Genomic DNA, 241,495 nt, shown 5'->3' on the forward strand with positions numbered 1-241,495 from the left:
TTATTTAATCACACTGTAGGAAAGACTGTCTGGCTGTGTGACTGTGTAAACAAAACCCCAGAGTTTCTTTCTCTATGTTCTGCCGTGAAAATCGATTCAGCCCAACTTAATTCTACCGTTGTTTTCAACAATGGACGCTTGTGGCACTGACACATCTCAAACCAGAATGATATGGCTGTCCAGTGAGATTCCATAGCATTAAGATAATGACCCTGTTGGTGGGCTTTGTTGGCCTCTACAGACAGTTACCCAGATGGCATGAATCAAGCCCTGACTGCACACTCCAAAACGACATCAGAAATCCTTAACAACCAGATGTCAAATACGCGCATTTACTGCACCTTTGAACAAGTGAATGAGCCCTCATAATCACACTGACTAACTGCAAGGAGAGGAGAGGAGAGGAGAGGAGAGGAGAAGAGAGGAGAGGAGAGGAGAGGAGAGGAGAGGAGAGGAGAGGAGAGGAGAGGAGAGGAGAGGAGAGGAGAGGAGAGGAGAGGAGAGGAGAGGAGAGAGGTTAACCAATGGGGTTTACAAAGGGGACAGGTTAATGTTACTATTCTAAAACAAAGATGATATGTTTATTTAAAAATAATATTTTTGAAAACCAAGACGACAGGGAAAGTGTCATATGATCAGGTTTGAAAGGTGTTGTTTTCTCATTGCTTAATAATTCATTAACAATAGAGAGGCAGGACAGTGTAAGTGCTTTCAGCAGAAATGTATTGTTTGCTTGAACAAAACCTCAGGTCTCCATATTCTTCTGAAAGACCAATACCACTTACGGTATGTTGTTCTATCAGTAATTGTATTGTATTACTGAAGCAATTAATTAGTTGAGCTTGGACATTGTAGAAGTGCACAGATGACAATACCTGGGCCAGTCAGCATGCTTCTCCACATTAAATGGAACAACTTGGTCTCAGAGTATTTCATATTATTATGTACGTAATCCAAGACACTCTTTTGTGTGATATGTGATATGTTACATTTCGTATGGCATGTATTAATTTGTGGATGTCCATCACGCATGTTACGTATTCCAATTTGCATGATATCTTACAAATTGCCATTCGTACAATATGCTATGAATTTGCAATACATATGATATGTTATGAATTCCAATTTGTTCTTCCTAACGTTAGCTAGGTGGCTAACGTTAGCATAGCTAGGGGTTAGGGTTGGGGTTAAGGTTATGGTTAGGAGTTAAGTTAAAGGGTTAAGGTTAGGATTAGGGTTAGGGGAAGAGTTAACTAACATGCTAAGTAGTTGTAAAATTATTAAAGTTTTCCATTATGAAATTTGAACACGCAAACTTTGAATTGCTAGACAGTACCCTCCCCCCCGCGCGTGCGCCACAGTTCATGACACGAACAGTTCACACCCATCTTTTGCAGTTTTAAAGCAAATTTTATTGCAATTCTATACATTTTGCCATGTCTAATTTGTATTCATGACTGACAAAAAAATGACATCATTATCTATGGGCTACAAAACGACATAAAAACATTAGCTGACATGGGATAGCTGATCTGGACATTTCTGACAAGTTATAAATAGCTCTTTTAGGTATGCATTGACTAACATCACAAGAGGAACTGATGATGCACTACACCCGCCGACCCCTCACGCCCCACAGTTTGGGAACAACTGCCTGTCTGTCTTATGTAACCATACCGAACGTAACATATCATCCTAACTTGAGTGTCACAGATTTACATTTACCATGTTACGTCTAGTCTATGAGACCAGGCTGAATGGACAGGTGTCTCCCTTTGTTCACCAGTAGATGGCGACTCCAGTGCTCACAGATGATGGAGAGGCTGCTGCAGAACTCCTCTCATTGGCTACACATCTGCATTCGTTCGAAGTGTTTGTGTCCAGTGGAGATTTCCACCTCATTCACAATAAATTATTTTCATATCCCCAACACAAGGCCTGAGACCTTGAATATGTAGAGCCTTGGTTAACCTCAACCTTTTCATTTGAACCTATTGGACCAATTTCAATACGATCAATGACTCAAAACCAATAATTTGTTATATCATGGTAGGATGTTTGTTTCTAGTGAAGCACATCGCTGTTGCCCTTGACAGAACCCCTGGTGATGAGATTTTAGCCTCTGATATATCAGACATTCTACCTAATGTCCCTGTGATCTCTGTCTACTAGTTCGTAGCAATGCATTGGGTAGGGACCCTATACATTGCGGTTCTTTTCCATTAATGCATGCAGGATCTGAAAAGGTCCACTCTAACTATGAGGGAAGAGAGTCAACAAGGTAATTTCTATTCCAGAGTACTGTCTCTGTCTCTGCAGACAGAGGGCCTGAGCTGCATGGTAATGGAGCTCATCGGGTGCTGGGGTGAAAGAGTGCCACGGGCCTGCCTGGAGTGGTGATGTTTTATACAATACAGAAGCCATGGTGAGGAACACACACAAGGACAACAGTCACAGTATGAAGGGAAAACCTAGTCAGTTGCACAACTGAATGCGTTCAACTGAAATGTGTCTTCCGCATTTAACCCAACACCTCTGAATCGGAGAGGTGTTGTGGTCTTCCTTAATCAACCTCCATGTCATCAGCACCCAGGGAGCAGTTGTTGGGGGTTAACTGCCTTGTACAAGGGGAGAAAATCAATATTTTTCCATCTTGCGGGCTTAGAGATTTGAACTATCAACTTTTTGGTTACTGGCCTGATGGTCTTAACTGCTAGGCTACCTGTGACCTCTATGCAGTATGTTGAATTTGTAACATATTAATAGATCGAGGTATTACTAGAGGGGAAACGATAGATAGAGGTATTACTAGAGGGGAAACGGTAGATAGAGGTATTACTAGAGGGGAAACGGAACAGCTTGGAAGAACACTGTTTTCCTGTATATGCCTGGTAATGAAGGCTAGGCCTACTGCTATAATCCTTCTGTACTTATGAAAGCATGGTGGATGTGCTTGTGGACACTACAGTACAAGTTGCAACCCTCTGGAGTAATCAGGGCTCACAGCTAATAAACATGACTTATCCCGTTAACCGTATGCAGATGCATTTTATGCTGAGTCAGAGAAGTGAAGAACAGAACACTCTTTCCCTTTGAGAACATAAAATATAATGATTTAAGTTAGATCACAATATTTTGTTTTGTTTTTAATTTAGCTTTTTAATTGTACATTTCCTGGAAAGTCTGGTCTGCCAAAGTTCAGTGTGTACTTTTCGGCAGCTTTTAATCACGACCCTAAAATGAGTGCAACAACCAATCATAAGCCTTCTCCATCTCTCTCCCAGAAAGAGCTGCAGGCAGTGAGGAAGACAGACGCTGCACTTCCTCCCATTAGAGGAATTAATTTCACTGGGTTGCTGTGTACAGAGAGTAGCTTATTTATACTCTATAGACTCATCACCTTAATGGCAGTCTGAATCTGCTCCATCTGACTGAAACAAAGGGGACAACACACGTGAAGATAGGTTCCAGAAACGTACCTTTCAGACACATTCCATTCCTACCAGTTGGAGTGAACCAATCAGTGTCCACAACATAGCCACCATAGCCAATCCCTGCACTGATTGTGACTCAGGTTCCAGTAAAATGCCTTCAGTAAAAGCTAGTTGTGCTCTATCCCCTCAAACTGGAAGCCAGCCATGTCTGTGGTGATAACATTGTGGTCACATTCATTTTTTTGTCTGAATCTTTCAAATACCAAATAACATTGTTTTATACCATAAGAATGTAAATGAGATTACATGTATCTTTTAAAATTTACAGTGCCTTCAGAATGTATTCCCAGCCCTTGACTTTTTCCACAATTGTTGTGTTACAAGGTGGGATTAAAATGGATTTAACTGTCCTTTTCTTTCAACAATCTACACAAAATACATAAAACCCTAATATATCTTGATGAGTATTCAGTTAATAGTATTCAGTTAAGTATTCAACCCTCTAAGACAATACATGTTAGAATCACCTTTGGCAGCGAATACAGATGTCAGTCTTTCTGGGTAAGTATAAAAGCTTTGCACAACTGGATTGAACAATATTTGCACATTCTTCTTTGTAAAAGTTTTGAAGCTCTCTCAAGTTGATTGTTGATCATTGCTAAACAGCCATTTTCAAGTCTTGCCATTGATTTCCAAGATGATTTATGTCAAAACTGTAACTAGGCCACTCAGGAACATTCAATGTTGTCTTGGTGAGCAACTACAGTGTACATTTGACCTTGTGTTTTAGGTTATTGTCCTGCTGAAGGGGGAATTTGTCTCCCAGAGTCTTATGGAAAGAGACTGAACCAGGTTTTCCTCTAGGATTTTGCCTGTGCTAAGCACTATTCCGTTTCTTTTTATCATAAAAACTCCCTAGTCTTTGCCGATGACAAGCATACCCATAACATGATGCAGCAACCACCATGCTTGAACATATGAAGAGTGGTACTCAGTGATGTGTTGTGTTGGATTTGCCCCAAACATAATGCTTTGTATTCAGTACATTAAGTCAATTTCTTTGCCACATTTTTAGCAGTTTTACTTTAGTGCCTTATTGAAAAAAAGGATCCTATAAGGGCACAGGGCGAGACCCAGATGCAGACACGGGAGGCAGATGGTTCGAGTCTCTGATATTTATTAGTATCCAAGGGGCAGGCAAGAGAATGGTCAAGCACAGGTGATACAGATCAGGGGGTGACAGACGCGTGTTTTGGAATATTTGTATTCTGTACAGGATTTTATTAGTCACATGTGCCGAATACAACAGTTGTAGACCTTACAGTGAAATGCTTACTTACAAGCCCCTAACCAACAATGCAGTTTAAAAATATGGATAAGAATAAGATATAAAAGTAACAAGTAATTAAAGAGCAGCAATAAAATAACAATAGCGAGACTGTATACTGGGGGTACCGGTACAGAGTCAATGTGCGGGGGCACCAGTTAGTTTAGGAAATATGTACATGTAGGTAGAGTTATTAAAGTGACTATGCATAGATGATAACAACAGAGTAGCAGCGGTGTAAAAGAGGGGGGGGGGGGGGGATGAAAATTGTCTGGGTAGCCATTTGATTAGATGTTCAGGAGTCTTATGGCTTGGGGGTAGAAGCTGTTTAGAAGCCTCTTGGACCTAGACTTGGCATTCCGGTACCGCTTGCCGTGCGGTGGCAGAGAGAAGAGTCTATGACTAGAGTGGCTGGAGTCTATGACTGTTTTTAGGGCCTTCCTCTGACACTGCCTGGTATAGAGGTCCTTGATGGCAGGAAGCTTGTCCCCTGTGATGCACAGGGCCGTACGCACTATCCTCTGTAGTGCCTTGCGGTCGGAGGCCGAGCAGTTGCCATACCAGGCAGTGATGCAGCTGTACAACCTTTTGAGGATCTGAGGAGCCATGCCAAATCTTTTCAGTCTCCTGAGGGGGAATAGGTTTTGTCGTGCCCTCTTCACGACTGTCTTGGTGTGCTTGGATCATGTTAGTTTGTTGGTGATGTGGACACCAAGGAACTTGAAGCTCTCAACCTGCTCCATTGCAGCCCCGTCAATGAGAATGGGGGCGTGCTCGGTCCTCTTTTTCCTGTAGTCAACAATCCTCTCCTTTGTCTTGATCACGTTGAGGGAGAGGTTGTTGTCCTGGCACCACACGGCTAGGTCTCTGACCTCCTCCCAAAAGGCTGTCTCGTTGTTGTCGGTGATCAGGCCTACCACTGTTGTGTCGTCAGCAAACTTAATGATGGTGTTGGAGCCGTGCCTGGCCATGCAGTCGTGGGTGAACAGGGAGTACAGGAGAGGACTGAGCACGCACCCCTGGGGAGCTCCAGTGTTGAGGATCAGCGTGGCAGATGTGTTGCTACCTACCCTCACCATCTGGGTGTGGCCTGTCAGGAAGTCCAGGATCCAGTTGCAGAGGGAGGTGTTTAGTCCCAGGATTCTTAGCTTAGTGATGAGCTTTGAGGGTACTATGGTGTTGAACGCTGAGCTGTAGTCAATGAATAGCATTCTCACATAAGTGTTTCTTTTGTCCAGGTGGGAAAGGGCAGTGTGGAGTGCAATAGAGATTGCATCATCTGTGGATCTGTTTGGGCGGTATGCAAATTGGAGTGGGTCTAGGGTTTCTGGGATAATGGTGTTGATGTGAGCCATTACCGTCCTTTCAAAGCACTTCATGGCTACGGATGTGAGTGCTACGGGTCTGTAGTCATTTAGGCAGGTTGCCTTTGTGTTCCTGGGCACAGAGATTATGGTGGTCTGCTTGAAACATGTTGGTATTACAGACTCAATCAGGGACATGTTGAAAATGTCAGTGAAGACACCTGCCAGTTGGTCAGCACATGCCCGGAGCACACGTCCTGGTAATCCATCTGGCCCCGCAGCCTTTTGTATGTTGACCTGTTTAAAGGTCTTACTCACGTCGGCTACGGAGAGTGTGATCACACAGTCATCCGGAACAGCTAATGCTTTCATGCATGCCTCGGTGTTGCTTGCCTTGAAGCGAGCATAGAAGTGATTTAGCTCGTCTGGTAGACTCGTGTCACTGGGCAGCTCGTGCTTCCCTTTGTAGTCTGTAATAGTTTGCAAGCCCTGCCACATAAGACGAGCGTAGAAGCCGGTGTAGTATGATTCAATCTTAGCCCTGTATTGACACTTTCGTTGCAGGGCATTGCAGGATTTCTTGTAAGCTTCCTGGTTAGAGTCCCGCACCTTGAAAGCGGCAGCTCTACCCTTTAGCTCAGTGCGAATGTTGCCTGTAATCCATGGCTTCTGGTTGGGGTATGTACGTACAGTCACTGTGGGGACAACGTCCTCAATGCACTTATTGATAAAGCCAGTGACTGATGTGGTGTACTCCTCAATGCCATCGGAAGAATCCCGGAACATATTCCAGTCTGTGCTAGCAAAACAGTCCTGTAGTTTAGCATCTGCTTCATCTGACCACTTTTTTATAGACCGAGTCACTGGTGTTCCTGCTTGTAAGCAGGAATCAGGAGGATAGAGCTGTGGTCGGATTTGCCAAATGGAGGGCGAGGGAGAGCTTTGTACGCGTCTCTGTGTGTGGAGTACAGGTGATCTAGAATATAGTTGTATGTGTGAGGTACAGAGATGAGGTGGTCACGGCCGGCTGCGACAGAACCTGGACTCAAAACCAGAATCTCTATTGGCACAGCTAGCACTGTGATGCAGTGCCTTAGACCACTGCGCCACTCAGGAGGCCATACATGAGCTAAGAGTTGACCTCACACATGAGTTAAGAGTTGACCTCACACATGAGTTAAGAGTTGACCTCACACATGATCTAAGAGCTGGCCTCACAGACAGTAAGAAGAGTTCAATTATTGTATTTAATCCTGAGGCTGAGTGTGTGTGACATGAAAAGATTCCCCAACAAACATGACACCAGGGGTCAAATGAATGGCCAGTAACAGATCAGAGGTCGAGCAAGTACCACAGCATGGCCCTTCATCATTTGGGATGGCAGGGTAGCCTAGTGGTTAGAGCGTTGGACTAGTAACTGGAAGGTTGTAAGTTCAAACCCCCGAGCTGACAAGGTACAAATCTGTCGTTCTACCCCTGAACAGGCAGTTAACCCACTGTTCCTAGGCCGTCATTGAAAATAAGAATTTGTTCTTCTTGACTTGCCTAGTTAAATAAAGGTAAAATAAATAAATAAAATCTGCAATGATGCAATTATTGTTGGAAGTTAGCCATTGTCATGAGCATCAAGGATAAGGCAAGCATGCCACACAGGCCAGAGCAGTGAATAATATCCCACTCTTAAGCTGTCAATGAGTAGGCCATTTAGATATTACACATTACATGACATGTGATATGTATCTCCTAAAAGTAATGGCTATCTAGATGGAATTCTCATCGGCTGAGAAATATAACAGACGTTCCCTACGTTGACCCTTTTTTGACCCCTCAAGAGTGATTGTGGTACATGCTCTTGCATGTGTTGCATGTTTACCTTATTCTTCAAACCAGGGCTATAGATCCATCTATTGACTGCTGTCAAGGATGTGCGCTGTTCTCTCTGTTGTCATCAATACCATAATCGTTACCGATGCAGGAGGTCTATAAGCCCAGAGTCTCAGTCAGTCCCTGTTGTGTAGAGGTCTGTGCAGGACTGACTTCTTCATCTCGCTCCCGCCCGCACCCGCAGGCTTTCTGTGCGACTCCCACCCACTAAACGCAAGAACTGGTCCCCAACCCAAACGCATACCCGCAATGTTATTTTAGGCGTATGTGACGTAGCTCACTTGCCAGCCATGGTCCCAGCAATATTGTGCCCTATAGACAATATCATTAATGTGCAAAAAAAAAAAACTAACAAATAGGTTAAGTTACCAGAGATCCTCACCTGGCCCATTGTACTCGGCTATTCAAGTGGCCCATTATGTTAAGCTATCTGTATTACTGGGCTATATCAGCCAATATGCTAGACGTATTTTGAAGAGAGCAGAGTTGGAGAGACTTGCACTTTCTTTTTAGCTATTTTTATAGCCTACATTTTAAGAGTGGGCGATTGTTAGACGGAGACAAATATGGGTGATCAATATGTATTTCTTGCCAATCTAGTAAACTATAGCCTAATCATATTTAGGAAGTACATTTCCTTGGGAAGATAAGTCGGAAGTTTACATACACATAGGTTGGAGTCATTAAAACTCGTTTTTCAACCACTCCACAAATGTCTTGTTAACAAACTATAGTTTTGGCAAGTCGGTTAGGACATCTACTATGTGCATGACACAAGTAATTTTTCCAACAATTGTTTACAGACAGATTATTTCACTTATAATTCACTGTATCGCAATTCCAGTGGGTCAGAAGTTTACATACACTAAGTTGACTGTGCCTTTAAACAGCTTGGAAAATTCCAGAAAATTATGTCATGGCTTTAGAAGCTTCTGATAGGCTAATTGACATAATTTAAGTCAATTGGAGGTGTACCTGTGGATGTATTTCAAGGCCTACCTTCAAACTCAGTGCCTCTTTGTTTGACCTCATGGGAAAATCTAAAGAAATCAGCCAAGACCTCAGAAAAATATTGTAGACCTCCACAAGTCTGGTTCATCCTTGGGAGCAATTTCCAAACGCCTGAAGGTACCACGTTCCTCTGTACAAACAATAGTATGCAAGTATGAACACCATGGGACCACGCAGTCGTCATACCACTCAGGAAGGAGACGCGTTCTGTCTCCTAGAGATGAAAAATCAATCCCAGAACAACAGCAAAGGACCTTGTGAAGATGCTGGAGGAAACAGATACAAAAGTATCTATATCCACAGTAAAATGAGTCCTATATCGACATAACATGAAAGGCCGTTCAGCAAGGTAGAAGCCACTGCTCCAAAACCGCCATTAAAAAGCCAGGCTACAGTTTGCAACAGCACATGGGGTCAAATATTGTACGTTTTGGAGAAATGTCCTCTGGTCTGATGAAACAAAAATAGAACTGTTTGTCCATAATGACCATCTTCGTGTTAGGAGGAAAAGGGGGGAGGCTTGCAAGCCAAAGAACACCATCCCAACCGGGAAGCACGGGGGTGGCAGCATAATTTTGTGGGTGTGCTTTGCTGCAGGAGGGACTGGTGCACTTCACAAAATAGATGGCATCATGAGGAGGGAAATTATGTGGATATATTGAAGCAACATCTCAAGACATCAGTCAGGAAGTTAAAGCTTGGTCGCAAATGGACAATGACCCCAAGCATACTTCCAAAGGTGTGGCAAAATGGCTTAAGGACAACAAAGTCAAGGTATTGGAGTGGCCATCACAAAGCCCTGACCTCAATCCTATAGAAAATGTGTGGGCAGAACTGAAAAAGTGTGTGCAAGCAAGAAGGCCTACAAACCTGACTCAGTTACACCAGCTCTGTCAGGAGGAATGGGCCAAAATTCACACAACTTCTTGTGGGAAGCTTGTGGAAGGTTACCCGAAACGTTTGACCTAAGTTAAACAATTTAAAGGCAATGCTACTGAATACTAATTGAGTGTATGTAAACTTCTGACCCACTGGGAATGTGATGAAATAAATATAAGCTGAAATAAATAATTCTCTCTACTATTATTCTTCCATTTCACATTCTTAAAATAAGATCCTAACTGACCTAAGATGGGGAATTTTTACTAGAATTAAATGTCAGGAATTGTGAAAAACTGAGTTTAAATGTTTTTGGATAAGGTGCATGTAAACTTCCGACTTCAACTGTATATGATATAGCCTACCTTTTAGGAGCGGGACGATTTGCAGGCAGAGACAAATAAATGGGTAATCAATATTTAATGAAAATAAAAAGGCGCAAAGCTCGCTCACTATGGTGGCCATTGCGCGCCCTGCGACTTCTCCTTTCTAATGATCACATTTTTGGATTGCACCTCGGCTCACGTCGGTTGAGCGCCCTGCACTTCTTTCCATTATCAACATTTAAGACACTGTAGTAAACTAGTCTAATCATATTTAAGTTAATTTCCTTGGAAAGGTAACTGCCACGTGATTCTCCGCCCATGCATAGGCAGCCTACTCTATTTCAATGAGACCACACATATAGGCTACTACGCGCACTTGATCTCGCACGCCCAACTAGGAGAGATAGAGACGACGTTGAGAGGAGAGGTAGGCTATTGAAGTTGAATCAGCGAATTCTGAGTGTGTGAATAATTGCGACAAATGTGTGCTTTTAATACAATACATAGGCGTAGGCTAACGGATACAAATCAGGAAGACAACCGTTTCCAAATAAACTGCGGGACAACAAAATATATTGTCATTCTAGTCGTCGGTCTGACCGCCCTCTCCCACCCGCAGCATTAAAAATACAGACGCTATAATGATCTCTGTCAGGACCCGCAGCCCGCTACTGCTGTGTTTTCTACCATGTGCTGCTATGCTTTCTCCACCCACCCTGCACTGAAGAGCTCGCCTCACATTTGTACTGCATTTCTTTCTTTCTATGGCGAATAGACATGCTCAACCAAATTTCTTTAGACTGCACGATTTCTCCTGCACCCTTTCTCTCTCTCTCCTCCCTCTCTCTCATTTATAATAGTGTTTGTACTGTCTATACCATCTCAAGCAGAGCTCTAGAGTTGAGCTCCACTCTGATTGGCTCAGTCACTCTCCTGTTGAGAAGGCCTTGTATTTCAACATGTGAGGCATCATTACGATCAATATTATTGGCCTTTCAGCCTCTAGCTAGCACCACAGCAAAATGGCCTAATCACATTCATTCACAAACCATCTCAGAGCAAGAGTTCTGATCTAGGATCAGGTCCCCCCTGCCCATATAATCTTATTCATTATGATTAAAATACAAAACTGGTCCTGGATCAGCACTTCTACTCTGAGAAGCTTTGTGAATGAGTATGGGCTCAGTTCCCTAGGGATTAATTGATGATGATCTAGCTATTCCATCCATATGATGGTGTTGATGATGGTGGATTAATTAATAACCCTTTCATGCCTGGGGTGGAGCCAATATCAACAGGTGGGAAAGAAGGACAAAAATAAAGCACAATTTAACAAAAATTGTATTTCCTTATAAACATTTTATTCAGTGCATTTTCGTTAGAACAACAAATAACCTACTGCAAGAAGGTACCAGATTAAAAGTGTATCTGTGCTCTGTGGATCATTCACTTGTAGTCTGGTATAGACTGGAGCACAGCGTCCAAAACAGGTAGATAATAAGCATAGTAGACCTACAGTACATCATGCTGCTATTTCCCAGAGGTCCACAGTCTTCCATGCAATAATAGTGTCAATCAATCAATCAAAATTATAGACATAAGCATCTATTTGGCTCCAGGGGGAAAAAACAATGCAGGAGAATACAAACAATAATTTAATCTGTAAGAGCCCTCAATTTCACTAATAATCCCCATTTGATGGTAAAATAAAAAATCAAGGATTATGTTAATATCCTTTCACACACACACACAAAAAAAGGACTGAATACATCTAAATACCATATGAAATGTTGTTTATAGTTTGTCAAAGGAGACTACTAATGACACAATACAACTACTCTGCTTCTCTATTGTATTATTAAAACAAGTTGCTGTAGACCACACATTGTCTGTGTCTGATTACCCCTCGCCTCCTTGTGTTGTAACTCGTAGACTGATGGGTATGCCAAAATAGAACGTTTCATAGTATGACACATTTTGAAAATGCTTTAAATGCCAGGATGTCATGCTATTGAGGAAGAGATTAGTCTTTTTAGACCCACGTGTGTTTGACAACATATCAGCTGATAATCAGAAAAGGGGGGGATGGGTTGTACCAAAACTAATGAATGTCGGAAAACAACGCAATTGTGCAGTAGATGATGCATTCTCAGTATGGGGGAGCCTAGTATGTTGATATTTGTTGCTTACTGCATAAATGTTTACTAAACAGTATGTTCTAAATAGTATGTAGTACGATTAGTACACACTACACAGTTTGTAGTACGATTAGTACACACTACACCGTGTGTCGTTTAAGTAGTAGATGAGACAGATTTAGGACATGGCCTATGCTTGTGATTCGATTTCTTTCTTCCTTTCTTTCTTTGCCTTGAGTAAAACTAGAGAAACACGCTTGACTCTTTGGTACACAGGAACAAATGATCGCAATCAGTATAGCTGGCAAGCAATTTATATGGTAGACGAGGCAGAAGGCTTGCAGATATGTACACCTTGGACTCAAACACACAAAAAAGCTTTTTTTAGGAGGCATGAAAGCAACAGTTGATGGACCACATAAATACTGACCAGTAACTCTCCCTCTCAAGACCTTCAGAGAGATATACATTGGTAATACACTACATATGCTCAAGAATACAAGGAAGAATATAAATTCCAGACCAGCAAAATGGCTTTTCGTATCGAAGTTCATAGCAAAGTTGACCCGCAGAAGCTCGCTCATGGAATTATTTAATTGATGATGTCATAGTCTGTCACAGTGGTTTCAGTACACACTAAGCTAAGCTAATTTGCTTCCTCTCCACCTGTTCAGTGTGATGAGGATCAGTTGAGTCTGCTTACAGTGAGAACCGCCCTCTGCCTGACGCTGACCACCACAGCTATGTGGACTGCTCGTTCTGGCTCAGTGTCTTCCCTCCTCCGTTCAGCAGGGCTGATGCACTACGGCTCTTGGTGGGAGTACCGCTGCCGGAGTGGGAGAACTCGGTCAGATCATGGAGAGAGGGTTCCCTGTACATGGCAACTGGAAGACAAAGAAGCAGATAGGGTGTCAAGTTTGGTAAAGATCAACTCTGGTTATCTGTATTGTGCAGAGCCTTTGACAAACATGATATTCTTCTGTAAAATGCAAAGATATACTAGGGGGAGTCTTTCTAACAAGGCCCTTAACTCCAACAGTTACCCCAACAACCTTCAACACACACAGAGTAAGACCTACTCACAGCCTCTCAGAGTAAAGGCATCAGCATGCTTCCATTCGGCTCCCTTAAAAGACATTAGCTTGAAAAATAAGAAAAAAAGTGGCAATAGTACTGTTTGTGTTACGCCTGCTCCCGCTCCTCCTCCCTCTGGCGCTCTAGGGCGCCAGGATCCCCAGCATTACGTACTCAAGCCACCATCAGTACACACACCTGCCTTCCCTCCGTCATGCGCATCAGTGATCATTGAACTCACGTGGACTCAATTACTTGTGTTATTACCTTCCCTATATCTGTCTGTTCACAAGCTCTGTTCCCTGGTTCAGGATTAATGGTCTCATGTCCGTGTTACCCGGGTGCCGACGCTGTTCCTGTCTTGTTTCCTTGTCTGTTCCCGAATAAATGTCTGACTCCCCGTACCTGCTTCTCCTGTCCGGCGTCGGCCCTTACAGTTTGTCCATTTTGAGATGTCATAGCCAGTATACACTTCCTCAAAATAGTCTGAATTAAGATAACTCAAGAAATCTGATATGTAAATTGCTGTCATTAATTTTGACGTTTTTGTCGAGGTAATCTTAGTCGTGCACTTTTACATCTAAGATTTTTGCTGCAGTATTTCTCAATGAAAAATGTGCATGAAAAAATGACAACAGACAACAGACTTTATTGAAGAATCCCTACTGTTGCCCAATCACCAACAAAGGGGCGTAGACTTCAGCTACCGACTTCGGCTTGTCTCCAGAAAAATGTTTGTGTGCTGAACAGTCCCCCAAAAAGTCCAAAACAAACAAAAACGTCACAAAATGTCATCATAATATATGCACAAACCCTTCCAAACGGTTTCAACTGGGAAGCATGTGGACGCCTTAGAGCGGGGGTGGGCAACTCCTCGAGGGCCTGATTGGTGTCACACTTTTTCTCCATCACTAGCAAACACAGCTGATCAAATGTCATTCTAAACTGAAGATCATGATTAGGTGATTATTGGAGTCAGGTGTGTTTGCTGGGGCAAAGCTGTGCCACCAATCAGGCCCCCGAGGACTGGAATTGCCCACCCCTGCCTTAGAGTAAGACCCACTCACCTTTCAGTGGCTTGGGGATGAAGTGGCCTGATGGTTTATTCTTCTTCACATGGTTCCCTTTCATGATGACTCCCTCTTTATTGAGGCCAAGGTACCAGGCCCTGCCAGACTGCTGCTGTCTGTAGAGCATGGAGGAGTAGGTCACGTAGTAGTTCTCAAACACTGACTCCTTGAACTTACACTCCGGGGTGAAGTGTTCCTAAAGAGGGAGACAGAGAGGCGATAAAGACAGGAGTGTGAATGTGAGAGAAATAAAGAGATAAGAAACAGAAAGGGATAGAAAGAGAGGGAGAGAAAGAAAGAAAGCTTCACTTGGTTTCAGCCATTTCCCTCTCACCCAGGCTATCCATTCATATCAAATGTCCAAAGGGAAGTGAATGAGGACAGAAGGGATGGACTAGCTACAGTGCCTTGCGAAAGTATTCGGCCCCCTTGAACTTTGCGACCTTTTGCCACATTTCAGGCTTCAAACATAAAGATATAAAACTGTATTTTTTTGTGAAGAATCAACAACAAGTGGGACACAATCATGAAGTGGAACGACATTTATTGGATATTTCAAACTTTTTTAACAAATCAAAAACTGAAAAAAAGTTAATACTAAAGTTAAATACTAAAGTTACTAAAATTAAATACTAAAGTTACTAAAATTAAGTTAATACTTTGTAGCGCCACCTTTTGCTGCGATTACAGCTGTAAGTGGCTTGGGGTATGTCTCTATCAGTTTTGCACATCGAGAGACTGACATTTTTTCCCATTCCTCCTTGCAAAACAGCTCGAGCTCAGTGAGGTTGGATGGAGAGCATTTGTGAACAGCAGTTTTCAGTTCTTTCCACAGATTCTCGATTGGAATCAGGTCTGGACTTTGACTTGGCCATTCTAACACCTGGATATGTTTATTTTTGAACCATTCCATTGTAGATTTTGCTTTATGTTTTGGATCATTGTCTTGTTGGAAGACAAATCTCCGTCCCAGTCTTTTGCAGACTCCATCAGGTTTTCTTCCAGAATGGTCCTGTATTTGGCTCCATCCATCTTCCCATCAATTTTAACCATCTTCCCTGTCCCTGCTGAAGAAAAGCAGGCCCAAACCATGATGCTGCCACCACCATGTTTGACAGTGGGGATGGTGTGTTCAGTGTGATGAGCTGTGCTGCTTTTACGCCAAACATAACGCTTTGCATTGTTGCCAAAAAGTTCAATTTTGGTTTCATCTGACCAGAACACCTTCTTCCACATGTTTGGTGTGTCTCCCAGGTGGCTTGTGGCAAACTTTAAACAACACTTTTTATGGATATCTTTAAGAAATGGCTTTCTTCTTGCCACTCTTCCATAAAGGCCAGATTTGTGCAATATACGACTGATTGTTGTCCTATGGACAGAGTCTCCCACCTCAGCTGTAGATCTCTGCAGTTCATCCAGAGTGATCATGGGCCTCTTGGCTGCATCTCTGATCAGTCTTCTCCTTGTATGAGCTGAAAGTTTAGAGGGACGGCCAGGTCTTGGTAGATTTGCAGTGGTCTGATACTCCTTCCATTTCAATATTATCGCTTGCACAGTGCCCCTGGGATGTATAAAGCTTGGGAAATATTTTTGTATCCAAATCCGGCTTGAAACTTCTTCACAACAGTATCTCGGACCTGCCTGGTGTGTTCCTTGTTCTTCATGATGCTCTCTGCACTTTTAACGGACCTCTGAGACTATCACAGTGCAGGTGCATTTATACGGAGACTTGATTACATACAGGTGGATTGTATTTATCATCATTAGTCATTTAGGTCAACATTGGATCATTCAGAGATCCTCACTGAACTTCTGGAGAGAGTTTGCTGCACTGAAAGTAAAGGGGCTGAATAATTTTGCACACCCAATTTTTCAGTTTTTGATTTGTTAAAAAAGTTTGAAATATCCAATAAATGCCGTTCCACTTCATGATTGTGTCCCACTTGTTGATTCTTCACAAAAACATACAGTTTTATATCTTTATGTTTGAAGCCTGAAATGTGGCAAAAGGTCGCAAAGTTCAAGGGGGCCGAATACTTTCGCAAGGCACTGTACCTGGCATGAAGCACTACCAGAATCTGTCCAGAGCAGTACAGAGGGCTGTACTAAAAGTTGGGACCAATTCCATTTCTATGGTTGGGAGCCTTTTACGTGCACAGTTTACAAATCAGCATAGGCCTGCCCCAAAGTGCCCAGCTGCTAAACCGCATAGGCAGGCCCTAAAGTGCCCAGCTGCTAAACAGCATAGACAGGCCCCAAAGTGCCCAGCTGCTAAACAGCATAGGCCTGCCCCAAAGTGCCCAGCTGCTCAACAGCATAGGCAGGCCCTAAAGTGCCCAGCTGCTAAACAGCATAGGCAGGCCCCAAAGTGCCCAGCTGCTAAACAGCATAGGCCTGCTGCAAAGTGCCCAGCTGCTAAACAGCATTTGCAGGCCCAAAAGTGCCCAGCTGCTAATCAGCATAGGCCTGCCGCAAAGTGCCCAGCTGCTAAACGGCATAGGCCTGCCGCAAAGTGCTCAGCTGCAAATCTGCAGTAAGAGATCCCTTACAACTGGTCGCTTTCAGAATTGAGTTGTGAAAACATCAGTTGACTGATGAGCTGAATTAAACTTGCTTGCCATACTGTGTGAACAGGCCTATGATGGGAATGTCAGACTATGGGAATGTCCATCACTCTTACAGCTTGCTCATCCATCACTCTAGCAGCTCAGATTGTTGTGGCGAGCTGATTACTTTTCACCTGCACAGTTTGAAAACACTGACTCATTCAATTGACAGACAAAGGTCAAAGGTCAATACTTTAATTGGCAAAGATCGATACAAAACCTCATTCTGCAAGAGACACCAATGTCTATGGTGATAATACACATACCCACATCCAATCACACACTCGCTCGCACACGCACGCACGCACGCACACACACACACACACATACGCACAAACACACCCACATCAAATCACACGCACGCACACAAACACACACGTGCATGCAAAAACACGCACACACAAACACGCACCCACACACAAACACACCGTCATCCAATCATACGCACACACACGCACCACACACACACACAACACACACACTCACATCCATTCATATGCACACACACGCACACACACACACACCCACATCCAATCATATGCACACACACGCACACACACATGCACACCCACATCCAATCATACGCACACACACACGTGCACAAACACACACACATCCAATCATTGGCATGCACGCACGTACGCACGCACACACGCACAAACATACCCACATCCAATCATACACACACACGCACAAACACACTCACATCCAATCATACACACTCACACACATGCACACAGGCTAGGCTTTAGGCAACTTAGCTAAATAAACAGATTGAATCTAAATACGCTGTCTAACATTCAGCCCATGCTGTATTTTTCCATCCAGATTGCTAAATGACCTCACCAGAGCTGAAACAATCCCAACTTCAGAGAGCATTTCCATACTCATGTGTCTCCATGGTAACTTCCAACTCCCCAAAATACAAACCAGCCCTCTCGTAAAGATGGCCCCCAGGTTACCAATGGAGACATAAACAGAGGGACAAGATCACTATTACAAGTTAAAAACACAATGTGGTGGCCACTGCAATACTCGCAACAGCAACTACTGCACAACTACTGACCTTAGTCATCACTCCAGTCACTTTGGTTTTCACACCAACAATTGATGCTTAAATATAATTAACATGACAGTTAAGGTGACCTTCAACGTAATCAATTCACTCAGTAACACAGGTAGTAGTATACTTAAGCAAAAAGGCAGCTCAGGGGTTTGTGGTATATAGCCAATATACCACGGCTAAGGGCTGTTCTTAGGCAAGACACAACGCTGTATATTGCCCCAATACCACAAATTCCCCAGGTGCCTTATTGTTACTATAAACTGGTTACCAATTAGAGCAGTGCAAATACATGTTTTGTCATACCGTGGTATACTATCTGATATACCACAGCTGTCAGCCAATCAGCATTCAGGGCACGACCCACCATGTTTATAATGTGATCCTGCCACATGGAAGCCTAACTAGGGAAGTATGTAGGAGACACAAAGGAGTCGGCAGGTAGCCTAGCAGTTAAGAGTGTTTGGCCAGTAAGCGAAAGGTTGCTGGTTTGAATCTCGAGACGATTAGGTGAATAATCTGTTGATGTGCCCTTGAGCAAGGCACTTAACCCTGGATAAGAGTGTCTGCTAAATGACTAAAATGTAAAGTGAGACTCACCGAAGTGTAGAGGAAGCCGTCGTTGTTCATGGCTAGGTAAAGCTTGGTCTGAACCCCCTGGATGGCCACCACTCGCAGCCCAACAGGAATGAGGTTGAACACAGCTGCAATGTGGAATAAAAAAGAGAGGGTAGGTAGTACACTTTTAGAAAACAAGGTTCTTCTGTGGTCCCTATAGGAGAACCATTTTTGGTTCCAGGTAGAACACTTTTTGGTTCCATGTATAACTCTTTTGGGTTCCATGAAGAACCCTCTGTGTAAAGGGTTCTACATGGAACTCAAAAGGGTTCTACCTGGAACCAAAATAGTTCTACCTGGAACCAAAAAGGGTTATTCAAAGGGTTCTCCTATGGGGACAGTCGAATAACCCTTTTAGGTTCTAGATAGCACCTTTTTTATGCGTGTAGACAATATAAGAGAAACATTCTACTGGAGATGTAGTAGCGAACATTGAGCAAAAGAGGTGAAGTTGACTATTCTCTCTTCTTGAATTCTATATCACAATAATCTGAAATATGAACGAATTCAAGGCAAAAACACATAGTCCTACCATAGCTGTTGTCCTCGTCCTTGGTTCCATCGATAGTTCCATCAGCCTGCATCTGAAGGCAGAAGCCTGTGCGGCTGTACAGCCTCGTCACTATCCCCTTGAGCTGGGGCTCTGTGGAGACAACAGGGAAGAATGTGAGAACAGGAGGAGAGGGAAGAGAGAAGAAGTAAGGAGATATTGGACATATACCAAGTCTATAGTCCAATTATACTAGCTCGTTTTCTACTACTGCACAGTCAGTAGTAAAATACCAGAGGAACCTCAGGCATCCCATAGACATCACACTGTGGCACAAACCCAAAACAGTGTGATGGGTACCTGGGATAGTGGTGGCTGGCCATGCAATATCAAGCTCATTCATAGTTTCAAAAACAGGTAATCTACCTGTCTGGATGCTGTACACTGACACTGTACTTTGAATGTCATTCTTGTTAAGATGATAATATAATGCACAACAGAAGCATGGCAGTGTGAATACGTTGTGCACTTTTCCGATGATGACAGTGTCATGTGTTAGAGTGAGGTAATTAATTGATGAGTGCATGGACTTGCAGGATCACGACAGGTTGATGGATAGATAGTCAAATAATGTATTTCTTATACTATACCATCACAATTTGGACAAATGTGCCATTACTCTGAGCTCTTCAAATTTAAAATGGGAGAGGATGGAAGTGTTCGTGGTGTTCGAATTGTTGGTGATGATGATTATGATGATGATAGTTATTGTGTTATGTCGAGAAATCACACTCAAAAGCACACCTGGTCGACTTATTCTCTTCCGTTTCTTAGAGCCAAAGAGTTTGACGCGTGAGAACACGTTCAGCTTGCTCGGTTTCTCACAGGGTCCCCTGTCCCCTGCTTTGCAAATATTCGGACTGCTTGCGCAGCGGCATGCATTCGCCTTCTCCCGCTCCCGCTCCCTCTTTTGCCGAATGAGGGAGCTGGCGATCGCAGCGGCCATAGCCAGTTTGGCGGTTTAGTGATGGCAAAACGTCCCAGAAGAAAATTCTATATTCACCACTCACCAAATAATGAATATTATCCAATGAAATCTAAGCAGTATTGTTTTTATGCAAACCAAATAATCCATTATATCCTTAAAGTGCGTAACAAAGTCATTATAGTTTTATTGTCACAGCTGGAGAAAAAGATACTGGATATTCCGAGCAGACAAACCTCCCACTGACACACACTGGTTTAATCAACGTTGTTTCCACGTCAATTCAATGCCAATTCAATGCAATTGCGTTGAACCAACATGGAATAGACGTTGAATTGACTTCTGTGCCCAATGGGCTCGTGCGCCTTCAGCTGTGAATCAACAGCTAGCCTCTCCAATTTATACATTCGATTTGTTGTTGATCACTGCAGCTTCTCATGCGTGCACACCCGCTGTGATGCATCCATCCACCCTCCGTGAGAAAAATGTAGTCCTCAAAATGCTTTTCAATCAATGAAACAACTCTTGTCATAGTTGTGTGTGCCATTAATGCAGCAACCGCAAGCAAATCCTCTCCTCAGGTTTGGAGCCAATGCCACATAACCTACAGTATGACTTACAGTAAAGGCTGTTAGCGCCACGTGGTATAACACTCATATATGTTAGGCTATGGCGAGAGAGAGGGAGCGAGAGGGGGAGCGAGAGGGGGAGGTCTTGCCTCATTTTGGTGCAGAGATTCCGCTACTATTCCTTCCACCTCTCCATCTCTGCGATATGAATTGCGGCATAGGAGTCTGAACAAAATGCATTAGGAGAAACTGCGGGCGCTTTTTGCAGGCATCTTCGTAACTGAATATCGGCATGTGACAGGCAAGGCATGAGACGCTGATGCAAAACACAGAAAGAAATCGTCGCATCATATAAATCCAGGGAGAACAAAAGATCACTGATAGCACCCTATGGTCTCGTGGCAAAATAATCAAGGGAGGGAGGTGTTCCTAGATTAGTGCTTTCTGCTAAAACTAACTTGTTTTTTTGGCAGATTAAGCTCATTCAGCTCCCCTGTCGCCTCTCCAATAGGGCTGCGGCCATGTAAAGTGAATCTGCATAATAGCCTATACGTTCGAGAGGCTTAAATTGGTGCTTTCCGAAGCGCTGAGAACATAAGCTCGGACTCAAGAAAGGCTTTGGTGGGGTAACATCATCAACATTCATCTTGGGGTAACATCTGTCTGTTGCCTCTCTTGAGTCAGGTAACAACCACATCTGTCATCAGATTGAAATGCATTGAAGTTTTGTTGTGGTGTCGGATTTGGCGGCATTTAGGCCTATCCTAAATTGAATTAACCTTTCATCCAATATAATAAAATAAGAAGAGTACAAATAAAACGGCAATAACAACAATAACGTCAACGACATCAACAATAACAAATCGTTGATTTGAGTATGATTTGACCTAAAAAAATAAATGAAAGTTGATAGGGGATCAATGAGTGACGACTCCTAGTTTTATTTTGATTAATAATTAAAGCATAAGCAATACTATTTGTGATTGAAACTGAAGGTGAAATAAACATTTACCCATAGATTATTATAACTTTCCCCTATTATAACCGTTTTAGTATTTGGCTATAAAATGTAGGTCTTGCTTCATTCGTGCTATAAATCTCGTTGTTTTGATTATCAGTTTCCTTTCCTTTGGTGTTCAATTGCCCTCTCTCTTTGGCCCTTTTGCTGAAGATATTGGCCAGATAATATCTTCAATTGCGCCACCTGCATTTCATAAAGAATCACTCACACATTGCTAAAATTTCTTGCAATCTCTTGTCAACAGTTAAAAATAACAACCGCAGAAACAACAACAATAACTAAACTTTGAACAGTTCCATTTTGTTTACATAAAATATCGCAGGAAAGCAAACAAATGTATCAAATGTATCACTTATAACGTCAGCACCTTGGACAGGGATCGTCACTTAATTCAGCACCTTGGACAGGGAGCGTCACTTATAACTTCAGCACCTTGGACAGCGCACAAGTACACTTCTATTTCTGTGAAACACCTATTAAATTATATTCGACAGGGAATGTCACTACATCAGCTCTTTGGACCGTAACCTTTAAGATCAACACCGGGTTGGGGGGACTACTTCAATCCATGCTCACATGAGCATTAGGCCAGGGCATCAGTAGGCTTGGCCTAATATTTGATTGAATTGACCTGGGCCTCCTTCCAAAACAAAACGCCTTTTTTTGTATTTTATTTTAAAAACATAAAGCTTAGTCTATCTTTTAATAATAAAATGTATTTAAATGAGCGCACCTGATGTTGATCTCCGGAGAGGGAAAGTCATGCTTCGCGGAGCCAAGGAGGAGCTCTGTGTTAATGTTTTAGCTCTTCCCGATATGCACACTGAAAGGGGAGAGGACTTTTCGAAGTTTAAACGGAGAATTCTCAAAGGCATTCCATCCATTAAATCCGTGCACGTGGTTGTGATAGGAGATCATTATAACGCATTAGTGGAAGGCCATTATGTCTTCAGGAATGCTCATTAATGATTTATCCCAAGGCATCGCTGATCGGCCAAAAACGTCCATTACTGGGCCACAGTAGCCTACGCTGGTGTGCGGGAAGATAAGGGAACCCCTTTACAAACATCAAATAGCCTATAATGGCTTAGAAGTCTATTCTTTGTTATGGCAAATGTTCATTTTATTCACCCTGGCGTTAAAAATACTGTAAATGGCGAATGTTATGGACTGTGACATTGATGTCTTCATGGCTGAATTGATAAACATCCAATATACCGCAGGTCTCCATTACATACAATTCTCCTACAACATTAGTAAAACAGGCAAGGAAAGAAAACGGACGCAAAGCAATCCCCCGCCCTTAAAGATTTGATCAGCAGCTAATAAGATACTGAGGTAATGAAGAAGAGTGTTCCTAGGCCTATTACATTAGCATCCATCCTGTTACGACCCCAAATAATCTGTTTAGACATGAAGATGATCGTCATCATGGTGAATCATAACGGTTTTGCATTAGAGAAATTATCAAAATAACATTAGCTTTTCAAGAATTAGATTAAAATCAGTCCTAATTAGTCCAGGGAGAAGGCTATTTAATATATAAACGACAATCTATATGACGAAGGCATATTATGACCCTGTCTATTATTAGGTAACGTTCTAAAGACTAACTGACCACTCTTACAAACATAATCATTTCCACAGTCATTGGGAAAAGCTTCAAGGTAGAAACAATAGTCAGCTTCCAGAAACAATTTCCCATAATCTCATCTCAGGGCAGGGGAATTATTTTCCAATCCAATCCCAATCCTTTAGTCTACATATTGTATTTGCAAGATAGGCTATATCAGGAACACCAGCATCAAAGGGAAAGCTATGTTATGTGAAGCATGAGCATCACAAACTGATGGTAACTTCTCTCTGTTGAATTGTCACTCTTTATACTTGAATACTCTCCAGTAGATGGAGCCAAATGAAAGTTAAATAGGAGTGACCTCTACCTCTCCCTCATAAAGTGGCTCAGAGTAGGAGTACTGATCAAGGATCAGTTTTGCCTTTTTGATTAAGATTATATGGACAGGGGGAATCTGATCCGAGAAGCACCCCGACTCTGAGACGCTTTATGAATACAGACCCAGATCTCTGAGGTGCTTTATTAATACAGACCCAGATCTCTGAGAAGCTTTATGAATACAGACCCAGATCTCTGAGACGCTTTATTAATACAGACCCAGAGCTCTGAGAAGCTTTATTAATACAGACCCAGATCTCTGAGGTGCTTTATTAATACAGACCCAGATCTCTGAGAAGCTTTATGAATACCGACCCAGATCTCTGAGAAGCTTTATGAATACAGACCCAGATCTCTGAGGTGCTTTATTAATACAGACCCAGATCTCTGAGGTGCTTTATTAATACAGACCCAGATCTCTGAGGTGTTTTATTAATACAGACCCAGATCTCTGAGACGCTTTATTAATACAGACCCAGAGCTCTGAGAAGCTTTATTAATACAGACCCAGATCTCTGAGGTGCTTTATGAATACAGACCCAGAGCTCTGAGAAGCTTTATTAATACAGGCCCAGAGCTCTGAGACGCTTTATTAATACAGACCCAGAGCTCTGAGAAGCTTTATTAATACGGGCCCAGAGCTCTGAGAAGCTTTATTAATACAGACCCAGAGCTCTGAGAAGCTTTATTAATACGGGCCCAGAGCTCTGAGACGCTTTATTAATACAGACCCAGAGCTCTGAGAAGCTTTATTAATACAGACCAAGAGCTCTGAGGTGCTTTATTAATACAGGCCCAGAGCTCTGAGAAGCTTTATTAATACGGGCCCAGAGCTCTGAGACGCTTTATTAATACAGACCCAGAGCTCTGAGAAGCTTTATTAATACAGACCCAGATCTCTGAGAAGCTTTATTAATACAGACCCAGAGCTCTGAGACGCTTTATTAATAAGGGCCCAGATCTCTGAGAAGCTTTATTAATACAGGCCCAGATCTCTGAGAAGCTTTATTAATACAGACCCAGAGCTCTGAGACACTTTATTAATAAGGGCCCAGATCTCTGAGAAGCTGTATTAATACGGGCCCAGAGCTCTGAGACGCTTTATTAATAAGGGCCCAGATCTCTGAGAAGCTTTATTAATAAGGGCCCAGATCTCTGAGAAGCTTTATTAATACGGGCTCAGATCTCTGAGAAGCTTTATTAATACAGACCCAGAGCTCTGAGAAGCTTTATTAATACAGACCCAGATCTCTGAGGTGCTTTATTAATACAGACCCAGATCTCTGAGACGCTTTATTAATACAGACCAAGATCTCTGAGAAGCTTTATTAATACAGACCCAGATCTCTGAGAAGCTTTATTAATACAGACCCAGATCTCTGAGGTGCTTTATGAATACAGACCCAGATCTCTGAGACGCTTTATTAATACAGACCCAGATCTCTGAGGTGCTTTATTAATACAGACCCAGATCTCTGAGGTGCTTTATTAATACAGACCCAGATCTCTGAGGTGCTTTATTAATACAGACCCAGATCTCTGAGACGCTTTATTAATACAGACCCAGATCTCTGAGACGCTTTATTAATACAGACCCAGATCTCTGAGGTGCTTTATTAATACAGACCCAGATCTCTGAGGTGCTTTATTAATACAGACCCAGATCTCTGAGACGCTTTATTAATACAGACCCAGATCTCTGAGACGCTTTATGAATACAGACCCAGATCTCTGAGGTGCTTTATGAATACAGACCCAGATCTCTGAGGTGTTTTATTAATACAGACCCAGATCTCTGAGACGCTTTATTAATACAGACCCAGAGCTCTGAGAAGCTTTATTAATACGGGCCCAGAGCTCTGAGAAGCTTTATTAATACGGGCCCAGAGCTCTGAGAAGCTTTATTAATACGGGCCCAGAGCTCTGAGAAGCTTTATTAATACGGGCCCAGAGCTCTGAGAAGCTTTATTAATACGGGCCCAGAGCTCTGAGAAGCTTTATTAATACGGGCCCAGAGCTCTGAGAAGCTTTATTAATACGGGCCCAGAGCTCTGAGAAGCTTTATTAATACGGGCCCAGAGCTCTGAGAAGCTTTATGAATACGGGCCCAGAGCTCTGCACACGTTCATATAATGTGTTACAAGACATCACCACTTAGTACTTCTCCCATGAAGGAAAAAAGCATTGAAGGTTTACTGTGCTGCATCCAGCACCATTGAGACACGGACATGCAGAAGAGAGACACCGACTCAGTTGTGAAATCCAAGGTGATTGTTGTGAAGCACTTGAGGGCAGGGCAGAAGGAATCAGAATCAAATCTGTTCTAGATGTTGGCAGTTTGTTGTGTCTAGCAAGGGTCAACATCACATCAATAAAATCATCATCAGAAGCATATATTTTTTGTGTGGAGTACAGATTGTGAATGCAGTTGTGGTAGAATCTTTGTGTTTGCAGCATTCAGAATCAGATCCATTTCTGAAAGATTCAATCAAATACTGTACATGGCAATACTTCTTTTCACAGCCCATTCAGCTATATTGCACAGGCGCACACATGCATGTAAGAGTAATAAAACTGAGTAATGTACTCTGTATACTGCAGTAATGGGGGGGCATGCAGGCTGGGGGTAGGGGATTCCACTGCTGTGAAAGGGGACATAATAATCCTGGTGAATGACATCAACATGTCATTCAAAGGAAAGCTTGAATTCAAGCAAAACTCAAAGCCCTATATCAAAAAGCCAAACCAGATGCAAACATAACCTTTTTGTTGACAAACCTTCAGGCGAGATTTCTCTTCCCATTCGGATGGCTTTCTTCAATCGACAGCAGAAGATTTTGTAACACGTATTATGGCAGGGGGACTCAATAATCACCACATCCACAGATGAGAAGCTAGAGTCCTGCAGCAACAGAACATAATCCAGGGTACTTAAGGCGACATCTTGCGCTGTGGTTATAGTAAAGCCTACCATAAAGTTAGTAGGAGTTAGATTGTGCACTACCAATACACATACTGTACACGCAGTGAGAAACTGACACATTATTGATGTCTATAAGCCTCTCACCGGAGACAGCAGAATATCCTGCAAGATAAAGGAACAACACCAATGTTAATTATCTCTTGCCTGAGCATCTTTCTTCTGAATGTAATGTACACCACTTGGACTGCAACATGTGAAGTGGCACTGCCAGTACTGAGGATGAGTGAGTATGCTGCCAAGACATGTGTCGATGGAGCTCCTGTCATGTGAACGTTTACTAGCAGGGCCTGTGGTGAAGGACATTGGACAGAGGGGTTTTAGTACAAATGCTGGGTGGGGGTTGGGTGGCCCATTGACTTTTTCCACATTTTGTTACGTTACAGCCTTATTCTAAAATTGATTAAAATGTTTTTTTTCCCCTCATCAATCTACATACAATACCCCATAATGACAAAGCAAAAACAGGATTTTAGACATTATTGCTAGTTCATAAAAAATGAAGTATCACATTTACATAAGCATTCAGACCCGTTACTCAGTACTTCGTTGAAGCACCTTTGACAGTGTATTAGGGGAGTTTCCCCCGTTCTTCTCTGCAGATCCTTTCAAAATCTGTCAGGTTGGATGGGGATCGTCGCTGCACGGCTATTTTCAGGCTACTCAAGGAACTTCAGAGACTTGTCCCGAGCCACTCCTGCTTTGTCTTGGCTGTGTGCTTAGGGTCGTTTCCCTGTTGGAAGGTGAACCTTCACCCCAGTCTGAGGTACTGAGTGCTCTGGAGCAAGTTTTCATCAAGGATCTCCCTGTACTTTGCTCTGTTCATCTTTACCCCGATCCTGACTAGTCTCCCAGTCCCTTCAGCTGAAAAAGATCCACACAGCATGATACTGCCGCCACCATACTTCTATATATGTAGGGATTGTACCAAGTTTCATCCAGAAGTGACGCTTCGCATTCAGGCCAAAGAGTTCAATCTTTTTTCTTTTTTATTCCATGGTCTGAGGGTCTTTAGGTGCCTTTTGGCCCAAGCGGGCTGTCGTGTGCCTTTCACTGAGGATTGGCTTCCGTCTGGCCACTCTACCATAAAGGCCTGATTGGTGGAGAGCTACAGAGATGGTTGTCCTTCTGGAAGGTTCTCCCATCTCCACAGAGGAACTCTAGAGCTCTGTCAGAGTGACCATTGGGTTCTTGGTCACCTCCCTGACAAAGGCCCTTCTCCCCTGATTGCTCAGTTTGGCCGGGTGGCCAGCTCTAGGAAGAGTCTTGGTGGTTCCAAACTTCATCCATTTAAGAATGATGGAGGCCACTGTGTTCTTGGGGATCTTCAATGATGCATAGCTTTTTTTTGGTACCCTTCCCCAGATCTGTGCCTCGACACAATCCTGTCTCGGAGCTCTACGGACAATTCCTTCGACCTCATGGCTTGGTTTTAGCTCTGACATGCACTGTCAACTGTGGGACCTTATATAGACAGGTGTGTGCCTTTCCAAATAATGTCCAATCAATTGAATTTACCACAGGTGGACTCCAAGTTGTAGAAACATCTCAAGGATGATCAATGGAAACCGGATGCACCTGAGCTCAATTTCATGTCTCATAGCCAAGGATCTGAATACTTAGGTAAATAAGGTATCAGTTTTTATATATCACTGTTTTAAACTGTTTTTGCTTTGTCATTATGGGGTACTGTGTGTAGATTACTGAGGATGTTTTTTTATTTCATCTATTTTAGAATAAGGCTGTAAACTAACAAAATGTGGAAAAAGTCAAAGTGTCTGAATTTCCGCAGGCACTGTAAATGATCACTTGGCATAAATGAATAAGGTGAAACTGTTTCAATCAGAAAGAAAAATATATGTGTGTAGTTAAGTTGTGGTAAGTTATTTTATCCCCAGCTTCCTACACTTTAATGCACATGATAAGCTGACAGGATGGCTATGTTAGTGTCCACACATGATCGGTGTGCGTTGAGAGACAGCAGTTTTGCAGCCCTAGGGCCGGCTGGGGCTATGGTCAGAGATAGAGCCCCATCTGCCGCCTAACAATCTAGAATAAGGTAGTTTGTACTGTCAATTAACTTAGAAAAATTAACCAGGGCATTAGCACAACAATTCATATGGGACAAAAATACTAAACATTTGTTTATGCAAGATGTTGGAGTCTGACACAGAAAAACAATACCCCTTTGACAGTCTGTCTGGAATGTCCAATATGGATGTTGAGCTGAAACATTACCACAGATACCTAAATGTTACTTTCCTCTAAGGAAAAGGCAATTAAAAGTTCCAGCATCTCAACTTATAAATCCTCATGTTTATCAACCTTTCTGTGGCTTTATCTGCACTTTATTTAACCTCCTTAATTCACATGATTTAATAAACTTTAATTAGTTTATGTCTACACCAACTTAATCTGCTCCATAGTCTAAAAATTCAAGATCCTTTGGGATCCTTAGAAATTGGCTAAATGACATCTAACCTTTTACCAGAGAGGGGGGGAGAAAGAGTGAAAGAGGGAGAGAGCGAAAGAGAGATGTTTTGTTGCATCCTTACTAGATAACGGTTTTGATTTACCCGGAGTCTGAATAGCTACAATTACCTGGAGTCTCTGAGGTGCCTGCAGTGCCCACCATGATTAAATATGCATTTTTAATTACATTTAGCCTATTATTAAAAGTTATGGCAATGTAATCTGATGGCATTATGTGCTTTTATTTTCCTAATTTCCTGAAATCATATGAATTAACTTTTTTCTTCTTCTAATGTATAACTGTGAGGTTATTATGAGAGCTCGCTGTACTCCCTGTAGTGAAACCAGTGAGAGCTCGCTGTACTCCCTGTAGTGAAACCAGTGAGAGCTCGCTGTACTCCCTGTAGTGAAACCAGTGAGAGCTCGCGGTCTAGTTGCTCTTCTGTTTCTTGTCTGTTATGGCACTTACAGTTGGCATAACAGACTGGGTGTCGCTCTCTCGTTTCACGCCCATACCGTCATATTCTCGCCACTGCTAAAATCCATGCACAGTAAATATTCTGTTTAGCCTACACTGTTCACATTTTTATCCAGTCGTTTCCCCTTGTTATTTGTATAATTGTATCGACTGTGTTTAGATAGCCTTATTAATAGTCAAAGCCGTTGTGATATTAAATTATTGATGAGGGGACTGAATTAGTCTAATTAAAAGATAATTAACCGACATTATGTTAAACCCCTAAATTTCAGTTAAAGTGACGTATAAAGCGTTCCAAAAAGCTACATAAATTCTGTAATTTAAGTAGGCTACTTACTCACCTCTGGTTGCATGTTCCTTTTCCTCTTTAGTCACTTGTTTTTGCCGTTTTCGGGCTCATGGAGATAGAGCCCTGTCTTGGGTTTGGAAATCCCACAATGAAACTTCAACTCAGCAGAACAACGCCACGCTAGTTCTCTTTCGAAATAGCAGATTCCATAAAGCGGTTCCAGTTAAGAAATCATCAGCTGGGGCTCTGTGGAACAAAAACACAAAGGGTAGTCTATTTGACCGTAGGCTAGTCCTACTGGTCGTTAAGCCTAAACAAAGCTGCTGACTTGATTTGTTGAGAGCGGTCATTTGGAAAACATAATTAAGCCTACCATTTGAATTCAGTGTCTAATAAAATAATTTAAAACAATATATATTCAGCATTGTTATAAACAACATAAAACAGTTTAATAGCATACTCTCAGATTCCACACCACCACGTTTTTGAAAGCCAAACTTCCATAACATAGAGAATCAGACAAATTGGTATAATTAGCTAGGTTTCCATCAAATTGGCGATTGGATTGCTAATATTCAGACATATGCATATAGAAATATGCGCATTTCGCCTCAAGTGGTGTGTTTCCACCAAACTGGCTTGCTGCGGAAAAAAATCAGTGCGCGATGACATAGTGCACACAAAATGTACTTTTTCGCTACGTTTTCATGTACCTAATAAAAATCTAAAGTTCAATGTTCAACTTTGGTCTTGGTAGATGAGCTCTAGCCAACAGCTTACCAATACAGTGCTGGCAGGCTGTGCGGTTAGGTTAGTGTACATGATGAGATGATTATGGATATCCTAATTGAATAGTGTATGTGCATGTATATTACTGTAAATATTGATCACATTCTCTGTCCATTATCATATATTTTGATACATTGAATGTTAATATTGTGAACCTATGTTATACATTTTTTTAACCTCCTGTTTCAGGAAGTGATGTCAGTGAGTACTGCCCCTATATATAGGACCTTCCACCCCCACCTGGGATATGGATGCCTGATGAAGATCTAAGGGTCGAATCGTTGTAAATAAATATCACATGGGAGCATGAGCAGCAGTGTGCTGCGATTTCCTTTCTGTTTTCCATGAGTTTGCCTACAACTTCAGCGGAAAGTCACTGGATGTGCGTATGTTCTTCAGTTTTTGTACATTCTTATGGATAAGAGCATCATTGTATTTGTCAAAAGACAGTCAAACATTGATCATGTCACCAGAATAAGACCCTCAGATATTTTTTGGAAAGAAGCATCAAGTTCACCACCGCATGTTCACCACCCTGAAAGTTCATCAATTTATTTCATCTGTAGCCTAATAAACTGCATTGTTTCCCGATTCGTAGTGGGAGGACCACACGCCCTATCATCGTGTGATTACAAGTTTACTTCAATATTGTGGCTATTATATCAATATTATCGCATAAAGGCCTTTCCACCGCCATTTCTCGCATAATGAATTGCATCGACACAAAGATCCCACCATGTCGAACAAACAAATTATACGTTGGCATTTATAAAATTGCACCAAAACGTTTTTCTTCTACATGGTATGGCTTAAAAACTGTTAACGTGGTTATTAGCTAGGTTTCCATCCAATTGACGACATATTTTCATGCGACTATTCTAAAACCCGCAGAAAAACAATATGCACATTTTCCCACAAATGTTCCATCAAATTGACTTCTTGCAGGTATTAAAGTCTGCGTGATGACAGAGTGTACATAAAAGAACGCTTGCGGTTAAATTCCCATGTATCGAAGTTCACTGGGTTTCCATCCCATTTTCAACTCAACTGATGGTTTTGTCACTAAAAATGTTGAGTTTTTTAGCCATTGTGCCCACTCTGGTCTTGGCACGTGCGCTCTTGCCAACAAATGAGCGAGATTATTTTCATTTTTCAAACGACCGCCAAGCATCGATCATCATGTCACGAGAAAAAATATATATGTATTAAAGCAGTACCAACCTCAACACCGTGCATATTCACCACCCTGTGAAGTTCATCGTAATTTATTTGATCTGTAGCCTAATAAACTGCATTTTTTTCCAGAGTCGTAGTGGGAGGACCACAAAATATAATCGCGTGACTCCAAATGTACTTCTTTCTATATGATGGTTTTTATATCAAAATGTACACAAATAACGCCTCTGCCACGCAACAACACAGGTCCGGACCTGCAAATCTATGGAGAACGTTATCGGGGACTCAATCATTTAAATAATCTGAAATGCAATACATACTCCCTGTAGTTGCATTATTTCTCCCAATACAGGCATCAGCCTACTCCAACAATCATCATCAGAATCACCTTTGTCATACTTCTTAGGTTGTTGTGATCAAAGATATCCTATTAAATTGCTATTCTAATTCATAATTCTATAGATGTGATTATCACGACTATCAATGCTGACGTAATCAAAGGTATTTAGTGGTAGGCCTACTTGGAACATTTTATTCTGTTAGTCTTGGCTTTCTTTTCTGCCGTGATCGTTATGGCTTTCTGAGTTCCATTTAGTTCTTATACTAATGAACTAATCAAGAGTACAGTCTAATTGGCTCAAAGCCTAACGACAGCCTACAAGATTTATGGCCGAGTAGATTGATGGAGGTTTTTATTTCTGTTATAAGTAAATGCTTGCCTGCTGTTGACAGTCAGTTGCTTCTGGCATAAGGCCAACTGACAGTGCCTACTACTCTGTGGAAGTTAAAAGAAACTCCCCTCAAACTATATATATATATTTTTCATTAGGCCATTGATGATAGTCACAATGTTTTGCAGCAGTCAAGTTTTCAAGATAATGAGCAGTGTTGTCTGTGATACATTTGACATTCTGTTAGCTGAGTAAAATTGCAGTGCATTCGGAAAGTATTCAAACCTCTTCACTTTTTCCATTTTGTTACCTTACAGCCTTATTCAAAAATGGATTAAATAGTCCCCCCCCCCCCCCCCTCAATCTACACACAATTCATCATAATGACAAAGCAAAAACAGGCTTAGACATTTTTGCAAATGTATTAAATATAAAATGGAAATATCACATTTACATACAGTACCAGTCAAAAGATGACACACCTACTCATTCAAGGGTTTTTCTTTATGTTTACTATTTTCTACATTGTAGATTGATGGGGAAGAAATCAAAACTATGAAATTACACATGGAATCATGTAAGCAAAAAAAGTGTTAAACAAATCAAAATATATTTTATATTCTTCAAACTAGCCACCCTTTGCCTTGATGACCGCATTGCACACACTGGGCATTCTCTCAACCAGCTTCACCTGGAATGCTTTAGCAACAGTCTTGAAGGAGTATCCACATATGCTGAGCACTTGTTGGCTGCTTTTCCTTCGCTCTGCGGTCCAACTCATCCCAAACCGTCTCAATTAGGTTGAGGTTGGGTGATTGTGGAGGCCAGATCATCTGATGCAGCACTCCATCACTCTCCTTGGTCAAATAGCCCTTGCAAAGCCTGGAGGTGTGTTGGGTTGTTGTCCTGTTGAAAAACAAATAATAGTCACACTAAGCGCAAACCAGATGGAATGGCATATCGCTGCAGAATGCTGTGGTAGCCATAAATCCCTGACATTATCACCAGCAAAGCACCATCACACCTCTTCCTCCATGTTTCACGGTGGGAACCACACATGCGGAAATAATCCGTTCACCTACTCTGCGTCTCACAAAGAACCAAAAATCTCCAATTTGGACTCATCAGACCAAAGGACATATTTCCACTGGTCTAATGTCCATTGCGTGTGTTTCTTGGCCCAATCAAATCTCTTCTTCTTATTGTTGTCCTTTAGTAGTGGTTTATTTGCAGCAATTCGTTCATAAAGGCCTGGTTCACACAGTCTCCTCTGAACAGTTGAAGTTGAGATGTGTCTGTTACTTGAAGCATTTATTTGGGCTTCAATCTGAGGTGCAGTTAACTCTAATTAACTTATCCTCTGCAGCAGAGGTAACTCTGGGTTTTCCTTTCTTGTGTTGGTCCTCATGAGAGCCAGTTTCATCATAGCACTTAATGTTTTTTGTGACTGCACTTGAAGAAACTTTCAAAGTTCTTAATTCTCCACATTGACTGACCATGTCTGAAAGTAATGAGACTGTCATTTCTCTTTGCTTATTTGAGCTGTTCTTGCCATAATATGGATTTGGTATTTTACCAATAGGTCTTTTACCAATATCTTCTGTATACCACCCCTATCTTGTCACATCTCAACTGATTGGTTCAAACGCATTAAGAAGGAAATAAATTTCACAAATGAACTTTTAACAAGGCACACCTCTTACTTGAAATGCATTACAGGGGACTCATGAAGCTCGTTGAGAAAATGCCAAGAGTGCAAAGGGTGGCTACTTCAAAGAATCTCAAATGTGACCCGATTCAGTAAACTAGGCGTATGTCGCAAGTCACGACTAAACAGGAGAGTTGTTTGAATGTAAAAAAAAAATAATAATCTTCAAAATGCGTTTTTTGGTAGAAATACCTTCTTGAACATGTAAGCTTTCATGTGCCTTAATTACAAACTTGTATGCAATCAGTAAATATCAATACATTTGTTAAATTGCGAGCCTTGTTGGTTAAGCCACATAAAAAGTCAGCAACCTTCCCACTAGCCATAATTGGCTGAGATAATGAGTGGGCTGGACATGCAGAGAGATGAGTTCGGATTGGTCTGCCATATAGAAGACTTTTATCTATTTGAGCTCGTCAGTCTGTGTTGGTAATCCTGTCGAACACGTCTTTAAAAAAAATGTTTAGCTGCAGAAGTGTTGCTCTACACTTTCTGGAGGATTACGTTTTGGAATCAGTGGAATTGGAGTATGATAGCTAAAGAGATGGGAAAACACATGTTTTCTGGATTACGTATTCTAACTAAGGGCATTTGTGGCATAAATCTGTGACAGGGAGACAAGTCCATCATGCATGATGATGTATATGGCTAAAATAGTCTTGCTAGCTACATTTCAGGTATTACACGTTTCTAATTTTAACAGAAAATGGTTTCATTTCAAGCTAAAGTGTACTGTTAGCTAGCGTTAGCTGGCTGTCTCCCTAGCTAAAGTTAGGTGGCTGGCTCGTTAGCTAGCGTGACGTGGATGTGTGTGATCTTACATGTTTACCTAGATAGGTTAATTGTTTACCTAGGTAGCTAGCTACATGTCTTAAGCTAAAGTGTACAACACCTGGTGAATATGCCTGGTGTCAGTAAACGTCAGGCAAAAAAGCTTAATGAAAATGTTGCCAGCTGAGCTTGTTAGGCTGTTTTCATGTTATCAAGAGGTAAACAAATCATCGGCCAGAGCGTCAAGTGTGCGCTCTGAATGCAAGGGTATGGGTGGGGCTAAAGCTTAAGAGGGTGTGAACGATACTGAATGGGTGTAGAAAAAGAAGAGCTCTCTCACTGAAACACTAAAATTATATTTTCTCAAAACAGTTTACAAGTTGATCAACTTTCATAGCAGAATTACTTTCTCATTGTTCCTCAAATGCAGTGTTTGATATACCATTTTGTAGCTCTACTTTTATCCAATGTAAAAAACACATCATAAGACCGAATCCAGGTTGTGAGTCACAAATACAAAATATATTTTGATTTAACACTTTTTTTGGTTACCACATGATTCCATATGTGTTATTTCATAGTTTTGATGCCTTCACTATTATTCTACAATGTAAAAATAAAGAAAACCACTTGAAGTAGGTGTGTCTAAACTTTTGACTGGTACTGTAAGTATTCAGACCCTTTACTCAGTACTTTGTTGAAACACCTTTGGCAGCGATTACAGCCTCGTCTTAGGGGCTACAAGCTTGGTACACCTGGATTTGTGGAGTTTCTCACATTCTTCTCTGCAGATCCTCTCAAACTCTATCAGGTTGGATGGGGAGTGTCGCTGTACAGCTATGTTCAGAGATGTTAGATCGGGTTCAAGTCTGGCGCCTAGCTGGTCGACTCAAGGACATTGAGAGACTTGTCCCGAATCCAGTCCTGTGATGTCTTGGCTGTGATCTTAGGGGCCATTGTCCTGTTGGTAGGTGAACCTTTGCCCCAGTCTGAGGTCCTGAGTGCTCTGGAGAAGGTTTTCATCAAGGATCTCTCCTTACTTTGCTCCGTTCATCTTTCCCTCGATGCTGACTAATCTCCCAGTCCCTGCCGCTGAAAAACATCCTGCCGCTGAAAAACATGGGCGGCAGGGTAGCCTAGTGGTTAGAGCGTTGGACTAGTAACCGGAAGGTTGCGAGTTCAAACCCCCGAGCTGAAAAGGTACAAATCTGTCGTTCTGCCCCTGAACAGGCAGTTAACCCACTGTTCCCAGGCCGTCATTGAAAATAAGAATTTGTTCTTAACTGACTTTCCTAGTTAAATAAAGGTTAAAAAAAATAAAAATCCCCACGGCATGATGCTGCTACCACAGTAGGGATGGTGCCAAGTTTCCTCCAGACGTGACACTTGGCTTTCAGACCAAAGAGTTCAAAGAGAATCTTGGTTTCATCAGACCAGATAATCTTGTTTCTCATGGTCAGAGTTCTTTGGGTGCCTTTTGGCAAACTCCAAGAGTGGCCTTTTACTGAGGAGTGGCTTCCATCTGGCCACTCTACCATATAGGCCTGATTGGTGTAGTGCTGCAAAGATGGTTGTCCTTCTCCCATCTCCACAGAGGAACTCTATAGCTCTGCTAGAGTGACCACCGGGTTCTTGGTCACCTCCCTGACCAATGCCCTTCTCCCCAGATTGCCCAGTTTGACCGGGTGGCCAGCTCTAGGAAGAGTCTTAGTGGTTCCTGTCATGGCTGTTGAAGGAGGAGGACCAAGGTGCAGCGTGGTGAGCGTACATATTCTTTATTTAAGCCTTGTCCTTGGCCGAGGCACCCCATACAATGGGCCATGGAGGCGCACTGGAGGTCTCGAGCTAAGAGCCTGCACAACCCGTCCTGGCTGGATGGTGACTTTGGCCCGGCACGTGCGGGGCGCAGGCACAGGACACACTGGGCACACTGGGCTGTGCAGACGCACTGGAGACACAGTGCCCAGGATATATTGGCCTGAGGAGACGCACTGGAGGTCTGGAGAGCAGGGCTGGCACAATCCGTCCCGGCTGGATGCTCACCCTAGCCCGACAGATGCAGGGAGCTGAGATGTAGCGCACCGGGCTAAGAACACGTACTGGAGACACCGTGCACTCCACCGTATAACACCGTGCCTGACCAGTGACTCTGCCACACCCAAACATTTTTTGGGGCTGCCTCTCTGGCTTCCTTGCCAACCTTGTTCCCTCATAACGTTGCCGCTCCGCTTTAGCTGCTGCCTTCGCCTTCCTCTCTGCTTCTACCTGCTCACAGGGCAGGCGATCCTTCCTGGCCAGGACCACCTCCCACGTCCAGGATCTCTTGCCATTTAAAATGTCCTTCCATGTCCAGTCCTCCTTCTTACCACGCTGCTTGGTCCTTTGGTGGTGGGAAGTTCTGTTACGGCTGTTGAAGGAGGAGGACAAAAGGTGCAGCGTGGTGAGCGTACATATTATTTTATTAATCAAAATGATGCCGAACAAAACAAATAACACTACAAACAAACCGTGAAGCTAAAGGCTATGTGCCCAAACAAAGTCAACTTCCCACAAAGACAGGTGGAAAAAAGGGCTACCTAAGTATGGTTCTCAATCAGAGACAACGATAGACAGCTGCCTCTGATTGAGAACCACACCCGGCCAAACACAAAGAAATAGAAAACATAGAAATAAAGAAACTAGAATGCCCACCCTAGTCACACCCTGGCCTAACCAAAATAGAGAATAAAAGCCTCTCTATGGCCAGGGCGTGACAGTTCCAAACTTCTTCCATTTAAGAATGATGGATGCCATTGTGTTCTTGGGGATCTTCAATGCTGTAGATATTTTTTGTTACCCTTCTCCAGATCTGTGCCTTGACACAATCCTGTCTCTGAGCTCTATGGCACATTCCTTCGACCTCGTGGCTTGATTTTTGCTCTGACATGCACTGTCAACTGTGGGACCTTATATAGACAGGTGTGTGCCTTTCCAAATCATGTGCAATTAACTGAATTTACCACAGGTGGACTCCAAGTTGTAGAAACATCTCAAGGATGATCAATGGAAACAGGATGCACCTGAGCTCAATTTTGAGTCTCATAGCAAAGTGTCTAAATACTTATGTAAATAAGGTATTTCTGTTTATTTTTATAAATTTGCAAACATTTATTAAAACCTGTTTTCGCTTTGTCATTATGGGGAATAAGGCTGTAACATAACGAAATGCGGAACAAGTGAAGGGGTCTGAATACTTTCCGAATGCATTGTACGTAATGGTTTAGGACATTGTAATGAAATATATGCCTAATGCTTTTGTTGTGTGTTAGATTAAAATTCCCAATAGTTTTGATGTACATATTTTGTCGTGATGCTTTCACACTGCCTTTACTGCTGGCAGGGTTTGGGATTATAAAAAACTGATCAGTTACTTTACCAGTAAATATATTGTAATCAGATTAGATGCTTTTTAAAAACTAGATGATTACTACTTGGATTACTTTAAAATGATTTGACCGGTGTTCCTTTAAGATAGACCTATGAGAAATACAGTATTTGTGAATGCAAAAGATTACCTAGGCTATCCACAATTGCCATTTTTGTTATTATATTGCAACAAGATGAAAGTATCTTTTCAATGTTAAGTGTTTTATTTTGTAAGTGCAAGGGAAACATTATTCATAATTGACACAGTGAGTTTTCTTGTTCCCTTCCGGTGTAGCTCTGGGGTGAATTTACACTAAACTTATTCTACAAAAACAGCAAATCAAAGTTCCGACTCAGAGGGCCAAGCTTTCATAAACAGGAACCAAATGAATATTTCATCTCGCCATTGTCATTGCCAAGCCACAGTTATTTCTGTGTGAACAAGTCATTGCTGTGTGTATCATTGCTTGAATAGAGCATTATCTGTGATCAATTTTACATTATGTTAGCTGTGTAAAACTACAAAATTGTTTAGGACACTGTAATGAAATATATAGGCCAAATGCGTTTATTTATGTTTGATTCATATTCCCAATAGATTTGATGTACTATGTTTTGTCCTGACGCTTTCACACTGTCTTTACTACTGGCAGGGTTGGGGATTATAAGAAACTGTAACTGTAATCAATTACTTTACCAGCATAACTATTGTAATCAGATTACAGATACTTTTGAAAAACTAGATGATTACTACTTGGATTACTTTTAAATTCAGAAAGGATGTTTGCCTAAAAAATACATTATGACACTTTTCTGTTTTCTCAATATTATTCAATTCAGCATTGAAAATAGGTGCAAGTAGGCCTTCCGGGTGGCGCAGTGGTCTAGGGCACTGCATCTCAGTGCATCTCAGGCTCAGTCGCACCGCAGCCGGCCGCGACCGGGAGGTCCGTGGGGCGATTCACAATTGGCCTAGCGTCGTCCAGGTTAGGGAGGGTTTGGCTGATGGGGATGTCCTTGTCTCATCGCGCACTAGCGACTCCTGTGGCGGGCTGGGTGCAGTGCGCGCTAACCAGGTCGCCAGGTATACAGTGTTTCCTCCGACCAATTGGTGCGGCTGGCTTCTGGGTTGGATGCGCGCTGTGTTAAGAAGCAGTACGGCTTGGTTGAGTTGTGTTTCGGCTTTCGACCTTCGTCTCTCCCGAGCCCGTAGGGGAGTTGTAGCGATGAGACAAGATAGTAACTACTAACAATTGGATACCAAGAAATTGGGGAGAAAAGGGGGTAAAAAAAGAAAATATGTGCAAGTTTAAGTTTGTTCCGCATAAGTGAGTCTGACTATAAATCAGACACCACTATGATGACACACCACATGCGTTTGTCTGACTATAAATCAGACACCACTATGATGACACACCACATGCGTTTGTCTGACTATAAATCAGACACCACTATGATGACACACCACATGCGTTTGTCTGACTATAAATCAGACACCACTATGATGACACACCACATGCGTTTGTCTGACTATAAATCAGACACCACTATGATGACACACCACATGCGTTTGTCTGACTATAAATCAGACACCACTATGATGACACACCACATGCGTTTGTCTGACTATAAATCAGACACCACTATGATGACACACCACATGCGTTTGTCTGACTATAAATCAGACACCACTATGATGACACACCACATGCGTTTGTCTGACTATAAATCAGACACCACTATGATGACACACCACATGCGTTTGTCTGACTATAAATCAGACACCACTATGATGACACACCACATGCGTTTGTCTGACTATAAATCAGACACCACTATGATGACACACCACATGCGTTTGTCTGACTATAAATCAGACACCACTATGATGACACACCACATGCGTTTGTCTGACTATAAATCAGACACCACTATGATGACACACCACATGCGTTTGTCTGACTATAAATCAGACACCACTATGATGACACACCACATGCGTTTGAGGAACCTTTTTTGTCTTCTTCCTCATAAGGGGAAAGTAATCCAAAAATAACATGAATCAATCAGAATACGTTACTGAGTTTGGGCAATCCAAAAGTTACGTTAGTGATTACAATTTTAGACAGGCAATTAGTACCTGTAACGGATTACATTTAGAAAGTAACTTGGCTGCTGGTAGAACCAAACCACCACACTCATGTTGTGACTGTGTGTGATTTGTTTGAGGCCTAATGCCCTGGTTATTTTCTTATCCTCCAAAGGTCACTAAAACGCAGACAGAGAAAACAGCAGGACAGCTGGATATTGGGAAAGACATAATTAATGAGGCAAAACCTCCTCAGCCTGAGTCTTTAGTAAGGGACCAGGAGCTGCCAGCTTTGCCAGCTATGCAAATACTATTCCACTTAGTGCTATACTGATATACCCATTGGGCTTTGTTGAATTAGATGTGCTGTGTGTTCTATCTGGTGTGATGTCTCTGTCTCTGTGTTCTATCTGGTGTAATGTCTCTGTCTGTGTGTTCTATCTGGTGTAATGTCTCTGTCTGTGTGTTCTATCTGGTGTAATGTCTCTGACTGTGTGTTCTATCTGGTGTGATGTCTCTGCCTGTGTGTTCTATCTGGTGTAATGTCTCTGTCTGTGTGTTCTATCTGGTGTGATGTCTATGTGTTCTATCTGGTGTGATGTCTCTGTCTATGTGTTCTATCTGGTGTGATGTCTCTGACTGTGTGTTCTATCTGGTGTGATGTCTCTGTGTTCTATCTGGTGTGATGTCTCTGTCTGTGTGTTCTATCTGGTGTGATGTCTCTGTGTTCTATCTGGTGTGATGTCTCTGTCTCTGTGTTCTATCTGGTGTGATGTCTCTGTCTCTGTGTTCTATCTGGTGTGATGTCTCTGACTGTGTGTTCTATCTGGTGTGATGTCTCTGTCTATGTGTTCTATCTGGTGTGATGTCTCTGTCTCTGTGTTCTATCTGGTGTGATGTCTCTGTCTCTGTGTTCTATCTGGTGTGATGTCTCTGACTGTGTGTTCTATCTGGTGTGATGTCTCTGTCTATGTGTTCTATCTGGTGTGATGTCTCTGACTGTGTGCCCTTCCAAACTGGGACCAGTGTCCAAGCCGTGCCAGAATGGGGTGAAGTGTAAAGATGCCATGAGTGTTTATGTATGCTGGTGTCCACCTGAAATCAAAAACTGTGATGTAGGTGAGCAATGTGGCCTTTTTTATTTTTTATTTCTTTTGAATACAGTGACAGACTTTTCATCCACTGGTCATTTGATTGGATTTGCAGATATTCCTGCTTTACCTAAAGATTTCGTTGCATGTGTTTTTCTCCTAATCCCCTATGTTTTCATGGCTTCTCCCTACTCAGCGATGGCTAAGCAGTGTGACATCTACAACGGTGTCTGCTCCCACTTCTGTGTGGTGAAGGCCCAGCATGCAGTGTGTGTCTGTGCAGCAGGGTATGAACTGGTATGAACAAGTCCACCTGTGAACCAGAAGGTGCTGATTAATCCTACATATAATCAGTGCACTAAATTCCTGATAATATTTATGAAGAACATCTATCTTTTATTTTCAACCTGCATAATGGTTTCACTTCACAGGAGGTTGGTGGCACCTACATTGAGGGAGAACGGGCTCGTAGTAATGGCTGGAGCGGAATTGGAGGATGGTATCAAATACATCCATGGCTTCAATGTGTTTGATGCCATTCCCATTCGCTCCATTCCAGACATTATTATGAGCCATCCTCCCCTCAGCAGCCTCCACTGATTCACATACTCTGATTCTCATTTCAAATTGCTTATCAACATTAGAATGATTTTCGATTCACATTTCAGTTATAACACCAAGATATCTAACCATCCCTTCTTTTGCCTGTGTGTCTGCCAGGACTATTTCCCCGTGGTCTTCTTAGCCACGTTATATGCTCAACCCTGTCCTCCAGGACAATCATCACACTCCTACACTCCTACAATGACGCCCTCAACATCACTGTGACTTCTCTTGTGGTCTGTGCTACTGCAACCCCCCCACCGCAGCAGCACCAGGAGCAACATACCCTTTTCCTCAGTGCTCGAGGACTTGCCCTCCTGGGCCTTCTTCCCAACACAGCCCACCATCCAGGAAGAGTCGTCCAGCGGACAGCGCATTGTTAGGGGGAATACAGGGAGCCCTGGGGAGATCCCCTGGCAGGTAGGACAGTCAAGTGTGTGTGTGCGTGTGTGTTTGTGACTTTGTGTGTGTTTAGTGAGTGAGTGTAATTAAGCCCCTCCAGTCAATGTGTTAAGACTGCTGTTGTCTGTGCTAATCTCTGGGACTCTGCCAGGTGTCTCTGATGAGCAAGCTGACCGGGCAGAACTTCTGTGACGGCTCCCTCCTCAGTGATCTGTGGGTCATTACTGCTGCCCACTGTCTAAGCGAGGGCGAGATTGGATCCTTCATCAGAGTGGGTGAGTTAAACCAGGTAGGAGTGTCACTGACTATTTTGTCTTTGTGCTTCACTCATTAAAATCATGTTTATCTGATCAGAATACAAAATACAAATAAAAACGCGACACACTGCTGTTCATGCTGCCAGTTGATTTTATTGACTCAATGTGTTGACCACAGGAGGTTGGTGGCACCTTAATTTGGGAGGACGGGCTCGTGGTAATGACTGGAATCCGTGAAATGGTATCAAATACTTTAAACACATGGTTTCCAGGTGTGTGATAAAACAACATGAGCTGGCGCACACCCAGAATAATAGTTTGTGTGGAGGTGCTGACTAACAGCGAATAAACTATAAACGATCAAAATTAAGAAAGGCTTACTGGATATCCTGCCTAAAAACATTGACCCCTAGTGGTCTGAATATTGACTTTGATCTCAGGCCCTTATGAACACATTCTCCTTTATGAACAAGACTTATAAATGTAAAAATGATTTTTACAGCTTATTAGCGTACACCTGATATGTTCCCCCTGTTGATGATGTACATTATATATTAAGGTTGAACCAATATTACATGTAACAAAAATGAAATACAAAATGATTATGTGAAATTGAATGAAACAATAATGTATGTTGATGCTAATACGATGTACAATATTCCATTATGTTTCTATATGATAACAATAGTGTAATATATTTAATATGCCATATACTATTTTTTAACAGTTTCACTAATTAATTTGAATTAACTTAATCATTATGACACACCCCTCACTACTATCATTGGTTACACTAATTGCACTGTGTGTCCTCATAACCTGGTTCAAGTACTCATGACATCACCCTGAGGAAGGCACAGTGATGCCGTAACGTTGGTAAATACCCATTCAATGGCTGGGAGACTATACATGGAGTGTGCAACTTTCTTTATTTTGATGGTTTGCAGGTGTTTGATACCATTCTCTTTACTCCATTCCAGTCATTATTATGAGCTGTCCTCCCCTTACCAGCCTCCACTGGTTTCGACCCTTAGGTCTTCATTAGTCATCCATTTACCTGTCTTCATTAGTCATCCATTTACCTGTCTTCATTAGTCATCCATTTACCTGTCTTCATTAGTCATCCATTTACCTGTCTTCATTCGTCATCCATTTACCTGTCTTCATTAGTCATCCATTTACCTGTCTTCATTAGTCATCCATTTACCTGTCTTCATTAGTCATCCATTTACCTGTCTTCATTAGTCATCCATTTACCTGTCTTCATTCGTCATCCATTTACCTGTCTTCATTAGTCATCCATTTACCTGTCTTCATTAGTCATCCATTTACCTGTCTTCATTAGTCATCCATTTACCTGTCTTCATTAGTCATCCATTTACCTGTCTTCATTCGTCATCCATTTACCTGTCTTCATTAGTCATCCATTTACCTGTCTTCATTAGTCATCCATTTACCTGTCGTCATTAGTCATCCATTTACCTGTCTTCATTAGTCATCCATTTACCTGTCTTCATTAGTAATCCATTTACCTGTCTTCATTCGTCATCCATTTACCTGTCTTCATTAGTCATCCATTTACCTGTCTTCATTAGTCATCCATTTACCTGTCGTCATTAGTCATCCATTTACCTTTACACCTCAGGGTCGAAACGTTGTCAATAAAATCACATGAACAGCAGTGTGCAGCATTTTCCTTTTTATTTTTCATGAGTTGACCTATAACTCCAGCACCTGCAAAAAAGTACCTGGATGTGTGAATGTTCTTCAGATTTTGTATCTGATCACAACATCACTCTGCAGGGGAGCACAAAATGCAGGTCAGAGAGGAGACGGCGCTGTTGCTGAGCATCACGTGCACCCGTGATACCTCAAGCCTGTACAACCACAACATAGCCCTGCTGAAGCTCCACACACCTGCAGTCCTCTCTAACTACAGCCTCCCCATCTGCCTGGGGCCCAAGGCTGAGATCCTGCTGAGAGAGGCCTCCAAATGGGGCAGGATGCACTTCCAGGGCCCCAAAGCCTCTTTCTTTTTTTAAAAACCTTTTATTGAACTAGTCAGTACAGACCTTGTACAGTAGTATCATTCAACATTTACTGGACTTCATTACACATAAAGGTTAATAAATAGTAAAGACTCTCCCATCTGCTTTTATTTGGTCAAATAATTTCATCCAAATAATATATGCACATAAATTCCTCTGTACATTTACATTAATCCCTAAAATGTGCATAATTGACATATAATCTGAAACATGCAGCAGTAGCGGCAACGACAACAACAGTGGCGGCGGCAACGACAACAGTGGCGGCGGCAACGACAACAACAGTGTCGGCGGCAACGACAACAACAGTGTCGGCGGCAGCGGCAACAACAGTGTCGGCGGCAACGACAACAACAGTGTCGGCGGCAACGACAACAACAGTGTCGGCGGCAACGACAACAACAGTGTCGGCGGCAACGGCAACAACAGTGGCGGCGGCAACGACAACAACAGTGTCGGCGGCAACGACAACAACAGTGTCGGCGGCAACGACAACAACAGTGTCGGCGGCAACGACAACAACAGTGGCGGCGGCAACGACAACAACAGTGTCGGCGGCAACGGCAACAACAGTGGCGGCGGCAACGGCAACAACAGTGGCGGCGGCAACGACAACAACAGTGTCGGCGGCAACGACAACAACAGTGGCGGCGGCAACAACAACAACAGTGTCGGCGGCAGCGGCAACAACAGTGTCGGCGGCAACGACAACAACAGTGGCAACGGCAACAACAGTGGCGGCGGCAACGACAACAACAGTGGCGGCGGCAACGGCAACAACAGTGGCGGCGGCAACGACAACAACAGTGGCGGCGGCAACGGCAACAACAGTGTCGGCGGCAACGGCAACAACAGTGGCGGCGGCAACGACAACAACAGTGTCGGCGGCAACGGCAACAACAGTGTCGGCGGCAACGGCAACAACAGTGGCGGCGGCAACGACAACAACAGTGTCGGCGGCAACGGCAACAACAGTGTCGGCGGCAACGGCAACAACAGTGTCGGCGGTAACGGCAACAACAGTGGCGGCGGCAACGACAACAACAGTGGCGGCGGCAACGACAACAACAGTGGCGGCTGCAACGACAACGACAACAACAGTGGCGGCGGCAACGACAACAACAGTGGCGGCGGCAACAACAGCGGTGGCGGCAACGACAACAACAGTGGCGGTGGCAACAGCGGCGGCGGCAACGACAACAACAGTGTCAGCGCCAACGACAACAACAGTGTCGGCGGCAACGACAACTGCGGTGGCAGCAACAACAGTGGTGGTTGCGGCAATAACGGTAGCGGCGGTAGCAACAGAGGGAGCATCAGCGGTAGCGGGAGCATCAGCAGTAGCAGGAGCATCAGTGGTAGCGGGAGCAACAGCGGTAGCGGGAGCAGCAGCGGTAGCGGGAGCAGCAGCGGTAGCGGGAGCAGCAGCGGTAGCGGGAGCAACAGCGGTAGCGGGAGCAGCAGCGGGAGCGGTAGCGGGAGCAGCAGCGGCAGCGGGAGCAGTATGGGGAGCAGCAGCGGGAGCGGTAGCGGAAGCAGCAGCGGGAGCAGTAGCGGGAGAAGTAGCGGGAGCAGCAGCGGGAGCAGCAGCGGGAGCAGTAGCGGGAGGGGGAGCAGTAGTGGGAGCAGCAGCGGGAGCAGCAGCAGCAGCGGGAGCGGGAGCGGGAGCAGCATCGGCAGCGGGAGCAGCAGCGGGAGCGGGAGCAGCAGCGTCAGCAGTAGCGGGAGCAGCAGTGGCAGCGGGAGCAGCAGCGGGAGCAGCAGCAGGAGCAGCAGCGGCAGCGGGAGCAGTAGCGGGAGCAGCAGCGGGAGCAGGAGCAGCAGCGGCAGCGGGAGCAGTTGCGGGAGCAGTAGCAGCAGCGGGAGCAGCAGCGGGAGCAGCAGCGGGAGCAGCAGCGGGAGCAGCAGCGGGAGCAGCAGTGGCAGCGGGAGCAGCAGCGGGAGCAGCAGCAGGAGCAGCAGCGGCAGCGGGAGCAGTAGCAGGAGCAGCAGCGGCAGCGGGAGCAGTTGCGGGAGCAGTAGCAGCAGCGGGAGCAGCAGAGGGAGCAGCAGAGGGAGCAGTAGCGGGAGCAGTAGCGGGAGCGGGAGCGGGAGCAGCAGCGGCAGCGGGAGCAGCAGCGGGAGCGGGAGCAGCAGCGTCAGCAGTAGCGGGAGCAGCAGCGGCAGCGGGAGCAGCAGCGGGAGCAGCAGCGGCAGCGGGAGCAGTAGCGGGAGCAGCAGCGGGAGCAGTAGCAGCAGCGGGAGCAGTAGCGGGAGCAGCAGCGGGAGCAGGAGCAGCAGCGGGAGCAGTAGCAGCAGCGGGAGCAGCAGCGGGAGCAGCAGCGGGAGCAGTAGCGGCAGCGGGGAGCAGTAGCGGGAGCGGCAGCGGGAGCAGTAGCGGGAGCGGGAGCAGTAGCGGGAGCAGTAGCGGGAGCGGCAGCGGGAGCAGTAGCGGGAGCAGTAGCGGGAGCGGGAGCAGCAGCGGGAGCGGGAGCAGCAGCGGGAGCCGTAGCGGGAGCGGGAGCAGCAGCGGGAGCAGTAGCAGCAGCGGGAGCGGGAGAAGAGTAGGGAGGTAAGCAATAAATAGGATTTTTTTATGAATTTATCCATCCATTTACCTGTCTTCATTAGTCATCCATTTACCTGTCTTCATTAGTCATCCATTTACCTGTCTTCATTAGTCATCCATTTACCTGTCTTCATTAGTCATCCATTTACCTGTCTTCATTAGTCATCCATTTACCTGTCTTCATTAGTAATCCATTTACCTGTCTTCATTCGTCATCCATTTACCTGTCTTCATTAGTCATCCATTTACCTGTCTTCATTAGTCATCCATTTACCTGTCGTCATTAGTCATCCATTTACCTTTACACCTCAGGGTCGAAACGTTGTCAATAAAATCACATGAACAGCAGTGTGCAGCATTTTCCTTTTTATTTTTCATGAGTTGACCTATAACTCCAGCACCTGCAAAAAAGTACCTGGATGTGTGAATGTTCTTCAGATTTTGTATCTGATCACAACATCACTCTGCAGGGGAGCACAAAATGCAGGTCAGAGAGGAGACGGCGCTGTTGCTGAGCATCACGTGCACCCGTGATACCTCAAGCCTGTACAACCACAACATAGCCCTGCTGAAGCCTCACACACCTGCAGTCCTCTCTAACTACAGCCTCCCCATCTGCCTGGGGCCCAAGGCTGAGATCCTGCTGAGAGAGGCCTCCAAATGGGGCAGGATGCACTTCCAGGGCCCCAAAGCCTCTTTCTTTTTTTAAAAACCTTTTATTGAACTAGTCAGTACAGACCTTGTACAGTAGTATCATTCAACATTTACTGGACTTCATTACACATAAAGGTTAATACATAGTAAAGACTCTCCCATCTGCTTTTATTTGGTCAAATAATTTCATCCAAATAATATATGCACATAAATTCCTCTGTACATTTACATTAATCCCTAAAATGTGCATAATTTACATATAATCTGAAACATGCAGCAGTAGCGGCAACGACAACAACAGTGGCGGCGGCAACGACAACAGTGGCGGCGGCAACGACAACAACAGTGTCGGCGGCAACGACAACAACAGTGTCGGCGGCAGCGGCAACAACAGTGTCGGCGGCAACGACAACAACAGTGTCGGCGGCAACGACAACAACAGTGTCGGCGGCAACGACAACAACAGTGTCGGCGGCAACGACAACAACAGTGTCGGCGGCAACGGCAACAACAGTGGCGGCGGCAACGACAACAACAGTGTCGGCGGCAACGACAACAACAGTGTCGGCGGCAACGACAACAACAGTGTCGGCGGCAACGACAACAACAGTGGCGGCGGCAACGACAACAACAGTGGCGGCGGCAACGACAACAACAGTGTCGGCGGCAACGACAACAACAGTGGCGGCGGCAACGACAACAACAGTGTCGGCGGCAACGACAACAACAGTGTCGGCGGCAACGGCAACAACAGTGTCGGCGGCAACGGCAACAACAGTGGCGGCGGCAACGACAACAACAGTGTCGGCGGCAACGGCAACAACAGTGGCGGCGGCAACAACAACAACAGTGTCGGCGGCAGCGGCAACAACAGTGTCGGCGGCAACGACAACAACAGTGGCAACGGCAACAACAGTGGCGGCGGCAACGACAACAACAGTGGCGGCGGCAACGGCAACAACAGTGGCGGCGGCAACGACAACAACAGTGGCGGCGGCAACGGCAACAACAGTGGCGGCGGCAACGGCAACAACAGTGTCGGCGGCAACGGCAACAACAGTGTCGGCGGCAACGACAACAACAGTGTCGGCGGCAACGGCAACAACAGTGTCGGCGGCAACGGCAACAACAGTGGCGGCGGTAACGACAACAACAGTGGCGGCGGCAACGACAACAACAGTGGCGGCGGCAACGACAACAACAGTGGCGGCTGCAACGACAACGACAACAACAGTGGCGGCGGCAACGACAACAACAGTGGCGGCGGCAACAACAGCGGTGGCGGCAACGACAACAACAGTGGCGGTGGCAACAGCGGCGGCGGCAACGACAACAACAGTGTCAGCGCCAACGACAACAACAGTGTCGGCGGCAACGACAACTGCGGTGGCAGCAACAACAGTGGTGGTTGCGGCAATAACGGTAGCGGCGGTAGCAACAGAGGGAGCATCAGCGGTAGCGGGAGCATCAGCAGTAGCAGGAGCATCAGCGGTAGCGGGAGCAACAGCGGTAGTGGGAGCAGCAGCGGTAGCGGGAGCAGCAGCGGTAGCGGGAGCAGCAGCGGTAGCGGGAGCAACAGCGGGAGCAGCAGCGGGAGCGGTAGCGGGAGCAGCAGCGGCAGCGGGAGCAGTATGGGGAGCAGCAGCGGGAGCGGTAGCGGAAGCAGCAGCGGGAGCAGTAGCGGGAGAAGTAGCGGGAGCAGCAGCGGGAGCAGCAGCGGGAGCAGTAGCGGGAGGGGGAGCAGTAGTGGGAGCAGCAGCGGGAGCAGCAGCAGCAGCGGGAGCGGGAGCAGCATCGGCAGCGGGAGCAGCAGCGGGAGCGGGAGCAGCAGCGTCAGCAGTAGCGGGAGCAGCAGTGGCAGCGGGAGCAGCAGCGGGAGCAGCAGCAGGAGCAGCAGCGGCAGCGGGAGCAGTAGCGGGAGCAGCAGCGGCAGCAGGAGCAGCAGCGGCAGCGGGAGCAGTTGCGGGAGCAGTAGCAGCAGCGGGAGCAGCAGCGGGAGCAGCAGCGGGAGCAGCAGTGGCAGCGGGAGCAGCAGCGGGAGCAGCAGCAGGAGCAGCAGCGGCAGCGGGAGCAGTAGCAGGAGCGGCAGCGGGAGCAGTAGCAGGAGCAGCAGCGGCAGCGGGAGCAGTTGCGGGAGCAGTAGCAGCAGCGGGAGCAGCAGAGGGAGCAGTAGCGGGAGCGGGAGCAGCAGCGGCAGCGGGAGCAGCAGCGGGAGCGGGAGCAGCAGCGTCAGCAGTAGCGGGAGCAGCAGCGGCAGCGGGAGCAGCAGCGGGAGCAGCAGCGGCAGCGGGAGCAGTAGCGGGAGCAGCAGCGGGAGCAGTAGCAGCAGCGGGAGCAGTAGCGGGAGCAGCAGCGGGAGCAGGAGCAGCAGCAGGAGCAGTAGCAGCAGCGGGAGCAGCAGCGGGAGCAGCAGCGGGAGCAGTAGCGGCAGCGGGGAGCAGTAGCGGGAGCGGCAGCGGGAGCAGTAGCGGGAGCGGCAGCGGGAGCAGTAGCGGGAGCAGTAGCGGGAGCGGGAGCAGTAGCGGGAGCGGCAGCGGGAGCAGTAGCGGGAGCGGCAGCGGGAGCAGTAGCGGGAGCAGTAGCGGGAGCGGGAGCAGCAGCGGGAGCGGGAGCGGGAGAAGAGTAGGGAGGTAAGCAATAAATAGGATTTTTTATGAATTTATTTGCAAATTATGGTGGAAAATAAATATTTGGTCAATAACAAAAATTTATCTCAATACTTTGTTATCTACCCTTTGTTGGCAATGACAGAGGTTAAACGTTTTCTGTAAGTCTTCACAAGGTTTTCACACACTGTTGCTGGTATTTTGGCCCATTCCTCCATGAAGATCTCCTCTAGAGCAGTGATGTTTTGGGGCTGTTGCTGGGCAACACAGACTTTCAACTCCCTCCAAAGATTTTCTATGGGGTTGAGATGTGGAGACTGGCTAGGCCACTCCAGGACCTTGAAATGATTCTTACGAAGCCATTCCTTCGTTGCCCGGGCGGTGTGTTTGGGATCATTGTCATGCTGAAAGACCCAGCCACGTTTCATCTTCAATGCCCTTGCTGATGGAAGGAGGTTTTCACTCAAAATCTCACGATACATGGCCCCATTCATTCTTTCCTTTACACGGATCAGTCGTCCTGGTCACTTTGCAGAAAAACAGCCCCAAAGCATGATGTTTCCACCCCCATGCTTCACAGTAGGTATGGTGTTCTTTGGATGCAACTCAGCATTCTTTGTCCTCCAAACATGACGAGTTGAGTTTTTACCCAAAAGTTATATTTTGGTTTCATCTGACCATATGACATTCTCCCAATCTTCTTCTGGATCATCCAAATGCTCTCTAGCAAACTTCAGACGGGCCTGGACATGTACTGGCTTAAGCAGGGGGACACGTCTGGCACTGCAGGATTTGAGTCCCTGGCAGCGTAGTGTATGCTAATATGATGTACAATATTCCATTATGTTTCTATATGATAACAATAGTGTAATATATTTAATATGCCATATACAATTTTTTAACAGTTTCACTAATTAATTTGAATTAACTTAATCATTATGACACACCCCTCACTACTATCATTGGTTACACTAATTGCACTGTGTGTCCTCATAACCTGGTTCAAGTACTCATGACATCACCCTGAGGAAGGCACAGTGATGCCGTAACGTTGTTAAACAACCATTCAATTGCTGGGAGACTATACATGGAGTGTGCAACTTTCTTTATTTTGATAGTTTGCAGGTGTTTGATACCATTCTCTTTACTCCATTCCACTCATTATTATGAGCTGTCCTCCCCTTACCAGCCTCCACTGGTTTCGACCCTTAGGTCTTCATTAGTCATCAATTTACCTGTCTTCATTAGTCATCCATTTACCTGTAGCGGTAGCAGCAGCGGGAGCAGCAGCGGCAGCGGGAGCAGTAGCGGCAGCGGGAGCAGTAGCGGGAGCAGCAGCGGGAGCAGCAGCAGGAGCAGTAGCAGCAGCGGGAGCAGCAGCGGGAGCAGTAGCAGCAGCGGGAGCAGCAGCGGGAGCAGTAGCGGCAGCGGGAGCAGCAGCGGGAGCAGTAGCGGGAGCGGGAGCAGCAGCGGGAGCGGCAGCGGGAAAAGAGTAGGGAGGTAAGTAATAAATAGGATTTTTTATGAATTTATTTGCAAATTATGGTGGAAAATAAGTATTTGGTCAATAACAAAAGTTTATCTCAATACTTTGTTATATTCCCTTTGTTGGCAATGACAGAGGTTAAACGTTTTCTGTAAGTCTTCACAAGGTTTTCACACACTGTTGCTGGTATTTTGGCCCATTCCTCCATGAAGATCTCCTCTAGAGCAGTGATGTTTTGGGGCTGTTGCTGGGCAACACAGACTTTCAACTCCCTCCAAAGATTTTCTATGGGGTTGAGATGTGGAGACTGGCTAGGCCACTCCAGGACCTTGAAATGATTCTTACGAAGCCATTCCTTCGTTGCCCGGGCGGTGTGTTTGGGATCATTGTCATGCTGAAAGACCCAGCCACGTTTCATCTTCAATTCCCTTGCTGATGGAAGGAGGTTTTCACTCAAAATCTCACGATACATGGCCCCATTCATTCTTTCCTTTACACGGATCAGTCGTCCTGGTCCCTTTGCAGAAAAACAGCCCCAAAGCATGATGTTTCCACCCCCATGCTTCACAGTAGGTATGGTGTTCTTTGGATGCAACTCAGCATTCTTTGTCCTCCAAACATGACGAGTTGAGTTTTTACCAAAAAGTTATATTTTGGTTTCATTTGACCATATGACATTCTCCCAATCTTCTTCTGGATCATCCAAATGCTCTCTAGCAAACTTCAGACGGGCCTGGACATGTACTGGCTTAAGCAGGGGGACACGTCTGGCACTGCAGGATTTGAGTCCCTGGCGGCGTAGTGTGTTACTGAGGGTAGGCTTTGTTACTTTGGTCCCAGCTCTCTGCAGGTAATTCACTAGGTCCCCCCGTGTGGTTCTGGGATTTTTGCTCACCGTTCTTGTGATCATTTTGACCCCACGTGGTGAGATCTTGCGTGGAGCCCCAGATCGAGGGAGATTATCAGTGGTCTTTTATGTCTTCCATTTCCTAATAATTGCTCCCACAGTTGATTTCTTCAAACCAAGCTGCTTACCTATTGCAGATTCAGTCTTCCCAGCCTGGTGCAGGTCTACAATTTTGTTTCTGATGTCCTTTGACAGCTCTTTGGTCTTGGCCATAGTGGAGTTTGGAGTGTGAATGTTTGAGGTTGTGGACAGGTGTCTTTTATACTGATAACAAGTTGAAACAAGTGCCATTAATACAGGTCTGTCTCCGGCAGCAGGTTTAAGGTTGATTGATGACTGGTCTGTCTCCGGCAGCAGGTTTAAGGTTGATTGATGACTGGTCTGTCTCCGGCAGCAGGTTTACAGTTGATTGATGACTGGTCTGTCTCCGGCAGCAGGTTTACGGTTGATTGATGACTGGTCTGTCTCCGGGCAGCAGGTTTAAGGTTGATTGATGACTGGTCTGTCTCCGGGCAGCAGGTTTAAGGTTGATAGACGACTGGTCTGTCTCCGGCAGCAGGTTTAAGGCCTCTAGAGACAGGCAATATGAACATGGATGGGAATGATAGCAGCACGACGAGAGTTGTGTTTTTGTGTCCGGACTGAGGATGGATGGCATATGGTTCATTCAGAGAGAGCTGAGCTTCCTGGTTGTCTCATTTCCTGGAAGAGTAAACAAAACATATAGGTTGTAAGATTATTGCGCACTGATGAGGATATCTTATTCATCCATGCTAATATAACAGGAACAGTGATCTCTAGTAGTGGTCCATGGGAACCCCTCACCTCCCTTCCTGCATGAGTGGTCTTGGCCACTCTCTCCCAGAATCCTGTGGAGGTTATCAGCTGAGACCCGCCCCTCATCACAACGACTGACATTCCTCACACCTGCAGAGAGAGAACCAGGAGTACTAGTGTAACAACGATTAACAGTAAGCGTGGTAGTGATATTAGTACTGGGCCTTCTCACCACTTCAAATCAAATTTTATTTGTCACATACACATGGTTAGCAGATGTTAATGCGAGTGTAGTGAAATGCTTGTGCTTCTAGTTCCGAAAATGCAGTAATAACCAACGAGTAATCTAACCTAACAATTTCACAACAACTACCTTATACACACAAGTGTAAATGGATGAAGAATATGTACATAAAAATATATGAATGAGTGATGGTACAGAACGGCATACGCAAGATGCAGTAGATGGTATTGAGTACAGGATATACATTTGAGCTGAGTAATGTAGGGTATTTTTTTACCTATTTATCTGTTATTTTACCAGGTAAGTTGACTGAGAACACGTTCTCATTTGCAGCAACAACCTGGGGAATAGTAACAGGGGAGAGGAGGGGGATGAATGAGCCAGTTGTAAACTGGGGTTTATTAGGTGACCGTGATGGTTTGAGGGCCAGATTGGGAATTTAGCCAGGACACCGGGGTTAACACCCCTACTCTTACGATAAGTGCCATGGAATCTTAAATGACCTCAGAGAGTCAGGACACCCGTTTAACGTCCCATCCGAAAGACAGCACCCTACACATCACTGCCCTGGGGCATTGGGATATAATTTTATTAGACCAGAGGGAAGAGTGCCTCCTACTGGCCCTCCAACATCACTTCCAGAATCATCTGGAACTGACCAGGAACTGACCAGGAAGTGACCAGGACCAACCCTGCTTAGCTTCAGAAGCAAGCCAGCAGTGGTATGCAGGGTGTTATGTTGCTGGCATGTAAACATATTGGTATGTAAACATATTAAGTGGCATTGTTTAAAGTGGCTAGTGATCAATTTTTTACATACTCATCTCCAGCCACTTTAATGGAAAAATGTATGTTGGCAGCAGTAACTCAATGTTAGTGGTGGCTGTTTAACAGTCTGAGATAGAAGCTGTTTTTCGGTCTCTCGGTCCCTGCTTTGATGTACCTGTACTGACCTCGCCTTCTGGATGATAGCGGGGTGAACAGGCAGTGGCTCGGGTGGTTGTTGTCCTTGATGATCTTTATGGCCTTCCTGTGACATCGGGTGGCGTAGGTTTCCTGGAGGGCAGGTAGTTTGCCCCCGGTGATGCGTTGTGCAGACCTCACTACCCTCTGGAGAGCCTTACGGTTGTGGGCGGAGCAGTTGCCGTACCAGGCGGTGATACAGCCCGACAGGATGCTCTCGATTGTGCATCTGTAAAAGTTTGTGAGTGCTTTTGGTGACAAGCCAAATTTCTTCAGCCTCCTGAGTGAACAGGGAGTACAAGAGAGGGCTCAGAACGCACCCTTGTGGGGCCCCAGTGTTGAGGATCAGCGGGGGGGAGATGTTGTTACCTACCCTCACCACCTGGGCGCGGCCCATCAGGAAGTCCAGTACCCAGTTGCACAGGGCGGGGTCGAGACCCAGGGTCTCGAGCTTGATGACGAGTTTGGAGGGTACTATGATGTTAAATGCTGAGCTGTAGTCGATGAACAGCATTCTCACATAGGTATTCCTCTTGTCCAGATGGGTTAGGGCAGTGTGCAGTGTGGTTGCGATTGTGTGGTTGCGATTGTGTCGTCTGTGGACCTATTGGGGCGGTAAGCAAATTGGAGTGGGTCTAGGGTGTCAGGTAGGGTGGAGGTGATATGGTCCTTGACTAGTTTCTCAAAGCACTTCATGATGACGGAAGTGAGTGCTACGGGGCGGTAGTCGCTTAGCTCAGGTACCTTAGCTTTCTTGGGAACAGGAACAATGGTGTCCCTCTTGACGCATGAGGGAACAGCAGACTGGGATAAGGATTGATTGAATATGTCTGTAAACACACCAGCCAGCTGGTCTGTGCATGCTCTGAGGACGCGGCTGGGGATGCTGTCTGGGCTTGCAGCCTTGCAAGGGTTAACACGTTTAAATGTTTTCCTCACATCGGCTGCAGTGAAGGAGAGTCCGCAGGTTTTGGTAGTGGGCCGTGCCAGTGGCACTGTATTGTCCTCAAAGCGAGCAAATAAGTTGTTTAGTCTGTCTGGGAGCAAGACATTCTGGTCCGCGACAGGGCTGGTTTTCTTTTTGTAATCCGTGATTGACTGTAGACCCTACCACATACCTCTTGTGTCTAAGCCGTTGAATTGCGACTCTACTTTGTCCCTATACTGAAGCTTAGCTTGTTTGATTGCCTTGCGGAGGGAATAGCTACACTTCCCTACAGTGTCCTGATGCAGCAGATGGATGACATCACCGCACTTAATGATGAGGTCAGATGTACTACACACAATACTTTCTGTACCTGCCAGGGCCCTGCGAGAGGAACACATGTGACCTTAAGACCTGTAATAAACACAGATTGACAATAGCGTCATATTTGACACATTCTGACATTATTGACAATTCCGCAACTGTTTTACAGAACAATAACACTACAATGACGTTTAGACCGGCTCACCAGTGGAGTAGTGTGGTCATCCTCGTCAGACTCTGACAGGTTGGACAAGTCAGTGGTGCTCCAGGCCTCCGGACCCCTCAAAGATGTCCACTGAGTGGGAGGTGTCAGGCCAACCTACGTTTGACAGACAGAACCTCTAAAATACAACCACCTCACACAGGCAAAGGCCTCACTACTTACTATACATATCCACCTAAATGTCACTTATACTAGACGCTTTCAAAACAATTCATATAGAATACCTTTCCACTGACTACACAAACTACATTCCACTGTAACATGCTGGAGTTTCCAGTTGAAAAACCTCACTAACAGGCCCGTCTTATAGAATATGCTCTACTACTAAAGTGAGTTGGTGTGACAAAATGGCTGCTGTTTCCCACGCTGACTCACTGCGTCTGTTATTGTGCCAGGGTTGGGGGGAGAAGACCACAGGGTCTGTGAGGACGGGGCTGGTGTGTCCTAACGATGCGGCCTCCTCTGTGCTTAGGGACTGGTCTGGGATATTACTGTGAGGAAGGACATCAAAACAACCTGAAGAGCCAGCGATCTACCCGGGACTCCTTGACATGCACACCGTCGTACAAGCCGGACTGTCCCGAGTTGCAAAGGAATTGGGCAGAAAATAATATCCACATGTGCACAGGTTTGGCCTCAGACACAGTTGCTTTGTTTCATTGTTTCCCTCTAATCAGGGACTGATTTAGACCTGGCACACCAGATGTGTGCAATTAATTATCAGGTAGAACAGAAAACCAGCAGGGTCCTGGACCTCGTAGGGTCAGAGTTCAATACCCCTGCTCTAGATCACACCACAGAAACAATCCTGGCATCACAGTCAGTAAGTTGAAGATGAGTTGAAGCCAAGTTATGATGGAATTCCACAACAAACAAACCCACATGCTATGACGATTACATTGGAAAGAATGTCCATGAAATTAGAATGGTCTCTTTGTTCACCATGCAAATTGTAAAATGGAGAGATGAGAGGACATGCAAAGAGCATCACCTGTCGTAGAGGGAGGAGACAGGAGTCTTCTCTAAGAGTTGAGTAGGGGGAATGTCTTCGGAGGGGGGGGGGGGGGGGGGGGGGGTAGTTTAACCAAACTACTAGCATGCAGACAGCATGCAGACAGACACCACAATAGAGGACATGGGGAACAAACACCCAAAATGGAAGATGACAGACAAGTAGATCCAAAGTAGAAATCTTGGTTGGTGAGTATTTTCCTGATCTCTGTGAGCCAGGCAATCTTGATCTGGACTGTCGGGGCCTGGGGAACACAATCACAGGGAACAGTACTGTGTGGGTCAGTGAGTCAAGAAGACCAGACAGAGACCACTTTGTCACTTGCCAAATCCCAGACTAGACAGAGCACAAGATAATCAAAATCAAATTATCACTGATCTGGCCCTCACCTGAACAACATACACCTCCTCTCTGCCACTGTGCCAGAGCTCAAACTTTCCCACATCTCATTTGATGTTCTCTGTGATCCCAACAGCACTCATCTGCAGAGAAAACACAATTAACCATTGAAAGCATAATGATTGTCCCTCAATAAAATTGAACATGTGGGTTCATATGATAAGATCAGCAGTACTAGTAGTGCCCCCCCAGCGTTACCTTCAGGCAGCGCTCGAAGCTGTAGAAGGGGGTGCGGTCGTGGTCCTCTCCATGCTCCTCACGGCGCTTGCCGAAGAGTGTGCTCATGCTTTTGCATGGGCTTGAAGCTGGTCAGCTCCTTCAACTGCGTAGGGCTCCTCTTATGGCTGATCCACACACTGAAGGAGCCCTGCCTCAGCACCCGCCACAGGTCACTCAGCTGGCCCGGGGGACGCAGCCAGACACAACACAACCCAGCATGGTGGGATATGGTAGGACACAATTATTACAAAATTCACTTTGTAATAATTAGGAAAAATTATTCCTTCTCTCTAAGTCACTCATATGGTCTCTCACTCACTCACACCCTACCTCATACCTTGTGATGGGGGTCTGGTACATGGAGTATTTGACAGACTTGAGGTGATCCCACATGGCCTCTAGTGCCCCCTGCAGCTCAAATATATACTCACTGTCCACACTGTGTTTCTACAGCTCCTGTTGGGAAAGACAGGAGCCCAGAGGTCCAATGTGTTACAAAGGCAATGTCACAATGTTAAAACTCATACATGAACCATCTAAGTCAAGATGTTGTTGGCTGAGCTCAAGCCTTACTGTACCTTCAGTAGCAGCTGGTACTTAGTCAGCCTCTGGACTGGCTGTCAGCGGTATGAGTCCAACCCCAGTTTGTGCTCCAGCTTTTTCTCACGCTCCTGCAAAGGATGGAGACGGAAACAGTGGCGACCTATGCCTGTTTTGTATGTTAATTTGGCATTAATATGTGTCACATATCAGTTTGCAAACAATGTAAAAAATATATGTTTATTTTTTAATATTTGAATTAATAAAGCTGCATACAAACATGGTCTCTTTTTTGCTTTCTTAAGTAAGGCAGCTCCAAAATACAGGTGTTTCAGTCTAGATCAGTGCTTTCTGTGGTGGTGGGGAAGCCAGCGGAAAATACGGAGCGTAGGAGTTGGAAATGTTCTTTAGTTGCGCCGTGATTGGCTCAGTGTTCTGTCACTCATGGGGACACTACGTCACCACAAAATCTACAGAGAGAGCTCGAAAATTCAAGCCCCTTGGGTGCTTCCATAGAGTAACATTAGAAGTTCCCTTCCAAGAAGGCTCAAGGTCATTGGCCACAGATAAAATGACATCAAATCATGTTATATCTACCGTAGCTTTGATTGGACGGATCATGTCAACATCATACTTTCAAAATCTTAGCTAGCAGTCATCATCATGAATCAAGTCACCAATCTACTGCAAATCCTTTTCAATTGTTGTCATATGAAGATAAATTATAGATAAAACGTATTGGTGCTCATCAGCCATTGGACATAAACATTAGACAACAAGTTGGAAATTGCAAATTCAACAATGAGTGGTTTGGAAGGAATCAGTGGCTAACTGCAAGCTTTGCAAAGCAAAGCCTACTATCCAGTGGAGTGGGTGTGTGGTCCAAGTCTGAGTTTAAAGGTCTCTTTTACAAGCTTAAAAGGATAAACATTCAAAAGAAAAGTTCAAACAGAAAAGTTTGAATACATTGGCCATGCTGTCAATCCAGGATGACTTCTGCCAGGTCCAAGACAACTGGAAACTTGGAACTGGTAAATCTCAGACTTCAGTGAGTTCAAGACAACTGGAGACTTGGAACTGGTCAATCTCAGACTTCAGTGAGTTCAAGACAACTGGAAACTTGGAACTGGTAAATCTCAGACTTCAGTGAGTTCAAAACAACTGGAAACTTGGAACTGGTAAATCTCAGACTTCAGTGAGTTCAAGACAACTGGAAACTTGGAACTGGTAAATCTCAGACTTCAGTGAGTTCAAAACAACTGGAAACTTGGAACTGGTAAATCTCAGACTTCAGTGAGTTCAAAACAACTGGAAACTTGGAACTGGTAAATCTCAGACTTCAGTGAGTTCAAGACAACTGGAGACTTGGAACTGGTAAATCTCAGACTTCAGTGAGTTCAAAACAACTGGAAACTTGGAACTGGTAAATCTCAGACTTCAGTGAGTTCAAGACAACTGGAAACTTGGAACTGGTAAATCTCAGACTTCAGTGAGTTCAAGACAACTGGAAACTTGGAACTGGTAAATCTCAGACTTCAGTGAGTTCAAGACAACTGGAGACTTGGAACTGGTAAATCTCAGACTTCAGTGAGTTCAAGACAACTGGAAACTTGGAACTGGTAAATCTCAGACTTCAGTGAGTTCAAGACAACTGGGAAAATAAGCTTTGAATGGTCATCCAACTCGGAAAACTCGGAATTCCAAGTCTGGAACTCGGGCCTCTTTCTAGATCTCTGACCTGAAGATCACTGACGTCATGATGCAACCTTGTTTTTTTTCAGAGTTCCTAGTTGTCTTGAAAGCACCATAAATCGAGAGACTGACCTTCCTGTTCAAGTGAGCACAGCACAACAAGATGAGTCCAAAAATGGCTGCATCAATGATGTAATATGCCAGGAAGATATGTATACTGTAGCTAAGAAAGTAATACTAAGTGTATGTTGTGTAGTAAGCTGTGCCTCACCCTAATCATTTGGTCCCTTTCCCCCTCATAATTTAGTCTACTGTTCTGGCTTGGTGGTGCACATGTAGACTATAGCCTGTTTTGGAGAAATGTAATAATTGAATATTGTAAGAGCTTTCATTGTCTGTTTATATGCCATTTATTTATCCTACGGTTCTGACTTGGTGTACAGGGAGAATACTGTAAGAATGGCCCATGTTCTGAATTCTGTCGCTGTACATTTCAAAAGTGCTGAACAAATAGTTATATTGACTACATCCGTCCTAGCTCACTCATTAATGTCTTAATCGAAATTATGGATTGCCTCTTATCCGCCTATCGTCCCCTTATGCCATAGTTTGTACATCTCAATTGTCAGTAGAAACCACATTTGTTTAAGCAAGTCAGCCATATCAGCTATGTTTTTTAAAAAGGCAGATAATGAGGCTATATGAACTGTTTCGCTGCCAGGCAAGGCTCCGCTGATAGCCAGGTGTAGTGGTGGTAAGGATTCACTCCATTGTGCTGAATAGAAAGCTCTGCTGCTGGGACAGCTTTATGTTGGCCCTAACAGTTTGTGGGCACCGTTTGTCACCATTATAGTTCAATTCATGTATTTGTTTGTGTTGTGGTGTGGCTTTGCTGGCATGCCCCACCGAGATTTACACGTTACAATCGCCACTGGACGGAAAGATTGAAGAAATGTCTCAAATTCATCCAGAAGACACACATTTGTCAAAACTATAACTTCAAATAAAAAATAAATAAACATTTTATCAATAGATGAAAGGGTATTTAAAAGCAGAAAGTAAGTAGGAGTACATCTCTGGTCAATAAAAAAGCTTGACAGTGCACTTAGCGAGAGTACCTGGATGAATGGCCAAGCAGAGCACTGTCTCCATAGCAACTCAGATTGTGGCTTTGTTCTGACAGTAGCGCTCATACACCTGAAACATTTCTTTCTGAAATGACAGAGAAATCTCAATAGCATGTCTGTAGATGGTTACAGTGGTCTCTGACTGATGACCTCATACCACATGCTGACAGTGGGTCAGAGAGGGGTGATCACAAGCTTGCTCACCCGTTGTAGAAAGCAGGCTCCAACCCTCTCATGAGTTTCCAGGCACTCCTCCAAGTCCTGGAGGAAGGTCCTGCAGAAAGGAGGAGGGGCGGACATGGCAGGCTTAACTTCAATCAATACACTATTCACTGCAAAAAATGAGTCAGAGCTGTGTGTGTGTGTGTGTGTGTGTGTGTGTGTGTGTGTGTGTGTGTGTGTGTGTGTGTGTGTGTGTGTGTGTGTGTGTGTGTGTGTGTGTGTGTGTGTGTGTGTGTGTGTGTGTGTGTGTGTGTGTGCGAGAGAGACAGAAAGAAAGAAAGAGTATATCTGTGTGTTTTGTGTGTACATCCTTGCCTGCTGTCGAATTTGTAGATCTTTGGCATATTTCCAAAGAGAACAGGGTTATCCATCTCCACTCTATAACCCTAGAGAAATGGAGACTGGGTTTTTATCCTGTACCCTTTGGGATGGTTTGTGTGTCTGTGCAACTGTCAAATGAAACACCTTACCAGCAAGAGAAAAAGCAGCTACTCAACATAGATCCTCTCTGTCTCAATAAACTCTTTCATTATGTGTCTGAAGACACAGAGCACAGTCAGCAAGATGCACAGAGAGAAAGAGCGAGTCAGACAAGCACCAGTAATGGGAATTGCTTTATTAAATTAAATGATGTGACCCTGATGAAACATTCTAGACAGATAACAGACAGATAAACAGATGTTGAAACCAAACTGGAGTCGGACTGTACATCCAGACTAATGTTGAGTGGGGTGGGATGCTGTTTCACCGTTTCAGATGGTCTGGGCTCTCCTCTCCCCTCTGGCTGTAGGAGAGACAGTTGCAGTTCTCCTCATGATCATGCAGCACCTCTATCTGGAGAGGAGAGACCGGAGAGGACACAAGTATTTAGTCAACATGACAAGCTGATGAATGATAAACCTCTCTAGAGCACATAGACCATGTGGACGACAGACACAAATATGTTATACCACATTGGAAACAATGCTAATACTATTCACATCAAAATCAAATCAAATTTATTTGTCACATACACATGGTTAGCAGATGTTAATGCGAGTGTAGAGAAATGCTTGTGCTTCTAGTTCCGACCATGCAGTAATAACTAACAAGTAATCTAACCATTTCACAACAACTACCTTATACACACAAGTGTAAAGGAATGAATAAGAATATGTACACAGAAATATATGGATCAATGATGGCCGAACTGCATAGGCAATATACAATAGATGGTATAGAGTACAGTATATACATATGAGATGAGTAATGTAGGGTATGTAAACATTATATAAAGTGGCATTGTTTAAAGTGACTAGTGATACATTTATTACATCTATTTTTTAATCATTAAAGTGGCTAGAGATTTGAAATGTAAAGCTGGGACATTCTAGGAATACGTCATTAATGCAGCTAGATGTTACAGAACTTTTTGATCTTCATGTGTAATAACACAACTCTCACCATTGTAGGGCTTTTCCGAGCTGCCCTCTTGCCAGGTAAGAGTTCAAAAGAGAACCTTGAGTTGAGAACCGGGTTTAAATCTAGACCTGCGACATGAAGACACACAGAATGATTATAAAATAAATACTAAATACTTCACCTGACCTGAGGGAGACAGGCTGCTGAATGTCCACTATTATTCTTGAAAACCTTTTCTAACTAATACCTAATAATCAGATTGTGAGAAGTCACTGTACATTTACATCCAGCGTCCCTTAGGCCTGGGTAAGAGTTGTAATTATAGTAACGTACTGTGGTTGAGGGAGAAGAGGGGGGATTTTCTTCGGGGAGAGTGCTCAGACCGAGGGGCCCCTAGCTGGATGGGCCTCACGTAAATGTCAGCCAGCTTCCTCAAAAATTGATGTCTGTTGTGGATCATTCAATGCTTGGCAGACAGCATCTCAATGCCCCCCCCCAAACTGAATCTGAGTGAGTGAGTGAGTGAGTGAGTGAGTGAGTGAGTGAGTGAGTGAGTGAGTGAAAGATAGATGTTACTGATAGAAATCGATAGACCTACAGTATTTGATCTGCATGATAGACCTACAGTATTTGATCTGCATGATAAGACCTACAGTATTTGATCTGCATGATAAGACCTACAGTATTTGATCTGCATGATGGAGACAGTTGGGAAGAGCTGGCAACAGTAGGTTGTTGATAATGATAGTGCAAGCTTGTGTTGGTAATAGTTTTACAGTAGTTGCATTGTAGTAATGATGATAGAAATATGTCATGTTTGCCTTGTTTGCAGTTACCGAATGTTATCGTCATACAAAAGAGCTTTGGGATGAAATGATAGTGATAATGGGATGAAATGGTACTGTAAGGGCACAAGGCGAGACCTAGATGCAGACAAATGGTTAGAGTCCAAGATGTTTATTAACAATCTAAAAGGGGTAGGCAAGAGAATGGTCATGGACAGGCAAAAGGTCAAAACCAGTTCAGAGTCCAGGAGGTACAGAGTGGCAGGCAGGCTCGAGGTCAGGGCAGGCAGAATGGTCAGGCAGGCGGGAACGCAGTCCAGAAAAACAGACAAAGGTCAAAACCGGGAGGACTAGTAAAAGAGAATAGAAAAGCAGTAGCACGGGAAAAACACGCTGGTTGACTTGAACATACAAGACGAACTGGCACAGAGAGACAGGAAACACAGGGGAAAATAAGCGACACCTGGAGGGGGTGGAGACAACCACAAGGACAGGTGAAACAGATCAGGGCGTGACAGGTTCAGTGATAATGGGATGAAATGATCCAGTGATAATGAAATGAAATGATACTGTATGGCTTGGAGCCAGACTGGGTGGAAAAGTGACTGATACCCAAGCAAAAACTATGGAGCAGGGATGTATACCTGTAGCGGAGGACCTCAGGGCTTTGGCTCAGACACCACTGTGCCTCCTCCTGGAGTTGCTCTATATCCTGCAGCGCTGCCTGCGCACCCTCCTTGGACTGGAACTTATCTACCAGCCGATTGGCTAAGAAGGCAGACAAAAAGGCATGAGTGGGCATGGAGAGGTGTGTGTGTGTGTGTGTGTGTGTGTGTGTGCGTGTGCGTGTGTGTGCGTGTGTGTGTGTGTATACCACCTCCAGACGCAGCAGCCGGTGGCATATGCGGGTGAGGGCAGCCCGTTTGGCTTGGATGGCGGTGGTCAGCACATCTCAGTGGTGTCGCAGCTCGTTACAGCGCTGGTTGATCAGGGCCAGAGCGTAGTGGTGATTGGTGGCCAGCTGGTGGCCGCGCAGGATGATGATCTGGGCACAGCCCATCTCCTCCTGACAGCCACCACAATCACAAAACCCCATCCTACTGTACCTGTCTGGAGAAGTTTATGTTTCTCTGGCAGAAACTGTCATCCAATGAAGATGTAAGGTAAAGTGTGAGGCTAGTTTCTGTAGTGTGACCATGACCTGTGCGTGGGCTGTTTGTGTAGTTGGACCATGACCTGTGCTCGGGTGTCCAGTGACTTCAGTGTTTTCAGTAGCTGTTCTGTCTGGACCACAGTCCCGCCCACTGCAGTGACCTCCTTCTCCTGACCAATCAGCTGGTCCAGGGTCTCCTCAATTTGAACAACAGCAAAAAGGAAGTTACTACTTTTAACACTAAATGTTATTTCTGCTTGTCGTAGTTGTGCCAGAAGTCTGAGGGGAACACAAGCTACAGGTGAACACTTAAATCTTTCAAAACAAGAATCCCTCCAGAACCACATGACTGCTATTATGAAGATAACCTGAGATCAAAATATACTACACACCAATGTGAAGACACACTTCATTATTATTTTTAAAGCACACCTGAAGAATGAAATGATTGTTATGCTGTGTCATTAATATGTGAAAACCAAGAAATAAATACAAATAGATATAATTGTATATTTATATTATTTATAATATTTATTGTACCTCTGTACTGTGTGCCAGTCCTGTTAGATATCTCTGTTCTCCTGGCCATCGGCCACTAGGTTGGAGAGCAGGTGACGGCCCTCCCTCATCACTGACCTGATGTCCTCCTGCAAATAATTGTTATTCCACAAAATCACAGGATCTCTTGCCTCTGTGTCGGTACCGTTTCCTCTCGGGTAGCCCGAAAATTGGGTTGGAATTACAGAGAGCCCAAGGCAGATAAGTCGAAAGAGAAGCAGGAATTTGGGGTGAGTAACTTCCGATCTGATGTTCAAGAGTTCTCAAATCAAATCAAATTGTATTTGTCACATACACATGGTTGCAGATGTTAATGCGAGTGTAGCGAAATGCTTGTGCTTCTAGTTCCGACAATGCAGTAATATTCAACGAGTAATCTAACCTAACAATTCCACAACTACTACCTTATACACACAAGTGTAAAGGGATAAAGAATATGTACATAAAGATATATGAATGAGTGATGGTACAGAACGGCATAGGCAAGATGCAGTAGATGGTATAGAGTACAGTATATACATATGAGATGAGTAATGTAGGGTATATAAACATAAAGTGGCATTGTTTAAAGTGGCTAGTGATACATGTATTACATCAATTTCCATTATTAAAGTGGCTGGAGTTGAGTCAGTATGTTGGCAGCAACTGGGCTATCTCCTTTACCGTCACAGCAAATCTCTCAATAGTCTGAAGAGGGAGACAAACAGTAATGCTTTATGTATTTTACCAAAAACCCTCATTTGTTATGTATTCTGTTACATTGCAAATCTAGGCTGCCTTGCTGTGTAATTGTGTACACGTTGTTGATGTGGACAGTATTCCAAAATACCAGGTCTGCCTATAATCGCTGTGTTGCGGTAGGTGACTGTCCACAGCCCGGTACGTCCTGTGCCAGGTCCCCGCACTTGCTGCGCGGAGGTTGTCATCTGTCCAGGACACGTTGTGCCAGCTTTACGCTCCAGACCTCCAGTGCGCCTCCACGGCCCAGAACGTCCTGTGCCGGTTCTACACTCCGTGTCTCCAGTGCGCCTCCACAGCCCAGTGCGTCCTGTGCCAGCCCCCCGCACTTGCCGTGTGAAGGTTGTCATCTGTCCAGGACACATTGTGCCAGCTCTACGCTCCAGACCTCCAGTGCGTCTCCCCAGCCTGGTACGCCCTGTGCCAGCTCCACGCACCAGGCCTCCAATGCGTCTCCCCAGCCTGGTACGCCCTGTGCCAGCTCCACGCACCAGGCCTCCAGCGACGGTTCCCAGTCCGGAGCCTCCAGCAACATTTCCTAGTCCGGAGCCTCCAGTGATGATCCAGGGCCCAGAGCATCCATTGATGATCCATGACAAGGAGCCTCCAGTGATGATCCATGGTCTAGAGCTTCCTGCGAGGGTTCCCAGTCCAGAGCCTCCAGTGAGGGTTCCAAGTCCGGAGCCTCCTGCGAGGGTTCCCAGTCCGGAGACTCCTGCGACCGTTCCCAGTCTGGAGCCTCCTGCGAGGGTTCCCAGTCTGGAGCCTCCTGCGAGGGTTCCCAGTCCGGAGTCCCCGGCGACGATCCACGGTCCAGAGTCCCCGGCGATGATCCACAGTCTGGAGCTTCCGGCGACGATCCACGGTCCGGAGCCTCCGGCGATGATCCACGGTCCGGTTCCTCCGGCGACGATCCACGGTCCGGTTCATCCGGCGATGATCCACGGTCCGGTTCCTCCGGCGACGATCCCCGCCACAGAGTCGCTACCGAAGCGGGCGGATCCACGAGCGGAGTGGGGTATACGTCCCGCACCGGAGCCGCCACCGAGGCTAGATGCCCACCCGGACTCTCCCCTATAGAGTCAGGTTTTGCGGCCGGAGTCCGCACCTTTGGGGGGGGGGGGGGGGGGGGGGGTACTGTCACGCCCTGACCTTAGAGATCCTTTATTCTCTATTTTGGTTAGGTCGGGGTGTGACTAGGGTGGGCATTCTAGTTTATTTATTTCTTGGTTGGCTTGGTATGGTTCCCAATCAGAGCCAGCTGTCTATGGTTGTCTCTGATTGGGGATCATACTTAGGCAGCCTTTTTCCACCTGTTGGTTGTGGGATCTTGTTTGTGTATAGTTGTTACGGATACCATTATCCTGTGTGTGTGTGTGTATCCTGTGTGTGTTTCTTTTCTCTCCTTCTCCCCTCACAGGTGAAAATCATCACTCCCCAATCAGTCAACAATCAACCCATCAATCAGAAGACACACCTCCTCCTGTTTCCTACCCTATCACAGTTCCTTCCCCATGGTTTAAAAACCCCATCATTTGTTTGCTCTAGAGCTCAATCTCTTTGTAAATGCCATGTTTGTAGATCTCTGTTCTACATAGATTTCAGTAGCTCAGTCTCTTTGTAAATGCCATGTTTGTAGATCTCTGTTCTACATAGATTTCAGGAGCTCAATCTCTTTGTAAATGCCATGTTGGTAGATCTCTGTTCTTCATAGATTTCAGTAGCTCAATCTCTTTGTAAATGCCATGTTTGTAGACCTCTGTTTTTCACTCGCTCTCTGTGTATTAATTAACCTCTCTTTTGTTTGAGCACCTCCAAATCACTTTGTCATCTCCTGTGAGTATTGTTTTGGTTATGGTGTTTGTTTGTTGCTGGTGGGAAAAGGGGGAAACCAAGACAAGTCGCCCATGGGCATACACTACCCGTAGGTGAACTTTGTTAAATACACTAGTTAGAACTGGGCGGACCACCCACTGTATTTTTGGTTAGTTAGTTAGCTGTTGTTGAAATAGGCTAGTCTAGCTTAGGGGTGTTTTGAATACTTATTGTTTCTTTCCTTGGGTCCAGCTCAGCCCCTTTTCCTGCTCCCCCCATTACCGTGTGTTTATAAATAAACCCTGAGTTTGACGGTTAGATTTCAGTTGTCCTGGTTATTACGTTCACACTTTTACTTTGTCACAATTATAATTTGCATGAGTTATGTTACGCGTCTCATTACCATCCCCCCTAGACTGTCGGGCCAAAAGGGATTCGTAACATAAGTGGGGGCTCATCCGGGATTTGTCTTTACTGACACCCATGCCGCTCATGTAGATTGTTGTAGTGGTATAGTTCAGTGTTGAACGTTATAGCTGAAGTAGCATTAGTGTTTGCTATTTTCGTTGGCTCTTGTGAAGTAGTGTAAGATGGCTACTTTTGATTTGAAGTCCTTTTTGGATAACCCTTCGTGGGAGGTTTTTTGACAAATGTCGTAGAGTTGATTTAATGACCTTGGCTGACCATTATTCAGTATCGATTCCACAGAATGTAGTTAAGTCGGAGGTTAAAAAGCTGGTGTTAAAAGTATTGTTGGAAGAGCAGGTGCTTGTGTTACCGCTGCCTGAGTCTACTAACCCTGTAGGGGATGTTGCTGCTCCTGTAAGCCCATTGGTGTCTGATAATGAGGGCGAGGCTAAAACACCAGCCACATTGTCCCATTTTGATCCACTCTCCCCACTGTCAAATGGTGATGCCAGGAGGGATGTCCGTTTAGCACAGTTACAACTAGAGGTGGAAGAGAGAGCCCAAATTAGGCGAGAGACTCTCCAGTTGGAGATGTGTAAAATTGAGGCAGAAAGAGAACGAGAACGAGAACAGAGGCAGATGACGTTTAAAATGCGCCAGATGGAACTGGAGGCAGAGACAGCAAGGCTAGCCTTCGTTCCTACTGTGCCTGTTAGTGAGTCGTCCTCACCTGCTGTGTCCTCAAACATGTTTGACATTAGTAGGCAGATTGCCTTAGTACCTTTGTTCAGAGAGTCAGAGGTTGACTCCTATTTTTGTGTATTTGAGCGTATAGCCGTAGCATTGAAGTGGCCTGAAGACATATGGTGTCTATTACTTCAGTGTAAATTAACTGGTAAAGCCCAAGAGGTTTTGTCAGCGCTACCTCTAGAGGACAGTTTGAATTATGAAGTGGTCAAAGCTACTGTTCTTCGTGCCTATGAGCTTGTGCCTGAGGCATACCGACAGAGATTTAGGTCTCATAGAAAGTCTTCTAGTAAGACTTATGTGGAATTTGCTAGAGACAAGGGAAATCTGTTTGATAAATGGCATGCTGCTAGTAAGGTAACTGATTTCAACTCTCTCCGGGAGTTAATCTTGTTGGAAGAGTTTAAAAATTGCTTACCCGAACGCATTGTAGTTTACCTAAACGAACAGAAAGTATCCTCCCTGGCAGAAGCGTCTGTGTTGGCAGACGAGTTTGTGTTGACGCACAAGAGTGTGTTTTCGGCTCAAACTGAGAGTAGAGCCACTGAGTTTCCTACCTTTAGCCCTAGTCGACCAGCAGTAGTATATCAAGCACGCCAGAAGAATGAGCGTTCCTGTTTCTATTGTCATAAAGTGGGACATGTGATTAATGATTGCTTCCTGCTTAAACGCAAACAAGGGATGCCTCTTCGTGCCAAGCCACCAACAGGTGTTGGTCTAATTCGTACGGTTGTGAGGTCTGCAACAAAACAGGTGCCTCAGGGTAACTGCAGTTTGAAAGTCTCAGTCCCCGACCGCAGTTATGAATCATTCATTTTCGAGGGGTTTGTGTCCCTAACGAATGACGAAGCGTCTCAGCGTCCGGTTAAAATCCTTAGAGATACTGGTGCGGCGCAGTCGTTTATATTGTCTGATGTGTTGCCCTTATCTGACGATACATACTGTGGTTCCAGTGTGTTAGTGCAGGGTATTGAAATGGGTTTTGTCCCCGTGCCATTGCACTTTGTGAAAGTACACTCTGAGTTAATCAGTGGAATATTCAGAGTGGGGGTACGTCCTATGTTGCCAGTGAAAGGTGTGACCTTTATAATGGGTAACGATATTGCCGGAGGAAAGGTAGTACCCGTATTGGAAGTATTGGATAAAAGTGACCACTCTCTCTCTAATGAGCTGGCACAGAGTTATCCACATGTGTTCCCCTCTTGTGCTGTCACTCGTGCTCAGGCACTACAAGAGGGTGACGTGATAGATTTGTCGAACACTGTTCTGTTCAAAGAGGATGATCAAGAGGATGGGTTGTGTGATACCTCTGAGAAGCTGATCACCTCTGACAAACAGCCCAGGAAAGAATCAAAGTACGTTGAACTTATTGCTGATGCAATACAGTTACCAGTCACTCGTGAGCAGCTGATTGCTAACCAAAAGGTTGACAACAAACTTGCTAAATGTTTTTCTAGTGTTGTCTTGTTAGAAGAGGTGAAGAAGAAGAATGTGGCTAACTTCATTGATGGTAATCTCCTCATGCGTAAATGGAAATCCCATGTTGACGCGGGTGGAGATTGGAATGCTGTTTACCAAATAGTGATTCCTACAGCCTTTCGACAAAATGTGTTATCCCTTGCTCATGATCACCAGTGGTCTGGTCATTTAGGAATTACAAAGACGTATGATCGGATCCTTCGACATTTCTTTTGGGCCGGGTTTAAAACGAGATGTGGCTCAGTTCTGTCGGACATGCCACACATGTCAGATAACAGGAAAACCAAATCAGGTTATTCCTCCCGCTCCTCTTTGTCCCATACCTGTCATAGGTGAACCATTTGAGCATGTGGTGGTTGATTGTGTCGGACCGTTACCAAAGACAAAAGCGGGTAACCAGTTTTTGTTAACGATAATGTGTATGGCTACAAGATACCCCGAGGCTATTCCTCTGCGAAGGATTACAGCCCCAGTAGTGAGTAAGCAATTATGAGTTTTTGTCTTGTGTCTAATGATTTTTGTATGTTTTGCAAGGTTGTTGCTTTGTTGTGAGTATTCATGGTTGGGGGCTCATCCGGGATGAGTTGCCTTGAGCACTGCATAGCTTCACGTTCATTTTGTTCTTTATTGTTTTTTGCAGGTTCACGTAATGAAGATGAACCCAAACCACGTTGCATTTTGGTCCGATTCTTACAACGTTCGTGACAGTGACACTGTGTGACTGCATGTTTACCGTACGAAGGACAATCCAGTCACTATGGCAGTACTCCAGAGTTCCACCAAACTCTGAGATCAGCTGGTTCTCATCGATGCAGCGGAGCATGTCTGCAACTGAGCTGAACATGAACACCTGTGGAGGAACGCAGAGTTGCAGACCAAGGGGTACAACATAGAACCACCATGACAACCAGATTCAATAATAGTCACTCATCATCACATTACGCTAACATGTCAAAGACAGAGATTGTGGGTAATAGAGCCTAACAGACCCTCTACAGTCTTTATGTTATGTCAGACTGTTGAAGCAACTAGTCCAACGTCCACAATGATCATCCCATACTGTCCCTTAACCACATTATACACTATATTGGTATTTGCTGAGCAATCCTAACAAGACTTAGTTTCATCTTCACATTAACATTAACTGTATTGACCCTCTTTGATTAGATAGCACATGAATGTTTAAATAGCACATGAATGTAATGGGGTTTGACTGGCATGTTCTCGTTCTGTCTTCTGGAATTTAAGTTCAAGTTCATTATAAAGCACTGACAAAACAAGTATGACAAGTCATGTTTCTATATGATGAAAAAAATGAACAAATGATAGAGAAAGAATAGAAGAGATCTGGGTCAAGTAGAGAAAGAATAGAAGAGATCTGGGTCAAATAGAGAAAGAATAGAAGAGATCTGGGTCAAATAGAGAAAGAATAGAAGAGATCTGGGTCAAATAGAGAAAGAATAGAAGAGATCTGGGTCAAATAGAGAAAGAATAGAAGAGATCTGGGTCAAATAGAGAAAGAAAAGAAGAGATCTGGGTCAAATAGAGAAAGAATAGAAGAGATCTGGGTCAAATAGAGAAAGAATAGAAGAGATCTGGGTCAAGTAGAGAAAGAATAGAAGAGATCTGGGGCAAGTAGAGAAAGAATAGAAGAGATCTGGGGCAAGTAGAGAAAGAATAGAAGAGATCTGGGGCAAGTAGAGAAAGAATAGAAGAGATCTGGGGCAAATAGAGAATGAATAGAAGAGATCTGGGACAAGTAGAGAAAGAATAGAAGAGATCTGGGTCAAGTAGAGAAAGAATAGAAGAGATCTGGGTCAAGTAGAGAAAGAATATAAGAGATCTGGGGCAAGTAGAGAAAGAATAGAAGAGATCTGGGTCAAGTAGAGAAAGAATAGAAGAGATCTGGGGCAAATAGAGAATGAATAGAAGAGAGCTGGGTCAAATAGAGAAAGAATAGAAGAGATCTGGGTCAAGTAGAGAAAGAATAGAAGAGATCTGGGGCAAGTAGAGAAAGAATAGAAGAGATCTGGGTCAAATAGAGAAAGAATAGAAGAGATCTGGGTCAAGTAGAGAAAGAATAGAAGAGATCTGGGGCAAGTAGAGAAAGAATATAAGAGATCTGGGTCAAATAGAGAAAGAATAGAAGAGATCTGGGTCAAGTAGAGAAAGAATAGAAGAGATCTGGGGCAAGTAGAGAAAGAATAGAAGAGATCTGGGTCAAATAGAGAAAGAATAGAAGAGATCTGGGTCAAGTAGAGAAAGAATAGAAGAGATCTGGGGCAAGTAGAGAAAGAATAGAAGAGATCTGGGTCAAATAGAGAAAGAATAGAAGAGATCTGGGTCAAGTAGAGAAATAATGGAAGAGATCTGGGTCAAGTAGAGAAAGAATAGAAGAGATATGGGGCAAATAGAGAATTAATAGAAGAGAGCTGGGGCAAATAGAGAAAGAAGAGATCTGGGTCAAGTAGAGAAAGAAGAGATATTGGTCAAATAGAGAAAGAAGAGATCTGGGCCAAGTAGAGAACGATTGGGGGTGATCTGGGACAAATAGAGAAAGATTAGGGGAGATCTGGGTCAAATAGAGAAAGATTAGAAGAGATTTGGGTCAAATAGAGGAAGAATAGCAGATCTGGGTCAAATAGAGAAAGAAGAGATATTGGTCAAATAGAGAAAGAAAAGATCTGGGCCAAGTAGAGAAAGAATGGAATAGATCTGGGTCAAAGAGAAAGATTAGGGGAGATCTGGGCCAAATAGAGAACAATTGGGGGTGATCTGGGACAAATAGAGAAAGATTAGGGGAGATCTGGGTCAAATAGAGAAAGATTAGAAGAGATCTGGGTCAAATAGAGGAAGAATAGCAGATCTGGGTCAAATAGAGAAAGAATTTAAGAGTTCTGGGTCAAATAGAGAAAGAATGGGGAGATCTGGGTCAAATAGAGAAGGAATATGAGAGATCTGGGTTAGAATATATCTCTAGAATAGCAGAGAAAAACAAAACCATCACAGTATACTGTAGGAACTCCAACAGGTCCTTAGAATCATACCATATACTGTAGAAACTACAATGTCCTACTGCAACAGCAGTAGTGGTCCTTAGACCCTTACTATATACTGTAGAAACTACAATGTCCTACTGCAACAGCAGTAGAGGTCCTTAGACCCTTACTATATACTGTAGAAACTACAATGTTCTACTGCAACAGCAGTAGAGGTCCTTAGACCCTTACTATATACTGTAGAAATTACAATGTCCTACTGCAACAGTAGAGGTCCTTAGAATCGTACTATATACTGTAGAAACTACAATGTCCTACTGCAACAGCAGTAGAGGTCCTTAGACCCTTACTATATACTGTAGAAACTACAATGTCCTACTGCAACAGCAGTAGAGGTCCTTAGAATCTTACTATATACTGTAGAAACTACAATGTTCTACTGCAACAGCAGTAGAGGTCCTTAGACCCTTACTATATACTGTAGAAATTACAATGTCCTACTGCAACAACAGTAGTGGTTCTTAGACCCTTACTATATACTGTAGAAACTACAATGTCCTACTGCAACAGCAGTAGAGGTCCTTAGAATCTTACTATATACTGTAGAAACTACAATGTCCTACTGCAACAGCAGTAGAGGTCCTTAGACCCGTACTATATACTGTAGAAATTACAATGTCCTACTGCAACAGTAGAGGTCCTTAGAATCGTACTATATACTGTAGAAACTACAATGTCCTACTGCAACAGTAGAGGTCCTTAGAATCTTACTATATACTGTAGAAACTACAATGTCCTACTGCAACAGTAGAGGTCCTTAGAATCTTACTTTATACTGTAGAAACTACAATGTCCTACTGCAACAGTAGAGGTCCTTAGAATCTTACTTTATACTGTAGAAACTACAATGTCCTACTGCAACAGCAGTAGAGGTCCTTAGAATCTTACTATATACTGTAGCAACTCCAACATCCTACTGCAACCTACATCCTACTCTTTAGTTCAGTTGTTAGAGCATGGCGCTTCAATGCCCGGACAGTGGGTTTGATTCCCAAGACCACCTGTGCTTAAAAATATATGCACATGAGTGTAAGTCGCTTTGCAGTGTCTGCTAAACGGCATATATTATTATCAACATTATTATTCATTATTATATCCTGCTGATACTACTGAGCTAGTTGTTGTTCTCTATCGGACTCTTCTCATACAATTGTCCCCTAAAATGATTGGCCTCCACCATGGTTTTAGGTTGGGCATTTTAGAGGATATCGCCTCTTTCTCGCCGCCTAGCTCACAACTTCCTCCATTAGTTTAGTAGAGCGCGGGACTCTTAGCAGTAGTGAGCTGTCGCAGCATCACACTGCAGTGTCCGTGTTGGTAGCTAGGCAGGGCTGTAACACTCCAGTGTCCGTGTTGGTAGCTAGGCAGGGCTGTAACACTGCAGTGTCCATGTTGGTAGCTAGGCAGGGCTGTAACACTCCGGAGACGGGCACAGCGCGCACCACTCCCTAGCATTCTTCTTGCCAATGTCCAGTCTCTTGACAACAAGGTTGATGAAATCCGAGCAAGGGTAGCATTCCAGAGGGACATCAGAGACTGTAACGTTCTTTGCTTCACGGAAACGTGGCTTACTGGAGAGACGCTATCCGAAGCGGTGCAGCCAACAGGTTTCTCCACGCATCGCGCAGACAGGAAAAAACATCTTTCTGGTAAAAAGAGGGGCGGGGGCGTATGCCTTATGACTAACGTGACATGGTGCGATGAAAGAAACATACAGGAACTCAAATCCTTCTGTTCACCTGATTTAGAATTCCTCACAATCAAATGTAGACCGCATTATCTACCAAGAGAATTCTCTTCGATTATAATCACAGCCGTATATATCCCCCCCCAAGCAGACACATCGATGGCTCTGAACGAACTTTATTTAACTCTCTGCAAACTGGAAACAATTTATCCGGAGGCTGCATTCATTGTAGCTGGGGATTTTAACAAGGCTAATCTGAAAACAAGACTCCCCAAATTTTATCAGCATATCGATTGCGCAACCAGGGGAGGAAAGACCTTGGACCATTGTTACTCTAACTTCCGCTACGCATATAAGGCCCTGCCCCGCCCCCCTTTCGGAAAAGCTGACCACGACTCCATTTTGTTGATCCCTGCCTACAGACAGAAACTAAAACAAGAGGCTCCCACGCTGAGGTCTGTCCAACGCTGGTCCGACCAAGCTGACTCCACACTCCAAGACTGCTTCCATCACGTGGACTGGGAGATGTTTCGTATTGCGTCAGATAACAACATTGACGAATACGCTGATTCGGTGTGCGAGTTCATTAGAACGTGCGTTGAAGATGTCGTTCCCATAGCAACGATTAAAACATTCCCTAACCAGAAACCGTGGATTGATGGCAGCATTCGTGTGAAACTGAAAGCGCGAACCACTGCTTTTAATCAGGGCAAGGTGTCTGGTAACATGACCGAATACAAACAGTGCAGCTATTCCCTCCGCAAGGCTATCAAACAAGCTAAGCGCCAGTACAGAGACAAAGTAGAATCTCAATTCAACGGCTCAGACACAAGAGGCATGTGGCAGGGTCTACAGTCAATCACGGACTACAGGAAGAAACCCAGCCCAGTCACGGACCAGGATGTCTTGCTCCCAGGCAGACTAAATAACTTTTTTGCCCGCTTTGAGGACAATACAGTGCCACTGACACGGCCTGCAACGAAAACATGCGGTCTCTCCTTCACTGCAGCCGAGGTGAGTAAGACATTTAAACGTGTTAACCCTCGCAAGGCTGCAGGCCCAGATGGCATCCCCAGCCGCGCCCTCAGAGCATGCGCAGACCAGCTGGCCGGTGTGTTTACGGACATATTCAATCAATCCCTATACCAGTCTGCTGTTCCCACATGCTTCAAGAGGGCCACCATTGTTCCTGTTCCCAAGAAAGCTAAGGTAACTGAGCTAAATGACTACCGCCCCGTAGCACTCACATCCGTCATCATGAAGTGCTTTGAGAGACTAGTCAAGGACCATATCACCTCCACCCTACCTGACACCCTAGACCCACTCCAATTTGCTTACCGCCCAAATAGGTCCACAGACGATGCAATCTCAACCACACTGCACACTGCCCTAACCCATCTGGACAAGAGGAATACCTATGTGAGAATGCTGTTCATCGACTACAGCTCGGCATTCAACACCATAGTACCCTCCAAGCTCGTCATCAAGCTCGAGACCCTGGGTCTCGACCCCGCCCTGTGCAACTGGGTACTGGACTTCCTGACGGGCCGCCCCCAGGTGGTGAGGGTAGGCAACAACATCTCCTCCCCGCTGATCCTCAACACTGGGGCCCCACAAGGTTGCGTTCTGAGCCCTCTCCTGTACTCCCTGTTCACCCACGACTGCGTGGCCACGCACGCCTCCAACTCAATCATCAAGTTTGCGGACGACACAACAGTGGTAGGCTTGATTACCAACAACGATGAGACGGCCTACAGGGAGGAGGTGAGGGCCCTCGGAGTGTGGTGTCAGGAAAACAACCTCACACTCAACGTCAACAAAACTAAGGAGATGATTGTGGACTTCAGGAAACAGCAGAGGGAACACCCCCCTATCCACATCGATGGAACAGTAGTGGAGAGGGTAGCAAGTTTTAAGTTCCTCGGCATACACATCACAGACAAACTGAATTGGTCCACTCACACAGACAGCATCGTGAAGAAGGCGCAGCAGCGCCTCTTCAACCTCAGGAGGCTGAAGAAATTCGGCTTGTCACCAAAAGCACTCACAAACTTCTACAGATGCACAATCGAGAGCATCCTGGCGGGCTGTATCACCGCCTGGTATGGCAACTGCACCGCCCTCAACCGTAAGGCTCTCCAGAGGGTAGTGAGGTCTGCACAACGCATCACTGGGGGCAAACTACCTGCCCTCCAGGACACCTACACCACCCGATGTCACAGGAAGGCCATAAAGATCATCAAGGACATCAACCACCCGAGCCACTGCCTGTTCACCCCGCTTTGGAATTGTTAGTTAGATTACTTGTTATTACTGCATTGTCGGAACTAGAAGCACAAGCATTTCGCTACACTCGCATTAACATCTGCTAACCATGTGTATGTGACAAATAAAATTTGATTTGATTTGATTTGATTTGATTTTAACACTCCAGTGTCCGTGTTGGTAGCTAGGCAGGGCTGTAACACTCCAGTGTCCGTGTTGGTAGCTAGGCAGGGCTGTAACACTGCAGTGTCCTTGTTGGTAGCTAGGCAGGGCTGTAACACTGCAGTGTCCATGTTGGTAGCTAGGCAGGGCTGTAACACTCCAGTGTCCGTGTTGGTAGCTAGGCAGGGCTGTAACACTGCAGTGTCCGTGTTGGTAGCTAGGCAGGGCTGTAACACTCCAGTGTCCGTGTTGGTAGCTAGGCAGGGCTGTAACACTCCAATGTCCGTGTTGGTAGCTAGGCAGGGCTGTAACACTCCAGTGTCCGTGTTGGTAGCTAGGCAGGGCTGTAACACTGTAGTGTCCGTGTTGGTAGCTAGGCAGGGCTGTAACACTGCAGTGTCCGTGTTGGTAGCTAGGCAGGGCTGTAACACTGCAGTGTCCGTGTTGGTAGCTAGGCAGGGCTGTAACACTGCAGTGTCCGTGTTGATAGCTAGGCAGGGCTGTAACACTCCAGTGTCCGTGTTGGTAGCTAGGCAGGGCTGTAACACTACAGTGCCCGTTTTGGTAGCTAGGCAGCGCTGTAGGACCGCAACACCTTGCACGCCTTGTGCCCCCGAATAGGGGCATGTCACTGTCACGCGCTTTATGCTTCAACTGCCAAATGTAATTAAATATATACAATTACATCGTTCATTATTTTCTATTACAAAAATATGTGTTTCTATGCCATGCTGTGTGAGCAATGTTTTTGGTCTTTGTGGGTTTCATAAATAGGCATATAGGCTATGGATGACCTACAGAGAAGTTTTCATAGCCTAGTAAAATAAAAGTTGATTCAAAAAGTTAAGCTAGAGTATTATACATTGCACTCATATTATATCAAATTCCCTCAACAATCTGCTCGATTGTGTCTGTGTCTGTCTGTCTGTCTGTCTGTCTGTCTGTCTGTCTGTCTGTCTGTCTGTCTGTCTGTCTGTCTGTCTGTCTGTCTGTCTGTCTCTCTGTCTCTCTGTCTGTCTGTCTGTCTGTCTGTCTGTCTGTCTGTCTGTCTGTCTGTCTGTCTGTCTGTCTGTCTGTCTGTCTGTCTGTCTGTCTGTCTGTCTGTCTGTCTGTCTGTCTGTCTGTCTGTCTGTCTGTCTGTCTGTCTGTCTGTCTGTCTGTCTGTCTGTCTGTCTGTCTGTCTGTCTGTCTGTCTGTCTGTCTCTCTCTCTCTCTGTCTGTCTGTCTGTCTGTCTGTCTGTCTGTCTGTCTGTCTGTCTGTCTGTCTGTCTGTGTATGAGAGAGAGAGAAAGAAAGAGAGATAGAGAGAGAGAGAGGGGTAAAGAGATAGAAGGGGACAGAGATATGGAAGAGAGAGTGGGTGGGGGGAGGATGGAAGGAAGGAAGGAAGGAAGGAAGGAAGGAAGGAAGGAAGGAAGGAAGGAAGGAAGGAGAAAAAAGCTGAAAACAGTTTAGACCACTACTTTGATTTAGAAAATGTACAAAGACATGTTACAAACCACACTTAGAGGCCCACGAGCATTTCACAGAGAATATCTAGCCTACCACTATACCATAATGATTTACACACATAACATAACATTTCACAGAGAATATCTAGCCTACCACTATACCATAATGATTTGCACACATAACATAACATTTCACAGAGAATATCTAGCCTACCACTATACCATAATGATTTACAAACATAACATAACATTTCACAGAGAATATCTAGCCTACCACTATACCATAATGATTTACACACATAACATAACATTTCACAGAGAATATCTCGCCTACCACTATACCATAATGATTTACACACATAACATAATGTGCCATGTTTGGATCCTGAACATGATCTTCATCCCAATCTGTCATTTCATTTAAACATATAATTTAATTGTTAACCAATCAACTTAAACTCAAATACATTCTGTTATTCGTTTAACGGGGCACTTCACAATCCCTTTATGCATGGTCTTTCCCCCCAAAATGCTAATTGACAAATATCTCTCACTTTCATTTGTTTTGGAATTCAGAGGGGCAGGTCTGACACTTCTAACTTTTTAACTTTCCTCCACTTGAATTAATGTCCCACGGCCATCATGAATAATTAAACCATTCATTCTTCAGTAAATAGACACATTAAACTGAGGTTATTGATCCTCCTGTCCTCTCTATCTCTCTGTAAATGTTTTTCTTTAGGATTGTCCCAGTATTTATAGCATTGCAATGTCATTTTCTAACACAGTCGCTATTGGGTCTATGGATTGGGATCTGTGCAGCTCCATTCACCTTTCTTCTGTATTGATTGGTTAGGCCTGCAGTCATGTTAACAATTCCTCATACAAGCATTTGGTTTATGAAACTTTATTGAGTACTTAGTTTACAAGGTCTGCTAAATATGATGCATTTTGCGAGCATCAGAAGTGATTGATTACTCACTATAGGCAGCTCATTGCTGTAGTGTATACACAGGAAGTCAAGAAGCAGGTCCGTTTAATAATAATCATCATGACGATAATACCAAACAGGCGCAGCACACTGAACGTAACCATAACCAACACTGCCTGATGACAGAGTCAACTGAGGGCTATATGAAGGGAGAGTAATCAGGGTGGTGATGAAGTCCAGGTGTGCGTAACGATGGGTAGGTGTGAGCAATGATGGTTGCCAGGTCTGCGCAATGTGGGTTGCCAGGTCCAGTGGTTAGTAGACCGGTGATGTCGAGCTCCGGTGGGGGGAACAGGAGTAGGCGTGACAATTGCTTATTGTTTAATGCCTTCCCCATTTTCCTTGGAACATTTCCTTATCACACACATATACACTGTACATAACTCAATTAATCTCTCTCTCTCTCATTCTCTTACTCTCTTTCATTCTCGTTCTCTTTCTCTCTCCCTTTCCCTCTCTCCCTCTCCCTTTCCCATTCTCTTTCACTCTCCCTTTCCCTCTCTCCCTCTCTCATTCTCTTTCTCTCTCCCTCTCTCTCATTCTCTTACTCTCTTTCGTTCTCGTTCTCTTTCTCTCTCCCTTTCCGTCTCTCCCTTTCCCATTCTCTTTCACTCTCCCTTTCCCTCTCTCCCTCTCTCATTCTCTTTCTCTCTCCCTCTCTCTCTCATTCTCTTACTCTCTTTCGTTCTCGTTCTCTTTCTCTCTCCCTTTCCGCCTCTCCCTCTCCCTTTCCCATTCTCTTTCACTCTCCCTCTCTCTCTCGTTCTCTCTCGTTCTCTTTTGTTCTTTTTCTCTCGCACTTTCACTCGCACTTTCACTCCTTCTCTTTCTGTCTCTCTCTATCTTTCTCTCTCTCTCAATTCAATTTCAATTTAAGGGGCTTTATTGTCTTGGGAAACATGTTTACATTGCCAAAGCAAGTGAAATAGATAATAAACAAAAGTGAAATAAACAATACAAAATCTACAGTAAACATTACACTCACAAAAGTTCCAAAATAATGTAATGATATGCAAATAGTTAAAGTACAAAAGAGAAAATAAATAAACATAAATATAGGTTGTATTTACAATGGTGTTTGTTCTTCACTGGTTGCCCTTTTCTTGTGGCAACAGGTCACAAAACTTGCTGCTGATTGCACACTGTGGGGAGTTTATCAAAATTGGATTTGTTTTCAAATTCTTTGTGGATCTGTGTAATCTGAGGGAAATATGTGTCTTTAATATGATCATACATTTGGTAGGAGGTTAGGAAGTGCAGCTCAATTTCCACCTCATTTGTGGCCAGTGTGCAAAGAGCCTGTCTTCTCTTGAGAGCCAGGTCTGCCTAGGGCGGCCTTTCTCAATAGCAAAACTATGCTCACTGAATCTGTACATAGTCAAAGATTTCCTTCATTTTAGGTCAGTCACAGTGGTCAGGTATTCTGTTTGGGCCAAATAGCATTCTAGTTTGCTCTGTTTTTTAAAAATGATTTCCAATGTGTCAAAGAGTTATCTTGTTTTCTTTTGTTTTCTCATGATTTGGTTGTGTCTAATTGTGCTGCTGCCCTGGGGCTCTGTGGGGTGTGTTTGTGTTTGTGAACAGAGCCCCGGAATCAGCTTGCTAAGGGGCCTCTTCTCCAGGTTCATCTCTCTGTAGGTGGTGTTTGTTATTGAAGGTTTGGAAATATCTTCCTTTTAGGTCGTTGTAGAACTTAACAGCTTTTTTTCTGGATTTTAAACATTATCGACGTTATCGACCTAATTCTGCTCTGAATGCAGTATTTGGTGTTTTACATTGTACACAGAGGATATTTTGGCAAAATTCTGCATGCAGAGTCTCAATTTGATGTTTGTCCCATTTTGTGAATACTTGGTTGGTGAGCGATGTGAAAGAAAAATGACGTATTTACCTGATTTGTTTAATATTAATAGTTAACAACTATATGCTTAACAAATAGTGAGAGATATTCATGACTACTAATGCATTGCCTATGTAAAGTGTTGGTTCCTCTCCTCCACAGTCACTCCCCGCAGCTGGTCTAGCCATGTAGTCAGGGACATTCTTTGCAACTACGGGATGGAGCTAACTTGAGGGACAGAACAACCTGTTATTGTTTCCAATCATCTTTGCTTCTGAGGAACTTGGTCACACGGCATAAGACAAAGAGCCTCTGAGAGTGACCACAGTTCTTCAGTCCATCATGTTCTTTTACTGTCTTCCAATGGCACAGCTGTGTGGAGATATGAAGAGAACAGAGGCTGGCTTGGTAGAGAAAGGAGTAACAGATCTGGCTTTGTCACTTGTTTGTGCGCTATGACCTCACACACCCGATACACATAGCCACAAGAAGAAAACAAGGTAGCTTAGGATGCCCGATCTACCTGGGAGGGGTGGAACCAACCATGACTAAGCAGTTTTGGGTTTCTATATAAACCCCTTGTGTTTCTGTATTATTTGGGTTCTCAATGATCACCTATGGGTGGTCGTTGACCAGCTCCATTATTGCAACAATTAATCGATATTGAAGTATGATTGTTTGAAGAAAGAGCAAAGTCTCTCCTTATTGGTTAGAATTTCCACCACAGCAGACCCCAGACCTCACAACCATAAAGGGCAATGGGTTCTATAACTGATTCAAGTATTTTTAGCCAGATCCTAATTGATAAATCAAAATTTATGTTCCTTTTGATGGCATAGAAGGCCCTTCTTGCCTTGTCTCTCAGATCGTTCACAGCTTTGTGGAAGTTACCTGTGACGCTGATGTTTAGGCCGAGGTATGTATAGTTTTTTGTTTGCTCTAGGGCAACAGTGTCTAGATGGAATTTGTGATGAACGATGAAAATGTGTGTGTTTTTGTCAATTTTAACGGCACACTCGTTGTTTGTGTACATGGATTTTATAATGTTGTATGTTTTCCCCCAACACCACTTTCCATCAATTTGTATGGCGGACCCTCATTACAAATTGAGTTGAATTCAACAAAGCATGAGAAGACTTTGCCTTTGGTTTGGTTTGTTTGTTTGTCAATTAGGGTCTCTCTCTCTCTCTTTCTCTCATTCTCTTTCTCTCTCTTTCACACACACAACACTGAAACTGGTGTATAAACTGAAACCTTTCTCCTACTGCAATGTGATATACAGTCAGTAACATTAATGCCCTGGGGAATAGCTAGTAACAATGTTTGGTAATGCGTTACTTTTTGCACAAGGGAGGGCTTTATAAATTGATCGAATGCAGTGTTTCAACCTATGCAACGTCAAAGAGGACCATCGTAATTACTGAATGATGCGTGCAAAACTTGTCACCCATGATAAAACAAAGTGCACTATGGTAACCTGCATCTAACGGCTTTAGTGAACTGGTAGACGCATTAATGTAGATGATGTCGCCATATTGGACCAGAATGAATGTTGACTGAATGACCTTTCTAGTGAGAGGCATAACCTGTACCGAATACAAATATTCCTAAACATGCATGCTGTTTACAGCAAGGAACTAATACTGCAACAACTACAAAAACTTTTTGCCCTGAAAACAAAGTGTTATGTTTGGGGGAAATCCAAACCAACACATTTCTGTGTACCACTCTCCATATTTTCAAGCATTGTGGTGGCTGCACCATGTTATGGGTATGCTTGTAATCGTTAAGCACTAGGGAGTTTTTCAGGATAAAAAATAAATGGAATGGAGCTAAGCACAGGCAAAATCCTAGAGGAAAACCTGGTTCAGTCTGATTCCACCAGACACTGGGAGAGGAATTCACCTTTCAGCAGGACAATAACATAAAACACAAGGCCAAATCTACACTGGAGTAGCTTATCAAGAAGACCGGGAATGTTCCTAAGTGGCCGAGTTACAGTTTTGACTTTAATCTGCTTGGAAATCTATGGCAATTTTTTACTGCGAACGGTGATTATCACATGTATTGAGTCAGGGGTGTGAATGCTTCTGTAAATTAGATATTTCTGTATTTCATTTTCAATAAATCTGCAAAAATGTATAAAACATGTTTTCACTTTGTCATTATGGGGTATTGTGTGTAGGTGGGTGAGGGAAAAAAATATTCAATCCATTTTGAATTGAGGTTGAAACACAACAAACGGTGGAATAAGTCAAGGGGTGGGAATACTTTCTGAAGTCACTGTACACATTGAGTTCTATCTCTCAAGTAGTTTTCAATCCAGTTACCTGCGGCCTGGCCTATGCCAATTGAGGAAAGCCTCTGAAATAGCAGAACAGTATCGAAAGAACTTGCTGCTGGTCACTGGAATTGGTTTGTTTGCCATTGCCCATCTCTCACCCGATTCCATGATGGGTGACTGGAGAGAACTCTTGATCTCGGTTTTATTCAAACTACATTTTTTTCTGCAACTTTTAAATAATACCCAAGTCCTTGAGACTAAAACAGTCCTTTTGTCGCTTCTGACTGAGCCAAACAACTAAATGTGCGGACTCCGGCCGCAAAACCTGACACTAAAGGGGAGGATCCGGGTGGGCCTTCCTACAGCGACGGCTCAGGTGCGGGACATGGACCCTGCTACACCTCAGTCTTGGCCCACTTAGGTGGCGCCTCTGGAGCGGGGACCCTCGCAGCGGGCCCCGGACTGAAGATCCTCGTAGAGGGTGCCACTGGACTGAGGGGAGCCTCTGGACTGAGGGGCTGTGATTCTGGCAGCTCCGCGTGAAGAGCGACTCTGGCAGCTCCGGAGTGAAGGGCGACTCTGGCAGCTCAGGAGTGAAGGGCGATTCTGGCAGCTCCGGAGTGAAGGGCGACTCTGGCAGCTCCGGAGTGAAGGGCGACTCTGGCAGCTCCGGAGTGAAGGGCGACTCTGGCAGCTCCCGAGTGAAGGGTGACTCTGGCAGCTCCGGACTGACTGGCGGCTCTGGCAGCTCCGGACTGACGGGCGGCTCTGGCAGCTCCGGACTGACGGGCGGCTCTGGCAGTTCCGGACAGGAGGGCGGCTCTGGCAGCTCCGGACTGACGGGCGGCTCTGGCAGCTCCGGACAGGAGGGCGGCTCTGGCAGCTCCGGACTGACGGGCGGCTCTGGCAGCTCCGGACAGGAGGGAGGCTCTGGCAGCTCCGGACAGGAGGGAGGCTCCGGCAGCTCCAGACAGGAGGGAGGCTCTGGCAGCTCTGGACAGGAGGGAGGCTCTGGCAGCTCTGGACAGGATGGAGACTTGGTTCTGGGAGCAGGCACCGGATACACAGGGCCGTGGAGGCGCACTGGCTGCCCCCCCCCCCCCGTTCTGGCTGGATGCCAGCTTCCACCCGGCAAATGCGGGACACTGGCACCGAGCACACCGGCCTGTGAATACTCGGCCGAGACACAGTGCGCATCACCCCATAGCACGGGGCCTGACATGTCACCTGCTCGCCCCAGTAAGCACGGGGAGCGGGCTCAGGTCTCCAACCTGACTCCGCCACACTCCCCGTGTGCCCCCACCCAATAAATTTTTGGGGCTGCCTCTCGGGCTTCCTTGCCAGCCGTGTTCCCTCATAACGCTGGCTCCCTTTTCCTGCTGCCTCCACTCTCCTGGCTGCATGGCATGTGGGCAAGAGCTACCTATGTATGGTTCTCAGTCAGAGACAACGACAGACAGCTGTCCCTGATTGAGAACCATACCCGGCCAAAAACAAAGCCTCTCTATGGCCAGGGCGTGACAAGAGCATCCACTCCACAACAACCTCAGCTTTGTAAATAATAGGGACTACATCTGTAAAAGAGAAACATTTCTCAAGGTACAGTATTATGGTTAAGTGTCTTGCTCAAGGGCCACATCAACATATTTTACACCTAGTCTGCTCAGGGATTCGAACCAGCGTTCTTTACTTACTGGCCCAATGGTCTTGCTTGCCCTTGCCAAGCCAGTGGACTTATTTAGAATCCCTGACCGCGTCGAGACAAACATCTCTACCAGTCGTCCTGTCTGGCACGGTGCCTTACAGAGAGAGAGAGAGAATTAAATGTTCTTGATCAGTCCTGATCAGGACTTGTGGCGTTCTGGAAGCAAGGTTTCCCAGTCCCAAGGTGTCTTGTCTATCTATAGCAGTCTGAATTGATTAAGCGATAAATCTCCCTCAATCTGTCTGCCGTCTCACTTAGTCTGTAATTGGATTGTGTTGCGGATCAGAGTTGGATTCTAAGAGACTCCCAGTTAAACTCACAGGGGAATCTTTTGAGAGGTTGGCTATGATGGGGCACGTCAGAGAAGCATCAGAAAGGCATCCTACACTCTTAAAACAAAAAGGTGCTACCTAGAACCTAAAAGTGTTATTCAGCTGTCCCCATAGCAGAACCCTTTGAAGAACCATTTTTGGTACCAGGTAAAACGTTTTTGGTTCCAGGTAGAGCCCTTTTGGGTTACATGTAAAACCATTTTCACAGAGGGCTCTACATGTAACCCAAAAGGGTTCTCCTATGGGGACAGACGTTTGGAACCCTTTTTTCTAATAGTGTACCGACTGGCACTGCACTCTCTGGCATTGCAAATGTATTGAGACTGTGGCAGTTGATGTTGCCCACAAAGCCTATGATCAAACACAGATATTTACAAACTCCACAGATACTTGGAAACTCCAGGGCTACTTGTACACTTAGTATGGGAAATAATGGCTACAGTATTGAATAATATCTGGCACCTCTTTCTACTCATTCTTAGTCTGTCTGATACCAAACTTGTGTTATACCATGTGAGCTATATCAACCAGCCTAAGTCATCCAGGGTATGTTTAAGCAATAAGGCATGAGGGGGTGTGGTATATGGCCAATATACCACAGCTAAGGGCTGTTCTTATGCATGACGCAACGCAGAGTCTCTGGATACAGCCCGTAGCTGTGGTATATTGGCCATATACCACAAACCCCTGAGGTGCCTTATTGCTTTTATAAAATGCTTACCAGCGTAATTAGAGCAGTAAAAATAAAAGTTTTGTCGTACCTGTGGTATACGGTCTGATATACCATGGCCTTTAGCCAATCACCATTCAGAGCTCGAACCACCTGGTTTATAATTGAAAATAGAACATGTCACATCTTACTGTATATGTCACTCATCTAAACTGACTTCCAGATCCACATGACATCAATGGTTGTACTACGAAAACTTCACGTCTCATATGAGTACATAGACCTGATTGAGTTTGGGGCCTTTCACAGAGGTTGTCAGGATGATGCAGAGGAACTCCTTGAATTTTTCTGAACTCCTCATATTTCTGGTTCTTCTGCTGGAGAGGACAGGTGTTAGGATCCCTAATCCAATGAGATGAGATGAGAAGGCTTCCAGGAGTCAAATGTTGGCCCATTATAGCTGTTAGAGTTGAGCTCAAACTTTGTGTGTGTGTGACAGAGAGACAAAGAGGGGATATGGCAGTATTTTAAAGGTTTGGGGGAGTATAACATGGTAAGTGAATGGTATATAGCTGGATGTTATGACAATGAAGTGCACACCAAATCTGAACACACTAACCACTTTTGACTCCAGAACAACTATTTAAGACAGAGCTTAACCGTAAGGGGATTACCTTAATTACAAAGAACTTTACTATAGCAGTATCCGCTCCCACGAATACAGGTATAGATGTCCTATAACGTCACCTGAAATCAGAAACAAATCAAGGCCAGGAGGTTATGCCCTTGTGAGACCTAGGAGAACTAAACAGGATAACCAGATAAGGTAGAGAACACCATTAATAACAGTAACACTAAGCAAGGAAGGCAGCTTTGTTGCATGCTTTTTTCGAAGAACCCTAAATATTGAGAGACTTAGCACACTCTGTTCAAAGATGGACAATAAAACTCACAACTAGCAATGAAAATTGACTGGCAAATAGGAGACATTCATTTTCAAGCAGAAATATCTTCATAAACATTATTTCTTCAAAATTCAAACATAGCTTTCAATGTCTTTCAACGCTGTCACTTCAACACATGACTGAAACTTAATGGTCTTGGTGTGTGAATAACAAGAGCGAGTTTTAAAGTTATCTCAATCGACTTATGTTTTAATTGGTTTCCAACAAAGGTGTTAGCCTTGGTGCCTGGGTAATTATTGGTGTTAGGGTTAGTGGTAGGGTTGCATCTGCCGGAGTGCAGTTATTTAAGGACCAAGATGGTTAGATTTAGGATGGTCATAGGGATACTATGTCACATTTTTGTGAAAAATAAATACAATACCATATTTCCTTCCGTAATTCACAATAGTTTATTAAATGATTCAGAATTAAAAACACATTTATTCAAATTGCAAAATGTGAGGAATTTAATTTGTCAAGTGTGGAAATTGCAATTGCTAAAACATGCAAAAACTGTTCATTGTAAGAACCTTAATATAATTTCCCCTCATGACAGTAACATCACCAGGTACTTCATTGTGTGTCTAAGGGTCACTTTTCAAGTAATTCCATGGAACATCTGTTAAGGTACGTAGACCTGCATGCCCTTGCAGGGAGGGAGTGTCCTGATATGGGACCAACATTTGAGCAAGGTACCAGTTTCTCTTTGCTTCAGTGTCTCATAAGTGGAAGTCCACACTTGCATAGGAAGTTCTGTAACAATTTGCTATGTATGATGTCGTGTTAGCATGTCATAAGGATCCAGATATGCAGTTGAAGTCGGAAGTTTACATACACCTTAGCCAAATACATTTAAACTCAGTTTTTCACAATTCCTGACATTTAATCAGAGTAAAAATTCCCTGTCTTAGGTCTGTTAGGATCACCACTTTATTTTAAGAATGTGAAATGTCAGAAAAATAGAGAGAATGATTTATTTAAACTTTCATTTATTTCGTCACATTCCCAGTGGGTCAGAAGTTTACATACACTTAATTAGTATTTGGTAGCATTGCCTTTACATTGTTTAACTTGGGTCAAACATTTCAGGTAGCCTTCCACAAGCTTCCCACAATAAGTTAGGTGAATTTTGGCTCATTTGTCCTGACAGAGCTGGTGTAACTGAGTCAGGTTTGTAGGCCTTTCTGTAGGATTGAGGTCAGAGCTTTGTGATGGCCACTTCAATACCTTGACTTTGTTGTCCTTAAGCCATTTTGCCACAACTTTAGAAGTATGCTTGGGTCATTGTCCATTTGGAAGACCCATGTGTGACCAAGCTTTAACTTCCTTTTTAATTGTTTTAATTTAACCTTTATTTAACCAGGTAGGCCAGTTGAGAACAAGTTCTCATTTACAACTGCTACCTGGCCAAGATAAAGCAAAGCAGTGCGACAAAAATAACAACACAGAGTTACACATGGGATAAACAAATGTACAGTCAATAACACAATAGAAAATCTGTATACAGTGTGTGCAAATAAAGTAAGGAGGTAAGGTAATAAATAGGCCAATAGTGGTGAAGTAATTACCATTTAGCAAATTAACACTGGAGTGATAGATGTGCAGATGAGGATGTGCAAGTAGAAATACTGGTTTGCAAAAGAGCAGAAAAGCAAAAACAAATATGGAGATGAGGTAGGTAGTTGGTTGGATGGGCTATTTACAGATGGGCTGTGTACAGCTGCAGCGATCGGCAAGCTGCTCTAACAGCTGATGCTTAAAGTTAGTGATTTTTGCAATTCATTCCAGTCATTGGCAGCAGAGAACTGGAAGGAAAGGCGGCCAAAGGGGGTGTTGGCTTTGGGGATGACCAGTGAAATATACCTCCTGGAGCGCGTGCTACGGGTGGGTGTTGCTATGGTGACCAGTGAGCTGAGGTAAGGTAGAGCTTTACATAGCAGAGACTTATAGATGACCTGGAGCCAATGGGTTTGGCAACAAATGTGTAGCGAGGACCAGCCAACGAGAGCATACAGGTCGCAGTGGTGGGTAGTATATGGGGCTTTGGTGACAAAACACATGGCACTGTGATAGACTGCATCCAATTTTCTGAGTAGAGTGTTGGAGGCTATTTTGTAAATGACATCGCCGAAGTCAAGGATCGTTAGGATAGTCAGTTTTACGGGGGTATGTTTGACTGCATGAGTGAAGGAGGCTTTGTTACGAAGTAGGAAGCAGATTCTAGATTTCATTTTGGATTGGAGATGCTTAATATGAGTCTGGAAGGAGAATTTACAGTCTAGCCAGACACCCAAGTATTTATAGTTGTCCACATATTCTAAGTCAGAAACGTCCAGAGTAGTGATGCTAGTGGGGCAGGCGGGTGCGGGCAGCGATCGGTTGAAGAGCATGCATTTAGTTTTACTAGCATTTAAGAGCAGTTGGAGGCCACGGAAGGAGTGTTGTATGGCATCGAAGCTCGTTTGGAGGTCTGTTAACACAGTGTCCAAAGAAGGGCCAGATGTATACAAAATGGTGTCGTCTGTGTAGAGGTGGATAAAAGAATCACCCGCAGTAAGAGCGACATCATTGATATATACAAACAAAAGAGTCGGCCCGAGAATTTAACTATGTGGCACCCCCATAGAGACTGCCAGAGGTCTGAACAGCAGGCCCTCTGATTTGACACACTGAACTCTATCTGAGAAGTATCTGAACCAGGCGAGGCAGTCATTAGAGAAACCAAGGCTGTTGAGTCTGCCGATAGGAATACGGCGATTGACAGAGTCGAAAGCCTTAGCCAGGTTGATGAAGACGGCTGCACAGTACTATCTTTTATCGATGGCGGTTATGATATTTTTTAGGACCTTGAGCGTGGCTGAGGTGCATCTGTGACCATGCCGGAAACCGGATTGCATAGCGGAGAAGGTACGTTGGGATTTGAAATGGTCTGTGATCTGTTTGTTCACTTGGCTTTCGAAGACTTCAGAAAGGCAGGGCAGGATGGATATACCTGTAGGTCTGCAACAGTTTGGGTCTAGAGTGTCTCCCCCTTTAAAGAGGGGGATGACCAAGGCCGCTTTCCAATCTTTAGGAATCTCAGACGACACGAAAGAGAGGTTGAACAGACTAGTAATAGGGGTTGCAACAATGGCGGAGGATAATTATAGGAAGAGAGGGTCCAGATTGTCTAGCCCAGCTGATTTGCAGCTCTTTCAGAACATCAGCAAATTTCTGTTTGAAAAATCTAGTCTTTGCTTTCCTAACTGACTGTGTATATTGGTTCCTGACTTCCCTGAAAAGTTACATATCGCGGGGACTATTCGATGCTAGTGCAGTACGCCACAGGATGTTTTGTGCTGGTCAAGGGCAGTCAAGTCTGGAGTGAACCAAGGGCTATATCTCTTCTTAGTTCTATATTTTTTGAAAGGGGCATGCTTATTTAAGATGGTGAGGGAAGCTCTTTTAAAGAATAACCAGGCATCCTCTACTGACGGGATGAGGTCAATATCCTTCCAGGATCCCCGGGCCAGGTCGATTAGAAAGGCCTGCTTGCAGAAGTGTTTTAGGGAGCATTTGACAGTGATGAGGGGTGGTCGTTTGACCGCAGATCCATAACGGACGCAGGCAATGAGGCAGTGATCGCTGAGATCGTGGTTGAAAACAGCAGAGTTGTATTTAGAAGGCAAGTTGGTCAGGATGATATCTATGAGGGTGCCCGTGTTTACGGATTTGGGATTGTACCTGGTTGGTTCCTTGATAATTTGTGTGAGATTAAGGGCATCTATCTTAGATTGTAGGACGGCCAAGGTGTTAAGAATATCCCAGTTTAGGTCACTTAACAGTATGAACTCTGACGATAGATGGGGGGCAATCAATTTACATATGGTGTCCAGGGCACAGCTGGGAGCTGAGGGGGGTCTATAACAAGCGGCTGATGTCTTGAGATGGTGCTTCAATATATCCACATAATTTCCCTTCCTCATTGAAGCCATCTATTTTGTGAAGTGCACCTGTCCCTCCTGCAGCAAAGCACCCCCACAACATGATGCTGCCACCCCCACAACATGATGCTGCCACCCCCGCAGTTCACGGTTGGGATGGTGTTCTTCGGCTAGCAAGCCTCCACCTTTTTTCCTCCAAACGTAACAATGGTCATTATGGCCAAACAGTTCTATTTTTGTTTCATCAGACCAGAGGACATTTCTCCAAAATGTATGATCTTTGTCCCCATGTGCAGTTGCAAACCGTAGGCTGGATTTCTTATGGCGGTTTGGAGCAGTGGCTTCTTCCTGACTGAGCAGCCTTTCAGGTTATGTCGATATAGGACTTGTTTTACTGTGGATACAGATACTTTTTTACCTGTTTCCTCTAGCATCTTCACAAGGTCCTTGCTGTTGTTCTGGGATTGATTTGCACTTTTTGCACCAAAGTACGTTCATCTCTAGGAGACAGAACATGTCTCCTTCCTGAATGGTATGACAGCTGCATGGTCCCATGGTGTTTATACTTGCGTGCTATTGTTTGTACAGATGAACGTGGTACCTTCAGGCGTTTGGAAATTGCTCCCAATGATAAACCAGACTTGTGGAGGTCTAAAAAGAAATTCTGAGGTCTTGGTCGATTTCTTTTGATTTTCCCATGATGTCAAGCAAAGAGGCACTGCGTTTGAAGGTAGGCCTTGAAATACATCCACAGGTACACCTCCAATTGACTCAAATTATGTGAATTAGCCTATCAGAAGCTTCTGAAGCCATAATTTTTTGGAATTTTCTAAGCTGTATAAAGGTACTGTCAATTTAGTGTATGTAAACTTCTGACCCACTGGAATTGTGATACAGTGAATTATAAGTGAAATAATCTGTTTGTAAATCATTTTTGGAAAAATCACTTGTGTCATGCACAAGTAGATGTCCTAACCGACTTGCCAAAACTATAGTTTGTTAACAAGAAATTTGTGGAGTGGAAAAACTAGTTTTAATGACTCCAACCTAAATGTATGTAAACTTCCGACTTCAACTGTGTAGAGAGACATGATATAAGCCTTATAATGAGACACTAGCTAAGTTTCCATTAACTTGTCCAGTGATTTCTTGTCGACATTTAGAAAGTTAGCATGGAAAGTTGATTGCCTGCCAATTGCCTGCCATGGTGCGTTTCCGTTAAACTGTGATGTGTCGATTAAAACAGCTGGATGTAACGACGTCACAAGTAATGCCTAACACTTTTTCTGAAAAACCTAGTTGAGTATGTTGAATAAAGTGGTTGAAGTGTTTCTATTATCCATTTAGGCAAATTGTGCATTAATAAAGTGGCCACAGCCTGTATGCCGTCCCATCTGTTTCATGTCTCAGGTAGTCTGCAAAAGCCAGCATGGATAGAATGCAAGAGGTGACCTAATATTTTTATAATAATTCTTAATTGCCTACTTATGGCCATGGTCCGTGCCATTGTAGGCACGTAGGCCTAGTAGAGATCAGAAACAATTTGATTGTGAAAAATACATATTCTTGATGCTCCAGGACACATAAGCAATTCTTATCTTGCAAAAAAAACATTGCTTATAGTTTAATAAATGTATTTAGTTTTCATTCGAAAAACAGCATTTCCATCACGATTTATCTCAATAACGAAATGTCTACCAAAACCAACCCACTCTTGTTGATCTGATACTTGTTCTGCTGTTCTCTTACATCTGCCATTTCCATGAAAAATGTTGCGATGTTTTTTATGCGACATTGCTTTTGTCAATGGAAAACAGCCAAATATCCTGGACTACTGTTATTATTATCCTGGACTACTGTTATTATTATCCTGGACTACTGTTATTATTATCCTGGACTACTGTTATTATTATCCTGGACTACTGATATTATTATCCTGGACTACTGTTATTATTATCCTGGACTACTGTTATTATTATCCTGGACTACTGTTATTATTATCCTGGACTACTGATATTATTATCCTGGACTACTGTTATTATTATCCTGGACTACTGTTATTATTATCCTGGACTACTGTTATTATTATCCTGGACTACTGTTATTATTATCCTGGACTACTGATATTATTATCCTGGACTACTATGACAGGTTCTGCAGGAGACTCTCAGCAGGGTCAGACAGGTTGCCCTGGCAATTAACATGATTGTAAAGTCTGCTGAAGCTGAGTGCTGGGGCCTCTGAACCAAATCTGGGTTGCGACAGTCATCAATCAGGACCTTGATGGACGACCTGACAGTCACTACAGTCAATGCCAGGATACAATTGGGTTCTGCAAGGACTGGAGAAGCTGATCGAATGGGCCAAGATGAGCTTCAAGTCTAGAAAGTTGAATTCCATGGTGCTGAAGAAGGGCAACGTCGTGGAAAGATTACACTTCAACATTGCAGGAAAGCCGATACCAACCATCTCGGAAAAGCCAGTGAAGAGCTTTGGCAAGATGTTCAAGAGCAGCCTGAACAACTCAACATCAGTTCAGAAGTCTTGTCAAGAGCTGGAGAGCTGGCTGAGTGTGGTAGATCGGTCTGGACTGCCTGGCAGGTTTAAGGTGTGGATGTATCAGCACGGTATCCTTCCGAGGATACTCTGGGCTCTGCTTATCTACAAAGTCCCCATCTCCACTGTTGAGAACTTGGAGAGGAAAGTCAACAGCTATCTCCGGAGGTGGCTGCGGTTGCCACGGAGTCTGAGCAGCATCGCCCTCTACGGGAACAAGAACATTGTCAAGACAACTGTGAGACCAGACATCACCCTGGTCTCAGAGTCCACAAAGACCATTATCATTCTGGAACTGACAGTCCCTTGGGAAGACCGTCTAGAGGAGGCCTACAAGAAGAAGAGGGCCAAGTACAAGGGACTTTTCATCGACTGCTGGAAGCAGGGTTGGAAGGCACATGCCTATCGAAGTAAGCTGCAGGGGTTTTGCTGGGCAATCCCTACACAGAGCCTACAGCACACTCAGCATCACTGGAGAGCCATCACCAGCACCAACGAGACAGCTGAAATAGCCACTTGGATGCAAGTCGAGGTCTGATCAACCTTGGCTGGGTTGCCTGGACGAGGGCGTCTGATGTTGAAAACCTAAAACACCCATTGAACCCACTTATGATGTGTCCAGGAGCATCAAGAAGATGTATTCCTCTAATAACAATACATTGTAAGGTTGATAAATTATAGCAAGTAATAACAAGTAATAAAGCATTATAACTGGAGGCTTTAGGCAAAGTGTTACCGAGATGTGAACATCAACATTGGTTAATAAAAAGTACATATTTTTGTTCATACAACTTCAAGCCAGAGCAGATATTGGTAGATGAACACAGTACAGCACTAAGCTGATATTGTTAGATGAACACAGTACAGCACTAAGCTGATATTGGTAGATGAACACAGTACAGCACTAAGCTGATATTGTTAGATGAACACAGTACAGCACTAAGCTGATATTGTTAGATGAACACAGTACAGCACTAAGCTGATATTGTTAGATGAACACAGTACAGCACTAAGCTGATATTGTTAGATGAACACAGTACAGCACTAAGCTGATATTGTTAGATGAACACAGTACAGCACTAAGCAGATATTGTTAGATGAACACAGTACAGCACTAAGCAGATATTGTTAGATGAACACGGTACAGCACTAAGCTGATATTGGTAGATGAACACGGTACAGCACTAAGCTGATATTGTTAGATGAACACAGTACAGCACTAAGCTGATATTGTTAGATGAACACAGTACAGCACTAAGCTGATATTGTTAGATGAACACGGTACAGCACTAAGCAGATATTGTTAGATGAACACAGTACAGCACTAAGCTGATATTGTTAGATGAACACAGTACAGCACTAAGCAGATATTGTTAGATGAACACGGTACAGCACTAAGCTGATATTGTTAGATGAACACAGTACAGCACTAAGCTGATATTGTTAGATGAACACAGTACAGCACTAAGCTGATATTGTTAGATGAACACGGTACAGCACTAAGCTGATATTGTTAGATGAACACGGTACAGCACTAAGCTGATATTGTTAGATGAACACGGTACAGCACTAAGCTGATATTGTTAGATGAACACAGTACAGCACTAAGCTGATATTGTTAGATGAACACGGTACAGCACTAAGCTGATATTGTTAGATGAACACAGTACAGCACCAAGCTGATATTGTTAGATGAACACAGTACAGCACTAAGCTGATATTGTTAGATGAACACAGTACAGCACTAAGCTGATATTGTTAGATGAACACGGTACAGCACCAAGCTGATATTGTTAGATGAACACAGTACAGCACTAAGCTGATATTGTTAGATGAACACAGTACAGCACTAAGCTGATATTGTTAGATGAACACAGTACAGCACCAAGCTGATATTGTTAGATGAACACAGTACAGCACTAAGCTGATATTGTTAGATGAACACAGTACAGCACTAAGCTGATATTGTTAGATGAACACGGTACAGCACTAAGCTGATATTGTTAGATGAACACAGTACAGCACTAAGCAGATATTGTTAGATGAACACAGTACAGCACTAAGCAGATATTGTTAGATGAACACGGTACAGCACTAAGCAGATATTGTTAGATGAACACAGTACAGCACTAAGCTGATATTGTTAGATGAACACGGTACAGCACTAAGCTGATATTGTTAGATGAACACAGTACAGCACTAAGCAGATATTGTTAGATGAACACAGTACAGCACCAAGCAGATATTGTTAGATGAACACGGTACAGCACTAAGCTGATATTGTTAGATTAACACAATATTGAAGTTAATTCAGCTAAACTAGTAATGTAACCAACATATAAGATATGTTAAGCAAACTGAAAATATACACTACCGTTCAAAAGTTTGGGGTCACTTAGAAATGCCCTTGTTTTCCATGAAAACATACGTGAAATGAGTTGCAAAATGAATAGGAAATATAATCAAGACGTTGACAAGGTTATAAATAATGATTTTTAATTGAAATAATAATTGTGTCCTTCAAACTTTGCTTTCGTTAAAGAATCCTCCATTTGCAGCAACTACATCCTTGCAGAGCTTTGGCATTGTAGTTGTCATTTTGTTGAGGTAATCTGAAGAGATTTCACCCCATGCTTCCTGAAGCACCTCCCACAAGTTGGATTGGCTTGATGCACTTCTTACGTACCATACGGTCAAGCTGCAGCTCAATAGGGTTGAGATCCGGTGACTGTGCTGTACATATCTCCCACTTTACCACCACCAAAGCACCCCCAGACCATCCCATTGCCTCCACCTTGCTTGACAGATGGCGTCAAGCACTCCTCCAGGATCTTTTCATTTTTTCTGTGTCTTACGAATGTTCTTCTTTGTGATCTGAACACCTCAAACTTAGATTTGTCTGTCCATAACACTTTTTTCCAATCTTCCGCTGACCAGTGTCTGTGTTCTTTTGCCCATCTTAATATTTTATTTTTATTGGCCAGTCTGAGATATTGCTTTTTCTTTGCATCTCTGCCTAAAAGGCCAGCATCCTGGAGTCGCCTCTTCACTGTTGATGTTGAGACTGGTGTTTTGCGAGTACTATTTAATGAAGCTGCCAGTTGAGGACTTGTGAGGCGTCTGTTTTTCAAACTAGACACTCTAATGTACATGTCCTCTTGCTCAGTTATGCACCGGGGCCTCCCACTCCTCTTTCTATTCTGGTTAGAGCCAGTTTGCACTGTTCTGTGAAGGGAGTAGTACACAGCTTTCTACGAGGTCTTCAGTTTCTTGGCAATTTCTCGCATGGAATAGTCTTCATTTCTCAGAACAAGAATAGACTGACGAGTTTCAGAAGAAAGTCTTTGTTTCTGGCCATTTTGAGCCTGTAATCGATCCCACAAATGCTGATACTCCACATACTCAACTAGTCTAAAGAAGGCCAGTTTTATTTCTTCTTTAAATAGCACAACAGTTTTCAGCTGTGCTAACATAATTGTAATAGGGTTTTCTAATGATCATTTAGCCTTTTAAAATTGTAAACTTGGATTAGCTAACACACCGTGCCATTGGAACACAGGAGTGATGGTTGCTAATAATGCGCCTCTGTACGCCTATGTAGATATTTCATAAAAAATCAGCCGTTTCCAGCTACAGTAGTCATTTACAACATTAACAATGTCTACACTGTATTTCTGATCATTTTGATGTTATTTTAATGGACAAACTATGTGCTTTTCTTTCAAAAACAAGGACATTTGTAAGTGACCCCAAACTTGTGATTTTTTTACACTCAAAGGTGAAAAGTTTAGTTAATTTACAAAGTATTGTAGCCAATTACCAAGGAAGGCCTCTTTCCTATAGAGTGCAATACCCTGTGAGTATTAGACGTTCAGCATACTGTAAGCCACGGGACCAACAACAGGCTTTAGAGAATCACTGTTGTTTTATACTTACCATAGATCAAGGTCATGTCTCTGTCCCTGGGAGTACTTTACTGTGCAATGCACGTTTTAAATCAGTTGGCTGTGGTATTTTTAAACCATATGTTGTCAAAAAAAAGGTGTTTGCTTATTGAATAATTGGATTGAGAGACAGACAACAGCATCTTAAACAAGAAAGTTAAGTCGGGGGAGGGGTCAGAGGTCCGGCTATAAAGAGTGATGTCAACAGTCAGAGACTGCACTCTAACCACAGAACACTAGGGATTTGAACGTCAGTGGAACACTGATAGCTTTAAGAAAGGTAAGACATCACCATTCTTTTTGCTTCACAGCTTTGTAGTTTTGTAGTGGGAGGGATGACGGAAGGGACAAAGCCTTACTCTGTGAATAGCAGAAGTACATTATAACAAACGTCCTAACTGCAAATAGGTAGAATAATTTACTTTCAATGCCTACACAGTTTTCAACTGGCTTTAAACCAGCCTTGATGCTGTCTAAACCGCTGTAATATAGTTGCAAATAAGTTGGTACATGTTTCAACTTGTAGCAAACCAATTATTGCACTTCAATGAACATTACGCACTGTCTAATTGGGAGCCTCAAATGTTATTGTAGCATGGAATAGCTCAACCCTGACTTCGTAAACACTTAGGTCTTTCCTGTCTGGCCTGTTAATACCCATGTCAGTCAGATTTAGTAGGGGATAGTAAAAGGTATTAAGTGAATTACATTGTAAGGATTATTTTTGTCACTCAGGTCAATGATAGAAAACTAACATAGCATCCCTCCTGTAATTGCAGTAAAATGTACAACACTCAGGCATATAGCTACTCAATCTAATTCATTGATATCTGATACTGGAAATGGCAGTGGGTTAAATCCCTGGTAGCCTACTGGCAGTGTCTGGTAGCCTACTGGCAGTGTCTGGTAGCCTACTGGCAGTGCCCGGTAACCTACTGGCAGTGTCTGCTAGCCTACTGGCAGTGTCTGGTAGCCTACTGGCAGTGTCCGGTAGCCTACTGGCAGCGTTTGGTAGGCTACAGGCAGTGTCTGGTAGCCTACTGGCAGTGTCCGGTAGCCTACTGGCAGTGTCCGGTAGCCTACTGGCAGTGTCCGGTAGCCTACTGGCAGCGTCTGGTAGGCTACAGGCAGTGTCTGGTAGCCTACTGGCAGTGTCTGGTAGCCTACTGGCAGTGTCTGGTAGCCTACTGGCATTGTCTGGTAGCCTACTGGCAGTGTCTAGTAGCCTACTGGCAGGGTCTGATAGCCTACTGGCAGTGTCCGGTAGCCAACTGGCAGTGATCGGTAGACTACTGGCAGTGTCTGGTAGCCTACTGGCAGCATCTGGTAGCCTACTGGCAGTGTCCGGTAGACTACTAGCAGTGTTTCTGGTAGTCTACTGACAGTGTCTGGTAGCCAACTGGCAGTGTCCGGTAGCCTACTAGCAGTGTTTCTGGTAGCCAACTGGCAGTTTCCAGTAGCCTACTAGCAGTGTTTCTGGTAGCCAACTAGCAGTGCACGGTAGCCTACTAGCAGTGTGGTCGCCTACTGGTCGCCTACTGGCATTGTTTGGTCGCCTACTGGCAGTGTCTGGTCGCCTACTGGCAGTGTCTGGTCACCTACTGGCAGTGTCTGGTCGCCTACTGGCAGTGTCTACCACCTGTAGGATAAATGTGCTGCTATTACATTGTGGAACAGATCTCTCTGATAAAGACAGCTGACTTCTGACAATCCAGTCTTAACTTCTTACTACTGAAATATAGTCAACTACTACCTGTAAACTCTACAGGTAGTCCCTGTAACACTTTCCAAATGCAACTCAAGAAGGCCGCTCTCCATGGTCATCAATACCATGGTGTCTGTGTAGGTTGCTGAGGGGAGGACCAAACCATGTGTTTGATGCATTGGATACCATTTCCCTCATTCCGCTCCGGCCATTACAATGAGCCAATCCTCCCTAATTAAGATGCCACCAACCTCCTGTGCATGGCGTATCCATTTGGGACACGTCTGGAAGCACTATCCAGGAATCCACTGTAATTGATTGAATACCGGTCTTGTATTGAGATCTGGAAAATGGACAGCAACATTGTTGAGGATTGAAAGTGAAACAGTACCAAAATACAAACAAGAGAAATGTCAATAGTGGATTTAAACTTATTTTTCGGGTTAGACTAAAATGAGAAAATTCTTATTATTCCTTTTATGAGTATTGATACTGTTATGATCTCATTTTATTATCTTCATCTGTCCGCTGTAAATGTTTCAGGAAAATAAGACACCTTGTGACCCTGTGACCTTGTGAATGCTTTTGGGAAACCTTGGTCAATATGCGTAATCCACCAGGGACGAGAGGATGAAACCCCTCCGTTTAGAATGGAGTATTACATAAGAATGTGCTACCTTGTAAATCCTGCCCAGGTTACGTTTAGCTACTGTTAGGGTCTCTGTGCCTCTGCAGTCTATTAGATGAGCGTTGTCAATAGCAGCAGTACTTTGAAAAGCTAAACCCCAGCCAAGATTTGGCTCAGGACAACTAACAGTGATGCTGTAATCTCATTCCACCAGATTATTCCCTGTCACTCAACACAGATACAGCATCCTTTCATCCGTAACTCATTGGTGAATCAGGGGTTATGCCTGATTGTGATTGAGATTCACTTCTTGTTGTCATTTTCATGAACTCACACGTTTTGTTTTGTTTTGTTTTGTCTTCCACAGAAAAAAATCCTGAAATTGCTGAAAAATGTCTAAGTAAGCCCCCACCTGATTTTCAATCCGACTACATGTTGATAGCGTTGCAATGTTATTGAATGTCATACATGGTCTATATTACTATTACTATGTTACTAGTAAAACTGTGTTTTGTTCGTTCGGCCAATGTAATTGGCTGTTTGTACCATGCCCCAAAGAGCCTCTTAATCTGTGAGAGCACAGAGGCAGATGAATCTATTGAATGAACCTGTTCTCTCACCCACTACATCACACTTTGACTATCAAAGGTGTCACAGAGTAGATGTCCTTAGATGCACCTCCTCATCTTCACTGTGCTTTAGAAGCACACATGGGAAGAATTCCAAACGTTTTCTACTGAGAGGTAGCAACATTCCTCTATTTTATATACACTCTTAGAAAAAAGGGTTCCAAAAGGGTTCTTCACCTGTCCCCATATGAGAACCCTTTTGGGTTACATGGAGAACCCTCTGTGAAAAGGGTTCTACATAGAAACCTAAAGGAACCAATAAGGGTTCTTCAAAGGGTCATCCTATGGGGCCAGCCGAAGATCCCTTTTAGGTTCTAGATAGCACCTTTTCTTCTAAGTGTGTACCTATCTATCTCATGTAGGCCTATGTGTTATAACCCTACTTGATGGTATCTGTTAAATGGTGCAGAATAAGAAAATGTATCTAACAAAAATGTCAAGAAATCCCTTTAATACTCAGAGGACTGCTGACTATGTCAGGAAATAACACAGGAAATAACATGGGTCGTCTCCAACACTATTAATACCATGAAGTGTTATCATTCACAAAGGATTTGTCCGTTTGTTAGTGACATTAGCCTTACGTCAGGGTTTTCATCTCCCATAAGGAGAGCATTGTTTCCTCTGTAGGTTGTAAATGATCAAAATAAAGAGAGTAGCACACTCCATATATAAACTCCATATATAAACTCCCAGTCATTTATTGGGTATTTACCAACGTTTCGGCATCACTGTGTCTTCTTCTGTAGGTTTTAACAGCATGGGGTTGAGTTGCATGGGTTGAGTTGCATGGGTTGAGTTGCATGAGTTGAGTTGCATGAGTTGAGTTGCCATAAGGTGCTAGTGAAAGTCAATAATAGGTTTCCCTGAGGACTACTGAGAGGAGGGCTCCAGTCAGTTCAACAGGATCCGAGAGAGAGGCAGGCAAGGTGCAGCTTTGACTTGAGTGCCCTTGAATACCACAAGCACTACGTGGTGAATGGTCACTCATTCAGGGGGGCTTACAGCCTGAGTCAAATCCAGCCAGTTAGGTAATATTACACTCAAGGGTTAATTCCTCAGATCTGCTCATGTAAGACACTGTACGACCCTGGCTGATACCTGCTGCCCTCAGTATGGTCTGACAAACACATCTCCAAACTTTCAGGATTAGGAAGCATTTTGGACAAAACATGTCAGTTATCATCATTTTGTATAAATAATATGTTTATATCGGGTTGTGTCATTATAATTTGCATACCTTCGCACGTTTGATTGACTGTTGATTGATAATTTGTCTTCTGATAAACCTTTGTTTTTTCACTACTTGAAAATAACATTGAGTGTTTAATCCTTGCAGAATGTGCCACTTTGGTCACTAAAGTAAGACAGAGAAATGTTTTAAACACTGCTGACCGTTTAGTTTGCTATTTTCTCAGGGTATACAAGAAAACCTCTGGGAATGGCGCAGTAAGTGAAAACCTTTTCTGTCTCTCTAATACTTGCCCCATAGAAATACCGACCATCACCTATTTGTGATAAGTGTGATAGAGCTCCAGAAACATTTTGTTTGACCATTTTTTTCTTCCTGTCTTCAGCTTACCCTTTACCTGGGAAAGAGAGACTACGTCGACCATGTTCAGAATGTGGACCCCATCGGTAACTCTTACTTTTACACTTGGCACTTCTGTATCGTAAGTTTAGACAATTGTGTTGGGGGGAAAGTCTCTAACATCTCTACCCATCGTTGTTACAGAGGGAGTGGTGAAAATTGATCCTGCAGACCTTGGAGGCAAGAAAGGTACACATTATTTTACAAAACTATTCTTTACAGATAAGTTACTAATGTTAGTAGTCCTGCAGAATGACTATACACTGGCTAATGTTTATCCTGGTCTCTAGTGATTATCCTGGTCTCTAGTATTTATCCTGGTCTCTAGTGTTTATTCAGGTCTCTAGTGTTTATCCTGGTCTCTAGTGTTTATCCTGGTCTCTAATGTTAATCCTGGTCTCTAGTTTTTATTCTGGTCTCTAGTTTTTATCCTGGTCTCTAGTTTTTATCCTGGTCTCTAGTGTTAACCCTGGTCTCTAGTTTTTATTCTGGTCTCTAGTGTTTATCCTGGTCTCTAATGTTTATCCTGGTCTCTATTATTTATCCTGGTCTCTAATGTTTATCCTGGTCTCTATTGTTTATCCTGGTGTTACGAATCTCTTTTGGCCCGACAGTCTAGGGGGGAATGGTAGTGAGACCCGTAACATAACTCATGTAAATTATAATAGTGACAAAGTAAAAGTAAACGAAATAACCACGACAACCGAAATAATACCGTCAAACTCAGGGTTTATTATAAACACACGGTAATGGGGGGGGGGGAGCAGGAAAAAGGGCTGAGCTGGACCCAAGGAAATAAACAAATATGCAAAAACACCCCTAAGCTAGACTAGCCTATTTCAACAACAGCTAACTAACTAACCAAAATACAGTGGGTGGTCCGCCCAGTTCTAACTAGTGTGTTTTAACAAAGTTTACCTACGGGTAGTGTATGCCCATGGGCGACTTGTCTTGGGTTCCCCTTTTTCCCACCAGCAAACACCATAAACAAAAACAATACTCACAGGAGATGACAAAGTGATTTGGAGGTGCTCAAACAAAAGAAGAGGTTAATTATTACACAAAGAGCGAGATCTACATACATGGCATTTACAAAGAGATTGTGCTACTGAAATCTATCAAGAACAGAGATCTACCAACATGGCATTTACAAAGATTGAGCTCTCCTGAAATCTATAAAGAACAGCTATCTACCAACATGGCATTACAAAGATTGAGCTCCTGAACAAACAAATGATGGGGTTTTTAAACCATGGGGAAGGAACTGTGATAGGGTAGGAAACAGGAGGAGGTGTGTCTTCTGATTGATGGGTTGATTGTTGACTGATTGGGGAGTGATGATCTTCACCTGTGAGGGGAGAAGGAGAGAAAAGAAACACACACAGGATACACACAGACACAGGATACACACAGACACAGGATACCTGTATCCGTAACACTCCCACCCTTAAAAGAGCAACCCTAGGGGGATTGCGACTACAGTATTTAAATGAACACTCACAACAAATCAACAACCTTGCAAAACATACTGAAATCATCTTCACACACGAGACAAAGCATCTGCCAACACATTATCTGAACCCTTTTTGTGGCGGATCTCCAAATTATAATTTTGTACAATCAGCGCCCAACGCATAAGGCGCTGGTTCTGGTTGTACATTCGGTGGAGAAAAACTAAGGGGTTATGGTCAGTATACACAATCACTGGTAGGGCACTGGAACCAATGTATACTTCGAAGTATTGCAGAGCCAACAACAAAGCAAGAGCTTCTTGTTCTATTGTCGCATAGTTTGTTTGACATTTATTAAATTTACGTGAAAAATAACAAACGGGATGATCTACTCCACTCTTGTCCTGCTGCAGTAGAACAGCACCAGCACCTCTGGCACTAGCATCTACCTCAAGCTTGAACGGTTGTTCAAAATCCGGAGCAGCAAGTACAGGGGTACTACATAAGAGTGCTTTCGGTGATTCAAAAGCTCTCTTACAATCAGGGGACAACACAAATGGTCTTGCCGGACTGAGCAAATCAGTCAATGGAGCAACTACCGCAGAGAAATTTTTACAGAAGCTACGGTAATAGCCAACCATCCCTAAAAAGCGGCGTAGCTCTCGTCTAGTGGTAGGTGCAGGGAATGCAGTTATAGCCAAGACCTTGGCATCAACAGGGCGCACCTGTCCATGGCCAACCTCTTTACCGAGATAGGTAACAGTAGCCTTCCCAAACTCGCACTTTGCCAAGTTCAGGGTTAGAGAAGCAGCTGCCAACCGTTCACATACTACCCTCAGCAAGTCAACATGATCTGACCACGTAGACGAATAAATCACTAGGTCATCAAGGTATGCACTACAATTAGGAACGCCAGCTAATACAGAGTTAACCAGTCGTTGGAAAGTGGCTGGTGCATTTCGCATCCCAAAAGCCATGACTGAGTACTGAAGGAAGTTATCTGGGGTCACAAAGGCAGAAATCTCAGAAGCACGTGAAGTTAACGGAACCTGCCAGTAACCTTTTAAGAGGTCCAACTTGGTTACATACTTAGCAGCACCAATAGTGTCGATACAGTCGTCCAGTCTGGGTAACGGGAACGAATCTGGCATTGTGACAGAATTTACCTTTCGATAATCCGTACATAACCTGGACGTACCATCAGGTTTAGGAACCAGAATGCAAGGAGAACTCCAAGGGCTTGAACTTGGCTTAGCCAGGTCATTCTCCAACAAATATCTCACCTCATCCCTCATTATCTTCCTCTTGGAAGCGTTGATACGATATGGGTGTTGCTTGATAGGTGTAGCATTTCCAACATTAATGTCATGTTCCAACACATTTGTGCGAGTAGGAACGTCATTAAAGAGACATGGAAAACTGTGTAGTAGCCTCACAATATCATTAGCCTGTCCATCCGTTAAATGAACCAGACCTGACTGGATAGACAGCAGCATTTCTGAGTTGGGCAATCTAACACACTGCTGCTGAGTATTGCGCAACTCCAAGCCATCAACATCATCAATATGACAGTCCACTATCATTGCAGTAGTAGCAGAGGAGACAGCAGTACCTTCCTCTGTTTTTGAACTATCTAACTGTGTGATGGGTCGGGTGTGGTATGCTTTCAACATGTTAATGTGACACACACGAGATTGGCGTTTTCTATCAGGAGTTTGAAGCACATAGTCAGTTTCACTTATTTTCTTTTCAATTAAATAAGGACCAGAGAAACGAGCTGACAGTGAAGATCCTGGAACAGGTAATAACACCAGTACTTGGTCACCTGGCTGTAGTGGACGAGAAACAGCCTCTTTATCATAGTGTCTTTTCATGCTCCTCTGTGAGGAAGACAGAGCTTCCTTTGCAAGAGCACAAGCTTGGTGTAGGCGCTCACGAAAGCGACTAACATAGTCCAACACATTCTCATCTCTGGTACACAACTCTTGGGACAAGAACTGTTCTTTAAGGACTTTCATTGGTCCTCTTACTGTGTGACCAAACACTAGTTCAGCCGGGCTGAAACCTAGGGACTCCTGCACAGTTTCACGAGCCGCAAACAAAACTAGAGGAACTCCCTCATCCCAATCTTTCTCAGATTCCAAACAATATTTACGTAGCATAGACTTCAGTGTCTGATGCCATCTTTCAAGCGCACCCTGAGACTCTGGGTGATAGGCGCTTGATACACGGTGCGTAATTGATAAGGATTTCAACACCTGCTTGAAGAGCTTGCATAGGAAATTGGTACCTTGATCGCTTTGTACCACCTTCGGTAACCCGAATGTCGTGAAGAATTTTATTAAGGCTTTACTCACTATCGGAGCTGTAATCCTTCTCAGAGGAATAGCCTCGGGGTATCTTGTAGCCATACACATTATCGTTAACAAAAACTGGTTACCCGATTTTGTCTTCGGTAACGGTCCGACACAATCAACCACCACATGCTCAAATGGTTCACCTATGACAGGTATAGGACACAGAGGAGCGGGAGGAATAACCTGATTTGGTTTTCCTGTTATCTGACAGGTGTGGCATGTCCGACAGAACTGAGCCACATCTTGTTTTAAACCTGGCCAAAAGAAATGTCGAAGGATCCGATCATACGTCTTTGTAATTCCTAAATGACCAGACCACTGGTGATCATGAGCAAGGGACAACACATTTTGTCGAAAGGCTGTAGGAATCACTATTTGGTAAACAGCATTCCAATCTCCACCCGCGTCAACATGGGATTTCCATTTACGCATGAGGAGATTACCATCAATGAAGTAAGCCACATTCTTCTTCTTCACCTCTTCTAACGAGACAACACTAGAAAAACATTTAGCAAGCTTGTTGTCAACCTTTTGGTTAGCAATCAGCTGCTCACGAGTGACTGGTAATTGTATTGCATCAGCAATAACTTCAACGTTCTTTAATTCTTTCCTGGGCTGTTTGTCAGAGGTGATCAACTTCTCAGAGGTATCACACAATCCATCCTCTTGATCATCCTCTTTGAACAGAACAGTGTTCGACAAATCTATCACGTCACCCTCTTGTAGTGCCTGAGCACGAGTGACAGCACAAGCGGGGAACACATGTGGATAACTCTGTGCCAACTCATTCGAGAGAGAGTGGTCACTTTTATCCAATACTTCCAATACGGGTACCACCTTTCCTCCGGCAATATCGTTACCCATTATAAAGGTCACACCTTTCACTGGCAACTTAGGACGTACCCCCACTCTGAATATTCCACTGATTAACTCAGAGTGTACTTTCACAAAGTGCAACGGCACTGGGACAAAACCCATTTCAATACCCTGCACTAACACACTGGAACCACAGTATGTATCGTCAGATAAGGGCAACACATCAGACAATATAAACGACTGCGCCGCACCAGTATCTCTAAGGATTTTAACCGGACGCTGAGACGCTTCGTCATTCTCTAGGGACACAAACCCCTCGAAAATGAATGGTTCATAACTGCGGTCGGGGACTGGGTCTTTCAAACTACAGTTACCCTGAGGCACCTGTTTTGTTGCAGACCTCACAACCGTACGAATTAGACCAACACCTGTTGGCGGCTTGGCACGAAGAGGCATCCCTTGTTTGCGTTTAAGCAGGAAGCAATCATTAATCATATGTCCCACTTTATGACAATAGAAACAGGAACGCTCATTCTTCTGGCGTGCTTGATATACTACTGCGGGCCGACTAGGGCTAAAGGTAGGAAACTCAGTGGTTCTACTCTCAGTTTGAGCCGAAAACACACTCTTGTGCGTCAACACAAACTCGTCTGCCAACACAGACGCTTCTGCCAGGGAGGATACTTTCTGTTCGTTTAGGTAAACTACAATGCGTTCGGGTAAGCAATTTTTAAACTCTTCCAACAAGATTAACTCCCGGAGAGAGTTGAAATCAGTTACCTTACTAGCAGCATGCCATTTATCAAACAGATTTCCCTTGTCTCTAGCAAATTCCACATAAGTCTTACTAGAAGACTTTCTATGAGACCTAAATCTCTGTCGGTATGCCTCAGGCACAAGCTCATAGGCACGAAGAACAGTAGCTTTGACCACTTCATAATTCAAACTGTCCTCCAGAGGTAGCGCTGACAAAACCTCTTGGGCTTTACCAGTTAATTTACACTGCAGTAATAGGCACCATACCTCTTCAGGCCACTTCAATGCTACGGCTATACGCTCAAATACACAAAAATAGGAGTCAACCTCCGACTCTCTGAACAAAGGTACTAAGGCAATCTGCCTACTAATGTCAAACGTGTTTGAGGACACAGCAGGTGAGGACGGCTCACAAACAGGCACAGTAGGAACGAAGGCTAGCCTCGCTGTCTCTGCCTCCAGTTCCATCTGGCGCATTTTAAACGTCATCTGCCGCTGTTCTCTTTCTGCCTCAATTTTACACATCATCTGCCGTTGTTCTCGTTCTTTTTCTGCCTCAATTTTACACATCTCCAACTGGAGAGTCTCTCGCCTAATTTGGGCTCTCTCTTCCACCTCTAGTTGGAACTGTGCTAAACGGACATCCCTTCTGGCATCACCGTTTGATAGTGGGGAGAGTGGATCAAAATGGGACAATGTGGCTGGGGTTTTAGCCTCACCCTCATTATCAGATACCAATGGGCTTATAGGAGCAGTTACATCCCCTACAGGGTTAGTAGACTCAGGCAGCGGTAACACAAGCACCTGCTCTTCCAACAATACATTTAACACTAGCTGTTTAACCTCCGCCTTAACTACACTCTGCGGAATCGATATTGAGTAATGGTCAGCCAAGGTCATTAAATCAACTCTACGACATTTATCAAAAACCTCCCACGAAGGATTATCCAAAAAGGACTTCAAATCAAAAGTAGCCATCTCACACTACTTCACAAGAGCCAACGAAAATAGCAAACACTAATACTACTTCAGCTATGACGCTCAACACTGAACTATACCACTACAACAATCTACATGAGCGGCATGGGTGTCAGTAAAGACAGATCCCGGATGAGCCCCCACTTATGTTACGAATCTCTTTTGGCCCGACAGTCTAGGGGGGAATGGTAGTGAGACCCGTAACATAACTCATGTAAATTATAATAGTGACAAAGTAAAAGTAAACGAAATAACCACGACAACCGAAATAATACCGTCAAACTCAGGGTTTATTATAAACACACGGTAATGGGGGGGGGGAGCAGGAAAAAGGGCTGAGCTGGACCCAAGGAAATAAACAAATATGCAAAAACACCCCTAAGCTAGACTAGCCTATTTCAACAACAGCTAACTAACTAACCAAAATACAGTGGGTGGTCCGCCCAGTTCTAACTAGTGTGTTTTAACAAAGTTTACCTACGGGTAGTGTATGCCCATGGGCGACTTGTCTTGGGTTCCCCTTTTTCCCACCAGCAAACACCATAAACAAAAACAATACTCACAGGAGATGACAAAGTGATTTGGAGGTGCTCAAACAAAAGAAGAGGTTAATTATTACACAAAGAGCGAGATCTACATACATGGCATTTACAAAGAGATTGTGCTACTGAAATCTATCAAGAACAGAGATCTACCAACATGTCATTTACAAAGATTGAGCTCTCCTGAAATCTATAAAGAACAGCTATCTACCAACATGGCATTACAAAGATTGAGCTCTCCTGAAATCTATCAAAGAACAGCTATCTACCAACATGGGATTACAGAGATTGAGCTCTCCTGAAATCTATAAAGAACAGCTATCTACCAACATGGCATTACAAAGATTGAGCTCCTGAACAAACAAATGATGGGGTTTTTAAACCATGGGGAAGGAACTGTGATAGGGTAGGAAACAGGAGGAGGTGTGTCTTCTGATTGATGGGTTGATTGTTGACTGATTGGGGAGTGATGATCTTCACCTGTGAGGGGAGAAGGAGAGAAAAGAAACACACACAGGATACACACAGACACAGGATACACACAGACACAGGATACCTGTATCCGTAACACCTGGTCTCTAGTGTTTATCCAGGTCTCTAGTGTTTATTCAGGTCTCTAATGTTTATCCTGGTCTCTAGTGTTTATCCTGGTCTCTAATGTTTATCCTGGTCCCTAGTGTTTATCCTGGTCTCTAATGTTTATCCTGGTCTCTATTGTTTATCCTGGTCTCTAATGTTTATCCTGGTCTCTAGTGTTTATCCTGGTCTCTAATATTTATCCTGGTCTCCAATGTTAATCCTGGTCTCTAGTGTTTATCCTGGTCTCTAGTGTTTATCCTGGTCTCTAATGTTTATCCTGGTTTCTAGTGTTTACTCTGGTCTCCAGTGTTTATCCTGGTCTCTAGTGTTTATCCTGGTCTCTAGTGTTTACTCTGGTCTCTAGTGTTTATTCAGGTCTCTAATGTTTATCCTGGTCTCTAGTGTTTGTTCTGGTCTCTAATGTTTATCCTGGTCTCTAGTGTTTGTGCAGCTGGCCTGTGCTTTCCGTTATGGCCGTGAGGACCTGGATGTCATTGGACTGTCCTTCAGGAAAGACATCTGGTTCAAGCACCTCCAGTTGTACCCTGCTGCTGACCACAAACCCACCCTCACTCCCATGCATGACTGCCTGCTCAAGAAGGCAGGAGAGCAGGGCCATGCCTTCACTTTCGACATTCCCGTAAACCTTCCCTGCTCTGTCACACTCCAGCCAGGACCAGATGATGCTGGAAAGGTAGGCACTTGCCTTGCTATTTATATATATATTTTTTACCACAGATACAGTGCCTTGCGAAAGTATTCGGCCCCCTTGAACTTTGCGACCTTTTGCCATATTTCAGGCTTCAAACATAAAGATATAAAACTGTATTTTTTTGTGAAGAATCAACAACAAGTGGGACACAATCATGAAGTGGAACGACATTTATTGGATATTTCAAACTTTTTTAACAAATCAAAAACTGAAAAATTGGGCGTGCAAAATTATTCAGCCCCTTTACTTTCAGTGCAGCAAACTCTCTCCAGAAGTTCAGTGAGGATCTCTGAATGATCCAATGTTGACCTAAATGACTAATGATGATAAATACAATCCACCTGTGTGTAATCAAGTCTCCGTATAAATGCACCTGCACTGTGATAGTCTCAGAGGTCTGTTAAAAGCGCAGAGAGCATCATGAAGAACAAGGAACACACCAGGCAGGTCCGAGATACTGTTGTGAAGAAGTTTAAAGCCGGATTTGGATACAAAAATATTTCCCAAGCTTTAAACATCCCAAGGAGCACTGTGCAAGCGATAATATTGAAATGGAAGGAGTATCAGACCACTGCAAATCTACCAAGACCTGGCCGTCCCTCTAAACTTTCAGCTCATACAAGGAGAAGACTGATCAGAGATGCAGCCAAGAGGCCCATGATCACTCTGGATGAACTGCAGAGATCTACAGCTGAGGTGGGAGACTCTGTCCATAGGACAACAATCAGTCGTATATTGCACAAATCTGGCCTTTATGGAAGAGTGGCAAGAAGATATCCATAAAAAGTGTCGTTTAAAGTTTGCCACAAGCCACCTGGGAGACACACCAAACATGTGGAAGAAGGTGCTCTGGTCAGATGAAACCAAAATTGAACTTTTTGGCAACAATGCAAAACGTTATGTTTGGCGTAAAAGCAACACAGCTGAACACACCATCCCCACTGTCAAACATGGTGGTGGCAGCATCATGGTTTGGGCCTGCTTTTCTTCAGCAGGGACAGGGAAGATGGTTAAAATTGATGGGAAGATGGATGGAGCCAAATACAGGACCATTCTGGAAGAAGACCTGAGACTGGGACGGAGATTTGTCATCCAACAAGACAATGATCCAAAACATAAAGCAAAATCTACAATGGAATGGTTCAAAAATAAACATATCCAGGTGTTAGAATGGCCAAATCAAAGTCCAGACATGAATCCAATTGAGAATCTGTGGAAAGAACTGAAAACTGCTGTTCACAAATGCTCTCCATCCAACCTCACTGAGCTCGAGCTGTTTTGCAAGGAGGAATGGGAAAAAATGTCAGTCTCTCAATGTGCAAAACTGATAGAGACATACCCCAAGCGACTTACAGCTGTAATCGCAGCAAAAGGTGGCGCTACATAGTATTAACTTAAGGGGGCTGAATAATTTTGCACGCCCAATTTTTCTGTTTTTGATTTGTTAAAGTTTGAATTATCCAATAAATGTCGTTCCACTTCATGATTGTGTCCCACTTGTTGTTGATTCTTCACAAAAAAATACAGTTTTATATCTTTATGTTTGAAGCCTGAAATGTGGCAAAAGGTCGCAAAGTTCAAGGCGGCCGAATACTTTCGCAAGGCACTTTATATTATATTCAATGATTCATGATATTTACATTGGCCTTTTGTGTATACCTAGGCTTGCGGTGTGGACTTTGAAGTGAAGACCTACATTTCAGATGTGGCAGACCCAGAAGAGAAACTTGACAAGAAGTGAGTGGCTGTCCAAATACTTGTCGTCTTTTATTGAAAGAGTTTACACAATAAGACATGGAAATTCTACATCTACATGTAAAAACAAATTTCTTTCTGACACTTTTTCCCCTCCCTCCCTCGCTCCCTCCCTCCCTTTGCCACTTTTCCCTCCATCCTTGTAGAGACACTGCCCGTCTGATCGTCCGTAAGATCCAGTTTGCTCCAGATGCAACTGGTGCTCCTGGTCCCAAGGCTGACATCTGCAAGAGCTTCATGATGTCTGACAAGCCTGTCCATCTGGAGGCCTCTCTGGATAAGGAGGTGAGTTAAACAGAAATCCTCACCGGCTTCTACAGCGCATACACTGTAGCAGCTATATTAGAATACATATCAGAAAGGGGTTGCAAACAGTGAGTTGTTTTTCTTATGTTGATATCAGATCTATTACCATGGAGATCCGATCAATGTCAACGTCAAAGTCAAGAATGAAACCACCAAAACAGTGACAAAAATTAAAGTCACAGGTAAGTCTATCACCGCTGACTCTGAATGGTAGAACTAAAATACTATGCTTAAGTTTATAACAGTGGGCTCTTTCCTCCAGTTGACCAGACTACAGATGTGGTGCTCTACTCCGCGGACAAATACACCAAAACCGTACTTTGTCAAGAGTTTGGGTGAGTAGACAGAAACCAACCCTCTCCTCATCATCTAAGAAGTGCTCTTCTCCTGATCCACTAACATCTCCAATCTTCTCTTACAGAGAGACAATAGATGCCAATAGCACATTTGATAAATCCCTCACCATCATCCCCCTACTGGCCGACAACAAGGAGAAGCGCGGTCTGGCGCTGGACGGCAGACTGAAGGATGAGGACACAAACCTAGCCTCCAACACTATGTGAGTGGCAGTCTACATTATTTTCACATTCAAATCTAGACACAAACAACCTGAGTCCATCTCTGTCTTCTCCTTTCTCCTCATCAGTATGAGAGACGGTATGGATAAAGAAGTGTTGGGAATCTTGGTCTCCTACAAAATCAAGGTCAACTTGATGGTGTCTTCAGGAGGGTAAGTCTTAGATTAAATACATGTTTGCCTGTAAGCCAATGCCATGTTTTACATTGAAATTGAGGACAATATTAAATGCTAACCAATTATGTTCTTCACTCCCATTCAGCTTGTTGGGAGGTCTCACAGCCAGTGACGTACAGGTGGAGCTCCCCTTGATCCTCATGAACCCCAAACCCCAAGGTAAAGTAATAGTGTTCCCTAATGAATAATAGGATTTACCATATCTAATAAACTGTCAAAGTAGAACTGATGTGATGAGGGTGCAATGTCTCACTCTCTACTCATTCAAGGTTGCTATTCAATGTTACTAATGTAATCCATCAACTCTTTTCCCTTCTACAAAATCAACCCCATTACACGAGCAGATGTGTGAGTAAAACATTATAGGATATCATTTTTAAATACGTATTAGTGGCATACACCGCAGTGTTCAGCTCTAATGAAACACAGTCTGTGTTATGCACATTTTAAAGTCATTTTGAACTGCCTCGTGACCTTGTGCTATTTTCGTGTTTCCTTTATGATCTGCAGAGGTCTCCCGGTGGGAGAGTAAAGGTGAGCTTCTATCCGTCAGACTTATAGACCCTAACGTACAGTAGAGATACATTTGATGTGAAGTGCCCGTTCATTGGAGGGCTGTTGAACTCTGGTCTTTATATAGAGGGCAGGCTTTGCCATTACTATCACCAGTATTGGAATAGTGCTGGCATAAAGGCACCTGCGGTTGTATTTCAATGAAGTTCAAACAACTGTAGATCAGATGATCCCGTGACTGAATCGAATGATTCTAATTATGACATTACTTCAGCACAAGAGTTCACTGCCTCAGTTCATGTGCCATCATTCACTGTAGTCATCTGTGACAGTCACCCAGCAGCCATATTTATTGTATGTGTTTTGTGAATCCCCAGAACGCATGTTACCCTTGAGGCTGAGTACATTCCCCCAGCAGAAGAAAGACGAGGAAGGAGGGACTGCAAAGTTCAATGGAGCAAAGCTGTTGATGGCTGTCCAGATTGAAAGGCTGATGACCAAAGCAAAGAAGAAACTGGAATACCTCATAGGAAGAACTATCAATAAAAAATGATAACAGCTTTATATGATGTTGATATCTCTCACTATTACGGGCATTTTAGTGTTGTATTTTAGTGGTTTTGTCAATGTGAGCCTGTAGTACCTGTACTGTAATGTAGATATCCAGCCATGCGTATGAGTCACATCATTTCAAACGTAGCTTAATTAACCATTCACTCTGTACTTCTCACATAAAACCAAGGGGGGTTAATGAACACATTCAGTATAAAGGGGTTTATTGGTTTGCGGATAAAACTCTCACCTAAACTACTCCATCAAACAGGGAGTCCGGTAGTACTCAGTTTATCATATTCAAAGAATTGTGTTTTTCTGTGGTATGTATGTTTTGGACTGATAAGTCATTGAACCAAATAAAAACAACTCATACACTTCTAAGACTGGGTATTCATCCATTCACTGCAGTGCATTGAGGGGAACTGTCCATGGTGCTGAACTGGCATCAGGTAACGGCACGTCTTCATAGCAAAACATGTTTTATAATTAAGCAATAAGGCCTGAAGAGGTGTGGTACATGGCCAATGTACCATGGCTAAGGGCAGTTCTTATGCACAACGCAATGCCTGGATACAGCCCTTAGCCGTGGTATATTGGCCATATACCACAAACCCCAGAGGTGCCTTACTGCTATTATAAACTGCTTACCAATGTAATTAGAGCAGTAAAAATAAATGTTGTATACTGGTGGTATACTGTCTAATATACCACAGCTTGGCAATGTTGACAATCAGCATTCCTGGGCTCGAACCACCCAGTGAAAATGTCTGATATACTACGGCTGTCAGCCAATCAGCATTCAGGGCTCAAACCACCCAGTTTATAGTGCTCTACATCAGACACACCAAAACCATGTAAATATGTCAACGCTTTACTGCAATGAAAAATTACAGGTATACAGTATTCCACGTCACACACATTTCAGAGGGCAATATGTAAACACGTCTCACTAAACACACGTTGTTTGCAGTTCTGTTAGTGGCTTCAAGCAACCTCCTGGTATTAGATGGTCTGTGAGCAGGGGGAGTAATCATAGTAATCACAGGTCATTCTGGGTTGGCTGAGTTTAAGCAACTTAATTCTCCATACACATCAAAGGCTTACCACCCAGAGCCCATGGCTGTAGAAGGACTCAGTGTCCAGAGAAGAGCCGACACTGGAGATGGCCATGAAAAAACAAACAGCCAAAGTGTCTCCCTCGCCCATCACTGGTCCTGCTGTCTTTCTGCTGCCCACTCCACAGGGTAAGTATATTTCAGAGCTTTCTTATAGTTTTAGGCATAAATCTAACGTCATGTGCATTCATTTATGTGTAGGTCAGGTGTGACAAATCACAGTGACATGTAATACTGCATATTAAGATATTATCTATCCATTTCGGTGCTTGTAGATAATGTCATTTACAGTTGAAGTCGGAAGTTTACATACACTTACGTTGGATACATTAAAACTCGTATTTCAACCACTCCACACATTTCTTGTTCACAAACTATAGTTTTGGCAAGTCGGTTAGGACATCTACTTGCATCTACTGCATCTACTTGCGTGCAAGTCATTTTTCCAACAATTGTTTACAGACAGATTTTTTCACTTATAATTCACTGTATCACAATTCTAGTGGGTCAGAAGTTTACATACACCAAGTTGACCATGCCTTGAAACAGCTTGGAAAATTCCAGAAAATGATGTCATGGCTTTAGAAGCTTCTGATAAGCTAATTGACATAATTTGAGTCAATTGGAGGTGTACCTGTAGATGTATAAATGATTGCCTCTAATATTATTCTGACATTTCACTTTCTTAAAATAAAGTGGTGATCCTAACTGACCTAAGACAAGGATTTTTTACTAGGATTAAATGTCAGGAATTGTGAAAAACTGAGTTTAAATATATTTGGCTAAGGTGTATGTAAACTTCTGACTTCAACTGTATATTTCTTCAGTATGAGAAAAGCACTGACACCTCAGGTTGTGGGAATAATTTGATGATATCTTGAAGATCCACCAAAAATAGGAAACTTGGGAGTAAAATTGTAATATGGGCTATATTCTTCTATTACCCTTTCCCATATGAGAATTATATCTTTATGCATCAATTATGTTATTGTTTTTTTGCCTTTGCCATATAGAGCATGCTGAAAGACAGGGGGGACCCCAGCCCGCGGCTGAAGATGGGCAGGATGGAGGGCAGGGTGGAGGGCAGGGTGGGGGGAAGGGTGGAGACCAGGCAGAAGAGTGTGTGGAGAAGAGAGAGGACAGTAAGAGCCGCTGTACCCGCTGCCCGCTGAGAGCCATGTGTCGAGCTGTGTGGGGGCTGGTCCTTGGGTGCTGTGTGGCCCTGGCGTGGGCAGTGGGCACACACAGTGCCAAGCAGTCTCTGGAGCAGCTCCATGCCCCCTTCTTCACTATTTGGTTCTGCAGTACATGGAACCTCCTCCTCTTCCCCCTCTACTACCTGGGACACCTGCTAGGGGCAGAGCAGAGACAGTGGCCCACAGCCTGCTTCAGGTGAAACAACAGCTAAAGAGTCCTCTGACAAGCAGGTGTTGGGCCCATTTCAGGTTGAGAGAAGGTTGACAGGGCTATGTGTGGCAGGAAGTGATGATCATTTTTGTTATTACACTCATCTAGATTGACTCTCTATTTTGGATAGAGTGTAATATAAGGATTTACAGTAACTTTAGATTTGTCAAATTACTAAATTAATGGTTTTCTTTTTAGGGAATATAGAAAACCTATTGCCACAAACCCTCTGTATCAGACAATATATTTAAGACAAGCTGCTTTGTGCTTTAATCTGCATGAGGTTAGCAGCTAAACAAACATCTTAAAAACAACCCTGCTGTTTATCCAGAGGATTGGTAGAGAGGTTGACCAGGTCACCAGGCGCCTGCCTCTGTCTTCCTGTGTCCCAGGCAGTGCAGTGGCTTCCTGGTGGAGGAGGACATGACAGTGAGAGTGCTCCTGAAGGGTGCAGCACCGTTCTCCGTGCTGTGGAGTCTCTCAGGCTACCTGTACCTGCTGGCTCTTTGTCGCATCTCAGCGGGAGACGCTAGCGCCATTCTCTGCTGTAGCCAGGGCTTCATCTTCCTCCTGTCCTGGATCGGACTCAACGACCGGTTCATGGGTGTACGGGTAAGAACTCCTCTGTCAGTGCTGGATAAAGGGGGAAGGGGATGGATGGACAGTGCAACACAAAGCATCTACCAATGTAGATACTCATTTAAGCATCCAGATACTCACATCAAAGCTTCCATAAAAAAATTCTCAAATATATAGATTTCCCTTGAGAGCGGTGCTTGTCGTTTAATTCAAAGGAAACGGTACTGTATTGAACGACCAGTTGAGGAACGTTGTGATTATGGCAGCCCAGAGAGCGATTGTGTATGGTGTGCTGCACAAGTTTTGAGATGTATAATGGTCAAACCCATATTGATCAGGCCACACACCCCCCCACCAAACAGGAGGGTCACACTTTATTTGGATAGTCCGGATTTTTCCATCAGTAGATGGTCTACAGATGGTCATACTGTCAACAAACTATCTGTTGATCAGCAACTGCTTGCTAAGACTATGGTTATGTTTAGGTTTAGAATACGGTTTAGGGTAAGGGTTAAGTTTAGGGTAAGGGTTAAGGTTAAGTTTAGGGTAAGGGTTAAGGTTAGGGTTAAGGTTAGGGTTAGAGCTAGCGTTTGGGTTAGTACATTGACAGTTGAAATGTTACTGTAGAGTCTGTAAATACAGTAGTCTGTAGAGCATCTACAAATGGACTATCCAAGTCAAGTGTTACCAACCGGAGGGCAAACACACCTCAAAAGGCTGTTAAAGAACGGTGCGGGAAACGGGTCGTTCAGTACAAACCGTCACACAATGTAGCAAATGTTCAACCGAACTGAACGCACCCCAGCCAAGCTCTCACATGGTAATTGTTGACCAACTGCGTATGTGGGGTTTGACTTTGATGAGTTTGAGTCAATTGATTGTGTACCTAACCTTTAAAAGGTGATGTTTATGGCTGAGCAAATCAAAGTGTTCCTTGTCATTAGTGTTGAGCTGTGATGTCTTCCTGTGTCTTTTTTCTCTACCAGATAGTGGCTGTAATTCTCTCCATCACAGGAATCGTCATGATGGCGTATGCTGATGGTTTCCATAGCGACTCAATCACAGGGGTGGCCCTGGCAGTAGGCTCAGCTTCAACCACTGCCCTGTACAAGGTCATCGGCATTAAAGTCCTACTCAATTCTCTGTTTCACTTGATTAATCGCATGACTTACTTAACAAAAGGCACATCTCATTAGGTGGTCCAGGTGTCCTCATGACATGGCATGAGGCAGACCTTTCCTCTTGTATTCTCTGTTGCTCCCGCAAGCAAGCAGGGAGGCTGATGACATGAGAGGGCACATCAGACCAACTCCTTCATTGGCCAACGCCTTGAAGTTTGCAGTTGTGTCGAAAAAACACTATTTAGCGCAAACATGTTTTTTTACCCTTAAGTGTGTCTACGTTACTGTATATACAGATGAAGTCGGAAGTTTACATACACTAAGTTGACCATGTCTTTATTACAGCTTGGAATATTCATGGCTTTAGAAGCTTCTGATAGGCTAATTTACATAATTTGAGACAATTGGAGGTGCACCTGTGGATGTATTTCAAGGCCTACCTTCAAACTCAGTGCCTCTTGACTCTTTGCTTGACATCATGGGAAAGTCTAAGGAAATCAGCCAAGACCTCAGAAAAAAACTTGTAGACCTCCACAAGTCTGGTTCATCCTTGGAAGCAATTTCCAAACGCCTGAAGGTACCACGTTCATCTGTACAAACAATGGTACGCAAGTATAAACACCATGGGACCACACAGCCGTCATACTGCTCAGGAAGGAGACATGTTCTGTCTCCTAGAGATGAACGTACTTTGGTGCGAAAAGTGAAAATCAATCCCAGAACAACAGTAAAGGACCTTGTGAAGATGCTGGAGAAAACAGGTACAAAAATATCTATACCCACAGTAAAGCGAGTCCTATATCATCATAACCTGAAAGGCTGCTCAGCAAGGAAGAAGCCACTGCTCCAAAACCGCCATAAGAAACCCATCCTACGGTTTGCAACTGCACATGGGGACAAAGATCGTACTTTTTAGAGAAATGTCCTCTGGTCTGATGAAACAAATATAGAACTGTTTGGCCAGAATGACCATTGTTATGTTTGGAGGAAAAAAGGGGAGGCTTGCAAGCCGAAGAACAACATCCCAACCGTGAAGTGGGGGGGGGGGGGTGGCAGCATCATGTTGTACCAAATACTAATTGAGTGTATGTAAACTTCTGACCCACTGGGAATGTGATGAAAGAAATAAAAGCTGAAATAAATCATTCTCTCTACTATTATTCTGACATTTCACATTCTTAAAATAAAGCGGTGATCCCCACTGACCGAAGACAGGGGATTTTTACTCTGATTAAATGTCAGGAATGGTGAAAAACTGAGTTTAAATGTATTTGGCTAAGGTATATGTAAACTTCTGACTTCAACTGTATTGTTTTTCAACAGAAAACGTTTAAAAATAGCTAGGGTTTGTCTTTAGGTCTCCTTCATAAATCAAAATCTTAACTGTTGTGGTGGGCAGACATAAGCACAAAGTATTTACGTGTGTTTTTATTCTTCAAGGTGTTGTTTAGAAAGCGAGTGGGAGAGGTGCAACCGGGTACGGCCAGTGTTCTGCTGTCCTGTGTGGGGCTATGCTGCTGTGTCCTCCACTCCTGGGTGTGTGTGATACTCTACCTCACACATGTGGAGTACTGGCCTCCAATCCAGTACATCCCCTGGGACGCATTGTTTGTGATGGCCTCCCTGCTCCTCGGTAACACTCCCCCGCTAATTTCTGTACAGATATTCTATTTTTATTTAACTAGGCAAGTCAGCTAAGAACAAATTCATATTTACAATGACGGCCTACACGTCCAGATATTAAATTAGTTCATTTGAATAACTCTGTTTTTAACATTTCCTTCACTCTTGTCCCTCCTCTCTCACCATCAGCTTTCAATGTCTTGGTGAATCTAGGAAGTGTGCTTGCCTACCCCTCCCTTATTTCTCTTGGAATGTTACTGAGCATCCCAGCTAATTCAGGTACAGAAAGAACAATGATATTTATCTGCTTATAAAACTCCAAACGATAAATCAAGCTAAACAACGGTGTCGAGAGAGATCTTCATACAGGTTTTCCTGAAGTCATTGTGGGAATCTCAAACAGCATTCCACTATACCTGACCCCCTACTGTATCTCTCTGCAGCAGTGGATTTCTATGTCGCTGCAGCCCCCCAGCTCAGCCAGGTCAGAGTGGCTGCAGCAGCTATCATCGGGGTGGGCTACCTCTTACTGCTGCTCCCTGGAGACTGGGATGACAGTGTTGTCCACTGGATAGAGGGTCTGTGGCAAGGAGGATGGAAAGAGGACAGTGTGGTTGGAGAAGATGGAGGAGCTGATGGAGGAGAAATTGCAAAGCCCAAGCCCAAACCAGCAGGCATTGCAGCCCTAACATGATGCACTTTGGTTTTACATGACAGAACTTGGTGTCAAAAGTCTCTCAACCAAAACCAGGGACGCAACTTTGGTGTTAGAAGTGGGGGGGAATAACTTGGTGGGGGGTCTGGGGGTCCTCCCATTTTTGGGGGCATATAAAGCAAATGTCCTGCATTTCTGCACAATCTAATATGACCCATTGCCCTTTCTAGCCATCTCTATTTAGAACAACATAAAGAAAGCAAAAATGACCAGTCATCAAGCTAGGTAAGAGATCCTTATTAAATATGTTTAAGTGATTGATAAGACTGAACTAGATCAATGGTAATTCAATAATCAATATTGTGCTGCACCTTTAACCAAACAGCCTAAAAAACAAACAACTCTTACAAATAAAGTACAAAGACTTTTGATTGTCTTTATTACATTTCAGCCAGCCCGCCCAGCCAGCCCGAGCCACCTGCACGCCCAACCCCCATCAGTCTAGTCAAAAACTCAACTCTCTCCCCAACAAAACTTCCTCCCCATCTTTTTTTATGTCTCAAGGAAAGATTTGAAAACAAAAGTGTTGTAAAAACACACATACACATTAACACACAGAAACAGTACACCCTAAATAAAATCATTAATATCATATGCGTAATAGTACTGTAGCTCTTTTTATCTGCACACAATATAGCTGGGTCACCCCATCCTGCCCCTAGGGGTCCACGGCCCTGCAGCCCCCAACCCAACACACCCCACTCAGCTTTAAGATTTTAGTGAAACATTCATTATTGGTTTCAGGTGTGTTAGGCCAAGGTCAGAGTGACAACCAACAGTATGGCAGACCCCCAAGGCCAGGACTGAGGAATGAGCAGCCCAGCAGCTAGGGATTTCCTAAATAGTTATCTCCCCTGACATGGGCATGTTTTCAATAAAGACACCCTTTGTCATACTGTATTCCATATAAGGTATCCATACTTTATGAAAGTTGCACAGTATACCCTTAGTCTAGTAATAAATACTACTGTGTCTAGTGTATCTAGTGATACATAACTTGACATTTCTTCCATCCATTGTGGGAGGATAACCAACCTTCCAATTAATGGCAATGCATCGGGAGGTCCATGGGGCGACGCACAATTGGCTCAGCGTCGTCCGGGTTAGGCCAGCAGGTATATCCTTGTCTCATCGCGCACTAGCGACTCCTGTGGCGGGCTGGGCGCAGTACATGCTGACCAGGTCGCCAGGTGTTTCCTCCGACACATTGGTGTGTCTGGCTTCTGGGTTGGATGTGCGTTGTGTCAAGAAGCAGTGCGGCTAGGTTGGGCTTTGGAGAACACATGGCTCTCGACCTTTGCCTCTCCCGAGTCCGTACGGGAGTTTTAGCGATGAGACAAGACTGTAACTACCAATTGGGGAGAAAAAAGGGGTAAAAAAATAGTTTCAATCTTTGAAGCTTCTTGCTTGCCCAGTGTTTGCTACACTGAAAAAATAGTGTTGTATCTGCAAGAATTCACCTCAGCTCCATCCCAGACTTCCCTGGCTGCTTGACTCTGTCACCATCTTTTCTCAGATGGTGACAGTGTAACTTTAGACCGTCCCCTCGCCCTTACCCGGACCCTCTGCACACATCAACAACAGTCACCCCTCGAAGCATCGTTACTCATCGCTCCACAAAAGCCACGGCCCTTGCAGAGCAAGGGGAACAACTACTTCAAGGTCTCAGCGCGAGTGACGTCACCGATTGAAACGCTATTTAGCGCGAACCACCGCTAACTAAGCTAGCGTTTCACATCCGTTACTCTCAGAAATACTAAGAGGCATGACAAAGACTTACATTGGTGTACATTTCTACATTATATTATCCATGATTTTAATCAATGGTTCAACAATTGAAATTCCCAGATCCCAGACTAGCCAACTCAAGATGGAACTTTGTATTCATTCACTGATTGTTATAATATACTGCAAAATTCACCTGAGCTCTGTAGACTGGTCTTCCCTGGCTGTCTGACCCTGCTGGGACACCTGTCATCATCTGATCCTGCTTGATGTGTACTGTAGTGATGTGTACTGTAGTGATGTGTACTGTAGTGATGTGTACTGACTGCACCATGAAGTCTGTATAGCTGCGTATATCGTGTCAGTGTGAAAGGAAGGGAATTAGCTAGGGAAACTGCCAGATAAATCATGTTACATTGCTATACTGACTAATAAAAACTCTGGGTTTAATCATTTGATTCAGGTCTAGTGTGATTGAGGCAAAAATAATAGCTCAAGTTAGTGAGCTAGCTAGCTGTCAGTTTTCCTAGCCAACTTTTGGCTAGCTCTGCTAGCTAATGGTACAATGGTACATCATCAAATGTACATATGTTGAAACAGGACAAAACAAAGGCAACAAAACATTTCCATACACACAACAGCTGTTAGATACTGCTACCTGACAGATATAGCAGCTAGAGGCTAGCTAGAGCTGAACTGGCTGTGGTAGCTGCTAGCAGTTCATTCACTTCAGCTGAGAGGGGATGAAACATTTGCTTAATGTTAGTTACACTACTAGCTCAGCACAGGGAATCATTTGTTTGTTTGTTTTCTGTCAAACAGCAGTTACCTTGCCAGAAAGATCAGTTAACTAAAGAGTAGCCCATTTCTGCTCTCCTTGCTTTTACAACTCGGGAGAAAAAGCGCAACATAGACAGCAGCAGCTTCTGTTCAGAAGTTCAGCCTTCACACAGCCTGTCCGCAAGCTCTGTGGTTTCTGTGTGGTCCTAAATCCAGCTCAAACCGGAAAATTGCCTACCTGACTGCTCTGAGGCGTTTACACGGTCCTAAAGCACACCTAAGCTAAGTTTTGTATCACCGTGCAATGATAAAACTGGGAAGGACAAAAATGCAATATCAGAATTTGACCATAGGCCTGTATATTAAAATATTGTGGATGTTTTTCTACGAGGCGTACTCGGTACCCCAAGGGCATGCGATATGTGTTAGATACCCTCAAATACAGAGTATATCTGTATTTCGTTATGCAGAAAACAAAAGTTAGTTCTCTTTTACTTTACTGATTAATTCTTCATATTTAAACATATTTTACATTTTTCTTTGTAATAGTTTTTTTGCATTCCAAAAAACAAACTTATACATACAAACAACAACTTACAAGACACACAAACAATGACTACATCTCATCTGCCCAGACACTCATCCTCATACCCCATCACAATCTTGGTTGCAATAGTTTATATTTTTTTCTAAGAGATTGTCAGTTGGATAGGCTCTGTGCAAGGTTTAGTAAATCTTACCTATCATATGAACATCTTTTTCTGACTCAAATAGGATTCCCTCAAGATTTCTCTGATGCCAAAAGATTTCAAATCGAAATGACGTCATATGTAACTTTTAATGTATTTGAAACTATCTACATTGGTCAGTCCAAAATTATTGTTTTATTCTGTGATGGAAATAAATGTATTTCCTGTTACCAAATTCATTTACGGTTTCTATGCATTTTGTTTTCCATGTGGGCCAATTTACCGATTAATGTTTAACAGCTATCTAAGGATTGTTCCATAAGGTTGTGTTTCTAGGGAGTGATATTGGTTCTTGTCAAATACGTTTCATTTTCTTCCATATCGTTATAGTGCTCTCAACTAGGAAGTTGTTAATGTTCTTAGCTTTATCCTTTGAAAATAGACTCGTAAAAAGATTTTGGGATGAGCATGTGCATCTTCAATATGTACCCATCCTCTTTAGTACATTTAACTATATATCGCAGGGCTTGGGTACAATTCCAAGTCTGGAAGGTTAAAACCACCCTCAGACTTACAAAAATATGAAACTTTCCTTTTTATTATATGAATTTTATTTGCCCATATAAAGTATTTTTGGTTATTACCAAAAATAAATAGTAAAACTTTGGCAGCCATGCCATTCTAACGAGATGTATTCTACCTGTAAGATTTCTTGAAACTAAATAGACAAAATATTATTTTAGTGTTACGATGCTTTTGGGAAACTCAGCCCTGGATGCCCAGATAGCTAGCAACGCGCGGTTACATGCACACAATAATAATATTATTGTGGATAGCCTGATTAAAATACAATTTTGTTTAAAACGTTTACATGCTTTGCAAGAAGTCCTCCTTTTCCTGTAGTCCACAATCATCTCCTTTGTCTTGATCATGTTGAGGGAGAGGTTGTTGTTCTTGCACCACATGGTCAGGTCTCTGACCTGCTCCGTAAAGGCTGTCTCATTGTTGTCCGTGATCAGGCCTATCACTGTTGTGTCATCAGCAAACGTAATGATGGTGTTGAAGTAGTACCTGGCCGTGCAGTCATGAGTGAACAGGGAGTACAGGAGGGGACTGAGCACGCACCTCTGAGGGGCCCCCGTGTTTAGAATCAGCATGGCGGATGTGTTGTTACCTACCCTTAACACCCGCGGGCGGCCCATCAGGAAATCTAGGATCCAGTTGCAGTGGGAGGTGTTGATGAGCTTTGAGGGCACCATGGTGTTGAATGCTGAGCTGTAGTCAATGAATAGCATTCTCAAGTAGGTGTTCCTTTTGTCCAGGTGGGAAAGGGCAGTGTGGAGTGCAATAGATAGCATCATCGGTGGATCTGTTGGTGCGGTATGCAAATTGGAGTGGGTCTAGTTTTTCTGGGATAATGGTGTTGATGTGAGCCATGACCAGCCTTTCAAAGCATTTCATGGCTACAGACGTGAGTAGTCATTTAGATAGTTTACCTTATTGTTCTTGGGCATAGGGACTATGGTGGTCTGCTTGAAACATGTTGGTATTACGGACTCAGACAGGGAGAGATTGAAAATGTCAATGAAGACACATGCCTGTTGGTCAGCGCATGCTCAAAGTACACATCCTGGTAATCCGTCTGGCCCCTTGGCCTTGTGAATGTTGACCTGTTTAAAGGTCTTACTCACATCGGCTGCGGAGAGAGTGTGATCACATAGTCTTCCGGAACAGCTGATGCTCTCATGCGTGTTTCAGTGTTACTTGCCTCGAAGTGAGCATAGAAGTTATTTAGCTCGTCTGGTAGGCTCGGGTCACTGGGCCGTTCTCATCTGTTCTTCCCTTTGTAGTCTGTAATAGTTTACAACCCTGACACATCCGACGAGCGTCAGAGCCGGTGTAGTACGATTCAATCTTAGTCCTGTATTGACGCTTTGCCTGTTTAGTGGTTCGTCGGAGGGCATAGCGGGATTTCTTATACGCTTCCGGGTTAGAGTCCAGCTCCTTGAAAGCAGCAGCTCTATCCTTTAGCTCAGTGCAAATGCTGCCTGTAATCCATGTTTTCTGGTTGGGGTATGTACGTACAGTCACTGTGGGGAAGACGTCCTCGATGCACTTATTGATGAAGCCAGTGACTGATGTGGTGTACTCCTCAATGCCATCGGAAGAATCCTGGAACATATTCCAGTCTGAGCTAGCAAAACAGGACTGTAGTTTAGCATCTGCTAAACTGTGCTTCCTGCTTTAATTGTTGCTTGTAAGCAGGAATCAGGAGGATAGAGTAATGGTCAGATTTGCCAAATGGAGGGCGAGGGAGGGCTTTGTATGCATTCTGTGTAATAGCTAAAATATAGTTCAGTATCAAAAGTAAAATAATTAATCATTTTCAATTCCTGATATTAAGCAAACTAGATGACACAATTTTCTTTTTTTTCTTTTTATTATTTAGGGATACCTAGGGGCACACTCAGACACCATTTACAAAATAAGCATTTGCATTTAGTCAGTCCGCCAGATCAGAGGCAATATGACCAGGGACGTTCTCTTGATAAGTGTGTGAATTTGAACTTTTTCCTGTCCTGCTAAGCAGTCATTTTTGGTGTCAGGGAAAATGTATGGAGTAAAAAATACAAGATTTTATCTAGTGAAGTAAAAGTAAAAGTTGTCAAAAAATAAATAGTAAAGTACAGATACACAAAAAACGACTTAAGTACTATAAAGTATTTTTACTTAAGTACTTTACACCACTGTGTGCATGTAAACGTAGGCTACTCAATGAAACTGCCATGAGGTGAATTGTAAGTGGCTCCTTTCAGCTCGTTTGATCTTGTTTTTGATAGCATGTCTTGTTTTGTGGTGTTTTGACTGATGTCACATCTGTGCTAATATGGCTCAAATGCACTAGTTAGCTAGCTAGCTAGCTAACCAGAAACTGTAATAATGTATTTGAGAGACAAGTGCTCATTTTGCAAATGTATTTATCTTTTCAATAAACATTGGAGACGAAATACAGATAACCTGTTTTTGACAACCTAAATTAACCAACCAACCCATCTATTGGTGGTGCAGTTAAACATTATAATGCCTTGGTCTAAATCAGGGCCACACAGAGGGTTTCTGGGTAGCCTTGAACAAATCTACTTTGAAACAAAAATCTACACCTTAAGCTATGGGCTTTAAAAAATAAGGTACCTGTACAATGTCAGATATAGAGCTGAAATGTATTCAATATTAAGTTTGCATCCCAATATTACACTTTATATACATCACAGAAAAGGGAAATATGCCAAAACCATTTGACATAGAAACACCGGATTGCCGCAAAAAGTGTATTAATTATGAAATTATGAAAGATATTAATAATGTTACACCCATGAGGCCACTAGAGGGCACTTTGGTCATTCCACTGCAGGAAATGGATCTATGACAACAACTAGCCATCACATATTGGGACAATCTTCAAGGTCATAAGGTTACACAACCTACGAAAAAGGTGCTACTAGAGTGCTGGAAACATGAACGAAATCTGAATAGATGTTTTGGGTGGATAGGCAAAGGCATGGCGAGAGATGGGATTGTTTTGGGAGGAGTTTAGCCCCTCTGTAGTTCTTCCTGCTATCCCACCTTGGTTGCTCCCTCAGCCAGTGATCTATGGTAGCTTGAGACGGTAAGAGATGAGAGAGTAAGAACTGAGAGAGTAAGAGCTGAGACGGTAAGAGCTGAGACGATAAGAACTGTTGAGGAAGGAGTGGATTTATTTGTAAGTGAACATTTAAGAACTCAGTACTATCCTTTCTTTAATATATTCACAGATGGATCTAAGGACCCTAAATCAGGAAGGACAGGTGCAGCTTTTAGTATTACTGAGTTTAAAGTGGCTGTGACAAAAAGAGCAATGGATAATTTATCCGTATACACAATGGAGTTGCTGGCCATACTCTTGGCTGCAGAGTGGGTGGAGGAGGTGAGGCCATACAGCTCTGACTCCTGTGCAGCACTCATTTGTGTATCGGAGCAGACAGGATGTATTGTATGAGGATTTGCAGTGCTTGTATAGGGTGAGACAAATAGTGGTATTTGTGATGTTCCTCTGGGTACCAGCTCATGTGGGAGTAGAGGGGAATGAGGAGGTGGATGTTATCACCAAGCAGGCTCTCAAACATCCAAATGTTGAAATGGAGCTGTCAATCAGTAAAGCAGACGCCAAGGGGTTAATAAGAACAGTGGTTAAAAACAAATGATAAGAGTTTTGGAAAAAGGATGGAAAGGGAAGACAACTGGACCTAAGGAAGGCTTTTGATACTGTTAACCATGAGATTCTCATCACAAAATTGTCCAAGTTCAACTTTTCCCCTGATGCCTTGAGATGGATGAAATCATACCTTGAAGGCAGAACTCAGTGTGTCAGAGTGAGCAATGAGCTGTCGCCCACTCTTAGCTATGATGTGGGTGTGCCCCAAGGGCCAATACTGGGGCCCCTCCTGTTCAGCCTGTACATTAATTATCTGCCTTCTGTCTCTACTGGGTCTGAAGTTCAAATGTATGCAGATGATACAGTGATATATGTGCATGCAAAGAGCAAACAACAAGCGGCACTAGAACTCACTACTGTAATGGTCCAGGTTACAAAGTGGCTCAGTGACTCGTGTTTGCATCTCAATGTGTGTTTACATGTTCTTCACAAAGAGGACAACAGATGCTACTAAGCCAGATGTCTATGTGTCAGGGGCGAAGCTCCAGGTGGTATCTGATTTTAAGTACCTTGGCATCATACTTGATTCCAACCTCTCTTTTAAAAAGCATGTGAAAAAGGTAATTCAAATAACAAAATTCAACCTGGCTAATTTCCGATTTATACTAATGTGTTTGACTACAGAGATAGCAAAACTGTACTTCAAATCTATGATACTCCCCAACTTAACATCTTGCTTGACTAGTTGGGCCCAAGCTTGCCGTACAACATTAAGACCTATTCAGTCTGTCTACAAACAGGCTCTCAAAGTGCTTGATAGGAAGCCCTATCCCGGTGCAATACACCGATGCATGTCTTGTATTCAAGATCCTAAATGGCCTGGCTCCCCCTCCACTCAGTATTTTTGTTAAACAGAAAACCCAAACATATGGCAGCAGATCCACAAGGTCTGCCATGAGAAGTGACTGTATAGTTCCCTTAAGGAAAAGCACCTTTATTAAATCCGTTTTCTCTGTGAGAGCTTCCCATGTCTGGAATACACTGCAGTCAGACACACTTAACTGCACCACATATCACACTTTCACAAAATGCTTGAAGACATGGCTAAAGGGCAATCAGATTTGTGAACATAATCCCTAGCTGTGTATTGCCGCTTTCCATGTTGTCTGTTGTCTGTTGCTTGTGAGATGTGGAAACACTTTGTTGCTTTTATGAATTTTGTCTTGCTGCTTTTTGTTCTATGTTGCTATGTCTGTATGCTACGTCTTACTTATCCAATGTTGCTCTGTCTGTATGCTATGTCTTGCTTGTCCTATGTTGCTCTTGTCTATATTGTAATTGTTTTTAATAACCTGCCCAGGGACTGTGGTTGAAAATTAGCCGGCTTGTTAATACAGGCACATTTACTGAAATGTTAATGTGCACTCTCCCTGTAAAAATAAAATAAACTCAAACTATATAAGATCCAGGAAAAGGTGGGGGCAGGGAGGTCCTCAGGTTGAGAGAGAAGGGTAATTAAAAGGCTGAGACGGACACATGAGGCTCAACAGTACATAGAAATTGGTAGGAAAACATCAGACTGGGAGGTGTGGTCATTGTCAGGAGGAGATGGAGACAGTGGAACATGTTCTATTTCAGTGGCAGAAATATGGGAGGGAAAGGGAGAGATTGTTATTAGATTTAAGGAGTAATGGGGTTGAAGAGCCAAGGGGATGTAGTATTTAATTGTGTTTTTCTTTATGGAGACGAGAATAATGGGTAGGATTTAGACCTTCCCTGTCTCTGGTCCACACTCCAGTCAGTTGGTTGTGGTAATGAACCTTAAAGTTGGTTGCCATATAAAATCCACAGATGAAGAAGAAGAAGATCGCGAGACTTTCGGGAACGCTTGCAAAGCAGACCAGGCTGAGGTTTGAGAAGTCAATGAGAGAAGTGAAACATTATTCTTTAGCGGTAAATTTTCTCGAAATCTAAAGGCACAACCTAGGTTCGAGACAATGTTTTGTGTAGTTGAACATGTTATTACTCCAACCTCGTAAAAGTGACAAACGTTTTAATTTTTGTAAAAAACAACTTTATATTAAAGGAGTGCCGTTGATTTGATGGTCTGCACATGCGCAATCCGAAAGATTAGACCCGATGACGTTTCTGCGCATGAGCTAAAGTAGCCAACATGACATCGCCTACAAGGGTGATCTTCATACTGTACCACAGAGAACAATGAGACAGATATTTCACCGGATGTATAAATGTGAAGCATCCGCTTGGCGTTTCCACTCACTACCAAATATGGAAGTAGTGAGAGGAAGCCTATTTGCCGGCAGTGGGAGAACATTCTGCTAATTTTCTCATTTATGAAACATTTGATTTCAATACAGGTTTCTGTTCCCAAAACTAGAATATGTTACAAACAGTGTTGACTATGTTTTGTAGACTTTACCCTTTGCCAAAGTAAAAACAAACAAAAAAAAAACGTTGTTTAGGAGTGCAAAGGCGAATTGAGTTATTGCATACATATATATATATACACACACACACACACACACACACACACACAAACCAGGAGGTGGGCGGAGAAACACGAGCATGTTGCTAGCTCGTGTTTCTCCGCCCACCTCCTGGTTTGTTCTGCCCACCGTTTGTTCCCGTTTAAAACGACGGGCTGAGGTCTATCTTGGTTTAGTTATAAAAATATATATTTGACTGGACTGTCTCTGAGCTAGCTAGCTATAGTCTTCCACTACGGCAGGTGGCAGTAGCAAACCTATAAAGGTTACATTTCAAACGTAGTGCACGCATGTGTACATACATTTTTGTAAAGCAACGGCGTGCAGCAACCAGGGATAGTAGTGGAATCATGGCACTGAATGCAGGTAAATAAACCAGCTGCTTTCTTTAAATGCTTATGTTTTATTTTGGTAGGCTATCTCAAAAGTTTATTTTGCTAATTGTCTTTCAGAATGCCAGACTCTGACGTTTTTGGGAATTAAAGTTTTGACCGGAAGCCCAGTTTGACAGCTAGCTTGGACAGCTAACGTTAGCCAACCAGCTAACGTTAGCCAACTAGTTGGTCTACCGGTGTCTCCAGTTTAGTTAGCGCAAACTGACGTCGCATAATACTTGCTTGCTAACTAATTACTGTTGGCTCACTATCAAACGTTAGATTATCATCACCTAGCTAGCTGAAAGATTAACCAAAATCGACTAATGCAACGCGTTAAATGACCGTACTGTCAGTTTGATAAACTAGTTAGCTGCAAGCCAGCCGTGTCCATATGACTGAGTTCTAATAGTTTGAATGTCGGTTTCCTCACCCTCCACTGTTTTCTTGTCAGACGACGATGACTTCGAGTGGACACCCCCTTCAGAATCGGAGATGAAGGTTATTCATGCTCAGCGGGAACGACAGGACAAAATAAGCAAGCTCATGGGTGCCTACCTCCTCAAAGGCTACAAAATGTTAGGAGAATGCTGTGAGCAATGTGGGGTGAGTGGGGGATAATCCAGGCCATCCCACTTTATATATTTGTAACATTTTATATATTTACTGAGTGAGATCTATAGCTAAATATATTTACTATGTAATGCTTTTTAAAACTAAAGGGATTGATTGGTCTTGTCTTTGGAGATGAATGAACGTCTAAGTAGTATTTGGGCTTGAGTTTAATAATTGGTTGTTTGTACCTGTCCAGACGATTCTCCTTCAGGACAAGCAGAAGAAGAACTACTGTGTTGCATGTCAGGAACTGGACTCTGATGTAGACAAGGACAACCCAGGTAAGAGTCTGTGCAGGGCTAGGTTCATTTATGTTATGACTGGGGGGAAAAGTTGCCAGACAACTCATCCTGAATTTAATTTAGCTGCTTTATTCATCACTCCATACAAAGAAAACACTTGTGGGTGTGACGTTTGGCTGGAGCAATGTGGATCGGTAGACAGGCTAGGAAATTAGTTTCCTGAGCTAACTCTGGGCCCTTCTGACTAATCTAATATTAGTTTGCAACTGAAAAAATAATTGTCTTGCTCCAACTAAACTGTTCTTCTCCTTTCCTTCTCTTTCCTGTTACTCTCACACTCAGCCCTAAATGCCCAGGCTGCCCTGTCACAGGTCAGAGAGAGACAGCTAGCCTCTCAGCCTGTCCATCTGGACAATGAAGCCCCCTCCAGTGACACCCCCCTCTCCATCACAGGGCAGCCCCGACCAGAGCACTGCGAGGGTGCTGCGTCAGGACTGAGAGGGCCCCTACCTCCACCAGCCAACCCCCCCCCTGCACTCACCGTGACCCCTAGCTTCCTCCCTACATCCACCCCATCCATACAGCCAGTCCAGGTGGCAGCCCCCATAGTAGCCCCTGCACCTCACCCAGCCCTGTCCAGTGCTGAGGATGCAGTGCTGCACAAGCTGCGGTGGGCTACACAGGAGCTCCAGCACTCAGCCTCAGTAGAGGCTAGTATCCAGCTGTGCAGCCTCATCCGCAGCTGCGCAGATTCACTGCGCAGCCTGAAAGAGCTTCACCAATCATGAGACTGAACTGATGGCAATTCTAAAAACAGAAACAAGGCATAAACACATGCTCACTCACATAAGCAACACCGGAAGTTGTAGCAGCTTGATTCCCTTGCAAAGGTTTTTGTGGCAAATATGAACAGCTTCGCCTCTGGCGGTAAAGGTTCATGTAATTAACTTGGACAACTGTCTGTGTATGCATAGTTTGTATTTTGATTGCCTGACCTGTAGTGTAACATTTGTTTAAACATTGCTGTTACTTTTCATTTGAAGTCTTCTCTGGATTCATGGTGAAGTTGACACAAACTTGCATGGTGAGAATGGGCACCTCTGAGTGGTTGAATTTCTTTAAACTGCATATAGTTGAGTGGGGTTTGACTGGTTGATATTAATGTACATCACTTGTTTATAAAAATCTGAATTTATCCACATTATTCCTACTTTCTGTCATTACTTCATTTTTAAACAAGTGGCCTTTGTTTTATGTGGCATACTACAATATAGTGACATAATGGTCATGTAATTTTATGGTGTTGTAGCAATCTATTTAAACTAGAAGATGATATTTGTAATATTCACTATTGGGACTTTCCTACTTTTTAACAAAGTGTTGGCGCAACTAAGGATGTTTTTGATGGATGCATAATGATATTTGCTGTGATGTAGTACTGAACGAATTTCAGTGTGTTTGTAATGGTGGATATTTTTTGATTTGGGAGTTGTAGTATAAATATAATTCAAGGCAACAAATACAATACAAATGCCGCACGAATTGAGGTATCACGTGTGACTAACACATGTCCCGCCTTGTGTCAGTGTAATTTTGTGAGTTCCGGAACTCTATGGAAAGATGCACCATTCACCCAAGTTAAGTCGAAATCGTGCTAGTGCTGTCTGACATCACGTGTGACGAAAGTAGGAATGTACTGATGGAGACAGATCCATAGTTCACTCCCCGATTTAATTGTGGGGACAATTGGAATATTCAGTGTTTCTGGATGGCAATATTGGGTGGGAGTTTTCAGTGGTTTTGTCTTGAGGTTAGGCATTTGGAAATGGGTTAAGGTAAAGATTTTGGTATTGCTAGAATGAAACAAACCACCGACCTCGTTTCGGAATTATCGTTACAAAGGACGTACTGTTTCCTCTCTCCCCAAATATAGTGTGTTTTGGAAGCGGTGCAGCGCCTCGGTCTCGCTGCGATGAAGTGGGACGGGGAGGGGATATTATCCAGGGCGAGGTTGGCAGTTGAGACAGGAAAGCGTAGTGGGAAACAAAGCAAGGACATCAGACATGAATTCATCCTGGTAACATTTGCATAGGCTTCCGTTATGTTTTCATTGTCAAAGCAGTTTTTCATCCACACTACGATGGATGCTGTGTGCATGGCGCCTCTATTGTGCTACTGAGGACTCGTTGGAAATACAATAATCGGACTGAAGGTGACGCAACGTATTTTTATTGGAACTATACATTCCCTCTACATTTGCGACATGTTCTGTTAAACGCTCATCATCGGTGGATTGCTGATTTGAGACGACTAGGCTATAGCCGACTTTTTCGAAATTATCACAAACTGTACTTGATAGTGGACTTCCGTTATTGAATCCATATGTTCTTTATGATTTCATATTTCTGGCAGTTATATGATAGCATATAATAAGACGCGTGGAAGTAAACAAATATATATACATTGATACAGAGGTAGAAAATGAACGGGTTCCAGACCAGTCCTCCTGAATGTCCAGACAGCGTCTGTTCAATCGAAGGACTACCCCCTTTGCCAAAAGGCCTCAGCGGCATCCTGAACTCCAGTGGTGGCTCATGGAGGGACGTCAAAAAAGTCTACAGTAAACTGACAAGCATTCAGGCCGACATTAGCAAGTCTACAGTGATCGACTCTCTCGGCCGCATCAAGCCTGCAAGTCTGGACGCAGGGCTCGCAGTGCTGCGCGAAGAAATGGTTGGACATTATTTTGCAATCAGTTGATTTAATTGTATTATTATTTATCGTAAGAAATGTAAAAAACATACTGAAATTTGATAAACAACAAAAGCAAATTAAAAACAGAAATACATACAATATTTTGATAATTTTTCACAGCTTTTTGTCTTTGATTATTGTCAGCAAATAACATATCTAGAGAACATCCTGAAATAATTGGGTTATTTTATTTAATCAGCTGCTATTTCTGCTCAATTTACCTACATGTGTTATTGTTAATTTGTATTAAATTGACAACGTTTATATAGTTAATGTATGAGATTATTGACACAATTATCCTTTCCTGTTGTGTGTCCTAGGTGGGCCTCAGACAGTTGGACATGTCTCTGCACTGTCAGCTGTGGTCTCTCTATGAGTCCATCCAGGAGTACAAGGGAGCCTTTCAGGACATCTCCAACTCTCTGCTGTCAGAGAGCAGCATCACTACAGAAAATAGTTACTCTGAGGAAGAGGATGATTATGAAGAGGAGGAGAACGATGGTGATAATGTACCTCAGAATCTACCTGGCACTTCACTGACTCTCCAGTCAACTCAAAACTCCCGGGACCAATGGATCAAAGAGTCTTTCCACATTTCCTTATAAACCAACTAATATTTTTCCTGTATTTACATAATATAATCTGTTTCCTGTTCTGTATAGCTGTTTTATTATTTATTATACTTGTACCCAGCTAGCTAGGTTATTGGCAGAATAACATTTTTATACTGGTGCCCTACTGATGAACCGTCTCCATCACACAAGGAGCTGACATTTTCAACAAAACCTTGTTACTATACAATCCTTTGTTAAAGAGACCTTGCTTGTTGATTTGGACTAATTGTACGTATCTTGAAAACACAAGCCAATTAAGCCATATTTGAAATACCTGATGATTTATATATATATACATATATATTACATATACATATACATGATTGTAAATGCCTTGTAATTTACTCCTTCATCGGAGTAAAACAGATTTTTCTCTAAATATCATTTTCTTCTCTACAATTTTAAGATTGAATGTAATCTTAGACACGTAGTCACATACACACAATGTCAGTATTTCTCTTTTTTGTTTGTTGTGATGGGAAGTTTATGTATTGAGCTTTTTTAATATCTTGGCATAAAAATAAGAAATGCTATGGACAGTAACCATGTCTTTTAAGTCAAATCTACACTACTTCAATGGTCCGTTAATGGGTCCAGCTCAACTGTAATATATTGGTTTGGAAAGGGGTTATTGACATACTCTAACCACTAGATGGCAACATTTGTTGTGACAGATATCAGCATCTGTTCCACATGTAGAAAACCTGAAAAATCTTGTTTCCCAAGGTGAAGTCAGGAAGCCCTTTAGTTCCAAAAACTGTACTTTTGTTCTTGTGTTTCTGGCTCACTGCAGAGTATGCATTTTGATAACTATGGAAGTGTGCCATTTTGATAACTATGGAAGTGTGCCATTTTGATAACTGTAGAAGTGTGCCATTTTGATAACTATGGAAGTGTGCCATTTTGATAACTATGGAAGTGTGCCATTTTGATAACTATGGAAGTGTGCCATTTTGATAACTATGGAAGTGTGCCATTTTGATAACTATGGAAGTGTGTCTTTTTGATAACTATGGAAGTGAGCCTTTTTGCATCTAACTATTACTTACAGTATCTCACAGGAGAAGTTATGTGGATGCCATTGATATCATTGTTTAGCCCTTTAAAGTTATATGACTGTACTTTTGCATGTTTTTGATTCCTGAGAGCACCACTCTGACTGTCTGGCCATTATAAACAAACCGTTCCAGCCACACATGGACTTATTAGGTAATGATCCCTGTTCTCTCCCCAGGGTAGGAGGAGGAGTCCAGAACACAGTAGCTGTAAAACATTCAACTACCATCATAATGCCTTCCTTACTAATGGAATTAGCCCCGAACATCTAGTGTTTCTACCTATTTAGTGGTTGAAATAGAATTTGAATAAAACATAAAAGTCTTGTTTAAACTTGAAAACACCATAAAGTTTTGTGTAAAGGAAGGTTAGAGGAATACAACCAGGACATCCCAGGTCATTTATCTTGCTAGCTTGCCATTATATTTAGTATTAAGGCAATGTGTATGACAACTCATCAACATCAAGCAATAATAGCAGAGGCTTATACCAGTAGGCCCAGCTTATTGTTGTCTTCACATAGTTTATTCCATTCCATGCCACACTTCCATATATATTACATAGACATTATGTCAGCATGACTAGAATGGAATAACTTCTGTAATTACAGTCTAATAAGTATATTAGTACACACAGAGTCAGTATGTTTTCTTTTAAGACAGAATCAAAAGTAATAGCAGCAAATACTAAGGTCAGAGCAGCAAGTGTACTCTTAGGAAAAAAAGGTGCCATCTAGAACCTAAAATAGTTATTAGGCTGTCCTCATAGCAGAACCCATTGAAGAACCCTTTTTGTTTCCAGGTACAACCCTTTTGGTTCCATGTAGAACCCTTTAAACAGAGGGTTCTACATGGAACCTAAAATAGTTTTACCTGGGACCAAAAAGGGTTCTCGTATGGGGACAGTTGAAGAACCCTTTTTTCTAAGTGTGTACTGCTTAACACAGTAACTGGTGACAGGAATTACATGAATAGATCAACTCTACCCTTGTGCAAGCTACGTTACAGATCCACTAGCCACCAGGAAATGACTAATTGAAAACAGGAAGCCCCATACATGCCTCAGACATCCATGATAATTTTCCTAATAGCCACAGAGCAAGGGCCTCAATCAATAGCCTAATGATGATGGATCAAATTAAAACAATCCATTGTTCACTCTTAGCGGAATCCTAAAGTTACTAGGCACTTATTTTCTATAAACCATGATAAGGGAGATATTCAATGTGATCGTTCAAGTAATACAGAACATTAAAACAGGTGAGAGCTTTTACATTCCTTGTAGAAAGTCCCATGTATTTCTATAAATAGGCCATACACAGCTGTGGGACGTAGGGGTGCTGAGGGTGCTGTAGCACCCCCTAAAAAATCTCAATTCAATTTAAAAAATGAAGTAGTGCACTAGGCCTTTACTAGTTCTGTTTTAGCTGACCGATTTAACCACTTGTAGTGTGAGCATGAAAACAAATGTAATGTGGCTTCAACTCAGTTTATGATAGTTAACCTACAGTCTGAGCAAAGATAAATTAGACAAGTCCTCTGCTCATTTCAGGTCTTTACCTGGCCTTATGACTCTCAGACACTGATAGTGATGTGTTTGCTGCTTGAGTCAAGATAAATAACATGTTGACTCATGACTTACACATCCGCTGCTGCCTGGCAGAACACTCACTCTGTCTCTTTGAACAAGGTGGGGTTGAGTTAGGAAACTCTTGGCTCTAGCCAGCTGTCTACTTCACTGATCTCTTCCCTGAATACTGTAAAACATTGTTAGTGTAGTTCCATATGTTAAGTAATGACGTTCTGAACATAATCAGGCTCAATAAATGTATATAACTCCTAGTCATAACATGCCTTGATTTTTTTTATAGCCTGTGATCGATCATGCATCCTCTCTGTCAATGTTGTTATAAGACTATTGCAAAGAGGAAAGGAGAGGTACACAGCTGCTGTGTTCCACATGTAGGCTGTACCACACTTCTCTGTCCCCAGCTGCCTCTGTCCACCCACCCCTCCCTCTTCTCCTTCCAAAAATATACTCCACACAGCTATGGAAAATCCCTATGCATGGCTACTTCGAATACCCGTTGGGACAGGACATCTCTCTTCATGGAAAATCATGCATCATCTTATTGCCCAATGTGCGTTTGGCCCAAATGGAATCACAAACCGTTTAGATCAGTAAGGAAATTAAAGGATGTTCTTAAAATGTAAATCAAATATTAGGATAAAAGTGTCAAAATAGGCAAGAGCACTTTACAAATGGATACAATGTATACTGCAGAGAACAGTGCCAACAATAGTTTGAGTGAACAATTCAGGACAAAGTATTCATTTTGAATATACTTCAGAAAAGTTGGATAAGTGTCATCTGACTCGTTAACGGTCATCATACTGACAGTGGCATCGTACCATGGACGGAATCCAAAGTCTGAAATGTTATTGTTTACTGGTATACGGATAGGCAAAAAGATAAGAGACAGGGAATTTTGCATAGTGCCGCGTCATCAATGCTTTGCAACCGCTCCCCTTCTTTATCTGCAGCCTACAGACTCAACAAATGATACCACTTGGAGAGTTTATTGCACTGTCAGTATAACGTTGCCTAAAATGTGTTATGGTGGCTTTATCGGACAGTTTTATTTCCCTGGCTGGGCGAAGGACAGCTATTATATACCTGGATGAATTGTCGACACTGTCTTTTAACTCGGGAATGCATATTGTGGACTAGCAGTTGCATTTAGGATATTTGTTTTTCCTTATTCTGACCATGTGGAAGTGTTGAAATGCGCACGACAGTGGATTCGGTTCCGCTTATAAATACTGTATTTAATAATTACGGTATTTCCGTGCTACATGTTTTTTTTATTCGATGCGTTTAGTTGATGGCGACAGTTTTATGTGACTCAACTCAACTTCTTCACCTGCGGCTGTTCCTTTTGAACACGGTCAGCTTGAAGACAACGGTTTTACACACCACGAACTGTCATTGAACAACCATCCCGAAAGGAGTTACAAGAGAGTGGAACTTACTTTCTAAAACTTTGTAATACCTCAACCAAATTATGACTTCGGTTTGGAAAAGATTACAACGCGTTGGCAAAAAAGCTTCAAAATTCCAGTTTGTGGCGTCTTATCAAGAACTTGTGTTGGAATGCACGAAGAAATGGTAGGTTGTCGTTTATTTAGGTTAAACGAACTAATTTTCACAACATCCCATTGACCCACGTTATCTATCTGCTCCCGTGAAGGGCGTTTCTCCTTGTAATATTTCTACTTTAATGTTAGGTTTGCGCAGCCTACCGCCATGGACACTGCTTTAGGCATCCTTGTCAAGAACCTATTCCATTTATTTGATCCAAACCATAACGGACCGTATTCCATTTCCGTACTAGTGACAACAGAGTTACAGGAAGAGCGCAGAATGCGGTTAGTTCGTTGTTTCCTCTGAAACAGTAATATGAATAAGAGAAGCGCGTGAGCTGTCGTCACTAGCTACCACAACCACAAAGTCATAATGATGGATAAACCCTGTTTCTCCAATTGTTATATTTAAAATGTTATTTTAAACCTAACATTTAACCTTAACCACATTGCTACCCTTGCCATAAATGAAGACCAATGTTTTTTTTTTACTCTATAGGCAATTTTGTGGCTGTGAAATCGAATCGAATTGAGCCTCTACATTTCCGCGTGTATTGTAATTATAGTAGGCTATGAGCACAGGATAAACACTATTTTCACGCCACTTGATACCACCGTGACTTTTTCGTAACTGGTTAGAACTTACGCAACAGTTCAGGAGAATTAACGTAGCAGGTTAGGAGGCAGAGGTTAAGGTTACGAAAATATATAGGGTTTGCAAAAATACTCTCCTAACTTGCTACGAAGATCACTTAGTATCGAAGTGGCTTGAAAAGACTGTGTCCCATAGGCACAGGTCTACTGTAGATGTAATGCACACAATAGGCATCAATACTCCTACCACAAGCCTACCTCATCACTGTCAGACTGATAAATAACAGACATTACTCAGTTCACTCAGCTGACAGGGGAATCTCTGATGATGCCCTGTCATGGCCAGATACTGGGAAACAGGGCAAATGTTTTCAAGAGTGATATCACGTCTAACTTAATTTGTTTCACTATGATTGGATTTGTTGGTTTTTATTTGTACTGTTAATTAGGCTATCTGTGTTGATGTCATCATACATGTCATCAATTAGGCTAGCCTTTGCCTAGTTTGATCTTAAGAGGAGAAGGGCCTCATAATTGATTCAATCAAAACAATGCTTTCTTCACTCTTAGCGAAATCCAAAAGTTACTACGTACTTATTTTCTGTCAACCATGATAAGGGAGATCTTTCAATGTGATCTTTCAAGATTGTTCAATGAGTGTCTGAGTTGCACCACAGTAGACTACACAATAATGTCATTTGTAAACAGGCCTGCCAGCCATGCCATGTCCTTGCGTATTCTGTCATGTTCCAACAGAGCTATAGCATGTGCTATTGTATACTGTACAGTAGTGTGACTATATCATTCTTTCTTAGCAGATAAGATTTCAACTTGGACTAAAACACATACCATTTGAAATCTGACACAACGTCCCGCACATTGAACCTTGGAGTGTTGAGCCCCATCAGGGTGATGGATCAATTCAAATCACATTTTATTTGCTGCATGTGCCCGAATACAACAGGTTTAGACTTGATCATGAAATGCTTATTTACGAGCCCTTTCCCAGTAATGCAGAGTTAATATGAAAAAACAAAGGAAATATTAACACAATAAAATAACAATAACAGGCGTACCAAGTCAATGTGCAGGGGTACAAGGTAGTTTTGTATTTGTATTTTGTATTTATTATGGTTCTGTCACGTTCTGACCTTAGTTCCTTTGTTTTGTCTTTTGTTTTAGTATGGTCAGGGTGTGAGTTGGGTGACTTGTCTATGTTAGTTTGTCTATGATTTTCTATTTCTGTGTTTGGCCTGGTATGGTTCTCAATCAGAGGCAGCTGTCAATCGTTGTCCCTGATTGAGAACCATATTTAGGTAGCCTGTTTTCCATTGTGTTTTGTGGGTAGTTGTTTCCTGTTTAGTGTTTTTGTTTCACCTTTCAGGACTGTTTGTGTGTCGTGTTTGTTGGTTTGTCTAGTGTTGCATTTTTCATTAAATAATATGAACGCTTACGACGCTGCAACTTGGTCCTCTCCTTCCCTAGACGACAAGCATTACAGGTTCCCCATTAGTTAGGCAGCAGCTACTCTTCCTGGGGTTTATTATGGTTCCCCATTAGTTAGGCAGCAGCTACTCTTCCTGGGGTTTATTATGGTTCCCCATTAGTTAGGCAGCAGCTACACTTCCTGGGGTTTATTATGGTTCCCCATTAGTTAGGCAGCAGCTACTCTTCCTGGGGTTTATTATGGTTCCCCATTAGTTAGGCAGCAGCTACACTTCCTGGGGTTTATTATGGTTCCCCATTAGTTAGGCAGCAGCTACTCTTCCTGGGGTTTATTATGGTTCCCCATTAGTTAGGCAGCAGCTACTCTTCCTGGGGTTTATTATGGTTCCCCATTAGTTAGGCAGCAGCTACACTTCCTGGGGTTTATTATGGTTCCCCATTAGTTAGGCAGCAGCTACTCTTCCTGGGGTTTATTATGGTTCCCCATTAGTTAGGCAGCAGCTACACTTCCTGGGGTTTATTATGGTTCCCCATTAGTTAGGCAGCAGCTACTCTTCCTGGGGTTTATTATGGTTCCCCATTAGTTAGGCAGCAGCTACTCTTCCTGGGGTTTATTATGGTTCCCCATTAGTTAGGCAGCAGCTACTCTTCCTGGGGTTTATTATGGTTCCCCATTAGTTAGGCAGCAGCTACACTTCCTGGGGTTTATTATGGTTCCCCATTAGTTAGGCAGCAGCTACTCTTCCTGGGGTTTATTATGGTTCCCCATTAGTTAGGCAGCAGCTACTCTTCCTGGGGTTTATTATGGTTCCCCATTAGTTAGGCAGCAACTACTCTTCCTGGGGTCCAGCAAAATTAAGAATGTTATTAAAAAAATTAACATTACAATACATTCATTACAGAATTCACAACACTCTAAGTGCGTGCCCTCAGGCCCATACTCCACTACCACATATCTACAACACAAAATCCAATGTATACGTGTGTGTATCAGGTGTGTGTATGCATGTGTCTCTGCCTATGTTTGTGTTGCTTCACAGTGCACCTCCCATAGTCTGTTCTGGACTTGGGGACTGTGAGGAGACCTTTAGTGGCATGTGTTGTGGGGTATGCATGGGTGTCTAAGCTGTGTGCTAGTAGATTAAACAGATAGCTCGGTACTTTCAACATGTCAATACCTCTCACAAATACAAGTAATCTCTTCTCTACTTTGAGTCAGGAGAGATTGACATACATATTATTCATGTTTGCTCTCTGTGTACATCCAAGGGCCAGCTGTGCTGCCCTGTTCTGAGCCAACTGCAATTGTCCTAAGTCCCTCTTTGTGGTGCCTGACCACACGACTGAACAGTAGTCCAGGTGCGACTAAACTAGAGCCTGTAGGACCTGCCTTGTTGATAGTGCTGTTAAGAAGGTAGAGTAGCGCTTTATTATGGACAGACTTTAGTGAATGATTTGTCCCAAATACAATGCTTTTAGTTTTTAAAATAGTTTTTAAAAATATTTAGGGCTAACTTATTCCTAAATTATTCCTGAAACTAACTGTAGTACTTTGTTAATTGTTTCAGTCATTTCAGTTGCTGTAGCAGCTGACGTGTATAGTGTTGAGTCATCCGCATACAGAGACAAACTGGCGTTACTCAAAGCCAGTGGCATGTCATTAAAGCCCTTCTTACATCAGCTGATATCTGATGTAAGATTTTAAAAAAGGTAATCAAATTTCAAATCAAATGTATTTATATATCCCTTTGTACATCAGCTGATATCTCAAAGTCATGTACAGAAACCCAGCCTAAAACCCCAAACAGCAAGCAATGCAGGTGTAGAAAAACAGTGGCTAGGAAAAACTCCCTAGAAAGGCCAAAACCTAGGAAGAAACGTAGAGAGGAACCAGGCTATGTGGGGTGGCCAGTCCTCTTCTGGCTGTGCCCGGGTGGAGATTATAACAGAACATGGCCAAGATGTTCAAATGTTCATAAATGACCAGCATGGTCAAATAATAATAATCACAGGCAGAACAGTTGAAACTGGAGCAGCAGCACAGCCAGGTGGACTGGGGAGAGCAAGGAGTCATCATGCCCGGTAGTCCTGAGGCATGGTCCTAGGGCTGAGGTCCTCCGAGAGAGAGAAAGAAAGAGAGAAAGAGAGAATTAGAGAGAGCATACTTAAATTCACACAGGACACCGGATAGGACAGGAGAAGTACTCCAGATATAACAAACTGACCCTAGCCCCCCGACACATAAACTACTGCAGCATAAACACTACAGGAGGGGTCAGGAGACACTGTGGCCACATCCGATGACACCCCCGGACAGGGCCAAACAGGAAGGATATAACCCCACCCACTTTGCCAAAGCACAGTCCCCACACCACTAGAGGGATATCTTCAACCACCAACTTACCATCCTGAGACAAGGCCGAGTATAGCCCACAAAGATCTCCGCCACGGCACAACCCAAGGGGGGGCGCCAACCCAGACAGGAAGATCACATCAGTGACTCAACCCACTCAAGTGACGCACCCCTCCTAGGGACGGTATGAAAGAGCCCTAGTAAGCCAGTGACTCAGCCCCTGTAATAGGGTTAGAGACAGAGAATCCCATTGGAAAGAGGAGAACCGGCCAGGCAGACAGCAAGGGCGGTTCGTTGTTCCAGAGCCTTTCCGTTCACCTTCCCACTCCTGGGCCAGACTACACTCAATCATATGACCCACTGAAGAGATGAGTCTTCAGTAAAGACTTAAAGGTTGAGACCGAGTTTGTGTCTCTCACATTGTTAGGCAGACCATTCCATAAAAATGTAGCTCTAGAGGAGAAAGCCCTGCCTCCAGCTGTTTGCTTAGAAATTCTAGGGACAATTAGGAGGCCTGCGTCTTGTGACCGTAGCGTACGTGTAGGTATGTACGGCAGGACCAAATCGGAGAGATAGGTAGGAGCAAGCCCATTTAATGCTTTGTAGGTTAGCAGTAAAACCTTGATATCAGCCCTTGCCATGACAGGAAGCCAGTGTAGGGAGGCTAGCACTGGAGTAATATGATACATTTTTTGGGTTCTAGTCAGGATTCTAGCAGCCGTATTTAGCACTAACTGAAGTTTATTTAGGGCTTTATCCGGGTAGCCGGAAAGTAGAGCATTGCAGTAGTCTAACCTAGAAGTAAAGCATGGATTAATTTTTCTGCGTCATTTTTGGACCGAAAGTTTCAGATTTTTGCAATGTTACGTAGATGGAAAAAAGCTGTCCTTGAAACAGTCTTGATATGTTCTTCAAAAGAGAGATCAGGGTCCAGAGTAACGCAGAGGTCCTTCACAGTTTTATTTGAGACGACTGTACAACCATTAAGATTAATTGTCAGATTCAACAGAAGATCTCTTTGTTTCTTGGGACCTAGAACAAGCATCTCTGTTTTTTCCGAGTTTAAAAGTAGAACGTTTGCAGCCATCCACTTCCTTATGTCTGAAACACATGCTTCTAGCGAGGGCAATTTTGGGGCTTCACCGTGTTTCATTGAAATGTACAGCTGTGCGTCATCCGCATAGCAGTGAAAGTTAACATTATGTTTTCGAATGACATCCCCAAGAGGTAAAATATATAGTGAAAACAATAGTGGTCCTAAAACGGAACCTTGAGGAACACCGACATTTACAGTTGATTTGTCAGAGGACAAACCATTCACAGAGACAAACTGATATCTTTCCGACAGATAAGATCTAAACCAGGCCAGAACTTGTCCGTGTAGACCAATTTGGGTTTCCAATCTCTCCAAAAGAATGTGGTGATCGATGGTATCAAAAGCAGCACTAAGGTCTAGGAGCACGAGGACAGATGCAGAGCCTCGGTCTGATGCCATTAAAAGGTCATTTACCACATTCACGAGTACAGTCTCAGTGCTATGATGGGGTCTAAAACCAGACTCAAGCATTTCGTATACATTGTTTGTCTTCAGGAAGGCAGTGAGTTGCTGCGCAACAGCCTTTTCTACAATTTTTGAGAGGAATGGAAGGTTCGATACAGGCCGATAGTTTTTTATATTTTCTGGGTCAAGGTTTGGCTTTTTCAAGAGAGGCTTTATTACTGCCACTTTTAGTGAGTTTGGTACACATTCGGTGGATAGAGAGACGTTTATTATGTTCAACATAGGAGGGCCAAGCACAGGAAGCAGCTCTTTCAGTCATTTAGTTGGAATAGGGTCCAGTATGCAGCTTGAAGGTTTAGAGGCCATTATTATTTTCATCATTGTGTCAAGAGATATAGTACTAAAACACTTGAGTGTCTCTCTTGATCCTAGGTCCTGGCAGAGTTGTGCAGACTCAGGACAACTGAGCTTTGGAGGAATACGCAGATTTAAAGAGGAGTCCGTAATTTGCTTTCTAATGATCATGATCTTTTCCTCAAAGAAGTTCATGAATTTATTACTGCTGAAGTGAAAGCCATCCTCTCTTGGGGAATGCTGCTTTTTAGTTAGCTTTGCGACAGTATTAAAAAGGAATTTCGGATTGTTTTTATTTTCCTCAATTAAGTTGGAAAATTTTGATGATCGAGCAGCAGTAAGGGCTCTTCGATACTGCACGGTACTGTCTTTCCAAGCTAGTCGGAAGACTTCCAGTTTGGTGTGGCGCCATTTCCGTTCCAATTTTCTGGAAGCTTGCTTCAGAGCTCGGGTATTTTCTGTATACCAGGGAGCTAGTATCTTATGAGAAATGTTTTTCATTTTTAGGGGTGCAACTGCATCTAGGGTATTGCGCAAGGTTAAATTGAGTTCCCCAGTTAGGTGGTTAACTGATTTTTCTCCTCTGACGTCCTTGGGTAGACAGAGGGAGTCTGGAAGGACATCAAGGAATCTTTGTATTGTCTGTGAATTTATATTGTCTGTTGCCCGGCCTGCACCCTATTTCATTGTGGAGCTAGAGGAGTTAGAACCCTGTCTATGTTGGTAAATGAGATGAGAGCACCCCTCCAGCTAGGATGGAGTCCATCACTCCTCAGCAGGTCAGGCTTGGTCCTGTTTGTGGGTGAGTCCCAGAAAGAGGGCCAATTATCTACAAATTCTATCTTTTGGGAGGGGCAGAAAACAGTTTTCAACCAGCGATTGAGTTGTCAGACTCTGCTGTAGAGCTCATCACTCCCCCTAACTGAGAGGGGGCCAGAGACAATTACTCGATGCCGACACATCTTTCTAGCTGATTTACACGCTGAAGCTATGTTGCGCTTGGTGATCTCTGACTGTTTCATCCTAACATCGTTGGTGCCGACGTGGGTAACAATATCTCTATACTCTCTACACTCGCCAGTTTTAGCTTTAGCCAGCACCATCTTCAGATTAGCCTTAACGTTGGTAGCCCTGCCCCCTGGTAAACAGTGTATGATCGCTGGATGATTCGTTTTAAGTCTAATACTGCGGGTAATGGAGTCGCCAATGACTAGAGTTTTCAATTTGTCAGAGCTAATGGTGGGAAGCTTCGGCGTCTCAGACCCCATAACGGGAGGAGTAGAGACAAGAGAAGGCTCGGCCTCTGACTCCAACTCGTTGCTTAATGGGGAAAACCGGTTGAAAGTTTCTGTCAGCTGAATGAGCAACACCGGTTGAGCATTCCTACAGCATTTCCCTCCAGCAACCGTGAGAAAATTGTCCGGCTGCAGGGACTGTGCGAGGGGATTTATACTAACGTTACTATCTGTACTTACTGGTGGCACAGACGCTGTTTCATCCTTTCCTACACTGAAATTACCCTTGCCTAACGATTGCGTCTGAAGCTGGGCTTGTAGCACAGCTATCCTCGCCGTAAGGCGATCGTTCTCCTGTATATTATGAGTACAGCGACTGCAATTAGAAGGCATCATGTTAATGTTACTACTTAGCTTCGGCTGTTGGAGGTCCTGGCGAACCATGTCCAGATAAAGCGTCCGGAGTGAAAAAGTTGAATGGAAAAAAAAAAAGTTGAGGGAAAAACCAAAAATATAAAAGGTAATTAAAAGTAAAAACCGTAAAGTTGTCAGGTAGCAAAGTAAGGTTCGCAACAAAACGCACAGCAACACGTAAACAAGTCTGCAAGTTGTGACCGGAAATGGCGTGAAAACAAAACCCGGTAAAATACCTGCATACCGTGCATAAGCCGTGCATGGGCCTAGACAGTTGCCCTGGGGAATGCCTGATTCTGCCTTGATTATGTTGGAGAGGCTTCCATTAAAGAATACCCTCTGTGTTCTGTTAGACCGATACCTCTTTATCCACAATATAGCAGGGGGTGTAAAGCTATAACACATTTTTCCAGCAGCACACTATTATCGATAATGTCAAAAGCCGCACTGAAGTCTAACAAAACAGCCCCCACAATATTTTTATCATCGATTTCTCCCAGCCAACCATCAGTCATTTGTGTAAGTGCTGTGCGTGTTGAATGTCCTTCCCTATAAGCGTAAAAGTAAAGGGTAAAAGTGACTAGGCAATCATGATATACACTGCTCAAAAAAATAAAGGGAACACTTAAACAACACAATGTAACTCCAAGTCAATCACACTTCTGTGAAATCAAACTGTCCACTTAGGAAGCAACACTGATTGACAAAAAATGTCACATGCTGTTGTGCAAATGGAATAGACAACAGGTGGAAATTATAGCCAATTAGCAAGACACCCCCAATAAAGGAGTGGTTCTGCAGGTGGTGACCACAGACCACTTCTCAGTTCCTATGCTTCCTGGCTGATGTTTTGGTCACTTTTGAATGCTGGCGGTGCTTTCACTCTAGTGGTAGCATGAGACGGAGTCTTCAACCCACACAAGTGGCTCAGGTAGTGCAGCTCATCCAGGATGGCACATCAATGCGAGCTGTGGCAAAAAGGTTTGCTGTGTCTGTCAGCGTAGTGTCCAGAGCATAGAGGCGCTACCAGGAGACAGGCCAGTACATCAGGAGACGTGGAGGCCGTAGGAGGGCAACAACCCAGGAGCAGGACCGCTACCTCCGCCTTTGTGCAAGGAGGAGCAGGAGGAGCACTGCCAGAACCCTGCAAAATGACCTCCAGCAGGCCACAAATGTGCATGTGTCTGCTCAAACGGTCAGAAACAGACTCCATGAGGGTGGTATGAGGGCCCGACGTCCACAGGTGGGGGTTGTGCTTACAGCCCAACACCGTGCAGGACGTTTGGCATTTGCCAGAGAACACCAAGATTGGCAAATTCGCCACTGGCGCCCTGTGCTCTTCACAGATGAAAGCAGGTTCACACTGAGCACGTGACAGACGTGACAGTCTGGAGACGCCGTGGAGAACGTTCTGCTGCCTACAACATCCTCCAGCATGACCGGTTTGGCGGTGGGTCAGTCATGGTGTGGGGTGGCATTTCTTTGGGGGGCCGCACAGCCCTCCATGTGCTCGCCAGAGGTAGCCTGACTGCCATTAGGTACCGAGATGAGATCCTCAGACCCCTTGTGAGACCATATGCTGGTGCGGTTGGCCCTGGGTTCCTCCTAATGCAAGACAATGCTAGAACTCATGTGGCTGGAGTGTGTCAGCAGTTCCTGCAAGAGGAAGGCATTGATGCTATGGACTGGCCTCCCCGTTCCCCAGACCTGAATCCAATTGAGCACATCTGGGACATCATGTCTCGCTCCATCCACCAACGCCACGCTGCACCACAGACTGTCCAGGAGTTGGCGGATGCTTTAGTTCAGGTCTGGGAGGAGATCCCTCAGGAGACCATCCGCCACCTCATCAGGAGCATGCCCAGGCGTTGTAGGGAGGTCATACAGGCACGTGGAGGCCACACACACTACTGAGCCTCATTTTGACTTGTTTTAAGGACATTATATCAAAGTTGGATCAGCCTTTAGTGTGGTTTTCCACTTTAATTTTGAGTGTGACTCCAAATCCAGACTTCCATGGGTTGATACATTTGATTTCCATTGATAAATTTTGTGTGATTTTGTTGTCAGCACATTCAACTATGTAAAGAAAAAAGTATTTAATAAGAATATTTCATTCATTCAGATCTAGGATGTGTTATTTTAGTGTTCCCTTTAGTGTTCCCTTTTTTGAGCAGTGTATAATAAAAAGAGTAGCAGCAGAGTATGTGAAGAGTGTGAAAGTGTTTCGATGTGTGTGTGTGTGTGTATGTGTGTGTTGGAGTGCCAGTTTAGTATGTGTGAGTGTGTATGTGTGTATTGGAATTTCAGTGTAGTACAGTTGAAGTTGGAAGTTTACATACACCTTAGCCAAATTAGCCAGTTCTTCACAATTCCTGACATTCAAACCTAGTAAGAATTCCCTGTCTTAGGTCAGTTAGGATCACCACTTTATTTTAAGAATGTGAAATGTCAGAATAATAGCAGAGAGAATGATTTATTTCAGCTTTTATTTCTTTCATCACATTCCCAGTGGGTCAGAAGTTTACACTCAACTACTATTTGATAGCATTGCCTTTAAATTGTTTAACTTGGGTCAAACGTTTCAGGTAGACTTCCACAATAAGTTGGTGAATTTTGGCCCATTCCTCCTGACAAAGCTGGTGTAACTGAGTTAGTTTTGTAGGCCTCCTTGCTCACACACACTTTTTCAGTTCTGCCCACAAATTCCGGGTATGTCGATATAGTTCTCGTTTTACTGTGGATACAGATACTTTTGTACCTATTTCCTCCAGCATCTTCACAAGGTCCTTTGCTGTTGTTCTGGGATTGATTTGCACTTTTCGCACCAAAGTACGTTCATCTCTAGGAGACAGAACGCGTCTCCTTCCTGAGCGGTATGATGGCGTGGTCCCATGGTGTTTATACTTGCGTACTATTGTTTGTACAGATGAACGTGGTACCTTCAGGCGTTTGGAAATTGCTCCCAAGGATGAACCAGACTTGTGGAGGTCTACAATTTTTTTCTGAGGTCTTGGCTGATTTCTTTTGATTTTCCCATGATTTCAAGCAAAGAGGCACTGAGTTTGAAGGTAGGCCTTGAAATACATCCACAGGTACACCTCCAATTGACTTAAATGATGTCAATTAGCCTATCAGAAGCTTCTAAAGCGTGACATAATTTTCTGGAATTTTCCAAGCTGTTTAAAGGCACAGTCAACTTAGTGTATGTAAACTTCTGACCCATTAGAATTGTGATACAGTGAGTTATAAGTGAAATAATCTGTCTGTAAACAATTGTTGGAAAAATTACTTGGGTCATGCACAAAGTAGATGTCCTAACTGACTTGCCAAAACTATAGTTTGTCAACAAGAAATTTGTGGAGTGGTTGAAAAATGAGTTTTAATGACTCCAACTTAAGTGTATGTAAATCTCCGACCAGTGAGTGTTTGGGTAGAGTTCAGTGAGTGTTCATAGAGCCAGTGCAAGAATATCAGTGAGAAAGAAAAGGGTGTCAATGTAAATTGTCCAGCTGGCCATTTGATGAACTGTTCAGCAGTCTTATGGCTTGGCGCTCAGGTACCGCTTGTAGTCCATTACTTGGGTGGCTGGAGTCTTTGACAATTTTTAGGGCCTTCCTCTGACTCCGCCTAGTATAAAGGTCCTGGATGGCAAGGAGTTCGGCCCCAGTGATGTCCTGGGCCGTACATACTACCCCCTTGCGGTCAGATGCCAAGCAGTTGCCATACAAAACGTTGATGCAGAAAGTCGAGATGCTCTCAATGGTGAAGCTGTCAAAGCCACGGGAAGTAGATAGGCTGAGGGATGCAGCACCCCCTGAAAAATCAGAATAATTACAAAATATTTAAAGAAACATTTTTGAATATAAAAAAAGTGCCCTGGGCCTTTAATAGTCCTGTATTAGCGGGCTGGTATAGCCGTCTGCAGCGCGAGGATATGAGTGACCATGAGGATTTTGAGGATCTGAGTGACCATGACAAATATCTTCAGCCTTCTGAAAAGGCATTGTCGTGCCTTTACAACTGTGTTGGTGTGTTTGGACCATCATATATCCTTAGTGATGTGAACACAGAAGAACTTGAAGCTCTCCAGTTGAACTGGGTATCACTTATAATAACAGAAACATGAAGAGTGATCACACTGTCCATCTCATGTTTAGTAATAAGCTGTTCTAACATGAGAACCAATGAGGGGGAGTTTTTTGTTGTTGAGAAAGCCTTACTACTGGTTGCAGCTGTCAGGGTCAAAGTCTTCAGTCTCAACAAATGATCAGTCTTGCCTCTGGTTGAGTTTATGACAGCTGGAGCATGACACAGCGGCCTGATTTTGGTGTGAGTCATATTGGCCTCTGGTAACTCAGGAAGGAGTATGGGTGTGCTTTCTCCTGTTGTAATGGGTTTGCCTGTCCCAGTATGTCAGTCTATTTCTGTGCCCTATGATACCACAATGTTTTAAAAACAACCCCCTCCCCACCCAAACATGCCATTTGGCTCCCTTCTGCACTGTTGCTCTAACAATCCGAGACAGAAATGAGTGTTCCCCTGCTTTCTATGTTCTCCTAAACAGGCTGTATTAGCCCAATGACTCTCTATGTCAGTAAGGAGTCCCCTGCATTAGAGGAACTTCAATTGAATTTAGATAGATCCTACAATAGTAATATATTAAACAGGGCCTGCATTTCATGTGCAATTTACAAGCAATATTAGTGAGCAGACAGCTCAACTGTATTCCAGACTAACATGATATAGTTGCAATAAAGTGGGAGGGTCTTGTTAAAACATAAACAATCAGGATGGGAGGGTCTTCAGACTGTAGATTAAAAGTGATTGAGCAATATGGGTCCTTCCTCTTGTGAGGTACCCCACCCCCAGAGGCCTCAAGAAAGCAGTGCCATTGGCCTTAATGCAGCTTCCTTCCATTATTCCTGTGTTGCAGAAGCCCGAGCTTCTCCATCTAACACAAGAGGCAAACCAAGGGTTGGAAACTTCTCCCAGTCAGTGGAGACCGAGCAACACTTGTATAATATTACACATTGAGGACCGATAGAATAGCAATATATCTGACAAACAGTCAAACATTTGTGTAGGCCTATGACATATTTCATGAATGCATTATGTAATGTAAAATAGATTCCGAGATTTACTTTAGACACACAGACACAGACACAGACAGACAGACACACACACACACACAGACACACACACACACACACACACACACACACACACGCACACACACATTGCTGTGTCTCTTCCAGCCTTTGGGTTGTGTGTATTGGGTTCCAGCTGATTGTCTGCTATCCACCCTCTTCGTCATCTGTTGTGGAATAGAACATCTGTTAGGGCATGATTCCCTTCCGTTGTTCAGTTTGTGTAAAACAAACTGTTTCTTTGGAGTTAAACCACCAGGGATGACACTGACTGGGGAAGCAGTCCCGTTCTTCTCAGAAAATTGTTTCATAACAAATAACAGAGAACTTGTGTGTTGGTGTTTGTATTAGTGTTTTTGTGGAAATTATTACATTGAAACGGCATAGAAGATAACTTATGCTGAATTATGTAAGGACTAAAATAATCTACAAAACAATTTATTGCATTTCTCACTGTTTCTTGTCTCATTGTCCCTTTTTGTTTGATTTTAGGCAACCAGATAAAGTCAGGGTGGTTTGGACCAGAAGAAATAGGCGTATGTGCTCTAAGGTAAATACTCACCCAGTTTTACTTACCTCAAATCAGCACATCTCTTATCCCACCAGGATGGCAGGGATGCATTTCCATCATTTGTATCATGTTTTGATGTAGTCTTGTTGTCTTGATCTCTCTCTTTAGCTTCATGGATGGCAGCCGGGCATCAAGAACCCCTACAGGGGGATGGTGGTTTGGCCCGTACCTGAAAACGTGGATATCTCCCTCACACTCTTCAGGGTAAATATCATCCCATGGGTATTCATGAGTACACTGCACCATAGATATTTGCTTCTGTGATAAATAATCTTTAGACATTTCTAATGTAAATTGACAACGTACAACAACATGTGTCCTTTTCCCCTGTCATTTCCATCTCTGTACTTACCCACTAGGATCCCCATTCTGATGTGTTTGAAGACAAAGACTGGACATTTGTCATTGAGAGTGTGAGTGTACTTTCTGCCTCTATCTAATACAATATCTCATAGCATTGAAATATATACGTTTTTTTAAGATCCTCTAATGGTACCACTAAAGCCCACTCATGAATGTATCCCTGCTGCTTGCCTTGCAGGAGACAAAGGGTCAACGTAAGGTCTTGGCTGCAGTGGACGTGAATATGAAGAAGTTTGCCAGTGCCACTCCCACTCAGCAAGACCTGACATTGAAGCTGAAGCCCCTGTCTGTCAAGGTGCTGGAGGCCACTCTGAAGCTCTCCCTGTCCTGTGTGTTTCTCAGAGAGGGGAAAGCCACGTGAGTCCATCCCATAATATCCCACTAATGATAGATTCATAATTACCACTACAGTAATAACATCAGTACTGACTTCATTATGTATTTTAGATGACAATGCTGTGTTACTCTCCCACAGGGACGAAGACATGCAGAGCCTGGCCAGTCTGATGAGTGTCAAACCCACAGACATCGGTAACCTTGACGACTTCAACGAGAGTGATGAGGAGGAAGACAGGAGGTCTAGTGCTGGAGCTAGCATTAGCAAAGCTGCCGCAGGTACACTTCAATTATACACTCATACATACATCGTCAGATAAAACCTTACCTTCTTTGATGCTTTCTGTTGTCCATCTCTCTATTTGATGCTTTCCTTTCTTTCCAATAAATAATGGCATCCCCACTCTATCGCTTAATTTTTTAAAAGTCTATCTCCTGTCCCTTCTTTTTAATTCTCATTGCTTTCTTTCACCACTTTCTCTGCCAGCTCCTCTCCCTCCTGCTTGCCCGGTGCCTCCCCCGGGAAGGAGGCCTGCACCTCTAAAGAAACCCCCTGTCATAGGTACCCTGCCTCTCTTCCCTTTGTTCTGTTCTTCATCTTGTTCTGGCCTAGAGCTGATGGATGCACCAGTTCCATTAGTTCTATCAGTTCCATCAATTCCCCTAGTTCCATCAATTCCCCCAGTTCCATCAGTGCCATCAGTTCCCCCAGTTCCATCAGTTCTACCAGTTCCACCAGTTCCCCCAGTTCCATCAGTTCCATTAGTTCCCCCAGTTCCATCAGTTCCATCAGTTCCCCCAGTTCCATCAGTTCCATTAGTTCCATCAGTTCCCCCAGTTCCACCAGTTGCACCAGTTCTATCAGTTCCATCAGTTCCATCAGTTCCCCCAGTTCCATCAGTTCCATTAGTTCCCCCAGTTCCATCAGTTCCATCAGTTCCACCAGTTGCACCAGTTCTATCAGTTCCATCAGTTCCATCAGTTCCCCCAGTTCCATCAGTTCCATTAGTTCCCCCAGTTCCATCAGTTCCATCAGTTCCACCAGTTCCATCAGTTCCATTAGTTCCATTAGTTCCATCAGTTCCCCCAGTTCCCCCAGTTCCATCAGTTCCACCAGTTCCACCAGTTCCATTAGTTCCACCAGTTCCATCAATTCCATCAGTTCCACCAGTTCCATCAGTTCCATTAGTTCCATCAGTTCCATCAGTTCCCCCAGTTCCATCAGTTCCATTAGTTCCCCCAGTTCCATCAGTTCCATCAGTTCCACCAGTTCCATCAGTTCCATTAGTTCCATCAGTTCCCCCAGTTCCCCCAGTTCCATCAGTTCCACCAGTTCCACCAGTTCCATTAGTTCCACCAGTTCCATCAATTCCATCAGTTCCACCAGTTCCACCAGTTCCATTAGTTCCCCCAGTTCCACCAGTTCCATTAGTTCCCCCAGTTCCATCAGTTCCACCAGTTCCATCAGTTCCACCAGTTCCATCAGTTTCACCAGTTCCACCAGTTCCATTAGTTCCCCCAGTTCCACCAGTTCCATTAGTTCCCCCAGTTCCATCAGTTCCACCAGTTGCATCAATTCCATCAGTTCCCCCAGTTCCATCAGTTCCACCAGTTCCACCAGTTCCATCAGTTCCACCAGTTCCATCAGTTCCACCAGTTCCATCAGTTCCACCAGTTCCATTAGTTCCACCAGTTCCATCAATTCCATCAGTTCCCCCAGTTCCATTAGTTCCACCAGTTCCATCAATTCCATCAGTTCCACCAGTTCCATTAGTTCCACCAGTTCCATCAATTCCATCAGTTCCACCAGTTCCATCAGTTCCACCAGTTCCACCAGTTCCATTAGTTCCCCCAGTTCCACCAGTTCCATTAGTTCCCCCAGTTCCATCAGTTCCACCAGTTCCATCAGTTCCACCAGTTCCATCAGTTTCACCAGTTCCCCCAGTTCCATCAGTTCCACCAGTTGCATCAATTCCATCAGTTCCCCCAGTTCCATCAGTTCCACCAGTTCCACCAGTTCCATCAGTTCCACCAGTTCCATCAGTTCCACCAGTTCCATCAGTTCCCCCAGTTCCATTAGTTCCACCAGTTCCATCAATTCCATCAGTTCCCCCAGTTCCATCAGTTCCATCAGTTCCATCAGTTCCCCCAGTTCCATCAGTTCCACCAGTTCCACCAGTTCCATCAGTTCCACCAGTTCCATCAGTTCCACCAGTTCCATCAGTTCCCCCAGTTCCATTAGTTCCACCAGTTCCATCAATTCCATCAGTTCCCCCAGTTCCATCAGTTCCATTAGTTCCACCAGTTCCATCAGTTCCATCAGTTCCCCCAGTTCCATCAGTTCCCCCAGTTCCATCAGTTCCCCCAGTTCCATCAGTTCCACCAGTTCCATCAATTCCATCAGTTCCACCAGTTCCATCAGTTCCACCAGTTCCATCAGTTCCATCAGTTCCCCCAGTTCCATTAGTTCCACCAGTTCCATTAGTTCCCCCAGTTCCACCAGTTCCATTAGTTCCACCAGTTCCATCAGTTCCACCAGTTCCATCAGTTCCACCAGTTCCATCAGTTCCATCAGTTCCACCAGTTCCATCAGTTCCATCAGTTCCACCAGTTCCATTAGTTCCCCCAGTTCCACCAGTTCCACCAGTTCCACCAGTTCCATCAGTTCCACCAGTTCCATCAGTTCCACCAGTTCCATTAGTTCCACCAGTTCCATCAGTTCCACCAGTTCCATCAGTTCCACCAGTTCCATTAGTTCCACCAGTTCCATCAGTTCCATCAGTTCCCCCAGTTCCATTAGTTCCACCAGTTCCATTAGTTCCCCCAGTTCCACCAGTTCCATTAGTTCCACCAGTTCCATCAATTCCATCAGTTCCCCCAGTTCCATCAGTTCCATCAGTTCCATCAGTTCCACCAGTTCCATCAGTTCCACCAGTTCCATTAGTTCCACCAGTTCCATCAATTCCATCAGTTCCCCCAGTTCCATCAGTTCCACCAGTTCCATCAGTTCCATTAGTTCCCCCAGTTCCACCAGTTCCATTAGTTCCCCCAGTTCCATCAGTTCCACCAGTTCTACCAGTTCCATCAGTTCCACCAGTTCCATCAGTTCTATCAGCCTCTGTGCCATTAGTGTCCCTAGGAGCCCCAGTTCCCTCAGTGCCAGTCTTTACCCACTATCAACCACTGCTCAAAATCTTCCGTCCCAGCTGCGGCTCAGGTACCTCCAGCCAGGCAGATAGACTGAATGATGCTGCCTTGACAAGTGATTACTGAAGCTTCGCTTCTTTCTCAATCTGCATGATGGTACTCCCTGATTTACCTATGAATTGCTTTGAATTATTTTCAACATAAGTATCCCCCAGCAAGAGCATGCTGTAGGTTTGTCTGGCCTGTCTAAGGAGAGTGATTTTGAGCAACATAGAAATGATTTGTAGCATCAACCAGGGGCACTTTTGAACCTGTTTGCTTTCGTTTAAGACTTCCAGTGTTACTGTAAGATAACAGAAATGTTCTCTGCAGTATTAACAGGAAATTGTGGTTTAGAAAAAGTAAAAGTAACATCAGTGCACGTCTTAAGGCATGCCTTGTAGTATCCCTCTTTCCACCAGGTCATCGCTCTCACTCATTGGTTTCTGCTATTTATCTTCCCTCTTTCCACCAGGTCATCGCTCTCACTCATTGGTTTCTGCTATTTATCTTCCCTCTTTCCACCAGGTCATCGCTCTCACTCATTGGTTTCTGCTATTTATCTTCCCTCTTTCCACCAGGTCATCGCTCTCACTCATTGGTTTCTGCTATTTCTCTTCCCTCTTTCCACCAGGTCATCGCTCTCACTCATTGGTTTCTGCTATTTATCTTCCCTCTTTCCACCAGGTCATCGATCTCACTCATTGGTTTCTGCTATTTATCTTCCTTCTTTTCCCTTTCCTTTCCTTGTTGCTGCTAGTACCTGGGTCTTTTCTCAGTAGTCTCACAGGGGCTCTGAGTGGCCCTGCAGTGGACTTGAAGCCTCGGGGTGTTAGCATCTCTCAACCCCCCTCCGACCCACAGAGAGGTACCAGACACATGGCAGTTCATAGGTCAAAGGCCACCTACTTTATCACATTAGCCATTATATGTCTTTAAGTTTGACTCATAGAGGTTTGAGTGTCTCATGCTGTAGTTTTTCTTACACTATCATATTTCTGTCCTCTCCTGTCCTTTATGACTGATGCCCACCCCCCCCCCCCCCACCCCCCTCTTCCTCTACTGCAGCTTGCTCAAATGTCTTCAGACCTCAGATTGTATCAACTTATCAGCGTCCCCCCTCCCCCTCTATCTTTTCCGCTGCTGCTTCTCCTCAAGATAAAAACACTTTTACTACCCTATCCCAGCCAGACCCACCGATCCCGAAACCCCAGCTCCCAAACCCTGAGCCAGGTAGCCAAAGCTGATAACTTTGTGTTACTTATGTAGTTATAGCTTGTGTAGCTTGTTTCTCTTCGGTTGTATTATATTGGAGCGTGAGACAAGCTGACTTGCTGCTATGTCTTCACTCTTAATTCTGGTTGCTGAACGAATTATATCATTTTTCTCTTCTCCCTTCCTTTGTTTACCTACAATCTTTGACTTACAATTCAGTTTCTCTTTCTCTCGCTCCCTCTCGCTCTCCCTCTTTCTCGCTCCCTCTTTCTCTCTCTCTCTCGCTCTCTCTCTCGCTCTCTCTCTCTCATCCCACCCCTACTCTCTCTCTGTCGATCCCCTTCATCACCTCTCTTCTCTCAGTCCGGCAGAGGGAGTGGGGGAGGCCAAGGCCTGTGTCAGGCCCCTATTTCTGTCCCTCTCCCAGAGATGCCATGGCCCCTGTCCCCCCTGTACCCCTGTTGACTAGCCTAGACCTGGATGCCCTGTGTAACCCTCACTCTCCTCCCCTTTCCATCCCCTTCCCTAAGTCCTCACCTCCTGTCACATGTCTTTTCTCTCACAACCCTCCAACTCCTCACCCTAACACCCACCATAAACTTGCCCTAGTTGTTGCCCCTCTCTCTCACCCTCTACCCAAGCCTGTCCCTCTACTTCCTGCTACTGTCCCTGCCTCAGCTGTTCTCACTGCCTCCCAGTCAGGTACTGAACTAACAGGTCTCACAGCATGAAAACCATTAGGACATGGGAGGGCAACTAGCTCCAAGACGTCAGCCTAGTTTCATCAATAAAACCATTCTGGACAGTTTGTCCCTTGCCCGACACTACCTGTTGGCAAAGCACTGAGACAACCACTATATTCCACGGCCAAATGTAGCTTTAACTCAATTCATTTCAATGCCTGTGAGCAGTGCTGAAGGCACAGTACCAATGAAGTGGTGTACTTAGCTAAGAATATATCCTGCACAAAGTACCTGTTGTCTGTAGACAGAATGACACATTACTGCTGCCAGTAAAATATCAGTTCTAACAACACTTACATACTGTATAAATCATGTTATGCACTGTTGAGTGCCGTAATTGTACACACTGAAATAACATAATATTGTACGTTATCCCCATGACATGATGTGTGTATGTGTGCGTGTTTTACAGAGATACAGAGGGAGTTGAAGACTCTCACAGAAGAGGACTACCATAGTCCTACTCTTGGTGAGACATTCTGCCATGTTCTCACTATATTTATACTATCAGTCTAATGTGCAAACTGTACTAACCCCCGATCACACCCCCCCCGGGCCTTATTGCTTAATTATAGCATAATCTATATGTTTTACTCCCTGATTGCTCTAGGTCCGAAACTGTCAGAGCAGCAGACGGCGTCTGTGTCCAGTGAGACCGTTCCCCTGGCTCTGAGAGGGGACGAGTCTCCTCACTCCCCCAGGACCGTTGGCGCCATCAGGATCACGAACCAACAAGCCTCTGCTGAGAAAGCTGTGGGGTTGAAAGATGCCAGTACTATTAAAACTGCGGGGTTGAAAGATGCCAGTACTATTAAAGGGTGAGTTCCTAGTGATGGTACACCGTACGTACAGCCACTTCACAGCTTTTTAAATGGAGTTGTTGCTGTCTTGTTGCTGTGTGATGTAGTAGGCAGTGGTATTCAAAGTCGGGGTCTAGTGGGGTCACTGGGGAACTGCAGCGGTGTCGGCAAAATTAACAAAAAGTAAGAGTACAGATTATTGTATGGGACAATATCCAAACGTTTTTTAGAAAGATTATTTGAAAAATAATAATGAATTGAAAGTTATTTGTTGGTGTAAAAATTGCCTTTTTCGTCTCTATTGATTGCTATAATTTTTTGCCTAACCATAAAATGGATGCCAATGGATACAAAAGTTTTATTGCCATGACCATTGCCATGATTTCAGCTTTACAGCAATAGTGCAGAGACATGCTGTAATCTGACCTCCTGCTTGATGTATCCCTGTTGATTCATAAAGGGCAGAAATAGGCCTATGTATGGCCTCAAACAGGGAGGATTGGTAAAGAGTGGCATGTATGTCTCTAGTGTCTGGTATTTATACCCATAATTACTCACCCCCTCCCCTTTGTCTTGTTACACCTACTTTCATTTCACCTTCTATAAAGCACAACCCTCCCTAACAGTACTGGTTCATGACCCTGCCAATGTGTGTGACCTGCCTGCTGTGTTCCCCGCAACCTCCCTGCTCTCAACATCTGAGCTCTGACACCAAGTATCTTTGTTCCTCAGTTCTGGGCAAGATGGCGACCCAGCAACTGGTGTTCCTGGCCCTATTCACACAGAAGTCTCAGCAGAGCTTATTCCAGCACTCCCTCCTCCATGGCCTTTCTCTAGCCCAGAGACAGAAGCACCAGAGAGCACTACCCATAAAGAGCCTTCTACCAACATCCTGGGAGCTTTTAGTGCTGATAACATGCCATTGGCTGAAAAGAAGCCTGACTTTAAACAGAAATCCAATGAGACCAAAGAAGTGCCTTCTCAACCTGCCAAACCAGAGGACAACTCTGCCTCAACCCCGGGTGAAAAATCTTTTAGTGCAGACAAGCCGCCATTGGCTGAGCTCGACCTTGATGACATAATCATAGAGACGCCTGATCCGTCAGTCATGGCCGGTAACTTATTTTTGGAGGACAATGCAGATGAAGAAACATCAAAAGTGGGCGCAGTAAAGAGGTCACCATTCAGCCCCTTGATGACTGGAATGGATCATCAGGATGGAGGGTAAGTGTGACATTCCGTAGACAAGCACACACTAACACTGTGCTGCAGTTTCATCCTTTTTCCTCATCCTCATGTGATGATGTATGTACAAGCCTAAACACTATACTGGGCTATTTTACAGACACTATTTGTGTGTTTATTGAAAGCTCCTCTTTGTTTCTCCTTAACACAAAAAATATGTTTACCATTGCAAGTGTACTCACACACGTGCACATATATACACACACACACACACACACGGACGCGCATGCACACACACACGCGCACACTTCTGAGAATAATATCTCCATTGATGCTCAGACCCTTAACATCAATGTCCCTTTCCACAGTGTTGAACGGACAGCTGATCCAGAGTCAACTGGAGTGCCAACATCAATGGAGCTCCACGTAGAGCACGGCCCAGTTGACACAAAGACACTTCCAGAGATTGGGAACATCACGTGTGGAGATGCAGCTGAGAAGCACACCAAAGGCCTAGAGCAGCCCGTTGATAAGAAGCACGGGAAACAGAACCCAGTGCCTCATTCACCTTGTTTATATGACCTCAACAGGTCAGATGAAGACAAGGAAATTTTGAAAAACATGGCTGCTCTGAAGGCAGGTCCTCCTAGCAAAGACAAGGAAATTATGAAAAACATGGCTGCTCTGAAGGCAGGTCCTCCCAGCAAAGACAAGGAAATGATGAAAAGCATGGCTGCCCTGAAGGCAGGTCCTCCCAGCAAAGACAAGGAAATGAAAATGCCAATCAAAGCGAAAAGGCCGTCATGGACTGAGGAGGTTATGGGCTCCAAAGAGAATGATAAGAAACAGATGGACCATCAACCCCGGGATGAGAAGGCCTCATTATCACAAGCTGATGAGCACAAATCAGCCACTCTAGAAGTTCAAGTGAACAAGAGTGTAGAGGAGTCACATAGTTCTGAATGGAACGCAGCGAAAGAGGAAGCAGGCGTTTTGGAAGAACACAGAAGAGATGCTAACTGTGTTCTGAAAGAGCGGTAAGTGAGAGCACATCTTATTAGCATTTTCCTCTCTACAAAATGTCCTTTAACCTTGTCAACCTTTCTATTGTCTAACTCTCATTTCCTCTGTCACACTCCATGTCCTGTTCCATGTCACCTTCTGTCTCTCTTTCAGTTCTTCTGACCATGTGTCATCAAAAGCAGAAACAATTCCCTTATCAGGCAGTGTCAGTGTAGATAAAACCATAGAAGTAGATGTACTATCAAACAGTAGTTATTCAATTTCTATGGGTAAAACCATGGATGCTACTCCAGTAAGCCTAGAGACACCCAAAATGCCTGATCCCCCGCAATATGAAGTCCTTGAACCTATGATCCAATTGAGATTCACATTATACACCATAGCTGAGGATGCAATGGAGAATGTAGAACTGCCAGAGAAGACAGACCCACAGCCTCAGCCTCCAACAGTGGCCCTGGAGCAGCCAGAGGTTCCACTCTGGAAGGCCCTGGAGGAGAAAGCTAATGATCAGGAACCAGAGCAGGACTCTGGAGAAGTGATGATCAAAGATGAAGTCCTCAGGGAGGAACAGGGGGAAGTAGATGAGAACATGTTAGTGCCAGATGTAGAATCACTGGAGACAGGGTAAGTGTGGAAGGAAGGGAGGCATCTCTGTAACACTGAGAGTAATTGATGACTTCAGGGATACCCCAGTTCAAGTTTACCATATATGTGTGAATTATGGTCTGGTGGTAATCCTTGGCAATAGTTCAAATGTAAGACGATGCCTGGCCCTGTCTTACAGTTATTTTGAGTGTCTGATCTGTAAGTATTCACTGTGTCATAATACTGATGTACTTCCCATATGTTTGCCCTCTCAGCTCAGACAAAGATGTTAAACCAGAAGCTGCTATTATCAGAGTTGAGGGTCACAAACAAATCATCTCAGATGAATCAGAGCTGCTCCAGATGCCAGCTTCCCCAGAGCCAACTACCCAGTCATCTGCTACCCCAGAGCCCACTGCCCAGTCTTCTGCTTCCCCAGAGCCAACTACCCAGTCATCTGCTACCCCAGAGCCCACTGCCCAGTCTTCTGCTACACCAGAGCCCACTACCCAGTCTTCTGCTACCCCAGAGCCCACTACACAGTCTTCAGCTATCCCAGAGCCCACTGCCCAGTATTCAGCCTACCCAGAGCCCACTACACAGTCTCCAGCTACCCCAGAGCCCACTACACAGTCTTCAGCTACCCCAGAGCCCACTACACAGTATTCTACTACCCCAGAGCCCACTTCCCAGTATTCTACTACCCCAGAGCCCACTTCCCAGTATTCTACTACCCCAGAGCCCACTGCCCAGTCTTCTGCTACCTCAGAGCCCACTACACAGTCTTCAGCTACCCCAGTGCCCACTACACAGTCTTCAGCTACCCCAGAGCCCACTACACAGTATTCTACTACCCCAGAGCCCACTTCCCAGTATTCTACTACCCCAGAGCCCACTGCCCAGTCTTCTGCTACCCCAGAGCCCACTGCCCAGTCTTCTGCTACCCCAGAGCCCACTGCCCAGTCTTCTGCTACACCAGAGCCCACTGCCCAGTCTTCTGCTACACCAGAGCCCACTACCCAGTCTTCTGCTACCCCAGAGCCCACTACACAGTCTTCAGCTATCCCAGAGCCCACTGCCCAGTATTCTGCTTCCCCAGAACCCACTACACAGTCTTCAGCTTCCCCAGAGCCAACTACCCAGTCTTCTGCTACCCCAGAGCCTACTACACAGTCTTCAGCCTCCCCAGAGCCCACTACACAGTCTCCAGCTACCCCAGAGCCAACTACACAGTCTTCAGCTACCCCAGAGCCCACTACACAGTATTCTACTACCCCAGAGCCCACTGCCCAGTCTTCTGCTACCCCAGAGCCCACTGCCCAGTCTTCTGCTACCCCAGAGCCCACTGCCCAGTCTTCTGCTACCCCAGAGCCAACTGCCCAGTCTTCTGCTACCCCAGAGCCCACTGCCCAGTCTTCTGCTACCCCAGAACCCACAGTGACCCAGTCTTCTGTTACCTCAGAGCCCAGTACACAGTCTTCTACTACCCCAGAACCCACAGTGACCCAGTCTTCTGCTACCCCAGAGCCCACAGTGACCCAGTCTTCTGCTACCCCAGAGCCCACTACACAGTCTTCTGCTACCCCAGAACCCACAGTGACCCAGTCTTCTGTTACCTCAGAGCCCACTACACAGTCTTCTGCTACCCCAGAACCCACAGTGACCCAGTCTTCTGCTACCCCAGAGCCCACAGTGACCCAGTCTTCTGCTACCCCAGAGCCCACTACCCAGTCTACAGTTACCCCAGAGCCAACTGCCCAGTCTTCTGCTACCCCAGAGCCCACTACCCAGTCTTCTGCTATCCCAGAGCCCACTACCCAGTCTTCTGCTACCCCAGAGCCCACTGCCCAGTCTTCTGCTACCCCAGAGCCCACAGTGACCCAGTCTTCTGCTACCCCAGAGCCCACAGTGACCCAGTCTTCTGCTACCCCAGAGCCCACTACCCAGTCTACAGCTACCCCAGAGCCAACTGCCCAGTCTTCTGCTACCCCAGAGCCCACTACCCAGTCTTCTGCTACCCCAGAGCCCACTACCCAGTCTTCTGCTACCCCAGAGCCCACTACCCAGTCTTCTGCTACCCCAGAGCCCACTACCCAGTCTTCTTCTATCCCAGAGCCCACAGTGACCCAGTCTTATGAATCACTTAGAAAACAGATGATTGAAGAGGAAAATGGTAAAGATAGTGTACCGTCAATATCAACTACACCCCTCCTGGATCTCCCTGCGAAGGCTGTCGGTAGCTTCACCATGGAGCGCACATTGCTGTTAGACACGCCTGTGTCAGTGGAAGGAGACATTTCTCCAGCTGGAGAGTCAGATGTTAAGAAGAAAGAGGGGCCGTGCGATATGAAGCGTCCTCCCAGTAGGGAGGCTGTAACTGAGGCAGAAAGGCCTCTGTGGGCTACTTTAGAGGAGGAAACTAAGGAGAAGGGGCCAGAGGGAGTAGGCATGAGCACATTGGAGCCAACAAAGAATACCTTGCAAACAGGGTAAGTTACTGGGGGTTGAACACATCACAGCATGGCATTAAGTGTCTGTGAGGCACATTTACACTAGACATGCATAATTGTGGTGGTGTTGACATTTTAAAAATGTTGTAATGCTCGCCAACAAGTGCCAATAACACTGCGTTTAGGCTATAACTTTTCTGGAGACTAGTCATTTTCCCCATATTAGAAGTCATTACCTATGGATCATGACTCTATGGATTCCAGTCCTTCTGTTGGTTTCAGATTAGTGTCCAATCAAGTGTGTCATTTCATATCTGTATCCGTGGCAGCCCATCTAGACAGGTGTCTGTAACAGAGATCTACATTACTGAGTTTCCTCCCATCTCCCTCCGAGTAAAATAGAGAAACATACATTTACTTTCACTGTGACAGTTCAGGAGCCTTTGACACACCATCGACTGAGGAGGCCCAATTCACCCTTCTAAGAAAAATAGATTGTATCTGGAAAAATGTGCTGTTGTCCACACTGAGTGTGAGGAAGGTGCATGTCAGTCAGGTTCTTCCATGTTCTGCCCAGGACATCCCAACAATGAGCAGCAGGTAGATCCAGTGTTGAAGAAGAGCGCTGAGAGAACATTGGAGGTGTTGGAAGATGAGCAGGTTTTGGACAGGCTGCTGTAGCTGTACAGGAGGAGGGTCTTGATGTTGATGTCTTCATGAGAGCATTAGTGGGTGCCCTGTACATTTTAGTCATTTAGCAGATGCTCTTATCAAGAGCGACTTACAGGAGCAATTAGAGTTAAGTGCCTTGCTCCAGGGGCACATTGGCAGATTGTTCACCTAGTCTGTTCGGGGACACAAACCAGCGACCTTTCGGTTACTGGCCCAACGCTCTTAACCACTAGGCTACCTACCGCCTGTACAGAGGGTAACTCTGAGAGGCAACCGAGGCTTACTCAGCTTTGTCAGCTTTGATCAGCATGGCCACAGACATTTTAGGGACATTTAGTACCCTTGCTTGTAAAAGCATGTTAGCAATAAGATCCAAAGCTTGAATAACAAAAAGTTTGTTTAAACCATTTTTTGTGTATAAAGATTGGATGGAAATATGAACAAGTAGTAGGTGTCCAACTATGTCACCTTGAAATGTGTCTTAAAGTCTGCATCTTCCATGCCTGCTGTAAATGTAACCTAAAAACATAGTTCAAATATCCCCATTCTCTAGTTATGAGACCTTGACTTCCATACTTCAGCCATCTGGACCAATGTCTAATGACAACGTGGTCTCAGAGCATTTCGTATTATTCTGTACGTAAATCAGAGAGCCGCCATTTAGTAGTTTCGTATGGTATGTTTTAATTTGTGGATATCCATCATCCATTTCGTATGCTATGAATTACAATTTGTATTATTTGTTATAAATTGCAATTTGTATTATTTGTTACGAATTGCAATTCATATAATTTGTTACAAATTGTAATTCGTACATAATTTAACGAATTTGCAACACGTATGATATGTTATGAAATTCCAATTTGTTGTGCCTAATGTTAGCTCGCAGTGGCTAAGTGGCTAACGCTAATGTTAGCTAGCTGGCTAGCGTAAGCTAGGCCAGGGGTTAAGGTTAGGGTTAGGAGTTAAGTTAAAGGGTTAAGGTTAGGGGACGGGTTTGCTAAAAGGGTTAAGGTTAGGGTTAGGGGAAGATTTAACTAATGCTAAGTAAACAGCAAAAAAATAAACGTTCTCTCACTGTCAACTGCGTTTATTTTCAGCAAACTTAACATGTGTAAATATTTGTATGAACATAACAAGATTTAACAACTGAGACATTAACTTCTTGCTCCTACTTGAGACGCAGATGTCTCAAGTAGGCACCTGGAAATGCAAATGCGCTACGCTAAATGCTAAATGTACTCGTTAAAACTCAAACGTTCATCAAAATACACATGCAGGGTATTGAATTAAATATTTTTAAAATGCTTTTCGGCGAAAGCATGAGAAGCTATTATCTGATAGCATGCAACACCCCAAAATGCCTGAATGCGACGTAAACAAAGATTTAGCGTAGCCGGCGCTACACAAAACGCAGAAATAAAATATAAAACATTCATTACCTTTGACGAGCTTCTTTCTTGGCACTCCTATATGCCCCATAAACATCACTATTGGGTCTTTTTTTCGATTAAATCGGTCCATGTATACCCAAAATAGCTTTCTATGGAAGCTGTGTAATTCAGAAAAAAACATTGTTTTAAAACGCAGCGTCATTTTTTAAAATTAAAAAAGTCGACGATAAACTTTCACAAAACACTTCGAAATACTTTTGTAATCTAACTTTAGGTATTAGTAAACGTTTATAATCTTTCAAAATGATTACAGGGCGATGTGTATTCAATAGCTCCTCGTCTTCAAATCAATGGCTGAAAATGTGCACTTCAAAACATCCTGGCGGAGACCGGAAGAAATTGAATCCAGTTAGTTGGATTTACCAACAAAAAACTCCCCGGAAAATGACGACAATGGTGACATCGTGTGTAGGAATTGCATGCAGGTCCATAATTAATTTTGTGCCCTTTTAACAACCCATGAAAGTGACGCATGGATATTATTTTTAGCTTTCAGTGAGCAGTTTTTCTTGCGCTTTTCGATGAAACACACAATCTGTTATAGTCACAGCCGTGATTTAACCAGTTTTAGAAACGTCAGAGTGTTTTCTTTCCACACATACTAATCATATGCATATACTATATTCCTGGCATGAGTAGCAGGACGCTGAAAAGTTGCGCGATTTTTAACAGAATGTTCGAAAAAGGAGGGGGTAGGATGAAGAGGTTTTAACTGAACAAGTTCCACAGACATGTGACTAACAGAAATTGAATAATGTGTCCCTGAACAAAGGGGGGGGGTCAAAATCAAAATTAACAGTCAGTATCTGGTGTGGCCACCAGGTGCATTAAGTACTGCAGTGCATCTCCTCCTCATGGACTGTACCAGATTTGCCCGTTCTTGCTGTGAGCTGTTACCCCACTCTTCCACCAAGGCACCTGCAAGTTCCCGGACATTTCAGGCGGGAATGGCCCTAGCCCTCACCCTCCGATCCAACAGGTCCCAGATGTGCTCAATGGGATTGAGATCCGGAGTCTTCGCTGGCCATGGCAGAACACTGACATTCCTGTCTTGCAGAAAATCACGCACAGAACGAGCAATATGGCTGGTGGCATTGTCATGCTGGAGGGTCATGTCAGGATGAGCCTGCTGGAAGGGTACTACAAGAGGGAGGAGGATGTCTTCCCTGTGACGCACAACGTTGAGATTACCTCAATGACAACAAGCTCAGTCCGATAATGCTGTGACACACCGCCCCAGACCATGACGGACCCTCCACCTCCAAATCGATCCTGCTCTAGAGTACAGGCCTCGGTGTAACGCTCATTCCTTCGACGATAAACGCGAATTCGACCATCACCCCAGGTGAGACAAAACCGTGACTCGTCAGTGAAGAGCACTTTCTGCCAGTCCTGTCTGGTACAGCGACGGTGGGTTTGTGCCCATAGGCGACATTATTACCGGTGATGTCTGGTGAGGACCTGCTTTACAACAGGCCTACAATCCCTCAGTCCAGCCTCTCTCAGCCTATTGAGGACAGTCTGTGCGTTTCTGGTGTAACTCGGGCAGTTGTTGTTGTCATCCTGTACATGTCTCGCAGGTGTGATGTTCGGATGTACCGATCCTGTGCAGGTGTTGTTACACGAGGTCTGCCACTGCGAGGACAATCAGCTGTCCATCCTGTCTCCCTGTAGCGCTGTGTTAAGCGTCTCACAGTACGGACTTGCCAATTTATTGCCCTGGCCATATCTGCAGTCCTCACGCCTCCTTGCAGCATGCCTAAGGCACGTCACGCAGATGAGCAGGGACCCTGGGCATCTTTCTTTTGGTGTTTTTCAGAGTCAGTAGAAAGACCTCTTTAGTGTCCTAAGTTTTCATAACTTTGACCTTAATTGCCTACCGTCTGTAAGCTGTTAGTGTCTTAGCGACTGTTCCACAGGTGCATGTTCATGAATTGTTAATGGGTCATTGAACAAGCATGGGAAACAGTGTTTAAACCCTTTACAATGAAGATCTGTGAAGTTATTTGGATATTTACGAATTATCTTTGAAAGACAGGGCCCTGAAAAAGGGAAGTTTCTTTTTTTGCTGAGTTTAGTTGCAAAGTACCTTAGTGGATAAGGATAAGCTTAGTGGAGACTTTGCGTTTAGCTACTGTGGCGCAAGAGATGGTTAAAGGAACCAACCAACAAAATTGAGCAAGAGGCCGAACCACTGAAGGAGACCACCAAACTACATAAAGACACTACCAAACCTCGAAAAGAGATCATCAAACCACACAAAGAGACTGCCAAACCACTGAAAGAGATCACAGAACAACTGAATGCGATCACAGAACAACCAAATGAGATCACAGAACAACTGAAAGAGATCACAGAACCACTAATAGAGATCACATAACCACTAAAGGTCACAGAACCACTGGAGGAGATCACAGAACCATTGAAGGAGATCACAGAATCACTGAATAAAATCACCTAACCACTGAAGGAGATCACAGACCACTGACGGAGATCACAGAACCCCTGAAAGAGAAGACTGTGGGTAAACCAGAGAGGGATGTGTTACCACCTCTAGAATACAAAAAGGATTCAAGAGCTGTACAGACGATTTCCCACCGCCGAGAGAAGCAGAGCTGGAGGTAATAGCTTATGAAGAGTGCTTGGAAGAAAATAAAGACGAAGCCACCCCCATCGTTAATGGCGCTAAAGCCTGTAAGGAGACGATCCAGTGTTCATTCAGATGAGTTGGAGTTTGAGATGGGCAAGAGGATACGGGCACAGTGTGGCTAGCAGAGTTTTACATACAGTAGATGGAGGGTAAGTGCCTGAGCTCCTGTCGCTCTCCGCACTACTTTCCTGCATGGTTTAATGAGGCAGATTTGATTCATGCCATAGGAATGGAGCTCTCTCAAGTTTTGACTGGCTTTGTGTCTTCAGACATTTGGAGTGGTACAGTATTTTCTTTATGCTGAGTGATCTTGTAAAGATTTCTCGTAAAGTTATTTGTCATGAACTTGTGTTTTTTATATCTTTGTGCGTAAAGTCTACTACCATGCCTGAGGAGAAAGTTGAATTGTTGGATGTTAGTGCTGAATGAGCATGTGAACTGAACCCAATGAAATGTTGTTCAGGGAATGTAACTGAACGTTACCTGATAGTGAGCTTGCCGTGTTGATGTTTACTGTTGACCGTTGTCTTTTGTCTGTGACATTGTTGAGGATTGGGTGGTCGTCTGCATTTTGGGGAATTTATTGAATTGCTATTGTAGCCATGCCAGATGGCTAACATTGATATCTCTGTTTCACAGTCCAGGGGTGTTATCTTCTTCACCACCTGCTGAACACGAGGACACACGCCCTGATGGTTTGTCCATACAGCAGGCCATGTCAGTGTTGTCCCCTCCTGCAGGACCTTTTGCCAGGACCATTGAACTGGAACCACTTCCTTGTCATCGCAGCAAAAATAAAAAATATCACTCCTCCAGTGCCTCTTCAGGAATTAGGCCTAGAAAGAGTTAGTCAAGACACGGCACCTGTTGCCAGTTGCCTTACTCCACCAAAACAAAAGAAAACTGTCCCTCCACCAGATAATACAAGTAATGAGGCAATGGCCCAAGAGAGCAGCACAGATAGCTTAACAAAGGAGACGCTTAACACTGATGCTAAAGGAAGACATTCCAAAACCACTCATCCTCGCCATGGAAACAACTTCTTCAGATAGCATTCTGGTGACAGTCAATGAGAAGGGAGCCAATGATCAGCATTGACCAGGAGGATGACAATGAGAAAGTTCTCTGTCAACTCAGTGGTCCCATGGCCTCTACCACCCTCTTAACCTGGAACATCTACTACATGTCCCAAGGTCCCTCACATAAGCCCTGCAGAACCCCCCAAAGACGACCTAAGCCTCATAAAGGAGGAAAAGTTGCTACTGGCTAATATTAGTCAGTTGGCAGAAGAAGAGACATCAGATGTACCTGTGCCTGCCCCCTGCGTCAGAAAACGCCTGATCCCCTTCTTGCATGAGGAAGACCTCTCTCTCAACCCAGAAGATCTCCCAGGGTCCGAGGCCAGTGAGGAGCAAGAGACTCCATAACCAGTAATCCCCCAGGAAGTCAGTCTAGACAGGCCTGAGTCAAACCACCTAGACCTAGATGGAAGGAAAGATCAGCAGGAAATCATTTGGGAGCCCTCTACCATAGCCACCTCTTCATCAAATAGTAACCCATCAGAGACTATTACTGACACTAGTCATGGACAGGTCCTGGAGGACCTGGTGGCAACCACTGAGAGTATGACATCAAACTCCACTGTGAACTTGACAATCCACCGAGGACAGAAACAGGGACAGATGGGGTACCTGTTGACAGAGGACTTGAAATGGACAATGGCCCGCTCTCTACCTTTCTCTGTGCCATTGCCCAAGAGGAGTGCTTGTTATTGACTGAATTAGCGGAGACAGTCTCCCATAAGAATGTGACTGAATCAGGGGTTGAGGAGGAAGAGAAGGGCCTTGAGATAGAACAGGATACCACCCTTTGCACTGTAGATTCATCAGTGGATCAACAGTAAGTTGGCAGAACAATTTGAAGTTAATCAGATCATGTCATCTGGCTCTTGTAACTACTTGCACAGTTAAAAATATTCACATTAGTCCGTGCTTAACTTTAAACAGTTTTTGTTTGTTTTGTAGGATATTCAGTAAGCTCCAAAAAATTAGGACAGTTACAATTTTGTTGTTGTTTTTGCTCTGTGCACCAGCACTTTACATTGGAAATTATACAATAACTGTGCAGACTTTCAGGGTTTTTCATCCATAAACTGTAAACTGTTTAGAAATTAAAGCACTTTTTGGACATTATTGGGACAAATTCACGTATGTGTATTAAAGTAGTAAAAAGTGAAGTATTTGGTCCCATATTCCCAGCACCCAATGACTCCATAAAGCTTGTGACTCTACAAATGAGTTGGATGCATTTGCTGTTTGTTTTGGATGTGTTTCAGATGATTTTGTGCCCAGGAGAAATTAATGGTAAATAATATGTCCTTTTGTAGTCACTTTTATTGTAGATAAGAATAGAAAATGCTTCTAAACACTACATTCGTGTGGATGCTACCATGATTATGGATCATCCTGAATGAATTGTGAATAAGGATGAGTGAGAAAGTTATAGATGCACAAATGTCATACCCCCAAGACATGTTAACCTCTCACCATTACCAATAACAGGGGAGGTTAGCATTTTTTAGGGGGTATGCTGAAGTACAGAGCCAAAACAACAACAAAAAGCTTTGTCTTTCCCAATCATTTTGGAGTGTATAACTGAAACTTGCCTTTGCTGTCCCATCGTCTTATTTCTCCTATTTCTGTCTCTATAGATCTGAGACAGCTGAGGGGGGGGGAAAGTCCAGTGACCTGGCTGTCCCAACAAGATGCTCTAAGAAAGCTTCTCAGCCATCCTCACCAGACACCACAACCCAGGGTAACATCCAGGGTAACATCCAGGGTAACTCAGGCAGTGAAGAGCCACAGACCCCAGCAGATAAGGAGGTCCCTTCTGGTCAAGCATCAGATACGGTTGTTCCTCCTCGACGCAGCAAGAAGAAACCCCTTTCTTTTCCTGTGGTCTTCCAGGAAGTTTCCCCAGAGGCCTCCACTCTCCCTGCGGACAAGGATGAAGCCCATGGGAAGGATGTGTTCGTCCTCAGCCAGGAGGTACATTTATTTTTTTACAATGAATATGTTCATGAGAATGTCACCTATAACAGGTCTCTCTCCCTCTGTTCCTCTCTCTCCTTTCTCTCCTTCACACCCTGCTCAGATGCCTGGTCCTCTGCCCAGTCCTGGTCTCGTGTCCTCCAGCAGGTCTTTACTGGAGTGGTGCCAGGTGGTTACACAGGGTTATAAGGGAGTGAAGGTCACTAATTTTAACACCTCCTGGCGTAATGGTCTGGCTTTCTGTTCCATCCTACACCACTTCTATCCCGACAAGATGTAAGCACTTAATCACTAATCAGATAAATCATCCACAATATTCGATCCTAGTCTGAATGTGAAATGTCGAGCAACTTTATTAGTAGTCCATGCATGTACTTTAAACCCACCCATACAGCTGAATGTAGGAGAGGTAGAATTATCCCATCTCCTTACAGGAAATAGGGTAGAAGTTCTCACAAAATAGTAGAAAATGTCCTCTCCGTCCTTCTATTAACTACTGGTGTTTTTTCTTAGAGCTTTTGAGGCACTGGAACCCAACGATATCAAGTTAAACAACAAGAAGGTGAAAATGTCAATGAGCTTATTGATGACATATTTACATAATTATACATAATGTCTATAAGGAACACAGAAGTTGTTGTTTTTTGTCCTGACTATTCCCTCTCCCACAGGCCTTTGATGGCTTCGCTGCGCTGGGCATCTCCCGACTGCTGGAGCCCTCAGACATGGTGCTGCTCTCTGTGCCAGACCGCCTGATCATCATGACTTACCTGAGTCAGATCCGCACCCACTTTACGGGGCAGGAGCTGAGTGTTCTTCAGATAGAGCACAACAGCAGCCAGTCCAGCTATGCAGTGACTGAGCCCAGTGAGGGTTCTGATGTGGATGCTGCTGCTCGCTTCTGTGCCCGCAAGTTACAGGAAGGTAGCATCTCCCTGGAGGACAGTCCTACAGAACAGGCGCCCAATGGGAGCCTAGTGCCACCCCCCCGGACTAAACGAGTGACAAAAGTGGAAGAGAAGGGAAGCGTAGCTGGGGATTTTGATGGGGGAACGGGAGAGACACAGACCCCCGTGCCTCCACCCAGGTCACACACCTCTGCAGCCAAATCAGGATTTGGTCACGTAAGAGACGCCGACCTGGTGAAGAAAAGGCGCTTGCGGCTGAAGAGTGAGTCCATGGATGAAGGGGATGTGGTGGAGCAGCAGAGTAGCACATCTAAGAGCACAGAGGTACATGCTGAATACTTTCCCAGCTTTTAAAACTGTTTTCTTGTATTTGAACAGAGATTAATGTTCAATTAATGTGCTAATGTTTTGCTATTTAAACCAGGCCATGTTTCTCTTTACCTATCATGTCTATTGTGTTTGTGTCTCCTGTCCAGTCAGCTGAAAGTGTATCAGACAGAGAAGTGAAGAATGTCTCCTCAGAATCCGGTAGGAGGTTTACCGGGAGATTTTTACCTGAACTGAATGAGCAGACAACAGAAAAGGACAATGCGTAAAGCATGATATGAAAGGCTGCATACTCTGAGTTTTTTCTATTGTTGTTGTAAATATACTAATATGCAGTCTCGCTGTTTGGTCTGTATGTAGAGTCAAGGAGCCCAGCACAAGTCCAGGAGTCCAGTGTCCCAAGCCAGGAGGAGGATACTCTGGTCAGTTCAAACCTTTGCCTTGACTTCACATTATTATCCACTTGACTGTTTATATTTGTTTTTCTCTTTTGGTTTAGGCCACCTTCTCTCTCTCTCTGTTTAGCTTAAAGGCCCAGTAGTGTCAAAAATCTGATTTGCTGTGTTTTATATACACTGAGTCTACAAAACATTATGAACACCTGCTCTTTCCATGATGTAGACTGACCAGATGAATCCAGGTGAAAGCTATGATCCCTTATTGATATTACTTGTTAAATCAAATTCAATCAATGAAGGGGAGGAGACAGGTTAAAGAAGGATTTTTAAGCCTTGAGACAATTGAGAAATGAATTGTGTATGTGTGCCATTCAGAGAGTGAATGGGCAAGACAACATTTCAAGTGCCTTTGAACGGGGTATGGTAGTTGGTGCCAAGCACACCGTTTTGAGTGTGTCAAGAACTGCAACGCTGCTGGGTTTTTCACACTCAACTGTTTCCCATGTGTATCAAGAATGGTCCACCACCCTGGACATTGAGCCAACTTGACACTGTGGGAAGCATTGGAGTCAACATGGATTTCTCTTCTCCTTTATTCCTGTTTCTCCCTCTAATCTCCTGACCGTTTTCTCTTTGTCGTCTATGTTCATCTGTGTGTCTGTCCTTGCATGTCCGTTTTGGCAATGTGTGTCGCTGTGTCTTCATGGTCCACGTCTGCAGGACACCAGTCAGTATGTGCTGAGTGAGCTGCAAGCCCTGGAGACTGAACAGAAGCACATCGACAACCGAGCAGGCATCGTGGAGAGGAGACTCAGAAGACTGATGGAATCAAGTGAGAAACAGAACAATATAAAAAAGTGGCTGTAAATCTAACAGGAAGTGCCAGGCTTACCTTTACGTGTGCTTATCAAAGGCCACAGATTACTTGTCTCAGTAGATATAACAGGGTCTAACCTCTGAGGTGCCATGTGTTGTGTCCTTGCTCCAGGTAGCGACCGTGACGAGGAAGAGAAACTGATCCAGGAGTGGTTCACTCTGGTCAACAAGAAGAACGCCCTGATCAGGAGACAGGATCATCTGGAGCTGCTGTAAGACATAACACACCACTCACACATCTATTATTCTTAAGAATACGTAACATGATTATATAACTAGGAAATGGTTTGAACTGAAATGCGCCATATTATGTTCTGTGTGTGTGCCCAGCAGACAGCAGCTAATTGAATGTATTGTATTTAACAGGCAGGAGGAGCAGGACTTGGAGAAACGATTTGAACTACTGAATAGAGAACTTAGAGCTATGATGGCCAATGAAGGTTAGTGAGTCCAATGCATAAACACAACCTTGTTTACATTGAACACAACCAGTGAGACGACTGTAGACCTATAGCAGTTGTGTGTGTATATATAATGACTATTATATTGTCTCTCATCCCTGAAAACAACAGAAAGGCCCACACACTTAATATGCTCCAAATTACCACCTTTATTGACAATGTTTTGATCCAGATCTGACCTGAAGAAGATCCTTGTGGTTTGAAACGTTGTCATGTTCGGTGTGTGAGCTTTTCTGTTATAATACTACATTTTTTAAGGACGTGCGTATGACCACAACTGTTCTATCTTGCCTCCTCCCCCCTCTCTTCAGAGTGGCAGAAGACTAAGGCCCAGCAGCACCGGGAGGAGCTCCTACTGCAGGAACTGGTCTCTCTGGTCAACCAGCGGGACGAGCTGGTCAGGGACTTGGACGCCAAGGAGAGAGGGTGAGTCTAGCCCATCTGTTTGTTATACAGCCATGCTTATGCAGTGTGACACACTAAGCATGCACACACATAAGCACACATATTCTACACACGTTTTAAACGATGCAGTACTGTGTGGTTGTTCATGCGTGTGTTTGTGTGTCCTCAGTGCCGTAGAGGAGGATGAGCGTTTGGAGCGGGGGCTGGAGCTTAGACGCAGGAACTTCAGCAACAAAGACAAGTGTGTGCTGCAGTGAGAGTAGGGACGACAATGACAAATAGCGCAGTGCCTTAAATACCAACCCATCTACAACTAAACCTCCTCAATCTCTGCTTCAAACCAAGCTCACTGTCACTCAGGAACCTACAATATGAAACACTCCTAGACAAACATGTCACCACATGTCACCACCAACAAATCCTTAACTGGGATTTTGGGACTGATCGTTAATAAACAATTATACCCCCGGGGGTGCTGGGGCTGTGTGCCTTCCCTTTTGGAGATACTTGAAGAAATAAATCCCTCTGTACCTTGAGGTAAGAGACTCGTGGAAGGTCGCCCATCCATGGAGTACTTTTGATTGAGAAACGAGGACCTTTCCAATTCAGTCTGTCAATGTGCCTTACTCTGTCATTCAATAGACAGAAAGCCCACTGTACAAACAGATGTGTTGTGTACTTTTAGACTGCCATGAAGCTAAGAGGTTCCGATGTATTGGCCATAATGTTTATTTTTATGTCTATAAACATCTCACTGATCTCATCAACAATATAAGAGAACTTTGCCTGAATGCTTTGGTGGAACTGGCTATGAAATGAACGGACTGGTGTTTAGACACAAAATAAATCAGTCCTCTGTGTATATAGGAGGGTTTGGTAACATCAGGCCGCTGTGTATACAGGAGGGTTTGGTAACATCAGGCCGCTGTATATACAGGAGTGTTTGGTAACATCAGGCATCTGTGTATACAGGAGTGTTTGGTAACATCAGCCCTGTGTATACAGGAGGGTTTGGTAACATCAGGCCTCTGTGTATACAGGAGGGTTTGGTAACATCAGTTCTGTGTATACAGGAGGGTTTGGTAACATCAGCTCTGTGTTTTACTTTGGACCCAGATGTTTGATGAAAGATTCAAGTTTATGAGAGTATCATGTCTTGATGACTTCTGGTGATGACTTGTAATTGTGTTTTATCAATCTTTCTATTATTTATGGATTGGACATGTGCATGAGAAATGTTTGGGTTAGGTGTGTCATATTACAAGTGGCATGAACAGTCAGATCTAACCAGAAATGAAATAAAAAGAGAATAGTGAATAAAGGTGAAACTAGTTGTAGACAGAAGCTAGTAGTCCTACTTGGAAAACATACATACCATCCTGAATATAATACTGTATGTCCCTCTATTATTCTGAGTCTCCCAAGTGGCGCAGCGGTCTAAGGCACTGCATCTCAGTGCTAAAGGTGTCACTACAGACCCTGGTTTGATACCAGGCTGTGTCACACCTGGCTGTGATTGGGTGGCACACAATTATCCCAGTGTTGTCCGAGTTAGGGTTTGGCAGGGGTAGGCCATCATTATCAATAAGAATTTGTTCTTAAGACTTGCCTAGTTAAAACAAATTTAAATGAATTACCTGGCACTGCAGATCTTTCAATGTTTTTTTTTAATTTTTAGCAAAGACCTTTATTCTCTGTCAAATTGTCTAGTATTAATAGAGTCAACATTTACCAATGGCTTGTTCGATGTTATGTGCTATTTATCATAGATGATGATTACTATTATTCATGGTGTTATTAATATTATTTTCTTCTATTTTTTTCAACTATTTCAATTTTTGTTTTGTTTTGTGCATTGTTGGAAAGGGCCCTTAAGTAAGCGTTTCATTGTTAGTCAACACTTCTTTCTTTTTTTTACGAAGCATGTGACATTTTTGGGGGGGGAGGGGTAGATCTGAAAATTTAATGATGTGTCAATAAAGTATTACTTTGTCCAAGCCTCTTTCTAAAAAGGATACGCAATGTTTTGTTTAAACCTGTGAATGATACATAATACATTTTAAGAGTTTGTTTGAATAAGTTTTCTCTAATTTGTTGTCATATTAAATGATGTGGTACTACTTCACTTTTTCGTGGATAGATGTCATTGTGGTCTGAACATATCTATTATCTTGATCTTGCACTATTATTTATTACGTTTGTGCATGAAGAATAAATACGCCTCCTTTGGTGCTTCAGAAAATGTGTATTGCAAGGAAAGAAAGTGTAATTGAACAATTAGCTGCCTACCGTAATGTAGGCATATTATTATACTGTATTTATTTTCAATGAGTTGAAAAATGTCTCTGAGAACTCTGCTGAATTCCCTCAATTGAAGGTGAGCTAAATTAACCTAAACTACTTAACGTTACTAGCTCGGAATTTGAAGTTGTTATATTATCATTAGTAGTCTATTATCAGGTCAAATCATATTCTTATTATTCATAATTTCTCAAATATTTATTAGCTAATCATTCAGTCGAATACGCTATGCTACAGCCATTGAATCTGTCTTTGAACGTTAATGGCTAGCTCGGTCCACGACATTGTTATTATATTTTAGAAATTTTGAAACATGGCAAATATTATTAATCAGTGACTGAAATTTCGCGCTACCTGATATTCACTTCCGGACTTGGAGAGCGCTCAAAGCGTTTTAGAACGCCCCTCCGAATAAAGGGGCGTGGTTTTGGCTTAACTGCGATGGGGAAAGAAAGACGCAGCTGGACATCACTCACTGACACATGCGCAAAGGGCTAGGGATGAGGACGAGTAAGCAACAAGTAAAGCGAGAACAACAAGGTAAACAAAGCTATGTTTACTTAGCAACACTAATTCTAGCTAAATTGGTTAGTCACCGAACACTTAAGTTACTTACCTAACCAACAAGCTATACAAAACATTTTGGCTCGTGAAATTGCAGGACCATTTGCCAAACTAACGTTAGCAAATTTATTTTCTGTACAATAACGTTAGCTAGCTACAACAACAAGTCTTCTTTCCTACTACGATAGCAACGCAGCTAGCTATCAAGAAGATGAGTGTGTGACCCAGACAGGGCCAAGAAAACACAGATTTCGGACACCATGAATCCTGAATAGTGAGTAAAGTTGATGTTTAGGTGTTGTTTTTGTTAGCTCCATATCTAATAACACCGATGATGTAACAAGCATTTTGTTGTATTCTTTATTCCAAGTACAAATTACAAATATCAGGCACAAATATTCGTTATACAAATGATCAACAATCAACCATTTATATCACTACAGTACATCAAACACGTCTACCGCAAATCAAAATACACAAGTAAAACAAGTGCCCTTAAATACGTAGCTAGTTACAGTAGCTAACTGCACACACAAAAACATGAGATGTTTTTCTGAGTGAAAACAAATGTAGCTAGCTAACTAGCTACTGTTAGCTTGCTAACGTTAAATGCTGGCGTCATCTTTTGTTTATGTACTAGCTCGCTCTGTGCCTTACATCTGCCACCATATCGGGTTGTTTTGGTACAATGTTGTCATGATCATAGCAAAAGCAATGCTGACAAAACAATGTATAATATTGTTGATCTAGTTAGTTGTCTCTTGCAACGTTCTATATTTAAGCAATAATGCCCGAGGAGGTGTGTTGTGTGTGTGTGTATATATGGCCAATAAACCACGGCTAACACGGAACCCAAACCGGCTGGGGCGTGCGCTATCGTGCATTAATTTATTTTGTAATGACATTAATTTGGCAACAGGTCGAAAAGCATTGAATCTGTATGGCTAGTTAGCTTGCACTTGCTAGCTAATTTGCCCTATTTAGCTAGCTTGCTGTTGATAGCTAATTTGTCCTGGGATATAAACATTGAGTTGTTATTTTGCCTGAAATGCACAAGGTCCTCTACTCTGACAATTAATCCACACACAAAACGACCGGCCGAATCGTTTCTAGTCATCTCTACTGTATTTATTTTGCTCCTTTGCACCCCAGTATCTCTACTTTGCACACTCATCTACTGTCAAATCTACCATTCCAGTGTTTTAATTGCTATATTGTATTTGCTTTGCCACCATGGCCTATTTATTGCCTTTACCTCCCTTATCTCACTTCATTTGCTCACATTGTATATAGACTTATTTTTCTACTGTATTATTGACTGTATGCTTGTTTTACTCCATGTGTAACTCTGTGGTGTTATGTGTCGAACTGCTTTGCTTTATTTTGGCCAGGTCGCAGTTGTAAATGAGAACTTGTTCTCAACTTGCCTACCTGGTTAAATAAAATCTCTCCTACCTTCCAGGCTTTTTCAACTTAAAGCTTATATAGTGATTGGCATCTACACTTTCATAGTATTACCACGACAACCGGAAAATTATTGATGTTCATTTGATGAATTTATTCATAGTATTTCATCCTTCCACAAGATGTAGTCCTGAAACAAATCTAGGGTTGCTACCAAGCCGGCTGGTCGTTCGTTCTATTGGTTCGGTTGCCAGAGCTGCGACCCAGTCGTTCAGTCTTTTTGTTCTGTATCTATGGACGCGACCCAGTCGTTCAATCTAAATGTTACATTGCCGTACTGGCTGGCAACGTTCTTATCCCTTGCTAGCTAGACAACTACTGCTAATTTAGTCACGTCAAACAGTGCAGACAGAATAACAACAGTAGCTGCATTTGTTTAAGCTGTTTTCTAGTGACATTTATTTGGCTACATCCATAACAATGAGCTAATGAGGCACAATTCCGTCTGGTGTAGAAAACGTGCTCTCTCTTCAGGACACTGTTGTTCATAGGAGCTAGCCAACAACACAGCTAACACAATCACTTCAGACTGAAGCTGGAAAGACTGCAAACTAACTGCACTTCGTTTCGATTGACCTTGTTTCAATTGACATTACTTTGTATATATCCATAAAAATTATGCCAGCTGATTCATGATTTTGACTGGCTGAGAAATGCTGCCTGCCTCTCTCGTCCAGACTCCCGACCCCTAAAGGTTCAGTAATCTGGGACAGTTGGAGATCGATTTTGATTATTGAAACAATGTTGCAAACGTCAGGGAGACTGTGAGAGCAAGGTTTATACAAATCTCTGCTGTTAAACTAAATGTTAGTCTAAAAAAAGTGTGAGATAATGTCTAGATGCTTTTTATAGTGGAGATCAAGTTTATAACTTTCCTGCCTGGGCTGATGAGACAGTGGATTGCGCAGTTAGATGGAACAGAGTAAGTAGGCATTTTAACGTCAGATTTAGCCGGTAGTAATTTGTGGATTAGGCACCGGCTGGAATGCTCTTTTAACCAATCAGCATTCAGGGCTCGACCCACCAAGTTTATAATTGACATTTTCCTCTTTGACATTTCTTTGCACACCCTTGCAACTGTAGCTATAATAACATAGCTAATTTCAGATGGAAATGACAGCATTGCATATGAACTTAGCCTAACTCCCCAGAGACCCAGATGAAAGTCAATGCTGGGGGCTTGATTGAATAGATTTGTTAGTTTGTTATTTAATGTTCCCTAACCTGGTTTCCCCCTAGTGACTACCTGTTCAAGCTGCTTCTGATTGGTGATTCAGGGGTGGGAAAGTCCTGCCTCCTGCTTCGATTTGCGGTAAGAACTATCCGTGTTCAGTGTTACTGGCATTTTGATCAGTCTTCAGCTTTACATCAACGTTTGGATGGATACTGTGTGTCCATTTGTTGATTAAAGCTATGTTTTTTAATTTTTTATGATGCATTTCAGGATGACACCTACACGGAAAGTTTCATAAGCACCATCGGCGTGGACTTCAAAATCCGAACTATTGAATTGGACGGCCGGACCATCAAACTACAGATTGTGAGTTGAGTCAGCAGCTCTGGCAGCTGTCCTGGGAAGTTTAATTGCAGTTCATGCTTTCATGTAGTGCGTTTAACTTATATATTTTAAATTGTCTTTAGTGGGACACTGCTGGTCAGGAGCGGTTTCGCACCATCACCTCCAGCTATTACAGAGGAGCCCATGGTATCATCGTTGTCTATGATGTAACAGATCAGGTTAGTGACGCCCCTCCACAAAGAACATTAATTAACATCTATGAGTCAACCTGCATTTATTGACAACACGTAACTGAGGTATTTTCTCTTTCTAGGAGTCTTACAACAATATAAAGCAGTGGCTGCAGGAGATTGGCCGCTATGCCAGCGAGAATGTCAACAAGCTGCTGGTGGGTAACAAGTGTGACCTCACCACCAAGAAGGTAGTAGACTACACGACAGCCAAGGTGAGTCCTCAGGAAACGTGGACTCTCATACAGATTAACCACAGTATTTGGGTATATTATACTCTGTAGCCTTAGTTTGTTGTAGTTTACATCGGGGCCCAAAATGTACTTTTTGTCTACCAGCCACTGTGGCAGGTAAATTAAGAAAATATACCAGCCACTCAAATATTTTCACCAGTCAATTTTTTGGGGGCCATAAACACACAAAAAAACAGATCACCATGCTTTGTAATGTTTCTAAAACAAGAAATGTAAGAAGTAATGTGGTATATTGCTCAATTTAATTTCGTTTTTTGTGACGTGAGTCTTTTAAATCAAAATATCAGACATTTTTTTATCTGCCCCTTTAAGGGTGGGACATTACCGTGGTAACAGGAAATTAGTAGTGTCTGAGATTTTTGATCTGACTATAGAGCGTGTCTTCACTATCAGTTGAAGCAGCAGACTCAAACTAACATTGAAAAACAACTGAGCTTGAGGACTAAGTCTCACTTTGTAGATTTGTTTAGGGTAAATTAGACCAGCTTTTATGCCTGTGCACAGCGCCTCAAAATGAATCTATCAGCACTTCAGTGTGTGCACAGCTCCCCTGCAAGGCAATGTTGATGCGTGAGGAGGGGTATAGGATTCTTATTTCTTTGTGTGATTAGCAGCTATTAAACAAAACGCAGAAATACTTTGAAAACAGCTACTGCTGCATTTTTCATACTTTACTTTTCACACTTTTTTTATTTGTGAATGTAACGCTCGCATTGTAGAACCCTGCAAATTGACCACTCGCCAGCATGGCTGGGGAAATAGACATTCTTACCCGCTAGTACCTAAATCTACCTGCGTTTGGCGGTTGCTCAGTTTATGCCCTGGTCGACATGCTCAATTATCAACCCTTGGGACACATTATTACTTGCAATTGAAGCACCCTACTACTGCAGTCAGACTGGTGATTGACCCATCTCATTCTCCTCAAACAGGAATTTGCTGACTCCCTATCCATCCCCTTCCTGGAGACCAGTGCGAAGGACGCAACTAACGTGGAGCAATCCTTCATGACCATGGCGGCTGAGATTAAGAAGCGCATGGGGCCCGGGGCCCCGGCAGGAGGAGAGAAGCACAACCTGAAGATTGACAGCACTCCAGTGAGGCAGTCTGGGGGAGGATGCTGTTAGGACGGTCCTGCCCTCTCCTCTCACCCCCAGAGGCCCATGAGTAGAGTAACAGTATTGGGTTGAAGTTGGGGTACTTCTGACAACAGGAAAATATGGTGGTGGGATCTTCAAGAACTGGCTGACATTTTTTACCTCTTGACCAATGCCCATAATTGAGTGAGTAAGAAAGTTTTGTGCTGAAGGAATAGTCCCCCCTCAACTCTTTTTAAAAAAATAAGAAAAAAATTCAACGATATGCACAGAAGTGGAAATATCTTAATAAAAAAAATGTGATATGGCATAACTGATGATTGTAACTAATCCAGCACTTTCTGTCTCTCATAATATGTATCACAGATTTTTTTTTAACACACATATATGTGTGTGATTGAAAGAAATCATGGATGTTCTTTCAACTATGGTTGATTATATTACTTAAGTAATAAGGCCTGTGGAGGTGTGGTAAATGGCCAATATACCACGACTAAGGGCTGTTCTTATGCACAAGGCAATGCGGAGTGCCTGGACACCACCCTCAGCCATGGTATATTGGCCATAAATCATTGGGCCCGTGCACACAAACACGATATAGGGCTGCTGTTGAGGAAAAGGAGAGGACATGGTGAAGTCAAAACAGTTTTCGCAACCTGGGGACCACGTGGTAAATGGAAACCTGCCATCATGGTGTCCACATCTTTAATGTCTGATTTAATCATTGTTATATGATACTATTATTACATGGTGGTTTTATTACTGTTATGTTTGTTTGTTTTTGATTCTCTGTTTTCTAATCTAGAATGTGTATAATCAATTATGTTGTTGTTACCTAATGATTGAGTGCATAACCGAAGGCTGACAGCATTTGGTTCTTTCTGGAGTGGAAGCCGGCTATAAACAGGAGGGAATTAAGGCATGTCCAATACTTGAGCATTTCATTTGACCTCACATCAATTCAGAATGCTGCTGTTCCATCACAGCTTTACATGTTTCCTATACTATATGGGCAACCTCTGGTTGGTGTCTGACAACTTCCCTTTCATTATTACAGTACTAGCCAGGGGCGGCTCTAGCAGATGCTCTTATCCAGATCAAATACACACATAACATATTTAACTGACAGAGGTATTGAACTGCCCATTGTTCAGCACAGCAAGCAATTAATGTTAAGTGCCTTGCTCAAGGGCACATTGACAGATTATTCACTTAGTCGGTTCAGGAATTCCAACAAGCAACTTTGCGGTTACTGGGCCGACGCTCATAACCGCTAGGCTACCTGCTGCCTGTAGGGCACTGGTCCAAAGTACTGCACTTAATAGTTTGCCACCCTGCAGCAAAACAATATAGGCCCCCTCTTACAGTGAAGTGAAAAATTTTACTTATTAAAGTTCATTTTCTGTCGTTCTACATATTTTGCCATGGGACTTTGAGAAAATGTTGCAGTTTTAAAGCACGTTTTCTGCTATTCTACATATTTTGCCATGGGATGGAGAGAGATTTTTGCAGTTTCAAAGCTAATTTCCTGTAATTCTACACATTTTGTAATGACATGCCATGTTAATATGGTCTGAGTGAGAATAACGAAATCAATGGGGGCCCCCTGGAGGTCAGGTTCCCTGCACACTTGCCCGGTCATGATTACTACAAGTTTAGATAGCTGGCTAGACTAACTACCAATCTAACAATTGTTAGCTGTCATGGCTAATTGATTGACTGTCAGTGAGAGACATAACAAGAGAAAAAGTAACACAAGCACATTTTGAAATTTCACCAGGTGTTTTCTACTATTGTTACTCTCAAAAGTAAATTGAGACCTGACTGAGTTCCTGATTTAAAAATATATATTTGGTCGTGGGGGCCCTAAGCAACCACGTCGCTTATGCCTGGAACCGGCCCTGTTACTAGCTCAACCATGCCATTAGTCTCCATGATCCAGCATTAAAGGAAGGTTAGATTTTGGTATGTGTTGAAATGAATTTTTTTGGAGAGTATGGCACACATAGCCTACCCCAGTTAGGCTTTGTTTGATTGTATTGTTTTCATGTTTGAATGTTTGCTTCAACTTTAACTGCAGATGTCTATGCTTAATGATCATTATAGAGGGAGAGCGAGACAGAGGACCGAAGAGAACACCAGCATCTCAAATTAGTATGGGGATTACAACAAGAGAAACTTTTGCTGTCCTGAATAAATACTGTAGAACTGGGTCTGGCTGGGAATTCCACATGCCTTTAAGCATCACCATTGATATCCAATGCCTTTTTGATAAAGGTGTTAATTGCGGTTGAATGGTAAGCAACATACCAGGGGAAGGTAGAAGAGTTTTTTTATTGAGTAAAATCTGTTTGTTAGCGGACCGATCAGGCTTCCTTAATCTATACACTAAAAGTATGTGGACACCCCTTCAAATTTGTAGATTCGGCTATTTCAGCCACACCAATTGCTGTCAGGTGTATAAAATCGAGCACCCAGCCATGCAATCTCCATAGACAAACATTGACAGTAGCATGGCCTGTACTGAAGAGCTCTGTAACTATCAATGTGTCACCGTCATAGGATGCTACTTTTCCAACAAGTCAGTTTGTCGCATTTCTGCCCTGCTAGAGCTTCACAGGTCGACTGTAAGTGCTGATATTGTGAAATGGAAACATCTAGGAGCAACAACGACTCGGCCGCGATGTGGTAGGCCACACAAGCTCACAGAATGGGACAGCTGAAGTGCGTGGCATGTAAACATCATCTGTCCTCGGTTGCAAGACACTACCGAGTTCCAAACTGCACCATGAAGCACAATAATTGTTAGTCGGTAGCTTCATGAAATGGGTTTCCATGGCCTGAGCAGCCTCACACAAGCCTAAAATCACCACGCGCAATGCCAAGTGTCAGCTGGAGTGGTGTAAAGCTCGCCGCCATTGGACTCTGGAGTAGTGGAAAAGCATTCTCTGGAGTGATGAATCACGCTTTACCATCTGGCAGTCTGACGGACGAATTTGGGTTAGGAGGATGCCAGGAGAACGCTACCTGCCCCAATACATAGTGCCAACTGTAAAGTTTGGTGGTGGAGGAATAATGGTTTGGGGCTGTTTTTCATGCTCGGGCTAGGCCCCTTAGTTCAAGTGATGGGCAATCTTAATGCTACAGCATACACTTACATTCTAGACGATTCTGTGCTTCCAACTTTGTGGCAGTTTGGGGAAGGCCCTTTCCTGTTTCAGCATGACAATGCACAAAGTGAGGTTCATACAGAAATGGTTAGTCAGGATCGGTGAGTTAAAACTAGACTGGCCTGCACAGAGCCGTGACCTCAACCCCGTCAAATACCTTTGGGATGATTTGGAACGCCAACTACGAGCCAGGCCTAATCGCCCAACCTCAGTAATGCTCTTGTGGCTGAATGGAAGCAAGTCCCAACAGCAATGTTCCAACATCTAGTGGAAAGTCATCCCAGAAGAGTGTAGGCTGTTATATTTTTATTTAACCTTTATTTAACTAGGCAAGTCAGTTAAAAACAAATTCTTATTTATAATGACAGCCTACCACGGCCAAACCCTAACCACACTGGGTCAATTGTGCACCACCCTATGGGACTCACAATCACAGCCGATTGTGATAAAGCCTGGAATCAAACCAGGGTCTGTAGTGACACCTCTAGCACGGAGTTGGAGTGTGTTAGACTGCTGCGCCACTCGGGAGTTATAGCAGCAAAGGGGGGACCAACTCCATGTTAATGGCCATGATTTTGGAATGAGATGTTTGACGATCAAGTGTCCAAAAGTATGGTCCTGTAGTGTACTAACTAATCAACATCTCTCTTAAAACTACAAATAACTTCTATCCACTAATTTAATCATTTGGCCTTTGCTAGTTATTTCTTATTTGCTGTGCACAATTTAACATGTTTTTAACGCCCAGAAGACATTGCAGTCCATAGTCATAAAGTATATTGTTATTGTTACCATTATGAGTATTGTGTTGACTCTATATATTGGTCGAGGAGGTCTTTCAGACCCTAAGATTTCTATTGAAAGTGAATGTGATACATATAATGACCAGCAGAGGTCAGAGTTAGCACAAAATACAGAACCTGGACATGAGCTATTCTGAAGCTATTATAGCATACTGATAATCCTCTTGAGCTGTACACCATCTGACATGAAATAGTTTATCAAGACAATTTACCTTCAAGCTCTCGTAGGCCTTCGCATGGCAGGGGAAGACTTGAAAACGCATGATTTCAACACAAGTATGCCAGTTGGATAATAATGATAGTTTGTTGACGCTTGATGGAGTGTGCAGGGTGTCCATTCTGTCCTGTTTACTTCTTGCCTGTTCTTTTGTAGGTAGTTTATACTGGGACACAGCAGTCCCAGTCCACACAGCAGTCTGTCAATAGTGTAATGTTGTGTACTAGTGCTATAGCAAAGCAAATTATTTGCTTAACGACCTGTGTGTGTTTGTACACAGGGATAGTCCCGGTGTGATTAAAAGGCGTTTCACCACTGTGTTGGTGGTCTCTGCTCTGTCACCTCCTGTCTTGAAAGCATGGGCAGATTGGGTGGGCATCACGGTAAATTGCAAAGATAGGAGAACCAAACCTCAACATCCATCATGTTTTTCGAAGTTGCAATTAAGTCATTGATTATTGTTTATGTAGCCTGCTCTACAATTGTGTAGTCTGTGTGCAGATCTATGTGTAAGACTCCTACTTAACTTGAGTTGAGTCAGACATTTCTGGATCGGTGGGAAATTAGTACAGTAGGCTTATTGAAGGCTATATTTCTTTTCACATTGTCTTCTCTTCCCCCTTAAACTGGGCCCCTCCCTGTGGGATGTAATGGGCATTCGACTGGAGGGCTTTGTGCCAGCTGCCACGTTACCCCTCATACTCACCATGGTAGTGGACCTGTTTTACATTAGACCCCCCCCCACACACACATACACACACACACACTCTAAATATGAGTGTGAAAAAATCTACTATGTCAAACACAACTATTTAAATCTGAAACAAAAATCAGGATGACTGGTATCTTACTGGTAATGACTGCTATGTTACTGGTATCTTACTTAGAATGTTGCTTGTATATTACTGGTATGTTACTCGGATGTTACTGGTATCTTACTTGGATGTTACTGGTATCTTACTAGTATGTTACTGGTATCTTACTGGTATGTTACTGGTATGTTACTTGGATGTTATTGGTATCTTACTGGTATGTTACTGGTATCTTACTAGTGTGTTACTGGTATCTTACTTGGATGTTACTGGTATCTTACTTGAATGTCACTGGTATCTTACTGGTATCTTACTGGTATGTTACTAGTATGTTACTGCTATCTTACTTGGATGTTACTGGTATCTTACTGGTATGTTACTGGTATCTTACTTGGATGTTACTGGTATGTTACTGGTATCTTACTTGGATGTTACTGTATCTTACTGGTATGTTACTGGTATGTTATTTGGAATTTACTGGTATCTTACTTGGATGTTGCTGGTATCTTATTAGTATGTTACTGGTATCTTACTTGGATGTTACTGGTATCTTACTTGGATGTTACTGGTATCTTACTTGGATGTTACTGGTATGTTACTGGTATCTTACTAGTATGTTACTGGTATCTTACTTGGATGTTACTGTATGTTACTGGTATGTTACTGGTATGTTACTTGGATGTTACTGGTATCTTACTTGGATGTTACTGGTATCTTACTGGTATGTTACTGGTATCTTACTTGGATGTCACTGGTATCTTACTTGGATGTCACTGGTATCCTACTGGTATGTCACTGGTATCTTACTGGTATGTTACTAGTATGTTACTGCTATCTGACTTGGATGTTACTGGTATCTTACTAGTATGTTACTGGTATCTTACTTGGATGTTACTGGTATCTTACTGGTATGTTACTAGTATGTTACTGGTATCTTACTTGGATGTTACTGGTATCTTACTTGGATGTTACTGGTATCTTACTAGGATGTTACGGGTATCTTACTAGGATGTTACTGGTATCTTACTTGGATGTTACTGGTATCTTACTAGGATGTTACTGGTATCTTACTAGGATGTTACTGGTATCTTTCTAGGAGGTTACTGGTATCTTACTAGTATGGTACTCGTATCTAGGCTACGCTGCCGCCCCCTATGGCATAGCACCCATCTGCAACCTAGCGCCTGGCTCACACACTGGATGCTCCTGATGCCACCCTCAGCTCCATAGCAACATGGTTTGTTCAATCTATGTCCGCGGTGAGAGATTTTTCGATAGCTCAAACCGTTGGTACATTGTCAAGGAAGACGGTCACGTGTGTCTCGAGCCCGGTATGGGAACAGGGACAGTGGAGGAAGCTAAACTGTTAGCAACACACTGACGTTCGTTTCACATGTTCATTTTCTTTGTTAGAATCTTAATGTTTCAGGTCTTTAGTCACGTCTGTCTAAAACCATTTCCACAATCTCCATCCTATTTGGCCTCATATTCCACTGAAATATACTAGTGAGTTTAGCCCATTATGCTGTTAAAACCATACTCAAGGTAATGCGTATTCCAGCTCCCAGCATGACCTTTGCTCAAAAAAGAAAACAACTGTTTTCTACTTGGAATATTTATTTGTTGTCTCCAGAGTATTTTAAATGCCCATAACAAATCCATTCAGCTTGCCAGTAGCTGTTTCACACATATGGTTGTTGGTGCATTCCCCTGACGCCCCTTAGTGAGGAATAACGTCAGGTTTTACTGTCTGAACAGGGGACAGAGATTTTACCACGGGGTTAGCACAGTGGGAGGTGACATTCTATGAATCATACTCTCATAAACGTTTAGAAACAGAAAACACTAAGGTCAATGGCTAAATTGTTTTCTTACCTAGATTGCCAAAACTGTCTATAAATACTTACTTTGCAGCCCTAAAATGGTTCACAAATCTCCAGTTGTATATTTATGCCCCTCTGTCCCCTTAATCCTGCTCATTATAATCAGCATGGACCAGTGGGCTCCAGTCCTGCTTCTGGGTAGAATATCAGCTGCTCTAAAGATTTTTTTCTTGAAAAGACACTAAAATGGGATTATTATACAAGCAGGGCACTAACTTTTCCAAGCTGTGCGAGAGCAGACAATTCCTTCATGTGTGAAAATATTTCCTGTGTCTTGTCCTATTGGAAACCGTACAGTCCGTTACAATGCACCCCGGCTGCTGTACAATGACCCTGTGCCATGTACATTCTTTCTCTACTAAATGGGATGAAATGTTATACACAGTGGTTATCGTGTTTCATTTTTCCTGAGTGTCAGGCATGTGTTTAGCAGCTGTTCTTTGTCTCCACAACAGAGGGGTTCACATAAGAATGACACTCATCAATTGACATGGGTTCAAACGACATTCATCGGTTCTGAGTGTCTATAAAGCTCTCTGAATGGACTCAGAAGGTTGAGATGGTTGTTGCCTGGAAACATTATTTCCATTATTTTGATAGAACCTGGCTCAGAGAACCTGGCTCAGAGAACCTGGCTCAGGAACGCTTGAGGTCCAGGAAACTTTCATTCCAGCGTCCTCATGAGGCACTGTGGAAACAGCACAAGGACAAAGGCACCACATCACAGAGAATTAACTGGAGACTGCCTGGAGTTTATTACCATATGGCAACCATCGAGCTAAAGCCCCACTAATAGCCAGTTCACAGGCCAAGGGCCTTCAGAGACATCCTAGTGACCCACAGGCCAAGGGCCCTCAGAGAGATCACAGTGACCCACAGGCCAAGGGCCCTCAGAGAGATCACAGTGACCCACAGGCAGAGGGTCCAGGACCACAAGCAGAGATCAGTGGGGTGACCATGTGAATGCTTCTGTGTGCTCCGGTGTTTTGTAAAAAAAAAAACATTTAGTCTATTTGAATAAATGTCCCCTCCCTATTATATGAATTAAACTCCTAGATCAAAAATAGTATAATTGACTATGGGATGATTTGTGTGTAATGGAGAGAGAGACATTTAGAGGTATACATATATTAAACAAATCAAGACTGTCAACCCCTGTCATCAACAATAAAACAATTATCATCTGGCATATTTACAAATCTACAATGTTGAATCACTAGGTAAGAAATATGCATAGCTAGCACAATCCGTCTGGCAGAATATAGTCTTCAAATCAACTATAGACCAAAGGGTTTCATAATGCCCCACAACCATTGTATATTATTACACAACCAACAATAAACTGTTACTACAGAAGCATGAACCATTTCAACAGGAGAAACAGAAGCAGAGTAGAGAGAGAACTTGGTCCTTTTGCGTCTCCCAGGGTGACTTAGTACCAGTCTCAAGGGCACCTTCCACCCTGTCCTTTAGAGAGAAAGGTTGTGGACTTCCACAGGCAGTCGTCAAGAGTCTGAGGCTTGGATTCCGGTAAAGCTTTCATGTGGCATTCCCTTTTCCGGGATCACCTTCTATTGTTAATGCATTTACCAGGATCCAGTCATCTTCCTTTGATAATCCTTCACGTTGATACGGCTATTTCTTCCTGCCCTCAGAAAGGCAGTGACAGACACACTGATATGTGTGAAATATGGAAAAGCTGAGTCTATATCTCATCTGGTAAATGAATGATCTATGAGTTATTTTGTACTCAGAATATTATCCTACCACAATTATTCCCTTCAACACTATATAAGCGAGGAGGAATGCTAGCCCTTTGAAAAGCAGAGTAAGAGAAGCCGTTACCACTTCTGCTTACGGATGTAATAATTTGGCATGAACATTTATTTATTTAACCTTTATTTTGACAGGGAGTCATGCTGAGGCCAAGGTCTTTTTCACAGATGAGCCCTGTATACACATATACATTATATACATCGCTATACACATCAATACACATCAATATACACTATACACATCAATATACACATGAATATACACTACACACATCACTATATACATTAATATACACTATACCATCAATATATACTATACACATCAATATACACAATAATTTACACAATACACATCACTATACACGTCAATATATACAGTCGTGGCCAAAAGGTTTGAGATTGACACAAATATTAATTTTCACAAAGTCTGCTGCTTCAGTGTCTTTAGATATTTTTGTCAGATGTTACTATGGAATACTGAAGGATAATTACAAGCATTTCATAAGTGTCAAAGGCTTTTATTGACAGTTACATGAAGTTGATGCACAGAGTCCATATTTGCAGTGTTGACCCTTCTTTTTCAAGACCTCTGCAATCAGCCCTGGCATGCTGTCAATTAACTTCTGGGCCACATCCTGACTGATGGCAGCCCATTATTGCATAATCAATGCTTGGAGTTTGTCAGAATTTTTGGGGTTTTGTTTGTCCACCCATCTGGAGGATTGACCACAAGTTCTCAATTGGATTAAGGTCTGGGTAGTTTCCTGGCCATGGACCCAAAATATCAACGTTTCCTGGATGGTTGGGAGAAGTTGCTCTCGGAGGATGTGTTGGTACCATTCTTTATTCATGGTTGTGTTCTTAGGCAAAATTGTGAGTGAGCCCACTCCCTTGGCTGAAAAGCAACCCCACACATGAATGGTCTCAGGGTGCTTTACTGTTGGCATGACACAGGACTGATGGTAGTGCTCACCTTGTCTTCTCCGGACAAGCTTTTTTCCGGATGCCCCAAACAATCGGAAAGGGGATTCATCAGAGAAAATGACTTTACCCCAGTCCTCAGCAGTTCCTGTTCCTTTTGCAGAATATCAGTCTGTCCCTGATGTTTTTCCTGGAGAGAAGTGGCTTCTTTGCTGCCCTTCTTGACACCAGGCCATCCCCCAAAAGTCTTAGCCTCACTGTGCGTGCCGATGCGCTCACACCGGCCTGCTGCCATTCCTGAGCAAGCTCTGTACTGGTGGTGCCCTGATCCCGCAGCTGAATCAACTTTAGGAGACGGTCCTGGCGCTTGCTGGACTTTCTTGGGCGCCCTGAAGCCTTCTTCACAACAATTGAACCACTCTCCTTAAAGTTCTTGATGAATGATAAATGGTTGATTTAGGTGCAATCTTACTGGCAGCAATATCCTTGCCTGTGAAGCCCTTTTTGTGCCAAAGCAATGATGACGGCACGTGTTTCATTGCAGGTAACCCATATTTGACAGAGGAAGAACAATGATTCCAAGCACCACCCTCCTTTTGAAGCTTCCAGTCTGTTAATAGAACTCAATCAGCATGACAGAGTGATCTCCAGCCTTGTTCTCATCAACACTCATACCTGTGTTAATGAGAGAATCACTGACATGATGTCAGCTGGTCCTTTTGTGGCAGGGCTGAAATGCAGTGGAAATGTTTTTGGGGGGATTCAGTTCATTTGCATGGCAAAGAGGGACTTTGCAATTAATTGCAATTCATCTGATCACTCTTCATAACATTCTGGAGTATATGCAAATTGCCATCATACAAACTGAGGCAGCAGACTTTGTGAAAATTAATATTTGTGTCATTCTAAAAACTTTTGGCCATGACTGTACTATGCACATCATTAAACACTATACACATCAATATACACATCAAAATAAACTATACACATCAATATACACAACAATATACACTATACACATCAATATACATTATACAGGTCAATATACAATATACACATCAATACACATTATACACATCAATATACACTATACACATTGATATACACTATACACATCAATATACAATACACATCAATATACAATATACACATCACTATGCACATCAATTTACACTATATACATCGATATACACTATACCCATCAATATACACATAACTATACACATCACTATGCACATCAATTTACACTATACACATTGATATACACTATACACATCAGTATACACATCAATATACAGTGCCTTGCGAAAGTATTCGGCCCCCTTGAACTTTGCGACCTTTTGCCACATTTCAGGCTTCAAACATAAAGATATACAACTGTATTTTTTTGTGAATAATCAACAACAAGTGGGACACAATCATGAAGTGGAATGACATTTATTGGATATTTCAAACTTTTTTAACAAATCAAAAACTGAAAAATTGGGCGTGCAAAATTATTCAGCCCCTTTACTTTCAGTGCAGCAAACTCTCTCCAGAAGTTCAGTGAGGATCTCTGAATGATCCAATGTTGACCTAAATGACTAATGATGATAAATACAATCCACCTGTGTGTAATCAAGTCTCCGTATAAATGCACCTGCACTCAGAGGTCCGTTAAAAGCGCCGAGAGCATCATGAAGAACAAGGAACACACCAGGCAGGTCCGAGATACTGTTGTGAAGAAGTTTAAAGCCGGATTTGGATACAAAAATATTTCCCAAGCTTTAAACATCCCAAGGAGCACTGTGCAAGCGATAATATTGAAATGGAAGGAGTATCAGACCACTGCAAATTTACCAAGACCTGGCCGTCCCTCTAAACTTTCAGCTCATACAAGGAGAAGACTGATCAGAGATGCAGCCAAGAGGCCCATGATCACTCTGGATGAACTGCAGAGATCTACAGCTGAGGTGGGAGACTCTGTCCATAGGACAACAATCAGTCGTATTTTGCACAAATCTGGCCTTTATGGAAGAGTGGCAAGAAGAAAGCCATTTCTTAAAGATATCCATAAAAAGTGTCGTTTAAAGTTTGCCACAAGCCACCTGGGAGACAAACCAAACATGTGGAAGAAGGTGCTCTGGTCAGATGAAACCAAAATTGAACTTTTTGGCAACAATGCAAACCGTTATGTTTGGCGTAAAAGCAACACAGCTCATCACCCTGAACACACCATCCCCACTGTCAAACATGGTGGTGGCAGCATCATGGTTTGGGCCTGCTTTTCTTCAGCAGGGACAGGGAAGATGGTTAAAATTGATGGGAAGATGGATGGAGCCAAATACAGGACCATTCTGGAAGAAAACCTGATGGAGTCTGCAAAAGACCTGAGACTGGGACGTAGATTTGTCTTCCAACAAGACAATGATGCAAAACATAAAGCAAAATCTACAATGGAATGGTTCAAAAATAAACATATCCAGGTGTTAGAATGGCCAAGTCAAAGTCCAGATCTGAATCCAATCGAGAATCTGTGGAAAGAACTGAAAACTGCTGTTCACAAATGCTCTCCATCCAACCTCACTGAGCTCGAGCTGTTTTGCAAGGAGGAATGGGAAAAAATGTCAGTCTCTCGATGTGCAAAACTGATAGAGACATACCCCAAGCGACTTACAGCTGTAATCGCAGCAAAAGGTGGCGCTACAAAGTATTAGTACTTAAGGGGGCTGAATAATTTTGCACGCCCAATTTTTCAGTTTTTGATTTGTTAAAAAGTTTGAAATATCCAATAAATGTTGTTCCACTTCATGATTGTGTCCCACTTGTTGTTGATTCTTCACAAAAAAATACAGTTTTATATCTTGATGTTTGAAGCCTGAAATGTGGCAAAAGGTCGCAAAGTTCAAGGGGGCCGAATACTTTCGCAAGGCACTGTATATTATACACATCAGTATACACTATAAACATCCCTATACACATCACTATACATATCATTATACACATCAATATACAGTATACACATCAATATACAGTACCGTGCAAAAGTTTTAGGCAGGTGTGAAAAAATTCTATAAAGTAAGAATGTTTTCAAAAATTGACGTGTTAATAGTTAATATTTATCAATTAACAAAATGCAAAGTGAGTGAACAGAAGAAAAATCTACATCTAATCAATATTTGGTGTGACCACCCGTTTCCTTTGAAACAGCATCAATTCTTCTAGGCACACTTGCACACAGTTTTTGAAGGAACTCGGCAGGTAGGTTTACCCAAACATCTTGGAGAACTAACCACAGATCTTCTGTGGATATAGGCAGCCTCAGGTGCTTCTCTCTCTTCATGTAATCGCAGACAGACTCGATGATGTTGAGATCAGGGATCTGTTGGGGCCATACCATCACTTCCAGGACTCCTTGTTCTTCTTCACGCTGAAGATAGTAATGACTTTTGCTGTATGTGTGGGGTCGTTGTCTTCCTGCAGAATAAATTTGGGGCCAATCAGATGCCTCCCTGATTGTTTTGCGTGATGGATAAGGATCTGCCTGTACTTCTCAGCATTGAGGAGACCATTAATTCTGACCAAATCCCCAACTCCATTTGCAGAAATGCAGCCCCAAACTTGCAAGGAACCTCCACCATACTTCACTGTTGCCTGCAGACACTCATTTGTGTACCGCTCTCCAACCCTTCGGCGAACAAACTGCCTTCTGCTACGGCCAAATATTTCAGATTTTGACTCATCAGTCAAGAGCACCTGCTGCTATTTTTATGCACCCCAATTCCTGTGTTTTCTTGCATAGTTGAGTTGACAGATCTCCCACAAGGCCATAAAAAACGGGGACACGAACAGTTCAGGGTTCGCGATCCCCCCAAATGCACCAACATTGGGGACTCATGAGAAAAAAGGAAAAGACAAAAGAAAACAAAAATGCAAAAAAAAACTGGCCAACTGTATATGTTTGAGTGCATGTCTGGTACTATTTACATATGTGTGTGTCCGTGTATGTCTGTATTTGAATGAGAGTGTGTGTATATGCATGTGTACAAACGCCTGCACGGCATCAGCCTCAGGCAAATCGGCATTGGTTGTAAAAACACTGCCCCTCAGTGTCATTCAAACATACTTTTTATTATGTTTTATTTTTCCTTTGATTTGGACTTTTTTATACTTTATCTTTGACCATCATTCTATCTCCCGCCCAGCAACTCTACTCCCACTTGTCTCCAATTCCACATCCCAACCCTCAGCTTCCCTCAGCCCATCCCACCTATCTCTGCTGGCCACCCTCTTCGGATTTCTACGCAACATATATATTTCAACTATGATGTTTAACATACAATTTCAATCTATCTAATCGAATAGAATCCACAGGCTGCATGTTGAAGATAAATACTTTTACCAACAGTATTAGTATTATATCAGTAATTGACTGACCCGGTCTCTCCAGATCTCCCAACAGTACTATTTCTAGGGTCAATTTTAGATCATTTTCAGCCATTCCTGAACCTGAGACCAGAAACAGGCTACCTACCTGAGGGCAATACCAAAATAAATGGTCTATTGATTCTGTATCCTCACAACAAAATCTGCAGCGCTTCGATGATTTTACGTCCCAAATATTCACATTTGTTGGTGGCAAGAATTCTATATAATAATTGAATCTTGCATCATTTTATATGTCAACTCATACACCATGTACCATGGAATCAGTACATCAAAAACTTACTTTCCTATTTATGCTATTTTTATTCCTCTACCAGAATTGATCCTTTATATTGGGCAGACAGACCAGTTCCCTACCTCCTCCTGTTGCCACCTGTCTCCTCCAGAATTGATCCTTTATATTGGGCAGACAGACCAGTTCCCTACCTCCTCCTGTTGCCACCTGTCTCCTCCAGTTTTGATCCTTTATATTGGGCAGACAGACCAGTTCCCTACCTCCTCCTGTTGCCACCTGCCTCCTCCAGTATTGATCCTTTATATTGGGCAGACAGACCAGTTCCCTGCCTCCTCCTGTTGCCACCTGCCTCCTCCAGTATTGATCCTTTATATTGGGCAGACAGACCAGTTCCCTACTTCCTCCTGTTGCCACCTGCCTCCTCCAGTATTGATCCTTTATATTGGGCAGACAGACCAGTTCCCTACCTCCTCCTGTTGCCACCTGCCTCCTCCAGTATTGATCCTTTATATTGGGCAGACAGACCAGTTCCCTACCTCCTCCCGCTGCCACCTGCCTCCTCCAGTTTTGGGGCAATGCTGTAATCAATTGGTTGAACTCTTGGATTGAGCAGACCTTCCCGTATAATTCCGATAACTCCATGAAATACATAACTCTACCATTCCAATTTAGAATATCATTTAAGAACAAAATACCCTTTCCAAACATCTTTCCCATAAATACAGGTATTTTATCAAGCAGCACATTTGAGTTCAGCCATAATATGTGTTGTAATATTATGGCTGACCTTGTTAGCTGAGTTTGGCTGTTCCTCACCCAGTTTGATTCCTCCTACACAGCTGTTTCTGTTTCAGTTAATGATTATGTTTCAACCTACATATTGAATTGATGATCATTAGCACCTGTTTGGTATAATTGTTTAATCAGACACCTGACTATATACCTACAAAATCCCTGACTTTGTGCAAGTGTACCTACAAGAATTGATGCTGTTTTGAAGGCAAAGGGCGGTCACACCAAATATGGATTTGATTTAGATTTTTCTTCTGTTCACTCACTTTGCATTTAGTTAATTGATAAATATAATCTATTAACATGTCTATTTTTTAAAGCATCCTTACTTTACAGCAGTTATTCACACCTGCCTAAAACTTTTGCACAGTACTGTACACTATACACTTCAGTATACACTATACACATCAATATACAATATACACATCAAAATACACTATACACATCACTATACACGTCAATACACGAAAAGCATAACACAATCATAGAAAACAAATACATTTGTCAGTAAAAAGGTCCACAATCAGACATCTGAATTTCCCTAGAGGCTTTGAAGATTATTTGATAAATAAAGTGCAAAAAAACTAAATGGAGATTTCCTTAACTCAGTGAAGATGGAAGGGATCTCCAGAGTTATCTGAGACGGGGTGTGGTGTCTCCTAAATCTGTATTACTGGTACAGCATAGGGCTAACAGGCTTACTGTAACTCACTGAAATGAGAAACCTCTGAAATCTATCCATTTCACAAAACATTAAATGCTACATCCCACACTTCAGTGTTGTGAAATAAAACTGTGAGTAGAGCATGTACAGAACTATAAAGATGACATCAACATTTCAGCAAGAGCCGATCTCAAATGCGTTGACAAAATCCCATGTGGAAAAGAGGTTGTGATGATATTGTTGTAATTGTTGTAATCAGACATTTAATAAATGACCTCTTCACAGTTGAAAGACAGAACAAATCAGTATACTGCTCAAGTAGGACAATCTTTATAAATCTCAGCAACCCTCACAAACATAAAGCATGACCTAATTTTCCACCAAAGACAAGTCTTGACAGCTAAAAATGTTGATGATGGAAACAGATATACCACACTGTGTCGGATAGAGATTTCAGTGTTGGCCAGGAATCTGAGTCTGGTAAAAAAAAAAACACTCAAACTATCTGGGAAGTATCGAGCACTGCAAGTAGAGGAGGTTCTTCATTTTCCTCTCGTTTTGCAAGAATTGAGACTGAACAGAGTTAAGACTGGGGGGTAGTATCTGCATTTCTGGTGGCTTTCATCTCAGCACTCAAGACATAAACACGTCTCATTACACTATAATATGGTCATCTTTAATAGGCCGTCATTGTAAATACGAATTTGTTCTTAACTGACTTGCCAAGTTTAATAAAAAAAATAGGTAAATATAGCCATTACCCTCTACTCATATGTCCTACCAGAAGTTCAGGGGCCTAGATGTATTTGTACACTCACTATATCAGCAGCCTCAGCTATCTGTGTGGACCATAGAGAACCTATCATTAAATGTCATTCTATGGTGTGGACATTACGGTCCTATTTTATGGAGGTCATTATGACTCTATTATGTTGTCACTCCCACCCTGATGGGACCTCTAGGACCTGGTGGAATAAACAGGGAATTCCACAATGTACACATTAACTCTCTGAAACTTTTGTTCACGGTCAAGATTTCAGAGTTGAATAACTGCTTGGTCTCTTTTTTAGGAAAGGCCCATTGCAGTCAAAAACATTTTATATATATTTCCAGACTGTGAAGTTGGAATAATACTATGAAATTGTAAAAGTTATTTTAATTTCCTAGTGTAAGAGCTGTTTGAAAAGACCGACTGAAATTTCAGCCTGCTTTGATGGGATGGAGTTTTGCCTGCAAGGTGACATCACCAGCTGGTAAATTAGTTAATAGACCAATAAGGATGAGAGTTCCAAACCTCTGCCAATAACAGCTAGTTTTCAGTTTTCCCCTCCCCACTCAGACCACTCCCAGACAGTCCTAGAAAAATTCTTGCTTGAGAAATTGCTCTCTGGTAAGAAGCTAATTTGGTTGATTTTTTTTTAAACCATTTTAATTTAAAGCAATCACAGTAAGGCACTTAATTGTTACCTAGAAATGATTTGATATTGAGATAAAAATGGCTGCATTGTACCTTTAATGCATCTGAATGTGTAATTACAGTGAGCTCCAAAAGTTTTTTAATGTTGTTTTGGCTCTGTACTGCAGCATTTTGGATTTGGAATGAGGTCGACACTTTAACCTCATAGTCAGTATAGAGACAAAACAACAACATTATCACTGTCCCAATACTTTTGGAGCTCAATGTATTTGTTGAAAGAGAGGTAGCCTGAAAACATTTGCTTATGAATTGCAAACGGTTTGAGACAGTGTAGTATAAGACGTGGATATAATTATCTTCTTTTTCCTTTACCCCATAACAAAATCAATGGGAATTTGTTCCCTACCATTAGTTGACCACATGGCTGTAGTTAATTGTTTCAGTATGTCTAATGGGAGTCCTCGGGCGGCTGATGCATGGTGCCTGGAAGCCAACATGAAGGACATGGGCGGTCTGACCAACACAAGCAAACAGTGATACGGTTTACATCTATACAAGACGGCTGATTTTGAGCCTGAACTTTGCCCTTTTGTCAGAAAAGTTAAGGAACAAGACACCTGTAAATGAGAATATCCAAATATGAAATTATGGATAAAAGATGACAAAAATGACATGATTAAAAAAAAAACAACAACTAGAAAGATCAGCTGAGAATACTGAGACTCAGAGAAGGTCTACTGAGTAACTAAAAACAGGTGGAGCCAGTCTGAGAACCTGAACTACTTTAATATCTCCAGGGTTCATACATACAGTAGGAATAGTTGGACAAAAGCAAGCCATCAATCACAATAAAAGGCAACGTTTTAATCTATTGTGCCTTAGCACTGCACTGCATATCAGACAAGGTCTGAGGTATGTGTAAACTGGCTGCCAGGTCCATAGAGACAGAGGCAACATATGATTTCCACACAAGCAGCAATAAGAGCAACACATGCTACATGCATTAATGGTGAGGACAGAAAGAGGAGGAGAGGGTATAAGAGAGGTCGTGGCAGTTTATACTACACCTGGGACATTTTCAATAGGATGCTAGGTCTCAGCATATTCACATATAAGTGGAATATATAGAACCATGTCTGTTCTATCTATTGCAATTCCATAATGCAACTCCAGAACTCCTCACTGAAAACGGCGAAGGCTGGATTTTGGCTCTTTGGAAGCAGGAGGGGCTAACATATCTGAGACTCTCATGCAGACTAATTGGAAAGCCAGGCAGAGTAAGAAATGGAGAAAGAGTGGGAGAAAGAAGGAGAAACAGAGGGAGAAAGAGAGGGGAAAAGAGAGGGAGAAAGAGAGGGAATAAGAGAGGGAGAAAGAGAGGGAGAAAGAGAAGGAAAAGAAGAGGGAGAAAGAGTGGGAGAAAGAAGGAGAAATAGAGGGAGAAAGAGAGCGGAAAAGAGAGGGAGAAAGAGAGGGAATAAGAGAGGGAGAAAGAGAGGGCGAAAGAGAGGAAGAAAGAGAAGGAAAAGAAGAGGGAGAAAGAGTGGGAGAAAGAGAGAGAATAAGATAGGGAGAAATAGTGTGAGAAAGAGAGGAAGAAAGAGCAATCCCTACCACAAGACTCTCTTCCTGCCACAGACAATCTTTCTTTCCTCTGTCTGAGAGCTACGCCAGAGAGGTCCCCGTGGGTCTCTGGGCTCTGTCTGAGAGCTGGTCAGATTTATAAAGTCCTGGTGTCCTCCCTGCTGCTACAGCAACGGTAAGGTCAGGAGGAAAGATGTGGAGCTGAACACCCCTTCATTTTTGGTCAGTGTCCCAGATGGGTATAGATAAATAGTCTAGTCTGGTGTGTACTTGGGCAGAGGTCTGCTCTCAGTGGCTTCATTGTTTTACCATTCCTATTGGTTGGCTAGCTAATTCATAGATTGATCCAAGCCTTAGTTTGGGGAGAAACAAGTCTTTCTTGTAACTAAAAAAGAACAAAACGTTCTCTTCACACACTGTTCACACAAGTTTACAAAATACAAAATGAATGTAAAAAATCAACCACCGTGTTGGATTTTATTCACACAAACCATAGCGCATTTGAGTCCTGTTACTTCTGTTACTTGGCTCCGTGTTCAACAGTTCAAACATAGCTGGTTCTGGATCACTGATATTACATAACAGGAATACACGCTGCTGACCTTGTGAATTATGTGCGCCATGTCAGCCAAGCTAAACAAATCCCAAAGAACAGAATCATCTAATCAAATGTTATTTTTAACAATGCAGTTTTAAGAAAAATACAACAACAAAAAAGTAACAAATAAAAGTAACAAATAATTAAAGAGCAGCAGTAAAACATCCATAGCGAGGCTATTTACAGGGGGTACCGGTACAGAGTCAATGGGCAGGAGCACCGGTTAGTCGAGGTATTTGAGGTAATATGTACATGTAGGTAGAGTTATTAAAGTGACTGTGCATAGATAATAACAGAGAGTAGCAGCAGTGTAAAAGAGGGGAGGTAATGCAAATAGTCTGGGTAGCCATTTGATTAGGTGTTCAGGAGTCTTATGGCTTGGGGGTAGAAGCTGTTTAGAAGCCTCTTGGACCTAGACTTGTCGCTCCTGTACCGCATGCCGTGCGGTAGCAGAGAGAACAGTCTATGACTAGGGTGACTGGAGTCTTTGACAATTTTTCAGGCCTTCCTCTGACAGCCAGTGTTAGGATAACTTCAATTAAAGCTGCACTCACAGTTTCAAACTATGTAAAGATAAATGATTCAGTGTTGCCAAATCAGTGATAGTCAAGCTAACAAACATGATTTATTTAGTTAGCATTAACTTATTATGAGTAAGTTATTTGTTTTTTTGGTCATGTGTTCATCAACGCCAGGTGTGGGCAGCTCAAGCTGCAGCATGGATGTATTCATTTATAAAACAATCAAGAAAAGAACTAATAATATATATATATATGAGATTAAAAGGAATGCATGCTCGATAAGCTCTGCAGAGTTGACCTGGAGCAGGAAGTGAACTCATAAGGCTCAAGTTTCCTATTTGTTTGCACTGAAACTCAAGCCAGCAGAGCAGGTCAATCTGATAGACATCTGGAACTCACTGAGCTGATGCCCCAGATGACCTCAATGAGTGTGTAGGCATAGGCCTAAACACTCAGTGATTGGAGGAGCAGACACTGTGTTGTAGGCCTAAACACTCAGTGATTGGAGGAGCAGACACTGTATTGATCTGTTTCCTATCACTATGTCAACAGACAAGGGCTAACCGGACCTTCACATTGGTCATTATAAAATGAAGACGAAATGATGACCAAAAAAAACAGATATTCAAACAGTGTTTTGATACTGATCTGTTAAGTGTGTTTTGACATCTGTGGCGTCTCAGAAGGTCATGTGCCTGATATAACCCACAATACAAATTCACCCAGATGTCAACAGCAGGAAAGACATATTCTTCTATGTGTATTATACTAAGCCCTTGGCATGGTACTGTATCTAGCCTACTAGCACATTATGGAAAATACGATCTGGGAGCCATCTGGAAGGATATTGTCCTGAACCAGAATTGTTTGACTTGGAAAAGACCAGTACGATTTCAGACTGTTTGAAACATACTGTATTTTGCCCCAGGGATGGTCAAAAATATCAAGCTAATAACTGCTGTGACAGTGATGCAGTAGTGAGTCCCACAGTATTGGAAACCAAAGGTGGACTTAATTTAGAGACGGTTGGAAAATAGACAAAGAGAACAAAAACAGCCATTGCTTGAACTCTGTGACTGTTGGATAACCTGTAAACTGGTACAGTGGCTATTGTATTGGTAACGCCACAGTGAACTCCCTTGCTCCTTTTCATCCTGACCCTAAAAAGCTCTGCACACAAACTATTTGTCTGCATACTTTCCATTTCCCACAGATTATGTATACCTGCGTAGTCACACATCTTGACCCAATCATCCAACACTGTACCAATGTTTCACATCTCGAGGCATCATGAGTGTGTCAAGAATTAACAACTATAAATCATATTTGGGTTGTTTTTTTTGGGGGGGGGGGATAAATCCAGCCACATGTAAACTCTCTAAACGTAACAGCCAACAGACGTTTGAAAAAGAGAGACGATTTTTTACGAGAATCTGGACATGGAATTCAGTACCTGAGATGGTTTGTTTTCACGGTTGAATATACATCAGAAAGAGAATGGAAACGCCTAGACTGTAGGAAAGATCGGTCATTAGAACAAAAACAATGATAAGTTTTGACAGTCTCCACTCTTCATCCGTCTGAGAAACTGGGAAAATGAATCAGTTTCCATTATTGTGGCTGGAGCTGAAGAAATTGTTGTGGTGGGGGGTGGTTGGTAGCAGGGTTGCGAGTCATTCCCTTAAAGTTATGAAAACCATACGGCACAAGAGAAAACCATCGTCCAGCACAGCAGCCCCCCACCCCCCCCCCTCCTCCACACAGTCAGTCATTACCCAGCCCCTCTTCCAAAAACACACAATCCTTTTTCCTTTACATACCCTCCTTCTTTCTTTCTCCCCTCCCTCCCGTCTCTTTTCTTTCTCCTGCAGATCAGTTAGAATGCTGCTACCAAGGCAGAGGTAGACCAGCAGGGAGCTCAGGAGAAAGGCCTCTGACTAAATGTAAGAGAATAGTTTTGTTTGGGGAAAAGTTGTGGAGTATTAACAAAAAAGCAGAAAGAAAAAAAGTATTACTTAGAGAGAGGTGTAGTTAGGTGAGAAAAGACAATGGTACAGATGGGGAAGATGAGCTGTGCCTTGCGCTCCTGTGCTCTTCTGACAGTCTTGTGTGCCTGCTGGCCTCCCTGGACTCTGGGACAAGAGCTGCAGGAACAAGATGCCCTCTGCACTGCAGATGGCTGCTACGCCGTCTATTTCCAACGTAAGACTTTTCGGGAATCTGCAAGGTTCTGCAAGGACAAACGTGGTTCCCTGGCAACCCTAAAGAGTTCTGAGGAAGCGGCTATGGTCCATGAGCTCCTTTCGTCGGTGGAGCAGCGCGGCCCTCGGGCCAGGGTCAGACTGTGGATTGGGCTCCATCGCCAGCCCAGGCAGTGCTCTGCCACACGCCCACTCAGGGGATTCCAATGGATCACAGGTGAACAGGACACCCAGTACAGAAACTGGCTGAGAGCGGACTCACCTAGTACCTGTGCCGCACCCCGCTGTGTCGTCATAAGCGTCAACACTGCTGCTGACACCCGGGAGCAGCACGACAACTTCAAATGGCTGGATGGCTCCTGCTCACTGGCTGTGGATGGATTCATGTGTCACTACACCTACCGGGGGATGTGCCCTTCTCTGAAGAGTGAGGGAGGGGGACCTGCACTGTATACCACCCCTTTCAGCCTGCTCAGCACCATCCTCACTCACATCCCCTTTGGTTCAGTAGCCACCTTGCCCTGCCCAGATAATGAAGACAGCTTAGGAGACCAGTCTGTTCTTTGCATGCTGAGGGAGGATGGGAGTGTGGGCTGGTCAAAGGATGCCCCCCTCTGCTCTGATGGCCCCCAGGACTGGTGTGAAGAGGAAAATGGTGGCTGTGAGCATTTCTGTCAGAATGCTGACACACACTATTACTGTGAGTGTTCTGAAGGCTTCACACTGGCAGAGGACGGCCAGACCTGCCAGCCGAACCATTCCTGTGGCACGGCCAACTGTGAGTTTGACTGTGAAGAGAATACTAAAGGATTCCGCTGCAAATGTCCAAATGGTTACCTGTTGGCACCTGGTGGACGCAACTGCCTGGATGTTGATGAGTGTCTGCAGGCGCCCTGCCCTCATATCTGTGTAAATGCTCCTGGGACATTTGAGTGTCGCTGCAATGAGGGCTACGAGCCTGATGAAGACGGAGAATGTGTGGATGTCGATGAATGCAAAGATTCCAGCAGCTGTGCACACAGATGTGAGAACACCCCTGGTTCCTATGCCTGCCACTGCCGCCAAGGCTTCACTGAGCTGCCCGATGATCCAGGCTTATGCCAGGACATCGATGATTGTCAGATCTCCACAAGCTGCCACCAGAAGTGTCTCAACTATGTGGGTGGGTTTGAGTGCTATTGTGAGGCAGGGTACGAGCTGCAGTCAGACCAGTATTCCTGTAAGGCCATTCCAGAGGGTGAACATGAGTATTCATCCACAGCTACCTCATCCTACCAAACCTCTTTCTCCTGGGTCCCCGAATTCCCAGACTGGGTTACTGACACCACAGCTTTGGAGTGGCTGACAGAGCAGACCAGCCTTGAGAGGCTTCCTACTGAGAAGACAGCCTCTATGCCGGTTCCACACAGGCCGTCGAATGACCATAACTCACACTGGGATGTTCTCACACGGAGAAAGCCTGCTCAGAACACTGTCACACCCTTGCCCAGCTCATCCTCCCAGGAAGATGATGTCACTCAAAGCCAAGAAGGTGATCCCTCAGTGGTGCCCAGCGTTAGTGAGAGCCACCACCCAGCAGTCCAGAATGACAGGGGGGCTGGGAGAGTGGTAGAAACCCCAGACAGTAACTCTGAGATTAAGGCCGCCACCACCCCCACCATCACACTCAGAGTCCCACTTCCAGCCCAAACAACAGCATTCGCATTAGGGGCAGAGCGGCCTGACAGTAAGGGCAAAAGGAAGCAGGACAAGAGCTGGCTTCTCGTAGCACTCCTGGTGCCCCTGTGTGTTTTCATTGTGGTGATGCTGGCTCTGGGCATTGTGTACTGCACTAGCTGTGCTGTAGAACAAAACAAGAGAATCACTGACTGTTACCGCTGGATCGTCACCTCCAAATCAGAGGACAAGAACAAGGCGAAATCTCCTGCTTGACCAATAGAGGGCATACTGACTTTTTAATGAACAGTTCTGAATAGGGGGGATGAATAAAGGGTTAAATAAAGAACAGGATCCAGACCACCCATCTGATGGCCTCTGCTGCTATCACAGTGAAACTGAACCCCTGCATACTCCTGCAGAACATTCTAGTGTCTCTGTCTGAAGTTAATCTACAAATAGTGCTTATTAATTATGACAACAGAAATTAAGTGCTGTTTTTCTAGGTGTTGTAAAGATCTGATAAACGCTTCTGAAGACAGGGGAGATGACTTTATCGAGAGGAAGAGGTTCATATTTCACTGCTAGTGCTTATTTCGCCACCATCAGAAAAATGTCTTAAACAATTATTAATTTAGCAGGTGCTAAAGTGTATTGTAGACCTCGTTATTGAGGTTACTGATAATCAACAGAATAAACTTCAGAGTATTAATTTAAGAAACCTAGATGAGAAACAAGCCCATAACATGTATTGAGAAGAAACACTGTGCAAGCAAAATGCTCCAATTGCAGAATATTTGGATGTGTTGCCATTTGTAATGTGTACCCACTTTTGTTAGTTAGGCCTAAATTGAATTATGTCCTTCTAGATTCGTTGCACTGAGTATGCATTGGATTTGAATAAAAATCAATAAACCATTTCTGTTTTGTTTGACTGACACACCTCATGCCGTGAAAACGATGATGAATAGAGCGAGCCAGCTTGTAGTCCTAAAACAGAAATGAGTTCCCTCTGGTTTGTTCAGCCATATCTATGGGGAAAAGGAATGGGGAAAGAATAGGGTTTCGGGGATAAACACCAAATATAAGGTCTAGGCTTAGGAGATCTTATATTTTGTTGTTCTATGAGATAATATCAGTCAGTTAACATGTCCTTTATGAATCAGGAAGCCTTTATGTGCTTTTCTTTGTAACATTTATGCTTCAACATTCATAAAAAGTGAAGTTGGCTGATGAAAATGATCACATGGAACAAAATGTAAATTAAGATCTCCTAAATCTGTGTTTACCGCCGACCTTATTTTCAGTGTTTATCCAAAAACCTTACAAAAACGCCATTAATTTCTCCATAGGCTTTGTCCAAAGAACCAAATGTACACATACATGTTATTCAATCATTGCACCCACACTGCTCTCGCAATTCAACGAGCGTCTGAGTAGCCAGGCGCGAAAATAGATCTTGGTTCTATTTGTGGAGCTTAATGCGGTGCAAGTCCCACCTCTCCCATCTCCTTGTTGGTTTTTAGGAGCATATACCCACGTGGGTGATTGAAAGATGAACTAAGCTCCACACACCAGTCTATAGTGGTAATGCACCTTAAATTGGTTGCCAACCATCATATGTAGTCCAAAGAAGAAGCCTGAAGAAGGATGATTACCCTTTAATCTGTGGATTAATTGTCTTGTGCATTTTAGGTAAAATAACAAACCAATGTTTATATTCCAGGACAAATTACCTAGCAACAATAAACTAGTTAGCTAAATTGCCATAAATGTTGAATGCTTTTCGACCTGTCCCCAAGTTAATATAGTTGGTCTGGTGTGGGGGGGGGGCAAAATCAACATACGCACGATGGCACACGCGGACGCACGTGCGCGTGAGGTCTGGTCAGCTTGTTTTAGTGGCTACAAAAATAGTCCGTTACAATTTCTCTATACCCAACACCAAGAGAAATAGTTAAATCTGCCTCCTTTTGCCTTTTATTGGGTAATAGCGCCCCCACGCAGTTAGGGTCTAGGCCTACATTTGTAAAATATGACTATTTCCATGTTTTCTACTGTGACATACAGATTAAAAACTGTATCACTTTCACTAACAAAATAATGTGGGTGTCTTCTAACATTTAAGATTAAACATAAACACAAACATCAGGACTTTTACTCAGCCTATACATAATAGTGCTATAATAGTTTATCATATCCATATTCTTATTTTTCCTAATTTTGGTAACACTTCCTATGAATACCGTATTATACGGATATCTGCATTATATGGACATTTAGAATGGTTATAGTATGCAAGGATTTAGAGTACTATGTGAACATGTTGTATAAAGCCTTCACTTGTCTTGCTTTATAATACAAATACTCTTATTATTCATAATTCGCCGTTATCTTGTAAAGACTAATAGATCATCGCAACACTTGCAAAAGTAATGGAGAAAAATATATATGTCGACGAGGATGGGATTCGAACCCACGCGTGCAGAGCACAATGGATTAGCAGTCCATCGCCTTAACCACTCGGCCACCTCGTCGGTTGGAATATTTGCGGAAAATATCTACATTTATGCGTAGAAAATTATTTTATGCGCGTTAATAATTTGCTATTATGCTTTGTTTTTCGATTTATTTGCACCAGTTTACTACTGTAGTGAATATACCATTCCAAAACTACGTTAAATTGCTTTGGATTTATACAACATGAGGTAGGATTAGTCCCCATCTCCCAGACAGTTGCGATCGTAGCGGACTAAACGCCCCTCCATGGTGAAAAAAGGTTAATCATAAACTTCCTTCACCGAAACTTTCACCATGGAGTGGGGTTTAAAAACAGCAGAGAATCTTTGTATAATAGAGCTAGCTATATATGGCAGTTTTTGCCTGTAGAATCCGAGTGGATAAGAAAAACTCAAATATATTGTAACTTGTATGGGCACAAAACAAAGACAACAGTTTTAATATTGATCATTGTAATTAAATGCTGTATTTAATAACTAGGCTATGCATCCACATTTGTCAGTTAAATTGCCAGTAAAAGTCACAATATAGGCCTAGTTGAGGAGAGATTGGCACAATTCTTGGGATAATCAAGTTCATGTTATCCATTCAGCATATGATGTCGATGTGCCAGAGCTGACTTCAATAGCTGATCTGGGTGCGTAACAAGGATGGGCATATTGGGTGGAGAGCTGATTTATGCCCCATGTTGTCATGTGTAAGAATCTGGAGGGGGCCTGGTCCAGGACGGAGGTGATCTCTGACCCCTGAAGCAGGCAGCTGGTTGGCCCCAGTGTGACTTCACAGTCCAGCCTGCTCAGTACTGGCAGGCTGAAAGGAACATGGCATGTTGACATCTCGTCTATATGATTGGTAGGTGGCTGAGGGCCTGTGCTTGGGATTTTGGGCTGCTGTGTGTATTTCCACAACACTTGCCTTGATGGTGATCCACACAAGCAAGTGGATCCATCTTGTGGGTGAATGGGGAAATATTCCACGGTCCGGTAAGGCAGCCTAGCAGCAGCAGCCATAAGTGCCTGTGGATGTCTACAGGACTTGTGTTTCTCACTCCACTGTTCGTTCGGGACAAGGCCCTCCAATCCGGCATAGTCAGGGCCCTCCTTGAACACAGCACTGCCTCCTCTATAGACTGACTTCATATGGTCCCTGGAGAAAGAGCAGATGTTATATAGGACCAAGAAACATCTGAAATGGCCAATAATGAGACAAGGATATGATGGTATGATTCCCTATATCCAAAGAAAACAATCAGCAACAATTATGCCACTGATGAACGGTTAAAGGAACAGTTCACCCAAATGACAAAATGGTGTCTTCACCTTGACAGCAATCCATTATTTGGTTTAGTTTCCCTGGCATTGTTTCCAGAGTTTGAGCATGTGGCAAAAATCCCATCCAAGTACTGTTATCGATATTAGCATTTTTCACGCATCATGTCTGAAAGTATCTCAAATTGATTGTGAAGCTCAACAAAGTCACTTATAGATGATTGTAACATAATGCGTAAAAAATGCTAATATCGATACCAGGACTTGCTTATACCTTTTAACAGTATACCTATTGACTGAGACTAGAAGCTTGTGCCCACACACAGTGGTGCTTACCCGAACTCTGACTCTTTGACTGTATGTGACGCCCCTGAGTCACAAGGGGGCTCTATCTGCAAGGTTTTCATTTGATGTGTGGTGAAAGAACCAGCAGATATAGGGGACTTCCCCAAGGAACATTGGCCTTCCAAACCAGGTGGAAGAACAGGACCTTCTATCATGGCCAAGATCCCATCTAAAACTGGAGTGAGGAGGAAGTCTTCTCCATCCATGGGTATGTATGGAGCCAACGAGTCCAGGTCCAGCTCACATAGTTCCTGCAGGGAGGAAATATGCAATTAAAAAAGGGATTGAAAAAGTCCACCATGGATTGAAAAAGTCCACCATGCTACCAATTTCAGCCCAGGTTTTACCCGTGAGCAAAGAGATAGGCCTACTTACAGAGAGTGAGTTCATGTTCATTTGATCCTCTCGGTTGAGCTCTGAATATCCCTCATAGGTTTGGATCTCATTGTTGTGTTCTAGATCAGATTGGGAGGAACGTAACAATTCAATGCCACAAGTCTCTTACCACCTCTTCGGTTAGATGCAAATAATCGTCAGCTAAAGGGACAGACCTGGAGTTGGTATTTTTGTGTTGCGTAGATGAACAGCTGTCTCTGCTGCAGGATAGGTCTCATTCTGCAGGATGGGCCCCACAAGATCAGAGTAACAGGGCCTCAGTAGAGGTTCTGTTTGCTGCAGTGAGAACACCATCTCTGGTAGCTCCACCTCACTGTGGTGAGACAACGAGATAGGGCAAACGGAAAAAGGACAGAGAAGATATCTTTACACCAGATACGGTGCATACAACTTGGTAGCACAAGGAACAAGGGATTTTACTTGTAAACAGCTGAACAGATATCTAGTCTAACCAACTTCCTATCCACACAGTTTTGGTAAGAGTTGTCATTTCATTAGATGCTTTCATTAGACCCCGACCCCAACATCACTTCTCACCTTAGAATGTAGTTGATGCAGACAACACTCTGGGGCTGCCCAGTCTGGTTGTTGTACACCATCGATGCATCCGTCTCTGCCCACACATACCCACCACCTTTCAGCAGCAGACGGTACCTGCCCATGGTAGCCTGTCCCTTAGAGAGCACTGTCCCAGACACATGATCACATATCAATTTAACATGGTCAGAACATACTAGTGATATTAACAATATTTATATACACCTCATGATTCGAGGTAACTCACAGCTCTGGTGTGCTTTGTGAATGTGCTGGCAGTCAGATGTGTGGTAATACTGATACACAGACTGGCCCAGAAGTTCTGTTTCTGTATATCCAGTCAGCTCCTTGACACTAGAAACAAAATCATATGAAAAACAGTATGAAAAGTGTTATGTAATATGCTTGTATTACTCGTCTCGTTTCAGTAGCGTCACCAGATGAGTGTTGAGTTAGTGATTGTACCCTGAATGGCAGTAGGTGAACCTCATGTCCGGATGATGTCCGCTCAGGAAGGTCTTCTGATTCAAGCTGGCATCCCTGATGATGCATTGTGAGATGGGTAAGGGTCGGCACATTAGGACAAGACAGGCTGACTCTGGAAGGTGAGATTGTTTCTTAACCCCAACGCAGTGAATCACCTGTGTGTGTGAGAGACAGAGAGAAAAGAGAAAGTGAAGTTTGTATTTCTACAACAAAGAAGAATAAAACTCAACATGTTAATACTCTGCTTCAAACTAGCATGAAGTACTGACCTTCCATCGTGTGTGTCTTTGGTTGACAGCTCGACCCTGAGAGGTCAGAGTGCTCTTCACACGGAGGAGGAAGTCACACTGCTGTTGTCTCTCAGTAGCTGATAGAAAGACACGATACAGAAGATAAACAATATGCCTCTTTGCTAACTAACATCTTGTTTAAAATATGTGAAGTCCCCTTTACCTATCATTTTTGAGAGGATATCTCTGACTTCCCTCTGGTCACAGTGGTGCATGAAGTCAAACAGACTCCTACCAATCAGATCCATCTACACGTGACATAAAAATATTTGTTGTTTAGAAAAATATTTTTTGTTTTCCATCTGTTTTGCCTTCAGTTCCAGTACAATATGAACACTCAACATACAGTTGAAGTCGGAAGTTTACATACACCTTAGCCAAATACATTAAACTCAGTTTTTCACAATTCATGACATTTAATCATAGTAAAAATGGTCTTAGGTCAGTTAGGATCACAACTTTATTTTAAGAATGTGAAATGTCAGTATAATAGTAGAGAGAATAATTTATTTCAGCTTTTATTTCTTTCATCACATTCCCAGTGGGTTTACATACACTCAATTAGTATTTGGTAGCGTTGACTTTAAATTGTTTAACTTGCGTAGCCTTCCACAACCTTCCCACAATAAGTTGGGTGAATTTTGGCCCATTTCCACTGACAGAGCTGGTGTAATGGGGTCAGGTTTGTAGGCCTCCTTTCTCACACATGCTTTTTCAGTTCTGCCCACAAATGTTCTATAGGATTGAGGTCAGGGCTTTGTGATGGCCACCAATACCTTGACTTTGTTGTCCTTAAGCCATTTTGCCACAACTTTGGAAGTATGATTGGGGTCACTGTCCATTTGGAAGACCCATTTGCAACCAAGCTTTAACTTCCTGACTGATGTCTTGAGATGTTGCTTCAATATATCCACATAATTGTCCACCCTCATGATGCCATCCATTTTGTGAAGTGCACCAGTCCCTCCTGCAGCAAACTACCCCAACAACATGATGCTGCCACCCCGTGCATCACGGTTGGGATGGTGTTCTTCGGCTTGCAAGGCTTCCCCTTTTGCCTCCAAACATAACGATGGTCATTATGGCCAAACAGTTCTATTTGTGTTTCATCAGACCAGAGGAAATTTCTCCAAAAAGTACGATCTTTGTCCCCATGTGCAGTTGCAAACCGTAGGCTGGCTTTTTTACAGTGCCTTGCGAAAGTATTCGGCCCCCTTGAACTTTGCGACCTTTTGCCACATTTCAGGCTTCAAACATAAAGATATAAAACTGTATTTTTTTGTGAAGAATCAACAACAAGTGGGACACAATCATGAAGTGGAACGACATTTATTGGATATTTCAAACTTTTTTAACAAATCAAAAACTGAAAAATTGGGCGTGCAAAATTATTCAGCCCCCTTAAGTTAATACTTTGTAGCGCCACCTTTTGCTGCGATTACAGCTGTAAGTCGCTTGGGGTATGTCTCTATTAGTTTTGCACATCGAGAGACTGACATTTTTTCCCATTCCTCCTTGCAAAACAGCTTGAGCTCAGTGAGGTTGGATGGAGAGCATTTGTGAACAGCAGTTTTCAGTTCTTTCCACAGATTCTCGATTGGATTCAGGTCTGGACTTTGACTTGGCCATTCTAACGTATTTGACTCCATCCATCTTCCCATCAATTTTAACCATCTTCCCTGTCCCTGCTGAAGAAAAGCAGGCCCAAACCATGATGCTGCCACCACCATGTTTGACAGTGGGGATGGTGTGTTCATCTGTGTTGCTTTTACGCCAAACATAACGTTTTGCATTGTTGCCAAAAAGTTCAATTTTGGTTTCATCTGACCAGAGCACCTTCTTCCACATGTTTGGTGTGTCTCCCAGGTGGCTTTTGGCAAACTTTAAACAACACTTTTTATGGATATCTTTAAGAAATGGCTTTCTTCTTGCCACTCTTCCATAAAGGCCAGATTTGTGCAATATACGACTGATTGTTGTCCTATGGACAGAGTCTCCCACCTCAGCTGTAGATCTCTGCAGTTCATCCAGAGTGACCATGGGCCTCTTGGCTGCATCTCTGATCAGTCTTCTCCTTGTATGAGCTGAAAGTTTAGAGGGACGGCCAGGTCTTGGTAGATTTGCAGTGGTCTGATACTCCTTCCATTTCAATATTATCGCTTGCACAGTGCTCCTTGGGATGTTTAAAGCTTGGGACATCTTTTTGTATCCAAATCCGGCTTTAAACTTCTTCACAACAGTATCTCGGACCTGCCTGGTGTGTTCCTTGTTCTTCATGATGCTCTCTGCGCTTTTAACGGACCTCTGAGACTATCACAGTGCAGGTGCATTTATACGGAGACTTGATTACACACAGGTGGATTGTATTTATCATCATTAGTCATTTAGGTCAACATTGGATCATTCAGAGATCCTCACTGAACTTCTGGAGAGAGTTTGCTGCACTGAAAGTAAAGGGGCTGAATAATTTTGCACGCCCAATTTTTCAGTTTTTGATTTGTTAAAAAAGTTTGAAATATCCAATAAATGTCGTTCCACTTCATGATTGTCTCCCACTTGTTGTTGATTCTTCACAAAAAAATACAGTTTTATATCTTTATGTTTGAAGCCTGAAATGTGGCAAAAGGTCGCAAAGTTCAAGGGGGCCGAATACTTTCGCAAGGCACTGTATGACGATTTCGGAGCAGTGGCTTCTTCCTTGCTGAGCGGCCTATCAGGTTTTGTCGATATAGGCCTCGTTTTACTGTGGATACAGATACTTATGTACCTGTTTCCTCCAGCATATTCACAAGGTCCTTTGCTGTTGTTCTGGGATTGATTTGCACTTTTCGCACCAAAGTACGTTCATCTCTAGGAGACAGAACGCGTCTCCTTCCTGAGCGGTATGACAGCTGCATGGTCCCATGGTGTTTATACTTGCGTACGATTGTTTGTACAGATGAACCATGGCGATTGGAAATTGCTCCCAGGGATGAACCAGACTTTTGGAGGTCTACAATTTTTTTTCTGAGGTCTTGGCTGATTTCTTTTGATTTTCCCATGATGTCAAGCAAAGAGGCACTGTGTTTGAAGGTAGGTCTTGAAATACAATCACAGGTACACCTCCAATTGACTCAAATGATGTCAATTAGCCTATCAGAAGCTTCTAAAGCCATGACATAATTTTCTGGAATTTTCCAAGCTGTTTAAAAGGCACAGTCAACTTAGTGAATGTAAACTTCTGACCCACTGGAATTGTGATACAGTGAATTATAAGTGAAATAATCTGTCTGTATACAATTGTTGGAAAAATTACTTGTGTCATGCACAAAGTAGATGTCCTAACTGACTTGCCAAAACTATAGTTTGTTAACAAGAAATTTGTGGAGTAGTTGAAAAACTAGTTTTAATGACTCCAACCTAAGTGTATGTAAACTTCCGACTTCAACTGTATGTACATATACTGAACAAAAAATATAAACGCAACATGTAAAGTGTTGGTCCCATGTTTCATAAACTGAAATTAAAGATCCTAGAAACGTTCCATACGCACAAAAAACGTATTTCTCTCAAATCTGGTGCACAAATTTGTTTACATCCCTGGTAGTGAGAATTTCTCCTTTGACAAGATAATTCATTCACCTGACGTGTGAATGACAGGTGCCCCTTGTGATGGGGACAATAAAAGGCCACTCTAAAATGTGCAGTTTTGTCACACAACACAATGCCACAGATGTCTCAATTTTGAAGGAGGGTGCAATTGGAATGCTGCCTGCAGGAATGTCCACCAGAGCTGTTGCCAGAGAATTTAATGTTCATTTCTCTACCATAAGCCGTTTTAGAGAATTTGGCAGTACATCCAACCGGCCTCACAACCACAGACCACGTGTAACGACGCCAGCTCCACATCCGGCTTTTTTATCTGCGGGATCATCTGAGACCAGTCACCCGGACAGCCGATAAAACTGAGAAGTACAGTGCCTTGCAAAAGTATTCATCCCCCTTGTCGCTTCTCCTATTTTGTTGCATTTAAACCTGTAATTTAAATGGATTTTTATTTCATGTAATGGACATACACAAAATAGTCAAAATTGGTGAAGTGAAATTAAAAAATGTACTTGTTTAAAAATATATATATATATTTGTAAAACTGGCATATGTATTCACCCCCTTTGCTATGAAGCCCCTAAATAAGATCTGGTGCAACCAATTACCTTCAGAAGTCACATAATAAGTTAAATAAAGTCCAACCGGGTGCAATCTAAGTGTCACATAATCTGTCACATGATCTCAGTATATATATACACCTGTTCTGAACGGCCCCAGATTCTGCAACACCACTAAGCAAGGGGCACCACTAAGCAAGGGGCACCACCAAGCAAGCGGCACCACGAAGACCAAGGAGCTTGCCAAACAGGTCAGGGACAAAGTTGTGAAGAAGTACAGATCAGAGTTAGGTTATAAAAAAATATAAGAATCTTTGAACATCCCACGGAGCACCATTAAATCCATTATTTTTAAAAATGTAAAGAATATGGCACCACAACAAACCTGCCAAGAGACTCAAAACTCAAAGACCAGGCAAGGAGGGCATTAATCAGAGAGGCAACAAAGAGACTTGCAGCTGTATTGCTGCAAAAGGTTGCTCTACAAAGTATTGACTTTGGGGGGTAAATAGTTATGCACGCTCAAGTTCTGTTTTTTTGTCTTGTTTGTTTCACAAAAAAATATTTTGCATATTAAAAGTGGTAGGCATGTTGTGTAAATCTAATGATACAAATCCCCCAAAAATCCATTTTAATTCCAGGTTGTAAGGCAACAAAATAGGAAAAATGGCAAAGGGGGTGAATAGTTTCGCAAGCCACAGTACTTCTGTCTGTAATAAATCCCTTTTGTGGGGAAAAACTCATTCTGATTGGTTGGGCCTATACCCTCCCAGACCCACCCATTTCTACGCACCTGCCCAGTCATGTGAAATTAGGGCCTAATGATTTTATTTCAATTGACTGATTTCCTTATATGAATTGTAAAAATCTGTAAAATCATTGAAATTGTTGCATGTTGTGTTTATATTTTTGTTCAGTATAATATGACTGTACCTGGTTGATGCCAGTGTGTGTCCTTATGTCCCCTGTAGTGAAGATAACTTGGCCGTTCTGAGACACCAAGAGCATGAAACCCCCAACAGCAGACTCCAGCACTGTCTCCACAGAGAAAATCCCTGCCATTGGGTATCGCCCTAAATAACACAGAGGACAATGCCTTCTACTATATTTCTAAACCCTTGAACACTCTAAAAGCCTTGACATTCCAAAAACCCAACAGAATGTTGTTACCGTGCATGGTGAAGTGGACTGTGTCAGAGCAGACCCTGGTCTCTGGTGTGACATTGTCTCGATGGTCTAGCAGCGCTCTCAGACGCAGGTAGTCCAGTGTGAGTCTGACGATAGAAGCCTTGTCTATGTGGCCAGTCAGACCAGAGGGCAGAGGTAGCCATGCTGCCAGCTCCCCAAACAAACGTCTCTCTCTCTCCCTCCTACTCTTAGCTGCAACACGGGACTGGGCCCGCAGCCGCTCCGTACTCACCCTGTGGTACAAGCAGTGTCTTACCATTAAGAGAGAACATTTCTGAAAATACTATGCAGTTGAGAGGAATGAAGAAAGAGAACTACAGAGAGAGACAAGAAGTGAAGGGGCCTAAGGAGCAGGGGTTGGAACAGGTTCAGGGAACAGAACAGAAAACCGGAAAATAAATACATTTTTCAAGGAACAGAAATAGATCTTGGAATGAAAGTGATCCATACTGTTCTGGAACCTAACCATTGTTTTTAAAAGCATGGGAACCGGTTGATGGCTTTCTTTTATGATCCAGGCATTTTTTTCTAGTCCCACAACAAAACGCAACAAAGCTCCTATGCAAAGCCCTCACTCTGTCACTCAGAAACGTATGCCCCGTTTACGTGACTTATCTTCATCTTCACGGAGTCTTGCCCCTCAACTGAAAATAGTTTTTAATTCAAGCTGGAGGAGAGCCTGTCTCTTGTCAGAGATCACATGTATTTTGGAAGATTGCAAGATATGATCTGTTCATTCAAGACAGGATAAATATATTGTTTCTGGTAATAATAAAACATGTTTTGTTTGTTTACTTTTTCCTCAATTTGTTTCTCGACCTTTATAGCAAGTCAAGCTAGCTTGCACTGCAGAGCAGCTGGCTAAAATCTAGGCTAGGTTAAAGATACCATCGTAGCTAACAACTTCCACCTAATAATTAGAATACAAAACAAACTTCATTGCAATAAACTTAAACAGGAGGCAACGGTCATATTATACACATTGGCTGTTAACACATTACTATTAAAATAGTACGTATAGATAGGGTGACCAGACGTCCCCGTTTTCCGGGGACAGTCCCCGTTTTTGGTGGCCTGTCCCCGGAAATGTCCCCGTTTTTAACAGTGCATTAAAAAAAGGACTGAAAAGTGAAATAATATTTTACGTGGCAAGAAAGACCGAGCAGCAGAGCCTACCAGTTGACTTATCAATCGCGTTGTGCTTGTTTCGTCCAGCAGAGGGGGCTGCTCGCTATAGCAGCTTCATTCACTCTTCTTCTTCTACTAACTACTTGTTCCCGCTAGTTTTAGAGAAAACTGCTGTGGAAAACTCGGCCAGAAGCTAACAAGGTGACAAGTTCATCCACAACATCACCACAAACGTCTTTTCAAGCCAGGTAAGTTACAATCGTTTGAGATACTAGCTAGTGATGTTAAAATGTCACAATTTATTATATAGATAGATGATCTGCGCCATAAGGTTTTAAATAGGTTATGCTAGCTAACATTAGCTATGTCAACTAAGTTATCTAGCTAGGTTAGCCAGCTACTGTCATGGTAGCTAGGTTAAAAAACGTTGTAATGTAAACATGCAGTGGACAGGCTATTTTGAAAATATGATTATATTAAATGAATGCACAATTAACTATGAGAATATTTCATATTTATTTGTAGATTACAATTTTAATGGTTTGGGATTATAATAAATAGTGTGAAAATATATGTTTTTAAATTTTCATGGATAACATTAGCATAATGTTTTCTGTTAGAGAGTGGAGAGGAAGGAGAGGAGGAAGACTGGATGGGAAAAAGAGTGAAAGAGATAGAGGAGGAAAGGTAAAGATATGATTACAGAGCCGGCCAATTTATTATTCCATACAATGTTTTTGAGATAAAATACAAAAATGAGGCAAGCAATGGGTCTTTGTATTTGTCCTTCGTCTTGTCGTGTCCCATGTATATATATTTTTCTTCGCATATCTTTTTATATTTTTCGAAACCCTTACTTCAAAATACTTTCCTGCAACCCGCCTCACCCAATGTGGTGTGGACCTGCTTTTCTCTAACTTATTTTTCTTTGCCTCTTACTGGAATCTCTCCAACATAAGCTAGCCAGCAAACGGTCATCAGCTAACCTTAGCTCGGAAAGCTCTCGCAAGTTTGGACAACACGATTCAACCAGAGCATACCGGACCTATTTCTTCTCTCCATATCCCCGGATACCTATCGCAAGCTCTGAACCTTCTCACCTTCCGACCTTTGCAGCTAACGTCCCCTGAATGCTAGATGTCTAGAGCACAACGGACTGTTGGCTTACGAGGCCCATCGAATACATTCCGAAGCCACTAGCTAGCAGTCAGCTATCCTTTGCTAGCGGTCATCAGCTACCTTTATCCTGGACAACTCTCGCCAGTCTGTACAGCGTGACTCAAACCAGAGCTAGTCGGACTTATTCTTCTCTATCTCCAGATTCCTATCGCAAGCTCTGAACCAAAAATTTTTTTATAAACATTTTTATTATATTTTCTTATATTTTTATTCCACCTGGAATTATAGCAGCTAACGACCCCTGAACGCACAGCCGCTAATCTGCGGCCTGCTAGCTATCTTAAGCACATTGGACTGCTGATTTAAGAGGCCCTTCGGACATATATCTTCGGCCACTATACATATTTTGCCAATTGGCCTGGTTTACCACACGGAGCCCTGCTGATCCGTCCGCTGATGTAACTGCTTGAGGGGGGCACAACAGACTTCCCTCCGTCGCGTCATCCCTCTAAAGCCTTTCTGTTAGCCTGCTAGCCCCGTGCCGCTAGCTGCTTGAAGCCACGCACTGGACTTGTATGATCACCAGGCTACGCATGCCTTTTCCTAACGTCACCATGCCGTGTCGATTGCTGTTCTGGTTTGTAACTATTGTTTTATTTCACTGTAGAGCCTCTAGCACTGCTCAACACGCCTCGGCTAACAATTTAGTTCCATCCCCCCACACACGCAGTGACATCACCTGGTTTAAATGCTATTTCAAGAGACAATATCTCTTTCATTATCACTATATGCACAGGTTTACCCCCACTGTATTCACATCCTACAATACATTTGACTGTACATTATGCCTTGAATATATTCTACCGTGCCCAGAAATCTGCTCCTTTTACTCTCTGTTCTGACCGTACTAGGCGTCCAGTTCTGTTAGCCTTTAGCCGTACCCTTATCCTACTCCTCCTCTGTTCCTCCGGTGATGTAGAGGTTAATCCAGGCCCTGCAGTGTCTACCTCCACTCCCATCCCCCAAGCTCTCTCATTTGTTGACTTCTGCAATCGTAAAAGCTTTGGTTTCATGCATGTTAACATTATAGGCCTCCTCCCTAAGTTTGTTTTATTCACTGCCCTAGCACACTCCATCAATCCGGATGTCCTAGCCGTGTCTGAATCCTGGCTTAGGAAGACCACCAAAAACCTTGACATTTCCATTCCTAACTATAACATTTTCCGACAAGATAGAACTGCCAAAGGGGGCAGTGTTGCAATTTGCTGCAAAGATAACCTGCAGAGTTCTGTCTTTCTATCCAGGTCTGTACCAAAACAATTTGAGCTTCTACTTCTAAAAATGAACCTTTCCAGAAACAAGTCTCTCACCGTTGCCGCTTGCTATAGACCACCCTCTGCCCCCAGCTGTGCCCTCGACACCATATGTGATTTGATTGCCCCCCATCTATCTTCTGAGCTCGTGCTGCTAGGTGATCTAAACTGGGACATGCTTAACACCCCGGCCATCCTACAATCTAAGCTTGATGCCTTCAATCTCACACAATGTATCAACGAACCTACCAGATATAACCCCAAATCCGTAAACACGGGCACCCTCATAGATATCATCCTAACTAACTCACCCTCCAAATACACCTCTGCTGTTTTCAACCAAGATTTCAGCGATCACTGCCTCATTGCCTGCATCCGTAATGGGTCTGCGATCAAACGACCACCCCTCATCACTGTCAAACGCTCCCTAAAACACTTCTGCGAGCAGGCCTTTCAATCGACCTGGCCGGGGTATCCTGGAATGACATTGACCTCATCCCGACAGTAGAGAATGCCTGGTTATTCTTTAAAAGTGCCATCCTCACCATCTTAAATAGGCATGCCCCATTCAAAAAATGTAGAACCATGAATAGATATAGCCCTTGGTTCACTCCAGACCTGTCTGCCCTTGACCAGCACAAAAACATCTTGTGGCGTTCTGCATTAGCATTGAATAGACCCCGTGATATGCAACTTTTCAGGGGAAGTTAGGAACCAATATACACAGGCAGTTAAGAAAGCTAAGGCTAGCTTTTTTAAACAGAAATTTGCATCCGCAGTACAAACTCAAAAAAGTTCTGGGACACTGTAAAGTCCATGGAGAATAAGAGCACCTCATCCCAGCTACCTAGCTCTGGGGCTAGGAAACACTGTTACATCCGACAAATCCACTATAATTGAGAATTTCCATAAGCATTTCTCTACGGCTGGCCATGCTTTCCACCTGGCTACCCCTACCCCGGTCAACTCCCCGGCACCCTCCACAGCAACCCGCCCAAGCCCCCACCATTTCTCCTTCACCCATATCCAGATAGCAGAAGTTCTGAAAAAAATGCAACATCTGGACCCCTACAAATCAGCCGGGCTAGACAATCTGGACCCTCTCTTTCTTAAATTATCAGCCGAAATTGTTGCAACCCCTATTACTAGCCTGTTCAACATCTCTTTTGTATCGTCTGAGATTCCCAAAGATTGGAAAGCTGCCGCGGTCATCCCCCGCTTCAAAGGAAGGGGGAGACACTCTAGACCCAAACTGCTACAGACCTATATCTATCCTACCCTGCATCTCTAAGGTCTTCGAAAGCCAAGTTAACAAACAGATTACTGACCATTTTGAATCACATCGTATCTTCTCCGCTATGCAATCTGGCTTCCGAGCTGGTCATGGGTGCACCTCAGCCACGCTCAAGGTCCTAAACGATATCATAACCGCCATCAATAAGAGACATTACTGTGCAGCCGTATTCATCGACCTGGCTAAGGCTTTCGACTCTGTCAATCACCACATTCTTATTGGCATACTCAACAGCCTTGGTTTCTCAAATGATTGCCTCGCCTGGTTCACCAACTACTTCTCTGATAGAGCTCAGTGTGTCAAATCAGAGGGCCTGTTGTCCGGACCTCTGGTAGTCTCTATGGGGGTGCCACAGGGTTCAATTCTCGGGCAGACTCTCTTCCCTGTATATATCAATGATGTCGCTCTTGCTGCTGGTGATTCTCTTATCCACCTCTACGCAGACGACACCATTCTGTATATTTCTGGCCCTTCTTTGGACACTGTGTTAACTAACCTCCAGACAAGATTCAATGGCATACAACTCTCCTTCCGTGGCCTCCAACTGCTCTTAACTTGTTGGGGATAGTGGGCAGTATTTTCACTTTGGATGAATTGTGTGCCCATAGTGAACTGCATCTGTCCTAGATTGCTAATATATGCATATTATTATTACTATTGGATAGTAAACACTCTGAAGTTTCTAAAACTGTTTGAATTATGTCTGTGAGTATAACAGAACTCATAGGGCAGGCAATCTTTCAAACAGGAAGTGAAATTCTGAATGCGGGTCTAATTTTAAGTCATCGCCTCTTCACTTCCAAATAAGATATGGATCTGTTAGCACGTCCTACGCCTTCCACTAGATGTCCTCATTCAGTAGAACGTGGAAGGGAGCCTCTGGTGTGAACTTTGACCGAATGGGAGGGGAATGAGTCACTGTCCTGGCAGAATGCAATTTCCCTGTTGCGCATTTGTCTGTTGATATCACCATCGTTCCATTTGGCTGCAGATGAAAACGTATGATCCGGTTGGAATGTTATTGGATATATATGAAAATAACATCCTGAAGATTGATTCTCTACTTAGTTTGACCAGTTTATTCGACCTGGAATATATATTTTTGAAGTTTTCGTCCGAGTTCGCCTGAACCAGCGTCAGCTTTTGGGGACGTGAGCTGAAAGTGCTAGCAAATGGAGCTAATTGGACACTAGTATTGGACATTATGGAACAAAACAACAATTTATTGTGGAACTAGGACTCCTTGCACTGCATTCTGATGAAAGATCATCAAAGGTAAGGGAATATTTATGATGTAATTTCGTATTTCTGTTGACTCCAAAATGGCGGAGAAATATGTTTACGTCTTAGCGCCGTCTGATTATTGCATGGTAGGCTTTTTCGTAACGTTTAAAAAAAATCTGACACAGCGGTTGCATTAAGAACCAGTGTATATTTACTTATATGTAGAACATGTATCTTTCGTCAAAGTTTATGATGAGTATTGTTGTTATCTGGCGTAGCTCTCTGTAATTACTCCGGATATTTTGGAGGCATTTCTGAACATGGCATCAATGTAAACCGAGATTTGTGGATATAAAAATGCATATTATCGAACAAAACATAAATGTATTGCGTAACATGATGTCATATGAGTGTCATCTGATGAAGATTATCAAAGGTTAGTGATTCATTTTATCTCTAATTCTGCTTTTGTGACTATCTTTGGCTGGGAAAAATGGCTGTGTTTTTTTTATTTATTTGGTGGTGGTCTAACATAAATATATGTTGTGTTTTCGCTGTAAAACATTTTTAAAAGTCGGACATGATGGGTAGATTAACCTCTTGGATCTCTAGGGGCGCTATTTCATTTTTGGATAAAAAACGTTCCCGTTTTAAGCGCGATATTTTGTCACGAAAAGATGCTCGACTATGCATATTCTTGACAGTTTTTGAAAGAAAACACTCTGAAGTTTCAGAATCTGCAAAGATATTGTCTGTAAGTGCCCCAGAACTCATTCTACAGGCGAAACCAAGATGATGCGTCAACCAGGAAACTAGCAGAATTTCTGAAGCTCTGTTTTCCATTGTCTCCTTATATGGCTGTGATTGCGCAAGGAATGAGCCTACACTCTTTGTCGTTCCCCCAAGGTCTTAGCAGCATTGTGACGTATTTGTAGGCATATCATTGGAAGATTGACCATAAGAGACTACATTTTCCAAGTGTCCGCCTGGTGTCCTGCGTGGAATTCGGTGCGCAATTGCCAGCTGCTTGTACTTTACCATTTGATTCAGGGGAGAAACCATGCGTCCAAGAACGATATATCAATGAAGAGATATGTGAAAAACACCTTGAGGATTGATTCTAAACAACGTTTGCCATGTTTTCAGTCGATATTATGGAGTTAATTTGGAAAAAAGTTCGCGTTTTGAGGACTGAATTTTCGTTTTTTTTTTGGTAGCCAAATGTGATGTGCAAAACGGAGCTATTTCTAATACACAAAGAATCTTTTTGGGAAAAACTGAGCATCTGCTATCTAACTGAGAGTCTCCTCATTGAAAACATCCGAAGTTCTTCAAAGGTAAATGATTTTATTTGAAGGCTTTTATGTTTTTGTTGAAATGTTGCGTGCTGGATGCTAACGCTAATGCTAACGCTAAATGCTACGCTAGCTAGCTACTTTTACACAAATTATTGTTTTCCTATGGTTGAGAAGCATATTTTGAAAATCTGAGATGACAGTGTTGTTTACAAAAGGCTAAGCTTGAGAGATGGCATATTTATTTCATTTCATTTGCGATTTTCATGAATAGTTAACGTTGCGTTATGGTAATGAGCTTGAGTCTGTATTCCTGATACCGGATCCGGTATGGGGAGATCCAAGAGGTTAACAAGATGTTTATCTTTCATTTGCTGTATTGGACTTGTTAATGTGTGAAAGTTAAATATTTCTAAAGAATATATTTTTCAGCTGAATGGGAGGGGGTGTTCCCTTTAGGGAACTCCTTGTGCCCCCTAGCCCCAACAGGTTTAAACGCAAATAAAACTAAATGCATGCTATTCAACCGATCATTGCCCGCACCTGCCCATCCAGCATCACTACTCTGGACGGCTCTGACATAGAATACGTGGATAAATTCAAATACCTAGGTGTCTGGCTAGACTGTAAACTCTCCTTCCAGACTCACATTAAGCATCTCCAATCAAAAATGTAATCTAGAATCGGCTTCCTATTTCGCAGCAAAGCTTCCTTCACTCATGCTGCCAAACATACCCTCGAAAAACTGACCATCCTACCGATCCTTGACTTCGGCGATGTCATCTATAAAATAGCCTCCAACACTCTACTCAGCAAACTGGATGTAGTCTATCACAGTGCCATCCGTTTTGTCACCAAGCCCCATATACTACCCACCACTGCGACCTGTATGCTCTCGTTGGCTGGTCCTCACTTTATACTCGTCGCCAAACCCACTGTCTACAGGTTATCTACAGGTCTCTGCTAGGTAAAGCCCTGCCCAATCTCAGCTCGCTGGTCACCATAGGGGCGGCAGGGTAGCCTAGTGGTTAGAGCATTGGACTAGTGACCGGAAGGTTGCAAGTTCAACCCCCCGAGCTGACAAGGTACAAATCTGTCGTTCTGCCCCTGAACAGGCAGTTAACCCACTGTTCCTAGGCCGTCATTGAAAATAAGAATTTGTTCTTAACTGACTTGCCTGGTTAAATACAAATTTAATAAATAGCAGGACCCACTCGTAGTACACGCTCCAGCAGGTATATCTCACTGGTCACCCCCAAAGCCAATTGGTTGCCTTAACTCCCTTATTTGCACTCACTGGATATATACTTTTTTTTCTATTGTATTATTGACTATGTTTTGTTAATTCCATGTGTAACTGTGTTGTTGTATGTGTCGAACTGCTATGCTTCATCTTGGCCAGGTCGCAGTTGCAAATGAGAACTTGTTCTCAACTAGCTTACCTGGTTAAATACATGTGAAATTAAAAATTAAAAATTAAAATGGGAATGTTAAAGTACTTTGGTTATCTAATAGTGTACTATTTATTATTTAAGATTGGAGAGGAAGGAGAAGGAAAAATTAAGGGGCTGAAAAGAGTGAAGCAAGGAGAGTGTATAAGAGTGCGGTGGAAAGGTAAATAGAAGGAAGACGAGTGAAGAAAAGAGGAGAAAGATTGGAGCAGAAGAAAAAGTTAAGAGAGTAAGAAGAGCAGACAGAGGAGGTACAATGGCTCTTTCCAAGAAACGGAATGAATGATATATGGACAGCAGCAAGAAATAGGTTCACTGTTCCTATGCTTATTGTGAAGACAAACTTCAACCTCCCCTGCCAGGAGTTCCTGGAGAAGCTGGCCAAAGACAGAGCAATCCTGAAGAAGATACATTCTTCTGAGAAATATACAGATTGGGTTGCTATAAGTATATTATGTAGTTACCAATCTCATCATTGTCTTATTTCTTTATGATGTTGTTAAGTATTTCACATGTACTATTGTCTATTTTTTCAATTTTGCTCATGTTCTCTTCTGCTCTTAGTCTACCCAGACTACCAGGACCACTGAATGGCTGTTCAGATCAGTTCTACCCAGACTACCAGGACCACTGAATGGCTGTTCAGATCAGTTCTACCCAGACTACCAGGACCACTGAATGGCTGTTCAGATCAGTTCTACCCAGACTAACAGGACCACTGAATGGCTGTTCAGATCAGTTCTACCCAGACTACCAGGACCACTGAATGGCTGTTCAGAATAGTTCTACCCAGACTACCAGGACCACTGAATGGCTGTTCAGATCAGTTCTACCCAGACTACCAGGACCACTGAATGGCTGTTCAGATCAGTTCTAGCCAGACTACCAGGACCACTGAATGGCTGTTCAGAATAGTTCTACCCAGACTAACAGGACCACTGAATGGCTGTTCAGATCAGTTCTACCCAGACTACCAGGACCACTGAATGGCTGTTCAGATCAGTTCTACCCAGACTACCAGGACCACTGAATGGCTGTTCAGATTGGACAGTTCTGTCTTGTCTGTAGTGTTTCTGTAGTATAGTTGTTTTCTCTATCACAGTGTGCCTGTTAGACTAAATACATGAAACCTGAATTGTCCCTCTTTTTTTATTTCATAGATAATCATATTGGATATTTTAATGATATATTGGCCGGCACAATGGAAATGTCCCCGGTTTTATTTTCAGACATCTGGTCATCTTATTATAGGAAGGGGTAATTGTTTACAAGTTGCTAGCTATCCCATGAAGCCATCACTGAAAACAACATATTTTTATCTTCTTCTGTGGTTTGATAATTTCCTGTTCTTCGATGGACTCTGGCTGGACTAGAGAGGAAAAGGAAGAGAGAGGCCCAAAAATGTTTTTGTTTCACCCACCAAGCAAGGAGTTTTTCCCCTCTAAATGTCACAACATATGTGCCTGGCTGCAAAAGTGCATTGTGAGTGATGTCAGCAGCAGGCGCTCAGCTTGTGCACGGCAGCAGAAGGCCTACAGCAATTTCAGCAAATCATTGTTGGCTGACTGCAGCAGCAGTAGTACGGGTTCGATGAGCCAAACCCAATGAATATAGTTGGTCAAGAATGTTTGATCTTGAACGTTCTGTTACAACATCAAACAACATGTCTCAATCAAAATTGTACAGTGTCCTTCACCTAGCTAGCTAATAAGTGACATCGTGTGTTAGCTAGCTAGCTAGCACACTTAGCTTAGTGATTAGCTTCATGGGCACTATGGTGTTGAACGCTGAGCTGTAGTCAATGAACAGCATTCTCACATAGGTGTTCCTTTTGTCCAGATGAGAAAGGGCGGAGTGGAGTGCGATTGGGATTGCATCATCTGTGGATCTTTTGGGGCGATATGCGAATTGGAGTGGGTCTAGGTTGTTCTGGAGGATGCTGTTTATGTGAGCCATGACCAGCCTTTCAAAGCACTTCACGGCTACTGACGTGAGTGCCTCGGGGCAGTAATAATTTAGGCAGGTTACCTTCGCTTCCTTGAGCACAGGGACTATGGTGGTCTGCTTGAAACATTTCAGACTGTGGTGGTCTGCTCAAACATTTCAGATATTTCAGACTCGGTCAGGGAGAGGTTGAAAATGTCAGTGTCTTGACAGTTGGTTCGCGCATGCTTTGAGTACATGTTCTAGTAATCCGTCTGGCCCAGCGGCTTTGTGAATGTTGACCCGTTTGAAGGTTTGGTTCACATCGGCTACCGAAAAACATTCCTGTAGTGTAGCATCTGCGTCACCTGAACACTTCCGTAGTGAGCGAGTCACTGGTACTTCCTGCTTAAGTTTATGCTTGTAAGCAAGAATCAGGAGGACATGCTGGTAAATTTTTGGTTAAACTGAAGTTTGCCTGCATCAAAGTCCCTGGCCACTAGGAGCGTCACTTCTGAGTGAGCATTTTCTTCTTTGCTTATCGCCTTATAGAGTTGGTTGAGAGCGGTCTTAGTGCCAGCTTCGCTTTGTGGTGGTAAATGTCCTGTCGTGTAGCATCCGCATCATCTGACCACTTCTGAATTGAGCGAGTCACTGGTACTTCCTGCTTTAGTTTTTGCTTGTAAGCAGGAATCAGGAGGATATAATTATGGTCAGATTTGCCAAATGGAGGGCGGGGGAGAGCTTTGTATGCATCTCTATGTGTGGAGTAAAGGTGGTCTAGGATTTTTTTTTTCTCCCTGGTTGCACATGTGACATGCTGGTAAAAATGTGGTAAAACGGATTTAAGTTTGCCTGCATTAAAGTCTCCGGCCACTAAGAGCGCTGCTTCTGGTTGAGCATTTTCTTCTTTGCTTATGGCCTTATAGAGTTGTTTGAGAGCGGTCTTAGTGCCAGCTCACTTCATGGTGGTAAATACGAATAATACAGATGAGAACTCTCTTGGTAGATAGTGTGGTCGACAGCTTATCATAAGGTACTGTACCTCAGGCAAGCAATACCTCGAGACTAGCAATACCTTGAGACAAGCTAGCTTGATAGTTAGTGAAACGGTGTGCCTTCCACCTGCTGTGTACCGGAGTCCTCCTTAGGACTAGCTAGCACACAGAGTCCTTCGCTCGCAGTGCACGCTAACCAAGGTAGCCAGGTGCACGGTGTTTCCTCCGACACATTGGTGCGGCTGGTTTCCGGGTTGGATGCGCGCTGTGTTAAGAAGCAGTGCGGCTTGGTTGGGTTGTGTTTCGGGGGACGCAAGGCTTTCGACCTTCGTCTCTCCCGAGCCCGTACGGGAGTTGTAGCGATGAGACAAGATAGTAATTAAAAAATTTAAAAAATAAAAAATGGCGAATAGAAGCAATAAGAGGGGTTCCTGCAGATTAAGGGGGGAGGGGCAGGCTCTTCCCCCCTCAGAATATAGGGAGGGATATTTTTAATTAGCTAGAGAATCATGGATTAACTACTACACTGCTAGTTATGGATAATAAAGGTGTATTTATCCCGTTTTACCTTGGATTTATTAACTAGAAAAGGGTAAGACGTGTTTTTAATTCTGTTGCAGCTCTACACTCACACAAACATATGAGCTAGCTAGCTCACGCTTGTTAGTTATCTAGCTAGCTCAAAGGACATTAAAAGTTCTGTGGACGTCATTCAGATAATGCATGACATAACAAGGTGCCCAGCGCTTCAAGCCTCCTCCTCAAACAACCCTCTCACGCTTTTTCGTACCCACAAAATTTCAGTCACATCTTGTTCCAATAGTTAGGCTACATTTGTCTGTCCATCACGCATGTAAACACCTAGTTTGCCTGCTCTGTCCGCACTGATTGGTGAAGTCATTTAATGGGCTAAATGTAAAAACTGTCGATTTTTAGAAAGGAACAATATAAAACGGTACATTTTTGGGGTTCGAACCGGGTTCAGAACTTTATTTTGCTGGTCGGAACTGTGGAACGAAACAAAAAACAATAGTGGTTCTGTTCACAACAAAATTATTGGAAAATAATTGTGTTTCCAACCCCTGCTAGGGAGAAAAACTGAGGGGATGTTTACGTAACACTACAGTTTCCATGACATACATTCTATAGTTATCTAGCCCAAATCACTGGTATCTCTGCCAGAGGGAAGCTAAGAGTGTGAACCTCCTGAGGAGATAAAGGGCGACTTTCAGCCATGGGAGGCAACAACATCACAGCTACGTCATGCTAGCTTATCACAACCAGTCTTGGTTGTCTGCTTCCAGAGATACAGCAACTAACTACTACGCTATAGCATATCTGAAATAGCGAACTCTTGCAAAATGTCCTGAAGTGCATTAGAAATGTACAGAATTGTTTTGATCATATACAGTCAGGTCCATAATTATTGGCACCCTTGATAAAGATGAGGGGGGAAAAGTAAAGTATAAAATAAATAAATAATACAAATACTGAGCTATATTGTATGAAACAAAAAAAGGGGGAATTATATTATTTTATACTAATAAAGCTGCTCAGAGAAAGAGGTTTTGTTTAACAGGTAATCAAGTCTGGAGACTGAGATAGCCATTGCAAAATGTTGATTTTGTGATCAATTAACCATTTCTTTGTGAATTTGATGTGTGCTTGGGGTTATTGTCTTGCTGGAAGATCCACTTGCTGCCAATAGTCAGCCTCCTGACAGAGGCAACCAGGTTGTGGTATAAAATGTTCTGGTACTTAATAATGTTCATGATATCGTTGACCTTAACAAGGGCCACAGGACCAGTAGAAGCAAAATAGCCCCAGCAAGGATGCCAATAATTATGGACCTGACGGTATATGACCAAAACAATCCTGTACATTTCTAATGCAAATAGACTATGTTTTGTCAGTTAATGCTAAATCCACTCCTGACTTTCCCATGTCTAAAATAAAAACCTAAGTAAAGTGGTGTGTTTGTTTTGTTTATTAAGAGTAATTCATTAGAGAAGTAACTCACCTGCTTCTCTTCTGTCCATTAATTCTGTCCTTCTGTCTCTTTGTTTTGTGGAGCTTTTGATCACAAGCATCTTCCAGAGAATTTCCTAAATGAGGAAACATTATCCAAAATCTCTGAATGGACACTTGCTAGTAATCACAGACACATGCCAGGCATGCGGTCGCGAGCATTTCGTCCCACTTGTACTTTTGGAGGTTGAACTAGAACAGGTTCCTGAACCAATGTCCAGTGGCAAGTCATTCATCTTTCTCCTGAGACTCCGCCTCTTTTGTAAATGCCACCTCCCACCAGGGAGGGTCTTTCGTCCACTTTGTTTACAAACAATCTCCTTTGGGCTCAGAACTATCAGTTAATGACCATTTACCAAATGTGTTACAGTAGAAGAAATTAACACGGTAGCATTTATCAATACATTAGTGGATTGTATCGTGAAGTTGATGTTTATCCTTTCTTAAAGTGAAATCTAAAACTAAATACTAACTTTCTTAATGGTATTTTCTTTTAAATGTTGTCTTACCCATGAGGTGATGGATTAGGGTAAAGTTGGCACAGACATTGACCAACCCTAATTTTTGTGTTTTAAAAAGATTTAGCAGGACATCTGGCATGATTCCTGATCCTAAACTGTGGCGACAGTTGCATGCCTTATGCTGTAAACACTTCCTCCACCCACCCCACACACAAGGGCACAGACATACACATTATCTGCCTAATGTTGTGCAAGTGAAGTAAACACATACTAAGTAAACATTATAAACTGGGTGGTTTGAGCCATGAATGCTGATTGGCTGACAGCCGTGGTATATCAGACCGTATATGACGGGTATGACAAAACATGTATTTTTACTACTCTAATTATGTTGGTAACCCGTTTATAACAGCAATAAGGCATCTCGGGTGTTTGTGGTTAATGGCCAATGTAGCACAGCTGAGGGCTGTATCCGGGCAATCCGCGGTGCTAGGCGCGTAAGAACAGTCCTTAGCCGTGTTATATTGGCCATATACCACACTTCCTCGTGCCTTATTGCTTAAGTATACTATAAAAAAGACACTTTTATATAATTAACACTGACCACTAGATATCAAGGGCTGTCAGGGTCTTTCTTTTATATCCAATCAACTTGTTAAAACAGAATTTATTCCGAAGGGATAAACTACGGCCCTGTTAGTAGATACAGTGTCTCAAAAAGGATTCATAAAAGTGGCTAATTTATACAAGGCTGTCATCTCTGTAAGTTGTTTAAATCAATACTCAGTTTGACAGATGTAATACATACACAAGCTGCTTTCCACTTTATCTTTGGTTGTCCACTGAATGGAGTCTTCTCACACTGGAAGCTTCATGATAAAAGAGGGGCACTTCAGTCTCATCCCGTACAACAGGTTTTGATAAAGGCAGCGATTAAAAAAAGCCATCTCCCTCTGTTCTTTCTTCTGCTTATTTCATCACGTCTTGAAACTGTGTTCATTATCCTTGGGATGTACCGTGAAGTACAATGTAAGTCCAGATGAGTCCATTATGAGTGTACCCTGGTTATCCAGAAATCTGCAGGGACAAGTGAAGGAGTCATATAAAGAACATAGAATATAGAACATAAAATATAGACGTCTCCATCTATCTATTGTCTTTCTCTGTTTGTCTGCGGCAGTGTGCAGAGGCAGTGGGAAGCTCTGCTTTCTACCATTCCAAAAAGATGACAGGTAGTGGTGATTAATAGAGAGTGTCTTCCTGTGGTCAGCTTGGTTGGAATGCCTCAGTTTCAGTCCAACGCGGTGCACAACCCATAAAGCCGGATCTCTTTTATTGAGACTGGACCCTTGATACTTGTAGGAGATTCCATACACTGAACGCAAGGGCATGAGTCTTAGACAAGAGTAAGAAATATGGCAATAGCCTGGGGACAAGGGAAGCCAATCAAGCTGGTAGAACCACTTGAACCAATATGCCTTCAACTAATGAGAGCAGCAGAATAAATGATGAGGGGTAAAACAGCTCAACAGCTCATAGGCCTGAGGTGCTAAAGCTCTGTTACAACAGGTTGCACTGGTCACAGACCATGCTCGGGTCATCCACTGGTTGGCCTTGTAAAGTTATTGGCATCTGGAGCTGATGCAGTGTTTGTAGGATGGGAGGACGTGATGCCCCACACTGCAAAAGTGCCTGGCGCCATAACCGCCCAAGCCCGGAATAAACACAGAAACGGCATGACGGATGGGTATCGTGCCACCCTCGCTTCTATAACAAGTCACCTAGGGACCAGTCTGAGGGCCACCAGTCACGGTTCTCTCTTATCAGCATCCAACAATTAGCTAACAGAAAGCAACACAACGGAATGTTCCTAGGCATAAAGTAACCCATGGAAAAGGCAGTCATCTATGCCAAAAATACCTACTGTCATCATGAGAGAGAGAAAAACGACCACTTCATGAGCAGATAACTTACTTTTTTATAATAAGAGAAGAGTATATTTGAAGGCCCTGAAGGCATGTTGTCCTCCACCCTGACGTGATGTCTACTGCATCAGTTAGTGGGATGAATGTGGTAGGGAGTTAGGAGAGCATCAAATTCCAGCTGAGGAGAATTGGAGGTGCATTCTTAGAAGAAAAAAAAGGTGCTATCTAGAACCTAAAAGGGTTTTTCGGCTGTCCCCATAGGATACACCTTCGAAGAGCCCTTTTGGGTACCATGTAAAATCCTTCCCACAAAGGGTTCTACCTGTAACCGAAAGGGTTCTCCTATGGAGAACTGGAAGAACCCTTTTGGAACCCTTTTTTCTAAGAGTAGATCAGAGACCTGGGTGGTCAAGGTGGGGTTCAATAGTTGATTTTGGGTCATTTCTTGTTTCTGGATGCTCTTGGGAGTTTTTATTACATTGTGAATACAGAATCAAGAATGGAGGCATTGTAGTGTGCAATGTGATACAGGGAAAATACAACAAATTATGAAACTTTATCAGGAAAATGCTGCAAAGAACATATTGTACTGTATGTCAATCTTCATAAAAGCAACACTATAGTTCACCAGCTTTGTGTCTCTGCATGACATTTTATCACACTAGCTCAAGATAGTATGGTCTGATTAAATTGTGGTCTACAGATGTAGGATCTTAATTTGAGGAGTTTAATCCTGCAGCAATAAGAAATTAGAATTATTGTGTGGATTATTTAAAAAAAATTGTGTAGGGTTTGATACATTTTTGTTAGAGCAAATAAAGTCTGAAATGTTAAAGTGGAAATTACAAACTTTAGAACCCTTTTTAAACCTTGAATACACAACAAGTTAGCATTTTCTGAAGTGCAGGAAATGTTCTTGCAACAACAGGGTCACAACATTAAGATCCTACACCTGTATGTTTCTGTGTCAAAGCCCTGCCACAGACTTCCTTCTGGTGCCTGTACCCTTTTTAAGTAGAAAAAAGACAGATGATGTAGCTGATGAATTCTGGCAACTTGATTGAAGCTTAAGTAGTGGAACTGACACTAACTGGAACTTTTTTTAAATGTAAAAAAAATGTTTTACACAGGAACTTCTCATTTGCTTCAAGTTAATCAGTATCATCACAACGCATATTTATAGACAGCCTACTTTAAATTCAAAAGGATATACTATACTAAATGTTGGTTTTTACTAACTTTTGATTGTTAACAAACATTGGATTAAGTGTTATTTATAATCTAATTATGTACAAAGTGTTATGTTTGTTCCTTATATAATGACAAACCGGGTCGTAGGTTTAACTACTTTTAATGAACATATACTTCAGCTTGACGACTCCATGTTTAGCCATGCAAGGCAATTCTTTATTCGTTATTAATAACCTCTTCAGTCTACCCCCTCCTTTTTCGAACATTCTGTTAAAAATCGCGCAACATTTCAGCGTCCTGCTACTCATGCCAGGAATATAGTATATGCATATGATTAGTATGTGTGGATAGAAAACACTCTGGAGTTTCTAAAACTGGTTAAATCACGGCTGTGACTATAACAGAGCGTGTGTTTCATCGAAAAGCGCAAGAAAAACTGATCACTGAAAGCTGAAAATAATATCCATGCGCCACTTGCATGTATTGTTTAAAGGACACCAAATTAAATATGGACACGGATGCAATTCCTACAGCTACAACCAAAAACGTCATTTTCATTGACAAAAATCCTTTGAGACATGACCAATAGATCCCTCATTCCATCCAGCCTACAACAATCGATTTTGGAAGATTGAAAAAATGGACATTGTTTTCTTGAGTAGCTGCTATTGAATACAGATCGCCCAGTAATCAATTTGATCGCTTATTAACGTTTACAAATACCTAAAGTTGGGTTACAAAAGTAGGTTGAAGTGTTTTGTCAAAGAATATAGGCAACTTATATAATTTTAAAGAATTACGTTGCGTGTTGGAAGAGAGCTTTTTTCCTGAACCAGACAGGCTATACAAATGGATATTTTGGGCATACATGGACGGATTTAATCGGGAAAAAGACCAATTTGTGATGTTTATGGAACATATAGGAGTGCCAACAAAGAATATCATCAAAGGTAATGAATGTTTTATATTTTATTTCTGCGTTTTTGTGTAGCGCCGGCTACGCTAATTATTTTGTTTACGTCCCCTTCAGGTATGTTGGGTGTTGCATGCTATCAGATAATAGCTTCTCATGCTTTTGCCGAAAAGCATTTTAAAAATCTGACTTGTTGGCTAGATTCACAACGAGTGTAGCTTTAATTCAATACCCTGCATGTGTATTTTAATGAACGTTTGAGTTTTAACGAGTACATTTAGCATTTAGCGTAGCGCATTTGCATTTCCAGGTGCCTAGTTGAGACGTCTGCGTCTCAAGTAGGATCAAGAGTTAACCAACTCCCGCGCCCGCATAGCCTGCTGGGTAACGTAGTCTAAATGTTATTAACACATAACAACACATCTTCTTTCCTTTAAAAGAAAACTACTTTTCTATGTAACTACACATGTCACATCACATTTGTTTACTCAACCTGCATAACATGCAATTTTCAATAACACACATTTCTTTCCCCCAATTTTTTCCCCTCAAAAATAAAATAGTTTTTCAACTAAATATAGTCTGTCCAACAATACTCTATTGTGGCTCTATTTCTATTCACATTAACAAAACATTCAGTCCAGGTAAGAGTCTTGCACTTTTGTCGTGTCGCTGTTTTTGTTTGTCTTTCTGTTTTTCCTTTGCGAGTTTGACTTTCTGAGCACCTCTGGGTGTCTCATGGATGGGTAGATTGGTTCTGATGCGACGTCCCATCAACATTTGTGCAGGTGAAAGTCCGTTCTGCAGCGGTGCGCTGCAGTAGATCATCAGATTTTTTAGGAAGTCCTCCTTTCCATCGTGTGCCTTTTTCATCAGACCTTTGACAATTTTTGTGTTTTTTTTGTGTTTTTTTTTTTGAATTTTACCCCTTTTTCTCCCCAATTTCGTAGTATCCAATTGTTGTAGTAGCTACTATCTTGTCTCATCGCTACAACTCCCGTACGGGCTCGGGAGAGACGAAGGTTGAAAGTCATGCGTCCTCCGATACACAACCAACCAAGCCGCTGCTTCTTTAACACAGCGCACATCCAACCCGGAAGCCAGCCGCACCAATGCGCCGGAGGAAACACCGTGCACCTGGCCACCTTGGCTAGCGCCACCCGGGAGGCCCTAGACCTTTGACAATTTTGACTGAACTCTCTGCTAAGCCGTTGGACCTTGGGTAGTTGGGGCTGGAGGTGTTGTGTCAGAATCCCCAGTTGTTAGCGAACGATCGGAATTCAGAACTTGAAAACTGCGGGCCATTGTCCGAGTACAGTTCAGCCGCAACCCCATGTCTTGCAAAGACTGAATCCAGGTAGGTGATTACAGCTTTGCTGGAGGTAGTTGGCAGTGTTGCTACTTCAGGGTAGTTTGAGTAGTAGTCGGTAACAACAATGTGACTTTTGCCATTGCAGTCAAAAAGGTCAACTCCAACTTTGTAGTAGGGTCTGTTGGGTACTGGATGAGACATTAGCGGCTCTGCTTGCTGCTTTGGCCTTTAGATCAAACACAGTTCACATGAAGCAGTGGTCTGGCTGATTTCCTGGTTCATTCTTGGCCAGTACATTACTTCTCGTGCTCTTCGTTTGCATTTTTCGCGGTCTCTCTTTTGATCAGCTCCATTCTCTCAGAAGACACAGGAAGTGATGCTACGATCATGTCGACAAAGGCCAGAATCTCAGTGTTTTTCTGTGTGTCGAAGCTCTCCTTCTTGTCAACTGCTCGAGAAAGAGTGTCGGCGGCGAACATGAACTTTCCCGGGGTATAGATCATCTTCACATCATACTTTTGCAGTCTGATCAACATTCTCTGGATTCTCATTGGACAATCATTCAGTGGCTTAGACACGATTGACACCAATGGTTTGTGGTCGGTTTCTACTTCGAAGTCTCGTCCGTAGACGTATTGGTGAAACCTTTCGCAAGCGTATGTGCTTGCCAGTAGTTCTTTCTCTATTTGTGCATACCTTGTCTCTGCTCCTGTCAAGGCTCTGGACGCATAAGCGACGGGTTGCCATGTGTCGTCATGCTGTTGCAGAAAAACTGCTCCCAGGCCAAACTGTGACGCGTCTGCAGAAATCCTTGTGTTTTTCTCTGGATCATAGAACCTGAGCACTGGCTCTTCTGTGATTGTCTTCTTTAGGTTTTTGAAGCACTTTTCCTGTTCATGGGACCATTCCCATTCATTTTTCTGTTCCAGAAGACATCTGAGTGGAGCGGACTGTGCTGACAGTTGAGGTATGAACTTTGCAAGGTAGGTGATCATGCCCATGAAGCGTCTCACATCATCCTTGTTCTTCGGGCGCTCCATGTTGTTGATGGCTGATGTTTTCCTCGGGTCTGGTTTGACTCCGTCCTCTGAAAGTACATCTCCCACGAAGGTAAGTGTTTTCACACCAAACTCGCATTTGTCTTTGTTTAGTTTTAGGTTGACTTTCCGTGTCTGGTCCAGCACTTGTCTCCCTCTCGCACCGTGTTCTTCTTTTGTGGACCCCCAGACGATGATGTCATCCATCATAGTCTTCACTCCTGGAAGGTGCTCAAAGATCATGTGGATTGTCTTGTGGTAGACCTCTGGCGCTGAGAGAATCCCATATGGTAGACGAAGAAATCTGTACCTGCCCTCAGGTGTGTTGAATGTGCATAGCCTTGAGCTTGCATCATCTAGCTTCATTTGCCAGAATCCTGATGAGGCATCAAGCTTACTGAACCACTTTGCTCCAGCAAACTGCGACATTATCTCTCCTCTGGTTGGCAACTTGAAATGCGCTCTCTTGATTGCTTTGTTGAGATCTCTCGGGTCTAGACATATCCTGAGATCGCCGTTCTTTTTCACCACAATAACCAGTGAGCTTACCCAGTCTGTAGGTTCATCCATTTTTGTGATGACATCCATCTTTTCCATGCGTCCGAGTTCCTCTTTGAGCTTTTTCCTCAGTGCAAATTGAACTTTTCTGCATGCATGCACAATTGGAGTAATTTTGTCATCAGTACATATTTTGTGTTCTCCTGGTAAACATCCAAGACCCTCAAACACATCCTCATACCCAGCCAGTATTGATTCTTGGTCATTTTCAGTCTGTGATGTCACTACATACTCTTTTCAACAAATTGAGCTTTTCACATGCAATGATTCCTAGAATAGGCTGTACACTCTTTTCCACAATCAGCAGCTGAACAGTTTTCCTTTGTGCTGTAAAGTTACTATGCAGCTACCTTTGACTGGTATGTTCTCCCCAGTATAACCAGTAATATTAATTTTCACCGGGTGTATTTTGCTCTTCACCTTCAGTGTTTTGTAGTCATCCAGCGATAACAGGTTTACCTGTGCTCCAGTATCAAGCTTGAATGGTATTCGTTTCATTCACAGTCAATGGCACAATCCATTCAGCATTTACTGCATTGCATATTTCCACAGAATCAACAAAGAATTCTTCCATCTCCTCGACTGTGTGAACCTTTTTCTTTGTAGCCTCAGCTTTGCAGCATTTTGAGAAATGATTATTTTTCCCACAGTTGTTACATGATTTGCCATATGCAGGGCATTCTTTTGGCTTGTGGATAAATCCACATTTTCCACATG

General features: G+C 43.4%; 9 protein-coding genes, 1 non-coding gene and 1 pseudogene across 19 annotated transcripts; 7 read left to right on the top strand and 4 right to left on the bottom strand.

Annotated features, from left to right (window-relative positions):
* Positions 1–11,504: 11,504 nt before the first annotated feature.
* LOC139388063 (fibroblast growth factor 13-like) lies at positions 11,505–22,583 on the bottom strand. Of its 2 annotated transcripts, none has more exons than XM_071134580.1 (5): positions 22,533–22,583; positions 19,267–19,377; positions 18,717–18,820; positions 14,445–14,643; positions 11,505–13,187 (listed from the first exon to the last, which is right to left on the bottom strand). In XM_071134580.1, exons 1-5 carry the CDS (start codon positions 22,561–22,563, stop codon positions 13,045–13,047), a joined length of 588 nt encoding a protein of 195 aa, XP_070990681.1. In that variant the 5' UTR covers positions 22,564–22,583; the 3' UTR covers positions 11,505–13,044. The 2 variants fall into 2 exon arrangements, with proteins under 2 accessions (XP_070990681.1, XP_070990680.1); XM_071134579.1 differs by lacking the exon at positions 22,533–22,583 and adding an exon at positions 20,029–20,842 and having other exon boundaries at positions 11,510–13,187.
* Positions 22,584–53,850: 31,267 nt separating this feature from the next.
* On the bottom strand, positions 53,851–87,741 carry LOC139388208 (proto-oncogene DBL-like; annotated as a pseudogene).
* Positions 87,742–98,962: 11,221 nt separating this feature from the next.
* On the top strand, positions 98,963–115,755 carry LOC139388440 (arrestin-C-like). Its single transcript, XM_071135100.1, has 14 exons — positions 98,963–99,027; positions 101,448–101,480; positions 103,128–103,158; positions 103,287–103,347; positions 103,445–103,489; positions 111,220–111,473; positions 113,155–113,228; positions 113,393–113,531; positions 113,650–113,734; positions 113,815–113,887; positions 113,974–114,111; positions 114,199–114,282; positions 114,392–114,840; positions 115,197–115,755. Exons 2-13 carry the CDS (start codon positions 101,473–101,475, stop codon positions 114,492–114,494), a joined length of 1,095 nt encoding a protein of 364 aa, XP_070991201.1. The 5' UTR covers positions 98,963–99,027; positions 101,448–101,472; the 3' UTR covers positions 114,495–114,840; positions 115,197–115,755.
* Positions 115,756–116,536: 781 nt separating this feature from the next.
* Positions 116,537–121,913, top strand: LOC139388209 (solute carrier family 35 member F3). Its single transcript, XM_071134765.1, has 7 exons — positions 116,537–116,618; positions 117,503–117,881; positions 118,289–118,508; positions 119,462–119,587; positions 121,037–121,229; positions 121,409–121,498; positions 121,663–121,913. Exons 1-7 carry the CDS (start codon positions 116,537–116,539, stop codon positions 121,911–121,913), a joined length of 1,341 nt encoding a protein of 446 aa, XP_070990866.1.
* A 10,032-nt stretch (positions 121,914–131,945) lies between these two features.
* LOC139388586 (protein ZNRD2-like) lies at positions 131,946–134,262 on the top strand. The gene is made up of 4 exons (XM_071135339.1): positions 131,946–132,193; positions 132,656–132,807; positions 133,013–133,097; positions 133,401–134,262. Exons 1-4 carry the CDS (start codon positions 132,118–132,120, stop codon positions 133,844–133,846), a joined length of 759 nt encoding a protein of 252 aa, XP_070991440.1. The 5' UTR covers positions 131,946–132,117; the 3' UTR covers positions 133,847–134,262.
* Positions 134,263–134,670: 408 nt separating this feature from the next.
* On the top strand, positions 134,671–137,823 carry LOC139388587 (leucine repeat adapter protein 25-like). Its single transcript, XM_071135340.1, has 2 exons — positions 134,671–135,791; positions 136,133–137,823. The coding sequence occupies exons 1-2, from the start codon at positions 135,540–135,542 to the stop codon at positions 136,415–136,417; spliced, it is 537 nt and encodes a 178-aa protein (XP_070991441.1). The 5' UTR covers positions 134,671–135,539; the 3' UTR covers positions 136,418–137,823.
* Positions 137,824–139,763: 1,940 nt separating this feature from the next.
* On the top strand, positions 139,764–179,455 carry LOC139388617 (EH domain-binding protein 1-like protein 1). 7 transcript variants are annotated; one of them, XM_071135381.1, is made up of 24 exons: positions 139,767–140,650; positions 154,165–154,222; positions 154,352–154,447; positions 154,603–154,656; positions 154,785–154,963; positions 155,082–155,221; positions 155,430–155,504; positions 158,889–158,996; positions 160,499–160,555; positions 160,697–160,904; positions 161,619–162,110; positions 162,440–162,711; positions 162,766–163,108; positions 173,616–173,952; positions 174,059–174,231; positions 174,469–174,517; positions 174,627–175,187; positions 175,340–175,391; positions 175,551–175,612; positions 176,309–176,420; positions 176,577–176,676; positions 176,831–176,904; positions 177,237–177,351; positions 177,500–179,139. In XM_071135381.1, exons 1-24 carry the CDS (start codon positions 140,547–140,549, stop codon positions 177,585–177,587), a joined length of 3,909 nt encoding a protein of 1,302 aa, XP_070991482.1. In that variant the 5' UTR covers positions 139,767–140,546; the 3' UTR covers positions 177,588–179,139. The 7 variants fall into 7 exon arrangements, with proteins under 7 accessions (XP_070991481.1, XP_070991483.1, XP_070991482.1 ...); XM_071135380.1 differs by having other exon boundaries at positions 139,764–140,650; positions 162,440–163,108; positions 177,500–179,455; XM_071135382.1 differs by lacking the exon at positions 155,430–155,504 and having other exon boundaries at positions 139,765–140,650; positions 162,440–163,108; positions 177,500–179,455.
* A 610-nt stretch (positions 179,456–180,065) lies between these two features.
* On the top strand, positions 180,066–186,971 carry LOC139388618 (ras-related protein Rab-1A-like). Of its 2 annotated transcripts, XM_071135388.1 has the most exons (7): positions 180,066–180,171; positions 180,384–180,469; positions 182,899–182,971; positions 183,104–183,199; positions 183,301–183,396; positions 183,492–183,623; positions 184,595–186,971. In XM_071135388.1, the coding sequence occupies exons 2-7, from the start codon at positions 180,456–180,458 to the stop codon at positions 184,787–184,789; spliced, it is 606 nt and encodes a 201-aa protein (XP_070991489.1). In that variant the 5' UTR covers positions 180,066–180,171; positions 180,384–180,455; the 3' UTR covers positions 184,790–186,971. The 2 variants fall into 2 exon arrangements, with proteins under 2 accessions (XP_070991489.1, XP_070991488.1); XM_071135387.1 differs by having other exon boundaries at positions 180,072–180,469.
* A 19,480-nt stretch (positions 186,972–206,451) lies between these two features.
* Positions 206,452–209,351, top strand: LOC139388281 (endosialin-like). Its single transcript, XM_071134856.1, has one exon. It carries the CDS (start codon positions 206,625–206,627, stop codon positions 208,707–208,709), a length of 2,085 nt encoding a protein of 694 aa, XP_070990957.1. The 5' UTR covers positions 206,452–206,624; the 3' UTR covers positions 208,710–209,351.
* A 1,049-nt stretch (positions 209,352–210,400) lies between these two features.
* LOC139388280 (hypoxia inducible factor 1 subunit alpha, like 2) lies at positions 210,401–233,611 on the bottom strand. Of its 2 annotated transcripts, XM_071134854.1 has the most exons (12): positions 233,374–233,611; positions 219,591–219,841; positions 219,354–219,493; positions 214,439–214,523; positions 214,255–214,352; positions 213,965–214,140; positions 213,747–213,853; positions 213,500–213,647; positions 213,118–213,275; positions 212,942–213,021; positions 212,558–212,817; positions 210,401–212,099 (listed from the first exon to the last, which is right to left on the bottom strand). In XM_071134854.1, the coding sequence occupies exons 1-12, from the start codon at positions 233,472–233,474 to the stop codon at positions 211,529–211,531; spliced, it is 2,175 nt and encodes a 724-aa protein (XP_070990955.1). In that variant the 5' UTR covers positions 233,475–233,611; the 3' UTR covers positions 210,401–211,528. The 2 variants fall into 2 exon arrangements, with proteins under 2 accessions (XP_070990955.1, XP_070990956.1); XM_071134855.1 differs by lacking the exon at positions 219,591–219,841 and having other exon boundaries at positions 233,374–233,585.
* trnas-gcu (transfer RNA serine (anticodon GCU)) lies at positions 210,889–210,970 on the bottom strand. The gene has a single exon. It is a non-coding gene; the product is annotated as a tRNA-Ser (tRNA).
* Positions 233,612–241,495: the final 7,884 nt, after the last annotated feature.

This window comes from Oncorhynchus clarkii, chromosome 29 (genome assembly GCF_045791955.1).
Source record: "Oncorhynchus clarkii lewisi isolate Uvic-CL-2024 chromosome 29, UVic_Ocla_1.0, whole genome shotgun sequence".
In the NCBI taxonomy this organism is placed as follows: Eukaryota; Metazoa; Chordata; class Actinopteri; order Salmoniformes; family Salmonidae; genus Oncorhynchus; species Oncorhynchus clarkii.

Bases quoted from the DNA above. Each gene is read 5' to 3' on its own strand.
- LOC139388280 (XM_071134854.1), bottom strand. From the start codon at position 233,474: ATGTTTCCTCATTTAGGAAATTCTCTGGAAGATGCTTGTGATCAAAAG. The intron at 219,494-219,590 runs GTAACAACATTC...TGTGTTATTTAG, and splicing joins AGTCCACTTCACCATGCACG to GGCGATACCCAATGGCAGGG. The intron at 213,276-213,499 runs GTGAGAAGTGAT...GTCTCACCACAG, and splicing joins TGCATCAACTACATTCTAAG to TGAGGTGGAGCTACCAGAGA.
- LOC139388618 (XM_071135388.1), top strand. The intron at 183,200-183,300 runs GTGAGTTGAGTC...AATTGTCTTTAG, and splicing joins GGACCATCAAACTACAGATT to TGGGACACTGCTGGTCAGGA. The intron at 183,624-184,594 runs GTGAGTCCTCAG...CTCCTCAAACAG, and splicing joins TAGACTACACGACAGCCAAG to GAATTTGCTGACTCCCTATC.
- LOC139388440 (XM_071135100.1), top strand. The intron at 103,490-111,219 runs GTACACATTATT...CCTGGTCTCTAG, and splicing joins AGACCTTGGAGGCAAGAAAG to TGTTTGTGCAGCTGGCCTGT. The intron at 111,474-113,154 runs GTAGGCACTTGC...GTGTATACCTAG, and splicing joins GACCAGATGATGCTGGAAAG to GCTTGCGGTGTGGACTTTGA.
- LOC139388617 (XM_071135380.1), top strand. From the start codon at position 140,547: ATGACTTCGGTTTGGAAAAGATTACAACGCGTTGGCAAAAAAGCTTCA. The intron at 160,905-161,618 runs GTGAGTTCCTAG...TTTGTTCCTCAG, and splicing joins GATGCCAGTACTATTAAAGG to TTCTGGGCAAGATGGCGACC. The intron at 176,421-176,576 runs GTGAGAAACAGA...TCCTTGCTCCAG, and splicing joins CAGAAGACTGATGGAATCAA to GTAGCGACCGTGACGAGGAA.
- LOC139388586 (XM_071135339.1), top strand. From the start codon at position 132,118: ATGTGTACATACATTTTTGTAAAGCAACGGCGTGCAGCAACCAGGGAT. The intron at 132,194-132,655 runs GTAAATAAACCA...TTTTCTTGTCAG, and splicing joins AATCATGGCACTGAATGCAG to ACGACGATGACTTCGAGTGG. The intron at 132,808-133,012 runs GTGAGTGGGGGA...GTACCTGTCCAG, and splicing joins AATGCTGTGAGCAATGTGGG to ACGATTCTCCTTCAGGACAA.
- LOC139388209 (XM_071134765.1), top strand. From the start codon at position 116,537: ATGGCCATGAAAAAACAAACAGCCAAAGTGTCTCCCTCGCCCATCACT. The intron at 116,619-117,502 runs GTAAGTATATTT...TTTGCCATATAG, and splicing joins TCTGCTGCCCACTCCACAGG to AGCATGCTGAAAGACAGGGG. The intron at 121,499-121,662 runs GTACAGAAAGAA...ATCTCTCTGCAG, and splicing joins GAGCATCCCAGCTAATTCAG to CAGTGGATTTCTATGTCGCT.
- LOC139388587 (XM_071135340.1), top strand. From the start codon at position 135,540: ATGAACGGGTTCCAGACCAGTCCTCCTGAATGTCCAGACAGCGTCTGT. The intron at 135,792-136,132 runs GTTGGACATTAT...TGTGTGTCCTAG, and splicing joins CAGTGCTGCGCGAAGAAATG to GTGGGCCTCAGACAGTTGGA.
- LOC139388281 (XM_071134856.1), top strand. From the start codon at position 206,625: ATGGTACAGATGGGGAAGATGAGCTGTGCCTTGCGCTCCTGTGCTCTT.
- LOC139388063 (XM_071134579.1), bottom strand. From the start codon at position 20,230: ATGGCCGCTGCGATCGCCAGCTCCCTCATTCGGCAAAAGAGGGAGCGG. The intron at 19,378-20,028 runs GTGTGCTTTTGA...TTGTCTCCACAG, and splicing joins GAAGAGAATAAGTCGACCAG to AGCCCCAGCTCAAGGGGATA. The intron at 18,821-19,266 runs GTAGGACTATGT...TCCACATTGCAG, and splicing joins GGACGAGGACAACAGCTATG to CTGTGTTCAACCTCATTCCT.